The sequence below is a fragment of the Schistocerca nitens genome, chromosome 3 (genome assembly GCF_023898315.1).
Source record: "Schistocerca nitens isolate TAMUIC-IGC-003100 chromosome 3, iqSchNite1.1, whole genome shotgun sequence".
NCBI lineage: Eukaryota > Metazoa > Arthropoda > Insecta > Orthoptera > Acrididae > Schistocerca > Schistocerca nitens.
This window is the reverse complement of record NC_064616.1, coordinates 308,512,887-308,801,244: the sequence shown is the minus strand read 5'-3', so window position 1 is coordinate 308,801,244 and position 288,358 is coordinate 308,512,887. Positions and strand designations below refer to the sequence as shown.

Here is a 288,358-nt window from a genome sequence, read left to right as displayed (position 1 = left end):
CATCCTTCTGAATCTGCTTAGTGTATTCATTTCTTGGTCTCCCTCTACGATTTTTACCCTCCACGCTGCCCTCCAGTACTAAATTGGTGATCCCTTGTGTTGTGTCGATTCCCTAAGGTCTCGACACAATGAGTGGCTAGGTGCACGCGAAACTAACGCAGACGGGCGTAAATTCTGAAACAGGAGACTGGATGAAAACTATAAAGAAAAGAAGAGAGATTTTAATATACTTAACTTTAATGTAGTCTTGTTCTTGTTGAAATACATCTCTTGCATAGTAGTAAGCAATTAGCAATGATACACATGGCGCCTTGCTAGGTAGTAGCGATGGACTAGCTGAAGGCTATTTAATCTGTCTCTCGGCAAATGAGAGGAATACTTGATAGGTCTAGTCGCAAGCTATGTCGTCCGTACAACTGGGGCGAGGTCATGTCCGTGTCTTGTGACCTGCCCTGTGGTGGCGCTACGTTTGCGAATACACAGTGGCGACACGCGGGTCCGACATGTACTACAGGACCGCGGCCGATTTAAGTTACCACCTAGCAAGTGTGGTGTCTAGCGGTGACACCACATTCCTCCCCCGCAAATCGGCGAACGGTCGTGAGATAAGGCTTCCGCCCGCCGTGGGGAGGACCCCATGTTGACGTACGCGATGAGGTGGGGAGCCGAACAACAGGCGAGGCTGTGCCACCCGCACCCGGCCATTCGGTCCGAGGGGAGCTAGGAAACGCCTGCAAACCTAGTCCAGGGTGCACGTCAACATGAGGTGTTTGCGCACGTAATGATATAAGAGGAGCCGCGGGGTCGACCTCCATGTGGTCGGAGCACCCGACGGGCGAAGACGACATCTGGTCCGGAGCGGGCAAGAGGTCCATGGCGGAGGACGGCTGGTCACGGGAAGCAAGCGGCGGCGCGTGACCCAGGGAGGCGCGAGGCGGCTGCAGCGAAGCGTCCGCTGCTGGCGGCGCCGGCGGCGGCTGCGGCGGCGCGACGCCATGAGGCAAAATGGAAGGCATCGTCGGTAACACCTGGGGATGAGGCGAGCCAGTAGATGGGTCCCCAGGGCGCTGACCCGACGGCTCCGTCGCTGAAAGCAGACGGGGAGCGGCAGAACCCAGGCGACGACAGAGGCGCAGCTGATTGAGATGCCGACGCACCTCACCAGAGGCCCCCAAAACCAAATACATCGCGCGGCCGAGGCAGCGAAGAATGCGCCCTGCGAGCCAACGCTGTGAACCGCGATAGTTGCGATAATAGACAACGTCGCCAGGAGCAAAAGCAGGAGACTGCCGCTGCACAGGAACCTGATGTGGCGGATGCAGCAAAGACATCAGAGTTCGATGAGGACGACCATGGAGCAACTCAGCCGGCGAGCGACCATCGCGGGGCTGAGAGCGATATGAGGACAAAAAGAGCAACAAAGCGTCCTCCCGAGAATGCGACTCTTTCAACTTCAACATCTGCGACTTGAAAGTCCGGACCAATCGTTCAGCGGCACCGTTTGACTGAGGCGAAAACGGCGCGGATGTCAGATGTTGAATACCATTGGCCTTGCAGAACGACTGAAATTCTGCGGACATGAATTGTGGGCCATTGTCGGAAACAATAGTCTGCGGAAAACCTTCAATGCAAAAGATAGCAGACAAGGCTTGGATGGTGGCAGAAGACGTCGTGGAAGACATCCGGACAACAAAAGGAAAATTACTGAAAGCATCGACCACAACCAACCATCGAGCATTCCAGAACGGACCAGCAAAATCGATGTGCAAGCGTTGCCAAGGGGAAGTGGCTTTCGGCCATGCAAAGAATTTCCGCGGCGGTGCGGATTGTTGTTCGGCACACGCCACGCAAGAGGAGCACATATTCGCAATCGCAGCATCGATTCCGAACCAAGTACAGTGCTGCCGAGCAAGTTGTTTCGTTCGCACTATACCCCAATGGCCTTGGTGAAGAAGCTTTAAGACAGAGGACTGTAACGAACGTGGGACCACGACTCGGGATTGATCATTAGCGGAACGCAACAACAAAACACCACGTCGTACAAAAAGTCTCTCCTTGTGAGCAAAAAATCTGCGAACCAAAGGATCCTCGATCCGTGACTTTGACAAGGGCCATTGCGTAGCAACAAAACGCAAAACAGAAGCAAGGACAGGGTCAGCAGCTGTGGCTGTAGCTACACGACGAAAATCAATCGGAAACGATGTGACCACGTCATCGGCTTCCGAATCAATGAACATGCAAGCAAGTTCGGAAGAATCGAATGCTTTATCCTCAGCAACAGGCAAACGGGACAACGCATCAGCGTTTCCGTGCTTAGCAGTGGACCGATACAAGATATCGTAGCGGTACTGCGAGAGAAAAAGAGACCAGCGAATGAATTTCTGCGCTGTACGAGGAGGTACAGGCTTGTTCGGATGAAAAAGTGATGTCAAAGGCTTGTGGTCCGTGATGATTGTAAAGTGACGACCATACAAGAAGTCATGGAACTTGGTAACACCAAACACTAGAGCTAAAGCTTCTTTCTCTATTTGTGAATAATTTCTTTGCGCAGAGGAGAGCAATTTGGACGCAAAGGCAATAGGGCGATCATGCGAGCCATCCTTGTGCGCAAGCACAGCACCGATCCCGAAATCCGATGCATCGACCATCAACAAAAGGGGTTTTCGGGGATCGAATGGCGTAAGGCAAGTATTGGAAAGTAACGCCGATTTCAACTGGCGAAAGGCGCGTTCGCATTCCGTCGTCCAGACGAACGGAACACCTTTACGGCGCAAGCGATGAAGCGGAGCTGAAATGGAAGAAGCATTGCGCACAAATCGATGATAATAATTCACCTTACCCAGCACACTCTGTAGCTGTTTTAAGTTCTGCGGTGACGGCAAGTCCTGAATGGCACGAAGGTGCTCTGGACTCGGATGTATACCTTGGGCGTTAAGGACATGGCCCAGGTACGGTAAGTCCCGAGCAAAGAACACACATTTGTCCTTCCTCAAGCGAAGACCATTTTGTCGCAATACCTGAAATAATGTACGGAGATTTTGCAAATGTTCTGCTTCTGTCTTTCCTGAGATTACAATATCGTCCAGATAGTTCGCAGCAGTAGGGACCGACGCACAAATAGTTTGTAAATATTGCTGAAATAAAGCAGGGGCGGATGCACACCCGAATGGCAGTCTTTTGAAGCGATACAAGCCAAGATGCGTGTTAACCACTAAGACGCGCTGGGATTCTTCGTCCACAGGTATTTGCAAGTACGCATCTGCTAGGTCCAATTTTGAAAAATATTTTCCCGGGCACAGTTTGTCAAAAAGATCTTCCGGGCGGGGCAAAGGAAAAGTAGCAGTCACAAGTTGTGGATTCACAGTGGCCTTGAAGTCCACGCAAAGTCTCAATTTTCCGGAAGGTTTTGGCAAAATGACTAAGGGTGAGGCCCAGAGAGAAGCCTGCACACGTTCAATTACACCTTGAGATTCTAAATCGTGCAATGTTCTTGCGACCTCATCACGCAATGCGTGGGGAACATTGCGCGCTCTGAAAAATTTCGGTTGCGCGTTATCTTTCAGTTCCAAATGCGCTTCATAGTTCTTAGCGCAACCAAGGCCCGGTGCAAAAATGTCTGCAAATTCTTCACAAAGACTAGAAACACTGGCGGAAGGCACAGTCTGATTCACTGATAGGACCTGATTCACTATAGACAAATTAAACAATTGAAACAAATCTAAACCAAACAAGTTCACTGCACTAGAGGAACGAAGAACATAAAATGACACAAGTTTTGTCTGTCCCTTGTATGTGGCAAGAAGGCTGCACTGTCCTAACACAGGTATATGCTGTCCTGAGTAACTAGTTAACGTAACATTTGCGGCACGCAATGGCGGGGCGCCCAGTTGTTTGTACGTGTCGTGATTGAGCAATGAAACTGCAGCTCCGGTATCGAGCTGGAATGGGATCACTTTGCCTTCAAAGTCTAAGTCCACAAAAAGTTTATTGTCTTGTTGACGACAAGAGCGACTGTCTCGTGCAATTTGAATTGATACAGGTCCAGAAGCACTTGCAACTTTACGGGATTTCCGGCGACGTCGACGCACACTTTGGGTGGGACGAACACAGTCACTGTGAGCTAAAGTGTCACTGGACGGGTGGGAATGTACTACATGGATGTCCATGGGTGAAGGTCCACGAGCCTGATTGTCCTGGGTTCGATTCCGGCGCGAAGCAAAGGGCCTGGAATTGGTGTGATTGTCTGACCGAAGCTTTTTCTGGCAAACACTTTGTACATGTCCTTTCTTTTGACAGTAAAAGCAAATAGCTTGGCGTGACGGGCAATTTTCACGCGAATGTCTAGTGGCACACCGCGGGCAAGATTTCACTGCATTTGCTTGCTTACGCGGCGCACGTGGTTGCAAGCTAGGCTGCCGCTGCGAAGTCGGGCGCGAGGGCCGCTTAGCGTCCCGTGCAGCGGGCCCGGCGGGCCGATTAATGTGACACACTGCTGGCGAAGTTTCAAATGATTCCTGAGCAAAGTCAAGTGTGTCTTGCCTGTCCAATATGTCTATCACTTGTTGCAGGGAGGGATTAACTAGCTTCAAAATCTGTTCCCGTATGCGAACATCAGAAACGTTCTGTGCAATTGCATCACGCACCATAGTATCTGAATATGGGAGGCCACATTCACAGGCAAACGCGCAGTCTCTAGTAAGGCCTTGCAAAGTTGCTACCCACTCCCTATTAGTCTGACCGGCCGTACGTTTTGTACGAAAAAACGTATACCGTTTGGCAACTACATTTACTGTTTCTTTGAAATAGGCATCTAAAGCCGACAAAATTTCCTCGTAGGTCAGAGTTGCTACGTCGCGTCGGGGAAACAATTTCACTATCACCCGGTAGGTAGACACACCGACACAAGAAAGCAAAAACGGCTGCCGCTCTTTACCTTGAATTCCATAAGCAGTGAGGTGGAAGGTGAACTGATCGGCCCACTCAGTCCAGCTTTCGGTTGTGGCCTCAAAGGGCCTAAATGGCGGTGCGACAGCGTTGTGTGGCTGCGGTAGCGATGAAGCGGCTGCCGCCGCATCGGTTTGCAGCGCACTTTGACCCTGGACGAGCTGTCCAAGGGCTTCCAATAACGCCTGCGTCTGCTGATTCTGCAAGCGAAAAAATTCGGACAGTACATCTGGAGAATGCGGCGAAGCCATGACACAAGCAAATTAGAGCAAGTATAACACAAAGACTGCAACGTGGGCGCGGCATCCCATCCTCGTCGCCAAAATATTGTTGTGTCGATTCCCTAAGGTCTCGACACAATGAGTGGCTAGGTGCACGCGAAACTAACGCAGACGGGCGTAAATTCTGAAACAGGAGACTGGATGAAAACTATAAAGAAAAGAAGAGAGATTTTAATATACTTAACTTTAATGTAGTCTTGTTCTTGTTGAAATACATCTCTTGCATAGTAGTAAGCAATTAGCAATGATACACATGGCGCCTTGCTAGGTAGTAGCGATGGACTAGCTGAAGGCTATTTAATCTGTCTCTCGGCAAATGAGAGGAATACTTGATAGGTCTAGTCGCAAGCTATGTCGTCCGTACAACTGGGGCGAGGTCATGTCCGTGTCTTGTGACCTGCCCTGTGGTGGCGCTACGTTTGCGAATACACAGTGGCGACACGCGGGTCCGACATGTACTACAGGACCGCGGCCGATTTAAGTTACCACCTAGCAAGTGTGGTGTCTAGCGGTGACACCACACCTTGATGCCTCAGAACATGTCCTACCAATCGATCCCTTCTTCTAGTCAAGTTGTGCCACAAACTTCTCTTCTCCCCAATCCTATTCAATACTTCCTCATTAGTTATGTGATCTTCCCATCTAATCTTAAGCATTCTTCTGTAGCACCACATTTCAAAAGCTTCTATTCTCTTCTTGTCCAAACTATTTATCGTCCATGTTTCACTTCCATACATGGCTACACTCCATACTAATACTTTCAGAAACGACTTCCTGACATTTAAATGTACATTCGAAGTTAACAAATTCCTCTTCTTCAGAGCCGGCCGCGGTGGTCTAGCGGTTCTAGGCGCTCAGTCCGGAACCGCGCGACTGCTACGGTCGCAGGTTCGAATCCCGCCTCGGGCATGGATGTGTGTGATGTCCTTAGGTTAGTTAGGTTTAAGTAGTTCTAAGTTCTAGGGGACTGATGACCTCAGATGTTAAGTCCCATAGTGCTCAGAGCCATTTGAACCATTTTTTGTATTTCATGTTTTGTTAATAACATAGATTGCAAGATTCACTTTTAATTTAACCGATCGCTAGTCTCGTGCTACCTGAGCCCATTTTCAAATCGTCCTGCGAGATGGAGAGTTAAAATTAAAATTGATCCAATAAACTGTTGCAAAATTATTGAGTACGATGAAGAAGGTAAAATGTATCCTACCAGAATACAAGTATCACACAGACAAAACAGGATTTTCAGAAACAGGATATACAACATGTTAAGATTATACATGTAACAAAGTCAAGTTTAACCATCAACAGTAACGGAATGAACATATAACTAACAGTCAACTTCCTCCGCTGCGACAAGGAAACCTTAGGTAGGGGGCGCCCTATCAGGATGTATGGAACGTCTTTATTACAACTTCCAATCATGAAGGATGAATCGCCGCCGCGGTGACCGTGCGGTTCTAGGCGCTGCAGTCCGGAACCGCGGGACTGCTACGGTCGCAGGTTCGAATCCTGCCTCGGGCATGGATGTGTGTGATGTCCTTAGGTTAGTTAGGTTTAAGTAGTTCTAAGTTCTAGGAGACTGATGACCACAGATGTAAAGTCCCATAGTGCTCAGAGCCATTTGAACCATTTTTTTCTTCTTCAGAAACGCATTCCTTGCCATTGCCAGTCTACGTTTTATATCCTCTCTACTTCGACCATCATCAGTTATTTTGCTCCACAAATAGCAAAACTCCTTTACTACTTTAAATGTCTCATTTCCTAATCTGATTCCCTCAGCATCACCAGACTTAATTCGACTACATTCCATTATCCTCGTTTTGCTTTTGTTGATGTTCATCTTATATCCTCCCTTCAAGACACTATCCATTCCGTTCAACTGCTCTTCCAAGTCCTTTGCTGTCTATGACAGAATTACAATGTCATCGGCGAACCTCAAAGTTTTTACTTCTTCTCCATGCATTTTAATAACTACTCCGAATTTTTCTTTTGTTTCCTTCACTGCTTGCTCAATATACAGATTGAAACTGACTGAAACTGAGTATATAGCGCTCGTAAAACTCTGAAAATTCCAAGCATAAACTCTGAGCATATTTTTCAATCATCTATGTACCGTTACGCGTAGCGGTCGTGCAGAAAAATTACTAGAGTTACTCGTACATGCGGTTATTTTTCTCCCGCTACTCTAAATAGAACGAGAAAAAATTTCAATACCTGTTACAATTAAAGTGCGTTCTGCCACACTGGACTCGCATTCGGGAGGACGACGGTTCAATCCCGCGTCCGGCCATCCTGATTTAGGTTTTCCGTGATTTCCCTAAATCGCTCCAGGCAAATGCCGGGATGGTTCCTTTCAAAGGGCACGGCCGACTTCCTTCCCCATCCTTCCCTAATCCGATGAGACCGATGACCTCGCTGTCTGGTCTCCTTCCCCAAACCAACCAACCAACCAACCTCGTTGTCGACGGGACGTTAAACACTAACCACCACCACCACTACCATTCTGCCACACTCTTTATAGACGGCTCGTAGAAGGTGGCCTCTCAAGTATATCTTCTGGGGATGACAGCGATCGCCTGTTTCTGACGAGGAGGAAGGTTTATCACGCTGGCTACGAAACAACGGAGAGGAAGCGTTTTTTGTCAGTACTGCGTCTTCCCTGTTGCAAACCGCTGAGGGCTGTGTCATTGTGCACGCTTCGCCCTTCTGGGAAGGCTGGCTGCGACGTGCCACCTCTGCGACTTTCCCTACCGGAGGACTCCGACTTCTATACTTCGTTCAATGTAAGAATAAACCTGATGCAGAGAAACACAATCGCGATGACTGGTCAGCAGCAGTAGCTCTCGTACACTGGTGTTGTACCGCTCTTAGAAGTAGGTCCAACTTACGTATTAGATTCTGATGTATCAGCAGCGATCAGCGTTTTCCTTAATCATACTTTACCTACGTAATTTTTATTTAAATCATAGTGTACAGTCTCTGTCAGCGCTACTTACGCTCAGATTGTCTCGTTGTTCATACGAACCGTGAAAATGGACTGACACTGCATCCTGCTTCGTAGTGAAACAGCCGCGTGGAAAATCGTTAATGGCGAGCAACAAATATTTGTTAGTGTTTTCCACAAGAATATAGAGAAGAATCAGCTTTGACGCTTTTCGAGAAACACTATGTAACAAAAATAAGAGAATTATCATATGCATGGCGTAATCGTATGTGCGTGCGTGCGGGGACGGTTCACAGTACGTTAGGATCTGTAATTTTGTGTGTGTGTGTGTGTGTGTGTGTGTGTGTGTGTGTGTGTGTGCGTGTGTGAGAGAGTGAGTTCGGTTTGAATACCTAAATTATGTAAATATGAAATTCATCAACTATGGTAATTAATTCATTCTTAACCATCATTTTTCAAGAAAAATGCACGTCTTCTAGTTTCTAATTAACTGTCACCCGCAAAATTCTGGTTTTCACTGCAAATACAAGTTCTTAATTACCGGTATTTTACAAAAGATTGTTAAAGATTTTTGAAGTTGAGAAAACATTAAACAATTAAATTGTTTGGAGAAAAATGAAAAATCAAATGCTCTTTGTTTGAATATGCCCATTATTGCGTAGGGCATATGTGGTCTCACGTGAGCCAGAGTGATAAGCGTCGTAGAAAGATGGAAAACAATAAATGTCACGGTATCGAGCACAGATCTGTCCTTAACACTGCAATCGGAACCCAGCGGAACTGATCTTGAACCAAGTTAAGGTATTTGTCTCTAGAAATAATAAGACCTTAAGCTGACAAACGTATTGGAACTAATGCACGAAGCTTAGTGACACTTCACTCCCGCACGATGGCGAAATGCAGAACAGTACGTCATAAAAAAGAGGAGGAGGAAACGTGTTTTTGGTGACTTTGGATTCTGTTACTCGTCGCCTCGTTATCAACGTAGCAATACTAAAATGTATTCCTCGGAGGCCGATATGGAAGGTGTTCAGAGATCACCTGACGACTGACTGTAATACCTTCAGTAACTTCAATATTTACTACATGGTGAGATCCCAGCATTGCGCTTGTACACGCACACACCTCGTGCAGAAAAATTACCCTTGTTAACATCAGGATTTTCATCACTCTTGTCTTTAATTACAACACTTCGTTAGCTAAGATCGAGAGTATATCGTCTCCGTCCGCTACCTAAAAAGCGTATCACCTTAGTTTTACCATACATTATTTCTTTTTGTTTAAATATTAAATGACATTCAAAATTATATTGTTCTCTACTCTCCTCTTTTCACGTCTTTACTGCAACTATTCACATCCCTGTAGGTTAGTTGGATCACTTGGCGACTGATGACCTCAGAAGTTACAGCCATTTGAACCATTTGGATCACTTGCCTGGCCAGTGATGTCCAAGTTGCCCCGTATTATCGCTGTGTCGAAGTACGCGTAACACACAGCATAAAACGTATCCTCATTATCGTACTTGACTGTGCTCGAGACAGCTTTGCTTTCGCCCCATGTGTAACGAAATCCAATGACGTCCAGCAAATGCGGAAGAATACATAGTGTAATGTTTACATAAGATTTATTCTTATGATGGAGTATAGGAATCGTACATTCAGTTACGGTGTCCTGTATACTGCACTCAGTGAAATCTGCACCCTGAAAAGGTTATGTGATATTCTGAATATACTTACATTGAAACGAATTAAGCAAAAGTCTGAGGGAGTCTTACAATTTTTTCAATCTTTGTTCGATGTTTACGTTTATCGCTAGAAATTATAGCAATAATATACCGAAAATTGGTATTCCAGAAACCGGTATTTTGAACAGTTTCAACTGTTTCAACAGTTAGGTGAAACTGGAGATGGAAAAACCGGTGTAACCGCAAAACGTTTGTTTCGGCGGGAACCGGCAACCCTTACCATGGTCTCCGGTGGCTCGTCACAGAGTAATTAAACTTAGTTTGATTTCTTAGCCCTTTTATCGGTATTGCATTGAAAATATCTGCACATCGGTGAAAATGTCGACGGTATGCGCTATCTCTCTTGTTCAAAAACAAGCTTGTTCCGTTCACTCACGGTACTTACTATTGACAACAGTAATGCCTAGGCCGGCCGAAGTGGCCGTGCGGTTAAAGGCGCTGCAGTCTGGAACCGCAAGACCGCTACGGTCGCAGGTTCGAATCCTGCCTCGGGCATGGATGTTTGTGATGTCCTTAGGTTAGTTAGGTTTAACTAGTTCTAAGTTCTAGGGGACTAATGACCTCAGCAGTTGAGTCCCATAGTGCTCAGAGCCATTTGAACCAAGTAATGCCTACTTTACTTTGCGCCCTCAAGCTTGCATTCAGTACTGTTCGGTCCAGTCTCAGGTTGGCTCTTCCGACAGTGTTAGTTGTACGTTAATAGTGATACAAAACGTTGTGGATAGGTTTACTGATAAAGAATCGTCCGTTATGCGTCTTGTCTATCGGTTCACTGTTCCAGCAACGATGACAACCACGTAACTGTAATTTTGCATCTGAACATAGGCGCCCTCGGATAACCGGATCCTTTCGTCTTATTACGTTTTGCTAATTCGATATTAGTGGTCTTTTCATAGAAAGAAACACTATTCTGGTAACAAAACCAAGTAATAATTACATAATCACCTTGTAACGAGCCACCAGAGACCACAGCTCATTACACCAAAATACTTAGAAAATGTCCGTGAACAAACTCAGAAATTTAATCGGTGGAGTTCTGGTTGATCCTAAGAAGGTGACATGAGTTGTATGTTGCTTCCCCTTCACTCCTAGCGCTAAGTATGCGCGTCCTCTATATGTGACATAAAAATAAGAAAATAATTTCCTTTATAACAACAATTGTACATTTACATCCGTACTGTGTAAACCGCTGTGAAGTGCATGGCAGAGGGTATTTTCAGTTGCACCAGTTATTAAGGTTTCATAACGATCTATTCACGTACGGAGCGTGGGAAGAGTGATTGCTTAAACGCCTCAGTGGGCGCTGTAATTAGTTTAAACTTGTCCTCGCGATCCTTACGGGACCGATACAAGGGGCTCTGTAGTATATATCCAGATTCATCATTTAAAGCCACCACTTGAAACTTACTAACTAAACTTTCACGGTACAGTTTGCCTCGATCTTCAAGCGTTTACTGGTTCAGTTTCATCAGCATCTCGGACACTCTCCCACTGGTCAGACAAACCTGTGACCATTAGAGCTGCCTTTCCCTATTTCATTGAATATCCCTTGTTAATCGTATTTGGTACCGATCCCACACACTGGAGCAGTATTCTAGCATGGGTCGCAAGATTCTTTTGTGTGCAGTCCTTGTGTAGACTGATTGCATTTCTGTAGTACCCTATCAATGAACCGATGTCTGCCTCCTGTTTTACCTACGACTGAGCCGATGTGAATGTTCCGTTTCATGTCACTACAAACTGTTACACCCAGGTGCTTGAATGAGGTTACCGGTTCCATTTCTGACTCGTTGATATTGTAGTTATAGGATACTACAGCTTTTCGTTTCGTGTAGTGCACAATTTTACATTTCTGTGCACTTGAAGTAAATTAACAGGTCTTGCACCACTCTGAAATCTTATCAAGATCTGACAATATTTATGCAGATTTTTTTCACGTTGTACCTCATTATAGATAACTACATCGTCTGCGAAAAGTATGAGGGTACTAAAATATTGTCCTGAAAGTCATTACGATACTTCATAAAAAGCAGAGGTCCCCACACTCGAAGTTACTTACACTTCTGTTTATGACTTTACATCCAAGATAACTTCCTGCGTCCTTCCTATGAAAAAATCCTCAATCCATTAACAAATTTCGCTTGATACCCCATACGAACGTATTTTTTATAGTAAACTTAGATTTGGTATTGAGTCAAATGTTTTTCCGAAACAGAAAAATATTGCATCTACCTGACTGCCTTGATCCATCGCTTTCAGTATGTCTTGTGAGAAAAGTGTGAGTTAGGTTGCACACTATCGATGTTTTTTGGGGACCGACCCAGGTGGCGCAGTGGTTAGCACACTGGACTCGCGTTCGGGAGGACGACGGTTCAAATCCACGTCCGGTCATCCTGATTTAGGTTTTCCGTGATTTCCCTAAAGCGCTTTAGGCAGCTGTCGGGATGGTGCCTTTGAAATTGCGTGGCCGATTTCCTTCCCCTTCCTTCCCTAATCCGATGGGACCGATGACATCGCTGTTTGGTCCCCTCCCCTAAATCAACCAACCAACAGCTAACCAACGATGTTTTCGAAATCCATGTTGTTTGGCACGGAGTAGATACCTTATTACTTTTGAGGGGAATATGTTCTAAGATTCAACAGCAAATGGATCTCAACTACATTGGATATTAGTTTTGTGGCTTACTTCTGGTACGCTTCTTGTTGATGGGTGCTTTCATCCAACCACTGGGCACCGTTTTTTGTTCGAGGGATCTATGACAGATTATGGTTGAAAGAGGGGTTAACTCAGACGGAAACGTGGTATAGAATCTGATAGGAACTAAATCGGGTGCTGAAGTTTCCTTAAATTTCAGCGATTTCAGCTGTTTCTCGACACCACTGACATTAATATCAACTATGTAAATTGAAGGTGGAACGTGGAGGGGGGAGGAAGGGAAGGGAAGGGAATGGAAGGGACTATTGACATCAGCTGTATCGGAACGTGCAAAAATCTTAGTTGGTGATGTAAATTGACAACGGTAATCACTAATCAGTTGTTGTTACAGTGCCCATTTTGCCACATATTTGATTAGTAATTAACGTTGTCAGTTTACATCACCAACTAAGATCTTCAGTTCAGGATTTTTTATTTAACTACGTCTAACAAATACGGCGATGTGTAATGAGCGTCACAAACTGGAAACATATTAGATTGATCTGAAGATGAAGATAGCTCGGTAACGAGTCGAAACCAGTAATCAGTAAAGAAAATTGCGACCTTGACGTAGGATTTTTATCCACATATGTTTTAAATAAATATAGATTAAATGGAAAATGCATGAGCCATTTAATAAATTATACTGGATTTTAATTTTTATCTGTTTTGAAAAATATGTGTTATATGTGCAACAATGGGATATACACTCCTGGAAATTGAAATAAGAACACCGTGAATTCATTGTCCCAGGAAGGGGAAACTTTATTGACACATTCCTGGGGTCAGATACATCACATGATCACACTGACAGAACCACAGGCACATAGACACAGGCAACAGAGCATGCACAATGTCGGCACTAGTACAGTGTATATCCACCTTTCGCAGCAATGCAGGCTGCTATTCTCCCATGGAGACGATCGTAGAGATGCTGGATGTAGTCCTGTGGAACGGCTTGCCATGCCATTTCCACCTGGCGCCTCAGTTGGACCAGCGTTCGTGCTGGACGTGCAGACCGCGTGAGACGACGCTTCATCCAGTCCCAAACATGCTCAATGGGGGACAGATCCGGAGATCTTGCTGGCCAGGGTAGTTGACTTACACCTTCTAGAGCACGTTGGGTGGCACGGGATACATGCGGACGTGCATTGTCCTGTTGGAACAGCAAGTTCCCTTGCCGGTCTAGGAATGGTAGAACGATGGGTTCGATGACGGTTTGGATGTAGCGTGCACTATTCAGTGTCCCCTCGACGATCACCAGTGGTGTACGGCCAGTGTAGGAGATCGCTCCCCACACCATGATGCCGGGTGTTGGCCCTGTGTGCCTCGGTCGTATGCAGTCCTGATTGTGGCGCTCACCTGCACGGCGCCAAACACGCATACGACCATCATTGGCACCAAGGCAGAAGCGACTCTCATCGCTGAAGACGACACGTCTCCATTCGTCCCTCCATTCACGCCTGTCGCGACACCACTGGAGGCGGGCTGCACGATGTTGGGGCGTGAGCGGAAGACGGCCTAACGGTGTGCGGGACCGTAGCCCAGCTTCATGGAGACGGTTGCGAATGGTCCTCGCCGATACCCCAGGAGCAACAGTGTCCCTAATTTGCTGGGAAGTGGCGGTGCGGTCCCCTACGGCACTGCGTAGGATCCTACGGTCTTGGCGTGCATCCGTGCGTCGCTGCGGTCCGGTCCCAGGTCGACGGGTACGTGCACCTTCCGCCGACCACTGGCGACAACATCGATGTACTGTGGAGACCTCACGCCCCACGTGTTGAGCAATTCGGCGGTACGTCCACCCGGCCTCCCGCATGCCCACTATACGCCCTCGCTCAAAGTCCGTCAACTGCACATACGGTTCACGTCCACGCTGTCGCGGCATGCTACCAGTGTTAAAGACTGCGATGGAGCTCCGTATGCCACGGCAAACTGGCTGACACTGACGGCGGCGGTGCACAAATGCTGCGCAGCTAGCGCCATTCGACGGCCAACACCGCGGTTCCTGGTGTGTCCGCTGTGCCGTGCGTGTGATCATTGCTTGTACAGCCCTCTCGCAGTGTCCGGAGCAAGTATGGTGGGTCTGACACACCGGCGTCAATGTGTTCTTTTTTCCATTTCCAGGAGTGTAGTAAAATCAAGTTTGGTCAACTACACATGAGGAAGTTTTAAGGAAGAGGCCTGGCCTGTCTTGATAAAGTTCCCTCTCACATTTGTGTGAGCATTATCTATCTATTCACTCACAATTACTTTCGCGTGTAGGTTTTGGTTTTTGTAGATTTATAGTGACTCTACGATACTTCACCACATGCCTTTTGGCTGTGTATGCAGGATAGTCACCGCTTTTTGCATGTTTTCTATTTTGTGTTCTGTTTGGTGAAAATGGGATGCTACAGCTGACTTAGTGCAATTCTTCAGTCGGAAGGATTGCACCCTACAATTTTCTGAAAGATATCTCGGCAAGGTTTCACTATGGAATTTACAGTGGCTTCACGCAAAGTTCCTCCTACGAATGTAGTGATTTTAGAGTGAACTAATAATCTAAAGGTGGGTCTTAGCCGTCTTTAAATAACTTACTTGCTACTTCCGTATCATGAGCGTGACTTACGACGTATTTGAACTTTGATCACAGCTCTTTTACTTTCGTAAGAATTAAATGTTCTCAGTTCAACTTGTACTTGTAATGTCACTGACATCCTATCAGCTGTCCTGGAAACAAATATTCATCGTCACTATATCACCAGCATGTTTTCTATGAAAACATTGTCGATAAGATCGTGTTTGTTTGTACCAAGGTGGTTTAAAATTTCCCTCACTATAGCAACAAACGCTCATTTTAATTTAGTTGAAGGTGTACGTAAGATCGAGACAATCTATTTTTCTAACGTAAAAGCATGAGAACGACCAACAGCGGACAATGAATTTGTCTACAGGAAGACAGAAAACGTAGCGAAATGCAGGCGGAGCTGCAAAGCATTGAACGTAAATAAACGAAAGGTATCGCGCATAAAGAGGCAAAGTGACCTACTGTTCTACTACAAAAGCAGCAATAAATTCCTGGAAACAATGGCAATGGCAAATCACCTGAGAGTAACCGCCCGGAGTGACATAAAGTGCAATAAGTACACAAAACCAGTTGTAGCAAAAGCAGATACCAGACTGATATTCACTGTCTGAATTTTAAGGAAATATAACTAATGTACGAAAGAACTAGCTTACAAAACATTGTTTCGACCGATTCTTGAGTGCTGTTCATTAGTTTGGAGCCCTTACCACGTAGAATTTAAAAAAGACGAAAAAGATCCAAGGAAGAGCGGCGAGTTTCTTCGTGGTTCGTTTAATAAGCACGAGGGTGGTACGGAGGTTATCGCGAAACCCTAATGGCAGACGCTACAAAAAGCGGTGTGCATCACGCAGAAGAATTGCTATTGAATTTCCGAGAGCGTACGTCCAAGAAGAGGGAGTGAATATATTAGTTCCTCAGACATACGTCTAATGAAATGATCAAGACAAGAAAATAAGCGATACTAGTTATCATACGGAGGCTTTCCGACCGTCGTTCCCCCTTTACATAATTTCCGAATGAAACAGAGAACTGGAGAAACGACAATGGTACGGTTAAGTACCCTCCGTCACACACAGTAAGGTTCAAAAATAGCTCTGAGCACTATGGGACTTAAGTTCTGAGGTCATCAGTCCCCTAGAACTTAGAACTACTTAAACCTAACCAACCTAAGGACATAACAAACATCCATGCCCGAAGCAGGATTCGAACCTACGACCGTAGCGGTCGCGCGGTTCCAGACTGTAGCGCCTAGAACCGCTCGGGCTCCGCGGCCGGCCAGCGACGAAGGGAGGGGGGAGGGTACAGTAAGGTGGCTTGCGGAGTATAGATGTATATGTACGCGGATGTCCATAAAAACGGCAACGCCTGGAAGCGCAATTTTACTTGCTGTGAGTGACAGGTAAGGGTACGTAATTCTGTGCTGCTTAAACTCCATGCCGTGGTTTATATGAGTGTTAGCGTCGCAGCTCTCGACAACCCGTGAACTCTAAGATGTGGCTCAGTCACCGGCCTAAACACATTATAAATGTGTACCCAATGGCATCTCATACCATCGCACCATGTATTGGGCCCTTATATAAATGTTGAATTCCATCTGGCAACGTCTATTTTCCTCCGAGCCTCAGCACACGGATACACCCATCGTGAAACTTGACGCAGAACAGGAACTCTGTCTAAAGATTCGAAATGGTGCAATTCCTGTATGTGGTGTTGTCTTTGGATGCACCTCCTTCGGCACGCCTCTCTCTTCTTGCATATTCGCGTGATGGTTGTGGGATCCCGATCAATGCGAACACCAGTATCGACAAACTATAAACCGCATTATCGATTGATCACGATCCTGCCGATATCGAATTTAGACACGTGCTTGTAGACGTTTCTACGTCGAAATATGCGTACATACTCCACAAGCCATCGCGGAGGGTACCTTATACTATAATTAATCATTTCCTTTCCTATTCCACTCTCAAATAGAGCGGTGGAAAAACGACTGCCTGTATGCCTCCGCACGAGCCTAATTTTCTCTTATTTTATTTCTTGGTCCTTACGCGAAATGAACGTTGGCGGCAGTAGAACCGCTTTGCAGTTAGCTTCAAATTCCGTTTCTCTAAATACACTCCTGGAAATTGAAATAAGAACACCGTGAATTCATTGTCCCAGGAAGGGGAAACTTTATTGACACATTCCTGGGGTCAGATACATCACATGATCACACTGACAGAACCACAGGCACATAGACACAGGCAACAGAGCATGCACAATGTCGGCACTAGTACAGTGTATATCCACCTTTCGCAGCAATGCAGGCTGCTATTCTCCCATGGAGACGATCGTAGAGATGCTGGATGTAGTCCTGTGGAACGGCTTGCCATGCCATTTCCACCTGGCGCCTCAGTTGGACCAGCGTTCGTGCTGGACGTGCAGACCGCGTGAGACGACGCTTCATCCAGTCCCAAACATGCTCAATGGGGGACAGATCCGGAGATCTTGCTGGCCAGGGTAGTTGACTTACACCTTCTAGAGCACGTTGGGTGGCACGGGATACATGCGGACGTGCATTGTCCTGTTGGAACAGCAAGTTCCCTTGCCGGTCTAGGAATGGTAGAACGATGGGTTCGATGACGGTTTGGATGTAGCGTGCACTATTCAGTGTCCCCTCGACGATCACCAGTGGTGTACGGCCAGTGTAGGAGATCGCTCCCCACACCATGATGCCGGGTGTTGGCCCTGTGTGCCTCGGTCGTATGCAGTCCTGATTGTGGCGCTCACCTGCACGGCGCCAAACACGCATACGACCATCATTGGCACCAAGGCAGAAGCGACTCTCATCGCTGAAGACGACACGTCTCCATTCGTCCCTCCATTCACGCCTGTCGCGACACCACTGGAGGCGGGCTGCACGATGTCGGGGCGTGAGCGGAAGACGGCCTAACGGTGTGCGGGACCGTAGCCCAGCTTCATGGAGACGGTTGCGAATGGTCCTCGCCGATACCCCAGGAGCAACAGTGTCCCTAATTTGCTGGGAAGTGGCGGTGCGGTCCCCTACGGCACTGCGTAGGATCCTACGGTCTTGGCGTGCATCCGTGCGTCGCTGCGGTCCGGTCCCAGGTCGACGGGCACGTGCACCTTCCGCCGACCACTGGCGACAACATCGATGTACTGTGGAGACCTCACGCCCCACGTGTTGAGCAATTCGGCGGTACGTCCACCCGGCCACCCGCATGCCCACTATACGCCCTCGCTCAAAGTCCGTCAACTGCACATACGGTTCACGTCCACGCTGTCGCGGCATGCTACCAGTGTTAAAGACTGCGATGGAGTATGCCACGGCAAACTGGCTGACACTGACGGCGGCGGTGCACAAATGCTGCGCAGCTAGCGCCATTCGACGGCCAACACCGCGGTTCCTGGTGTGTCCGCTGTGCCGTGCGTGTGATCATTGCTTGTACAGCCCTCTCGCAGTGTCCGGAGCAAGTATGGTGGGTCTGACACACCGGTGTCAATGTGTTCTTTTTTTCCATTTCCAGGAGTGTATTATCAATAGTGTTTCACGAAAATGTCATCTTCTCTCTATGTATTCCCATTTGAGTTCACGAAGCATCTCCATAATACTCGCGTGTTGATCGAAACTAACGGTAACAAATCTAGCTGTTCGCCGCTGAACTACTTCAATGAATCCCTTGAATCCGACTTTCTACGAATCTCAAATACTAAAGTAGTACTCAAGAACAGATCGCAATAGTGTTCTGTACGCGGTCTCCTTGATAGATGAGCTTCACTTTCCCAAAATTCTGCCAATAAGACGAAGTCGACCATTCGCCTTCCCTATCACCACCCTTACGTGTTTCTTTCGTTCCTAAACGCTTTGAAAAGTTTTGGCTGGATATTTAATCGACGTGACTGTGCCAAGCAGCACACTGCCAAAGCTGCATTCGAATATTACGGAATTGTTTTCCCTACTTGTCTACATTATCTTACATTTTTCTATATTTGGAGCAATCTCTCATTCATCACACCAACTGGAAATTCTGTCTAAGTCTTCTTGCATCCTCCTGCAGTCACTCAACGATGACACTTTTCCGCACACCACAGCGTCATCAGCAAAAAGCGGTAAATTGCTGGTCCAGGTCATTTATGAATACAAAGAACAACAATGCCCTTGCGAGGTGCCGGGGCTAGTAGTGTATTTATCACTAAATTCTACTAGAATCCACATGTGTAAATCATGCTCTAAGCCCCCCCTATTCTAACTCCGACTTTTGCTGTTGCACAAGGATAAAAAAAATACGCGAACTGACTCTAATCAACCCTGCTAGTGGAGTAGAAGAGAGTTTGGCACCTGCAGTAATTTAATTTGATACATAAGTTAAATAAACAAAGGTTTCATTAGCATAGTGAGGAATGATAGGGTTGCTCTATTGATTAACAGAATGAAAGTTCTGTTCAAAATAACAATATGATTTATTAAGATTAAACACAGAATAGTAAAAGAAACACAGCAAATTTATAAAACATCAAATTGGCTAAAATTGGAGATTCATACAAACACTATAAAGGTGAAGTTGTCCCTAACTTAGATCGTGAGGTTTAAGACGAAGTGGTATGTGGAGCCAATTCCTTTCCACTCAAATCTCAAGAGAGACACACAGCTAACCCAATGGTAATTGCTGCTACTCGAAACTGAACAAAGTTAGAAAAGGATGAACAGGCGCGCTCTGCTGAGCTCTGATTATCACCTAGGAAAATCCCTATCTGCCGGTGCTGCGGACGTACATTACCAACAGTCTTCTTATCTCCCAGAACACGATCTGGCGTACCGCAGGCGAGGGCTGATTGCTCCGACGTCCTCGACCGAAAGGCGACTGCCGACTACCCAGAGCACCCGTACAGGCCGAACACCGAACATTCCCGCCCCCACGACAGTGGCCGTGGTTACGTTCCAATCAGCAACTCGAAAACCGGCGGAAATTCCACTCCATTGCCGGAGCACTACCATTCCACCAATGGAGATTCTTGGCGCCAATTTCTGTGCTGATTTTGCAGAAAGTGCGGGAATTTTCCCGCCACAACTGCGTGGGTACACAAGTCATTCCCACGCCTCGCTGGTAGCCCGCCAGAAAGTGTTTTCGCAAAGTTTCTCTGAAGTAACGGAACCTCTAGCCCAGCCGCTACTTCACACCCCAGCGGGCGTGTCTCTTGACAATGTCGGCGTCTGAAAAGCATTCACTCGACTGCCTCACACACGTCGGCTTAACTCTCTCCAGTTCACAGAGCCCGCCTGTCACCGGCCCACCCGGGTGACGAGAGACGCTGCGTGGGAAGTACGCGTGTTAAGGAAAAGCAACCCTCCACCGCATGCAACTAGAGAGGAGAATCGTAAGATAGAAATATGAGAGGGGGCTCATGCCACCTCTCATTGCCCCTACGCCATTTTAGATTGTAATTGGTGAGCGGTTGGCTCACTTAGGAGCAAGGTAGTGAGTCAATCGCCCAAGAACAATCTTACAAAGTGACTCCACATGCCGCACTCTATAAAGAAAATCACTGCAACTGAAAAATGCATCTCATAGAGGGAGGATTATTTATGATGTAGCCAACTTCACCTTCTTAATATGGAACACTAACACTCACATCACACATCCATACCCAGGGAGCCCCTTCCAAACACCGATTCACGCAGACATTCACGCTCTAAACATGGCCCGGGCATCTGAGCCAAATATGGAGCAGTTTATTCTTTACAATCAGAGTTGGAGTGCTCCGCAATTAAATGCCCAAGATGTTACAACAATTTTAATCATTAAACTAACCTGACCTCACTCACACATGATAATATTTAAGTTAACAATCTCTTTGTGAGTTCTCAGAATCTAGTTACAACCTCCGATTCATTCTGTCTCCCTGCAGCAAGAATAACCTTTACAAAATGTTCCCTGAACTGATGGTCCATTCACAATGACAGTGGTGGTATCTGCTTCAGTTTATGGGGACTTCAGGCACACTGTTAGCATACACACAACAATAAACACAAAATACAAAAAAAACATGATGTGGAGAACAATACAGTAATCTGTAATAAGAATTACAGTGTAAAACACAAACGCATACCAGGTATAACATACATTACAGAAACAACATAAGAGAAAGAAATTTAAGAAAAACAAAAAAAACAAGGTTCATGGGGCATCTGCACAAAGTTCACGACTGTGCTGAGAATGAGGCACTAAATCACATTGTTAGAAATATCCGTGGCACTTCACTGATTCCACTGTACTGACATCACATAAGGCTAAACGTCGGTTGTAGTTGCTACGTTGTGGCAACAGCAATAGGGAGTTCTGGAGTGTCTGCAGTACGCTGTTGAGATTGTAGTCAGACCCACGCATATGATCACGGCCGTAAGGTAGGAAGACACAGTGATAGGCTCTCCTCACGTCGATTAATTGTCTCTGAGGTCTACTCGTTGGGATACATCACTAGTCTAGGTCTCTTCTCTCGCTGGACAGAACTTTATGTTTCCCAATATTGCAGTTCGACGAGGGATGATGGCACGTGGAGTGACTCCACAAGTGTGTGAGGTCATCCATACAGGATCGAACTAGGAGCGACTATTGTTAAAAACTGCTCTCTAATAGAGAGGAGAAGTAAGACATGAGACCATACATTTGTTAGTGTGGCACGATACTGCTTTGTGTATGCAGATCGGCCAATGCTAGTGAGTTGTAAAAACCCAAACAGGTGAGTATAGAGCGTCCCTTTCTGTCCTGAGGCACATGAGGCGCAGGTTCTGACACGATATGTGATGTTCTTCGTGTACTCACGACAACGTGGTCTGCCGCAGGGAATCCCTCCAAGCGGCTGCCGCGTCCGGAGAGCTAGCAGGCTGTCGCGTGTCAGGGTCAACGGCCAGCCCCACTTTCGCTTGTGGCGGGGCGAGGGTCCCGTGTAATCCCTCAGGTAGGCAGCCGGGTGACTGTCAGCGTGTAGGACGGGACGCTCGCCCTCTAGCAGGTAGCCGACGACCTCTTGTTTTTGCGCTGGCTGGCCTCTGCATTGCCACGTTCCTCGTCATCTGTACAATTCTTACAAAAGTCTTATGCCTAACTTTTTCCCATGACCTTCTATGTTATAATAAATTTACATAATGAAACATTGATGGTCTGTCATTTCAGACACTCTTATTTTACTTTTATAGTTATTAATCTATGGCAATCATTATAACATCTAATCTAGACATGGAAATAATTTATTTTGATATATGTGTAGAGACCGATCTCAGTATGTACATGGTGTGTGATAACTGATGCTTTGTAATGGATGAACAACTAAATGTGCGGGCCCGCACTAATATTACTATTAATTATATAGATCGACAGTAGACATGCTTCAAGAATTAACTACCATATCCCAACGATCTACATTCTACGTCTTTTAATTAAATTATGTTGTTATGCAGGTCTAAGTTTTACTGTGCTATAAAGAACATGCAACTACGCTACTTTCGCTCGCCCGTCGTCCCTCCATCTCGGGTCTGTGGTTTGGTGACCTGAAAAATAGCAACTCAACAGGCGCGCGCCACACTTGTGGTAGAAAACCCCCACAATATTAATCTAGTTATTGTTAAATCCTACAGTTTAACTTATCCTAGTATCGTACTTTCCCTTTTATTTATTTATTTATTTTATTTTATTTTATTTATTTATTTATTTATTTATTTTATTTTATTTATTTATTTATTTATTTATTTATTTATTTATTTTTTTTTTTTTTTTACCTTATACAATACCCTTACATAGTTCCTGTTACGCTGAGGTGTCTTGCTGCTCGCCGCTATTGACGACAGTGATGTGCGCGCCGTACGACATGACCTCCGAGTTTTCATTACGCCTCACTGAAACTCCAGAGACTGGGTTAGCCATGGCTATACACGACAATAAATTTATAGTTGCAACTTCCTTCTCTATGTGAAGCGGTTTTCGCGATCGAAGTACACCTTTCCAGAAGCAATGTAATATGACCAAGCCAGGACTGGTTCCTGTTGAGGATTCAGACACCCAACACACGCCAGCTACACAGTATGTCACGAATATCCAAGTACAATTCCTTGGTGATTCATCTGTGACAAAAACGAGCAGCACGCTAAATCCCCAACCAGCACATTAGCATGGTAGGCTTTTATGCCCTCATTTCTCTCGTCTAGGGCACCATTAGAGTCAAATGCTCACAGGTTCACCCCGACTTGCAAGACAACGATACCGGCGCAGCTCTGCAAAAACTATACTGCCCATATTCACCCTCGAAATCGCGCAATATACCACAATCTTGCAGTGCACTGACGCGTGCCTGCAAGCATTGGTATGAACGACTCACGAACTGGTTGTGGCCGCTATGGAGCGTATCACGACTTCTCAGAACGCTTCTAAGAGCACGTTCTTGTATGCGCCCGTTTGTGCGACATCTCGTCACTCATCATTATCCCTCAACATGGACACCAGATAGGAAGGGACAAAAACATTGCTCATGAAAAGGTAGTGTCTCCTACTCCATCGACATTGGAGATCGCGAACATAAACAAAAAGAGGATAGCAGCAGTAAATTCTTATGCAAGACAACGCAGCGTGTTAATACTTTAGCAATCTTAATCTATTAATGTAACGATTATTGTTCCCCGAAAAAAGGTTCATATCTTTGCCTATTCTACTATGTACATTTCTTACACTACTACTATTCTACGAACTCCTTTATGTGAGAGAAGTGGTGGAGTCCTATGGACTAGCGTCAATCCCTTCTTAGACTCCCCCTCCTCTGACGTGCATTAGGATTTGGAGGTCTAATTTCAATCTCCTGGTTCTCCTGTTGTCCTTGATTTCGCTCCCTCCAATTACGGTCGCTTTGCCGTTCGTCATTCCTCCTGTCCCAGATTGCTTGTCTGGATTGACCCTGTTCCCTGACGTTCTGGTTTCCGTGTCTCTGGTTTCCATAACCTTGAATAGCGTAACCTTGATCTCGGTAACCCTGGTTTCCTAACTGACCAGTGCGATTATGCGATCTGTTGTCGTCTTCCCTTGCTGGCCCGTGGTATTTGTTATTTTGCGCCTTCTTCCTGTCCTTTGCGTCTTGTTTATCGAAGACTACTTCGAGTTCGCGCAGTAGACTCTTGAATGCATCTATGTCAGATCCACACTTCCCGACAAGTGTCTGTTGATACCTAACTGGCAATTTCGAAAAGCAAAATTTAATAATTTCTCCGTTGCTGTATGGACTATCTAAAAACTGATTCTTCTTGAGTAAATCATCAAAAAATTTGGTTGCGCTCTTATGCCCGGACACTTCCAGTTCAGGACAAAATATTATTTCCTCTTTAATCCTGTCTTGCGTTTCCTTTGACCAGTAGGTCCGCAGGAATGCACCAACAAATTCCTGATAAGTCCGACACGTCGCTGCCACGCCCCGCATCTTTTCCGCGGCTTGGCCTTCGATGTGTCCACACATGAATTCTAATTTGGCCTGGGTTGGCCATGACGACGGTAATGAATTAGTAAATTGCATCACCCAGCTCTTCGGATGCATCGACCCTCCATTATCTTTGAACTTCTGGAATTTGAGTATCGACAGGAAGTGATTGTGATCAAAATTCTGTCCGATCCTCGCACTGGTGTTGTCAGACGTTTCCGATACTTGCACGTCTGCGGAGTGTCCTGATCTATCTTGCTGATAACTGTGATGTGCTACGTCTGTATCACAGTGGAAGTGGGATTCTGCATTCACTCTTCTAAGTGGGCTGCAATTATTGGAGCTATTACTCGCTGTTTCTGCGTGTGCATTGTTTGTTCCGCACGCTGTCACTGGGCTAGAGCACGGCGGGCTTTTCCTCGGAGACACAATCCTGTGTGCTCCATCATTGGTATCCGAACGCGCAGTGCTCGTGTGCCCATTTCGCTCTAGTTTTGCTATCCGACTCTCTACTTCTTTCATTCGTTTCGTGATGTTCGTAACCGCAATATTACCTTGAGTCTTTAAGGCCGCTAGGGATTTCGAGTGGACTTGTGTCGCACGTCGCAAGCGCCCTGCGAGTTTAGAAGTTACTCTTGCGATTTTCATTGCCCCTGTTGCTGCAGTTTTGGCTAGGCCTGCTACTTTTTGTGCTACCATTGACATTTGTTTTGCTTCTCCACATTCTTTCTTTATTGTTAATAATTCCCCACGAATTGCCCCTATATGCGAGATTATTGCCTCAGTGTCCCTCTTACGCTGTTCGTCAGCTTCTTCCTTCTCCTTCTTACGCTGTTCGTCAGCTTCTTCTTTCATTGATCGTAGGAAGCTCAGTATTGGGTTTACGTCATCTTCTTGATCCTCTTCAAACATGGGCGATGTAACTCTGGACACCTGGGCGCTAGAGCTCTGACGTGACCGAGCTGGCCTCTGTCTGCACTCGTTCGTTTGACTATAAACTTCTGCTACCGTCTCGACCTGTGTGCCTGTCTCTGTTTCATCCTCTACTTCACTATCATAATCACGGCCGCAACGCTGCTCTGAGATCGCGTCCAAATCACCTTCCTCATCAATGCCCCTGGCGTCCTGTCCTGCTAAAAATGTGCCCATCTCATCTCCGAACCTATTCCCGTCAGTAAACTGCCCCTTATCCATTATACTATCCTCTTTTGTTTTAGCTTCGCCCGATAATAGTCGTGCCTTACTTCTCGTTATCATTCATAAAAACAAATTCATCTAAAATGCACAATAAAATTAATCTACTCCATATATTTTTTTACACATAAACATAAAATTTCAACAACGCTGTTCCAACGCTGTAATCACAAACACAATTTGATGTGGTACAGAAACCGCACACAAATCCGACAAAGTGCGATGCGGTACAGACACCACATCAGCGAAACACAAAAAAAACAATGAACAAAAAATATATACACTGAAAACAAAAACTGTAGTCATGCGCCGCTACTTAAAACTAAACGCGGAACTACCAAAAAAAACTTGGGTATTAATCATTAAAAAAAAATAGAGAGAAAAAAAATTGAATGTTCCTACTAAGAATCCTGTTTGTTTATCAGAGATTCACAGGAAAGATCCTGGCAGGGTCGCCATATTATGCGAGGTGCCGGGGCTAGTAGTGTATTTATCACTAAATTCTACTAGAATCCACATGTGTAAATCATGCTCTAAGCCCCCCCTATTCTAACTCCGACTTTTGCTGTTGCACAAGGATAAAAAAAATACGCGAACTGACTCTAATCAACCCTGCTAGTGGAGTAGAAGAGAGTTTGGCACCTGCAGTAATTTAATTTGATACATAAGTTAAATAAACAAAGGTTTCATTAGCATAGTGAGGAATGATAGGGTTGCTCTATTGATTAACAGAATGAAAGTTCTGTTCAAAATAACAATATGATTTATTAAGATTAAACACAGAATAGTAAAAGAAACACAGCAAATTTATAAAACATCAAATTGGCTAAAATTGGAGATTCATACAAACACTATAAAGGTGAAGTTGTCCCTAACTTAGATCGTGAGGTTTAAGACGAAGTGGTATGTGGAGCCAATTCCTTTCCACTCAAATCTCAAGAGAGACACACAGCTAACCCAATGGTAATTGCTGCTACTCGAAACTGAACAAAGTTAGAAAAGGATGAACAGGCGCGCTCTGCTGAGCTCTGATTATCACCTAGGAAAATCCCTATCTGCCGGTGCTGCGGACGTACATTACCAACAGTCTTCTTATCTCCCAGAACACGATCTGGCGTACCGCAGGCGAGGGCTGATTGCTCCGACGTCCTCGACCGAAAGGCGACTGCCGACTACCCAGAGCACCCGTACAGGCCGAACACCGAACATTCCCGCCCCCACGACAGTGGCCGTGGTTACGTTCCAATCAGCAACTCGAAAACCGGCGGAAATTCCACTCCATTGCCGGAGCACTACCATTCCACCAATGGAGATTCTTGGCGCCAATTTCTGTGCTGATTTTGCAGAAAGTGCGGGAATTTTCCCGCCACAACTGCGTGGGTACACAAGTCATTCCCACGCCTCGCTGGTAGCCCGCCAGAAAGTGTTTTCGCAAAGTTTCTCTGAAGTAACGGAACCTCTAGCCCAGCCGCTACTTCACACCCCAGCGGGCGTGTCTCTTGACAATGTCGGCGTCTGAAAAGCATTCACTCGACTGCCTCACACACGTCGGCTTAACTCTCTCCAGTTCACAGAGCCCGCCTGTCACCGGCCCACCCGGGTGACGAGAGACGCTGCGTGGGAAGTACGCGTGTTAAGGAAAAGCAACCCTCCACCGCATGCAACTAGAGAGGAGAATCGTAAGATAGAAATATGAGAGGGGGCTCATGCCACCTCTCACCCTTATCACACTTCCCTGGGGCACTCCTGACTGTACCCTTATCTCTGATGAACACTCGCCGTCGAGAACAACTTCTTGGGTTCTATTACTTACGAAGTCTTCGAGCCACTCACATATCTGGGAACCTAATCCATAGCCTTGGACCTTCGTTAACAGTCTGCAGTGGGGCATGGTGTCAAATGCTTTGCGAAAATCTAGGAATATGTAATCTGCCTGTTGCTCCTCATCGCGCAATAGGGGTGAGAGTGTAACTCATATGGTACGCGAGTTGGGGTGGCACTCACTGAAACAAAGGTGGTTTTCTTTGCGGCGAGATCTATTTACGAAATTTCAATCACCAATTTTATCTTCCGAATGCGAAAATATTTTGTTGACACCCACCTACGTAAGGAGAAATGATCATCATAATAAAATAAGAGAAATCAGAGCTTGAACGGAAAGATTTAGGTGTTCCTTTTTCCCACGCGCCATTAGAGTGTGGAATAGTAGAGAAGTAGTATGAAAATGATTCGATGAACCCTCTGCCAGGCACTTAAGTGTGAATTGCAAAGTAACCATGTAGATGTAGATGCAGATCCATGGTTCACAGGATATCATATGAGAAAAGGGCAAGCTGAGATTTGCAAGAGCGATGCCTTCTAAATCTGAGCTGATATGTGAACAGAGGCTTCGGCGTCTCAAGGAAATTTACTATACTCTAAATCAAAATATGTCTAAGAATTCTGTAGCAAACCTACGTTACGGATATTGGTCTGTAATTTTGCGGATCCGTTCTTTTAACTTTCTTACATACGGCAGTCACCCGCGCTTTCTTCTAATCTCATGGGACATTGTGCTGGCCTAAACATTCACGATAATTGCAAGCTAAGTAAGGGGCCAATGCCGTAAAGTACTCCTTGTAGAACCAACTTAGGATTCCATCCAGACCTGCTGACATACCTGTTTTCAATTTTTCACTTGCTTCTCTACACCATGGATGCCGCATTACGTCCTCCATACGGGAGTCTGTGCGACGGTCGAAGGACGGTATGTTTCATACGATCCGCCCGCACGAATGATTTCTTAAACGCAAAATTTGAAACTTCAGTTTCCTTTTTGCTGTTTTCTATAGCCACACCAGACAGTTCAACGAGTGATTGAACAGAACGACCCGCTTAGCGAATTTACGTAGGACCAATATCCCCCCCACCTTACACGTGGTATAACACGATTTTTCACGACTAGCCAACATAAAAATCTGATTTCTTAATGAGAAAGTCGTTGTGTAATCTTCCCTGATACAATAATTTTTACCTACTTGGTGCGGTTGAGCTGAAATACTAAACATTCGCATTCACAGGGTGGTCATAAACAGAGTGAAAAGCTTACAGGATAGGTTGTGATGAGGAATAATTAAGAAAGAAATTCGGTACGTTGGGCCATTTCAGAGTTAATTTCTACAGATGTTAGCCAATCAGGACGTTGTACGCATAAATTTAAGCGGCCCGCCGGAGACGGGCTGCCCTAACGTGCTCCTTTGGTTTCCTAAAACCGAACAAGAGAGCAGTATAATAATTGGACATGGGACGGCAGTAAGGACTAAACCCGAGTTAAAGACTGAGCAGTGACGTGCGCTATCGTTCACGCTATGAGAACAACTGACAGTAATTGCATCTGGCGGGCCGCTTGAATTTCCGCACGCAACGGCCTAATTCGCCAACTTCAAAGTTAATTAATTCGGAAACGGCGGATTTTTTCCTTAACAATTATTTCTCACAAGGGAACCTCCCCATCGCACCCCCCTCAGATTTAGTTACAAGTTTGCACAGTGGATAGGCCTTGAAAAACGAAGCACAGATCAATCGAGAAAACAGGAAGAAGCTGTGTGGAACTATGAAAAAATAAGCAAAATATACGAAATGAGTAGTCCATGTGCAAGATAGACAACATCAAGGATAGTGTGAGCTCAGGAGCACCGTGGTCCCGTGGTTAGCGTGAGCAGCTGTGGAATGAGAGGTCCTTGGTTCAAGTCTTCCCTCGGGTGAAAAGTTTACTTTCTTTATTTTCGCAAAGTTATGATATGTCCGTTCGATCATTGACGTCTCTGTTCACTGTAATAAGTTTAGTGTCTGTGTTTTGCGATCGCACCGCAAAACCGTGCGATTAGTCGACGAAAGGACGTGCCTCTCCAATGGGAACCGAAAACATTTGATCGCAAGGTCATAAGTCAACCGATTCCTCCACAGGAAAACACGTCTGATATATTCTATACGACACTGGTGACGGCATGTGCGTCACATGACAGGAATATGTTGTCGACCCACCTAACTTGTACACTTGGCGAATGGGTAAAAAGATTCTTCTACCTTGCCCGATTTAGGTTTCCTTGTGGATGTGATAATCACTCCCAAAAAAGTGATGAAAACATAAGTGTTTGTCACATAAACTGAAAATAAAAAGTCAAAATTTTCATGCGAGGGAAGGCTTGAACCAAGGACCTCTCACTCCACAGTAGCTCACGCTAACCACGGGACCACGGTGCTCCTGAGCTCTTATTATCCTTGATGTTGCCTATCTTACACATGGACTACTCAGTTCGTATATTTTGCTTATTTTTTCATAGTTCCACACAACTTCTTCCTTTTTTCTCGATTGATCTGTGTTCAGTTTTTCAAGGCCTATCCACTGTGCCAACTTATAACTAAATCTGAGGGGGGTGCGATGGGGAGGTTCCCTTGTCAGCACAATTTACCCAGCAACACCCTTACAGGCTTTTGACTACGTGTGTAAGCGTGTAACACACTCCATGCCAGTTAAATGTCTCCTGTACGCCGCCTGCATGCTGTTGTAATTGTTGTGCCCAGAAATGTAGCTAGCGGCTCAGTGCTCGTCTTTAAACACAAACAAATGCAACCGAGTAAGACGTTAAACCAGGTTTCGACATGCACCTAAAGTGACGCCACAGCAAATCACATAACGTCTGACAGTGGCGCCGTTTGTAGCTGTTTCGACACATTTCTGTCAAAATTCTCGTGGCACAGTTTCCAATATGACATAGTCTGCGATTATTCGGAGAGATACATGTATTTTCATTCAGAATCGATCCAAGCATCCAATAAGAAGGAAAGAAAGCATAAATGTTGGATTTGTAAGTGTATTTAGCCAAGAATTACAGCCCCCCTTTTTTCCCCAGCAGTTGTTCTATTCCTTGCCCCCTGGAATGGCCGCTCCCCTTTGCCTTTACCCCCTCATATATTTTACGTATCTGATATTCCTAAGTTACTGTTTGATTACATAGACACATCAAGTTATTATGTGGCGTCATGGGCCCTAAAATTTGGTTCAGTGTAAGATAAAATCTTAAGTTTTAATGTCTGTCCTTACTTATGGAGTGTAATTTAAAAGGGTTTTTATAGTTACAGGTATCCTGTTCGGTTTGTTTCTGGTTAAGTGTTTTATGAGTATGATGTATTTCGAAAGATAATGATTTTTTTCAATATCGTGCTGTTTTGGTTTCTTTCCACACTATATTATGGTTCATAATGAATGATGACACGTGTCGCTCTAGCACATGACTTTTGTTTGTGCACGCCGTATGTGGCGCAGCTGTTGTCTGTTGTTCAAATGGCTCTAAGCACTATGGGGCTTAACATCTGAGGTCATCAGCCCCCTAGACTTAGAACTACTTAAACCTAACTAACCTAAGGACATCACACACATCCATGCCCGAGGCAGGATTCGAACCTGCGACCGTAGCAGTCCCGCGGTTCCGGACTGCAGCGCCTAGAACCGCACGGTCTCGCGGCCGGCGTTTCATCCTTCATGATTGGAAGTTGTAGTAAAGACGTTCCATACATCCTGATAGGGCGCCCCCTACCTAATGTTTCCTTGTCGCAGCGGAGGAAGCTGTTAGTTATATGTTCATTCCGTTACTGTTGATGGTTAAACTTGACTTTGTTACATGTATAATCTTAACATGTTGTATATCCTGTTTCTGAAAATCCTGTTTTGTCTGTCTGATACTTGTATTCTGGTAGGATACATTTTACCTTCTTCGTCGTACTCAATAATTTTGCAACAGTTTATTGGATCAATTTTAATTTTAACTCTCCATCTCGCAGGACGATTTGAAAATGGGCTCAGGTAGCACGAGACTAGCGATCGGTTAAATTAAAAGTGAATCTTGCAAACTACGGCTGTTTCTGTATTGAATTTATAAAGGAAGTCGCACTCGTAAACCAAGATCCATTTGTAAACCACTTTTGAATAACAAAAACAAATTTCCAGTGCTTTTTCAGCATATGGCACGCTATAAAAAAATCCGGTACTCAGATTAGGGACGCATTACACGGTTCGGTGAAACTACAGCTGACGCTTCCATATTTGACGCTTGGCAGTTAACTGTAATCTCTCCAGTATGTACCCGAAAATTATAATTTCTAAGCTCGTGAGTGAAGTGTTGGATGCTATTTACGATGGCAAAAAGACTCAATTGCAAGCTAATATTCGAGTGAGGTCACCGAAGTTCAGGGAAAACCCAGCTTTAAATGCAGTAAATGTACGTACGAGCTTGAGGCTGACAGCAGTGAGCGCGGTGTTACTGCAGTTGGGTCCCCGGAAGGGAGCCGGTCGACCCCTTCTGGGCGTGGCTGGACCATTCGTTCCGGGCCTCTGCAGTCTGCCTGCCTGCAACGGTTGTCCGCTGTAACCAGCTGTCTCAGAGTCCGCCGCCGCCGCCGCCGCCTCAGGTACTCAAAGATCAGCGTTGGCGTAGTGTTTTTTTCGTAAATTTTTTTTAAAGATTATTAAAATGTATGTATGTTTGTAGTAGGCCTATATATATGCATGTATGTATGTATGTATGATCCATATCTCCTCCTACACCACTGGACCGATTACAACCAAACTTCATACACACATCACTTACTGTCTGGAAAAAGCCACTGTGAGAGTAAGAACCAGCCACCTGTCAAAGGAGGCAGGGGTGGGGATGGGGCTGAGAGACAAGAATACCCGTATTTCAGAACGAGAGCACTGAATCGTGCAACAAACTTCGCACATAATTTCGAACCTATACGGCACTTTTACTCGCTGACGACCCCATAAAATGACGAAAGGCAAAAAGTTTATCGCTTAGTACATTTTCGCTGTTCGTGTGGTAAAACTGCCGTTTGAATTTATTATTTTTTACTGCTATCAGCACTTGTGACACATTTCACAGACTGTTTGCCGACCGGTGTGACCGAGCGGTTCTAGGCGCTTCAGTCTGGAACCGTGCGACCGCTACGGTTGCAGGTTCGAATCCTGCCTCGGGCATGGACGTGTGTGATGTCCTTAGGCTAGTTAGGTTTACTCAGTTCTAAGTTCTAGGCGACTGATGACCTCAGAAGTTAAGTCGCATAGTGCTCAGAGCCACAGACTGTTTTCGCATAGACCACTGAATGAACTAGAAAAATTCCATCATATTTCATGAGATATGACTTCATAAACGCAGAATGCATGAAAAACTACCGATCATGCAACACGTTTCAATTTATTACTTCTTTGCTACTAACTCTATCCCCAACATTTCTCGCAGACAGATACACATCTGCCGCTGAATGTGCCTACTAAAATATGTCAAATGCAGAGATGAGAGAGAAAACTGCAGCATCATACAAGACATTTCAATTAACACTGAAGCGCCAAAGGAACCGGTACAGGCATGCGTATTCAAATACAGAGATATGTAAACAGGCAGAATACGGCGCAGCGGTCGGTAACACCTATATCAGATAAGAGTCTGGCCCAGTTTTTAGATCTGTTACTCCTGATACGATCGCAGGTTATCAAGATTTAAGTGAGTTTTAACGTGGTGTTATAGTCGGCGCACGAGCGATGGGACACAGCATCTTCGAGGTAACGATGAGGTTGGGATTTTCCCATACCACCATTTCACGAGTGTTCCGTGAATATTAGGACTCCCGTAAAACATCAAATCTCCGACATCGCTGCGGCCGGAAAAATATCCTGCAAGAACAGGACCGACGACGACTGAAGAGAATCGTTCAAGGTGACAGAAGTGCAACCATTCCGCAAATTGCTGCAGATTTCAATGCTGGGCCATCAACAAGTGTCAGCATGCGAACCATTCAACGAAACAACATCGATATGGGCTTTCGGAGCCGAAGGCCCACTCGTGTACCCGTGATGACTGCACGACAGAAAGTTTTACGCCTCGCCTGGGACCGTCAACACCGACATTGGACTGTTGATGACTGGAAACATGTTGCCTGCTCGGACGAGTGTTGTATCAAATTGGATCGAGCTGATGGGCGTGTGCGGGTACGGTGACAACCTCATCAATCCATGGACCTTGCATGTCAGCGGGGGACTGTTTAAGCTATTGGAGGCTCTGTAACGGTGTGGGGTGTGTGCAGTTGGAGTGACATGGGATCCGTGATGTGTCTAGATACGACTTTGACACATGACACGTACGTCAACATCCTGTCTGATCATCTGCATCCATCCATCCATGTCCATTGGGCATTCCGACGGACTTGGGAAGTTCCAGCAGGATAATGTGACACCCCAAACGTCCAGAATTGATACAGAGTAGCTCCAGGAACACTCTTCTGTATTTCAGCACTTCCGCTGGCCACCAAACTCCACAGACAAGAACATTATTGAGCATATCACGAATGCCTTGCAACGTGCTGGTCAGAGACCATCTCCATCCTCTCATACTCCTACGTATTTATGGACAGCCCAACAGGATTCATGGTGTCAGTTCTCTCCTGCACCACTTCAGACATTAATCAAATCCATACCATTCACTCGTGCTCGTGGGAGGGGGCGGCTTACATGATATTAGGCAGGTGTACCAGTTTCTTTGGCCCTTCAGTGTATTACTCCTGTGGTTCTAACTCTATTCGCAACACATTTCGCAGACAGTAGGCGCAAATAACACAGGATGTACCTGCACAGTTATATCATTATACAGCACACAGTTAAGGAGATATGACGTCATAAACACTGAGCTGCATGCAAATGAAACTCCAGGGCGAAATCCGCTAGACATACAAGTGAAATGTGTGTAAAAAATACGCGTGAAATTTGTTAAATATGTGCGAAATATATTTAACATGTGCGTAAGCGAGGAAAGTCACGGGTAAAAAGCTCGCCCTAAACTCTGGAACGACTTAGAATTGGTACTAATATTATTTATAAACTGGAAAGAACTACTGTAGGGGTGAGAACCACGAGACTCCTATTGGGATGAATATGACAACGTGGAGAGAGAAGGGAGCACGAGGAGATGGACAAACAGCGAGTGGAGAAGGGGAGACACGCACAGATAGGAGGACGTGGAGATAGAGATAGGAGGAGGAAGAGACAGGCAGAAAGATTCGGGGAGGAATAAATGAACAGAGTGGGGAGGAAGAAATTGACAGAGAAGGGGACGAGGAGGATATGGACGCAAAAAGGAAAGGGAAGGAGAGCAATGGGGAGAGGTGGAGGAAGAGATGGACAGAGAAAGGGGAGGAGGAGATTGACAAAAAGAGGGGAAGGAGGAGATGAACGGAGAGGGGGGGCAGGAGGAAATGGATAGAGAGTGGGGGAGGGGGATTGAGGAAGTGCACAGAGAGGGCAGTGGTGGAGACTGACAGAGAGAGGTGGAAGGAGGAGATTAGAATAAGTACATACCAGGGCAACGAAGGTACTCAGCTAGTACCGAAAAAATAAAAACATCTCAATCTCCTCCAATGCTGCAGTCCACCTCTGGGACAAGCTACCCTGAAATTTGTACACAAACCAGTAACCTGTTGGATTTTAGAGAAAGCTGAGGGACTACCTTTTCCCTCAAACTTAATAAATATGGCCATTTTCTTCTCTCAAACAGCCAAACAAATGCTTGCTTTGGCTGCAGGGTCAGTGCGGTAGGTTGCTAACTGAAGGGGACCGGGTTCGATTCCCGGCTGAATCGGAGATTTTTTCCGTTCTGGGACTGGTTGTTGTGTTGTCCTTACCTTCGTATCGTTATACCTGACACGAAAATCTCCTGCACGACGTCACATGGCAAGTCTATGTAACTTCGTATCAGGATAAACTTGACCCTAATGAATTTTCTGAATTGTAACGCACTGTCGTATAGTCTTTCCACTTTTCAGAAGGCTACATGGGCACGTCCCGAAAGCCAGTATTATTTTTAAAATGTGCTCGCTTCTTTTCCCTGTTATCCTTCTTTCTCTTTTCGCGAGTCGCATCACTTTTTCCCCTTTCTTCATTATCAACCCCCTGACTGTTGTTGACGAGTTTACTCGTCGTGCTGCCTGCCGCTCCTTGGGTGCTAATGACGAGTTCAGTCGCGGCAGCTTTTCCCCTGAACGCTTTTGACGCTGATTACGAGTGTAGACGCACTGCTACCTGAGTGCTAATGACGAGATAACTCGCACAGCGGACTTTCCGCCCCATGTCTCAGTAGCTTTTCACAGTTCTGGCCGTTAGCTTTTTTTCTGATTCTTTGTCTGTTGGGAGCCTAGGCTTCGCACTACACTTCACTGCTTATCGGAATTTATATCACTGTTCTTCGCGTCCTGTATTTTACAAAGAAAATGTCAAGACGAAGTGGGTGCACTGAGAAAGAAATCATGGAGATTCTTACCAGGAGCGACAGTGAGGATGAACGACTAGGTTTTGACAAAAGTAATAGATCTTCCACAGAAGAAAAGTTGTAGTCATAAACCGTCCACTTCAGCACGGGTGTCAATGCAGTCTCATGTTTCAACAAGAGATGTTAGTTGGTCTGACTCTGAAGAATCAGAAAGTGATAGGGAAACGTCTACAAAGAAATCGCGTGTTAGCGATAAATTTGACTGGAAAGGAAATGATTTTCAGCCAGTTAATCACGCATTTGATGATACGCTATCGGGACATGTGTGTCAAATAGGAGATGAGCCAAGTATTCTGTCAATTTACATGTTGTTATTCACAGAAGAACTGATGATATATATAGCTGACGAAACGAATCGGTTTTATTTATTCGCCAAGGAGAATACTCCAAAATCAGTGTATTCTCGAATATCGAAGTGGAAAGATACTGGATATGAAGTAATGTATTGTTTCACAGCTGTCTGTCTTCCGATGCATCGCGTGAAAAAACTGGAAATTAGCGAATACTGGACCAGAGATGGTCTTCTAAGTGACTAAATACTTCCATTTTTAGTGAACTTATGTCAAGACACCGCTTTTTGTTACTTATGAGAATGTTACACTTGAGTGACAACTCTGCCAATTCTGGAGGAGACAGATTATTCAAAATTAGAAACATTGTCGATAAAGATCGTGCATCTTTCCGTTGTGTCTTTAATCCACATAGGGAGGTTTTCATTTATGAAAGTTCGTTATTATTCAAAGGACGCTTATCTTTCAGACAATTCATTCCATCGAAACGGAGTAGATTCGGAATAAAAACATTTGTTTTACGTGTTTGTAAGACTGGCTATGTCCTAGATTTGTTTATACAGGGACGTCAGCAGAAACAGAGTTCTACAATTTCGGGAAAAATGGGAACATAATGGCTATACTATGAAGTCCTGTTTACAATGTGGACTAAATATCGTTAGTTACCTACTTCGATAACTGATACTCACGCCCAGACTTATTTTCCTGACTCACAGTCAAGGGATGAACGCATGTAAGTTGTCCCTAAGAACAGAAGCAACATACCGAAACTTCAGAAGAAACTGAAACTAGGAGATATTCAATTTATATGTACTAATACAATGCTTTGAGATCACCGAAGTTAAGCGCCGTCGGGTGTGGTCGGCACTTGGATGGGTGACCATCCGGGCCGCCATGCGCTGTTGCAATTTTTCGGGGTGCACTCAGCCTCGTGATGCCAATTGAGGAGCTACTCGACCGAATAGTAGCGGCTTCGGTCGAGAATACCATCATAACGACCGGGAGAGCGGTGTGCTGACCCCACGCCCCTCCTATCCGCATCCTCCATTGAGGATGACACGGCGGTCGGATGGTCCCGGTAGGCCAATCGTGGCCTGAAGACGGAGTTTTTAATACAATGCTTGCTATAATGTAGCGTGACAAAAGGGAAATGTGGATGTTGACCACATAGAACACGACAGTAATGGTTGACATGGGGAAACTGAAAGGAATACTGAAGAGAAAATTAAGAAACCACAAAGCATTGCAGATTAGAACTTGAATATGGGAGCAGTTGACCGTTCTGATATGCTGCTTAGCTCTGCATACGGAAAACAACGAAGTGGTATGAGAAGTTGTTTTTTCACGTTCTAGACCTGTGTGTTTTAAATGCTCATGTCCTCCACAGATCACTGACACGTCGCAAAATGTCGATAGCAGAGTTTCATCTCTCGCTGGTAAAGGAACTCCCGGAAACGTATGCATCAGGGCGCAGAAAAGCTGGCAGGTGAAGGTGTTCGGATGATAATCCTCTAAGGTCTGTGGGAAGGAATTTTCCAAACATTATAACAAGTGAGAATTCCAAGAAAAGTACGCTAACGTGTAGGTCCACTGTTTGCTGGAAACAGAAAGTCCGTCGAGAAAGCAGGTACGAATGTAAAACTTGCAAGGCACCATTGTTTGCCGTACCTTGTTTCGAAAATTACCACACAAAACCGAATTACTAATCGCAGCACAGAACGAATACAACGATGTTACCAGAAAAGGCTTCAAAAACGAAAAAAAATCACAAAAAGTAAAAACAGACTAAAAATATATTTTTAACTTCGCCAGTACCGGTCCGAAGCCTGAATCAAAAAGGGCGGAAAATATATTCACAAATTGTAAGAGGAACTCCTATATTTACAGTTCATGATTTTGAATCTTCTCTGTAAGTGAATTTAATGTGCTTACAAAAAGACAGAATCTTCACAGCTTTCAAATGTTGGAAAACCTGTTGACTATTTATGTCCAACAATCAAAAGTATAGCTCAAGAAAAAAGATCTGTGGCAGACAATCAATCATTTCCGACGGTTCCATTTTATAACAGCACTGATTACCATCTGCACAGACGGCTGCATCTGTGTGTGGATAGAACACTTCACACAGTGTACCTATTACAGGTAAAGAATCTGACTGCGGATGACTAAGCACTCAGTTTGTTGTATTCTCAGAAACAAATAGTAGGCCATGTGAAATTTCCGAACACGTCACAAAACGAATTTAACGAAGTGAAGTAAAATTGTTCTTACCGTTGCTCACAGTAAATTCCGATGCTGTAGTGCAATATGAAAGATGATCTGTAAGTAGCTTTCTCCTATAATCGACATAATACGACTGTTAAGGCCCGTCCACACGCAACGATCTGTCTGCGCACATCACATCTGCGCAGACAGATCGTTGCGTGTGGACAGAAGATTTGCACCAACCTGAGGTGTGTGCAAACCTGGAAGTTGGAGTTGGAGGTTTGAGCGAAACCTCTCAAATCTGTGGGTTCAAACCACATCTGCGCAGACAAGTTGGAGCGTGTGGACAGGAGATCGCCGCAAATCTGGCGCGAAACAGCTGTATGCTCAGTCTAGTGTTTGTATTTGTGCGCACAGGGCATTAAAATGGCTGATACTCGCCAATGTTCTCGAGAGTTTGTAAGTGAATTCATTGAAATATATAGAAACCACCAATGTTTGTGGAAGATTAAAAGTAAAGAATATAGTGACCGATACAAAAAAGACAGCAGCATACAATGCTCTAATTGAAAAATTGCGCGCAGCTGACGCCTCGGCAAACAGAGGAACAGAAAAAAAAATCGTTGGGAACTGTTTACCGAAAAGAGTTATCCAATGTTCAGAAATCTAGATGATCTGGTGTAGGAGTTTTGTATGCTGGAACAAAAGTTTGTAACAGGTTGCTTCTACACAGTAGCGAACTGAAAATTCCTACTCAGAAACAAAGTAAACCATAGCTCATTGGCCATGTAGGTATATAATCGCTAATAATATAGGCCTACTGTGTTTCAAACACGTCTACAACACCAAAAATATTATCTGTAACTTGACAGACTTAATTTACTTGACTTGCCTTCATGAACTCGTCCTTCAGGACAGCGTAAATAGCTTCACATGTGTTGGGTATTATTTCACTCAACGCTTGTTTCGATATTGCAGTTGAAAATTCCAAATCCGTGTAGCTCCTTCCTGTTGCTAGGAATCTTAATGTTACCGCCAGCCGTTCATGAGGAGAAATTGACCTTCTCATACAAGTATTTTTTCTCATAATATGAGGGGTTACAAGCCTTAAGAGATAATTATAAGTTTCGACATGCATCCGCAAATAATTTCGACAGTCATTAGGTTCGCCCTGCAACTCTCGCAGTAAATTTACGTGAGAAAACTGCTTTCGCTTTAGCAGCCACTGTCTACACCATTTTGACCGCTTTCTCTGTTTCCTCCAGTTGGTCTGAATGTTTTTTGCAACACAAGTTGCGAACACAGGCCACAACAGAACTTCCTCCATTTCTATATTTCAAAATAACTGAATTAAATTTTTGACGTTTACGGGGAGTGTAGTCGCTTGCCACTGATATTTCTTTTCTACACCGACAGATGGCGGGCGAGTAGTAGATTGGGGTTTGTGTCGTGTGAACACACCACATTTGTAGCGATCTTTTGCATGTACAGACATCTGCGCCGATGTCTGCGCAGACAGATCGTTGCGTGTGGACCGGGCCTTAGGAACCCATAGAGAAATTCAGATGTTATAAACGGGTATGCAAGAAAGAACAGTAAACTATTGACGTAAATCTAAGGAATCACGTCGCTTTCGGCATAAGATACAAAAATCGTGTAAAATATATATATATATATATATATATATATATATATATATACAGGGTGTTTCAAAAATGACCGGTATATTTGAAACGGCAATAAAAACTAAACGAGCAGCGATAGAAATACACCGTTTGTTGCAATATGCTTGGGACAACAGTACATTTTCAGGCAGACAAACTTTCGAAATTACAGTAGTTACAATTTTCAACAACAGATGGCGCTGCGGTCTGGGAAACACTATAGTACGATATTTTCCACATATCCACCATGCGTAGCAATAATATGGCGTAGTCTCTGAATGAAATTACCCGAAACCTTTGACAACGTGTCTGGCGGAATGGCTTCACATGCAGATGAGATGTACTGCTTCAGCTGTTCAATTGTTTCTGGATTCTGGCGGTACACCTGGTCTTTCAAGTGTCCCCACAGAAAGAAGTCACAGGGGTTCATGTCTGGCGAATAGGGAGGCCAATCCACGCCGCCTCCTGTATGTTTCGGATAGCCCAAAGCAATCACACGATCATCGAAATATTCATTCAGGAAATTAAAGACGTCGGCCGTGCGATGTGGCCGGGCACCATCTTGCATAAACAACGAGGTGTTCGCAGTGTCGTCTAAGGCAGTTTGTACCGCCACAAATTCACGAAGAATGTCCAGATAGCGTGATGCAGTAATCGTTTCGGATCTGAAAAATGGGCCAATGATTCCATGGCGGCCCAGACCAGTACTTTTTGAGGATGCAGGGACGATGGGACTGCAACATGGGGCTTTTCGGTTCCCCATATGCGCCAGTTCTGTTTATTGACGAAGCCGTCCAGGTAAAAATAAGCTTCGTCAGTAGACCAAATGCTGCCCACATGCATATCGCCGTCATCAATCCTGTGCACTATATCGTTAGCGAATGTCTCTCGTGCAACAATGGTAGCGGCGCTGAGGGGTTGCCGCGTTTGAATTTTGTATGGATAGAGGTGTAAACTCTGGCGCATGAGACGATACGTGGACGTTGGCGTCATTTGGACCGCAGCTGCAACACGGCGAACGGATACCCGAGGCCGCTGTTGGATCACCTGCTGCACTAGCTGCGCGTTGCCCTCTGTGGTTGCCGTACGCGGTCGCCCTACCTTTCCAGCACGTTCATCCGTCACGTTCCCAGCCCGTTGAAATTTGTCAAACAGATCCTTTATTGTATCGCTTTTCGGTCCTTTGGTTACATTAAACCTCCGTTGAAAACTTCGTCTTGTTGCAACAACACTGTGTTCTAGGCGGTGGAATTCCAACACCAGAAAAATCCTCTGTTCTAAGGAATAAACCATGTTGTCTACAGCACACTTGCACGTTGTGAACAGCACACGCTTACAGCAGAAAGACGACGTACAGAATGGCGCACCCACAGACTGCGTTGTCTTCTATATCTTTCACATCACTTGCAGCGCCATCTGTTGTTGAAAATTGTAACTACTGTAATTTCGAAAGTTTGTCCGCCTGAAAATGTACTGTTGTCCCAAGCATATTGCAACAAACGGTGTATTTCTATCGCTGCTCGTTTAGTTTTTATTGCCGTTTCAAATATACCGGTCATTTTTGAAACACCCTATATATATATATATATATATATATATATATATATATATATATATATATATATATATATATATAAAATCTTAGAGACGAAAAATAGTTTTAACGATTCAGTTTGATTCTCAGTAATTCATCTGTGGAGAAACTGTAGGGAGAGGATTTATTCCGTATCAGCCGCGATAGGGCACATTGTTTCACCTGGAGTAGTCACCCAAGAAATATGCAGCACGGCGCAAGCGGGGCAACGCGGGCAGGTCGGCTGCTCGCGAAACAGGCACCTAGCGCAGTTAGCCGTATTACGCCCCAGGCCGCAGCGCCTCTGCGCGCCAAGTAGATAGTGCACTTCCAGCAGTCAAAGGGTTAATGTTCTACCACGTACTCCTTCTCTCTGTTTCTCGTGTCTCCTCTCGTGTACGAAAGGACGGCGGTTCAAACCACTTAGGTTATCCGCGATTTCCCCAAATTCCTTGAGGCAAGTGCCGGGATGGTTTCTTTGAAAAAGAAGTGGCCGATTACCTTCCTTATTCATCCCCCAATCAGAATCTGTAATGAACTCCTTGTCGACTGGACGTTAAATGCTAATTTTCAACATCTGCAGCTACATCTACACTTCGCAAGCCACCTTACCTGTTTATTTTTTATTAATCTATTTAGATCACCTGGCAAGTTTGGGGGATTGAGGCCCCCCTCTTCTAATCCAACATCCTTAGTGCGTCAACATTACCCTATGGTGTGTGGCGGAAGGTACTTCGAGAGTAATACACACTGCCTGGCTCGTCCCTTTCCTCAAAGGGACGATTAAAAAGTTTCCGCCGACCGTTGTGGCCGAGCGGTTCTAGGCGCTTCAGTGCGGAACCGCGCTGCTGCTGCGGTCGCCGGTTCGAATCCTGTCTCGGGCACGGATGTGTGGGTTGTCCTTAGGTTAGTCAGGTTTAAGTAGTTCTAAGTCTAGGGGACTGATGACCTCAGATGTTAAGTCCCATAGTATTTAGAGCCATTTGAAAAAGTTTCCGTTTGAGGGTGTCGCTGCAGCGTATACGCAACGTAGCGCGACTCTGAATCGGGTATACAGGGTGTTACAAAAAGGTACGGCCAAACTTTCAGGAAACATTACTAACACACAAATAAAGAAAAGATGTTATGTGGACATGTGTCCGGAAACGCCTAATTTCCATGTTAGAGCTCATTTTAGTTTCGTCAGTATGTACTGTACTTCCTAGATTCACCGCCAGTTGGCCCAATTGTGGGAAGGTAATATTGACTTCGGTTGTTGTGTTGACATGCAACTCATTGCTCCACAGTACTAGCATCAAGCACATCAGCACGTAGCATCAACAGGTTAGTGTTCATCACGAACGTGGTTTTGCAGTCAGTGCAATGTTTACAAATGCAGAGTTGGCAGATGCCCATTTGATGTATGGATTAGCACGGGGCAATAGCCGTGGCGCGGTACGTTTGTATCGAGACAGATTTCCAGAACGAAGGTGTCCCGACAGGAAGACGTTCGAAGCAATTGATCGGCGGCTTAGGGAGCACGGAACATTCCAGCCTATGACTCGCGACTGGGGAAGAACTAGAACGACGAGGACACCTGCAATGGACGAGGCAATTCTTCGTGCAGTTGACGACAACCCTAATGTCAGCGTCAGAGAAGTTGCTGCTGTACAAGGTAACGTTGACCACGTCACTGTATGGAGAGTGCTACGGGAGAACCAGTTGTTTCCGTACCATGTACAGCGTGTGCAGGCACTATCAGCAGCTGATTGGCCTTCACGGGTACACTTCTGTGAATGGTTCATCCAACAATGTGTCAATCCTCATTTCAGTGCAAATGTTCTCTTTACGGATGAGGCTTCATTCCAACGTGATCAAATTGTAAATTTTCACAATCAACATGTGTGGGCTGAAGAGAATCCGCACGCAATTGTGCAATCACGTCATCAACACAGATTTTCTGTGAACGTTTTGGCAGGCATTGTTGGTGATGTCTTGATTGGGCCCCATGTTCTTCCACCTACGCTCAATGGAGCACGTTATCATGATTTCACACTGTGCTGCTAGAAAATGTGCCTTTACAAGTACGACACAACATGTGGTTCATGCACGATGGAGCTCCTGCACATTTCAGTCGAAGTGTTCGTATGCTTCTCAACAACAGATTCGGTGACCGATGGATTGGTAGAGACGGACCAATTCCATGGCCTCCACGCTCTCCTGACCTCAACCCTTTTGACTTTCATTTATGGGGGCATTAGAAAGCTCTTGTCTACGCAACCCCGGTACCATATGTAGAGACTCTTCGTGCTCGTATTGTGGACGGCTGTGATACAATACGCCATTCTCCAGGGCTGCATCAGCGCATTCCACGCGACGGAGGGTGGATGCATGTATCCTCGCTAACGGAGTACGTTTTGAACATTTCCTGTAACAAAGTGTTTGAAGTCACGCTGGTACGTTCTGTTGCTGTGTGTTTCCATTCCATGATTAATGTGATTTGAAGAGAAGTAATAAAATGAGCTCTAACATGGAAAGTAAGCGTTTCTGGATACATGTCCACATAACATATTTTCTTTCTTTGTGTGTGAGGAATGTTTCCTGAAAGTTTGGCCGTACCTTTTTGTAACACCCTTTATAAGCACCAACATATAGCCAATGGATTAGTGTGGTATTCGTGTCTTTCCGACGTGTGCGCTGTAAATGTGGAAACACCAATCTTTGCAACGAAAAGGACCAGAGTGCTGTTGTTCTTTTTTGGCTGCCGAAGAACAAATCCTAATAGTCGTCCATTGGAGAATGAATAATGTGCATGGGGGCCAACATGTCTGTTGAAAGCCACCGTTGTGGAAAGCTGATTCATGATAACGCACGACCCCATATCGCAAAAGTCAACCCCGAAATTACGCCAACTGAACGGGGGAGACACTCGAGCATCCGCCCTATAGACCTGATCTCTCTCCATGCAGTTTTCATGCCCCTTCGGTCCCCTAAAAAAAAACCTGACGATTCCTGTCGGACGAAGATGTACACCAGGCAATTATAGACTTCTTCACGCAGCAGGACACATCATTTTACCAAACGGGTATTTGCAACCTGGTGCGTCGGTGGTATGATTGACTCAACGCTCACGGTGATTTTGCTTGATTGGCATAACGCTTGTGGACTGTACGCCCTTCGAACGGTCACTTGCTGATCGCCCATTATATTTCAGTCGCTAATGATGCGCTGAAAAAAAGATTGTTGTTAAGCGTCCATATGAGTTCGAATATCTCTCTCTACTGTAATGGTCTTTTCGCGAGATACACGTAGATGGGAGGAATGTAGGTAAATATTAGTTGACACTTCAAGGAACGTGCGTCTACGGAATTTTAAAACTAAGCTACACCTTGATGCATAACGCCTCTACTGTAGCATCTGGCACTGGAATTCTGTGTCGTGTCGAAACGCGCTTATCTTCTTTGGATCTTCATTTCATTTATGAAGGCTACCTGATATGGGTCCCAGACTGACGAGCAGTACGCAGGTGTAGGTAGAGCGAAGTTTTTTTTTAAGCGAGCTACTTATAGGGTGGATTATACTTCATGAAAATTCTTTCAATGAATCTCAATCTGGTATCTGCCTTTCCTGAGACAAATTTTATATAGTCGTTCCACTTTAAATCCCTCCGTACGTATGCAAGATGATGATAATGGGTGTGATTGCTTCCAGTGATTGTTGTCTGCATCTACACCCATACTCTGTAAACCACTGTGAAGTGCATGACAGTGTGTGTTTCCCATTGCACCCGTTATTAGGTTTTTTTTCCCGTTGCAATCCAATATGAAGCGAGGGAAGAATCATTGCCTATGCGCGCATAGTAATTATTCTAATTTTGTCTTCGTGATCCCTATGGCAGCGATAGGTAGGAGCTTGCAGTATATTCCTAGATTCATCACATAAAGCTGGCTCTTGAAACATCCTAAGCAGCCTTTCACGGTATAATTTGCGTCTATTTTCAAGCGCCTGCCAGTTCAGTTCTTTCAGCATTTCAGACACACACTCCCATAGGTCAAACAACGTGTGACCATATGCAGTGCTCTTTTTTTTTTTGTATACGTTCAACATCCCATGTTAGTCCTATTTGGCATAGCTCCCACACACGGGAACAGTATTCTAGAATAGTGGTCACGAGTGTTTCTGCGAATAATCTCCTTTGTAGACTGACTGTACTTTCCCAGTATCCTACGAATGGATATCAGTCTGCCACCTCCTTTACCTACGAATGACCTTATGTGATAATTAATTCCATATCGCTGCAAACTGTTACAGCTAGGTATTTCTCCGAGTTGACCGATTCCTACTTTGAGTCATTGATATTTTAGTCATACGAGATACTATGTTTTTGTGTTTTGTGAAGTGCAAAATTTTATGTTTCGGAGCAGTTGAAGCAAGTTGCCACTCTTTACACCATTCTAGAATCTTATCAAGATCTGACTCGACATTTGTGCAGCATTCTTCAGATATTACTTTATTACAGACAACGATATCATCTGCGAAAAGTCTGAGGTTACTATTAACATTGTCCACAAGGTCATTTACATTTATCATGAACAACTCTCTTCCCTGGGACACATCCGAAGTTCCTTCTACACCTGACGACGGCTCCCATGTCTTCCCAATCAATAAATCCTCAATCCGGTGACAAATCTCACTGAATACTCCATATGATGATGTTTTCGATAGTAAGAGAATGTGTGGTACTAAGCCAAATGCGTTTCTCGGACTCCATGCTGATTGGAAAGGAGGATGTCATTTTGTTCGACACACTTCATTACATTGAAGCTCAGAAGGTTCTAATATTCTGCAACAAAAGGATGTAGAGGATACTGGACGATAGTTCTGTCCATCACTTCTACTGCTCATCTTGTAAATGGGTATGGCCTGTGCTTTATTCCAACCTCTGGATACAGGCTTTTAAGGGTGATAATGGTTTTCATAGACACAGAAAAGGCATATGACTCAGTTAACAGGGAAAGACTCTGGGAAGAAATGAAGAAAATAGATATAGAAGATGGATACATTAATGTAATAAAGACAATGTACAAAGGACACAATTGTAGAATTAAAACATCATTGAGGAACTCTGCATACTTCGAAATAAGACAAGGACTTAAATAGGGAAGTATTCTATCTCCTGCACTTTTTAATGTTGTGATGGAGGGAATGAATAGGGCAGTTAAAGATACAGTAAAAGAAAAATACAAAAAGACGATTTTTGCAGATGATATGTTAATATGGGGTGATAAAGAGGTATATGTACAGTTACAACTTGATGCGTGGTAGGAAATAATGAAAAGGTATGGATTAAAAATAAAGATAAGAGTGAAGTAATAGTATTCGGAAGAGACAAAGGGGTCAACGGAAATATTACTTTGAATGGAGAACCCCTCAAGGTGGTAGACAGGTTCACTTATTTAGGGAGTGAAATATCTAGTGATCGAAGAATAACCAACGAAATTAATAGAAGGCTACTGAAGGTAAGCAATTTCTACCAAACAATAAAACACCTGATTTGGAATAAGGAAGTTTCAGAAAAAGCAAAACTCCTTATGTATAAGAGTTATTACTTCCCTATTGTCTCCTATGGAGGAGAAACATGGACAATGACAGAAAGGGACTGGAGCAGACTGCAAGCAGTTAAAATGAAATTTCTCAGAGCAGTTAAGAGAAAAACAAAAATGGACAGAGTAAGGAACGTAGATGTCAGAAAGGACCTTAAACAAGAAAGTATGAGAGAAGAAATTGAAATAAGAGACTAAGATGGTACGGGCATGTTAAGAGGATGTGTGGGCAGAAACTCCCCAAAATTATGGAAGAACTAAAGATGGATGGAAAAGTCCTAGAGGGCGCCCAAGGACACGGTGGAAAAGGGGAGTGAGAATATCTGTGGAAAGGAGAAGTGTGACCTGGCAGCAAGTGGAGGAAGAAAAGTGGTGGGAGGACCGAACCAAATGGAGAGGACTCGTCAGCACCCAGTCCCGGCAGTAGCTGGAGCGGGATCCGGATATAGATTAAAAAAAAAAAAAAAAAAAAAAAAAAAAAAAAAAAAAAAAAAACTTCTAACTCAGTCGAAAATTCGGCGTAGAATCTGACAGCGATTCCATCACACCCTAAAGCTTTGTTCAGTTTTAACGATTTCAGCTGTTTATTAACGGCACTGACACTTATATCACTCATGTTTGCTGTAATACAAGAATTAGATTCATGCAATACTCCAGAGTTTATCTCTGTAAAGGAACTTTTGAAAATGGTGTTAAGCATTTCTGCTTTTGCTTTGCTATCCTCAATTTCAGATCATGAGTTGTCCCTGATTGTCTGGACGCTAACTTTGGTGCCACTAACGCCATTTAATTTCGACCAGAATATTTTCGTAATTTGCGAGAGATCTTTCGATAATGTTGTTACACAGCAGAAATATATTATGGGCAAACGTAAAATTTTCGCGAAGTCCCCTCCAGCCAGCGTCAAGCCAGGGTAAGCCTGGCCAAGGCCCCGCGTCGCAGTGAAAGCGACAAAAAGGCAAAACGCTGACGTTGCGGAAAGCAGAACAAAGTCGAAAGACATTGTCTCACCTCGTACGACCGAGAGGCTTGAATCGTAAATTCAGCAACATGACCTCAACGAGGAGAAGACATCACATCATTCTAACAGCACAGCTTGTTTCCGTAAGAGAAAGTAAAATTTTCAGAACACTCATCAGCCTGCTGATATGGCGGAAAGGTAAGAGGCTGTAGCCCTGAAAGCCATTCTTGCGAAATAGAGGGTTGGTGAAGACCACTAATGAGCCTGGGAAAGCAGACCAACATTCTGTCGTCGCTGGCCAGATGCAGTGTCTTTTAGTTACATACTATTCATATGTACACTCAATTCTTAGCTATGGCATTCTTTTTTGGGGAACAAATGCAAAAAATATGAACACAATTTTCAAACTCCAGTAAAGAACCATAAGAATAATAACCAAAAATAGTAGTCTAGCTCATTGTAAAGATATGTTCAAAACACTGGGGATTTTAACTGCTCCGTGTGAATACATTTACCAGTCAGTTGTACACATTAAAAATAACATTGGTAATTACTGCACAAACAGCTCTGTCCATGACCATGGAACAAGAGCTAGACTCAACTTTCATTTACCAAGAAAAAATAAACATAAAACTCAAAACAGCTTTTTCTACCAAGGGATAAAACCGTACAATAAATTACCAAAAGAGGTTAAAGAAATTGCAAAAAACACTTATTTAAAAAGGCAGCTAAAAAGTGCCTGTTATGCAATACATTTTATACATTGAAGGATTACTTAGACAAAACAGAGTAGGGGTTTGGTTAAGAAAGTTGTACAAATAAATAATGATTATAAAACATCCAACATTCCACATAACACCTTCACACTGTTTGTTTCCTTCTTTTTTTCCTTTTCTAGAAAAACTTACCCCCAAGCTATGCATAGCACAACACTAACACCTCTTCCTCTTTCTGAGTTCAACATCTCATTCATTATAGAGGGATCATGACTCAGTTTTTCAGGACAGCAAATGGGAAGTTGCGGTACAGAAAATGGCCCAGAGATCACCAGTTGTGTGTGTGTGTGTGTGTGTGTGTGTGTGTGTGTGTGCAGTGACTGGCAGTGAGATATGAGTGAACACTGTGGCATTACATTATGTAATAAATTATTTGTAAAAAAGGGTATTGTGTACCAGGAGTAAATCTAATGATTGTCTCTAACTAAAAGTCTGTAAGTGTATGTGTATACAAATTAGTTTATTTTAAATTGGTCTAAACTTGTAAATACTTTGATATGTCCTATGTCCTTGTGAAAAGAGATGTACGGATGAATAACTACTACTACGTCATTGACTCAGATAAGCAGTAATAGATACTCAGACTTCCGAGCTTTGCTCTCCATCTTTACATTTCAGTCCACCAGCCACAAGGTTGAACCTGTGATGTGGTGCTACTGTTCGCCAAGGTGACTACCACTGTCGAGAATGCTACCTGTCTGGTCTGCCGTATTCGGTCGCTGTGAGCTGCCAACCTTGCAGCCACTGATGAGAAGACTTGGAGACTTCTGTGTTCATCTTTCTGCGCCTAACTGGTGGCATCTGGCGCACTGTGCACCAGGCGCAGTATTCGGCAGGTGCGTTAACTGCTGCTGCCCCAAGAAGTACCTGTTGTGCGGGCTACGCCGATCGCTAACGTCGACTGCTACCCACTCGACACTGATTACGTGCGCCGAACGCCACAGGGCGACGTCCGCGTCCGCCAGCGATTGCTGTGATAGCGTCAGTAAGTCCCGAGGGCGTGTGCTGCACTGCCGCTGGACTTGGCGTCGACACAGAGAAGACTATACGATTGTAAACATTAATGTAATAAACTCTTGTTCCGCTAATGTTTTATGATTAGCACCCAGCGCGCCGATCGGTCGGCTCCACAGTACTCCACGCTCCGTCATCCCGACACACTAGGGATCTCAAACAGGGCCCCTAAAAAATTGGAATCAAAAGTGTCTACGTCGGCTGCCGCCGCCGTAGCAGGACCGGGTCTGCAGCATGAGCGTAATCGTCATCATCATCATCATGTGGACTTGCATCCCGACGCAATACAGTGTGGTGAGTGAGTATTTTTCAGTTGGCCATTCTGATTATGTTAATGTTTGTGGCCACGTCACAGCGCATGGACATTAAATCCACATTTAGAGCTCCGTTTGCTTAGCCGCAGGAACCTGCAGACTTACATGCAGACTTATTGTTTAGAGTAACTATCAGGGTGATGTATTTAACGCCAGTGGGGCACAAGTTTTGTAATTTATAAGGCCATGAATTTCCATGCACTTAAGTCATTACCAGTTACGTATGACATTTGTAGAAGGTTTGAACACTTGGGGCAGGCCTGTTCAGAGTCACCTTGAGCTATGATCCGGCGTAGGCATTAATTTTTTGTAGTGTTTTGTGTAGTATAATTGGAGTTTTCTTACATCTTTCTTTTGTAACAGCAGTAGTAGAATACGCAAAATGGAAAAAAAGGACGTGAAACTGGCACTGCTTTAACAGAGAGAGTATAAACGTATGAGCAGGAAAATGAAGACCTGCAAAAGCAAGTAGAAATATAAAAGCTACAGTACAGCAGTTGCAGTGAGGGTGTGGAGGAGCTAACGTCGTGTTACGTGCTCCCTCCCCTCCTCGCGATCCATCAGCAGCAAATTTAATAACGCCTTTTTCTGGAAAGACAACGGAGGATATCACTGTGTTCATTAGAGAGGTACAGTCGTGCAACTGGACGAGTGAAACATGTTTGTTTATGACTAACTTACGGTTAATGGGCGAAACTAAAGCATATGTAATGTTTCATGAGGTACTTCGCCAGGTAGGAATGTTCCAGGAGTTGGCTGATGGTTTACGCCAGTGCTACCGCAAGCAACACAGCGCGAGATTTTTTTTAGAGGGAAACATGAGTTTAGTGCATAAGACGAATGAGTCAGTGCAGTCTTTTTAGGATAAAATCCGGAATATTAATGCACAGACACACGATCTTACATAACAGCAGAATTTGATGCAGTTACTTTGTGCCAAGCTGAAAACAGGGCTCTCCATGTTTTTTGTTATTATTATTATTTTTTTTAATGGTATATCTCCGCCGACATGTCATGCAGAGTCAGGATGGAGAATCTATCTGACCTGGTTGAAGCTATTAGAATCACCACACCGGTGGAGGAAATAGATGTTGCTACATAAGGGTATAATGACCGTCGAGTCTTCGCCTTTGAAGTCAAATGTTACAGATATGGATGTAAGGATCACCTGCAGAAGCCATGTCGCCAATAAGTGTGTTATCAGTATGGTCAGGTAGGTCATAAGGTGTGTGAGTTCAGGAATAAGAAACAAGGAAAACATCGCGAGAAAAAGCGTCCGTTGAACGCAGACAAAAACACATTGCCCATCAGAAGGCCTTCCCAGTACAAGAGAACAACGCACAAACGTACGCAAAAACGGGATGCTGCTTCTTAGGCATAGTACAGGGCAGGGAAGTGCACGTGCGAGTCGTTAGTCTTGAACTCAAAGACAGGAAGAGACAGATCTCCACTATACAGGTTGTGATAATGACGGGAAGACATTAGGAACAATACTGCTCGACTTTCGCATTGGAGTTAAGAGTTTTAGAGAATAAATGGGTCAAATGGCTCTGAGCACTATGGGACTTAACTACTGAGGGAGTACCGCAAGGAAGCGTGATAGGACCTTTATTGTTTACAATATAAATAAATGACTTAGTTGACAACATCGGTAGCTCCGTGAGGCTATTTGCAGATGACACGGTTGTCTACAAGAAAGTAGCAACATCAGAAGACTCGTACGTACTCCAGGAAGACCTGCAGAGGATTAATGAATGGTGCGACAGCTGGCAGCTTTCCCTAAACGTAGATAAATGTAATATAATGCGCATACATAGGGGCAGAAATCCATTCCAGTACGACTATGCCATAGGTGGTAAATCATTGGAAGCGGTAACGACCGTAAAATACTTAGGAGTTACTATCCGGAGCGATCTGAAGTGGAATGATCACATAAAACAAATAGTGGGAAAAGCAGGCGCCAGGTTGAGATTCATAGGAAGAATTCTAAGAAAATGTGACTCATCGACGAAAGAAGTAGCTTACAAAACGCTTGTTCGTCCGATTCTTGAGTATTGCTCATCAGTATGGGACCCTTACCAGGTTGGATTAATAGAAGAGATAGACATGATCCAGCGAAAAGCAGCGCGATTCGTCATGGGGACATTTAGTCAGCGCGAGAGCGTTACGGAGATGCTGAACAAGCTCCAGTGGCGGACACTTCAAGAAAGGCGTTACGCAATACGGAGAGGTTTATTATCGAAATTACGAGAGAGCACATTCCGGGAAGAGATGGGCAACATATTACTACCGCCCACATATATCTCGCGTAATGATCACAACGAAAAGATCCGAGAAATTAGAGCAAATACGGAGACTTACAAGCAGTCGTTCTTCCCACGCACAATTCGTGAATGGAACAGGGAAGGGGGGATCAGATAGTGGTACAATAAGTACCCTCCGCCACACACCGTAAGGTGGCTCGCGGAGTATAGATGTAGATGTAGATGTAGATGAGGTCATCAGTCCCCTAGAACTTAGAACTACTTAAACCTAACTAACCTAAGGATATCACACACATTCATGCCCGAGGCAGGATTCGAACCTGCGACCGTAGCGGTCGCGCGGTTCCAGACTGTAGCGCCTAGAACCGCTCGGCCACCCCGGCCGGCGAGAATAAATGGAAGTGTTGCCAAATGAGTGAAGGTTATTTTGCGATTCTCAGACTAGACTCGATAAACATCATGCCTCCAGCTTGCTGAGCCGAACTGGTGGCGTTCGGCGCACTGTCCACATGTCTCTATCTTTGAGAGACGCGCTAGCCGCTGCTGCCCCCATCTAGCACCTGTAAGCAGTCATCGACATCCCTGGCCTTCGTTTATGAAAGGGCTATGATGTTGCTAATCTCAGCACTGTGCAGAGATTCTGAGAGATGACCCGATGTCTACACGAGAGCTGTAGTAAAAACGCCTACTCTGTCCTGGGCAGCATGACCCATTTCACGGGATACGCCGATCTACAACCCAGTCTGCTGCCCGCCAACACCATCTACGTGAGCCGGATGCTACAGGCCGACGACTGCCAGATTTTGCTATGATAGCGTCAACAAACCCTAAGACCGTGTGCTGGACTGCTGCTGGACTGGGCGTCGACACAGAGAAGACTATACGATTGTAAACATTAACGTAATACATTCTTGTTCCGCTAATGTATCATTAGTGTCCAGCACGCCGACCGGCCTGCTCCACCATAATCCATGCTCCGTCATCCCAACACAGTAGGGCTCTCAACCCAGGCTCCTACAGTATTCTGCCACGGTACTCGTTGAAGGCTTCACTCATTGCCCTCGAGAAGCTAGATGAGTTTTATTCAAAATCTCCCTATCTCTAGCCCCGTACTTCGTTTTACGCCTATTAAGCAGAAGTCTCTAGAAGTTTCTGTACAGTGACTGTATACCTTGGATGGTCCCTCCAATCCTGAACTGTTCTAGAAAATATAATTCTTTCTACTTGTTTCAAATGCCCTTCCTACTTCGATAATCTTGTTACAACTTTTTCATCTTTACTTATACCAGTCTCAAAGGGGACATCCTCAAAAATCTCAGCTCTATTTGTTACCATTAGATTCAATATACGTGTATCAAACTATCTGTTCTAGGTAGTTTCCAGAGTAGACATATAGTAATGTTTCTCAGTGGATCTTGGCGCACACACACTTCTACCAGAAGTGTAGCTATTCCAATTGACTGTTGGATGATTAGTAATGACTGGGGAACTTACGTTCTAGTAAACTAAGATTTTTTCTGAAGTTTTCGGTTACATCGGAGGGTGAACCCAGTGGTCAATAGGATCCGATTATAAGTTTATGCCCACCCCTGACACTGAGTCTTGGCCAAACAATCTCGCATGCAGCTTCAATTTCTGTCTCAGTGGATCTGCGTTTCTTGTCTGTTACGACAAATACAGCACTCCCATTTTCCAAATGCCTATCCTTGCGATATATTCTTAAATTTTCCCTAGAAATCTCAGTGCTGTCAGTTTCAAGATTTATCATCTTTTTGTACCTACTATTATGTGAGCTTTACTGCGGTTTAGGAGAGCTTCGATCTGTCACTTTGTTGCAAATGCTTCAGCAATTAACCACTAGGATTTTAAAACTCGCGCTTGTGTGTGTGGGCTGGGGGAAGAATATTTCTTTGGATATTACACTGATACATCTGGATCTGCTACAGCTATCGTTATCTGGACTGGACGGAGAGTCGCCCAATCTAAGAAAGAACCTTGTACGTACTTCACACACTGTCAGCTATCCTGGGCAGCAGCCTCTGATGTGTAGTGCACACCTAACATTTAGGGAGATCTCTCGTTCAAACCTTCCACTCTACTCGGAATCAGGAGGACCGCGATCAGTTCAGGGGACAATACTGCAGGTGTTAGTTTCATTAAAACTCCATGAGCATTCTCTGGCATAATTAAAGTATGACTTTGGAATCCAGACGACAGGCATTGTTTGACCCAATGTGCACCATAATCCGCAGTTGGAAATTCCGATGATTAACAGACCCCACACTTTGCCGTTTGTCTGCTCTTGACATGAGACACAGGACGTTTCTCAACAGATGAAGTGAGTACACTGGCTCAATTTCGATAGAAGCCAGTCTACCATGAAGTAAGGTTCCCTGTAAATTAGTTAGGTGTCATGCGTGACTGTTACCTAGCGTGGAGTCAGGAAGACTAGCTCTCATACTGAAGCTTTCACATGATGTAAAGTTTAGCGTAGTAGATAGTAGGTTCACTAGAATGCGTCAACGTCAGTGGGTGCGAGCTGGCTCTCAGCAGTATTTCTCAAACGATTTTAAACGAACTATTCGATAAGAAAATTTGACTTTTCGTACATCTCAACCTTATTCGTCAGATTCGAGATGAACTGCCTATCATTTCGTTAACGGCCGTAGTTATCGTGATATTTGGATATCAAGTAACCCACTGCACGAAATTCGAATACTTTGCAATGAAAAATATGAATTGCTACGAGTTTACGTGTGGAGCATGTTAAGTCATTTATTGCTGCATGCAAAATGTAGCTAACCATTGGATGGATTCCTTACAACTTAAGAGGAGACCTGTAACTCCTGCCACGAGAAAATGGATTTTGTGTAGGGCACTCACAGGGGAAGTCTCTCGGTTCGATCAGGAATACGGTGTTCCCAATTGTATTTACGAGCTTTGCGTACCACTGCGATGAGGATGGTGAAAGTATTCGAAAGTGTTATTCTTGATTTGCCCATTATCGGACTTTAAAAATGTACGTGAGGTTCCTCAACAAAATGTATGAAACAATATGCAGAATCGCATTAGGCACATTTGGCGAAAGCATTATCTGGACACTCCTCAGAATCACATTCTTGAGCTGCAAAATCAAATCCCACTTGATTCATATTCTTGAATTCAGCATCATGTGCGAGAGTATGGTACCCAGCTGATTTTCAGGAATATTGAAGCATAGGCTTGATACACTTGAGCAGAAAAATGGTTATCAATAATAGAATACATTTTCATTATGAAAATTCTGCTTCCTAATTTAGTGTCGAGGTCACTGCAGAGAGACCTTATAGTGCCTGTTACTCTTCTTGCATATATTTTATATTGCCGAATGAAATACGAATCCATCGGCTGTCCGTATTTTGTTGTTTTTGGCGGAAATGATTATGCATTCAGTGTCTTTACCTGCAAATGAATCATTTACTATTGTTGTGTCCTTGTGAGCACTCAAAGAATCACAAAGTAGTATACGCCTCTGGTCATTTGCTACACAACATTCACGAAAAAGGATTTTACATGGTCTTTTGACCTTTTCCCCCTTCTGCTAGCCTTCAAATGTATATTAGGTGGAAACTGTTTTAAATAGCGTTTTAACTTTCGGACCGAAAGTTTTTTCCTGAAGACAAATGTACAGTTTTCCTGTGTTAGGTGTACACTCACCGAAAGTCCAACATCCATTGTACAACTATGAGCTGTATTTTGTGCAGACTGGACCAAGTAAATTGTTGTTTCCCCCTTTTTAGATAGTGTCGCACCAGAGGTTAGTTCATAATTAAACCCATAATTAAACAAATGCAGTGTGGCTGTATCTGGAAACTTGCAGTTTTCTGGTTTACTTCTTCGACAAAACGAGCCCCGACTGGCGAATATCTTGGTGTTGGTGCACATCTCTGGCAGTCATGAAAGCAGTGATGAGACTACGGCAATTCTGTATTCTTTCTTGACACGTACAAGGCAAGCTGCAGAACATTTGAGCATTGTGTTCACAATCCCTCTTGCTTTTTGCATTGCCCAAAATTTCAGGTGCCGGTAATGGACAAGTTTTCCTTCATTCTTTGTCAAATTCGGATAGAATGTGGTTGTTTTTATCTCCAGTTCTTTATTGTCTTTTTTATTTGAAATTGATTTTCGTTACGTCTTTTTTCTCCACATAATTAAATATTACTTTGATATTCGATGTACTTTCTACAGATGGATGTATCTTCAATAACGAGCTATAGGTCGCAGCTTTACGTGGAGGTGTATGATTATCATTATAAATTTTCTTTTCCGGTGAAGGTTCACAGTCACCAGAATTGTTAGCTTATCTTTGACGAATACTGTTTCCGCCATTACCATTAGCACTAGCACTGCAATCTCGTATACTATTAATGGTGTTATCATCCGTAAAGTCGTTTTCTTCACTCTCTATCCTATCCAAGGTAACTTTAGCTGAGCAGTCAAAAATATTCATTTCCTGAATAATTAGATCCACCAAAAGCATTGAGAAAGTGTCGTCATCCTGTCATACACCGTATTCCGTTGCATAACGCCTTCTTAACTATAATGCCACAATATTTAAAAGGTTCCAAACATTAACGATTTCGTTCTTGATGCATATGTATGCCAATACTGACACACGTATATAAAACACGTCAACTACTTGCTGAAATAATTGATGTGCTGGGGTGTTAATCTCCTCCCCCCCCCTCCTCAAAGACCGCAAGCGCTGTTGTGTACAAACTAAGAGCAATACAATCACAGGCCGTCGCAGGCGTGGTTAGTGGTATGAAATACATCTGTACACAAATGTTAAAATACAAATTCCTGTTCGAGCCGTGAGACGTCTGCTCACAAGATGACAGTCACAATGAAATATTCATAACATCAAAAAATGGTTCAAATGGCTCTGAGCACTATGGGACTTAACATCTACGGTCATCAGTCCCCTAGAACTTAGAACTACTTAAACCTAACTAACCTAAGGACATAACACAACACCCAGTCATCACGTTCATAACATCCCTCATATTTCATAAATTGTTTCAGATATCTAAATGTGTTTTTGGCAAATGATAGATTACAAAGAGGAGAGTATTTTGCCGCATGGTTCATATGCGAAACTTTCTTATCAATCGTAATATGCAAGTAGCTATAGAATTTTTCCCATGGAATAATGTATTTCCTAAGGACTGTTGGTATCTGGTGAAACGAGAATTGCTTTGGGTTTTTCAGCAATTTCAGTGAAGAAATTGCACGCTTATTTTTATGCAGAGAATTGGGTTTTTCATAAGATATTGACCTATCTTGCCCACAGTTTGCTAGTTTAATACTACACTTTCCGAGAATTTTGTCTTAATTTCAGTTGCATTTGAATGTTAGTGAGGCGTATCTTTGCAAACACTGTTGTACCGGGTGATCAAAAAGTCAGTATAAATGGAGATGAAGAGACTTGCATAGAATAGAGTAGCATGGAGAGCTGCGTCAAACCAGTCTCTGGACTGAAGACAACAACAACTACTACTACTACTACAGATGTATCATACATCTTGTTTAGTGATGGAGCCACATTTACTAATCATGGACATGTAAACCGCCGAAACATGCATTGTTCGTCTGATGACAATCCACATCGGCTACAAGTGGAACGTCAACGTCCATGGAGTGTAAACGTGTGATGCAGGATAGTGAACCATCAGCTCAAATGCCCCTGTTCATAGATGGAACACTGAACGTGCCCAAGTATCGCAACCTACTAACAGACCATCTTCTGCAGGTGCTAGAAGACGTTCCTTTGCAGGCTAGGAGAGACCTGTGGTACCAACATGATGGCTGTCCAGCCCATAGTGCACGAAGTACTACTGCGTGGCTTAAAGAATTGTTTCCAAATAGTTGGAATGGACGCAGAGGACTTGTAATTTGACCGGCCGGTTCACTAGATTTGATGTCTGTAGTTTCCTTTTCTGTGGGGAAAGATGAAGATGCTGTCTACAAGTACATACCAACTACACCCGATGATGTGCAACGACGCATTACTGCTGCCTGCTTGGATATCTCCGCTGAAATGTTAGCACTAGAGCAGCAGTCGTTCCATACAAGAAAGGAAGTATGTACCGCCGGTGGTAGTTATGAACACAACCTGTGATGATCAGTTTTCTCGTTACTGGTCAGGATCCACATAACTGGTGTATGCACTTGTATTATACTGTATGCTACCACAGGTATTGTACAAGTGTCGGTGTGGGAACGTTTCAGAATACGGTATCTCGTAAACGACTCTCACTAGAATCCTGCAACAAACACAACTGACATTCTAATTTACCCTACTTTTAGTTTGTTAATGTCAATAGGCTTGGCTAACAATACGAATCCCTGCCTAAGAGTTTGTTCTGTGGAAACCGCACATCAATAGCACTTTCGATTTCCGCAATATTTGCGGTGCAAGTTTTAGGTGAGTCACCCTGTATAGACGCTCTATATATTCCTTCCACTATTCAGTTTTCCCTTCTTTGCTTAGTACTGACTTGCCATCTGAGTTCTTGATATTCATACAGCTGCTTTTCTTTTCCCCAAAGGTCTCTCTAATTTTTCCTCAACGACGAATCAATATTTTCCCTAGTAAGGCATGCTTCTACAGGTTTGTGTTTGTCCTCTAGGCGAGCTTGCTTAGTCATTTTACGTTTTCTGTCAGTTTTGTTTTTAGATGCCTGTATTTCCTTTCTGCTGTTGCTTTTTTATATTTTCTCCTTTCACCAATTAAACTTACTATCCCATGTCTTACTCAAGGATTTCTACTGCACCTTGTCTTTTTAGCTATTTGGTTCTCTGCTGCCGATACTATTTCATCTCTCAGAGTTAACCATTCGTCCTCTATTCTAGTATTCTGTTACAGTCTATCGTTGCTTAATGCTGTTTTTGAATTCTCATTAAGATCTGGTTCTTTGAATTTATCCAGGTCCAACCTCCTTAACCTCCTAACTGGCTACAGTTTCTTCACTTTTTATCTGCAGTTCATTACTAATAAATTATGATCAGTGTTCCTGGAAATTTCTTGCATTTTAAAATCTGGTTTCGAAAGTTCTGTCTTGTCATTATGTAATCTATCTGAAACTTACCGAAGTCACCAGGTCTCTTACACGTATACAACCTTCTTTCGTGATTCTTAAACGAAGTGTTAGCAGTGATTAAATTATGCTCTGTGAAAAATTCCGCCAGGTGGCTTGTCCTTTAGCTATTCTCTTCCAGTCCATGTTCTAGTATTTTTCCTTCTCGTCCGTTTGTCAAATATCGAATTCCAGTGTCTCATCACAACTGAATTTTCATCTGCCTCGACTGTCTCATTTAATTTGTTATATCATACATTGTTTCAGTCTCTTAATTATCTTTGGAGCTAGCAGACTTAACTGATGTGGTCAATGTTCCCTTCGTGTTGCACTTTGTCAACGATAATCTGTTCACTATTCTGTTCATTGTTACTTGCCTGCATCCTTGTTTTCTTACTTATTATTAGATGTACTTCTAAATCACCCTTAATTTGATTTTGTATTTGTAACCTTCTACTCACATAATCAGATCTTGTTCTTCTTGCTACCACATTTTGTTAATTCCCTCTATATCTAATTACAACCAAACCATTTCCCGTTTTATTTTCTCTAACCAACCAAAGCGAATATTCCAAACTCCACCCTGAACACTGCTAGTTTTGTTTGTCCTAATGACAGCATCCTTCTGATTAATCCCTATTCAGAGATCTGAATGGCGGACTGTCTCATTTCCATAATACTCTGGTGTGCAGAACTTAAGGATGAAAGTAATTTTGACATGATGTGCCACTGCCAAGTAACATAGCTTGATGAAACTGAATTATACATAGAAAGAACTCCTATAGTGTAGTACAGAAGGTAACTGAAATAAATGTCGAAAGAGATGAACAGAAATAATGCTTTTAATCGAAGACAATAATTACACTCAAGTCGCTGTGATTTCTGATGGATGGTCTCGTGAACATTACAGAAAGTGGGACATGATTCATAATACGGTGTGTGATTACCACGGACAGCAAAGTATGATCCTTAACATGCTCCCTAGCCGGCCACAAATTTGGTACGGAGTTCTTGCGGTAGGGCAGTCCATTCCTCCTCCAGCGCAGTTGACGACTGCTGAACTGGTACATGTGGTCGCACTGCAGTAATTATCCCTGTCGCATTCGACACCTGCTTGGTGGAATTCAGGTCCAGAATAACGGGCACGCCCGTCCATTCACTGAATATCCTTACCTTCCAAGACCTTCTCCAACCATGCAGTCTGATGTGGTGGCACATTGTCATCCATAAAGATGAAGTCAGAGCTGAATGCTCGGGGAAATGTGTTGGGACTCTTGACGCTGAAGTTGTGTATTAATGTTGAATGCACCCCAGAACAGACGCACATGTATTCGGCCTTCCTTCATTTTTATGGATGAGAATGCGCCACCGCATCGAACACTGCTGGTGAAGGAGCTCTTGGAAAGAGAGAATATTCAGCGAACGGACTGGCCAGACCATTCCACCAACTTAAATCCCACCGAACACGTGTGGTGCTATAGGCAGCACATATAAATTCATATTAGAGACCCCCTCAACCTCAATAATTAATTAGTCACAGAATGAGTGACTGTTAGTTTCCACATTAATCTAAAACACACATGCAGACTGGCTGAGAATAAGGGAATGTTTCGGAAGCACACTGGGTGACAAGGGCGCAGAGCCGCACGACAGAACAGTCAAGGACCCTGATGAGTCCTCCTCCAAAGGCCAGCGAGAGGAGGCGGTCATTGTCATTTCTAGACCCGGCACGCCCTTTGTGACACTCCACGGTTCTGCTATGCAGATGGACAAGTTAGGATATCCTGTAGCGCCTACGCACACAAATGTTTTTACGAGGTGGAGCAAGGAGAATTTTTTTAGAGAAAGGCGACTTTTGGGATGGATACTGGAGACCACTATATTGTAGGTGAAAAGGGAGCCTTTGAAAACCGTGAGATGTTGCCGAACACACAGCTCTTACAAAAAACTTTGTTTTTGGATGCAAGAGCTATGGACATTGGTTCTTTTAAACTTTTTTCGAAGTGACAGAGCAGCACGACACTACTGGAAGGAAGCTGCCTCACTGGCTGAGAAGAGAGACAGGATTAGCAACGAATGATTTTTTTTTTTTTTTTCAGAGCAGAAAGGTGGGAATGAAATCATTGGTGAACCAAGTTAAACATAGCGCAGAGATGGGGACTCGCGCTTTCTGGGGATCATTTTAATATTTCGGAACTGAAAATTCAGAGCTCAGCCAATCAAATTGAGCACGTATCGAAAAACAAAGCGAAGCAAGGTTTCCTTGTCGGACGCGCTCTCACAGTAGACACTTCAGTTCATTTTTTCTTCTTCTTGCTTGTTAGTCAACTTGAGATGTTATCATCTTGTCTTGGAGCACTGCGGCCACTCCACCACCTTCGTCAGCGTCAACCACCAGCTGATATGTTGGGTATGGGGGACTTAGAACATATTTGGCCGTCCAGCACTTAGCCATAGAAGAGTGCGACTAGCGAAGCCATTGAGGCCGCAGCATTTCGGTAATTGACAACTACACCATGATGAGGCTGAGACGCTACCATGGGGGTGTAGCGAATTTTAAGTCAAGTTATTTTATATTCTAAGAGCCTCACTGTGAAAACTTGTCTTGCAAAGTCATGAACAATTCGCTCCCAAAATCCACAACAGGTATGACGTTCGACCTTCAGTGATTCTACATAATACCTTCAATAGTTCTACGTGTGCTAACCAATTTCATGACAATCACTCGGCACTTGGGCGATTTATCATCAGTCTCCCCCAACCCTCCCCCACCCCCCGACCCACATGTTAAGTTCATCAGATTTGCTTTCGCACAGGTTGCCTTTATTAAAGGTTTATTACGAAACTGCCACTGGTTCCTATTACTGTGTGTGTAGAATTAATTATCAGTGAGAGTATTTAAATATCATTTTGCCGTAGTTGTTAATTGTCTAACTTTTTATATCCAAACAAATAAAAGTAATTTAGAATATATGTATCAATTAACATTTTGTCGGCATTTCCCAACAAGGTACCATAGTACCATACATCTCGGCGACACCTTGCTAGGATTTTTCCACGGAGAACTCCTGGTATTGTAGTTATATTCTCAAAATAAAACATTTATTGAAGGACATATGTCATCACCTTAATAATAATTAAACTCACATACAAGAAATTAATATTAAGCAGAAGTTCATAATCATATACATATGTAATGTTTCTAGCTGGGATCAGAAGAGGTTGGTTCATATTTGTCCGTCATTGTTAAGAACAAGATTAATCATTGCATTTTCGGAGGGACTTTTTTTTATATTTTGTGTTGTACAGTGTGTTTTACTGTATTCATATTCATGTCAAGATATCCATTATTTAGGGTAACGCTAGAAACGGGTGAAACGGAAATTGATTTAACAGAACTTATGGGAATTTCAAAAAGTGCAGGAGGTGATTTATATGTTGATCGCTACTCTAAGTGTAATTTGATGGGACACCCGCAATGAGTAGGTATACTCGCGACTTTTGAGATTTGCAAGCGTTGCGGACATTTAGCAGTAGATTATACCGAACGTGCATGGATACCCCGCAGGAGGAGGTAAGTGGTGGTGGGAGAGACTGTTGTGTAGTCTTGCCTTGTAAAGCAGTAATTGACACCGCACAAGCGCACGATGGCAAAAATTACGAACTATTTGGGAAGAATCAGAGGAAGTGTGACATTGTCCACCTACTTAATGTTGTGCGACTAAGGGTGCATGTCTGGAAGTTACAATTGAAAACTTCGTCGCTCTTGATTTCAGTTACTTAATTTACGAAGGGTGCAACTGGCTAACGGATTGCCGAATGTTAGTTGATGTACGAAACTTAGCAGATTTTGTTGATTATGATAACCCAGAACCGGAAGAAATTAGGCTACAGAAACTTGTATATGAAGTCTGTGGGTGTCTTTTTTTTTTTTTTTTTTTTTTTTTGTAGGACGCATTTAGCAATTTTAAAAGAACATTAGGATGGAAATTCTCGAACAGTATCGAATAAAGTGAAAAAAGAACGCACCGGGATGCACAGTAGTTGATTATGACCAAAAAAGAACAAAAAGAGGTCGTGTGGCTGGAGGGAATTTAAAAACGGGAGGAAGACAACGTATGGAAATGAGAGGGAAAGATCCGCCGTGTTGAATACATGAAGACGAAATTTTAGAAGTAACAGAGGTAATGGACATGTTGGAAAATGCAGTTGAAGCGACTGAGGCAAATAACAGCAGAAGAGAGCTTATGCTGTAGATTTTAGTGAAAATAAAATGAGATGTTGCATATAGGCGAAGAGTTTCCTCATGGGTCACTCCTTCCATTCTGTCGAGGAGTTCCTTGAAAAATTAAGCTGATTCTTATGTTGTATTGTTGACTGCGTTTACTTAAACTTGTGGCTTAATTTTTTTTGGGTTCACAAACATTTATTTTTATCTGTTACTACTTTTACATTCTAATTTCATGCACCGACACGTTTCATGACCTTGAAGATTTGCTCCTCAATTTAGTCCCGCGGAACTTGACTTGTAAATAAATAAATAAGGGACGATGCAAGCCGACAAATAAGAGGAATATAATGGAATTCGATCCATGGAAGAAAGGAAATGTCAAAATTGTAACAGAGAGAGCAATCCGCGAAGGACCTTTTCAGAGAGACTAAGTAGTAATCCAAGCTGCGAGCCAGTCGATTTACCAATGTTCATGGAGATAAGTAATGGGGAAACAGGAAGTGGACAGTAATGCAGGAGAGACGGGAGTAGGAAAGATGACAGAAATAATCGAGCAGAGAGACGAAGTAAGCAACGAAGTAAAGAACTGTGACGCACGAAAAACCTTTTGTCTATCATTTTGAAAATCACAGAGGAATGTTCGCGAGGATGGAACAACGGATTAAGAAAAACGGAAAGAAAATTAATGAACGATTTTCAGGGATGCACACGTGATTAGAAGAGAGAATAAATTTAATTTTGGAAAATGAAAGGAAGTATAATGCGCAATTAGAAGAGCAGAAACAACAATATAAAACAGAGTCGAAGACACGTATAAGAAAGGTAGAGAGATCACAGACACACGTTTTAATCAGGTTAAAGATAAATACGAGTCGTGTGATAGTTTCAACAGATCGAAGGAATGCTGGACACACGTCCGAGAAAAATTAAAGCGCTAGCAGAAGCAATGGAGGCCCAAGGATGGAAGATAGAGGAGCAGGGAGAACCCATCAAAACATTAAAGGAAGAACTGAAGCCAGCCGTTGTGGCCGAGCGGTTCTAGGCGCTTCAGTCCGGAACCGCGCTGCTGCTACGGTCGCAGGTTCGAATCCTGCCTCGGGCATGGATGTGTGTGATGTCCTTAGGTTAGTTGGGTTTAAGTAGTTCTAAGTCTAGGGGACTGATGACCTCAGATGTTAAGTCCCATAGTGTTCAGAGCCATTTGAACCATTTTTTTGAAGAACTGTAAACAGCAGTGAAATGGTAGGTCGATGGACTGAATGGAAAAGTTGGAAAAATTAGCAGTGCGGAAATCTACTACCCCCGATCAGGATCGTCTGCGAAATAATCAAGAAAGAGATAAAGTATTAGAGACGTGAGGTAAAAAACTGACTGGGAAAATAGAGAAACCCTAGGACAACCGCAGGAAGAAAAACCTAGGAACGATATTTACAATACAGAAGAGGAAAAGACAAGAACACATTTTGTGTCAGCGGTGGATTTCGAAATTTTTATAGGCTCAAACGGAGAGATTCATGCCTGGGACTGAGTATATCAGTTCGAAAATGTGTTGTCCTCGTTGTAGACCGACGAACACCAAGTACGATTTGTGTCAAGTTATTTAAAAGAAGAAGAAGCAGCAGAGGCTGTGCATGACTGCGTGACCAAGTGCTAAACAGTGGAAGAGTTCAAACGAGCGTTTCTACACGTGTTATGATCACAGCATATACAGGAGCAGGTAAGAGAGGACATGCATATTTTTGAACTGTATGATCGATCAAAGTGTAGACATCTGAGAGAGACCTGAGGGAGTTAGTAAAGTATAACCGCCATCTGGATGATCCATATAAACTCATCTTCTGAGACAATTTGAGCGTAAGAAAATTACCATCGAATCTACGGCGGGAAACTGAGTTAGCTGGGAAAGCGTCGAGTGACATTGAAGATCTTATACAAATGTTAAGGATAGCGGAATACGATCAGACGCAGTGCGTGTCGGAAATTCAGTATGATGAAAGCAGAAGCCTTCAACGGCAAGAACATGTGACGACCCGAGAGGACTGGAAGAACAGGAGTAATCCGAGGAGGTACGAAAGAATAATAGTAGTACGAATCCATCGAGAATGGCGATTTTGATAAAAACAGCTTAGAATATAAGTAGGGAATAGGTAGGAAACATAACAAATAAATTGTTAGATGTGTGGTTAAGTAAAGTTTCTGAGTGATACAGTGTCATGGGCATAAACTTTTGTATGTATATATAAATGGATATCTACAACCAATTCCCGTGAACCCCTGTTATTACACAGATGAGCCGAAAAACTGATACACCTGCCTAATATAGTGTAGGGCTCCCGCGAGCACGCAGAAGTGACGCAACACGACGTGGCATGAACTCGACTAATGTCTGAAATAGTGCTAGAGGGAATTGACACCGTGAATCCTGCAGGCCTGTCCATAAATCCATAAGGCTACGAGGGAGTGGAGATCTCTTCTGAACAGCACGTTGCAAGGCATCCCAGATATGCTCAATAATGTTCATGTCTGGGGAGTCTGGTGGGCAGCGGGAGTGTTTAAACTCAGAACAGTGTTCCTGGAGCCACTCTGTAGAAATTCAGGACGTGTGGGCTGTCGGATAGTCCTGCTGGAATTGCCCAAGTCCGTCGGAATGCACAATGGACATAAATGGAGGTAGGTGATCAGACATGATGCTTACGTACGTGTCACCTGTCAGAGTCGCAGCTAGAAGTACCAGGGGTCCCATATAACTCCAACTGCACACGCCCCACACCATTATGGAGCCTCCACCAGCTTGAACAGTCCGCTGCTGACATGCAGTGTCCATGGACTCATGGGTCGTCTCCATACCCGTACACGTCCATCAGCTCGATACAACTTGATACAAGTTCAAAAATGGTTCAAATGGCTCTGAGCACTATGGGACTCAACTGCTGAGGTCATTAGTCCCCTAGAACTTAGAACTAGTTAAACCTAACTAACCTAAGAACATCACACACATCCATGCCCGAGGCAGGATTCGAACCTGCGACCGTAGCGGTCTCGCGGTTCCAGACTGCAGCGCCAGAACCGCGCGGCCACTTCGGCCGGCAACTTGATACAAGACTCGTCCGAGCAGGCAACATGTTTCTTGTCGTCAACAGTCCAATGTCGGTGTTGATGGGCCCAGGTGAGGCGTAAAGCTTTGGGTCGTGCAGTCATCATGAGTACATGACTGGGCCTTCGCCTCCGAAAGCCCATATCGATGATGTATCGTTGAATGGTTCGCACGCTGACAGTTGTTGATGGCCCAGCATTGAAATCTGCAGCAATTTGCGGAAGTGTTGCACTTCTGTCACGTATCACGAATCTCTTCAGACGTCGTTGGCCCCGTTCTTGCAGGATCTTTTTCCGGCCGCAGTGACGTCGGAGATTTCATATTTTACCGGATTCCTGATATTCACGATACACTCGTGAAATGGTGGTATGGGAAAATCCCTACTTCATCTCTACATTAGATGCTGTGTCCCATCGCTCGTGCGCCTACTGCAACACCACGTTCAGACTCACTTAAATATTGATAATCTGCCATTGTAGCAGCATTAATCGATCTAACAACTGCGCGAAACACTTGTCTTATCTAGGCGTTGCCGACCGCAGCACCGTATTCTGCCTGTTTACATATATCTGTATTTGAATAAGCATGCCTATACCAGTTTCTTTGGCGCTTCAGTGTATTTAGCTTAAGTATATAGGTGTATGTTGTGAGAGCCTGTTGGAAGAAGGCGTGTGTCACTAAGTTGGCAGATGTTAATGACATATGTAGATGAGAGAGGTAACTAAGTTTAGGATATGAGTTGGGAATGTCACAGGTACAGAGAATAGTGTGTGGTCATGCGGATTAACAATTTTGGAATTTGAAAGTTATAAGAATTTTGGAAAGTGAAATTAGAAAAGATATGGAGATTCGAGAGTAGGTCTGGGAAGAATATCACATTTCATCCATTAAGATATTTAAGGAATAAAAGAGCATTAATGGAGACCTGACGTCGAGTCTGTACTGTCACCCAAGGAAAAGAAATATTTGTAACAGCATGAAGTGATTCAAGGGAAAAACATATTTGAAATTGTATGTCTAAATCTACATCTAGATCTACATCTACATTTATACTCCGCAAGCCACCCAACGGTGTGTGGCGGAGGGCACTTTACGTGCCACTGTCATTACCTCTCTTTCCTGTTCCAGTCGCGTATGGTTCGTGGGAAGAAAGACTGCCGGAAAGCCTCCGTGCGCGCTAGAATCTCTCTAATTTTACATTGGTGATCTCCTCGGGAGGTATAAGTAGGGGGAAGCAATATATTCGATACCTCATCCAGAAACGCACCCTCTCGAAACCTGGACAGCAAGCTACATCGCAATGCAGAGCACCTCTCTTGGAGAGTCTGCCACTTGAGTTTGCTAAACATCTCCATAACGCTACCATGCTTACCAAATAACCCTGTGACGAAACGCGCCGCTCTTCTTTGGATCTTTTCTATCTCCTCCGTCAACCCGATCTGGTATGGATCCCACACTGATGAGCAATACTCATGTATAGGTCGAACGAGTTTTTTGTAAGCCACCTCCTTTGTTGATGGACTACATTTTCTAAGGACTCTCCCAATGAATCTCAACATGGCACCCGCCTTACCAACAATTAATTTTATATGATCATTCCACTTCAAATCGTTCCGTACGCATACTCCCAGATATTTTACAGAAGTAACTGCTACCAGTGTTTGTTCCGCTATCGTATAATCATACAATAAAGGATCCTTCTTTCTATGTATTTGCAACACATTACATTTGTCTATGTTAAGGGTCAGTTACCACTCCCTGCACCAAGTGCCTATCCGCTGCAGATCTTCCTGCATTTCGCTGCAATTTTCTAATGTTGCAACTTCTCTGTATACAACAGCATCATCCGCGAAAAGCCGCATGGAACTTCCGACACTATCTACCAGGTCATTTATATATATTGTGAAAAGCAATGGTCCCATAACACTCCCCTGTGACACGCCAGAGGTTACTCTAACGTCTGTAGACGTCTCTCCATTTAGAACAACATGCTGTGTTCTGTTTGCTAAAAACTCTTCAATCCGCCTCCGCTCCAGAAGGTCACCCATCAGAACCGCAATAGCCACATCTGCAACAGAGGAAGAATTCAACCTAACCAGCGCCTGGCACCAAGAATGGTCCTTAAAGAACATCAGCAAACTTCCATGTATCTCCCAGAAGCCTTCAGGTTTTGACTTACCACGCAAAACCTGGGCAACTTTAAACAGAATTAGAACCAAACATGGCAGATGCGCCTATTCCCTCTACCAGTGGGGCATGACAGAATCGCCGCTATGTCAATGTGGAGAAAATCAAACTATCCAGCACATAATAGAAGACTGCCCCAGGACAGCCTATGATGGGACCCCAGAAGATTTCCTGATGGCGACTCCAGAATCAATAGCATATATTAACTCATTAGATGTTTGTTTGTAATTACTTCCAAACTACTATAACTTTGTATAACTACTGTAACATGTGTATTATGTGTAATTTTGTATAATTTTGTATAATTCTGTATAACTATTGTAATAACTGTAAGAATATCTAATGCCAAATTATTACAATTTTGCATATTGATTGTAATAACAATTGTGTCTAAATGCCATACGCTAAATAAAATAAATCTTCAATCCAGCCACACAGCTGGTCTGATATTCCGTAGGCTCTTACTTTGTTGCAGAACTGTATCGAACGAATTTGTCAGAAAAAGTAAGAGATGGGGACACACATAAGAAAATAAAGTTGGACAACAGTTGGTTGTAAGTGCACAAGTAGAGAAATGCTCATTGAGTACCAATAGTTACGGGAAAAAAATGGTTATGAAGTTTGTGAGAAATGGTGTTTCATGAACTTTAGCAGACCCAAAGGACACTGCTGAGTGATGAGAAGTGATGTATGAGGTTAAATGAGGATTAACGAGCGCAAAGTGTATCGTATGTTAAGGGTAGAGGATGTTTAGGGCAATATGCTGATTTAAATGAGTATTTTATGTGCTAATGAAAATACGATGTGAAAATGTTACATACCCCCAGGTATTGTTAATATGAAGTAAGCAGTATGAGAAAGCCCGCCCCGCTAGTCGCGCGGTCTAACGAACTGCTTCCCGAGCGGGAAGGCGTACCGGTCCCCGGCACGAATCCGCCCGGCGGATTAGTGTCGATGTCCGGTGTGCCGGCCAGTCTGTGGATGGTTTTTAAGGCGGTTTTCCATCTGCCTCGTCGAATGCGGACTGGTTCCCCTTATTCCGCATCAGTTACACTATGTCGGCGATTGCTACGCAAACACTGTCTCCACGTACGCGTGCACCATAATTACTTTACCACGCAAACATTTGGGGTTACACTCGTCTAGTATGAGACCCCCCCCCCCACACACACACACAGTATAAGAGAATTACCCTTGTGATGGAAGATCGGGCCAATGATGCTTTTACGAGTCCCAGCGCACCAAAAAACCAACCTTTTGATTATGCAGTGGGGACACCTTAAATTCATGCAGATTCTCCGTAGTGCACACACGACTATTCTGGCTATGCATGTAACTGGAGAGGCGAAATCATGCCTCATCCGTAAAAACGTTGTGACAATAATCTCCTTACCATTGTCCTGCAGGAAGGACAGAAACCAGTTACAAACGTTCACACGCGCCTGGCGATCGGTGTCTCTCAGTTCATGCACGACCGACATTTTGTACGGATACATGGACAGTGACCTCCGGAGAATCTTGTGAGCGGCACCTACGGACGCGTGGGCCTGCTGAGATAGTCATCTAACCGATTTCTTTGGACTTTGCAGCATCATGTCTTGCACCTCCGCCACCTTCTCTACGGACGTGAATGTGGATGGCCTGGCTGATTTTGGAGCATTATGAACGCTTACAGTCTTTAGAAACTTTGAGATGAGGTTCTGTATAGCATTACGGTTAGGCATCTTCAATGCTGGGAACTTTGCTGCAATTTCAGCTTCTACTGCTGAGGTAAACTTGTCTCCATTGCGGAATATATACTCCACAGGAAACACTCTTTGTTCAATCGTCAGAATGATGACGTGGACCACAATAATGTCACACAAGGCGTTGGTCTTCAATCAAACCGGACCTGCGAACAAATACAAATACCTGGTTAAATATGGTTTAAATATGTTAATCGATGGAAAATGTGATATCAATAATCGACAATCATATTAGTCATTACTTAGCACACCGCAACATGGCACTGCATAGTTACTTCCTGAACACCCGGTATATGGCAAACCTACGGCCCACCCCACTTCCCCACCCACAGTAGTGTAACAGTTGTGATACTAAATGTGACACTTCTGTCACTAAATGTAACTGGGTTTTGTCTTTTGATGCTGTCAATTGTCAGGATGAGCATTCTAAAGCATTCTGTCAGGGTGAAAATATTAAATAAATTAACTTTTCTCTCTTAACAACATGTGGGCAGGGTGGGTTCTTCCTTGGCTCGGGTATGAAGTTGAATGAAACATCATTTTTACATAAGATAACATTTATTGAAGATTTGTACAACTGTATCTTACTGAATGTTCTGGTTCGGAGAGCGGCAGCTGTGTCGTTTGTGAAGTCTTCTGCTGCGGCGGCGGCGGCGGCGTCTGATTACGCGTAGCGGTGTGTATCTCGTGTCGCCGTCTCGCCCAGTTGACTGGAGTCGCGCAGCGCGAGGTGGCCCGTTTAATTATTGCGAGCGAAGTAGTGCATCGGATTGTGATACCTTGGATGTGGCGTCCCAGTGTTTCCCTTCTCTAAGAGGTCGCGTGTGTTGTGCGTCGACCAGCGGAGCGGCGCGGCGGGGCAAGGCCAGTGTCCCGGACTCGAACCACGGACTCCCGCTTGCCAGTCTTCGGCTGTCAGGTCTTCATCTCAGCTCACAGGTGACTGCTGAGGTGAGGCCGTCTCCTTCCCGTCCTCACGAGTCACCCGGGTACGTAAAAATCAGACTTCAAATACCTTTTAACTTCTGTCTTCTGGCGCCGCGGCTGCTGCTTGCTATTCCATTACAGCGGCGGACTTGGTTCGTCTGTGCATGATGCAGACTCTTCTTGCATGACGGTCTTCAGCACCGAAACTGACTGAAAACTACTGCTACTCTTCTTTTCTTCCTCCGTCTCCGTCTCCGTCTTCGTCTGTCTGGCCCACTGCGTCTCGCGTATTTATTCACTTCAATTTACTGGAGGTGAACGACTTCACGGTCATTGCCTCTTCTGTCACATTGAGAAGCTCCTCGAAGAATCTTCTTAACGTCGGTCATTGGCTCTTGGAATGTAGGCGAGGGCCTTTGCTCACATACGACAACTGAGAAACACGTGATCCGGTCGGGCGATGCCCTGACGGCTGAATCGACAGCGCCCACTTATGTGGAACTTGCTGACTTCACGGTCATTGTTTCTTCTGTTCTGCTCTTCTGCCCGCTGTTTGCGAGTATGTAACTCTCTAAACTAAACCAAGTTTGTCATTTATATTCTAATTTCTAGTTCACTTTGATTTCACTAATTTATTTACTTAAGTACCACTCAACAGTAGGAATACGTCAGAAGTGTTATTTTAAGCATATAAGTAATCGAGCTTAGAGGCTCAAAGCATTCAGTTGTGCCATCATTGTGCCTGCATCTTGAACGGGAGAGAATGACGGGCTTCTGAGTTTCGGAGAAACCACGGTTAACACTGAGTGAAGAAGATCAGGTGGCTGCCTATCTACTGATTAAGTCACCGACTTCCGGAGCGAGGTGCGCCATACCTGCGGCGTGGCGGCTGCGGACTTCACCGATGCGGGGACCTGGTGACCGGCCAACCACCGCACTCTGAGGGACTTCGGCCGATGGACTGCGAACTGTCTTTCATCCGGCTGGGGGAGGTGCACCCTCACAGTCTCCTAGCCACCTAGATGTCATCGGCCACCGTCCTGGTCTAGCCGTGGGGGCTGACCAGGGCATTGCTTCTCTGCATTAGGGCATCCAATGTCTGCTACCGCACCCAGGCGTGCGACGTGGGAATTAAAAGTACGCGCGGGCGTGCGTAGCCGATGAAGCTCACGAGGCCCTGGGCCGGCTGCGCTCGTTCATTGCCCGCTGGCGACACATGCAACGCCGCGACAGCAATCACCAGCGACCCAGGACAACCGACATCATCGGCGTGACAGGGGCGTCAGTGCATTCCACAGTCGGCAGCGACTGAACACACACAGTGCGGCCATGACACCATTCGGCGTACTGTGTAAGGCCGCTTGAATAAACGCATATCGATACTGCCACTATTTAACTGCACGCCCCGGCATGAATCTGCTCTCTCCCTCACAATTTCTCTCGCCAATTCTGACGCGCAGCGGTCAGAATAGGCCGGAGCATTGCAGTTGGTGTCAGTAATTGGTCATTACATTTCTCGACACGACATGTTGTGTCGAGAAGGGTCGTACAACGTCCAAATGCTACAGTTTGGTGACAGAAGTGATTGTTGGTTAATTCTCGACACTCAAACGCTGTGGCTTGGTGTCGAGTAGTAGGATTGGGTATTTTGGTAATTATGTACGAGCAGTGGTACTTGCCATATCTCCAGTTCAGCAGTATCAGCTTAGAATAATGGGATGCAGTGAGTCTCACTTCCTTTGTGATTCAGTATCTGCTCTCAGTTATAGATTTGTGAGTGTTGGATAGATTATAGCCGGCCGGGGTGGCCGAGCTGTTCTAGGCGCTACAGTCTGGAACCGCGCGACCGCTACAGTCGCAGGTTCGAATCCTGCCTCGGGCATGGATGTGTGTGACGTCCTTAGGTTAGTTAGGTTTAAGTAGTTCTAAGTTCTAGGGGACTGGTGACCTCAGTAGTTCAGTCCCATAGTGCTCATAACCATTTGAATCATTTTTGATAGATTATATTTGAGGTTGTGTTTGCGAAGCCATGTAACTTGTGGACTTATTGTTGAAGGGTAATTCTAGACCTGAAAATCTATTCCCAGTAAAGTCAATTTTGCAGTCTTACAGTGCACCAATTGCCGTGCACTAAGGCTGTGGCAGCCACATGTTTTACTTGTAGATGTGCTGGTTATTTGGGTAGCGATTGTTCAGAGTGTAGACTGGAGATTAGACGCCAGAAAAAACCACTTTATAAGTTTTTGTGAATACGGAATACATTAGTTATTTGTGGTTCTGGTATTAATTTCGGCGAGAGGTAAAGTACACAAAATGGTAGAAGCACGTGCAGTTACTGCTACAGAGTCTGTTGCTGCTCTGGTAGTAAGTTCTAGTGTTAACAAATGAAGAAGCAGGAGCATGAGGAACTCCTTTGTAGATTTGAGGCTTTGGAAGCCGTTCAGGTTCATTCGCAGTCCGAACGTGGAGGGGGGTGCTGGAGGAGGGGGAAGGGGGGGAATAAGCAGAGTTGGGGATGGGTTGTTCGTCTTTTGATCCAGCTGTAACCGCACTTATCAGTCCATCTTCGCCAACTAAACTGCAACGAGTTCGTTAAAGATTGACCACCAGAATAGAATACTGGCAGGTATGGGGAAACTAGTGTGGGTTTCAGCGAGAACAAATTTTCCGTGTGGGACTTTATGCATGACTGACACTCAAACAATGACGAGTTGAATGGTTCACACTGTTTTGTGCGCAGAAGCATAGCAAGCACAAATAATGTTAATGGATAATGTATGTTTCCAATTGGCAGTGGTGAAGTTAGTCTGTCGAAAGGTGTAGTTACAGCCACTTTAGAAGTATTAGAGGAAGAAGACTTAGACAGCTCGAGTGTGGATATGAGCCACAAGCCAACTGTCGACGCAGCAGTATTACGCTAGAAGGTATGTCAGTTGGAGGGCGGTGATCGCATAGCTGTGGAAGAAATATTGTTGAAGTTCAAATGGCTCTAAGCACTATGGGACTTATCTGAGGTCATCAGTCCCCTAGAACTTAGAACTACTTAAACCTAACTAACCTAAGGACATCACACACATCCATGCCCAAGGCAGGATTCGAACCTGCAACAGTAGCAGCAGTGCGGTTCCAGACTGAAGTGCCTAGAACCGCTTGGGCACAGCGGCCGGCCCACATGTCGTGGTCCAGGCAGTTTTCCTAAAGGAGATGTTTCAACAGGAACATGACATCTGTTGGCAGGTCATGGTGGCTGACGAGCAACAGATTGGTTTGCTGTGTAACGGTTTTGGTGGAGAAACAGGAAGCACGACGTGGAGCAGAATGTCAGAGATTGTGTACCATGCACACAAAGAGCAAATATTTCACATAAAAAATCCCTTTGCAAACGTTACCAGAGACGTCAAAGCTGTTTCAAATGCTTGGGTTCGACATTTGCGGACCATTCAACAAAACAATAGGTATGTACGCACGATCATCGACCATTTTACACGGTATCTAGTAATGGTAGCAACTCCAGGCCAACAGGCCAATACTGTGGCACAGGCATTAGTTAACCGTTGCATATTGAAGTTGAGTGCCTGATACCTTAGCCACGGATCAGTGTACAAACTTCTTTTCAAAACTTATGAAGCAGATATGCCATGTTTTATGTAACTGGAAGATAAGAACAAGTCCATTCCACCCTCAAACAAACGGTAGGACGGAGCACGTCTATAAGACCATTTAGAAGATGCTAAGCTTCTAAGCGAATGTTAGACATGATGACTGCAATACCTATCTTCCGTATGTGGTTATGTCGTTAGGGGACTTGGAGAAGTGCACTAAAGGGAGTACTGTTGTCTGTCCTGACAGACCGGTACAGATTGATATTCAGACACATGAGGCGAGTATGTTTTTTGGGAAAACGAATGAGCCAAGTTACGAAAAGGAAATCTTGCCCACACAGCCTTACTTCTAAAAGATAAATGGTTCAAATGGCTCTGAGCACTATGCGACTTAACTTCTGAGGCCATCAGTCGCCTAGAACCTAAAACTAATTAAACCTAACTAACCTAAGGACATCACACACATCCATGCCCGAGGCAGGATTCGAACCTGCGACCGTAGCAGTCGCTCGGTTCCAGACTGCAGCGCCTAGAACCGAATGGCCACTCCTCTAAAAGATAGGTCTGCATTGGCTGTACCCAGTCTTCTCGTCAGCAGCTGTGTTGACAAATTGCTATGAAAAAGGGAGACCTGAGAGGATGAAGAAATTAGAGTTTCAGGAAAGTAATGTAATCATTAACAGTACGATTTTTGACATAATTGGGAGAGATTTCCGTGTTCCGGCTACTCTCACTGGTACAAATACAGGGTGTTTCAAAAATGACCGGTATATTTGAAACGGCAATAAAAACTAAACGAGCAGCGATAGAAATACACCGTTTGTTGCAATATGCTTGGGACAACAGTACATTTTCAGGCAGACAAACTTTCGAAATTACAGTAGTTACAATTTTCAACAACAGATGGCGCTGCGGTCTGGGAAACTCTGTAGTACGATATTTTCCACATAACCACCATGCGTAGCAATAATATGGCGTAGTCTCTGAATGAAATTACCCGAAACCTTTGACAACGTGTCTGGCGGAATGGCTTCACATGCAGATGAGATGTACTGCTTCAGCTGTTCAATTGTTTCTAGATTCTGGCGGTATACCTGGTCTTTCAAGTGTCCCCATAGAAAGAAGTCACAGGGGTTCATGTCTGGCGAATAGGGAGGCCAATCCACGCCGCCTCCTGTATGTTTCGGATAGCCCAAAGCAATCACACGATCATCGAAATATTCATTCAGGAAATTAAAGACGTCGGCCGTGCGATGTGGCCGGGCACCATCCTGCATAAACCACGAGGTGTTCGCAGTGTCGTCTAAGGCAGTTTTTACCGCCACAAATTCACGAAGAATGTCCAGATAGCGTGATGCAGTAATCGTTTCGGATCTGAAAAATGGGCCAATGATTCCATGGCGGCCCAGACCAGTACTTTTTGAGGATGCAGGGACGATGGGACTGCAACATGGGGCTTTTCGGTTCCCCATATGCGCCAGTTCTGTTTATTGACGAAGCCGTCCAGGTAAAAATAAGCTTCGTCAGTAAACCAAATGCTGCCCACATGCATATCGCCGTCATCAATCCTGTGCACTATATCGTTAGCGAATGTCTCTCGTGCAGCAATGGTAGCGGCGCTGAGGGGTTGCCGCGTTTGAATTTTGTATGGATAGAGGTGTAAACTCTGGCGCATGAGACGATACGTGGATGTTGGCGTCATTTGGACCGCAGCTGCAACACGGCGAACGGAAACCCGAGGCCGCTGTTGGATCACCTGCTGCACTAGCTGCGCGTTGCCCTCTGTAGTTGCCGTACGCGGTCGCCCTACCTTTCCAGCACGTTCATCCGTCACGTTCCCAGTCCGTTGAAATTTTTCAAACAGATCCTTTATTGTATCGCTTTTCGGTCCTTTGGTTACATTAAACCTCCGTTGAAAACTTCGTCTTGTTGCAACAACACTGTGTTCTAGGCGGTGGAATTCCAACACCAGAAAAATCCTCTGTTCTAAGGAATAAACCATGTTGTCTACAGCACACTTGCACGTTGTGAACAGCACACGCTTACAGCAGAAAGACGACGTACAGAATGGCGCACCCACAGACTGCGTTGTCTTCTATATCTTTCACATCACTTGCAGCGCCATCTGTTGTTGAAAATTGTAACTACTGTAATTTCGAAAGTTTGTCCGCCTGAAAATGTACTGTTGTCCCAAGCATATTGCAACAAACGGTGTATTTCTATCGCTGCTCGTTTAGTTTTTATTGCCGTTTCAAATATACCGGTCATTTTTGAAACACCCTGTATCATGGCATTGACGCAGAATAAGTTGTTTTGACCAGAAGGTTCACTAGTAGTATTTCCCACCAATAATTTAACTCATTTTAATGCCACCGTCAACCTGTAACTTATTTAGACAGATTTATCGAGTCACAGCAGGAGAAAATTTCAATGGAGCAGATGTTAACATGTTCAAAATTTTCAAGAAAATCTTCAGCATAAGATTGTATCGATAAGCATTTCTGTTACCATTTGTGGCTTGTTTCAAGTAGGAATTCGCATATTATATTTCTGTAACAGACTTACAATTCAATTGCACAGTCTACAGATCCATCGGTTGTCAGTTGAGTGGTTAGCCAGCATGGGCTGAGGGAACATTTGACAGAAGTAAGTCCATTGTGTTTAAGTAGTGTACACATGGCATCAAGGATTGTGTGGCAATAAGGTTTTGGAAACACCACTTTAAGAATAAGCTCATGTAGTAGTGGATATAGGAGAAATCTACGTGGAAGAGATCACGGTCAAAGCTGGGTGTTGCCATCAGCACGGTACAGAGTTCTGTTGATTATGAGTCAAATTAAGGAAAGACTAATCGGAGGAATCTTTCGAAAAAGGGAGACATGCTGTACTTCGAAAAAGTACAGTGCACGAACTGTGAATTTTTAAAAAGTTTTTTGCAGCCTCAGCGAGGTAGTAGAGGTCAGTGTGCCTGATGTGCTATTCAAGTGAGCCACGCAGCGTGTTGAAGGGCCCTGGCGTCGTGTCCTGGAGCTGTCTGTCTACTCCATCAGCTTCCATTGCCCCTTTCACATCAGAGCGCTACAGCCCATGCATAGCTCAGTTGGAAACCGCTATCCCTTTTGACAACATCATGGACCCATATTTCCATTGTGTCTTTGATGCTCGAGTTCCAGAATCCGTTTGTCCGGCACAACACCTCTGTCTGTTCAAAATCAAATGTATGACCTTCGTTAAGGCTGTGCTCTGAAACTACAGATTTGTCCCTTTGGCTGAGGTGAATACTTCTCACACGTTCTGAGTGGCGTTGCGAAATACACCATTGCATCTGGCCGATATATTGCTTGCCAGGTTCGCAACTGAAGTTACAGACTCCAGATGTCCATAGTCCTAGTTTGTCTTTCAGCGATTTCTGAGACTTGATCATCAAAGAGGCAGTGGAGATATGGGTCCATGATGATCTTGTCCACCGGAATAGTGGTTTCAAAGTGAGCTCTGTATGGGATGTAGTGATAGCAAGAATACGCCAAGAGTGCCCTGATGTGGAAGTGGCGAAAGCAGCGGTTGAAGTAGACAGGCGGCACCAGTACGCGAAGCCAGGATCTTTGAACACGCCGGCGTTCTCCCCACCACCGTTCGTGATTCTCCCCCATCATCGTCCACATCCTTTCTGGAACCGTGCGATTGGCTCAGCCACTGCAGACTCGTCTGCAGTCCAGTATCTACACCTGAAGATTTCAAGTAGGAAACTTGTCGAAATGTTGCTGCAGAATGATGCCTTGACTTGGCTAATAACCTGAGAAGGCTGCATCAAATTGAGTATATTAATAATGTTTGTGAGTGTAATGATGGTAATAATTTGTATTAGTCCTATGTAAATTGTGTAACTCATTATTGTGTGTAACTTATTTCAAGATTTCACAAAGTACACGAGAACCAGAAATATGACGGCGTTTGTAGACAAGAGGTGACGGAATTTACTGGATGGCCTGAAGGATGCACAGGCCTCAAAACTTCATCAAACTTGGTCAGCTGGTGCGTGGCTGCTGTCGTGGACTACCATTTGGAACTGCCGACCAAGGAAATGAAAGGGAACACAGACTAAACTGGGCAGGGGGGAACAAGCTGCCATCACAAACATTGCTGGAACCCTGTGACCACTTGTTAACGACATGGAGAAAGTAGCCAACATGAGGAAGAGTTGCAAGGGCAATGTCGCTCGCTGCAATACTGTATCCTTTGACAAGACACACACTATCTACACTGCTGACAGAATTCCCCATACTGTCAGCCCATGTGGGACCATGCGTCACGTTGGGAGAACATTTTGACACTGCATTTCACGACAATATACTTCAGAACTTACAGCTGTCTGTTATGCCAACTTCCAAGTACGTTTTACATCAACACTAGTTGCTGTCACCAATACAAAATACTGAAAATTAACCTTGATCAATTGAAGACAATCCATGATGTGATCACCACTTGCAAATACGAACTTTCATACACCCAGCCGTGACCTGATTCCAGACATGAGCTTGCAGAATACAATGTATGTCACTTGCATTTCAAGAATTTGAACTTTGAACAATAAGTGTCTGTTCAATGAACTATGGGCAACTGGTACATTATGAACAATAGGTTAGCTTGTTTCAATTTGAACCCCAACCATGATGGCAAAATGAATAGATTGTGAATGAACAGTGATTGCTGATCTAGTGAAACATTCTTTTATTCGAGCAGTGACCGTGATATCTCATGTGATGAACTAGTTGTGCCTTGAAACCATGTAGGTTCTTGTTTGTGGTTTATGTGATGACCATCACAAGCAATAATGTTTCTAATTTGTTAGAGTATTATTATAACAGTAATGATTTTATTCAAAGAAAGGACAAAATATTGTAGATGAACTCCACAGGGCAATAAATGAATATGTCCATAGCAGTTAAAATTTATATTTACAGGCATGTACTTTAATCACGAAAAGTAACAAAAGTGTTGCCCTAGAGAAGTGATTACTACACATATTCAATGAAGTGCCAAAGAAACTGGTATAGGCATGCGTTCTCAACTACAGAGGTCTATAAACAGGCGGAATACGGCACTGCCGTCCGCAACGCCCATACATAAGACAACTAGTGTCTGTCGCAGTTGTTAAATCGGTTACTGCTGCTACAATGGCGGGTTATCAAGATTTACGTGAGTTTTAACGTGGTGTTATAGTCGGCGCACGAGTGATGGGACACAGCATCTTCGAGGTAACGATGAGGTTGGGATTTTCCCATACGACCATTTCAGGAGTGTTCCGTGAATATTAGGAATCCCGTAAAACGTCAAATCTCCGACATCGCTGCGGCCGGAAAAAGTTCCTGCAAGAACGGGACCGACGACGACTGAAGATAATCGTTCAACCTTGACAGACATGCAGCCCTACCGCAAATTACTGCAGATTTCAATGCTGGAACATCAACAAGTGTCAGCGAGCGAACCATTCAACGAAACGTCATCGATATGTGGTTTCGGAGCCGAAGGCCCACTCGTGAACCTTTGATGACTGCACGACACAAAGCTGACTGGGAACATGTTGCCCGGTCGACGAGCCTCGTTTCAAATTGTATCGAGCGGATGGACGTGTACGGGTACGGAGACAACCTCACGAATCCATGGATCCTGCATGTCAGCAGGGGACTGTTCAAGCTGGTGGAGGCTCTGTAATGGTGTGGTGCTTGTGCAGTTGGGGTGATTTGGGGCTCGTGATACGTCTAGATACGACTCTGACAGGTGACACGTACGTAAGCATCCTGTCTGATCACCTCATCCATTCATGTCCGTTGTGCATTCCGACGGGCTTGGGCAATTACAGCAGGAAAGTTCGACACCACACGTCGATAATTGCTACAGAGTGGCTCCAGGAACACACTTCTGATTTTAAACAATCGATATCTTCTGGGGGGGGGGGGGGGGGGGTGCAGCTGCCCCTCGCTGGGTACGCCCATGTAAACAATTCCGCTACCCACCAAGTTCCTCCAACATGTACAATACTGTGTATATCTGGGATGCCTTGCAAAGTGCTGTTCAGAAGAGATCTCCACCCCTTCGCACTCTTACGGATTTATGGACAGCCCTGCAGGAGTCATGGTGTCAGTTGCCTCCAGCACTACTTCAGACATTAGTCGCGTCCATGTCACGTCGTGTTGCGGCGCTTCTGCGTGCTCGCGGGGGCCCTACACGATATTGTGCAGGTGTACCTGTTTCTTTGGCTCTTCAGTGTAGATATTTCATGAAGTGAAAGAAAACTGATTAATCTCATGATTTGGTTGCTATGATTGATGTTTTTTAATTATGTATTTTGCTTTAGTTATTTTGTGTTAGATATTTTACGTTATACATCTACGAGGTCTGTTCAAAAAATTCCGGAACCTTGTCCATAAAATTTTTTCTACGCTTAACTTTTACTTATTGTACATGGTCTTCTTCGAAATACTCTCCTCCACAACTGATGCACCGCTCCCAACGCCGTTTCCACTTCCGGAAGCAGTCTTGGTACGCCTCTTACTGCGAATTTTCTTTTACCTCGTCTATCGTTGCAAATCTTCGTCCTTTCAATGGGATTTTCAACTGTGGACATAAAAAAGGTCGCATATGCCAGCTCTGGAGAGTACGGAGGATGAGGCAGCGCAGTGATTTCGTTTTTTGTGCAATAGTCGCACACCATCAGGGATGAATGTGCAGAGTGTCATCGCGTTGCAAAAGCCATGAATTGTCTCGCCACATTTCAGGCCGTTTCCTTCTCACATTTTCTCGCAGGCGTCGCAAAACATTCCGATAGTACCATTGATTAACAGTTTGTCCTTGTGGCACAACAATGAAACTTCTGGCAGTTACATATGAAACACAGGCGTGTGCAGCGATGCCAACCGCATTTCGTTCCAACACACAATTGTTGCGGAATTTTTGAACAGACCTCATATTTGATGACCTTTAGCCTTGTGTTATATGTGATTTCTTGTGAATTCTGGTATTTAGTAGTTAAATTTTGACCATAAGTATCGCTTGGTATGAAGGAATGAATGAGTCAATCAGCAAATTGATGGCGAGTGAATGTGGTTGATTATTTTTTTAGTCATAGGATTGAATATGTGAGTGTATGGTACAAACCATCAGTGTGTGAACAAATCAGTAAAATGTTATTACAATTTATGAAGTTTTGGTATGAAAGATAAATTAAGATTCAATGATGAAGATTCTGATGAGTATGGATGAGTGTAAGCTGGCAAGTTTTTGAAATGTAAAAATTTGATTCACAAGCAACACTGATGAATGAGTGAGCGATGGTTTACTACAGTAAAGAATTTTTAAAAAAATACAAATTTTCCGAATGCACTTGTCCTTTGAGCACAACTACCGCAGCAAAAATTTAAAATATTAAGGAAGAGGGATTGTTATGGGACAGCTTTTCAGGAAAGTCACGCAGCATATTTTAATTCATGCAAATTCATCTTTAGAGATCCACCCTCGATCTGAATAATTAATTGCAATCGGAGAAATGAATTGATATTAAATGTACGAGTGATTGTCACTTTCCACACTAATCGGGCACATAGCCAAGCACCAGAACAGTCAAGGCTCCTAATGAGACTTGCGTCTAGGGGACGCCAGGGAATTGGGTCTGCTGATTGGTTGAGGCTCATGACGTCATCAGGGAGACAGAACGTGTGTAGCAGTGCCGCCTGGTGACAAGAAGTATAATGAGTTCTATTGACATACTTTTTTTTTTTTTTTTACTAAGCTAGAAATAGAGCGGCGTCGCTCGCCTGTTGTTTAAAAATTACGTGTAGATTGCCCACAGCTGTCATTTTGGAACGTCAAATAATTCCAGATTATTCAATGGAGCTTAACGTATGGGAATTAATTGTAAAAACCTGGTTCGAATGCGAATAATCGATAATGCGGTGACAGACTAACCCGGTTGCAGCTGTGGCAAATGCGGAAAAGCGGACCAAATATATGTAAAAGTTACATACATATTCCTTGCATTTTCTGCAGTTTATGTATGATATTGTTCATAATATGTATCAAAATATTCTTTGAATGCTTATTCATTAACTATATTTTCCGATTTTACCTTGTTCTTTTAGGTTTTATTGCGAGAAGTGCGATAAATATTGTACCTTCAAATATAACGCAAACGTAAATATTAGGCAATGCCATATGTCCGTTTGTCACCACAACAAGTATCCCGCACTCAATCTTTACGAGTTCCGCAACTAACGAAATTATCACCCTTCAACTAACCAAGGCCTCAGACAACATTATAGAGAAGTCCATAGAATAGATTTCCAGGGGGTGTCCCAATATTGTGCTCCTGGCAAAGTATGTGTTATGCTTCAATTTTGGTCGCTGTTATGTAAACAAGGAACTATATGTCAGTGTTATGCTCGACCTGCGTCTTCCTACACCTTGTCTAGTTTTTCAGAATCCGGGTTATGTTCATATGGCATTGTGATAAACAATGCTGAATGAGGAATTAGATTAATTTTCTTTCTGACGTGCATGCTTCCATGCATTGCTTAATTATACTAATTAATTTGAAATTGTGTGAAAATATTGTATTATATTCATATATACTGCCTCATGTGCACATGTGGTCTGTTCTTGTATTAGAAAATAGCAAATAAATAAACTGATAATTACATATCCAGTGTGTATATTGTTGTGATCACACAGTCTAATTTCAGCTGCTTCTGTAATTACAGAGACCCAACAGCTAGAAATATGGGCCAGATTCTCATCTTCTTAAAGGCTTTCTTGCATTTACTCACTAAACAGTTCTCGGAAACTGCTGATTTTCATTTTTTCATGCTTGAGATGATGATCAACACAGCAATTAGAAGTAGTTTGTATAGTTAATAGATTAATAGGTCTAGACAAAACTCACATCTCCAAATCATGAGACTGTTATAGATGTAGGTCACTGGTAATCACAGTTTATCATTTACAGTGGAATGCGTAAAAAACATTTGAAATAAATCACAAAGTTTCAGAGTGATACTGTATGTTTTAATGTATTAGACATTCACTCATAGTTCTTTTCCGTATTCTCTATTACAAACATAGGGCCTAGTCTGCTAGCTACAATACGGTATGTGGTGATGGGTACCTTGTATGACATTTCTCTAAATTTTCTCAATAGTCTTCCATGTAAAGAACATGTCTGTCCAAGGTTTTCTCATTTGAGTTCACGAAGCATCTCCATAATACTTGCATGTTGATTGAGCCTACCAGTAAGAAATCTAGAAGCCCACTTCTGAACTGCTAGGTTTCTTCCTTAAACTGACCTGGTGGGGATCCCAAAAATTCAAGTGGTACTCCAGAATGAATTGCATCAGTGTTCAATACAGGTGGGTTTCTCTCAACTTGTGGTCTGAGCGACACTCCCCTCATTCCCAGTCTTCCCAAATGTATTCATCTTCCCAGAGGAAGGAACTACGAGTACAGAAAGCTAGAAATAGCTTTTTTTCTCAACTGTTGTTTCCTCTAATAGTTCATACAAACCATTTTATAATTTTTAGAGAGCACCATCAGCTGTTTGTATAACTGTAAAGTTAAATATCTGTTTATATGAACATTACTGTTATCCAGTACATGCATCCTTGAGTCCAAACATTATGATTAATTATAGGAGGGGAGGCTAATGAGATACTCTTTTACTTTATATTTATTTTGGATAATTTACTTTAAATCATTCTCGATCACAATTTGAATTTTTTTTGGTCATTGGTTTCGGCCACTTATGTGGTCATTTTCAGACCCATTGGCAGTGGCTGTTTGTGAGCAGAACTCCATATGGCAGTAAATCACTGTTTCAGAAGTAATTATATTTATTTAATATCTGGGGTTTCCAGTTTTTTTTCTGATGCCTGCCAGCAACCTGTTAGACTACAGGGTGTTAAATAAAGGAACAGTCATGGAGATCAGATTTCACAAATAATCCTAAATTCACACTTCTTATGAACACCAAATAAAATTAGGGGGTTAGTATATTGACATGAGAGTGTAAAACTCAAGGACAATGAGGAGGCTTCTGTAAGATGTCAAACTATCACTTTTACGCAATAATCTTACTCACGTGGATAAAAAGGTCTCTCATAAGATTCCACATTAAATCTGAATAGAATCCCATGCTTTTGATTACTGCCTCCATCACTATTGTCAGGGGCCAAGTCTGACTGTCATAAAATTAATGAGGTTCACACTTACGCCCAGTGGACACAATGCAGTTGGCTAAATTACATCATGGAGAAAGCATATGCTAAAGCAACACCCTCTGCATCCGTAGGTCACATTTTTGCAAGCTGTCCAGCATAGCTTGCAGTGCCATCACTTGTAATAGGTGGTGAACTATGTGAAGTTTTTCTCTGTTATTTTTCTTTTCGACGTGCATGCTTCCATGCATTGCTTAATTATACTAATTAATTTGAAATTGTGTGAAACTACTGTGTTATATTCATATATACTGCCTCATGTGCAACATGTGGTCTGTTCTTGTATTAGAAGATAGAAAATAAATGAACTGATAATTACATAGCCAGTGTGTATATTGTTGTGATCATACAGTCCATTTCAGCTACTTCCGTAATTACAGAGACCCAACATCTAGAGATATGGGCCAGATCTTCATCTTCTTAAAGGCTTTCTTGCATTTACTCACTAAACAGTTCTCGTAAATGGCTAATTTTCATTTTTTCATGCTTGAGATGATGATCAACACAGCAATTAGCAGTAGTTTGTATAGGCTGTCCCACGTAACTGATACCATACTCACAAGGAATATTATAAATCCCTGGTACACTGAGCCTGAGAGTATGTTTGTCAGGTCACAACCTTTCTTTAATTTTCCTTGGTGACAGAAAGACTCATCTGATTCCTTGCCTGTTTACACTCTAACTTACCCATTGCACCACAGATTGGAAGCCATGCTTTGTTTTTGTCCTCATGACTTGGCTGATGATTTCTTCAACAGAATTGACCTAATTTCATGTACAGAATGTTTGTTTTGGAGGGAGGGGAGGGGGGGGGGAGATTGTGAAAGAGCAGTGGGAAGATGAGGAGGTATGGTCAAGGGTATAAGTAAAATAAATAGTGACTAAATGGTGGTGGCAGGGGGTGGTTTTGAGTCGTAATAAATACAAATCCAGAAGAGATTATGTCACAGCATTATGACAAGACTACGGACTACATGTCATAGGCATGATCCCAATTTATACAGTAGTGTTCTATCTGAATTAATAGCAAACTTACTTCCAACTGGGAATTTGTATATATATATATATATATATATATATTTCCCTCTGTTATATATATATATATATATATATATATATATCAAAACAAGTTTTCCAAAATCATAGAACATACTAGTATCACAAAGACCATCATACTACACCCAATGACTGCCAATATCAATCATTATAAGATGATATCCAAATTTACCAATTAGTGTTGACATTGATAGCCATCAAAACATGGAGGATATTTTCTGGATTGTAGTTCCACAATCAAACAAAGATATTCCTCTCTTCTGCTCTCATTTTGTACACCTCCATGCCCCAACCCTCCTTCACCCGACCCTTTAATCCGTGTTCTGCTTACATCTTTCGTTGATCATGAATGCTCACTTTACCATGTGCAGTCCACTCCCCCCACCCCAATGATCTGTCTCAATGTTGACCCTTTGCCTCAAGTGTTGCAAATGTATTACCGACTGCCACTCACCCTATGGTCAGGCCAGACCCACCACATCAGATACACTAGAAGGTGCCTGAACAGCAGAGCCTATGGTGAAGCAAATGATACCTGAGCTGTTCCAAGCAATGCACCAGTTTCTCCGCCGCCATTACACCTGAATGCAGCAGCCTGAAGACAGCTGACCATAGTTAAAAGCACCTTCAGCCAATCATGAACTGCAGCCAGCTCCTATTGTGTCCAACACACACCCTATCCATCCTACCATTTGTAACTTAAGAATTAAACTATGAAAACAAACAAAAAAAAAAAAAAAGCTAAATATGTGACTTACTACTGTTTGACAGAGGCAGATGGCTTCTCCCCACTTGAATAACATTATATTGAATATATTGTGTGTTCTTATCTAAGTGCTGGAATAATTTAATAACCCGTTTATGCACTTTAAAGAAATTTCACCTTCACCTTGTTATGTGTATGCGCAATACCTAATACACTTACAGTAAGCCTCTATTCACTATTTTAAGTTTATTAATACTAGAGATTGCTGGTTCTCATTTACATAAGCTGAGATTAATTTGGAAGCCTCTCACCACATCCCCCTTGTCCCTTCCCTTTCCTCCGTCTCTTGCCCATACCACCTGTATTAATATTGTACTTTTGTTCCAATGTGAACTTTGCACTCTCAATTGTGATTATTAGTTTTCCTAAAGGAATAAAAAATCATTTAGAATGATGTACTGTTTTTATGGTTTTTCAGTTGATTTTTGTTAATTATCTGTCAAAATATGACAAATGAACTCAGCACTTCTACAACCAAGTCAATTAGTGGTATGTTATAGCAACTAATTATGTGATGGCAGAATGCTGTGAGTTGAGAGCTCCGAAGTTATGATAGATAACTCTTGGCATCATACTCTGAAGTAAAGTTTTTTTCTCTGGTATGTTAACTTATTTGCCTATGAATCTAAGTACGCTTAATGTGTCATACATATTTTGTGATGTTTCTGGACAGATATTCTGATGATGGGCAATGTCTGAAATGCATTACTAATTAGTCATCAAAATTGGCTAAAACATATAATGTTTGCTTAACATTTTCTGGTGATTTACCCATAATTATTTAATCCTTACACACTATTTCCTTTTGCATTTATTTTAAAAACAAAAGTAACTTCCTATACAGATATAATAGTACATTGTACATGGAAATTCAATCTTTATTTTTTGTTTCATGGTCCTGCTAGTGTTTCAGCTTGTATTTAATTTTAATTGAATTATTAGAATTTTTTTCTGTTTTCAGTGTGTTCACTTAAATTATGAATAATTTAAAAGTACATAAAACATTAAACCATATAACCTGCTGAAATACTAAGAAGCACTTCCAGAATTTCTGTAGAATGGGTTAACACCATTATTCCGATCACTTTACAGAAAACTATTGAAACAATCATTTTAACTCTTTCACTTTACAGTTTAATACTGTATTTGGTAGGATGAATTTGTATAAGATACATTACTTCTTGAAAAGCTGCTGGCAACCAAAACTTTTTTATTGAAAATGTATGTACAATATTATGCAAGTGTTTATTTAGGCAAATAGTAATATTTAAATAAACTGAAAGTTAGTTGTTTCTGTACGCTGCAAGATTTTGAAATATTTTCCAATTAATTCACAAAATTTTATTCCTTTATGCAATTTTCAAGTGCATCTTTACTTCAATGATACTTACTCTTTACTTTCACTTGCCTCTTTTTTCCATCACCTCAGTTAACTACCTTCATTTCTTTCTTTTACAAATGTCTGCCAAGTCATCTGGTACAGCCTATCTAACCGATAACCAGTGTGGTGGGTTAATACGGATTCCAGGGAATTTTGTTTATGTTTAGATTGAATGCTTGTAAAATTGTAGTGCTTTAGGTGTGCATACTTTGCACTCTGAACTGTAAAACCAAGTGGTTGTGTTCAGAGCAGGTAAGTTTGGGGCCAGACTGACCCCACCATACTGCTTGTGGGATTTCTCTAGCGAACTGTTTCCTGTTCCTATAGACTGAAACAATGTTATATTCTCGTAAAGAAATGAAAATAAGTGATCAACTCAATGAATGGCTACAGTCTATCCTTGACTAAGTACAGCTACACACACTGATTAACCAGAACCTTTTGACCATCTACCTAATAGCCGGTATGTCTATCTTCGGCACGGATAACAGTGACGATGTGTTTTTGCATGGAATCAACGAAGCCTTGATAGGTTGCTGGAGGGAGTTGGCACCATATCTGTGCACACAAGTCCCCTAATTCTTGTAAATTTTGGGGAGTGAGCTCTCATGCCACGTTCAAGTTCAATCACATGCCAGTCTGTGCGATGGGCAAAATCAAGTGTGTCTGTATGATCACCCTGTGTGAACGAGTTCTTAAATGCAAAATTTAGGACTTCTGTCTTCCTTTTGCCCTCTTCTACAGAAAGTAACCAGCTACAGTGCTGTGTTGGGCCTTTATCCGGATTATATAGCAGCCATGACAGTAATTCAGAGTTAGGTGAAGAAGAAGAAAATGAAAACGAGGTAGAAAATGAAGAGGTGTTGGAAGAGGTCATATGTTGATCTAGCACTTACCAGGCATTGGTCCTGCATAGGTCTCCAAAATTCTTGTTCTGAATGCAGCATCTGGTCATTCCATGTAATGGTAATATTTTTGGAGAAATTCTTAGGGCAATGAATGATTTTTTCTTCTTTTTGTGAATCCATCAGAGGTGGGATATAGGACTGCAGCTGGCTTCAAATTCTTGTGAAAAACCTTGTACCAAACAGCTGTTTTACTTTTTATAAATCCTTTACTATATGCAACTAGTTTCGGCATCCCATTAATCTTAAGGCTATACATAAACCACCAGATAAATATATCACATAGTTGGTCTGCATTATGCAGGTGCCACCAGGATTTTTACTAGATTCCACGGACTTCTTCAGACTGACGTGGACACCTCAGTCATAAGACAACTAGTTATATTTCTGCAATTATATGCACAGTATCCATTCTTTCAGACAGCCGAACGAACAGTCACCGTGCATACAATTGTATCTATACATAGCCTAGCTTGGCATTGGGGAACTTTCTTCAGTTCAGATGCACTCATACACTCAGAGCCATTTGCAGGATTATCTCATGGATACAGCAAGTGAGATGGACTGCTGTAGTGAGGGTACTACTGCAGTAGTAGTGACATATGGAATTTTGGGTCAAATGGGAGACTTGCTAAGGTAATCCACATAGTCAGGATGGGCACTGTGTCCGGGTAGTGAAGTAGTCAGTGCAACTGCCTTGACAGCAGGAGTGACGGGTTCAAATCCCGATCCAGTAAAAATTTTCTTGTGTCACCATTGATATAGGTGAACACAGCAAGAAAACATTTAATAAAATTATCATAATACTTTTATGTCAGAGGCATCCACATGGAACTGAAGGAGACATTCACAGAATCCAATAAAAAACTGCTGGGACCTGCACAATGCAGACCAACTATGTAGACATGTTTATCTGGTGGTTTGCATATAGCCTTAAGATGGCTGCCATTGGGTCACCAAAACTACATGCATGTAATAATGTATTGATCATAGAAAAACAGCTGTTTGATACAAGGTTTTTCACAAGAACAAATGAACAAATTCTGAAAAACCAGACTATTTCTCCAACAGAAAATACGTGATTGGTGATATGTTGTTGTTGTGGTCTTCAGTCCTGAGACTGGTTTGATGCAGCTCTCCATGCTACTCTATCCTGTGCAAGCTTCTTCATCTCCCAGTACCTACTGCAACTTACATCCTTCTGAATCTGCTTAGTGTATTCATCTCTTGGTCTCCCTCTACAATTTTTACCCTCCACGCTGCCCTCCAAAACTAAATTGGTGATTCCTTGATGCCTCAGAACATGTCCTACCAACCGATCCCTTCTTCTAGTCAAGTTGTGCCACAAGCTTCTCTTCTCCCCAATCCTATTCAACACCTCCTCATTAGTTATGTGATCTACCCAACTAATTTTCAACATTCTTCTGTAGCACCACATTTCGAAAGCTTCTATTCTCTTCTTGTCCAAACTAGTTATCGTCCATGTTTCACTTCCATACATGGCTACACTCCATACAAATACTTTCAGAAACGACTTCCTGACACTTAAATCTATACTCAATGTTAACAAATTTCTCTTCTTCAGAAACGCTTTCCTTCCCATTGCCAGTCTACATTTTATATCCTCTCTACTTCGACCATCATCAGTTATTTTGCTCGCCAAATAGCAAAGCTCCTTTACTACTTTAGGTGTCTCATTTCCTAATCTAATACCCTCAACATCAACCGACTTAATTCGACTACATTCCATTATCCTCGTTTTGCTTTTATTGATGTTCATCTTATATCCTCCTTTCAAGACACTATCCATTCCATTCAACTACTCTTCCAAGTCCTTTGCTGTCTCTGACAGAATTACAATGTCATCGGTGAACCTCAAAGTTTTTATTTCTTCTCCATGGATTTTAATACCTACTCCGAATTTTTCTTTTGTTTCCTTCACTGCTTGCTCAATATACAGATTGAATAACATCAGGGAGAGGCTACAACCCTGTCTCACTCCCTTCCCAACCACTGCTTCCCTTTCATGCCCCTCAACTCTTATAACTGCCATTTGGTTTCTATACAAATTGTGAATAGCCTTTCGCTCCCTATATTTTACCCCTGCCACCTTCAGAATTTGAAAGAGAGTATTCCTGTCTACATTGTCAAAAGCTTTCTCTAAGTCTACAAATGCTAGAAACGTAGGTTTGCCTTTCCTTAATCTAGCTTCTAAGATAAGCCGTAGGGTCAGTATTGCCTCACGTGTTCTAATATTTCTACGGAATCCAAACTGATCTTCCCCAAGATCGGCTTCTACTATATTGGTGATATGTGTCATGCAATTTAAGGCATCTTGAGATTATTATCTGATTCATCTTTCTTGAAGTAAAAATGTATTTAAAATGATGCCTACACAAGTTTATCTTGTTGTCCATCTTTTCTATAACCTTTGCAAGCTTTATAATAAAATTTGTATGAAAAGTTTACTGTACATGTTCACTTATCCTGTAACTACAGCTAATTGATGCATAACATAGTGCTATTGTGGTGGGTTTACTCATATGTTAATTCAACCAATGGGTATGGTTCTTAAGGTTTCAAGAAAATATAACATTTCCATATATTATGCACATGTCAGAACCATTTCAATGTAAACATTTAAATTATGGTGTGGAGTATGTGATTTTCAACATGCTTCACAAGTTTTATTTTAATTGCTTTAACCAAAGAAAACTTGTTTGAACTTCTTGCACAGCCCACTTTTGTGTATTATCCCTTAAATGTCACAAAGTTGCCAGCAGCCATGGCAGACGGCTCTGCTGTGGCTGGTGTTGGCCACATAGCACTTACCACATTAAGTAGTTACCAGACATTAACTGAATTATTGGGCAAAAACATTCCATTAAAGGAAAATTCCTCAGACAGACATTAGAATTTTGGCTGCACTTTTTTAACAAGACTTCTAGATGCATATACTTCATGCTCAAGGTCCCAAAAAGCTGTTAACACATCGACTGCAGTATTGTCACTAAAAGCCACACACCTGATGCCATATGCCTGGTGACAAAACATTCATTACCAAGCATGTCATAACCGACATGTTAAATATAGAAAATTAGACCAAGAAAGTCAGCAAAATACTCTCAGGAACTGTTTTAATATAAAAAATAATAACTGGAATTGAATAAACAATTTTTAGCTTGTCCAAGCAAATTTTGCTTTTTGACTTTATTCATTTGTCAACTGGAAAACATTCGTACTGTAGGATTCTGGTGAATACTCATACTTTACCTGTGAAAAATAGCAAAACCATTTGAAATGACTGTGTACATAGTCCAATTAATGTTACAGTTTAGTAGATATTTCAGTTACATTTTGTTAACTATATGAAATAGGATAAATGAGTCACAAGAAACACACAAACAGTGACATTTTCTTTATTAAGTACACTCGGATTTCCACATCACCCTGAGGTACCGAGTATGATGCATTACTCATTTTTTTACATGGCGAGTTTCCCCAGTAGGCCTATAAACCATGATACCCAAACATGCACACACAACTGTAGGACAGATAACTTTAATTCTTAGAGTATGCGTGATCAAAGCCACCATGTACACCCAACACTTCACTGTCAGGTTGCACCAAAGCACTAGCAACATTTGACTTTTCAGCCAGGGTTGGTTTACCAAAGACACTTTTTGGACTGAAGTTCTGTTTGTTAGATGTTCGTTGAACTGGCATCTTCTCATAGCTGGCACAATGTTGACCTTTCTTGGAGCGAGAGTTAACAAGTGACAGCAATTTCTCCCCACAGCTTTAGAATTTGCTCACTATCTCCCGGTATGTCCAAATTGTTTCTTGCATGCATTGAGCGATACGAAAAAAAAAAAAAAAAACAGTTTCTTCACAATTTATGGACAGTAAAAATAAGGTTTGTTAATTACCCATTGTGGATTACAATGATATGACTTAAATGTCTTCTAAGACTAGGCCGTTAATACAAATAATCCTTTCATGTGAACTGAAAGAAACTTTGCAGTACAACATTGCACCAGATTACTGAATACACAAAGAACGAAATTCTGTAGTTTTACCAGAAACGATCCTACTATTGAATAGTAAAAACTTATTATTATGCGGTGTTTCTTACCGTCCATTGACTGGAATACAGTCTTTTCATCCGCAGTTCGAACCATGTGCTTTTTCCTCCACATGTGCTCTCAAACTAGCCAATGTATTGAAGGAATAGCTGCAGTAGTCTTGTGGGCACTTAATCTTACCTTCTGTATTTGGCTCTACATCATGCATTTTCCTGATGTGCGGGTATAAAGTTTTTCGAAGCTGAAATGCTTTATTGCACACAAAACACGTGTTGGAATCTGCCATTATAAACATAGGCCTAGAACACACAACAGTGAAGTACTATAACGAGTTATCCACACAATGTATCGACAGACGAATGGCCTCGTTTAAAGAAAAGCGCGTTTCAGAAAGTAGCAACGATCTGGATTGGCTGGTGTGGGAGACGACGTCATGGCACAACGTGGCCAATCAGCAAAGCCAATTCTTTGGCGTCCCCTAGACGCAAGTCCTAATGAGTCCTCCTTCAAAGGCCAGTGAGGGGAGGTGGTCATTGCCATGGCCGGACCCAGCACGCACCTTTGTGGCACTACAAGGCGCCACTGTGCACACGGACATCAGTTACGGCATCCTTTAGTGACTGCACACACAAATGTTTTTACCATGTGGAGTGAGGAGGAATTTTTGGGGAAAGGCGCTGTTGTCAGCCAAATGTATAAAGTTAACTTTTGGGATGAACACTGGAGATCACTATCTTGTAGGTCGAAAGACAGCCCCAAGGTAGGCCTTTGAAAGTCGTGAGCCGCCACCGAACAAGTAGCTCTTACAAAATGCTTTGTTTAAGGATGCAGGACCTACGGCACTGGTTCATCTAAACTTTTTACAGAGTGACAGAGAAGCACGGTAGTGCTGGAGGGAAGCTGCCTCATTGGCCAAGGAGAGAGGCAGGAACAGCGAGGAATGACTTTTTTCAGAGCGGAATAGTCGAAAAGAAATCATTGGTTAACCAAGTAGAACATAGCCCAGAGAAGGGAAACCGCACTATCTGAGCTGCATTTTGATTGGCTAGAGCTCGAAAGATTCAGAGCCCAGCCAATCAAATTATGCGTGTACCGAAAAAAATAGCAAAGCAAAGTTTCAATGTTGGATTTCAACGTAAAAAAATCAGTTCACTTCACTACCTCCTCCTCCTCCTCCTTCCTTTTTAGTCAACTTAAAATCTTGGCATTTTGCCTTGGAGCACTGCTGCCGCTTCACCACCTATGTCAACTTCAGCGCCGGCCTGAGTGGCCGAGCGGTTCTAGGTGCTACAGTCTGGAACCGCACGACTGCTACAGTCGCAGGTTCGAATCCTGCCTTGAGCATGGATGTGTGTGATGTCCGTAGGTTAGTTAGGTTTAAGTAGTTCTAAGTTCTAGGGGACTGATGACCTCAGAAGTTAAGTCCCATAGTGCTCAGAGCCATTTTGTCAACTTCAGCCACGAGCTACTAGGATGTGTTTGGGGCACCTAGAAAATTTTTGGCCCTCAACACTTATCCACAGGAGACGGCCACTGGCACTGCCATTGCTTGAGGTTACAGCACTTCAGTCACTGTCAGTTTCACTGTGGTGAGTCCACGTTGCTACCACATGAGGTGTAGGGAATTTCAAGTCAAGTTATAATTTTACAATTTTAGCACCTCACTCCAAAGATTTGCCTTGTGAAATCATGAACAGTTTGCTCCAAAAATCCACAACAGGTGTGACATATTACCTTAAATAATTCTATATATTACCATCAATAGTTCCACACATTACTGTCATTAGTTCTGTTCTATGCTAACCAGTTTCCCGACAATCACTCGGTACTTGCACAATTTGCCGTAAGATCCCCCCCACCCGTGAGCCTTATGTTAGATTCATCAGATTTACATTCACACAGATTCCCGTTATTAAATGTTTATTACGAAATTGGCACAGGTTCCCATTATAGTGTATGAAGAATTAATTATCAGTTAGAGTTTTCAAATATCATTTTGCCCTAATTGCTAACTATCTAACTTTTGAAACGAAAACAAATACAAGTAGTTAGAACATGTGTATCAAATAACAATTTATCAACCCTCTCCAACACAGGGATCAGTTAGGGTGACTTATTGGAGTGCATCCACATGCACCAATGACCATTCAGCAATTGTCAGTCCTGTTGGTGGAGGAATGAAACACCCTACAAAATGTACTCCTTACCAAACTTCTGGCCAGCACAGGAGTGTGTAGCAGAGTTTGCGTTCCTGTCCATGATCATTACAGACCATATTAAGAACAGTGTCCCATCTTTTGGATTGTCCAGGGGACTATCTTAATTTGTGATGACATCAGTGTAATTATTGCCTTCGAATGAAAGTGTCATTTCTGTTCATTTCATTGCTTATTTCTTTCAGTTACCTTCTGTAGTATACTGTAGCTGTTCTATGTATGGTCCATGTTTCATCGAACTACGTTACTTGGCAGCAACCCGTCATGCAAAAGTTACTTTCATCCTTAAGTTCTGCACACCAGTGTATTTTACCCAAAAGGATGTTATCATTAAGCAGCATAGTAGAGCTGCATGCTCTCTGGAAAAATAATGCCTGTGATTTCCCCTTGCTTTCAGTTGTTCGCAGTACTGACATTGCTAGACCGTTGTTGGCTACTGTTGCAAGGCCAGATTATTCAGTCATCCAAACTGTTTCTCTTGCTTTTATTTAAAATGCTGGTGTCACTCTTTAAGAAGCACATGTTTGCTTGATGTCTCCCTTGGCAAGGTCCATGGTTCATGGGTGAATTTAAACGTTATAAGTTTATAAGACTCACTCACTTTAATTTTTAATGTGAGCTATAATATTTTATAACTAGTTTCAAGACAACTTCCCACCATTGTCGAGGGCTATTTCAAAAATCTGGAACAGTTGCTATCTTCCTCTTCCCAATTATGTTAGTGAAAACAAGAGTAAGAGTACTTGGTCACCTGCTTGTTTTGACTGTATACATGCCCTAAGTAGGTAGAGGTAAAAAAGTACTATTTCAGTTTTGTTATGGAGAGAATTATTATCCATGAACAGTGATTTTTCCTTGCTAAATGAATAGAACCCATAGGTCAACTGTGGCAGATAGCTGGTGTCTTGAGCAACATTGATATTGTTGCTTAGACAATGGTGCAAAAATCAAGGAGCTTTGCATCTGTTAGTGCTTCAGCTAGTGAAATAAACTGTTGTTAGACATTAGCTTGACATATTACATGGAAGTAATATAATATGTTTAAAAAATGGGGACATATTGCTGACTAGGAACCCTGTGTGAACTTCAGCCGCCCCTGCCCTCAGTATGCAGGAGTCAAGATCGTGCATTATACCCAGTGGCTCCCCCAAATGAAACAAACAACACACTTGATGTTTGATCTCTGTGCCACCGTTCAACTGAGGAGGCTGCCAGATTGCAGTTGCCATGGTAGCATCCACAGCACGTCTCGGGTACTGTCACAAGATGCTCCAATTTTGAAGTATTCTGCACATCCAACTCCTCTTTCAGTCAATGAGATTTAGTTCCCATCTGGTTGCCTTGCCATGAACACTGCTGATGGTGGTAACTGATTTCATCCAGACTGTTAGGTAGTCATATTTCAGTGATGATGCAGTTTTATTCACTGTTGTTTACAGCAACACTTTTTTAAGGCTTGGCAGTAAAGAACTATCTGTCCCTTCTCTGTTGCCATGCTATCTCTATCTCTACCTCTGTCTCACTTTCTCACCACCTCCTGATATTATGTGCCTTAACACTTACACTGTAGGACAGATTGAAGCATGATATGTCTGGAAACATTACATTCAGAGACATTTGTGGTTTCTGCACTGTGGAAGCAGTTGTGGTGATATGTGTGCCACCTGTAAGATGTGGTAGGAATTATGACTTTGAAAACAGATATGCTTGATATCACTTAGATAATGGATGGAATCAAATATCGAAACTTCCAGTGTGTCCATGGCTGGATTCAAACAAGAGATTTTAGGCTATCCTCCCTCACCATAGCAAGGAGAGGTAGCAGGGCCTTCATTATTGACCTTTAACCCTAGTTATAAAAATATGGTATTGAGATATGGGGTGGGGCATCAGCAGTTCATATAGATAGACTCTTTAGATTACAAAAAAAGGCAGTAAGAATGGTAGCCAAGGTAAAGAAGAGAGAGCCTTGTAGAGACATCTTTAGAAAATATAAAATTCTTACAGTGCACTCCATGTATATACTGCAGACAGTCATGTTCATGAAACAAAATCCTGAATTTAATATGAGAAACAGTAATGTACACAACTATGATACATGGGGAAGGGAAAATTTTCATAGAATTGTGAGCAATAAAAAGGCAACGGACCACAGCACACACAGAATGGGAGCAATTTTCTACAATGCACTACCCTGTGAACTCAAAGTAAATCTAAATATGCTAAAGAGTAAACTGAAGCAATTATTAATAGAGAAGTGTTGTTACTCTATAGAGGATTTTAAGTTGTAGTGCCATCTTGGAAAAAAGTGTATATAGATAATGTCTACGATCTATCAGTGGTATGAAAGAATGTAATTATACACTGTATTACGTGTACTGTACTATTATAAATATAAGCTAAATTGTGTTACACTATAGAGGAATCTACTTGTAGTGCTCTTTTGAAAAATAATGTTTACAGACATGTGTCTGATCCATATGTTGTTATGAAAGAATGTAAATATTTAACTGTATATGTGTAATGTAATCTAAATTTTCCTGACAATGTCCAAAAACATTTTGTTATATGGACAGAAAAATAAATAAATAAATAAATTAGAACAATCTTACTTATTCAGGCTTCACAAAATTTACACAATACAGTGTGTTGGGCTTGTAACTGCAGATATTTTCATTGGCGAACGGCTTTACATCTGTATTTACTTCATCTGCATATACTTACAGATATTAGTAGTAGTATGTTTCTACGAGGGTTAATACCTTGAAGTACCCATGGCACGAGCAAGCCATTCATGTTTATTTTCCCTTGGGCAACAGGTCAGGTACTGAAGTGTTGATGCCGGCCGCATTGGCCAAGTGGTTCTACGCGCTTCAGTCCAGAACCACGCAACTGCTATGGTCGCAGGTTCGAATCCTGCCTCGGACATGTATGTGTGTGATGTCCTTAGGTTAGTTAGGATTAAGTAGTTTTAAGTTCTAGGGGACTGATGACCTCAGATGTTAAGTCCCATAGTGCTCAGAGCCATTTGAACCATCTAAAGTGTGGACACATGGATGCAAAATGGATGGTCTATACTGACAGGCACAGTTGACTTAGTGGTGCAGTTACGATAGTGAAGAAAACATCAGGTCGTAAATTATGTGACACATTTGCAGTAATACTGTTAGATGCAAAGAGAAAACAACTGACACACTGTAGTGGGTACGTATTAAGGTACCAATGATCACAATATCTGTACCGATACCCATAATACCTTCTATTTTGGTCACAAGCTGCAGCATAAATTTGTATTGACCAAGCCGTCTTGTTCATTAGTAGTGATAAGAGCATCATCCCTGAAATCAATGTAATGGGCAGAACTGATATTTGTAGTTGATATAAATTCTGATCCTGAAATTAACAGCATTCCTGAGACAGAACTGTTACCAACCCCTGTCATAAAAAGTAACCTGTGGCCATCCAGAATAATGACAATGTAGTTCAGAAAGTAGTCAGTGAAATTCCAATGTTGTGACAAGCTATAGCAGTATTAAGAAACCAGAAAGACATACTCTCAAATTGTCCTTGTCTTAGACATGGGAGTTGTATCTGTTTGTTAAGTTGGCAGCAGTATCTTAGTTTGTGTTGGTATGTTGTACCCTTTGTTGTTTGTTATGTTGTTGTTATCTGTGTTTCAGTCTTCTTCTGCATGTGAAAGCATGTAGATGGTGAAATAAAGTCGATTTTCATATCCATGTATTACAGAGCAATCCAGTACAAAACCTAACACAATCTATATCCATCTGAACCTGCTTACTGTACTCAAGCAATCATTGCCTTCTGCCCCCCACCCCCACCCCAAAACACACACTTTCTTAAACATGACTATTCCTTGATGCTTCAGGATGCATCCTACAGACTAATCTCTTCCTTGTGCTCCAAATTTCTGTTTCCCGCAATTCGATTTGGTACCTCTTCACTAGTTACTTGACCTAGCATCTAATCTTCAGCATTCTCCTGTATCCCAACATTTCAAAAGTTTCTGTACTATTCTTGTCTCAGCTGTTTATTGTACATGGCCTGCATCTGGCTACACTCCAGACAAATGCCATCAGAGAAAACATCCTAACATTTAAATATATGTTCATCATTAATGAACTTCTCTTTTTTCAGAAATGCCTTTCATTCTTTTGCCAGTGTGCATTTTATATCCTCATGACTGGCCATGAGTTATTTTGCTGCCCAAGCAGCAAAGCTCATGTTTCTGATCTCTTAATCTAATTCCCTCGATTTGGTACCTCTTCACTAGTTACTCGACCTAGCATCTAATCTTCAGCATTCTCCTGTATCCCAACATTTCAAAAGTTTCTGTACTATTCTTGTCTCAGCTGTTTATTGTACATGGCCTGCATCTGGCTACACTCCAGACAAATGCCATCAGAGAAAACATCCTAACATTTAAATATATGTTCATCATTAATGAACTTCTCTTTTTTCAGAAATGCCTTTCATTCTTTTGCCAGTGTGCATTTTATATCCTCATGACTGGCCATGAGTTATTTTGCTGCCCAAGCAGCAAAGCTCACGTTTCTGATCTCTTAATCTAATTCCCTCGCCCGCATCTCGTGGTCGTGCGGTAGCGTTCTCGCTTCCCACGCCCGGGTTCCCGGGTTCGATTCCCGGCGGGGTCAGGGATTTTCTCTGCCTCGTGATGGCTGGGTGTTGTGTGCTGTCCTTAGGTTAGTTAGGTTTAAGTAGTTCTAAGTTCTAAGGGACTTATGACCACAGCAGTTGAGTCCCATAGTGCTCAGAGCCATTCTAATTCCCTCAGCTGCACCTCGTTCAATTTGATTGAGTTCCATTACTATCATTTTCCTCTCCCTCAACTGTCTAATTTCTTTTATCTCATTATAAACCATTTCAATCTCCTAATCATCGGTGGAACTAGTAGTGGGTGTTGGCTTAGTGTATGTCTTGCCTACAATAATGTGTTCACTGTGCTGTTCATAGTTGCATACCTGCATTCCTATTGTCTTCTTCATTATTAGACCTACACCTGCATTACTGCTATTTTATTTTGAGTTTAGCAGAAGTCATGTTCATCTTACCAACACACTTCACTAATTCCCATTATGTCTAACTTCAATCTAGCCATCACTATTTTTAAATTTTCTAACCTATCCAGCCAGCTAAGGGATCTAACACTCCACACTGTGTCTGTTTTATTTTCCCTGTTGTCTTCATCCTCTTGAGCAGTCCTCACCCAGAGATCAGAAAGGGCGACTATTTTACCTCCAGAATATATTACCCAAGAGGATGCCGCCATGATTAAACCATACAGGAAAGCTGGATGTCCTCAAGAAAAATTATGGCTGTAGTTTCCCCTTGCTGTTGTTCACCCTCAGCCGTTTGCAGTACCAACATTGCAAGGCCATGTTAGCTAATGTTACTAAGTCAGGTCAGTCATTTATCCAGACTAGTAGCCCTGCCTGGAAAGGCTGCTGTCCCTCTGGCTTATTATTCTGTCTTTAGGAGCAGTTGCAGTTTTCCCATGTTGAAGGCAAGAAGATACTCTTTACATCTGTTTGCTGCTCCATATCTTTTACTAAGGCCTTTGACAGGAGGGGGGTGACTCCTAACTCCAGAAAACTTTTCAACACATGCAGTAAGATAGCAGGACCCTGACTGATAACATTTTTATGACAGAACTCAGGGTGAAACAATCAATGTGTCCTTATTGTTAATGAACTATCTGACCATGATATAAAATTAATAGAAATAAACAATGTAGCAGCTTACACCTCTGAGGCATGTTCATACAAAGCAGTAAGGTTTATTAATGATAATAGGATACAATGTTTTCACAATGAGTTAAGAGGTAGTATTCCATTAAGTTTATATGGAAGGAGAGTCTAATGTGAAATTCAATATATTCCATAGTAAATTTTTGTTTATGTTTGAAAATAGCTCTCCTGAAAAATTATCCAGAAAGTCAAATAAAAAACTAAGCCAGGGGAAACAAAAGGAATTAAAATATCATGTAAGGGGAAAGGGAAATTTATTTAGGATCAGAACAAGTCAAGACCAAATATCATTTGCATTCTACAAAAAAATACTGTAATGTTCTAAGGAATGTCATTAAAATGAGCAGAAATATGCACCTCATGACAGAAATAAGTGATGGAGATAATAAGATTAAAACTATATAGGTTATTGTGAAATGAATGGCAGGACAATCACTTAGTGCCCAAAATACTGCCACAATTGAAGTAAATGACAGTGTTGTGACTGATAATTCCCAAGTTGTGAGTATTTTAATAATCACTTTCTAAATATATCAGCAAAAATGGGATTAAATAGTTCAGACAAAGAAGCTAGAAGAAATATTAGAAGTGTCATTCTACAGAACTTCAAGCAACTAGAAATAGCACCAACAACCATTATTAAAATTACTAGAATTATGAAAGATCTCAAAAATAAAAGCATCATAGGGTATTGATGGAGTTTTAAATGGAATTCTAAAGAGCATAAATAATTTCATGGTAAAGGTAGCAACTCACCTGATGGTTGAGACTCTGACAAGGAGACCACATGGCAATCGAATTTTTGAAATTTTTTATATTTTTGGTTCTGAAGTTCAGAATTCTAATATCTATTTTCCAAAGCAGTTCCATGCATCTCTCAAAGAAAATCAGATCTTCTGTATGAAGAGAGTTAACAGTAATCATTATCTACACATGTTCACAAACTTTGCAGTATGCACGTTACTTTTACTCAATGATATTGGCAACGGTTGACAAAACTGAGATTCCACACCACTGGCCTGGTGCTTACACTAGCAGAATTACTTGTGGAGCATGCCACAACTACTTGGAGACAACAGGGTTTTGCAAATTCCACAATGGCTGGAAGAGATACGATACCTTTTGCGAGGGACAGCTGTGGCTGTAGCAGCATTTCAGTGTTAATTGTCAAAGCAGCAGACAGTTGTTTGTGACATTGTGGGTCAAAATTTTCTAATATGACAAAATGAAAAATAAGATTGTGATGCTGTATGTGGACGAAGGCAATATGCCAGGACTTTCAACGGTGCAAGATGCTGTTGAGGAGAGGACTCCATGCAGTGAAATTTCAAGATTACACTTAAGAGCTGTCCTTGTATATTATAAGCAAATCCCCACAGAAAATAATCTTGCCACACCAACACCATCAGCTGTAATTGCTGAAGAAGCAGTGCTACTACAAGACAACTTGTCCCATTATACACTGCAAACATAACACAAAAATGTTTGTAACAAATAGTCAATTATGTTCCCACAAAAATGATAGATACAAATTAATTAACATATAATTCATGCATTTTGTACAAAAATGAGGTAGATATTTGAACTGAATGGAAAAAAAAGACTGAAGTGAGACAAGAACGAGTGATCCAGCAATTACTATTATCGAGTGTTACCGATACAACAGAGTGGACCGTCAAAAATCGTCTTACCTTTAGTGAGTTACAGGTGCTCTGGGAACTCCAAAGTCTATTTTCTCGTGAATTTTTGATAGTTGCCTCAAACTGCTATATAAGATTGATATTTAAGTTTCAAACTTCATGTACAATAAAGATGAAAAATTACAAAAATCTGACTGTTGTGTTTTCCACTTGTGAGTCATCAAGAGGCACATGAACAAGTCTGAAAACTTTGCTAGCTTTTGGACGAATCCTTTTACAAGCTAGGGTACACATGCATAACCACACATACAAGTACAGCTACATTGTGCTGACTGAATACACACTGCTAAGACCACATATCAGCAGGAAGACTGGGGTGAGGGGTTTATACATTTGACCACCAAATATTACAGTCTTTAAATAATAAAATGATGGCAGTTGGTATTTTTTGTGATCTTTCCAAGGAATCTGACTGCATAGATCATGTTACTCTCTAGGAGTGAATGTAAGTTTTACAGAACTGGTGGCTTTAGAAACAACTGGTTAATCATACTTAAACTGAATGCAAAACATTGTGCTGAATAATTCAAACAATACTGGAAAGAAAGAAAATTGTAGTGACTGGGGTGCAATCACAAAGGAAGTCTCCTAGAGTTCAAGTCTAGTCCTGTATATTTAGGGTGTTTGTTTTACCTTGAGACAACTAAATAGATCAAATGACACATCATATGCAAAAATTTTCTAGGTGAAAAGTTACTATTAGCAAAGAGGACATCTATCTGTGCTATAACGGGTCACCTCCTACCCATACGTCCTGCATGGGTGAGGACAACTTTGTATTTTCAAATGGGAGCCCACAATTTTTACTGCATATTTGAATACTATACCAAAAAATATGTATGTTTTACTCAAGCCATTGTTTTCCATTCATGGTAAGTGGCTCTGTAATTGACAAATATCAAGCGTGCTTGTTTTTGCAGTTAAGGAACAATATATTTGGTTCTACATTTCTTGTACTATGTAAATGTAAACTTTCATATTCTAACAGTTGATAGTTATGTCCAAAACTAACTTTAGCATTGCAAGTTTGATTGTGAAGTACAATATGATTACCCATTTCAGTGTCTGGTTACAAACTACATTTAGAATGTCCAGGAACAATGACACAGATGTAATAGTTATGTTCCCATCAGGATGCTTGATACTGGTGAATCCCACTGCCTCTCACCATTGGGATGCTTGATTTCATTCATGGACATTTTGCCTTATTACAGTGGTTGTGGTTTACATTCCAGCAGGAGCTGCACAGTGGCCTGTGTGAGAGTTATGGCAGTTGGACGGAAACACACACCGAAATCAGTCACCCTGATGATGGCGGGGTGGCCACCAAATCACAGAACATAATAATATATCAAACAGAAATATAAGTTACCATACATATAGCTTATTTGCCAGAAATTTCAGTGTCTAGCCATATTAATTGTACTGTACAATAACATTTGCTCTACTCAAGTAACATTTGAACATGAATACCAACAGTTAGAACACAATAGTTTACATTTACACAGCACCATCTACCAGGAATAGGAAACAATAGTATGAATAAACCGTAGATAATTTTTGGTGTACAACCCGAAAACAAATAGTCATACTAACAATTAATGTAGCAAATGAACAGGAGTCAGTAAACAGGATAGAACACTCCAAATTATTGGGTGTTCTTATTGATGATAATGTAAGATGGAAGAAGCATATTACTTCGCTGCACAAAAAATTAGGTTCATCTACTTTTGCTCTTCATATAATTGTTAGTCTTGGAAACAAAATAATCAGCCTCCTACATATTTTGGATATTACAGCTAAATAGTGTTTTATGGAATAATTTTCAGAAAATATTGATTGTACAAAAGCAAGCACTAAGAATAATATATGGTGTTCACCCACAATCATCTTGCAGGTACCCTTCAAGGAGTTTCGCATTTTAACTGCACCTTCACTGTATATATCCAGACACCTATCTGTTGTCATTAACATGTGGTGTGTTCACTCTTCGACTTTTTGATGGATTGAACTCTGCAGAGGACACTTTTAATTAAGTGCATGGATGTCTGTGGAAGAATGGCAGCTAAAGGGCTGAAACGAGAGAATGTAGTACTGTTGGATGCTGGCATCTGGCATGAAGTCAACATTCTAACTCCATTGGGTTTAGGTTGGGACTCTGGACTAGCTGCTCCATTTCAAGAACGTTATTGTCCACAGATTATTACCTCACGTGCTGCTTCATGACAGGGTGCACCGTCACACTAATACAATCACCACCTTCAAACTTTTCCTCTACTATTGCTGTAGAATGTGTTCATATTCTTTTGCATTTAGGGTTTTCTTACACACTATAAGGGGATGACACCCTAAACATGAAAAACTTCCCCATACCATGACATTAACTCTGTGCTTTGTTGTTGGCTCCACACATGATCACAGGTAATGTTGCCCAGGTCTTTGGTAAACCCAAACCCTTCCATCGGATTTCCACGGGGTATAGAATGATTCATCACTACAAATTGCTCATTTCCAGTCATCCACTGTCCAGCGGCATTGCGCTTTACGCCACCTCAAATATCACTTAGTATTGACTACAGAAATGTTTAGCTTATGAGATGCTCACCATTGTGCCCCATTTTTTTTTTTTAAATTCCCTATGCACGGTCATCGTGCTAGGTAGACTGGTGGTAGCCCCTTAGAACTCACGAGTGGTTACTTCTGGTGATTCCATATAACGTTTTACATCATCCCCTGCATTGTTCAATGGTCGCTGTCCATCAGTACATAAGGTCCACTTGGCCTTGGTTCACACACACACACACACACACACACACACACACACACACACACACACACACACACACTTGTCCAATAACATAAAAGTTTGATGTGTAACAAAGCAAATTTTTAATCTAACTTAAAATCATTTCTTCATTTTAGTCCACACATGAACTTCCATTTAAAAACTTGTAACACGTAAAAAGAAAAAAGAAGTTTTAAGTGTAGATGCACATTTGAGGATGTTAAAACTAATCATGTATACATATTTCGTAAACTAACTTGTTTCACATCATTTCAATAAAAAATTCATTCAAATGATTTATGGAACATGTTACTAACTAAGAATGTTTGTCCCTATTAAGCCAACTAACGACTAAAATACATTCACTTTCCTGGAAAGGAAGGAGTATTAGGGTTTAACATCCCATCAAGTTTACATCTATATGATTACTCTGCAATTCACACTTAAATGTTTAGCAGAACCACTTTGAGACTGTTTCCTACTGTTCTACTCTCAAATTGCACTTGGGAAAAATTAACACCTAAATGTTTCTGTATAACCTTCGATTTCTCTTATTTTATCATGACGGTCATTTCTTCCTAATTCGGTAAGAGTCAACCAAATATTTTGGCTTTTGGATAAGGAAGCTGGTGATTGTAATTTTATGAAAAGATCTCCTCATAAAAAAACATCTTTGTCTCAATGTTTGCTATGTCAACTCACTTATCTGCAAATAAAACACAGTCTTTTGTTTGCCTCCTTAAAATATTTTCTGTTTGATGGTTCCAGTTTAAATTGTTTCCCATCATAATCCCTAGCTATTTCATTGAATCTCCACCCTTTAATTTTGTATCATTTACTGTGTAACCAAATTTTAACAGAATTATTTTAGTACTGATATAGAAAACTTTACACTTTATATTGTTCATAGCCAATTACCACTTTTTCACCATATAAATCCCTCGTTTAAATCATTTGGTAATTTGTTCTACACCTCTGATAACTTAAGTAGATGGTAAGTGGCAGCAATGACAGAAAACAATCTGAGGGCGGCTCAGATTGGCTCCTAAATCATTTATATAAATTAAAAACAGCAGACGGCCTATAACACTTCCTTTTGGAACATGTAACTTTAGTTCCCTTACATGACATCCCATCAAGGGGGAGTGGGGGGGGGGGGGGCAGCTGGTGACCCACAATGGTTAATTGTTTTGAAAATAATTTACTACCAAGCACAGTCACACTGATTTCAGACAAAATTACTGGTTTCATTTATCATTGGCCATCATCACATCATAAAACGTATTTCAATTTTTTGTCTGCTATATGTAGTGGACCCCTACTTGATGGATCCTGACACCTCTCCAAGGAATCGGCAGCCTATACAGCTGCAGAACTGTCTCAGCATCTAATTCTGCCCTCTGCTTGTTCTATACCAGAAGTCCACAATGATCCTGTCAGTGATTCTGCGGACAGTGAACTCCATCATCATCTTGAAAGCAAGGGTATGGAAACCAGAGAGAATTTGTTCAGATCTTAAGTGACATACACTGTTAATACTGACATAAGCCATCATCTGTAGTTGGCCTAACCTTGTATCTTCACAGCATCCTGAAGGACCCATTCCACATTGGTGATGACCCTGCTGTATGCACACCGGATTTCTTCCCCTCCATGGCACCATATCCCTAAGGGGGTCAATCATGTACCTAATACTTGAGCTCCAAACTACCAATAATCCCACCCTCTGTGAATGTTGAAACATTGAGAAGTGAGAGGCATCCTCTGGAACAGGGCAAATAACTACAGCTGGTCCAGAATCATTATTAGTCATAGACAGCACCTGAAACATGTTTGTCAAACGAACTAGGAAAGTCTTTTTGAGCCTGCCACACCTAGAAATGTAGAAATGACCTCTCACTTGACCACAGATGAAGGTACCAAGGTGAATGCAGACAGTAACCAGGTTAACAACAACAGTAGACCGGTCGGAAGATGCTTCAGACACGCTGAATATCCTGTGGATCTCCACGTTGTGTACCCCACAGTAATGCTCATGGAACTGCCCTCAAGCTGGAGCTATGAGTGGAGGGCCTACATCTCACTTCACATTTGAACACAGCATTCAGAGCCCCTATCCATACTAACAATTGTGAAAATCTATGCTACACATTTAATATATGCAAGTTTATGCATCATAAATACACAAATGCACAAAAAATTGAAATTAAATTGGAATACCTCAAAGACAAATCCAAATAAGTGACTCACTTTTACTTAAAAGCTCTTAATACAATGAACAATCAAACAGTCTACATTGCTAGCATTGCTCAAATGGTGGTTGGCCCCTTACTCATGTCAAGGTCATTAGAGACAAAGCAGAAGCTCAGATTTAGAGAAGGAAATTAGCCATGCATTACGCGATGGAACAATCCTGGCATTTGTCTTAAGCAAATTAGAGAAACAATGCAATACCTAAATCTGGATGGCTGAACTGCTGTTCTCCCAAATGAGAGTCCAGAGTCTTACCACTGTCCCACTTCACTCTGTTTCATTTTGCTTTGTTTATTGGAACCACTTCCACAAAAAGTGTTACCGTCTAGCCATCTGTGAATAGTGAACTTGCGTTGAAGAGCTACACCACTCAGTATTCTGAAGTCCCTACACATGCCTTCAAAAAAGGAACTACCCTCCAACAGTGGCCCCAAATAGTACAATTACAGTCTATTTCAGTGTGCTCAGGGCGGAGAATTATCCTCCCCAAATTACTTGCTAATATTCCAAAAAGTGGCTTTCCTATACCAGTCCAAACTACAAAATATTCTGATTTGACCTTGGGTCATTCCTGTTCCCTATCTTTTGCAACATTGAAGTGTTTGAAAGACTACACCCTATTACAAGTACAGGCTGTCCATAACTAAAGGTCCTGCTTCAAAATGTTGTAGAAAGAGAGTCACTGCTCAGAAAGACAAATTTGAACAACTATTATTGATGCAGGGAGAGCATTATGGAACAAAAAAAATTTACCAGTAGGTGGCGCTTTAAGCATCTTAATGTAAATGGGGTTGGCTACAAATGACAGACGCATTGCAATACAATGGCTATGGTTTGAGATGCACATTACACCATCCGTACAATTCAATGAGCATGACAGCACAAGTTCAGCATTCAATAGTTGCGGCACTCTCAGTGTGTGTGGTCGTGACACATTGGATGGGAAAAATCGGTTTTTAATGGTCTTCACAATAAAAACTGCATAAAAAGCAAAATGATATTGGTTTCTAATTACTCTGGGGCCAAAAACCACATAAAAAGCAAAATGGCATTGTTTTCTAATTGTCATGAGACTATTTTCTGACACAAGTTGAAAACATTAAACAGCATGTTCCACAACTGATCAGAGTGTCTCAGGGTTCACATTCAGAATGTATTGTGCAATGCATGCCTTCATTTCAGCTATGTTGTTTATTGGAGCACTGAACATAACATCTTTCAGATAACCCCACTGTCAGAAGTTGCACAGATTAAGATCAGCTGATCTGAATGGCCAGTATGTAGGGAAATAATGGCTGATAATTCTAGTATTTCTGAAATACCTCTGCAACAGCCACTTCCCTGGCTGTTCAATGTGCAGAGGAGCATCTTCTTGCCTAAAAATGATCATACACACCCATCCATGCTGTTGAAAGGTTAGAATGATACTGGTGTATAAAAGACTCTCATAGCATTTACCAGTGATGGTACAGGTAACAGGAGATGCAGGACTTATCTCCTTGAACAAATATGGCCCTATTATAAATAATGCCATCAATCAACACCATGCAGTCAAAACAAATGCTCAAATGTGTGTGAAATCTTATGGGACTTAACTGCTAAGGTCATCAGGCCCTAAGCCTACACACTACTTAACCTAAATTATCCTAAGGACAAAAACACACACACACACACACACACACACACACACACACACACACACACACACGAGGGAGGACTCAAACCTCCGCCGGGACCAGTCACACAGTCTATGACTGCAGCGCCTTATACCGCTCGGCTAATTCCACGCGGCACCATGCAGTCACCTTTGTATAATGAAGTGGTATTGGTTGATGTGTGTGTGGATTTTTCACTGCTCAAAGTTTTCAGTTCCACGTATTGACATGTCCCTGGAGATATAAATAGGCTTCATCTGTCAACAGAATGTTCCATTGCCATTCATTGTCCACTGTCATAAGAGCAAGAAATTCCAGAGCGAATGCTTGTCTTGCTGGCAGGTCAGCAGGAAGGAACTCTTGAACATGGGTGATTTTATATGGATATCAATGCTTGGTGTTTCATAGAATTTTATGCATTGTGCTCACAGGCCTGTCCAACATTTGGGCAATCCACCATGCACCGCATGTTTGCGGGCCACCGTTTGACCCCTCCTGCAGTGCTGTGGTCACATCTTTGACAGATATCAAATCAACTGCTTTGGTACCTCTGCCACATTGCACTTTAAAAGAACCTGTCTTTTTGAATTTTGTAATCATTTTCTCCAGACCTTTAGCAGATGTCGGACCAGTGCCTTTTTTAATACCCTTCAGTGTCTGGAACTTCTGCTGGGATTACTAGCATACAGTCACCATTCTTGTAAAAGAGCTTCATCAACAGTGTGTGATCCTTCATGGAGTGTCTTGGACACAAACTGTGGAACATCCATTTGCCACATGCCTGTTGTGCAGATTCCGATGCTTACAGTTCCATCTATTGATCAATGTTTTGTGATTTTCTGTTTTGCTTTGTTTTTTCATTTGTTCCATGACACTTCCCCTTTGATGTTGTTGCACGGTGTTTGAGTTTGTGGTCATTAACACTGACCTCAGATTTTCCATTACCGTATTTCTAAATATACATCTGTACTCCACAAGTATGGCAAATGACCCATAATATAACAAAATAATCCCTCCCTTGCATATGCTATATAGGAAGAGAGACTGTTGATACAGCTCTGTATGTGAATTTCTTTAAATTTACCATTGTGACCATATTGCATTATGTAATATGTTTCTTGGTTCATTTCAGGATATGAGCCCTTAGAATTTTAAGTGAAGCAGTCAGTGATGTGCTATGTCTTTCCTGTAACATCCTCAACTGGAGTTTGTTGAGCATTCTCTCACTAATTAAATGAACCTGTAATAATAGACACAACTCTTCATTGATTTTTCCCTGTCTCCTGTCATCTGACTTGGTAAGAGTCCTATGCCATTTAACACGTACTCAGAGACTGCCTGAATGAGAGTTTTGTGTGTTCTTTATGTTTGAATTATACATTCTTAGGATGCATCCAATAAACCTGTCTGACATCCATCTTCCTTACAGCGGCTCCACATTAAATTGCTATGTACAGATATTTCACACTTTTGACTAATTTCCAATTATCTAATCTTACCTATTTATGTGCATTATTATATTTATTTTTGTTGTGAGCTAGCTGCCGACAATGCACCAGTCACTGATTAAACATATCTCTGCTTTTCAAAATGCTTTCCAAACAGAGACACCTTTAGGTACCCAACCTCATCATACGCAAACAGCTTCACAGATTTGCAGATGTTATCTGCTGGGTCATTTACATGAACTGGTCAAAATGTTTTGCACTACTTATATATTCACAAAGGTACATGGGTCATCAAATGAAAAATGTGACAGATGGGAAAAAGAAAGTAAACTGATTATCACCATAAATATTAATACATTTATTTCGCTGAGAGACAAGATGGTCAATGCCTTCATGGAAACATACTGGCAGTTGCCTACGGAATCATGATTGTGTCTAGACATGCACTTCTTTGGTTGAAACCAATTGATAGCTATGAAAGTTTTTCTCCAGGGCTCCAATAATACGGAAATTGCATGGGGAGAGATAGGGACAGTATGGAGGATGTGGAGGAGCTTACCAGTGAAACCTCTGCAAAGTAGTTGAAACAAACTCGGCAACAGTAAGCTCTCAAAGATGTTGCCAAAGTTGTTTAGAGTACGCTGCAAAAGTTTTGCTGGGAAGACATCACATATACTCCATAACTCTGTACAGTCCTAATATTCCATGCTGACAACCCTTCTTGCATTAGAGTTGTAGTGCACACATAGTCTAAGCTCGAAATGACCCTTCGAAGCATAGTGAGAGATTAGACAATGAACACATGCTGTAGTGTCTTAGTCACATTCAAGGCACAGCACACTTTATCAAATTACATTAGGATTCATTTACTTTTACGCCCAATAATGTAAGGAAAAGATAGATAGCTACTTACTGTAAAGACGGCATATTAAGTTGCAGTCAGGCATAATTAAAAGACATTTTACACACTAGCTTTTGGCCACAGCCTTTGTCTGAAAAAGCAATGCACAAATGCACATGAACCACCCCCCTCCCCCCCCTCGTTCCCCCCCCCCCCCCCCCACACACACACACATACGCAAGCACACCTCACGCACACATGACCGCCTTCTCCTGCAGCTCGGACTGAAATGCATTCTGGTCTGAACTCTTGGAGGTAGCAGTAACGTGTGCCTGTGGTGTGCTTGCTTGTGTGAATGGATGTGTGTGTTTTCTTTTCTGATGAAAGCTGTGGCCAAAAGCTAATATGTAAACGTCTTTTGTTTGTGCCTGTCTGCAACTGAATGTGTTATTTTTTTACAGGATGTAGCAATCTAACCTTTTCTTACATTCTTGATATTCCAACCTGGAGTTTCCATTGTTTGATTTTTACTTTTTCCCTATTATGCAGGTGGATGTACACTGTCCAGGACATGCAGTCGGATGTTAGTGTAACACCATACATATACACACATCAGCAGGTATGTACATGATAAAAGCTGTGATTCTCTTTGACAGGCAGAACTGCCACCAGAGTGCATTAGATTTGTTCATGTTTTATGTTGTTACCCAGCTTGGTAAGGTATGTAAGGAGTGTGAACAGCATCAGATATTAAATGATCACCGTGAAAAATACACAAGCTGCATACTCACAAGGGACAGAGTTCGAAAGGGACCTCATTGTAGGTATCTTTTTCGCCAACTGGTCAAATTGTGCAATATCCACATTTGCGGGACATTTGGATGTGACAGTGGTCCAAAGTTGGACTACATGGGAAAATGAGGACTGGCGTATTCATTGTCAGGGTTCCGGTTGACCAGCTCTGTGCTCCCCAAGGGAGGATTGCCAGATTGTGCTCCGTGTCCATTGAACTCCTTCACATCTATGTGTGCCATCCGAGAACAAATAATGGACACCCTGAAATGCTGTCTCTAATCCCACAGCTCTAGCCAGAGATTATCAGCAGCCACATTATGGAATTATTATCACATCTGTGGGCTGCCACTAACTCCACAACACAAACAGACGTGTTCAGAATGGTGCTGTGACTGGGAAGCATGGACTGCTGAAGAACTGCAACACATTGTGTTCAGCTACGAATTGCATTTCTGCACAACCATGGACAAGCATAGCAGTAACCTGGGGAGGTTCCCACTCTTCCAATGTTTCAGTGAGGCACAGTGGTGTTATCCTGGCATAATGGTGTGGGAAGTCATCAGGTATGACTTCAGGTCACAGCTGGTAGTGACTGGGGGAACTCTGACAACACAACTGTATGCCATGAAAAATCTGTGCTCTCATGTCGTATCTCTCATCCTGTTAAGGTACTCTAGGACCAGCAGGATACCCAGATCTGTCCATAATAGAGGAACCAGCTTGGGCATCAGCTTCATCCCTTGATTTTGTAATTACTGTAATAACATCACATATTCTCTCAAGCCATGATGTTTTATTTCCTCCTCCCCTTGTCAGTGCTTGACTTTTTTAGTCAAGCTGTATACATACAAATTTCCTGTGACTGAAAGAGTATTGGGAAATGGGTATCCAATTGAAAAACAAAACTGTCATGAGGGTGGCACAAAACTTTTCCAGCAATTTATATGATGTGTGTTAACAGATCCTTCCTTTGCTACAACCAGGGTTCAAATCTTTGTCCTGCCTTCTGCAGTTCTCACTGAGGCGATACAATATGCAATACGGCACATTGCAATAAAGGTCGCACAATGCAATGGTTATCTGTGCAACACTCAAGTTTCCACAGGAGCAATGTGACAACAACAGAACACATCAGGCGGTAATAATCTCACTTGTGGCACATCACTGCCAGCCTTTTGACAGACAACTTCCAGATACATCACCTGTTTACGTGTGACTGGGAAGAGGTATGACTCTCTTCCAGTGTTAAAACAGTTTTGTTATTTTAGCTACATTTGGTATGCATGCACAGCCTGAGGAGGAGGAGGAGGAAGGGGGGAGGGGGAGGTAGTAGGAATAGGAGGAGGTGATAAGTGTTTCATACCTTGCTGGAAAGGAGGTCATTAGTGATGGAACACAAGCTCAGATCAGGGAAGGACGGAGAAGGAAAGTGACCATCCCCTTTGGAAGGAACCATCCCACCATTTGCCTCAAGTGATTTAAGGAAATCACGGAAAACATAGATCAGGATGACTGGACACGGGTTTCAACCATTGTTCTCCATAATGAAACTCCAATGTGGTATGACCTAAAATGCACCAAATGTAAACTGCCCAGTGACTTCATTCTTTTACTGCAGATGTTCCAAAATAAGCTCTGCATTTTACTTAATTTCAAAGTATCACAATAACTACAGGCAACAGTGAAAAGAAAACCACTTAATTATCAAGCTGTGATATCAGACCTACAAGATGCAAAAAAATCAATTTTTATTTTATCAAATAGTTTCCTCAAAATCAAATGAGAATGATGGCATAGCAGAGAATACAGTGAATGACGAAACCAGTGAGAAACTAACTACAAATGTGGCTGTAGCATTGCTTCATCTACACACAATAAGTTTTAAGATACATCACACAACATGAAATTTCCAGCCCAGTGTATCATAATTTCAGTTTTCCTACTTCTTTTCCCCCCACGAAAAAGTAATTCAACTTTGTCCGGAGCAACCGTAATTCCTTATTGCACTGGGTGATACAACAGAAAATCATACTGGGGTTGGATCACTGTCATCCCACCATGAACCAGAGAAGTTGGTTCAACTGCATTTCTACACCCTCCGACAATGTGGGTTGTTTCTGCGTCATATCATATCATCTCACTACATGCTGTGCCTAATGTTTTCTACAGTTTCCCTAAACTGATTAAGAACAATTTCAGGAGGGTTCCTTTGAGAAGACCACAGCCCATTTCCTTCTCTATCCCTGCAAAACCAAAGCATCTTCTCTGTTTCTAATGACCTCATCATCAAAAGAACATCAAACATTAAGCTTCCTCCTTCACAGTCTTGTTCATATTCTATGTAAATATACAGGATTTTTGGGCCTATCCCATCGGATTTGCTAGATATTCATGATGACATTTTCAATATCTGCTTCAGTAAAAAATAAAATGTCACAGTATGTATCCTAGTTCGTCAAACAATTGCTTCCTTAGTCAACAATTTATCTTTTAGACCTACTAAGACAGAAATATGCAATGTCCCATTGTTTCTTGCAGAACACAACTTGCTTAATTCTGAAGACATATGTATGACATAATTCAAATCTACCCTCTGGCCTTTTCTTAGCTTCATTGTTAAGTGCCATTAGCTAGACTCACAGCAGTAATCTATTTTCATATTACCTATCTTCTCTGTTCTAGGCGCACAAATAACATCAAGATGCATACTCAAACATCAGTTTTCCTTTTTTGCTCAAACTTGTGCTTCTATTACCACAATAGTGGCCATCATGTTATTCTGCCTTTAAGTATTAAAGCAAGATTTCAGTAGTGTGATTTTCAGCTTTTTCACTGAGCACAATGCATTTGAAATGGCTGTTATTCTTTTATATAATTTCAATCTTCCTGCAACTCATAACCCCCCACCCCCCCACCCCGACAGTGTCGTTCAGTGAACATTGCACTGAATATCCCAAAATTTGCAAATCGCAAATTCAGATATGTGGACCTCTGTGTTCTTTCCATTCATAGCAGCACTGTGAAATAACAGCTTGACCTCATTATGCAGCCTAGCAAATTTAATATCCTTTCAGCAACAGAAGAGAGAAGGCCACTACAGATAGATTTCTGGCTACTAGCTCACATATTCTGTTGATTTTCCTTTCTAGACACCAAAATGGATTACCTACCGAATCCCACCCTCCTGCAGTTCATGGAAGCATGAATTTTAAGACTATATGGTGAAACACAAATTGTGTGGCACCCAATGTCAAACAAGCCTTAAAATTCCTGTAGCTTATTAAGATGTTATAGCACTTTGAACTGGTACCTGATGACATTCAAAATATGTTTCTTAAATTTAATACCCAATGAATATGGAGGCCAGGACAACCATTGGACTGCCGGCTGGTGTGGCCGAGCTGTTCTAGGTGCTTCAGTCTGGAACCGCGCAACCACTACGGTCGCAGGTTCGAATCCTGCCTCGGGTATGGATGCATGTGATGTTCTCAGGTTAGTTAGGTTTAAGTAGTTCTAAGTTCTAGAGGACTGATGACCTCAGATGTTAAGTCCCATAGTGCTCAGAGCCATTTGATTTGTACCACTGGACTACACAATCATGGTGATGTACAATTATGACCCTGTGAAATGGACAACTGTCCTCCTGGAGAAATAACCTATTCAGTGCAGGAGAAATCAGCGGCAGAGGCATGCAAGTGGTCAGCAATATCATTGACATAAACGGTTCTCTTGCTGCCTCACATAACTGCCATGTGTCCAAGCGAAGTCCTGGTAAATCTCTGTCATAATTCTAGCATTACTAGTATGTACGCTAAGCAGCAGTTGGACTAGACACAAGATACTTACTAGCATGTAACATCCTTTTTTCCCCAAGATGATTGCCATAAGACATCATGGCATGTACTCTGGAATGGCTCTCAAATATTTTCCATTCTCAGGACCTGTAACCATTCAACTGCCGAAAATTGCAGAGATACGTTGGAGCTGGGTCCAAGGTGCACACATCTCATTTAATGTCATCTTTTGTGGGTTTGATAGCACCTTCATAGCCATGGAGTGTTCCTCAAAACATTCTGGCACAATTTGTAGAGATGAGATGGAGTATTGTCTTACTGGAAGTACAGGTTGCATGTGGAGTGATGTAAGATAACAAATCAATGCACATAATTGAACAATAAGTAACTTTACAGTCTGCTAATAATATGATATGGCATACATTGGGCACCATTTAATCCCGTGTAAACATCATCGCGAGAGTACCTCCACCACCTTCTTCAACTGTGACTCATTGGCAAGTAGGATGTATGCCACATACTTTTGACATACTTCCAACCTGCCATTGTTTTGTAGGAATGTTAACTGCTAACCATTGCTACAGGTGACTTTTTCCTGAGTGTCCAACAACAGAGTTCCTATGCCGTCAACCTCCTTGCCCTGTAACATGTGAGAAGACAAAGTACACATGTGGGACAGCAATGATGGTAGCTGTTCTGGATGGTAATTTCCAAACTAGTAGTCATTGTTCAGCACTGAATTGGTGATTCGCTTAATTAAAGCATGTCTGTCTATCCACTGTGGCAATCTGCAATAATCATCGACTACTCCTATCATAAGAATGCCATTACTCATGGCAAATAACTTTGGCAGTGATGGTTTTACCTGAATCAAGATACTCGTGGTCCATTGTTGAGTGGCAGCAAGTGAAGCGCCCAGTATCAGCATCACCTAAGTATAGGAGTGTCCCAACCAGCCGTGATCATGTCCACTGAAATTCTGCATCAGACCCATCCTGCTCTCAACTGTCTGACAGCCCAGTCACATGACAGGGGTATATACACACTTTTGTCTTGGCAAGAGGAACATTCTCTCTCAAACACAGCAACAACTACTTCTGCATCATGGGTTCACAATAGATCAGAAACATGGTTTCCCATCATGAGGTTCCTGGGGCCACTGCAATTGTAACTTATATTGCTGGCTTGTTGGGCACTGAACACTGCACTTTTAAGCACTTAAGCATTCCTCAGAATTGTACTACACTACAATTTCCAATTTACTGACCTGACAAATCTTCAACATCATGTTCCTGATGAGGTATGGGCTTACACTGCCCTCTCATTTACAACCCATTTCAAAATCTTTCATACAAGTTTGAGAGGTAATTCTGAAATCAGCATATGAATATCCAACAATTGTCAGTGCATGTGTACTGTTCCAACTAGCAGGTAACAGTCTGAATCCTCTCCAGGTGCCTTACTGCAATAATTCTCCCCAGTCAAATGATACCTCTATATCCTTGCCTACAACTGTACAAAGTGGGGGAGGGGGAGCGGGAGTCATAATGTTTTATCTGTTCTCTGTATTCAATAAGCAGTGGCCTCTTCAAAAAATTTGTTATTCAATTCAAACAGCTAATTGACCTGTATCTTGGAAGTGCAACTGGTTCAAAATGTACAGAAAATATCACCTAGTAGCACGTTTTTGTAGGGGTAATAATGAATAAGAAATTAAAATTGAGACTGCAGTGAATGAATCAACAACCAGGTTGGGTTTGGAAAAATTCTTCCACAACTGTGGAGACAATTACAGTTGTCCTCAAATTATGAGGACGAATGAACAATTTTAAGCAATTCTGGGTGAAAAACAAGAATTTGTAATAAATGTCAAAAATTAACGGAAAGTGAAAATTTTCAGAAACACTGTTACTGTTCTTGTAGTGCATTGTTACCAAATTCCCAAAAATTAGGAGACAACAACACGATTAAAATAGTAAAACCTATAGAAAACATAATATATAACAAGCAGGGCCTGGCAAGAAAATAACTAAATACAAATGGATAACAAAGAAATTAAGACAACCTAAATGTAAACCAGAGAACACATCAACAGCGGGGCAGGGAAACATACATAAAGGATGTACAAAGCAATAAAAATTATATAAAATATATTAAAACAGTCAGATATGAAAGTGTAAGAACAAATACCACCTAAACAAGATGAAATAACAGAAAAGAAATGATAGACACGGTAGCACAAAAACTGCTCTATATCATGACTGTTGTTACATATCGAGCATAAATTAATGGCTCGAAATCTGAAGGAGTTGGATTCGAACCTTGATCTGGCAATAAGGAAAGGAATCTCCCATGATATCTTTAAAGTATTGCCATAAGATGCTTGAATAAACAAAGCTATTGTGCAGTACTTCTTCCACCATTATCAAATCATAACTAACATTTGTTCTATAACAATAATTCTGTTTACACGGCACAAAATTAGATTAGTAATTGTCTCTCCAATTTCTCTAACCACTGGATGCTGGTTATGGTTCCAATTATCCCATAATGTGTCATTCCACTACAACACATTTGGAATAATTGCTTTTCCCATACCCTACTGCTTTTTGTACAGGAAAGTTTTTTGGTAATTAATGTGTGTTCCATAATGTATGTACAAAAAAGAACAGATTTTTTTCACAAAGTGTTTTCACTCTGTGTATTCACTACTCATAAAAATCAATCTCAAATGAAGAAAACACCTGCCACACAGGCAAACAAAATTTATTGGTAAAAAATTAATATGTTTGACAAAAAACAAACAAGAGGACATTCAAACATTATCTGACTAATTATAATTTTATAAAAATGTAACAAACACATTATATTTCATTTTATGTAACAGAGACACAATTAGATCTGAAGTTCCAAATAATGCATAGACATTGACACATGAAAATAACAGTTGTAAAACTGATTTTTAAATGCAACATTATAAAAATAAGTTGATCACATCACTTTTCATTTTAACTGAAAAACACATGATAAAGTCTTCAAATAGCATATAAAAATTAAATAATATCAACTGGCTTTTAAATGCAACAGCACAGAAATGAACACATTAGATTTCTATTTAAATAATTAAATAGCATACACCCACATACACACATTTAAATACTTATCCATTCTCATGTTCTCTGAACCTCAGCTGCACCAATCTGCTTAAAACATTCAAAATAGACCATAAAGTAGCAGACACAAATTATACGAATATACAGATTAATGTAAAAAATAAAGGCGTGATATCAGCTGGCCTTTAACTCAAAGGTCAGAAATAACACGATTATATTATTTTCAATCTAGATCTCTCTCTCTCTCTCTCTCTCTCTCCACAAACACACACAAAGCATGCAGACATTTGACACCTTTTTTTTTTTGTCACATGACAAAGTATAACTATAACAATCATATATTTATTAGAACATTCAAGGACGAACAACAGCTGTGTAGAGTATTATTTGTTATTACAGGACACTTGAATTAAAAATAAATATTTTGACTTCTTTACAGTTTAACAGTAATATAGCAAGATCTGTATCACAACCAGAAAGTATGAGTATCTGTGAGATTCATAAAATTATCGATGCAATAACAGATTCAATGGACATAGGAACAACTGAATAGCACAAATTTGTTACACTGGAGTTCCATAATCGCAGCACTTGACAGATAGCTGCAGTAAAATTCTTCATGCGATGGTGTCAAATTAATAGCACTGGCAGGTTTGCTGATAGACGACACCAAACAGATTCTTCAGTGCTCTTCAACTGAAGCCAGAATAGCCATTCTATACAACATCAACAAATGAAACATTGTACTTCACGCTGCAAAAAATGAAAAGGAATAAATCAAAATTGGCAAACACAAATACTTGGATCGTGCAAAAATTATACAGGACACTTATTTCATCATTACTTTTAAGGAGTTGTGGACTTTTACAGTTTACAACACTGCCAAGACTGATAAGAATACAATCATCCACATGAAATGAACTGAAACTTGGGTAATGTGCTTAGAAACTAAAGCTATCCTAAATCCGAAAGTTTGTTTAAACATGTAGTGCTTTACTATGCAATGTCCCACAGGAGGTTGCATGCTCTTGGCTTTTGAACTGCTTTACCCAGCCAGTTACACTAATGGTTGTGATAAAATGCAGTTCCAAGAAGCAATAATCCAAATTTTGAGAATGTGTACAACAGCTCTCTTTCATTCCATGCAGCAGTCATTTGTTTCCAAGTGCATGCGTGCGTGCGAGGTGGGGGGCGGTGCAAGCATGCATTGTACATTTTAAAGTTGACTACAAACCATGGGGTGACATTTTGGGGGGTACATTTTTCCAATAACCACCAATGAATACAGAATAGATGAAAATTACACAAACAGAAAATGTTAAAAGTAACTCACATGGTGAGTAGCTTAAATGGGATTAAATATACTGAGTGACTGTCAGGTGTATGATTTAATTGCCAATCAAATACATGTAATGTAGCCTTGTTGTAATGGTCATTCAATTTTTCTATGTCTATCAGTGATCACAGTTATATATGGAATTAGGTGAATTTGCAGCTCAGTAATTCTATGCACTTCACAGCTATTTAACATACTGATAGAGTTTGAGAATATGGTGTACTGTGTAAACTGTGCATCCCCCCCACCCTCACCCCTCCACCCCCACGCCCACAGGCTCAATCAGAGACTCTAATTGCTGCTGCATGGAATAAAAGAAAATTCCTATACACATTCTCTTGTCCATACTGTATCTCTGAACTGCATTTATTGAGAACCAATAGTGTACTCACAGGATCAGATGTTAATGACAGCAAGAGAATGTGACCCTCTCATTTCTTTTAAAATTGTTTTTTATACCAAGTTTTATTCTTCTAATTACCTACTCTTTGTGTAGTCAATAGGTCCCACACTAGCTACCAGTATGCTTTATTCTTCTTCTTGTTGTTGTTGTTGTTGTTGTTCTGTTCCAGCTTCTGTAATGCAATTTTATCATAATAGTGTTGTTCTGATTCTTTTGCAACTGAGTTTTAATATTATTACCCAGTTTGTCTACAACTTGTGTATAAAACTTCTTACTTCTGTTTAATTATTTCCAGTTCTACTTTTGCAGCATCAACCAGGAGAGCTGCTGCAATGTATGTTACCAACACAGGGCATCATGGGTGTGGAAATACAGCCTACTAAGATTCTGGTGCCTGAAAGGCGTGCAGACAAGTGTAGCATACATCCTTGGAAGGCCCTTCTGTTACTGTGCTCTTCTCTCTGGACAATATTCCCGTGCACCCTGTAAGATATTCATCAACTCCCCTAACCAGCACAATTATTGGACCACTCCCCCATTTAGCAGGATTGGACCATGTCTGTTCCTGTCTACATTAGTGCAAAATTCCTTGACCAATAGGTACTAAAGGGGGAGGTAGAATGGACACTATTTGGAGAGATGAAATCCAACACCTCTAAGACTGTTTTCTCTGCATGATTGTGGGACACTATTGTAGTTAGAGGGCACTATACAAGATAATGAAATAAGTGTTAAAGGCTATACATCCATAGATGTCTGATCTCATGACAATTATCATACACAACCTTTAGAGCATGTGAATGAAACTTCACTGATATGTGGCCATTCCTTCAGGACGCTCCATTATAGTTCTTTGCAATCTATAAAAATGTTAAAGCTATCTTGACAAATTCAAACATATTAAGTAACTGTCTCCAGCACAAGCAACTGAGAACAGCAACCAGCCACATGTAAGTTAATTTTAAAAGATGAAAGTTTTGAACATCTTCAAATGGCTGCAGCAGGGATTTTCTGTGAGGTCTCTTCTTGGTATGTGCCCTGAGATGAACAACTTGGCATTTAAAATGGATGGTATTGCACTTACTAACCAATCAGTTTGATAAGCCACTTATGTGTTGTCTGTACCTGATTGATGCTGTCTTCGTAAGATAACTGGACAAAAAATCAATCACCCCAGTGCACATGCACAGATGAATTGTTAAGCCTTTGCAGATGGTGCAGTGACAGTCACATGCTCAACTGTGTATGCACTGATTCTACATGAGCATTTGGAAGTAGCAATCAGAGACACATTTATGTTTCAAGTGGTCATTGTACATGAACATGGATAAATTTAAGGATGTGATACAGTGGAAAAAAGAGGCAATTGTGTTTAGCCACATCTATGACTATACAATGTGGGAAGTTGCTGTATTTGTTGATGCTTCAAGGTGGAATGTTCAACATGTATACACGCATCTGTGCAACACATGTGGCAGCAAAACATGTCATCAGAATTCTGGTTGAAAAAGACCCTGACTGAGATGGTCCAGTGATGTGTTTCACAGCTTGAGAATCAAAACTAATGCCAAACACGACAGGGATTGTTGCAGTCAGTGAATGAAAGTCCATCCGCATCTGTTAGTGGGAGAACATTGTGACAGGAACTGGACATGCAATGAAAATTTGAAGTTGGTTAGCTTGCAAGAGGTCACTGCTAACATGGGCACATAAAGATGTGTGTATTTGATGTTGCAAGTGGTCAGTAGCTGACTGGTGGACCATAATGTGGTCTGAAGAATCACGTTTTTGCCTGTATTCAAATGACGCACATCGTCTAGTGCACCAAAGGCCAAATGAAGCATTTCATCCTGAGTCTGTGCAAGGTCAGGGTCAAGCCAGAAGTGGGTCTGTGATGTTTTGGAGGTATTTTTCTTATCATGAGTTGGGCCCACTCCCTGAGGTAACCACTAACATGAAACAGAAACATTCTGAATGATTAGGTGTTGCTTCTCAGCTAAAATGTGCATCATGAGTATGATATCAATACATCTATTTTTCAGGACAACAGTAGTAAAGTTTATTGGGATGGAAGAATATTTGACTGATTTTCTGAACACTACTCTACCCTATTACATCTTGATTGGACTGCAAATTCACTTGACTTGAACTCCATAAAAATTCTGTACAGCATGTTGGAACAACACTTAAAATGCCAACATCAGTATACCCATTATTTGGTGGAAATGCATGATCACATCCTCAGTGAGTGACTTAACCTGGATGTGACATATCTGCAGAACCTTGTGGACTCACTTTGTAACTGAAACCAAGTAGTTATCAAGTCTAGGGGCAGAATGACATGGTATTACAGGATGTTCATAATTTCTTGAGAGAAGCGCTTATAAAATGAATGCAGTTTTTCTAAACAAAATTTTAGGTACATGCAATATGATGAAACTAGGCTGTTCATCTAAATATGATGAAATAAGCACCTCTCTCATTTCTTGTACCCAACCAGTCATTAGGGGGACTCAACTTATTCTCCAACTTCATGCGAGAATTGAGAACAAAATTCTTCTACAATTTTGATGCACCAAACACAATTACAGACACTATAAAAAGATGTGGGCACAATAAAATATTTCATTGCTATGATGCGACACCAGGAGATACAACAAACATTGCCTACACAAGCAAATTTCATATTAATCAGTCAATATTACCTGAGCCCATTTTGTGCAATATTATGTACATGTGAGTAAAGAGAATAATATGATACACACTACTGAGTAAATAATAATTATATAAATTATGCACATATGAATACAGGCATATAATACCACATTAAGATACCATAAATTGTATAATCAATTTAGTTATAAGTTACAAAATAGTAGGCAAATACTGACGGCATGTATTATTAAACATTGAACAAGAAGTGGCTCATGGTTTCCATATTGGCAGAAGGTTGCAAATCTGTGAGCAATGTTGTCAATTTCTCAAGGTTGGATTGTTCTACTGACAAAATACATGTTTTCGGCAGTCCTGTCTAATATATGAGGGTCATTCAATAATTAAAGAGACAAACTGGTCTGAGGGAGGGAGGGGGGAGGGGGGGGGAACTGTTAGTAGGGCAAGTTTGATACTTTTATGCATTTATGTTGGCATCACTGGGATGAGCCCCGATTAGCTGATGTATCAACATTGTTTTGTTTATAACCCCAAAAATATATTTCAAGATGGCAAGTCCACTTGAAATGTCCACATTAGTTGAACAACATTCTGTTGTTCGTTTTTTTAACTTGCTGAAGGTGAAAAACCAGTGAATATATATAGCAGAATGTCTGAAGATTATGATGAAGGTTGTATGAATCATGCAAATTTTTACAAGTGGATAGGGCAGTTCAAAAATGGTCGTGACTCAGTGACTGACGAACAGTGTTCTGGCCGACCAGTTGCAGTTTAAACTCCCTCACTTGAAAGTCGAATTGATGACATTATTCGTGACGAACACCATGTGACTGTGGAAATGATGGTTAATAAGATTCAAGTTAGTACTGGTACAGTTCATCATTGCATTATCTGTAACAAGCTGAAGTACCTCAAAACGTGCAAGATGTGTCCCAAAGGAGTTGACATGGCTACACAAGGAAACAAGGTTGAGAGAGTGCATAGAGCTACAGGAACATTGAAAGAGACAGTGAGCACTTCCTCAACAAAATTTTAACTTGTGGTGAAACTTGGGTTCACTATTATGAGCCAGAATCAAAAAGACAAAGCATGGAGTGGAAGCACACCAACTCACCTGTCAAGAAAAAATTCAAAACCCAAGCATCAGCACGAAAAATAATGTTGATGGTGGTTTGGGATGCAGAAGGTCCAGTTTTTTGTGATTATCTCAAAGAGCACCATACAATGAACAGCCAACACTGCTTGGATTTGCTTTTAAACAAGGTGAAGCCAGCCATGAGAGAGAGACATCGTGGATCTCAAAGGAGAGGTGTGATTCTCAGCAAGTCAACACACATTCTCATATTGCTCAACTAACCCATGAAACCATTGACATAATGGGCTGGGAAGTACTGCTTCATTCCCCTTACAGTCCTGATTTAGAACATAGTGATTACAATTTGTTTGGTGCACTGAAGGAGGCATTATGTAGGAAGAGGTTCCAAGACAACAAGGACATGAAAAAGTTTGTGGGAAATTGTTTCAAACATCAAGATACAGAGTTCTTTGCAGCCAGAATAAAAACGCTTGTAGCCTTTTGGAAGAAGTGCATAAATGTTCAAGGGGATTATGTTGAAAAGTAGGAAAAATATTGAAACTTCCTGGCAGACTAAAACTGTGTGCCGGACCGAGACTCGAACTTGGGACCTTTGCCTTTCGCGGGCAAGTGCTCTACCAACTGAGCTACCCAAGCATGACTCACGCCCTGTACTCACAGCTTTACTTCTGCCAGTATCTCGTCTCCTACCTTCCAAACTTTACAGAAGCTCTCCTGCGAACCTTGTGCACACTCCGCTGAAGAGAGAAAATCTCATTCTGGAAACATCCCCCAGACTGTGGCTAAGCCATGTCTCCGCAATATCCTTTCTTTCAGGAGTGCTAGTTCTGCAAGGTTCGCAGGAGAGTTTCCGTAAAGTTTGGAAGGTAGGAGACGAGATACTGGCAGAAGTAAAGCTGTGAGTACGGGGCGTGAGTCGTGCTTGGGTAGCTCAGTTGGTAGAGCACTTGCCCGCGAAAGGCAAAGGTCCCGAGTTCGAGTCTCGGTCCAGCACACAGTTTTAATCTGCCAGGAAGTTTCATATCAGCGCACACTCCGCTGCAGAGTGAAAATCTCATTCTAGAAAAAGTATTGTTTTGTAAAAATAAAAGATTTTTCCTCCAGACCAATTTGTCTCTTTAATTATTGAATGACCCTTATACATATTGTGAAAACTATTTAAAATGCACTTCAAGTTACAGAAATAAACTTGCAAATAATGCACTTCATCAAGAAAACACTGTTAGCAAGCAAGGAACTCATTAGCAATTGAAATTAATGGCACATGCAGAGTGACCTAATTTCATCTGATCGCTTGTGAAACTCTGACTAGGTGACTTATGTTACCATATTCTAGTGTGCTCAAGTGATGTAGTTACATACTTAGCTTGCCTTTACTACAGAAACAAAAAAAGGATCTTTCACACTTTCAAAACATTGTCAATTTATGACACATCAAAGCATAATAGTCACACAGAGACAGGGATTTGAGAGTAAAGGCTCAGCTATTTTGTTGATTCCCCCTTCACTATAAGCAGTGGAATGTGAGAATGACTTGGATGTTGGTATGACTCCTTTAGGCTCAGATTTCTGAGCGTTCTGGAAGCTGTCAAACCCCTGCTAATGGAGCTAACAGACATGCGTAGGTCTACCACCTGTCTGAAGAACATCACTTCATACCAACAGTTCTATAAATGTTGACTGCCATGTGGAAAATATTTGAAATTCTTCCATATAATTTAAATTCTGTAAAATATTCTAATTTATCTTTACGGGCACCTCTGTCTGAGCCTTTTGCTATGAGGTGTGCTTGCATTAGGCAAGGGCCACATTATGCTCACTCTAGAAATTATTTAAGGTCATGCTGGATGACTATTAGCTCATTCAGAATTAACTACAGAAAGGTATTCTTGTGAACATGAGTCTGCCACTACTCCAATAAGATCATTGCACTATCCTATGGAAGTTCTGAAACCTGGAGAATGTTTTCTGTTTAAGTAACTGTGTGTTTATCTTCAGAAAGATGAGTGGATGATTTTGATTTCTTAGGGGACTAAGCAATAGAGCAATAACTGTAGCCTGTTTGGGCAATGGAGCATTTATGTCACCCCTCTATGTTTCTGTTAAGTTAGTTGTCTTGTGTACAGTAGTTGTCCCATGTACAATGAATATGGATGAAGTCCAACCTTGCATACATCGTATAGGTACTGATATAATGCTTTTGAGTGAGGACATCATTAATTGCTTGCGGGAGATGTCGTTTTTAAGGTGGTGTGAAACTAAATGACATGAAATTTTGAAGAGAGGACACCAAATGCTGACACTACATCTTCTTCAGAAACATAAGTTCAAAATGAGTGCTTTCCAAAGTTCATGGTATGAGCATCATAAAAGTTATGTCCTAGCTTACAAAAGGGAAATTATTCTGCTGGCCACGTTTGCTCTTAAGGACAAGAAAATTGTATGACCCACTGATTGTTTCGAAAATCTGAAGAATCAGTCTAAAGGCATGGCATGGCATGGCATGGCATGCTTCGTCTAAAGATCATCTAAGTAGTTTTATTTCATGTAATGAACTACCAAACAAGTATTTAGTATTTCAGAGTCACTTAATGAACAGCACAAACTGAAGTGAATGCTAAGAGACATCACAAAAATTTTCATTGATATCACAAGTTTTTTGTGTGAGCAGGAGCTAGCTTTCAGAGGTTGTGATGGGACAGAATATTCCATGAATCCTGGAAATTTCAGAGCCATTTTTAAACTTTGGCTAAACAGGACGTGCTGTTATTGAATTCTTGTGTGCAGAAAAAGAAATTGAGGTGAACATCCATACATTTTTGTGTGCAGTGTATGGCGATGCTGCAGTTGACATGAGTACAGTTAGAGAATGGGCAAGGTAACTTACAGCCTCAGGAAATGCAGAAACAGAGCTCCATGATCAGTCACACTCAGGATGTCCTGTCACAGCCACTGTTCCAGACATACTGAATCGTGCAGATGGCATCATTTGTACCGACCAGCACATTGCAACACGGCAATTGGCTCTACAGTTGTTGGTCAGCATTGTAAGTGTGTCTGCAATGATCGAGACACTTGGATATTCAAAGAGGGGCTCATGATGGGTTCCATGAATGCTCACAGTGAATCACAACATTCAAAGAAAGGCCATTTCATCCGAGTTGTTGGAGCATTTTGAGACCAACAGAGAGGCCTTTCTGTCACGGATCGTTACAGGGGACAAAAGCTCGGTGCACCACTTCGCGCCGGAAACAAAAAGGCAGTCACCACAAAAGAAGAAATTCAAGACAACCCCTTCTGCGGGAAAAGTCATGGTGACAGTCTTCTGGGATTGTGATGGAGTCATTCTCATGGTGGTGATGCCAAGAGGGTCAACCATCACTTCAGCGGCATACATGAAGGCTCTGAATGAACTCAAGAACCGTTTACAATGTGTTTGATTGGACAAGAATCCAGCAGAAATCTTGCTCCAACACGATAATGCACGCCCACACACAAGTCGGAGAACCTGGGAAAACATGGCCAAATTGGATTGGACATCACCGCCTCATCCACCCTACAATCCAGACCTGGCACCCTTTGACTTCCACCTCTTTGGGCAGCTTAAAGATTCTCTACAGGGAACACACTTTGAAGATGACATGAGTGTCAGTCATGTAGTGAAAACATGGCTATGCCTACAGGACAAGAGCTTTTAACAGCAGGGAATACATGGTCTTCCACAACGTTGACATACGGCCATAGAATGTGACGGAGACTCTGTAGAAAAATAGGACATGGACAAGACATGTTGATGTATATTGTCACCAAATTCTGATTCTCAACAATAAATGTGTTCTGAGGAGAGAAAAAAATGTGGGGCATTACTTATTGAATGACCCTCATAGTAGTAGTAAGAAATGCTAGGTATGCATACATTAAAAGGGAAGGAATTGCTTAGTAACACCTGTAATTATTGATACTAACAGAGTCACAATAAGTCTGCAATTCCCTTCTCTACGTTAACTGAATCAAACATTTTAGGCCTCTTTGTCACTAGAAGCTTAAAGACATTCCCTGTCATGACCAGTTTCTCTAATTAACTGCTCAAGGTGATTTTCAGAAATAGGTGTGAAATATTTCAAAAGCCTCACAGTCAACAGTTGAAATTTCCCATTATTACTGTAGTCTCATCAGATATTTTATGTGAGATTTTCTCTGAAACTTTATTTCACTGCAGCTCCTGAGACAAGTGATCCATAAAAGTGTCCAATCATCACATTCAACCCACGTTTGGATCTTTTCCTTCGACTGATTATTTCTCATTCAGAACATGTAATAGTTTAATAAATATTATTGAGTTCTACATGGCTTGGAATTTAATATCCCGCTGTTATTACTGTTAATAAGTAAATCATTCTGGTCTTCACTATGGTTGCTCCTGCATTTTACAAACATGTTCTTTTCCTGATTTGCAAGAGTGAATGTCTCTGTAATTAATGTAGCTAATCTACTTCTTTCTCCCATCATTGTGTGGAATTAGCTGTCAAGAATATGGATAGGTTACTCTAACCTGAAAATATTCTCTTGTGAGCACCCCAAATACTATGCTACCAAATTAATTATTTTCTGTGTACAATGCATGTCTGATCTGTCCAGGGGTGGGGTTATCTAAAACTCTCCACTCATCAGTGTAGATGAAGAGATCTGTAATGCAGAATTGTCTAAGCTTACAGTTCATGTCTATGATTGAGGCTAATGGTGCAAACAGTGAGTGGTGCTTCCACCCCACATGCAAAGATAGTTGTTGAGACTAATTTAGTCATCAGTCCACAGGAACTGTAGGTGGAATCTGAAACCAAGTGACATGTCAGTTGTGCAGATGCAAGTTACAATTTGATCCTAGTTATAAATAGTGCACTTAATGGCTGCTGGCAGAGTCACTTCCATTTTTATGTGAAATCCCCTAGCAACCATAGACAGTACACAATGATCTTCCTTCTAAATCTACTATCTATTTCACACTGGAGCTGCCAGTCACTGTCAGTCTCAAAATAAGTGGCACTGGGGCAGCACACCATATCTGTTGCTAGACCATAATGGGATAGCGATGTGACTGAGCATGTAGGAAGGTGCAATGACATCAGACAATCTAAATGAAGACTGTCACGCTGTTGTAATAAGAGATCATATTGGATGAATGTAGCGATGCAGGTACAGGGAATTCATACAAATTCAGACTAGGAACTACACACAATGGAAGCTTGATGTTGGTGATGGCAACGACAATGCCTGGTGTCTTTTTGGCTGTGATTATATTAACTATTCCACGAAAGGAAAAAACGTATACTGCATAAGCTCTGGCACTGCACATAGACAGACACTAAAATGTGAGTAATGATATTTGGATTTGTGATGTTCGCACAACATTACTGTGGGGCTACTGTGGCTTGCAAACTCAATTTTATGTTAGGCTGGAATTTTTCCATCTGTGGAATATGTTTTTTAGTGTGAGACTGTGAAGTATATATGGCCATATACTTGACTGCACTTCCTTCAGTTATGAAGGGGGGGGGGGGGGGGGGGGGAACAGTGTACTACTTGCCAGGTGCTGCAGTCATTAGGTTGTAGCCTATGGCGAACGCAACTCTAAACTGCTATTAGGATTGATAACTCCACGATCTGCACAAACAGAACCAGTACTTTATAGTAGTAGTAGTAGTAGTAGGTGTAGTTGTCTGCTGCTCAAGCATTTCACTGCTTTATGGGCAAACAAAAAAGTGGAAAATGAAACACAAAAGTTCAGTATCTGGGCTACTCATACTCAGTTCTTCATAGTTCAGGTAGTATGCTTAAGGGCTGTTTCTGATTGAAATGGTATCACTTCCAATCAAAACTATCATCATAATAGAGCTCTTTGTGGATGCCTGCCTCTGAACAAGGCCTGATGCCAAACTCTCCTGAAACCCATCTTCAGGTAGTAACCATTGGACAACACTCATCACTTCTGTGAGTATTAAGTACCTTATTAATTTTAACATGTATACAGTAAATTTTTAGACAAAAACAGACAATGTCCACATCTGAAATCTATGATGTTAAGCTGGTCACAAGTGATATAAAAAGTATTCAGCTACATCTTATCCAGAAGAAAGAGGGCAAGAACTTGGCAACTTTTAACATCATTGTTGGAAAAATTTCAACACACACTGGCAAAGTTAATGATGATGGGATAACTACTCGAGTAGGATACTGCATGAGAACATGAAAGTATGGAATCTATTGTAAACACGAACAGCCAACATCAAGGCAACTTGCATGTACAGTACATTTTTTCACACAAATGACTACAAACTGCAGTGAATGCACAAGTCTCCAGTAAACATCAATTTGAGAACTTTTTAGCATGTCAAGGCCTTACAACAGATGGCCAGTTACATAGCTCTGGCCCACGATACACCTACTGAAGAACTGTCAACTGTGTAAGCTACAATATGCACAACCTATTTGCGCATAAAAATGTGACTTATGCATTAATAACGGGGATTAGCTCTTATAAGTCACAATGATGAAAGTGGCTTTAAACTAGCTGGTTGGTCACAAAATAATACTCACAGGATGCTTCTGGACCCACTTATTATTCATCTTCAAATGACCTAGTGACAAATTGGTAACAGATTTTTTTTTTTTTTTACAGTCTTGCAAGATTACACAAGTGTCTTAAAGAGGACATATACTTAAACATAATTGAACATCAAAGACATTTAAAATGAAAGACACACCATTTAGTACAGAACGAATATAAACATTAATAAGACTCCTAATGAACATCGAAAGAAACAAAGTTTACTAGTCCACACAGCAAATAACTTTGACCTAACATGTGTGCTTACAAGGGAACCTCCCCATTGCACCCCCCTCAGATTTAGTTATAAGTTGGCAAAGTGGATAGGCCTTGAAAAACTGAACACAGATCAATCAAGAAAATAGGAAGAAGTTGTGTGGAAATATGAAAAAAATAAGCAAAATATACAAACTGAGTAGTCCATGCGCATGATAAGCAACTTCATGGAGAGCGTAGGCTCAGGAGCGCCGTGGTCCCGTGGTTAGCGTGAGCAGCTGCGGAACGAGAGGTCCTAGGTTCAAGTCTTCCCTCGAGTGAAAAATTTACTTCTTTTTTTTTCGCAAAGTTATGATCTGTCCGTTCGTTCACTGACGTCTCTGTTCACTGTAATAAGTTTAGTGTCTGTGTTTTGCGACCGCACCGCAAAACCGTGCGATTAGTAGACGAAAGGACGTGCCTCTCCAATGGGAACCGATAACATTTGATAGCAAGGTCATAAGTCAACCGATTCCTCCACAGGAAAACACGTCTGATATATTCTATACGACACTGGTGACGGCATGTGCGTCACATAATTGTCTGAAAATAAAAAATTAAAATTTTCACTCGAGGGAAGATTTGAACCAAGGACCTTCCGTTCTGCAGCTGCTCACGCTAACCATGAGACCACGGCGCTCATGAACTCAGATTGTCCTTGATGTTACCTATCTTGCACATGGACTACTCAGTTTGTATATTTTGCTTATTTGTTTCATAGTTCTACACAACTTCTTCCTGTTTTCTCGATTGATCTGTGTTCAGTTTTTCAAGGCCTATCCACTGTGCCAACTTATAACTAAATCTGAGGGGGGTGCGATGGGGAGGTTCCCTTGTTAGTAGTATGGCTGGCAGATAGTCCCACACAAGAGCGCTTCAGCTTGTTGATGCCAAATGGCTGTAGTGCTTCCATATATGGCTGGCATGTAATTAGAAGTGGTAATTTCAATACATATTACAACATTTGACATAAAATGTAAACAGATTTTTTCTTACATTATAAATAAAAATTAATGCCAACATGAGAAAAAGAAAAGTTTGAAATATATATACAGGGTTTTGCAATAAAGATATTTTTTGTAGCAAACACAAAAACAGATAACTAAGAGCCTGTGCCAAGAGGCCAAAGGTGATAAATAAACCATAAAATATACAGGAGAATACAACCTAACACAATGAAGAATGGAAATGCAATTTTTTGTTCGCATTTTTGCCCTGTATTTGTTCAGAAGTGCTAAGGAACCACTGACTGCTGCTGGTGATCTGTTCATTAATTGAAACTTCCTGGCAGATTAAAACTGTGTGCCGGACCGAGACTCGAACTCGCGACCTTTGCCTTTCACGGGCAAGAGCTCTACCAACTGAGCTACCCAAGCACAACTCACGGCCCGACCTCGCAGCTTTACTTCTGCCAGTACCTCGTCTCCTGCCTTCCAAACTTTGCAGAAGCTCTCCTGCTGGTTCGAGTCTCGGTCCGGCACACAGTTTTAATCTGCCAGGAATTTTCATATCAGCACACACTCCGCTGCAGAGCGAAAATCTCATTCTGTTCATTAATTATCAGATTTGGGGTTGAACGGCAGTCAGTGTATATTTCAGTCTCTTTGAGGATCTCTAGTGATCCACTTTTTTGTTACAGCAGCACACAATGGTTCTTTAGAATTTTTGATGAGTTGTTTATGAACAAATAGAAGGTAAAAATATGAACAAAAATCTACATTTCCATATTTGATTGCATTCGGTTATGTTCTTCTGTATATTTTATGGGTTGTTTGTCAACTTCTGCCTCTTGACACAGGCTTCTAGTTTTGTTCCTCTTTCTCTTGTATGCCTTCAACCAAAAATATCTTCACTGCAAAAAATTGTACATATTTCAAACTTGGCTTTGCCTCATGTTGGTATTAATTCTTACTTATAATATAAGAAACTATCTGCATACATTTTAAACTAAATACTGTATTATGTACTGAAATTACCACTTGTAATTATGTGCTGGCCACATATGGCAGCACCACAGCACTTTCGCCATTCAGCATCAATAACCTCTCTCATGGGGGATAAAACCCTGTATGTTTCTTAAATTTGTTTCTGTCTAACATTAGTATTAATTTTTACTTATACTGTAGGAAAAATCTGTATAAATATTGCAATAGGTATTGAAATTACAACTTGTAATTAGGTATCAGCCATACAGGGCAACTTGTAATTAGGTATCAGCCATACAGGGCACTTACACCATCTAGTGACAACAAGCTCTTATGTGGGACTATCTGCCAGCCCCATTACTCGGCTACAAGTAGTACACATGTTAGGTCATAGACTTATTTGCTGTGTGGAATGGTAGACTTTTTGTTTCTTTCAGCATTAATTGACATTCTTGCCAAAGTTCTACACTGATTCTGTATTAAAAAGTAGGTATTTTGTTTTAAATGTCTATGTGTTCAATTATGTTGTAGCATATGTCCTCTTTTAAAACACTAACGTAATCTTGCAAGATTGTAATATATATATATATATATATATATATATATATATATATATATATATATATATATATATTTTTTTTTTTTTTTCCTGTTACTTTGTCACCAGGTGATTTGAAGATGAACAGTGCCCAAAACACGTAATGAATAATAAATGGGTCCAGAAACACCTTGTGACTATTATTTAAGACCAACAAACTATTTTACAGCCATTGTTATTATTGTCCTACACCTCTACTACGACTTTCACTCATGACCACGATCTTATAAGTAATATGAACTTGCTTTTGGTTCAGGTTTACAATTTTCAGTGAGTGAAACTCTGTTCACCACACAATGCTTTGAGATGAGTAAGATATCTAAAGAATATTTGCCTATATATCAACTTTTGTTACTTTGTAGGAAATGGTTTTAATTTATTACTGAATAATAAATTTCACGTTGTGACCTTTTTGGGGTGCAGTGTTCCCTCAAAAGCTACTTTGGACACTCTCCCAATTTATATGCACCAAGGAATCTTCTCTCATCAGGTTTGCACAAGAAACACTATACAGGGTGTTACAAAAAGGTACGGCCAAACTTTCAGGAAACATTCCCCACAAACAAATAAAGAAAAGATGTTATGTGGACATGTGTCCAGAAACGCTTAATTTCCATGTTAGAGCTCATTTTAGTTTCATCAGTATGTACTGTACTTCCTCGATTCACCGCCAGTTGGCCCAATGGAAGGAAGGTAATGTCGACTTCGGTGCTTGTGTTGACATGCGACTCATTGCTCTACAGTACTAGCATCAAGCACATGTTAGTGTTCATCATGAACGTCGTTTTGCAGTCAGTGCAATGTTTACAAATGCGCAGTTGGCAGATGCCCATTTGATATATGGATTAGCACGGAGCGATAGCTGTGGCGCGGTACATTTGTATCGAGACAGATTTCCAGAACGAAGGTGTCCCGACAGGAAGACGTTCGAAGCAATTGATCGGCGTCTTAGGGAGCACGGAACATTCCAGCCTATGTCTCGAGATTGGAGAAGACCTAGAACGACGAGGACACCTGCAATGGACGAGGCAATTCTTCGTGCAGTTGACGATAACCCTAATGTCAGCGTCAGAGAAGTTGCTGCTGTACAAGGTAACATTGACCACGTCACTGTATGGAGAGTGCTACGGGAGAACCAGTTGTTTCCGTACCATGTACAGTGTGTGCAGGCACTATCAGCAGCTGATTGGCCTCCACGGGTACACTTCTGCAAATGGTTCATCCAACAATGTGTCAATCCTCATTTCAGTGCAAATGTTCTCTTTACGGATGAGGCTTCATTCCAACGTGATCTGATTGTAAATTTTCACAATCACCATGTGTGGGCTGAAGAGAATCCGCACGCAATTGTGCAATCACGTCATCAACACAGATTTTCTGTGAACGTTTGGGCAGGCATTGTTGGTGATGTCTCGATTGGGCCCCATGTTCTTCCACCTACACTCAATGGAGCACGTTATTATGATTTCATACGGGATACTCTACCTGTGCTGCTAGAAAATGTGCCTTTACAAGTACGACACAACATGTGGTTCATGCACGATGGAGCTCCTGCACATTTCAGTCGAAGTGTGCCTTTACAAGTACGACACAACATGTGGTTCATTCACGATGGAGCTCCTGCATATTTCAGTCGATATGTTCGTACGCTTCTCAACAACAGATTCAGTGACCGATGGATTGGTAGAGGCGGACCAATTCCATGGCCTCCACGCTCTCCTGACCTCAACCCTCTTGACTTTCATTTATGGGGGCATTTGAAAGCTCTTGTCTATGCAACCCCGGTACCAAATGTAGAGACTCTTCGTGCTCGTATTGCGGACGGCTGTGATACAATACGCCATTCTCCAGGGCTGCATCAGCGCATCAGGGATTCCATGCGACGGAGGGTGGATGCATGTATCCTCGCTAACGGAGGACATTTTGAACATTTCCTGTAACAAAGTGTTTGAAGTCGCACTGGTACGTTCTGTTGCTGTGTGTTTCCATTCCATGATTAATGTGATTTGAAGAGAAGTAATAAAATGAGTTCTAACATGGAAAGTAAGCGTTTCCGGACACATGTCCACATAACATATTTTCTTTCTTTGTGTGTGAGGAATGTTTCCTGAAAGTTTGGCCGTACCTTTTTGTAACACCCTGTATATGTAAGGTAAGAAATGAAAAAGAAAAAAAACTTACACATGTAATATGAAGCTGCATTGAAAACTTGACAGCAAAACTATGGCTGTTGTCTTGACACCATCATGTTTACTATGTTTCCAGTTTGCTTTAGAATCCTTACTGCATCATCATGCTCTAGTTTTGTAAAATCAATCCCGTCCACTTCTAAAATTTTGTCTTCTGGGAACAATAAGCCACTTGCTGGACCATCTGGATTAACTTTCGTTATGTAAATTCCCTATGAACAAAAATATCCAAATTTATCACAAGAAATTCAAATATTGATATATTACTCTATAATAAAAAATAATAGTAACAGGAGTAGTCAATTACATGCAGAATATCTCACTTAACTCTTTCGCTTAAAATGTCATTTTCTATGTTAAAGATTTTCGTGATCGGCAATCACCTAGAATAATATGTTCGAGTGGTAAAATTTAGGAACTGCTAGTAGTATTGATGTCAGAGATGAGAAATAAGGCTAAAAGCGTAATGAACAACAGTATAAGTGACAACAGTGAAGTAAGGTGAGTGAAAGCCTATTGGGATGCTGTTCCCAATCTAACCAGATGGCTGTGGATTGTCTCTCCCAGAAACTACACTGATAGGGGAACAAAAGGCACCGTAATTCAAGAACCCAGCATACTCATCAAACTGCCATCTTTTGAAGCTGTTCCCAAACCACATTGGTTGATTAATTGGCCAGTAGCTGTCAATGATGTTTGAGTTTTTGCCTGGTTTAAGGACTGAGATGATGACATTCTCTCCCCATTGCAAAACACCTGCTAGCCAAGTACGACCGAAGACCCTAAGTAGATGTAATCTGTGAGACTTGCATTTAGGTACTGGATCATATGATTATGAATTGAATGAACTGAGGGATGTTAAGGATAGGAGGGCGTCTTCAACTTGTCTTTTGTGTGTTTGAAAGGTAGCTGGGTGAGAAGAGGATCTAGGAACCATCGCAACATGGGTTGTGAGGTGTTCAGGAAGAACCAAAGCACTAGTAGAAATACCATCATGAAGGTAGAGATCCAGAATAGTTGTCGATCTTTGGCCAGTACACTACAGAGCTTGACTCATACCTGGAATAAAGAGGCATACCTTCCTTAGGAGGAGATGTAGAGCTCCCAGCATTCCTTCTTACTGGGTTAATTAGATAGTGAACCCTTGCATGGAGCTGCTTAAAAGTGATGACAGTGGTCTGCAAAGGATATCTCTTGAAATGGGCCTGAACAGCTGTTGCAATGTCTTTGGGCCAGCATGGTACCAGCTGCTGGTGGAGGGACTTATACAAAGGGGAGTAGCACTTCCATCAGTGTAGGCAATGGTGGTGCAGACACCTCCAACAACCTCGTCAATAAAGTCCAATGGAAAGGGTATGAAGGGGACACTGGAGGCACACAACTGCCAGTTGGCCTCTTCAGAGAAGCAACTGGTCTGTCACACCCTGACAAGAAAGTGACAGGATCACAAGGAAGTGATCACTGACACAAAGTGTTTCGGATCTCTAGCCTCACCAGAGTAGCTTTCTCCCAAGATTACTTTCCTTTGTTAACTATTTTAGATGGCTGGGACTCTTGCAAGGGCTTATCCACTATGACAGTAGGAACTGAAGAGGAGTGGGAAGCCCTGAGACCTGTAGTCCACAGTTTCTTTAACTGCTGGCTGTTTTAGAGTTGCTGGTCTAGATTTTCTGGGAGTTCTTTCACTGGAAGAGATGCTGTTTCTCTGACCAGATGGGTGAATTGAGGTCGCCAAAGATGATGCTACCAGAACAGGAACCATCACCTTCCATCTTCCCCATGGGCTAATTAACTTGTTAAACTACCAGAATCTAACGTAGAGGGAATGGAGGGAGTAAGTGTTCAGGTACTGCTGTAGGAGCAAAAAATATGATTCCACTGGGACAGGGTCGTCATAATTTTTCAGCACTTCAAAATATGAGATACAATTGGAGACCTCAAGTTTCTGTCTTTTAAGTTCTTTCAAGTGTGAGGTACAGCAACTGTCTCCGCAATTGACACAGATGAGTTTTCATGAAGTGACCAACCATTCTCCACAATCTGGATTGTATGTACAATTGGAAAACACATTCTCAAAGCATTGGCATTTAAAGCATCACACCAGGGATGAGAAAAACAGATTCACATTACAATGGTAGACCATGATTGTAGCTTTCTTAGAAGTGGATCCCTTCCAAAACCAAGTATAAATACTCTGCTGTCAACCCTTTTGTACGGTGACCTCGACATACACGACAGATGAAGTAAACCTCTTGCATCACCAACTTTTCATGTTAAGTCCCAGAGAAAAATTAAACCCTGCACTATATTCGGTCTTTTATGCAGTGTTACACTGAGAAATACAATCCAAAATTTCTTGCAAGAGAGTAACATTCAGGAATTGGTAAGAATAACTGTTTTAAGACAAACATTTTGTAGTTTACTGAAGGAAGGTAATTCTCAAAGCACATTTTCAACACTACCTACAAATCAATTCCCAAATGCAGCTTATGTCACTGAAAGCCTTTAAATAAGTATTAACAATGTAAAAAAAAGATAGATTGCTACTTCCTGTAAAGATGAAATGTTAAGTTGCAGACAGGCACAGCTAAAGGACACTTACACATTAGCTTTTGGCCACAGCCTTCATCACAATCACACACACACACACACACACACACACACACACACACACACACACACACACACAAGCAAACAGACTTCACACATATATGACTGCCACCTCCGGCAACGTCGACCAGAGTATGTATTGGTATGTCCGCTGGATCACACAAGGACATAATAAGTAGAGTCTGCTTCATGTGAGACAAATAATAGTGAGCTTTGTGCAGCAAAATGCCACACTGCAATGATCATAACAGGATTAATTTTGAGTGTCTGAACTATTTTAGTCATACCACATCCATACTTGTTCTCGCTGAGTTAAAATTATAAGACTATCTTTTATATTGTAGCTCACTGTTTTTCAATATTTATCCAGTCTGCAAATGGGTCACATAAGTTAAAACATTAACATTTCAGATTCTGGTGAAATTTTTTGTTGATTATGTGATGTATGATGAAAGTAAACTGACTTGAAACATTTCAATGTCAAACCACTTCATGCTATGTAATTTAAATTCTTGGAAAACGCATTAAACTGATACAAGGATCTTCTTGAATTTTAGACATATTTTCTTTGTAGAAAACCTTTGCAATGTTGTCAGTTAAACCAAAAATTGAAACCAGAACAGCAGAATATTTTAAAACAAATTTAATTTAAAAGCGAAATGCACTTCAGAAGGGTCACATTTTGATGGTAAAATTAGACCAGGAAAATAAAAATCCTCCTTTGTTTGGTAGTGAAACCTCATATAGCTGATGTGTTGAGTCACAGATAAGCCCATAATCAAGACAGAAGTTATCACACAGTGGTGTGCCTGTCTCACTCAACACTTCAAGTACATGAAAAGTTGTTACCTTTACTCCTTCCACTGTTTGTGAGCATTCATGGGACATAACTGGTTTAGAAGTAACAGGATAATTCCACAATAAAACGAATTTCAGGCAAATGCAATACTATTCTTATAAATCATCTTTAAGGGTGGGTAACAAACTTCTCCAAGTATGAGAAAAAGCTGGTCTGTTCATGTAAAAGGTTTAGTCAGTATTTTTTTTTTCTCCTTCATGAAGAGTTTGTAGTTATCAAAAACAAAAAAACTACACAGAAATGAACACTTTTCAGGACTTAAGATTGTTACAAGGTTGATCACTTTCATTTTGTCATAAAATATATGGCGAGAAGAAAAGGTACTTACATTATCATGCCTATCTGCTCGTTTCACACCACCCATTATACTGAATCCAAGCCCAGGACTCTTGGTAATTGTTACAGGGAACTGAAAAGAAAAAACTATATAAACCTTGAAAAGATACTGCTAACGCAAGCACAGCACTGCTATATGACAAAATGAGATAGATGTGGCAATTGGTTCTTTTGTTTGTTCACTGTGGGGAAAACTGCTCTGCAACTTCTTGAAAATCAGTGTTCTGATCCCTCTGCTGGTTTTTTGCTAATAGTCTTCTAACATCCCTGGGAGACTGAACACAGTCTAAACCAGTGGTGGATTCATTAATGAAATGATGTTTTCTCATGCTTTTCCAAAGAAGTGGAGTTATTCGCTAAGTTGCCACAGGCTCAATTAAGTGGGTAATTATTATTGGCTAGATACTGATAGCTGGTAGTGGAAAAGATGGAGCATGTTCACGAAACATTACTTGTGTTGTGCTGCTGTGGCTTCCTAATAGTTGTTTATATTCCTCGTGCCCCATATCTGTGTAGTTACTTTCTTGATGGTGCAACCCAAGAAACCAGAAGCATACAGCCATCAACTCTATTTAAATTACACACATTCAAAGCAGTATTAACTGCTTTTTGGACTTCTTTCTGCAAATATTACATTTTTTTGGCTAGCACTCTTCATGTTATTAAAATATATGCCCTATCCATAGTCTTCCTGGTGTTTCACTACTGCAGATGTCACAACTAGTGCCAGACATGTGTGGTATTCATGCTCTTTAATGTATTCTTTTACTGTTCTATTAGTTTCATTCACATACTCCTTTCTTCTGAAAAGGGAATGGTCCAATAAGACATGTTGAAACCTACCCTGAAATTTTTTATACATGAAGAAAACAAAATTTTAGCTGCTAAGAGGCACTGCAAGTAATTTTTTTTTTTTTTAAAGGCAAGCTTAGGCATACACACAGCCGAGGTCAGCAGTACATTTGTAAACAGGAAACACAACACAACTCGATCATAATTTGTAAAGGCCGTTTCAGGTTACTGTTCGTTGATAGTTTCTCTGACACAACAGTACACAGTAACCATTCTCTTGAATTGGCCACTCAAGTAACATCTATTACAAATTCTCAGCTGCATTTTGCAGTATTGGTAACTACTGACAATGCAGGTAAAGCTGAACAAATATTTATTATGCTTTTGTAAGACATGCCCGATAACAATACCTTTTTCTCTTCTAGTTTCACAGTAATATGGAATCCAATTAACATACTCAATTTAGTGAAGACGAAATATTAAGAATATGATTTCCAACCGAAATCAACTACTTCTGCATCATTTGGTAGCTGATTTCCTTGGCATTCATTCAAACGATATCGACATGTCATTTGAAATTGTCGATACGTTAGAAGAAATAGAAAATAACTGTGATGATTCCATGGATTGTGGTTCAGACATCAACTGTGCCAGTAACAGTTCTGAAGAAGAATACCCCCCCCCCCCAAAAAAAAACAACCTGTAACAGCTTTCATCAGTGACAAAGAAAAAGCGGTGAAATATTGGTTACACGAAGGAGGAAAAAAAACGCTTGAAGTTACACATGCACAAAGGTGTTTTCGTTTTGTAAAGTCAGAGCGTGAACTGTACAAGTGGAAGAATGAATTACATGAAGTAAGAAATATGCGCCAATCAGAAACCCAAATCCATCTGAATGAAAAACTTCATTTAGAACTGCTCGTGAGAGGCTATGCACCATTACCGATGGTGCTCTATGCGACTGGGCCCTCCAAATTGCATCTGACATGAATATTGCTAATTTCCAGGCTTCGTCAACCTGGCCACACAGGTTCAAGAAATCGTACAGAACAGGAAGTAACAAAATTACCAAGTTTACATCATGTAAATGTGTAGAGCAGCTGCCAATGATAGACAATGCTATAGAGAAATTCATAGCCGACATAAGGACGAAACTTGCTGTTATCCCCGCAACTACTGTTTGTAACGCTGATCAGTCATGTTTCATGAAAGAACTGTGTGCACACCACACTTTATCATTTCAGGGTGAAGGAAAAATGCAGTCAGTTGCCCCAATAATGAATGCAATGACACTTTCATATACGATAATGCCAGTGATAAGCATGAGTGGTTTACTGTTTCCGCAGCTGTATATCTGCCTTCAAGAACCACAAGGCAAATTAGAATCAAAAATAAAAAAATGGACTGTTTAATTGCAAAAGTCTTGCAATCATCATATGAAAATCAGGAAAAATGGGAAAGAATAATTTAAACATTTTGTTCGAAAGGTATTCCTACCATGCAGAAACTAATTCATTGCTTTTGTTGGATTCATTGTCTGGAAATAATGCCTCTGTTTTTGTGGAGGACGATGAAAAATTTTTAGAGGTAATGTGGATCCCACCTGGAACTAACAGCATGAGTCATCCTCTCGATAAAGAATTTTTTTGACAATGGAAAGCATTTTTCAGGAAATTATCAGACAATATAATTTCTGATACCTCTTACTCATATCAAGTTTGTCAGCAGAACAGTATTCTTAAGCTCCAATCATTTGTGCATTACCAGTTGTTTTCGCCACACTTTACAAATTTGATCAAGTATGCCTGGTATGCAGCACAATATGCAGAACAATGCCCAGGACCATTTCTGACTCCATCCCAGTTCTGTCTACATAAAACTGGTGGTTACTATGACATATCTGACTGCATCAATTTTCCCTGCGTCCAGTGTGCCTGGTGCAACAAAAATGTTTACTTTTGTCATTTAATAGACACTTTGCATTTTTTGTGACGATTACAGGGAATAAACAAAGAACTGTTGTGCTGATAGTCAAATGTGCAACATTCAAACATTGTTATAAGGAATAGCCTACAGGAATTGTTATAAAATGTAGTACTGCAAGACACATTTCATTTCAACAGATTAAAAGTCTTCCCTGATGGAAGTAGTCTGCGACATCAAACACTGCCATTATTTTATTTTCTCTACTAGCCACTTTTATCAGAATTACACGAGCAAGAATTTAACTGTCAATAGACGTTATTAAAAAAAAAAAAAAGTTTGTATAGTTTAAGCCAGGTTTTCACCAAAGCAAACAAGCTAATAAGCATGAGCAAAAGAGAATTCTGTCTGGTGTACCCAGTAGGTCTCTTTCAGGTCTTTCAACTGGAAACCACTGCAGCTACTTATATGTCCCTAACCTTCCCAAGTTACCTAATCTCAAAATGGAGACCTAAGGTTTATTGTGGAATCTGAATCACATGTCTTTCGTGGCCATTCCAACATCTGTGAGAAGTGAATGCTCGGTTAAAAATTATAGTGAAAAAGTTGTGGTCTGAACGGGATTTCATCCCACACTCTGGATCACGAAGTGTGCACTTTGCCACTGGGATGTTTTTGTTTTAGAAAAAAGAAAACAGAAAAGAATACGACCATTAGACCTTACACGTGTAGTGGAAATGGTAGCTGTGTCACCTCTTGATATGATGCTCAATGTCGGTAATTATTGTTCTCATTATAAGTTTTCCCTCAATGGTAATGAGAAGCCAGGGAAAAATGGCAGCCAACACACAAGGAAAATTTTGGACCAGTGCTAACGAGAGATGGAGATGCAATTCCGTGTAAAGTGCAAGATCTCCATGCACGTCACGCATCCACACAAATTGACATGTAAATTCTTCTTTCCCTGTGCCATTTTGCCTACTCTGTCAAGAACAGTGCACTTGCCATGCAAAATAATCCTCACTGAATAGTGAAGCTTCGCATTGTGGCTCTAACAAGATAGAGTTATATCCTGTGTGCCGAATATTAGCTCCAAAAACTAAAAACTAACAACACAGCTTTCACAAGCAATGTTCGCTACCTCGTGTTCTCTTCTGTTCCCTCTAGTATAAATGACTACCCATATAAAAGCGAATGGTAGTGAATTTTCTGCAAATGCTCATTCGCACGAGTTTGCTTCCGTTCACTCCATTCTAAACCACGCTTTAGGTGCTTACAATTGGTGTCTGTGAACTCCGGGTAATTCCACTACGGGTCGCTGCATGAGTGACTTGCCGAGTCGCACGCTAGGTGTGCAGGGCTGTACAAACCACTGTTATAAGCTGTTCTTCGTGGGGCAAAAATGTGTAACTTCAACATTTTTTACAAAATACTTGCAGTGGCTCTTAACAGCTAAAATTTTGGCACAGCATTTATTTCATTGTCTTCTTTCTGTGTAAAAAAAATTCAGGGTAGGTTTTGACGTGTCTTATTGGACCATTCCCTTGGGAGTTGTGTTGTGGAACCAAGTACTGTAGTTTTTCTGCTTGAATTTTCTGCATCTGTGATGACAACAACAAGCGATCATCATTTCTCAATGGAAACAATGAGGGCCAACGACTTTTATAGCATTTCCATGGATAAGGTCTTCGAAACACCAGGAACCACCTCCTCACTCTGTGAAGTCACCATTTGTCACTAAGGTAACTGACAAAGAAAGAAAAATCCTTCAGGAAAAAGGAGTGTGTTCTTAGCATAAGTTAGTTAAATAGTGTGTAAGTCTAGGAACCAATGACCTCGGCAGTTTGGTCCCTTAGGAATTCACACACATTTGAACATTTTGAAGTGGCAGTCAACAAACCTCTGGTACGCAGTAGCATTCATGAAAATAAACTATCATAGGTAGGCTGATGTTTTGGTAGCACTTTTTTCCTTCCCCTCCCCCCTTCTAAATCTGTTGTGGACGCTCTTCTGACCCAGTACAGTTATTGACATAAAATACAGTTGGCTTTCTTCAGATAAGTGCCAGGAAATTTGCTTCTTTTCCACACAATGATGATGGCACTAAGGAATGAAAAAGTACACTGAATTACCAATGACGTGAATGAATAACAGTCATTTTAAAACAGAACTGATCCCTCCACCCAACTCATATCGAAGTTTAATTTTATTTTCAAACCTACCACATTATAAGAAATGTAAATAGATCCCACTAATTTTTGTTGCAGACACACAGTTCCCAAACAGGCCTATCACACATGCTAAGATCTCCATCATACGAAGAACTGCTCTGTGCTGCGGTATTGGTGACAAGTCACAATTGTTCACAGTTCTAGCTATGTGCCAGATCCAGTAGCTAGAGATTGGATTTTCAAATTTCATTTTTGTAAAAACGTTTTTATGTAAACAAGTGTATGCCAATTTTATTTCCGGAGTTTTTTTTACAAATGCATTATCTTTCTTATATTAAAAAGGGATCTACTATTTGCTTCTGTTTAGCCTACACATTGCAGCATACAGCATGTAACTGAAGTTCCAAAAACTTTATTTTAAATTGGAATACTGATATGTATGTCCATTAATGACTACGGGAATGTGGTGTAAAAGAATTAGTAGTGCACACTAATGCACTACTTTTTAGTGTGCGATAAGTTGAGAATGTGGGTCAGCTGTTAAGTGTGCATGGGTAGCTGAAGCGGTTAAGGCAACCGTTAGCATAAAGCAAGAAATCCAGGCTGAGTCCCTGTCCGGCACAAACTTTCAATTACGTTATTGAATTATCTCCACACCTAATCACAGCTGACGTCAATACTTCCCATGAAATTTTGTTCTCTTTGTTATTGTATAACAACTGTTTGCGTGTTGTAGTATCCGAGGCAGAATTTGGGGATCAGCTCAGCATTTGCCTAAACAAGTGTGGGAAACTGTCTGGAAACCATAATCAGGCTGTCAGGTTTACTGGCACCCAGTTGTTAATCTACTGCGTCCACTCAATCCATGTCTGGCTCACCTCACTATTACAAGGAGATTGATTCTATACAACAACACTGGTTACTGAAAATTGTACTACTGTTTTAAAGGATAGAGACAATATGCTGCTGACATCCACCAACCACCATGTTTCAATAGTTCACAACTAATTCATATGCCTTTATTATTATTATTATTATTATTATTATTACTTATCACAGAAGACAAGAGACAGAACTGTCAAAATTCTTGCAGTTAGTTATGGGACACTTCAATACACAACTGTTCACAACCTTGCACTATTCTTTGCATTCAGTGAACACCGAAATTGAAAAACTGTGCTTTTCCTCTGATATTTTGGAATTTAAAACTATGAAGGTGTGCTGAAAAGGGTTGCTTCCAAAATTTTATTCTGTTCTCAATATCAGCTGAGGTATTACATGTTACCCACATTACTCACACGACTTTCCTGCTTCACTTCCGCAAACTGCAAGCCTCTGCTGCTAAAGGGTTCTGAATTGTAACATGTAACATGGCGGTGTGTAAAGTAATGGTGTCACTGCATGAAAAACAGTGTGCTGTAATTGAGTTTGTAACGAATTCGAAAGGTTCGTCCACACATGGCGCACCCTCTCTTTCAGGATGACAATGCCAGACCACACGAGAGTGCTGTGACATCTGCAACAATCAAGTGCTTTGGGTTCACTGTCGTTGATCATCCTCCATACAGTCCCAATTTGGCCCCATCCAATCTGCATCTGCTTCAGAAACTTAAAGAACACCTTTGAGGACTTCACTTTGATAGTGAAGAAGTGGTGCAAGCAGAGGTGAGGTTGTAGCTTCGTCAACAAAGTCAAACATGCTACAGTGATGGTATCAACAAACTGGTCTCTTCAGAGAACTGTGTTCTTTGCCAGGGTGATTATGTTGAGAAATGACTATGTAGACATGAAGAATAACAATGTACAATGTTAATAACAATTTTACTTAAAAAGCTCTAAGAGTTTCCGGAAACATAAAAAAATTTGGAAGAATTACTTTTCAACACACCCTCATACAATTGTCAATGCACGCTGGATAACAGTTGTAACTCGCTGCAGTACTTATGAAGTATAAAGTCTAGAGTTTACTATGTCCAAAAACTGTCATCTGACCACTAAAGAGTCTGTTTGATCCCCCCACCCCATACATATCTTTCTCACAATGGAGTGAGTTTTGTGATCATTTTCCTAGCAGTGTTTCACACATATTCAATTTTAACTTGAGCACTTGTAAACTAGTGTTCCTCCAATAATCATTCTGCACACCTTTCTATATAACATACATTATTATATCATTTTCTTTACAATAGATGCAGTAGGGAACTGCTGAGTAGAACACTATGACTATTTCAGTTTTGGTTCCTCCCCCCCCCCCCCCCCCCTCTCTCTCTCTCTCAAGAAAATTATTCTATTTGTTTGTGTTATTTTTAATTTAGCCAAATTACTGTTCTAAAATCAGTATGTTGCTTGATCCACAAGGTCATGTCAGCCTTGCAGCATACAGCATTTTGTGCAACAATTCAACCTGTTGATTTTAGCCGGCCGGTGTAGCCATGCGGTTAAAGGTGCTTCAGTCTGGAACTGCGTGACCGCTACGGTCGCAGGTTCGAATCCTGCCTCGGGCATGGATGTGTGTGATGTCCTTAGGTTAGTTAGGTTTAATTAGTTCTAAGTTCTAGGCGACTAATGACCTCAGAAGTTAAGTCGCATAGTGCTCAGAGCCATTTGTTGATTTTAGTTTTGGGCAAATTTTATGTCAAAGACTTGGTTCAATGATTCAGTAGTTGCTTTAAAGAAAAAAAAATGACCTTCTTTACTCCCATAATCCACATTATGACATTTACACTGCTGAAAATTTGATCTTATGTCATACTAAATAGTATATTGAGCTTTGCCCTTCCATTGGCTACACGTGGTGATCTTACCACATATGTGAAGTTATTCATGGATAGTCTTCTCTTTTTCCAATACAAGATCACAATGGAGTGAGTTTTGTGATCATTTTCCTGGCAGTGTTTCACACATATTCAATTTTAACTTGAGCACTTGTAAACTAGTGTTCAAGTTGTAAAAAAATGATTACATCACCATAAGAGTGAAGTCCTCTTTTATTGTCAAGGTGTGTGTGTGTGTGTGTGTGTGTGTGTGTGTGTGTGTGTGTGTTTTCACAATCTGCCTGCCTTTCTGACATTTTGTTTTTATTATTTACTTACACCCTCTGACTTCACTCTCCCACCTTTCTTTATCAACTGTACTTTGTGATGTATTTTAAATTTAGTATTGTGTTCAATCTATTGATTTCTGGCTACACATTATTAATACTCAGGTATCTGAATTTTGGCCCTTGGTCACTGTTACTTGAAATTCCTTCCATGTACTTTGTAATTCTCCTTCTCCACGGTTTATTGTGATTGCTCCTTTCCCCCACCACTTCCCTTTCCATTAATTTTCATTTGCCCTGAAAAAAATATTTAAAACACTAAAGGTTCAATCATATTTTTAATCTGTCTCTCAGCCTCATATCAGTTGTTCCTACTCCAACGCCTGGTAAGAAAATGCTTCTCTCAGTCTTAAGCATTACTAATGATGTCTAACAACAGTATACTGAAGCATTATAATACACACAGGGCAGACACTCCGTGTATAGGAAGTGCCATACATTGTTTTGAACATTTATAAATTTGAAGAATTCACATCTATGAAGGCCTAGAAGATCAGATGAATACATCATTTAAACACCCTCAGCCCTTTGGCTAAGATTTACTATTATACAAACAATTGGCATAACGTAAGAATCACCACTAGTTCAGCTATGAGAAGGGTGGAACAAGATGTCTGCTATGGTGTACTTGAAGGAATTACACCCCACCAAAGTCATTACTGTAGTGTGCTGCATGCTATCATCAACTGTTGACCAGAGCTGTGACTTAAAATTTGTGATGTAACCAGACTGCTCTCAGGGATGTAAAGCCAATTCTGTTTTGTGATTTGCTTCTGCAGTTTAAATCTGACATTACTACTACACATTATTGACAAAACAATAACTAAAGTATCGACAATTGTATGATTCACCATCAGAGAGTGTCTAAATGGAATTTTACGAGCAGAAAAATCATATGATTTTAGTTTTTCCATGGTTTTTTCAAGAATTATGTTAACTGAATATTCTTTGAAGAATTGAAAGTTACTGGCAGTTTACTGCAAACTTTCTAAATGATCCAATCAACACAAGTGCTTACAACAACATTACATTAACCCATATAAAAAGGAGCTAAATTGAAGAATTAAAAGTTAATTGCAGTGACCCATCAACCTGGTTTATTTATCATTTCTCATCATATAAGGTTAAAGGCTGGTAAAATATGTGACTATTGTATTGTTCTTTGAGCAACAATCTTTAGCAGTGGTATAAAAGTACTTCCAGAGAAAGATTTGTAACAGGCATATTTAGCAAATAGAGGCAACACAATGCTCACACAGTCTGGTCCAACACAATCTGCTTTTATGAACAATTCTGTTGCACAAGATTTGCAGATCATTAATTTTATTTCTTATCTGTCTCATTTTGATATCTCCTTAATAGCAACCTCATTAGTTTCATAAGGACGAGGGAAGCTAAAGGCCATGATATTCTTCAAGCAATTCCAGTCACAGAGGCATAACAAGGACATGCATAAATGTTCATTAACAAGATTTCACTAAAAATGCCCATATTTCCAGAATGAATCTTTCACTTACGGAAGCTCTGTAGCAGCCACGACTCAACACAGATCCCTTGCAAGCAATGCTCTTACTGAGTGACTGATGCCTTTCTCCCAGGGCTACAAGCCAAGTAAGGCTCATTTCACACTGGGACACTGGTGACAGTCACCAGAAACGGTCACCAACAGAGATACTTTTGTTTGAACTGGAGCGTTCACACTGGGACACTACACTGCCTCACCGAGCCACTGTGATGGACAAGGTCACTGTGTTTACAGCAGTCACCGCCAGACCTGCATTAGTTTGAATTGGAGTGTTCACACTGGAACACTGATCACAGACACAGCGCTGCAAATTTGCCAACTGACAGACAGTCATTTCTGAGACAGTGACACGAAATATTCACTGTTCATTATACTGTACATACCGTAACCATGAGTTTTGATTTGATTAACTCGGGATTTGGGATGTCAAAAGCTATGGCTGTAGTAATGAAGTGATGAAAATGAATACGTGGCAAGAAATTATAAAGAAGTTTGTGCATGATTTCAATGAGAAGGGCATGGATAAGAACAACAAAATTGGTAAGTTGTATGTTCTTTTTCAAATTTAATACTTTATTTTTCGGACCATAAAAGGCTATTGAAATTTAGTTGCTACCCCTGTAAGAGTCCATTTCACTAACTAATCAGTTGGCAATACCTGCGGTGTCGAATACTAATGATCCGAGAGTGTTCACCACAGTCACCGGTGACCTTCACTGGCGACCGTCACCAGTGTCCCAGTGTGAAACAGGCCTAAGATATCCACGATGGTCTATGCAGAGTTTGGAAAGTGGGAGAGGGGCATTGGCACATTCAGGCTTTGTCAGACCACTGCTCATGCCTGCATAGCATAGCATTGTCACTCGTGAGCATTCATGGCAAAGGGTAAAGGGCTTAGTTGAAATGGCAGTATTTCATACAGTTTATATTATGAGAAAGTTTCAAAATGAGTATGCTTACAACTAATAATTAGAATAAAATTTTTAGAGAATTCATTGGGTGCAAAAGTAAATGAAGCAACTGCCACAATGTAATGGAAGCAAACACTACACTTCTCCTAAGAGTATAAAGATTACAATGCAATTAAATGCAAATGTTCCTTTAATTAAAAATACAGAGGAAGAATACATTCCATTTACAAAAGTTACTTACCACTGTAGCATTTTTGTGAAGACCAAACATCCAAACTTTACTTGGTTTTGCTGTAACTTCAGGTGCTTTTTGTGCACTAGATCCCATTCCAACAGGAATACGACTGTGTTTACGATTATGGTCAGTCTGAGAAGTCCGGGTGGCCTTCATTGGTACAGGAGATCTGTTATCAGATACATCTTCATCTTTTTTTATGAAGCCATTTCCCACTGCACTGGAGGCTAACTTAACAGGTGGAAGATTTGCATAATTCAACACAGATTCTGCAAGAGAAGTATCTGGCACAACATTTGCGGGAGCTACAGAACTGGGCCTGCTTCCTGATGATTGCGAGCTGTACGAGCTCCTCTTCGAGCCAATATTTGAATAAAATCCTGGCAGGGGAATACCTGAAGTCACTGGAGGACCCAAAGTACGAGGTGACTTATCAGCCCTGGTCACTGCATTGCATTCTTGCTTTACTGGCGACCTTAGAGAAGGAATCTTTGTAGACTTTACTGTTGCCGTATTTGTAGAACCACGTGTTATATTCTGCAATAAAGTTGCCGAATTAACAGAAGGGTTGCAAAGGCTTGATTCACACGTAGGGGTATTAGACAGTCTCGAATTTGGTCGCTGTGGTGTCGGAACGATCACGTTTTCTGTTATATGTGCTTTTTCTTGAGTAAAAGCCATTGGTTCCATTATATCCTTCTCAGCATCTGATTCTAGTGAGTCTGTATGTGAAAATGCTGTATTCTGATTAACGCAATTCTTATCTGTGTCAGCAGGGAAACCAGTTGCATTTGAGTCCACTGTTTCATTCAGTGGTTCCGGATTCAACATGCTTCCAGATATGAAATTGCCCATTTTACTGCTATCTTCTGTCTTTACGCTGATGAATGGAGACAAACTGGGCAACTCTTCAGTAAATTTCTCATGTCGTTCTTTACAATTATCATAAGACCCACCAAGATTAGTGACATCACCTTCCAATGCACTCAATTTAGTATGTATCAAACCAGATTCGTCATTCAAATGGCCGCTAAAATTTTTATCAGGAGCAATATCTTCCTTATCTGTGACGAGTAGAAATGAATTACGGTTCTTCTCCTCATCTTGGAAATTTGAGTTCTGCACAGGTGTAGGAGGTAACATTCCTGAAAATTACAAAATAACTTCAAACAAGTTACATTACCATTTCAACAAATACTTAAAAGTAGGTCAAGGCCACAGCTTTTTGACTATGTGTATAACTGTATGGAAAAAAAGGGGAAAAGGGGGGGGGGGGCAGCGAGCAGCAGCATACTACTGCGCTGAATGTTTTATACAAAATGCATACTGCTTGTTATGTTTATACCAAGCACTGTAAATGAAGTGAAACATTACACTTGTTGTATTCCAACTAGGGTTGTCAACTATTCCGTATGTTGCAGGAAATCCCTCATTTTCACCTAATATGGATGAAAGTCCTGGGTCCCCTATTTTTCAAGACATGTCCTGTATTTTCAGAATTCCCGCCATTCATTCTTTTAAATTAGACAGATTATATGATGATTCCTTTGATGCTCTTTGCCATTTCCTTTCCTTTGCTCCCCCCCCCCCCCCCCCCCCCGCCACCCCAATATCAATTAATTTAGGCTAACAAATATGGCTTCTATTCAGTGTTATATCAGCCTGATACATGATGAGGAATTCCTCTTTCACTATCCTTCAATTGTTGTAGTTGAGCTCTGAGAGGACAATGTGCAGCACTTAGGCATTGAAATAGTTTGTAAAAAGTTAAGCTGGATGATGCTGGTGAGCATAGTGGAGAAGAAAATTCACTGAGGAAGAAAATAAAAAAGTTATTTGTGTGTATCACCCTAATTAGGAGCAATACTCATGGATTGCACATGTAAAGAATAATCATCATAAAACACAGTCTTTCTGCAAGAAGGATTTTAATACTGCACATGGTGGCAACACAGGCTGTCTTCAACATTAGAAAAAGTTGGGCAAAGAGTATGAATTATAGGCTTATAGTCATTATTTTGTGTTGCTCATTTTGCAATCTACTTAGTGCAGCAGTGACTAATTAGTTAAAAATGTCTTGGTAGGTCACAAAGAGAGGGAAAAAGTAAGCCCCTTACTTTTTGCATTAATCCCTTATTTTCACTTCTGTTATACACTACTATCACATTTGTCACCTGAAGATGTTGGGACAGCAAGAAACCAGCGGTGACTTAATAAATGCACCTAAAATAACAGCTTAACACTCATTTTATTCAACTGTGGAAGCATTAAGATTATATCTACAGAAATGGCATGTGAATGACTGGGTATTCCACAACAACACAATGGTGTATAGTCTACAGTAATCATGAATTTTTGACAAAAAATTAATGGTGCTTGTTTCTCACACACATCATTCAACAGACCTAGCTTTGGGTGACTTCTTCCTCTTCTCCAAGACGAAAATCAAGTAGAATGGGTATTGACTGATTTGATACAGTGCAGGAGATTCAAGCAGAATCACAGATCACATCCTAACAATGACTTCCAAGATGCATTTCAGACATGGCAGAAATCTTAGGATTGATGTATTCACTCCCAAAGGGATTAAATTGAAGGTGATAGTGCAGAATAAGATCTGAATATGATGTAATAATTTTAACTAATACATTTGTTGAACTTTTGGATAACACCTCACATATGCAGTGGTATGATACTTACTTGTGTAAAATTTTAACACATTTCTGTTTGCACAAGATACTTTTAAGTACGTATGTGCAAGGAAATAATATAATATATGTGGCATTTCTTTACATTTTGTATAAACAAGTGTTGGTAATAATACACTCATCAGAAATAAGAGGCACTGAACAATAGATGTCTGTAGGAAAGGATAATAAAATCAGACAGCTTAGCATTTACTTGTTATTTTCTATGCACTTCTGTGCTGCTCAGCAAATCTTCTATTTGATGAGTAGTGATTAATTATCATACAGATAATCACATTCCATTCTGTGTTCATTTGGTTGCCAATACACTCAGTTCAAGTGGCCCACTGTTGTATGAAACAAACTTTTTACTTTCCCACCAACCTCTCCAATATTTCACACTACTTTTTGAAAAAGTATATTAAATATACAGGTATATGTTTCAGTCATAATTTGCAAATAAGGCCAAAAAATGATTATCCTGATGCCACACCCCATTCTCAAAATAGTATACTGTGTATAGATGTAACTTTAAAACTTTTATTTGAAAAATGTAAGTACAGAAAGGTTTAATATAACACATAAATATTAATTTTAAAGAAAGAAAGAGGGATTTGCTAATATGGGCCACCAGGAGATGTAGGAACTAGCAGAGCTGAAAATGACTTTTCAGGCAGATCTCCCAGAAGTATTACTTTGTAGTTTACTATCAGCTGCTCAAAGAGCTGCAGCTTGGATAGTTTAGTAGTGGCTTTAAGTCAAGTACCTTGCCAATTTACATTTAAGCTTACCTTGATAATCCTCAGGAGGTGCTTGGGCTTTCTGCTTATTCTGCATCTGCATATTTTCTTGTTGTCTAAAATATGCAGCTTGTTTTGAATATGCTGCAGCAATGTAATATGGAGGAGGTTGAGGTTGGCCCTGCTCACAAGGTGAGCAGGAGACTACACTGCTCATGGAAATTTCTTCTGCTGCAGAAGAATTTGTGGATTTTTTCACATACTTTGCTTCACGGATAACAGGTCCTCTTCCTACAGCTACAACTGGACTAGCTGCATCCAAATCATCAATTTTATTTCTGTTGACAACTAAGCCTTGCTTGAAATCTTGAGTGACTTCAACTCTGTTTTCAGAAATATCAAGATTTTCATTTTCCCTACCATTCCCCATAGAATCCTGAAATAATAATGCTGTTTTTAATGAACTGACTGCTAATAATTACAATTTATGGTCAAGAAATTCCTTCTTTTAAATTTGTTACAGTAATAAAACTGTGACTTTTCCAAATCTCTGTTTAAATTAGGAAAGTGTTATTTTTCCTATTTATTTATGTACTTTTCAAGGTCCTGTGAGATCATATATGCTAAAGGTTACAGGGCTGTGGAACACAAGTCATCATATATAGTTCACAGAATAAAACAGTATACAGTAGGCAAGATGCTTATTATGCAGTTAATAAAGGGTTGTACTGTAAACTGCAACTGACACTATTATAAACTGAATGATATTCAGATTTATTCAAATAAATTAAAAGCAAGACTATTGTCATAGTGTACACAACCGCATAGATCAATGCCTCAAATTACTACAGGGAATCCTGTAATGAATAAAAAGGACACACCACAAGGAAGATAAACACTGCGCTGAGAATTTCAGCCATAAAGGAGCTAGTGTGCTCATTGCTTACAGGTTGTAACACAACATCTGGTAAGGACAATTTACACAACAGCAAGATGAAACAACATACAGCATGATGCACAGAAATTCTGCTATACTTTTGCAAAACCATGTGAGTCACGAAAGCAGTTATAACCCCACTTTTCAAACAATTTACTGAATCACTGCTGTTAACAACTGCATGGAGACTGTAAGTGTACCATTATCGATACCCTTACTAATAAGTGAGAAAAGCCATCATCTTCTGGAGACTAGTACATTGTTGGCCTTCTAGAAGGTTTCAGACAGGTCAGTTCCATGCCAACAATCAGGGAATCCCCTATTAGACTGCACATTCATGGGAGATGTTGGAGAGACATCAGTAGGTTACATGTGGCTGAAGGTAATGGTCGGAATAAGTTTCGATAGTTGAGGGAATATTAGTTTAACTGAAAACGGAGGAGTGTTTATGGAACTGTGGAAGAAGTTTTGTGATAACTATAAGCAATAAAGGAGGATTGTAGAATAATATATCAATGACAGCCACTGATGGCACACGACAATTTGAATATTGTAAAGGTGACCATCGACATAGTTGGATACCGGAAGAAGTCTTATAACTTATTATGGTAGCTAGAGAGACAATGAAATCTTCCTGAATGTAACTTACATTTGAATCTTTTGTCTTGAGTGATGCGAGACTGACTATTGACCATGTATTTCTTTCAGGGACACACAAACTGCGTTAAAATTAAGTGAATTCCATTGATCCAGTACTGTGATTAAGCATAGACCTCTACAAGCATAGATCAGCTTAGGTACACAGTAAAATTCAATAGCTTTCTATGTATCTAATGTTAATGCCACCCCTTTCACTTGTCTGATTGCCACTAAAACCGAGTGAACTGTAAACAATAAAATAAATAAGGAGGGAGGGGTTGCAAGATGACATTGGAGAACATGGCGAACTGCCACCTTATCTGAATCTTAGAATAAAAGGATCTCCTGGCAGAAAATGTGGTTTCAAAAGGCGCCTCTTCTAACTTTGTAAGCTGTTCTTTCTGAAGATAACTAGACAATGGGCTTTTCTGTATAGGCAGCGTGATGTGTTATTGTGTGTGAGGCCACAATAGATACCATCTAATATACAGCCCTTCCTCTAACTATATTTTCATACCTGTATATCTGATTGGTTTGAACTGAAAAAGCCGGCCGAAGTGGCCGTGCGGTTAAAGGCGCTGCAGTCTGGAACCGCAGGACCGCTACGGTCGCAGGTTCGAATCCTGCCTCGGGCATGGATGTTTGTGATGTCCTTAGGTTAGTTAGGTTTAACTCATTCTAAGTTCTAGGGGACTAATGACCTCAGAAGTTGAGTCCCATAGTGCTCAGAACCATTTGAACCATTTGAACTGAAAAATCATGTCTCACCCCCAAGTTCCACTTGTAATACAACTGTCTTTGGTGTAGCCACCAACAATACAATATCTGTTGCAAAGGGTCCTGTGCAGTGTTCTTCATTTGTTGATGACACTATTTTCCACTCATCCTCTCTTAACAACTTGACCATCAAAAACTGATGAGATTGGAAAAGTAGGTAAAAGCACCACTACTGAAAAATATCACTGCTGATGTTATTCACAATGCTGATTTCAGAATTATGGTAGTGAGATGATGCCATCAAGACAGTTTTAAAAATTCAAGGAGGTTTCTGGGCCTTTCTTTTCTTTTTTATTATTATTCAAGTTTACTTAGGTGCTGAACCTAAGGGTTCTGAAGGTACAATCTCTCTCATTTAGTATCTTCAAAAGCAAACTGGGGAAGCATAGGGTATGCCTCTTACAGTTCTGTACGACCTTTCCATACTTGCAAATTTTCGACTGCAAAATAATGAAGCATTTTAAAGAAGACGTATATAACAAGCCCATTGGAGTTCATTCAAATATGACATAAAATCAGTGTCCTGTCTGTCCATAAGCTATCATCTTTTCACACCCTTACCAATTTGTCAAGGGAGTAAGTCAATTCTTCTTTGGGCTGAAAGGTGTGACTCCAATGTCCACACTATTACAGGAGACAAAAAAAAGTCCAGATAACATCTGACTAAACTCTAGTACCAGATTTTTTTCATTTTCCCTACTCTGAGGTCTAATTTTATACATTAGCGTCATAATGTTTAGCATACCATTCTTCTCCTAGAATGTATACTAATGGAAACATTTTGAATTATTGCACTGCATGGAAGAAAAACATTTCACATTATTCTTTTACAACTTAGTTCCTACAGAAGTGCAGTAACATTCAGAACAGAAATCCAAAAACAAGTCAACTACGCCTTCTAAAAACCTATAATATGCAAGTTTTCATGAAGGTTAAATTCATAATAGGGCTCTCAATAGGTAATTCTAACCTTCCTTCTGGTACACTCTCATCCTGGTAAACTTCTTCAGAGTCATCTAATAGGCATCTTGGAGAGCATTCCTGACAAAATGAAATGAAATGAAATGAGCGTACAGCATTGTGGGCTGGGAGTCCCCCATTCGGGGAGTTCCGGCCGCCAAGGCAAGTACTTATTGCATTCGACGCCACGTTGGGCGACTTGCGCATTGGAGATGGGGATGAAATGATGATGGGGACAACACAACACCCAGTCCCTGAGCAGAGAAAATCTTCTGCCCCAGCAGGGAATTGAACCCGGGCTTCTTGGCGTGGCATTCTGCCATGTTGGCGTGGCATTCTGCCATGTTGGCGTGGCATTCTGCCATGCTGACCACTCAGCTAACGGGGGCGGACAGCATTCCTGACATTTGTTGAGAACAAGTTATGGCAATATGAGTGGAAAGCACCATAAATTATAGGTTGCAGATCAAAAAGTTCTTTTTTCTTTTCTCTGTTAAGGGGGACAGGGACGTGATAACTAAAAGATGGCTTCAGTGTATCATGATCACATTAACTACTTTAAATATCCCAGTTTTTTTTAAGAAAGACTGTGACATTCCCAAAGTTTTCTTGAATAGGAAACCGCCATATTTTCTTTTGTAAATCTGACCCATTTCACATTTTTTTGTAAGAAACTTTGCCCATGGTCATCAGACTTTTTCCATTTGTGATGAGTGCTTGAAAAGTACTGGGAGGGGGAGGGGGGGGGGAGATGGACTTTCCAAGGCTTCTTTTTTCTATTTTTGCCTTCAGATGTTGGACACAATCTTTGGAGTGATTTGTGTTGCATTCGATATGCAAGTGACCTGGCACTAAAAGCATTTGTGGACAATAACTTCCAAAGATGCGTGATCGTTAACAACTCATAACAGCATTGCAAAATGTGCAAGTATTTGTTCTGACCACCACATATAACACAATTTTAAAGGCAAGGCATTTAAATATTTTACTAAGCACAACACTGCCTCGTCAGCTCGGTGTCTGGCCTTGTCTTCATTGCACATGTAACAGTACACTTATTCATTCTTGTGACAGAGGACAGTCAGATCGAAAATCCACTGAAGACATCTGAAGCAGGCCAGAGTACTTCCAAGCTGCTGCATTTCAGAAGTGCCAAGTCAGACAATTCTTGCTGAATAGTAAATTCATTCTGAAGTTCAAACTACGAGGGGCGTTTGAAAAGTCCATGCAAAAATAAAAACTACTTACGCGTTTGGGGTAAACCTTTTTTATTTTTCGACATAGTCTCCTTTTAGACTTATATACTTCGTCCAATGCTGTTCTAATTTGTTGATCCCTTCCGAATAATAAGAACTGTCCAAGTCTGCAAAATAGCAATTAGTTGCTGCAATCACCACCTCATTTGAATAAAATATTTGTCCCGCCTGCCATTTCTTCAAATTGGGGAATTGATGGGTGAATGTATACACAGTATTCTCAGTGAAGCAACCTTTTGGAATCCAAACTGTTATCTGCTAAGTAAACCGTTTCCACTTAACTGTGAGACTACTCGGTAGTACATTACATTTTCAAATCTTTTGGATAAAGATGTCAGTAAGCAAACTGGATGATAATTGCCTTGTCGCCTTTCTTATGAAGAGGTTTAACAATAGCATATTTTAATATGTCTAGAAAAATTCCCTGTGGTAGTGATGCATTGGATATATCACAAAGGATATTACTTCTTAAGTTGGAACAACTTTCAAAATTCTGTCTGAAATTCCACCAACACCACATGAGCTTTTATTTCTTAGAATTTTTATAATTATATTAATTTGGTGCAAGGGGGGGGGGGGTGTTCAAATGGCTCTGAGCACTATAGGATTTAACATCTGAGGTCATCAGTCCATCAGTCCCCTATAACTTACAACTACTTAAACCTAGCTAACCTAAAGAGATCACACACATCCATGCCTGAGGCAGGATTCGAACCTGCGACCGTAGCGGTCACGCGGTTCCAGACTGAAGTGCCTAGAACCGCACAGCCGGTGCTACTTCTAGTTGCTTAAAGTTTTGTGGAGTGAAATTTTTAATATATTCTCTTGCTTCTTCAAGTGAACCACTCAATCCTCTTTTTACTGCTACATTTAGAAAATGGTGTTAAAAGTACTTGCAACTTATGAATTATCAGTCAAAAGATTCTCATTTAGTTTAACTGTTATGATAACTTGTACCCTGACAGGCTGTCCTGTCTCACATTTGACAATATCCAATATAGTTTTTATCTTATTATCTGTATTATTTAATTCTGTCAGGACGTCCATACTTCTGGATATTTTAATGACATTCCTTAAAATACTACAGTATTTTTTGTAGTGTGTTATGAATCAGTGTCCAACTATCTTGCAGCACAAGAGTTGCACAACTGACTACTGAAATTAAACTGAAACCAAAAATAATAACTCTAAATATTTTTTCTTGCCTGTAAAACAATCCAGTTACTGTTCTTCTTGTCTGACAGGTAGCTCAATAACACATCTACATTTCTCATAAATAGCTGAAGGTTTCCTTGATGGGACCTGTGCACTGTCACAATTACAATAGAAATATTCTCTGCAGTTAATGCAGCAAAAGGACAGACCATAGCATTAGCTGTCACCTTTCCAGCAGGATGAGAAACAATGGGACAGTTACCATTGTCAACTGCTGTTACATTTCGAAGCATGCACAGCTACAGACTAACTCAAAATTCAAGTCATTGCCTCCACAAATAGCAGGCACGAGATGAACCAGAAACTCATGAATTTTCTTAGGTTCGTACTATTTTGTCATCTTGTTATAAACAAAAGAGTCTTACTGTCACTTTGTGTTTGAAAAAATTTTACTGTTGGAAGCATGAAAATTCCTCTCACACCATCAGGGTGGCAGAACTTATACGGTTGTCTAGTAAATGTCATGTCAAGTACAAAAATCCTGCATGTCAGCAATCACACATAGTATGTTTAAAAGTCTAGAAGTTAGACAACTACACACTCAATAAGATTCTCAGGATAACAAGAAATTAATTTTCCCAACAGAAAGTGTCTTGCTGTTAAGGCAATTCTAGTTGGGTGTAAGAAAAGTTTGTCACCACCCAAATTCTCTCAGGCCCACACCAGGAGAGAGAACATTTGTACTGTGGGCCACATTTTAGCTGTATGCAACAAGCAAGCATTGCACAAGCCATGGCACCAATGCATTAAAGCTCAGACAAAAAACTCTGCTTAAGGGGTAACAGGCATTGAACCTTCTATAATATGAAGCAAAACTTCTAATCATTGAAAACAAATTTGTTCTATGGAATTCAGAGCTACTCCACTAGCACCTCAGTTGACACAAAACAGCCTACTTGTGTCAACTCAATACCCCCTGCAGTGTCTGGGTACAGTTAGAAGCATTTGAAAACAATAATACATTAGCCTGGCTTCAGTATGTGTTGACTTGTTTGTTTGTGATCCTATAGTATACAGTTTTGTCTTTCAAGTAAGAATGAGTGATAAGAAGGTGTACACAGGCAGAAAAGGTAGCATAACATTATATTCAACATGGCGTTAAAGCAGTATGTCATCAAAGTGTACAAAGAATACATATGGGGCTGAGAGCAGTTTGGAAGGAGTCAGTGCCTCTGCTAAGAAATTGAAAGATAGTGACCAGGATTTTGATGTGAATTGCAGATTGAACTATAGGATTATAAATTTTCTTCCTGTTTTCTCTCGGCCATCCTGATGTAGGTTTTCCGTAATTTCCCTAAACCGCTCCAGGCAAATGCCGGGATGGTTCCTTTGAAAGGGCACGGCCGACTTCCTTCCCCATCCTTCCCTAATCCGATGAGACCGATGACCTCGCTGTCTGGTCTCCTTCCCCAAACAACCCAACCCTGTTTTCTCTGGTATTTCTCAACATGTGAAATATAAAATGTGCTGTGCAGACAACTCACTGCAAGAATGAAGTCCTTGAGGCTTAGCTTCACAACAATTATTGTTTGTCGAAACTGCCAAGAAGTTGAATACCAAGAAGTAAGCTTATATGGAACTTAAACAAAATCAACTGTCAAATCATCCTAGCAATGTGTCTGCTTGGTGTAGGGTTAAATGGAATTGTAAAGATTCGTGCATTCATGGAATTGTTGCAATCAATATTTCTACATCTACATCTACATTTATACTCCGCAAGCCACCCAACAGTGTGTGGCGGAGGGCACTTTACGTGCCACTGTCATTACCTCCCTTTTCTGTTCCAGTCGCGTATGGTTCGCGGGAAGAACGACTGTCTGAAAGCCTCCGTGCGCGCTCGAATCTCTCTAATTTTACATTCGTGATCTCCTCGGGAGGTATAAGTAGGGGGAAGCAATATATTCGATACCTCATCCAGAAACGCACCCTCTCGAAACCTGGACAGCAAGCTACACCGCAATGCAGAGCGCCTCTCTTGCAGAGTCTGCCACTTGAGTTTGCTAAACATCTCCGTAACGCTATCACGGTTACCAAATAACCTTGTGACGAAACGCGCCGCTCTTCTTTGGATCTTCTCTATCTCCTCCGTCAACCCGATCTGGTACGGATCCCACACTGATGAGCAATACTCCAGTATAGGTCGAACGAGTGTTTTGTAAGCCACCTCCTTTGTTGATGGACTACAGTTTCTAAGGACTCTCCCAATGAATCTCAACCTGGTACCCGCCTTACCAACAATTAATTTTATATGATCATTCCACTTCAAATTGTTCCACACGCGTACTCCCAGATATTTTACAGAAGTAACTGCTACCAGTGTTTGTTCCGCTATGATATAATCATACAATAAAGGATCCTTCTTTCTATGTATTCGCAATACATTACATTTGTCTATGTTAAGGGTCAATTGCCACTCCCTGCACCAAGTGCCTATCCGCTGCAGATCTTCCTGCATTTTGCTACAATTTTCTAATGCTGCAACTTCTCTGTATACTACAGCATCATCCGCGAAAAGCCACATGGAACTTCCGACACTACCTACTAGGTCATTTATATATATTGTGAAAAGCAATGGTCCCATAACACTCCCCTGTGGCACGCCAGAGGTTACTTTAACGTCTGTAGATGTGTCTCCATTGATAACAACATGCTGTGTTCTGTTTGCTAAAAACTCTTCAATCCAGCCACACAGCTGGTCTGATACTCCGTAGGCTCTTACTTTGTTTATCAGGCGACAGTGCAGAACTGTATCGAATGCCTTCCGGAAGTCAAGGAAAATAGCATCTACCTGGGAGCCTGTATCTAATATTTTCTGGGTCTCATGAACAAATAATGTGAGTTGGGTCTCACACGATTGCTGTTTCCGGAATGCATGTTGATTCCTACAGAGTAGATTCTGGGTTTCCAAAAACGCGAGCAAAAAACATGTTCTAAAATTCTACAACAGATCAACGTCAGAGATATAGGCCTATAGTTTTGCGCATCTGCTCGATGACCCTTCTTGAAGACTGGGACTACCTGTGCTCTTTTCCAATCATTTGGAACCTTCCGTTCCTCTAGAGACTTGCGGTACACGGCTGTTAGAAGGGGGGCAAGTTCTTTCGAGTACTCTGTGTAGAATCGAATTGGTATCCCGTCAGGTCCAGTGGACTTTTCTCTGTTGAGTGATTCCAGTTGCTTTTCTATTCCTTGGACACTTATTTCGATGTCAGCCATTTTTTCGTTTGTGCAAGGATTTAGAGAAGGAACTGCAGTGCGGTCTTCCTCTGTGAAACAGCTTTGGAAAAAGGTGTTTAGTATTTCAGCTTTACGCGTGTCATCCTCTGTTTCAATGCCATCAACATCCCGGAGTGTCTGGATGTGCTGTTTCGAGCCACTTACTGATTTAACGTAAGACCAGAACTTCCTAGGATTTTCTGTCAAGTCGGTACATAGAATTTTACTTTCAAATTCACTGAACGCTTCACGCATAGCCCTCCTTACGCTAACTTCGACATCGTTTAGCGTCTGTTTGTCTGAGAGGTTTTGGCTGCGTTTACACTTGGAGTGAAGCTCTCTTTGCTTTCGCAGTAGTTTCCTAACTTTGTTGTTGAACCACGGTGGGTTTTTCCCATCCCTCACAGTTTTACTCGGCATGTACCTGTCTAAAACGTATTTTACGATTGCCTTGAACTTTTTCCATAAACACTCAACATTGTCAGTGTCGGAACAGAAATTTTCGTTTTGATCTGTTAGGTAGTCTGAAATCTGCCTCCTATTACTCTTGCTAAACAGATAAACCTTCCTCCCTTTTTTATATTCCTATTAACTTCGATATTCAGGGATGCTGCAACGGCCTTATGATCACTGATTTCCTGTTCTGCACTTACAGAGTCGAAAAGTTCTGGTCTGTTTGTTATCATTAGGTCCAAGATGTTCTCCACAAGTCGGTTCTCTGTTTAATTGCTCGAGGTAATTTTCGGATAGTGCACTGAGTATAATGTCACTCCATGCTCTGTCCCTACCACCCGTCCTAAACATCTGAGTGTCCCAGTCTATATCTGGTAAACTGAAATCTCCACCTAAGACTGTAACATGCTGAGAAAATTTATGTGAAATGTATTCTAAATTTTCTCTCAGTTGTTCTGCCACTAATGCTGCTGAGTCAGGAGGTCGGTAAAAGGAGCCAACTATTAAACTAGCTCGGTTGTTGAGTGTAACCTCCACCCATAATAATTCACAGGAACTATCCACTTCTACTTCACTACAGGATAAACTACTACTAACAGCGACAAACATGTCACCACCGGTTGCATGCAATCTATCCTTTCTAAACACCGTCTGTGCCTTTGTAAAAATTTCGGCAGAATTTATCTCTGGCTTCAGCCAGCTTTCTGTACCTATAACGATTTCAGCTTCAGTGCTTTCTATCAGCGCTTGAAGTTCCAAGACTTTACCAATGCAGCTTCGACAGTTTACAATTTCAATACCGATTGCTGCTTGGCCCCCGCATGTCCTGACTTTGCCCTGCACCCTTTGAGGCTGCTGCCCTTTCTGTACTTGCCCGAGGCCATCTAACCTAAAAAACCGCCCAGTCCACGCCACACAACCCCTGCTACCCGTGTAGCCACTTGCTGCGTGTAGTGGACTCCTGACCTATCCAGTGGAACCCGAAACCCCACCACCCTATGGCACAGGAATCTGCAGCCCACACGGTTGCAGAACCGTCTCAGCCTCTGATTCAGACCCTCCACTCGGCTCTGTACCAAAGGCCTGTAGTCAGTCCTGTCGACGATGCTGCAGATGGAGAGCTCTGCTTTCATCCCGCTAGTGAGACTGGCACTCTTCACCAAATCAGATAGCCGCCGGAAGCCAGAGAGGATTTCCTCCGGTCCATAGCGACACACATCATTAGTGCCGACATGAGCGACCACCTGCAGATGGGTGCACCCTGTACCCTTCATGGCATCCGGAAGGACCCTTTCTACATCTGGAATGACTCCCCCCGGTATGCACACGGAGTGTACATTGGTTTTCTTCCCCTCTCTTGCTGCCATATCCCTAAGGGGCCCCATTACGCGCCTGACATTGGAGCTCCCAACTACCAGTAAGCCCACCCTCTGCGACCACCCGGATCTTGCAGACTGAGGGGCAACCTCTGGAACAGGACAAGCAGCCATGTCCGGCCGAAGATCAGTATCAGCCTGAGACAGAGCCTGAAACCGGTTCGTCAGACAAACTGGAGAGCCCATCCGTTCAGCCCTCCGGAATGTCTTTCGCCCCCTGCCACACCTCGAGACGACCTCCCACTCTACCCCAGTGAGGGATCAGCCTCAATGTGGGCTGTATTCCGGGCAGCCACAGTCGTAGTCCGATCGGGGGATGCATGGGACGAGCTGGCCGTCCCCGACAAACCCCCATCCGGACCCCCACAGTGATGCCCATTGGCAACAGCCTCAAGCTGTGTGACCGAAGCCAACACTGCCTGAAGCTGGGAGCAAAGGGATGCCAACTCAGCCTGCATCAGAACACAGCAGTTTCAGTCCCAATTTCAATTGTTCTATGATAAACGCATTGATATAATTTCGACTGCAACAGCAACAGTATGACAGGCCAGTCCTGGGACAGCAAATTAATCGTAAGAGTTTTCTAAAAATATAATTTTTTCATTTGTTCATATCCATAACACATTTCAAAACTATAAACGTGTTTTTCTCAGCACCCAGCAAAACTCCAACACTTTTCAATCTTTTTATTTGAAAAATTTAACCACAACTTTGAAATAGCATTCCAAAGTGAATCACATAGGGGATTTTCAATTAGTTAATTTAAAAAATATTTATTAACTAATGACTGTCCTTTTTTGTGAAAACTGAACAATTTTATTCAAACACTCGCCAGTTGCACAAAAATCAATCCCCCCCCCCCCAAGATTCACACTGGCGTCAGTTATAGTGTATGCGACAGATCACCTCAAAAGTCAACTTGCCTTGGGAGAATTGCTGCAGTGTCCCCATTTGTAATATTTTCCAACAAAATTTTTTGTAATATACTTACATGCTCAATAACTAACCCCCCCCCCCCCAAAAAAAAGGTTCAAGGAAACACTTTTTCTAAGGATATTACAGTCGTGTTACCCCTTAAACACCAGTGAGGACTCAAGTAACACACCCTTGATCAGTTTTTCAAAAACTGTAATTTCTGTGTTCCTGAATAAGCAATTTGTATTTTATTGCATGCATTAACAAAAGTTTGATTATAATTGTGTTTATACTTCTTTTTACACAATCTGGATTTTTATTTGTGTAGCTGGATATTTATATTACTTCTGACAGAAGCAACTGCTATGGCACTTCCCGCTTAAGACATTTTCCTACTTAACAGTGTCTAAATGAGATTTTACTGCATAGGATCATAATCACAATGTCATACATCAATCAACATAGCATCTCTGACAATTTCAGTACCTTCCAAAGCCACCTCTAGTTATGAAGCAGATAATATCTTCAAAACATTAGTTTTAACAATAATGGGAAGTTATGAAAAAAGAAATATTAGGAACATACACAACTGTGTAACCAACCTTGGATTCATTTTGTGAATTTACAGTACTTGGAAACTGTGGTATGGCTGGTTTCTTAACCTTTGCTTCCTTTATAACAACATCACTGACTGGCTTTGGCACCATCTCTTCAAGAAGTGGTAAATCTTCTTCCGCCTGAAAATGATGATAAAAATTGTCAATTCAGACATCATCTATCAGGAAAAAAAACCTTATCAAAAGGTGATGGGGGGGGGGGAGGAGGAGGAGGAGGAGGATGATGATCTTCTTGGGTTTACTAAATCACTGACATGACTACACCTGCATATAACTGTTATGACACACTCATGTTTTCAATAATCTTCCACTAGATCTCAGCAGATGTTGGCATCTATAGGTTAAATACTCAGCCCATTATTGAGCAGCATAATGGGCAGATGCTAAGTATTAAAGATTTGGGTAACTTTGGGCACAACATGCATCATCTCAAACATGGAGTACAGGGTCAACAGCAACTGAAATGTCAGAGAGGCTTTGGGATCCAAAATATTCCCCTCCTACAAGCTATTCATGATCCTTATTTCCAGACAATGCCCAATTAAATGTGGAACCTCTTTTGTTTTTAGTTATTTGAATGTTTAGTGGTTCAAAATTGCAACATCTCACTATGATATGGAATAAGTGAGTTATACAATTATAGAACATCTTCTCAGCAGAAAATGTGGCAATATGTCGACAATTTACATTTTTTTCACACCTATAGTTTTTATACGTAACTATTTTCTCCCCTCCCCCCCCTCCACACAGAAACACACACACTCCAAATTCTTTTACGGAGTAATTGTCTGAAGTCAATTTTATGATTTATAAATTCTTTAAATCACTCAGCAGGTGGAAAAAGATTTTTGTGACTGAGTGTCTAACTCCTTTCTGTAAATAATTTTTCAGTAAGGGAAACCACTCAACAAATAGAAATGTTGAGCTGTCGACAGGCAAACATAAAAGAGAAATAAATCTTGCTAGCTTCCAAGCTTGCAAGTTTTCTTTCTCTTTCGTGAGTGCCCATCGACAACTCAATGTTTCTGCTATTCTGTAATTGGTCTCCTTTGCTCCAAATTATTTACATTCTGTCTCAATTTTCTTGCTTTAGCCACTCCTTTCTGTGGCACCCACAGGCTGAGTGATGGACAGTGTAAATCAATTCGTCTTCTAGAATTATATTTATTCATGTTATAGTAGTTTTTGAACTGTGATTGATTGTTGACAAAAATCTTTGTAAGGGAGTTAACACATTATGAGGCTGTTGTCAGCATGCTCAACTTTTTAAAAAACTGTCTACAGGAGGTTCTAGCATGGAAATCACTCATTTTCCCTACTACATGCATTTGCGCAATTTTGCTCAATGACAAGTTACCCCAGAATAGGATGACATACAGCATCTATTGTAAGCTCGCTACATGTATTGACAGAAGACACAAAACTGTGGAGTCTCATTTACATCTATATCTGATGAGGGTGCTGTTATTGAGGGAACAAACATTATTTCTGGCTGACTGATCACGTGAGACCAGCTAGCCATCCAATTCAAGCCCAAGTGGCCATGACACCTCTCATTCTATGTGAGTCAGTCGATGCTATGTTCTGATCTTCACTGACAGACAGTGATCGTTCAGCAGATAGGACGATATTCGCAGAGTTACAGATAGTGTCGGTGACAATTCTCTTTGATACTGGTATGTCTATTTTCATAAATCAATCCTCAAATTTCATTATTGGTGCTCTGTCATTGGACAATGTAAAATCAAAATTATGGGTGTATGGACATCAAGAGAGTCCACTGGGAGGCCAAGTGCAACTTTTGATCAAATATAACCAAATGATAACTTATTTCAATATACATAGTTGTGATTGCATTTAAATTGTTTATTTTTAGATGACCAGTTTTGATCTTCTAAGAGAACATCTTCATATCTCACATTTCTGGATGACCGTAGGAACCGTTAGCATGGGGCAGGTGCACCTGTGCAGGCATGGAGAACTGTGCTCAGTGCACTATGAGCAGTGTTGGCGTGGAGCAAGTCCACCTGTACAGGCATGGAGAACACTGTTGTAAGTGTACTGAGCACTGTTCTCCTTACCTGCACAGATTGACCTGCTTCATGCCAACGGTTCCTACAGTCATCAAGAAATGTAAGATCGGAAGATGATCTCTTGTACGATCAAAACCAGTCATCTAAAAATAAACAACTGAAATGCTATCACAACTGTGTGTATTGAAATCAGTTATAATATTAACAGATCACTGTATTTCCTGGAACAATTTTCCAAAAAATCATTCGGACACAGCCGTTCCTGGTAGTTACAGACCCACCCATGGAAAGCATTTTTAGACTGGACACATACTCTACATTCTGTGCATTCTATTCAACCTTCAGTGCCATGTGAAATAATTCAACTGGCACAATTGTTTTAGCCAGAGTAGGGAAGGCTTTGAACTTTCGTGCCCATATAGAGTTAAAACCAAAACTTTCAGACCGACCATGGTTCTTTAAAACCCATCAAATTCTACAAGCTTTCAGTAGAAGTTAGGTTACAACAGGCCAGACTGAAACACCAAAGAAGTGCTTTTCCCCATCTCCTTCAGCCAATGGTCTTCCCTTGGTGGTTGTATGAAAGCCAGATGGCTCCTTTCACTTGTGTGGCGGTTTTAGACTTGTATTTGATGCGCAAGCAGAAGTAGATCCATACCTGTTACCACTTCCCAATGAGCTCTTTTCTAAATTCTTGTACAGGCTCAAGGCTTAGTGGACCTTATATCTAGAAAACTATCTGTACAGTATTTACTACTGTCCATCCAACGAACATTCAAATGTGAACACTTTGTCTCAACTTCCCATGGGCCCAGACTCAGACATCAGGAGGCAGGAAACAGTCCAGATGGGAACCCAAATAGAACAATCCTTCGAAGATTTTTCAATCAATTCTAAAGATAATGCAGCAGCATCCTGGTGTGGCCCACTGCTCCATCTGGTCCTCCAGCATGTTTGCATGGGATGGCCCACCAAGCTGCTGGCTACAATACCACTAGGAATCTGTCACAATTTCAAATTCATCAGGGTATCCTGCTACTAATGCGAGAAAATGACAACTGTCTGGTGGTGGTACCGTCATCCCTGCAGCAATGGCTGTTGCAGCTACTCTACTAGTCGCACTGGAGGACCATCCAGATGACAGAGCTAGTGGTGGGATGATGACTTAAAAGAATTTTTCATTCACACTTTCAAAATGCAAATGGCTAAAGCTATGGCGCCAGTTAAAGCAGATTCAGCACTTAAAACTTTTTTAGCTCCTTACAGGTTGACAACTATACATGGCCATAGCCCGGCATAACTATTCCATGAGCGTACTCACCTATCATTGCTGGATCTTCAATTCCCACCGTCTGAGCAAGTCAAAGAGGAATGAATACCACTTCCTGTGGAGGCCCCAATGTGGGTGCGCACTTTCAGGAAGTCCCGTGGTTGTATTTAGGGGTATATTACAGCACAGCAATTACACCAGGTGGTTCTGATAGTGGCTGCACAAGGGATACTGTGCAGAGACTGCAACCAGCTTGAGCTGCTGCAACATCAACAATCTCAGAACTGGGCTCTTCAACAGCTCACCTAAGACAATGGGCAGCTGGTCCTTCCATCCCACCTACTACAGGGAGTAGCCACAGAAATGGATCTGCCTCTTCCATCAGATAAACTGACAGGGCTGCCATAACAACACTGATGCAGACTGCTTCCAAAGTTCCCCAGTTTTGGCCTCAGTCATTTATGTCTATGTTCGGCAAGGATGCTGACAGCGAGGAACACACATTATCTCTGGCCAAGCGATCGTATGAGATCAACTAGGGTGATTTAAGCCCCAGAGGCCATGAACTCTCACTCATTTTCTACGAGTTAACCAATGCCGTATTCTGCTTTTAAGCAATGATTCCCTAGATCATGAAATTATCATTACAGATTACCAGGTAATCAATCAGCTCTTACTGTTATCCAAGTTAACCAAGCCTGTGTGTGAGATTGCTAGAGTGTGGTTACACTTCAGCACATACAGACTGGTATACTTATGTGAACTAACTGTTGTGGTGGTTTCCACCACCATCTCTCAGTATCACCACATCTGTTCTACTATCCATTCACTTACCTGTCTTCAGCTTAGCTTGTATGCACGGTGAACTAATTGTGTGAATCCTTTTAATTTTATTGTTGCTCAGGACAATTATTTTATTTTATTGTGACCTTATCGACTTTTGTTCCATGATGCAGTGTACTATGCAAGTGACCTTAGAAAAGTGAGTCATGAAACCATCTGTGAATGAAAATAGGAACAGTACAACAATTTTTTGACATTTGCATGTCAAAAATCCGATACTGCTTGGATTTTGTTTTACGTAAATTCAGTGACAGTCCATCTCCAGAGAAACAGTTATTAATTATTAAGAAAATATTATTTACATTTTCAATTGTTGAAATTACTCTGCTAGATATGTTTATAATTTTTCCATTGTCAGCAAAGAGAACTATTTCTTTTTCTTGGATATGTGATAGAAGATCATTTATGTATAACAAGAATAAGATTGGACCCTTTCATTATATACTGGTATGAAAAACTTAAGGACAAAAGTAACTTTTGCATGATGTGTTACTCCCAAGTAACACAGCTTGAGGAAACTTGGACCATACATAAAAAGAACTGCTATAGTATGGAGCAGAACAGAAATATGCACAGAGGTGCATAGAATTACACTTATATACAAAGACAATAATTACATTGAAGTCATGGCAATTTATGATGGTCCCCTGGGCATTACAACAGGCAGGACATGATTTTTAACAGGGTGTGTGATCATGTTCTGCAGTGTGCTCTTATGCTGGCCACAAGGTTGGTAAGGAGTTCTTGTGGTAGAGCACTACATTCCTCCACCAGCAGGTCTGAAAACTTCTAGGTGGTCGTTGCTGCATGTGGATGTGCTGCAACCCGTCTCTTCAATGAATCTCATCTGTGCTTGATGTGTTTTAAGTAGGGGGAACAGGCAGGCTAGTCCATTTCAGAAATGTCCCTTCATTCCAAGCACCCCTCCACCTGTGCTGCTTGATTTGATTCAGTCATACACTGTCATGCATAAAAATGACACTGGGTTGGATGCACCCCTGAAAAGATGCACATGGGGAATGAGTACAGTGTCAAAATAACTTTTAAGTAAAATAGAATTCTATGGTGTCATGGGCAGTGCTGCAAAATGGTTCAAGTCATACCTCACTAACAGGAAACAAAGGGTGTCAGTGCAAGGTACTAGTAAATTAAGTCATCAGTCATCATCAGAATGGGAAGAAATTACATGTGGTGTCCCACAAGGATCCATCCTAGGGCCATTGCTTTTTCTTGTGTACATTAATGATCCCTCATCAGTTACACTGTCAGAAGCAGAGTTCGTTTTGTTTCCAGATGACACAAGTATTGTAATAAATAGTATGTCAAGTGTAGTTCTAGAAAGATCTGCTAATGATATTTTCATGGATATTAATAAATGGTTTAAAGCCAACTCACTGACATTAAACTTCGAAAAGACTCACTATATGCAATTCAGAACCTGTAAGAGGTTTCCACCCAGCATATGCATAAAATACGAAGAAGAGCAGATAGAAGAGGTTGACAGTCTTAAATTCCTGGGATTACAACTTGATAATAAATTCAGTTGGGAAGAGCACACCACAGAACTGCAGAAACGCCTTAACAAATCTGTATTTGCAATTCGAGTGTTAGCAGACATAGGCGACATAAAAATGAAAAAGCTTGCATACTTTGCCTACTTTCATTCCATAATGTCATATGGTATAATATTTTGGGGTAACTCTTCAAGTCAAACAAAAGTTTTCAGAGTCCAAAAGCATGTAATACGTATTATTTGTGGAGTAAATTCACGGACTTCCTGTAGAAACCTCTTCAAAGAACTGGGTATACTAACTACTGCCTCTCAGTATATTTACTCATTAATGAAATTTGTCTTAAATAATATATCTCTTTTTCCAACAAACAGCTCAGTTCATACATACAATACCAGGAACAAAAGTGATCTGCACAAGGACTTAAAAGCACTTACTTTAGTTCAAAAAGGGGTCCACTACTCAGGAACACACATCTTCAATAATTTGCCAGTAAACATAAAAAATTTAGTTACAAATAAAGATCAGTTTAAAAGGAGCCTGAAAGACTTACTAGTGGCCAACTCCTTCTATTCCATTGACGAATTTTTTAATAGAAACAAATGATGTATTGTATATATTCATACTATCGGTATTGTTATTTCAGCTTAAAAAAAAATAAATTGACATGTTCCACATCCACGAGGATCTCCTCAGCACGGATCTATGGAACGAAAAACTAATCTAATCTAATCTAATCTAATCTGAACCCATGAGTGTACTGTGTTCAAAGATTTGAAGTCGGTATGCCCATGCAACATTACGCCTCCCCACATCGTAACACCTGGATCACCAAAACAATCATGTTTGACAATGTTTCTGGGTACTGCTGATGTGCAGGTATCAAAGGAACACAACATACAGCAGAACAACCCCAAGCAGTCCCATGCATGAGATTGCATACCTTGCAATCCTGTTAAATGTTACTGAAATTGCAACCACTGAACAACATGGATTCCTTCTTGACTGTTGCAAACTGTAATGCATCGTATGCTGCTGTAGTTGACTATGGTCAACCACCTCCTCTCCTTTGGAGAGCAGTGCCCTGATGTGTAATGCTAACCATCCGTGCGAAACAATGCTATGAACAATACCAAACTCCTGGGCTACATTGTCATACTTTGCCTTTCTTACAGTTTCCAGACAATTCTTCCCCACCTGAAGTCATGGCTCTGGGCCATGTTGTTATGAAGACCACCACCATAGTGCAACATAACTGCTTGCTGATGGACACATCAGCTTTTCCTTATTCCTTTAACTATCTCATGTTGTTGACATTGTAATCACAGTGACCGCACACCATGTCACGTCCATTTTTCAGTGCACTGAATGGGAGACCAAAAGAGAGTAGTTAATGTTTTATGTTACATTATTTATCTTGTGCTAAAGTTTTACGGAAGTACACCTGTAGTGATCGATCCTCACTCTAAAGATGCTGTTTATTGTGTATACTCGTATAGTTTCTTAATGAAACATCTGCATCCCTTTAATTGGACAGAATGAAAACCAGTTACCGGCAAGATCTCTGATACCATACTGTTGAGTTGCTCTATGAGAATATTGTGAACTGTACAATCAAACGGTTTCAACAAGCCTTAAAAGATACGACTTAGGAACATTTTGTCACTTAAATTTTGTATAATCTAATTTGTGAATTGAAAAATAGCATGTTCAGTGGGGAGACCCTTCTGAAAACCAAACTGAAACTAAGTATCTTATTTAGAGAGAGGTGTGTTATGGTTTTTGCATACATAACTTTTTCTATACCTTTGAGGAGAAGATAAGTAGTGAGCCTGGTTGGTCTTAGTACTTTTCTTGTAAAGCAATGTGATAATCGTGTCTTTCAGTTTTTGTAGTGATAGCCCATGTGATAGTGATGAGATGCTTATGTGACTGAATACCTTGAATATATGGGAAGAATAGAATTTTAGTACTTTATGTATATAGTGTCGATTCTGTGACAGTTTTTGGTTTTGAGGGAGTTAATTACATTCTTAATTTCTTTGGCAGGATATGGTGTAATTGTAATTTGATGTTTTGAGTGAGAAATTAATTTTTTCACATATTCTATTGCTTTATCCCTTGAGTTGGGTTGTCCATGCTAATCTTCTGAGCTACTTCAAGGAAGTGATTATTTAATATGTTGGCTACCTGACAGCTATCATTTACTAATTGGATATTTTCTCTAATGATGAGTCCTCACATTCCATATTTGATTTCCCAGTTTCTCCTTGTACTATTGTCTACATAGATTTAATTATATTATCCGAAGTACTGATGTAAGACAGTGTAGAGATATTTTCTTAATCACTTTCCCTAAAACAGCACAGTACTTCTTATAATATGTAGTCAGTTCTTTGTTTGTCCTAATCATTTCAAATGATGTCCTTTTCCTTGCACACGACGTTTTCATTCCTTTGTGTCTTATTAGTAGCATTCTTTATGGTTTTCTTGGGTAAGCAGCTGTTACAGATTGATAGAAAACCATCTATGAATACATTAATAGGGTGTACAAGCGAGCACGGAAAAAATTCCTGCAATTTTCCCAGTTAAAAATACTCTTTTTCCGTGTCAAATTACATATTTCCCTTGAAGTTGTAAAAATTGTCAATCCTTTGAATAGTAAAGGTTTTATACATTGGCGTAAAACTTCCCGGAACTTTAAAAAGCAAAAACCAGCAAAATATAAAGTATTTTGGAAAGACCTATGATACGCAGCAACATGTACACTGTATTACTGCATCTCAGAAGTATAAATACAAATTCCTCCAAATGCAGCACAGCAGCTTCCGAAGCACTGAAATTGCAATGTGCTTTTGTCAGCCAGTTATAGCCCATGTCACGTGATCTAGACAGCCAATGACAGCAGATGTTCAAAGCATAGGACACACGATGTAGTCAGCCAATAGCAACATAAAAGTTAAGTAGCGTGAACAATCAAATGGGAAAGTTAAGGATTTAAATTAATATACATACTGTGTAGGTACAATAAAAGCAAAGCTTTCACATAATATATTGGTCTTTTTCAGAGTGTGTGACCCTTTAAGATAGATCAAATACAAATGTGCCACTAAAATTTTAAGTACTGGCATAAATGACTGGTCTTCTCAGTCTGGCACTTTCCCATGTGGCTGGGCCTCAAAGTGTTAAGTTTTGAATGAGAGTCAAAAGCTCTGTGATTTAAGAAAACCTTCACACACTTTCATGCCACATAATACATCTTGCACAAAAGGAAACTTACTTTGAAAGTAATGCTTCTCAAATCACCATCTGCAATATTTACCTGGAACCTGTTAAGTGACCCGCACACGAATGATGGATTGCAGCAATCCGAAAAATGTGATATTGCCTGTAATCTGTCACTTCCTCTGACATCTTACACACAAGTGATTTGCCAAGCAATTTCAGTCACTATTATGAACATCACTGTGTTGAGAAGTTCCGCTATGGAAAATGAACTGCTGAGTTTAGCAGCAGTTGCAGCTAACTTCCATATCCTCATGAACACTTGTAAAACATAAATTTAAAATACCAGTAAATGAGAATTACAATTTATTACACTTGTTTTGAAACACTTTTCTAGGGAACTGTGGGTTACTTTACAGACTATATTACGTTCTTTACTGATGCAAAATGGGTCGTGTACATCTTTTTAGTGTGCCAACATAGTTCGTTTTACGTTTCTTAGTCCTCAATTCCTTTTTATTGTTTCTCTTGTACGAGGGTTGGAACTTAAATAGTAGCAACTATTTATTCACAACCGATACAAGAGAGTTACATGTTTGCACCTGTTACTGTCCTTCAAAATAGTCACCAACGTTGTGTAGTACCCACTGCCAGCAATGTGGAAGGCGTAGTATACCGTTAGGAGAGCCTGTTCTGTTGATGGTGTGAATGGAGCGGTCTACTGCCTGTCGAATCTCTGGAACAGTTCTGAAGCGAATGCCATGAAGTGGTTCCTTCATCTTTGGAATCAAATCAAAGTCACCATCACCTGCAACCAGCTTTGTGAAAGAATCATTGACACTTTCTGCGCAACCCATCCATCATTTTGCACCACAATGGGCAGGCACATACAGTGCAAACTTTGGGTGCTCTGTTCAATCAATGGCACCGAGAAGTACTGTACCATCCACCATACTCCCCGGACTTAAGTCCTTGTGACTTTGATTTGATTCCGAAGATGAAGGCATTTGTTTCAAAACTGTTTCAGAGATTTGACAGGCAGTAGACCGCTCCATTTGCACCATCAACAGAACAGGCTCTGCTAACGGTATACTACGCCTTCCACCTAGCTGGCAATGGGTTCTACACAATGCTGGTGACTTCTTTCAAGGACAGTAACAGGAGCAAACATGTAACTCTTTTGTATCGATTGTGAACAAATAGGTGCCACTATTTAAGTTCCAACCCTCATAATATAACTACCATTACTCAACTCCTTTTTATTCATTAGTCTTACAATTTAACTGCAAGTATTTACATAGTTTACTCTATGTGTCTATAGAGATATTGCCAATAGCAGAACTACTGATTACCAAAACTCTTGTTATAAATTGTGTCAGGTAGAGTTACATTGTATGAAATGAGACAGGATTTGAGTATAACTATAACAGATTTCCCTGAACATTTAAATTAAAAATCCTGTTAACTTTACAGAAGGTATGAATGTCATTCTGTTTAGAAGTTAAAAAATTTAATAACGCATATAATTATTTCATAAATAACTCAAAATCATAAAGAGGAAGTCCACTGCATCAGGACTATGAATTTCTATCAATTCTACTTCTATAGCACAAGCTTCAAAATGCAAATCACTGAAAAATCAGAAGATTTATTTTGTATTACTTCTTGATATAAAGGACAACTGCAGCTTTCACTACACCTCTCAAGAGCAGTTTGTGGTCTCTGGGTAACTTTAAATTCTAACGCAAATTTCTTACTCAATGTGGGCAAAGGAATGAATTGCATGCAATCCATCAGATTGATTGGGATTTTCATGCGAACAGTGGTCGGCAATTGATTGCTGTGGTTTGCCCACACACATGATATACGAAGTGACTGATCATCTATGAGACAGATTGCTAAGATCCATCACTCGTGTATGGTGCCGTTTAGAAATGTAAACAGTCATGCTCATCGAAAGCAGTTTATTGTCATGAAGTATTGCATAGTCTTCATCCTAAAGCCTTTGACACATTTCACTGTTGGCAGATGCCTGTGTGTGCACTGTGTTTTGTTGTTGTAAATGGTGCATTTTCTTTGCAACTAAAGTTTTATTTTAGTGTTATTCTCACATTTATGTTTTATTGTGGGCTAAATTAATATTCTCTGTTACAGTATCAGTTCTTACCAGTCAAAATTATGAGAATTAAATGAAAACTAAACCAACAAAAAATTCCTGGAAATCTAAAAAATTTATAGGTTTTTCCCAGATGAAAAAATTCTCAGGTTTTTCCCAGATTTCCTGGTTATCCTGCAGAGTATACACTCTGATCAAATTTGGAATTAACACTGTCAGATTAAACACATCCTTCTGGACACATTACTTTAAGCTTTCTGTTGTCTGTTAATTATTGTAACAGTTTTTTAGGATGCCACTGCATTTTAACCACATGATAAACATTTATATCACCGATTAATATGGCCTTGTCTCATGACTTGAGGAAATATCCTCTCAATAAAAGTTTTAGGGGGATGTCTTTTGGTCAGTATAATATAAAGTATTAGTTCAGCACCAGGTGCCATGCACCTTAGACAGTACCTGTTCCAGGCCTGATTACTGGGTAAATTGATATTACAGTCACATCTTTCTACAGCAGGTGAAAGGTGGACCTTAGTTCACTGTTTTAGTAATAATGTATAAATATTTGACTGATGACTTTAGATGGGAATCTCCTGTTTCAATATTGGAGCAATTACCATCTTCGTGCTCCTGTCGAAAATCCCACTCCCAAACTGGAAGAGCGCGTTCTGAGCTTCACTTTCACCCATTTAATTATGTGCATTAGGCCCCTAAAACTCGAAACATTGTGAGGTTGTGCACAAACGGTCTGTACTTGAACAATAGTAATTCCATTTGCCTACCCACTGATTGCAGATGAATATTCTTTGCTTCACAAAGTGACAGGTTGGTTCATTATATTTATTGAGGTATTTGGAATAGATCTCTCAGCTATTTGGTAAATTTTGTTAGTGATAAGGTTCATCATATTCTTGGTGTTGTTTTAATGTTTAAACATAGACAGTTGGCTGAAAAGTATCATGTTGATCCTACTGAGAACAAATTTTGGTAGTCTCCTTTCAGCAGCTACTCAATCTGGTAACTGGAACCAGACTGGGAAGTCATCAGTGGGGTGTAGATCAACACCCTGTACCCATTTAGTGGGGAGTCTCCAGTTTCAACAGCTGAGATACAGAGACTGAATTCTAATTTCTCAGTGTTGTTTTAAAATAAAAAAATAATCCAGTTGATTTTGTGTCCTGATTGATTACTGCACATGAGACGTGCATCTACTTTACACCAGGAGCCACACCTCAGTTAAAGCACTGCTTGGAAAACTTACGGCCAATGTTTTCTGGGACCCAAAGAGAATTATTTGTATTTATTACCTTGTGCAGCATAAAACTTAAGTGTACATTTCGGCCATTGTACTCTATCTCCTGCATCAACTGAATAAATGAATGAATAAATAAATAAATAAGCAGCAGCCTGGATTGCAAAAGGGGGAATCATCTTATCAGGGCAATGCATTTCCAATAAAGTTACTTAGGTAATAGAAAAACAATGGAATCCAGCTTATTTAGCAGATCTGGTATCCTTTGAATTTTCTGTCCCCCCCCCCCCCCCCCCCTGCCAAAAAAAAGAGGCTGAAATCATTTCGAGTCAAGTAAATAAGTTAGGTCAAATGTACACGGATATGTTGCAGACATTCCACAATTTTTGAGAATACACTCTTGTAACTCGAAAAGTGATTGGGAAAAATGGTACCTAACTAAAAGAGTACTTGCTATCTAAACATATAAGTATTTCACAGTCTAGGTATGAACTTTTCACCTTAGTTAAGCAAGTCTTCTGGTCCAAACCAATTATGTTCCTTTCAAAGTATGCTGATGCAATAGCTCCACACTTAACAATCATATACAACTGCTCGCTCGTCAAAAGATCTGTACCAATAGACTGGAAAGTTGCACAGGTCACACTAATATTCAAGAAAGGTAGTAGGAGTAAGCCATTAAATTACAGACCCTTATCATTAATGCCAATATGCAGCAGGTTTTTGGAAAATGTAATGTGTTTGAACATTATGAATTACCTCAAAGAGAATGGTATAGCAGTCAACACTGATTTAGAAAACGTTGTTCTTTGAAACACAACTAGCTGTTTACACACACAAAGTGTTGAGTATTGATGACAGGGGATTTCAAATTGATTCCACGTTTCTAGATTTCCAGAAGGTTTTTGACAGTGTACCTCACAAGCAGCTTGTAGTCAATATGCATACTTATGGAATGTCATCTCAGTTATGTGACTGGATTTGTGATTTCCTGTCAGACAGGTCATAGTTCATAGTAATTGACAGAAATTCACTGGGTGGAACAGAAGTGATTTCTGGCATTCCCCAAGGTAGTGTTATTGGCCCTCTGCTGTTCCTTATCAGTATAAACGATTTTGGAGACAATCTGAGCAACCATCTTGGGTTGTTTGCACATGATGTTGTCATTTATCATGTAGTAAAGTCATCAGAAGATCAAAACAAATTGCAAAACAATGCAGAAAATATATCTGTATGGTGGGAAAATTGGCAATTGACCTTAAATAATGAAAAGTGTGAGGTCATCCACAAATTCTACAAGGAATCCATTAAACTGCAATTACACGATAAATCGGTCAAATCTAAAGGATATAAATTCAACTAAATACCTACGAATTACAATTATGAACAACCTGAATTGGAAAGAACACATAGAAAATGTTGTGGGGAAGGCTAACCAAAGACTGCATTTTACTTATAGAACACTTGGAAAATGTAACAGATCTACTAAAGAGACTGCCTAATATTACACTTGTCCATACTGGTTTGGAGTTCTGCTGCATGGTCTGGGATCCTTACCAGACAGAACGAACAGAGTACATTGAGAAAACTCAAAGAAGAGCAGCATGTTCTGTATTATCACAAAACAGGGGAGAGAGTGTCACTGACATGATACAGGATTTAGAGTGGACATCATTAAAAGAAAGGTGTTTTTGTTGCGGCAGAACCTTCTCATGAAATTTCAATCACCAACTTTCCTCTCCAAATGCGAAAATATTTTGTTGACTTCAAATCACATAGGGAGAAATGATCAACACAATAAAATAAGGGAAATCCGAGCTCACATGGAAAGAGGTAGGTGTTCATTTTTTCCAACATGTTGTTAAAGATTGGAACAATAGAGAGCTATTACGAAGGTGGTTTGATGAACCCTTTGCTGGCCACTTAAATGTGATCTGCAGAGTATCCATGTGTGTGTAGATGTAGTTTTTAATTACAGTTGTAAGGTTCAAATTCATGTTCTTTTTGGGGTTAAATGCCCTCTAAATGATAAAAACAATGGAAGCATCACGCTATACATGAGAAAAGGTTTACTACAGCCCAAAATGCTCCCTTTGAATATGTGTCATTGGTCTTTACTATGTGGCCTTCAACAAGAGGGAATAAGCTGCAAAGAATTTTATTCCCTTTCTGTACTGTACTAAAAATAGTAGCACCATAAACTTTAAACTCACCTCTTTCTCAGTCTTTTTTTGGATCTGCTGAATTGCCCTAGCATGCTTAGCCATTGCACGTAGTTCTTTTGGGTATGGAGTTGGGGCTCGCATCAGGCGACCTGGTTCTTCAGCAACTGCATCTGCTGCAAAGCTTATATGTTGTTTTGTCCGCCTTGTTTTGGTATCTGGTCGTTTGGTTATTTCCTGTATTCTTACTCTTTCCATCTCTGAAAAATAATAATATGGATAGATAACAACATAAAATGACAAAGAGAGACAAGTACGTACTAATGAGTGAGTGATATTTTCTACCAAACCACTTGCTTATGCCGCACCACACAAAACCAGAACTCTATTCCAAAAGCACTTCATTTTTTAACTGAATTTCCAGCAATACTGCATAATATTTATTTAAATACTTCAAAAAGGTTCTCTTAATATCAGCGGGTATTTGTATGTTGTCTATTGATGAACATCCATTTACAATTTACATCCACTTTGAAATGATTGTGCATTATCTTATGATGCAAAGGACAATCACAGCTTTGCCAACAGACTACTTTGTTGTAAATGACAGAATAAGCAGATTCATGATCATTACAGTACTGTACTTTTCTTACTGCAATTGTTCATAGAAAAAAGTCATCTATCTGCCCCAAAAAGAGAGAGAGAGGGAAAGAAAGGACACGCACACACACGCACGCACGCACGCACGCACGCACACACACACACACACACACACACACACACACACACACACACACACACACACAAAATTACACAAGGGTAGACATAAAAAGAATGTCTGAGCAATGTTTTATAAAAGAAATGCTTTCTGCTTCGATTGGCAGCTACCCTTATTCAGTTGTGAGGATTTATATTATTGTCACTCGTGCTTATGTCCTCCATAATGTCATTCCTATCTAGATGCACTCTCTTCTTTCTCAATGTCATTCATCTTATGCAAAGTCTTTGAAACAATATATGATTGTGGAATTTTTTAAGCATTAACATGTTGGCCATGGCATTTACTGGTGGTTTCCTTGAATCAGTGTACTCACAAAATAGAACTGTACAATTTTATGGACAATATTTGAAACCAGGATTTCATGGAAAGCAGAAGGTCCAAATTAGAATATTTCATGTGTTTATGATATTACAATTTAGTGAACTATCAATTTCTGAGCCAGAGATGGGTACACTGAATCTGTACACTCCACATTCATCAAGCACAGTAACACAAAGAATGTATATTTTACTGTTATAATTCCACTGCAAGCTCCAATTGAAAAACTGTCCTTATCACCACTGCCACTGAAGGAATTCAATGGAACTAGCGAAAGAGAGGGGTGGGGGACGAAAGATCTTGAAGGAATTGTACGGGAATGAGGAGTGTGTGGGGGGGGGGGGGGGGGGGGTTGTCATCCATACATTACAAATACAAAATGAAATGATCTATGACAAATACATTCTAAAATAAAATAAAAATAATTACATACTGTATATGAAGTCAAAACTCACCTGAAATGTGATATTTCTGGGAGCTCTGTGGTAACATAAAATTCACACAAACCATTTGATTAGTCTCTCTGTCCATTTCTTGTTGCAAAGTGGGCAGAGGCATGCTCTGGTTGTCTGATAGCCACAGCGCATTAAGTTGTGTGAGATTCAGAATTGAAACAGGTAAATTTTTCAGACGATTTTTGCTCAAATTCAATACACACAATTTTGACAGGTGTCCAATTTCAGCAGGGATGTAATGGAGTTTATTTCCACACACACTTAATATGGACAGGCTGGAACAGCTTCCAATTTCTAAAATTAAAAAAGTTTAACTATTTCAGTACAGTATTCACACACCAAACACGTTACAAGAAAACAACTATTCCACGAGAATTACCAAAATATATTTTTCAATCCATTAGGTATCTTACTAGTTTCCTCCAAATTCATGAATAGTGTGTCAGTTAGGAAAACCAGTTTCCCTTATGCAAATAATCATAATGTCTGTAAAAAAAAAAGAGAGAGAGAGAGAGAGAGAGAGAGAGAGAGAGAAAGAGAAAAAAAAACAACCCATGCTTATCTCATTATTGAACAATGTGTTCATTATTTCTTGTAATGCAAATGGGTATCCAAAGGAATCAATCTGACAATGCACAAATGCATCAAACAGTTCTGGTGTAGGAGCTCTTGGAATGAGAGGATATTCAGTAAATGGACAGGACTGCCCATTCCCCCAACTTAAACCACGTCAAGCACGTGTGGGATGCAAAAGTTGGGTAGACATATTGCAGCATCCCCATGCACCTGTCAATTGCAGTGGCGGAGGATTGGAATGCCCCACCACACGAACTCCTTACCAACTTTGTGAGCAGCATGGGAGCAGGTTGCAGAGCATGCATTGCTGTCTGTGGTGATCACATGCCATATTAAGAACCATGTCCAACCCTTTGTAATTGTCCAGAGGACTTTCATATATGAACATGACTTCAGTGTAATTATTGTCTTTGAACAAAAATATCAATTCTGTTTGTATCACTATGTCCTCCTTTCAGTTAGCTTCTGTGCTATGCTGTAGCAGTATGGTCCAAGTTTCATAGCTATGTTACTTGTCAGTGACACATCAAGCAAAAGCTACTTTCATTCATAAGTTTTATACAAATGTGCCAGAAACGTTATAAATAATGGCATAAATGGCTTGGTTTTCTGGATCCAATTTTTTTTTTACATGACTGGACCTCAAAGTGCTACTTGTATCTGTACCACTGAGAAGCTTTTGTACCATACATAGTAAACATGCGACAATAATCATTTGACCACAATTTTGCTTCCTAAACTAACTAACAAAAAGTAGTGTATTGTTCTGTAGCCTTTATTTTTAACAGGTTCCCAAGAGAAAAGGAAAATGTAAATGGCAAAAAATGTGCACTGTCTCTAATCAAAATCTCTCCTGGTGCACTTTTTTGTCTTTTGTTTTAGGGCACAAACACAAACTGAGGTCATAAGCACCCAGGTCATAACTTTAGAACCCCAATACGTAAATAAAGTTAAAAGTGACTATACAGTAAGCCCAATCAACGGAAGAAAAGAGAACTAAAAACAAGTACTTCCCCCTGGAGAAAGGTCCACAAGATATGCCATAGAGACAGTGGAGGCCCCTATCTAAAGATTAAATGCCCTTCATCATATAGCTGCGACGTGACTGACAGCTTGAGCATTGTTTGCTAAAATGGCCGATAACTACAGTCTGTACTCAATGAAACTGCCTGTCCATCTAACATATTACAATGTATGATTAGTGCTTCACTGAACATCTGAATGAATTCTTAACATTTTTCATATATCATAAAATATTCACTGTATACTAAAAAAACAGAACAGACTGTACTTGTTATAATATTCTCACAGTCATGAAATGAATTCTGTAGCCTTGGACTATGTGTCCATGGGACAGCAGAAAATATGGAGGCTTACTTGAACATATTTTATAACTACATAAAACACAATGATTCTACACAGTAAACTTTAGTGTTTTGGAAGAGGAAGACTCACTGGGAGAATTCACAATCAATTACAGATACAACTTCATGAAAAAATGGTGTGAGGAGTGAAACAGGGAGTAGTCGAGACATTAATTTTCATTAATTAGCATAAAATGAGTTTTACTTAAATTCCTTCGCAACATTACCTGGTGGAAGTTCTTGCAAAATGTTATCATCTACATTCAGAATGTGAAGCTTCCTCAGAAGCCCAATTGAAGCTGGAAGCATTGTTAAGTCATTTTGACTCACAATCAGCTCTTCCAAACTGGATAATTTGCCCATGTTGTTTGGCAATCCTACAAGTTCATTATCATCTAATTTGAGGGTGACTAAAGCCTTCAAATTCCCAAGGGTTTCAGGAACAGTCTAAAAATTAAGGTTCATGTAAGAGCTGTGTTAATGAAAAAAGGTAAAAACACAGTTCACATATAGCACAATTTTAATAGGTAATCTCAAACAATAAATTCACTGACATTTTACTTTAGTGTAACCATTTATGACTATAAATTGTTATTATCACACAGTGTATACAAAACAAGACAACACTATAGGATATATCTTTAACTCTTAGTTTAGTAATTCAGTCAATGACATTTAATAAACTATTTGAGCATGTCGTACGGAAACATATGGTAGTATTGAAGACATGCCACTGTAACTGCAAATGATACAACAAAATATGACAAAGTATGAATACACATTAGATTATATAGTTCTTTATTACTGTCTATCCACTGCAATATTATTGTTAAAAGATATGTGCATTCATTATAGTTTTGTGCTGCTGTTCTGTGTAACAAAAAGTGGTGCTAAATAAATAGTTATTTTACCCAGAACCACAACTAATGACACAAATTAGAGATGAGTATTTAAAAATCACAAATATTATTCAAATTTACTGTATCAATTTAAGGCTGTGATCTTTCTGGTGGGAAAATGTGAAAAATATGGTTTTTAGAAGCGGAACCTCAATTTGTTATCACAAATACAAGAAACGATATGACAGAACATCACTGCATTTCATGACCACTAGATAGCAAAGTTGCTGAGCTAATTTCAGAAGGAAGGAAGATTAGGGTTCAATGGCCCATCGACAATGAGTCATTAGGGATGCCTAATTTCTGATTCCATATCCATATCATCTTTGTCTGCTTTCCCATACACAAACCTAAAACCATGACTCCTCAGAATTTGAGGAATCAGTCACATAAAGTAAAATAATTGCTAACTGAGGTAGAACTAGGAGACAAAAACCATCTGCTTTGCTTACAGATAAGTGCTCTTTTATTAGAACACAATTAAACAATGATTTTTTTTAAGAACTGTATTCCTTCAACAACTACCAACCAATGAACATTCTATCCTAGCAGCTAATCAAGATGTAAGTCTAGATGCAATGGTTTCTATAGCTAACAAAATCTCTTATGAGAACACGACACTCAGTCAGTTTATATATAGTACCAAAACTGTTTCGCCGCTATCGCAAGATCACAGGTTTTCTCGTCTGGAAAACCAGGTTTTACAACTAATGAGCCAGATTCAGCTATGGACGTGGACACAACTGAGAACCACATTGAAATCACTGGGGCATGCACAGAAACATCCCATGTGTCAATACCATTATAAATTCAAGCAGAGTATGAAGAAATGCACACCACGATGCTCATTTGTTTCTTGACCGTCTGCTAGGGCTCACATGGAGACCTAAAATGCTTCCCACTTGACGTGGTACAGAGTCAGGAGGCTAAATTGTCCCGTTTATTCATAATTGGCACAAAAAATCTTCAATTTTTAGGTGATTCCAGAACTGATGTTTCCATACTGCCAAAAACAGTACTAGATCGCAAAAACAGTCCGAAACAGCAACACTAAGCTGCAAATGGTTATGTAATACACGTGCCCACATGGTGAACACGTACCGAGTCTGAAAACAGACCTTCAAAGAAGTTTCCATGGCCATTTCTTCTTGCAGATGTTTATCAGCCAATCACTGGTGTTGAGTTTTTGAGCTATTATGCTCTGTTGCTTGATAAAGCCCAAAAAGTTGCTTGACCAACAAGCTCTAATCCCTAGCACAGGCTTTGCGGAAGTACCTACAGGCAGTTTAGTGATTTTGATTGATGCACAGCACAAATATCAAGAGTCTGCTAAAGATATGTCTTAACCTTCTCATAGAGAAACCTAATAACTGTTTCCTGAAGTTAATGTTCAAAACATGATCACAATTACCGGCCCTCCTGTGCATGCACAACCCAGATGCTTATAACCAACAAAAATTAGTTCAAGCAGAATTACAATTTCTAGAGTTGATCAACCTTGGAATATCTTGTCTTTCTAAAAGACCAAGTCTAGTCCTCTCAAACTTGTTTCAAAGAAAGATGGAACTTGGTGTCACTGTGGAAATTATCAAATTTTAAATGCTGTCATGGTGACAGGCTAATCTCAATACCTCTTTTACAAGATTTCAACTGTCATCTCTCCAACAGAAATATATTCTCTTAAACTGACCTTATTCAAGCTTACCACAACATTACTGTTGCATCAGAAAATGTGATTAAAACAACTTTGATTACACCAACTTCCAAATTTTTGAAAATGCCATTTGGTCTGAACAATGCAGCACAACATTCCCCGTCATAGCATTTTGCATTATTTGCCTTATGTGTATTCCTACTTAAATGATATTCTAGTGGCTTCAGCATCAGAGGAAGAACTTTTAACAAATACGCAACAGCTTTTCGAGTGGCTGGGTCAATATCACTTAAATTTAACACAGGAAAATGCACTTTTGGCAAGAAAGAGATATCATTCTTGGGTTATCATGTGTCACACCAACGACTTTCACATTTAGAATATTTAGTATTCCCATCAGCAGACATTGAGATGTATACAGAAAAGCTCGTGTGGTTATTGCAGCGGAATAGTACAGAATGCTCTCACGGACAGTGTGTGGACAGAGCCACTGACCTAGGTGTTTAGATGCCAGTGACAATACACATAGCCCGGCAGTTCTAATGCTAATTTGAATAGCCGCAGACCGTGCCTTTGCCCCATGCAGTGCTCTGTTTCCGTGTGGTCAGATGTCAGTCTCTTGCCCTGGTCGTGTTTCCCTCCATGCTTGTTCTGCACACGATATTCAGAGTCTCTGCTCTCCCGTAGATTGACTTGCACATCGACATTTGTTGCCTCTTATAGGGTTCAGCTATCTGGGCTTGTAATCAACCCACCATAGTACAGTTACATTTGTGCTGACTTACAATTCCGCAGAACTGTCATGCCTATGCAGATACTAAGTGGTGACTAAGTGCCAATGTAGAAAGTTCTTTGTGTGTGACGCTTTTCGTTCTTTGCAGTGTTAAATCATGGCCACCACAGACCAGGTGTTTTTGCAATGCTGGCAGTAGTAGTTTCACCTCCAAAAGCTGGAGCAGATGCAGAAACTGCCCAAAGATAATGCACAATTACTTGATACCCATGCCATGTTGGCCCATGACCCCATTCGCCGACTTCAATGGAAAGGTGAGAGAATTACATGCACCCATTCTTGCTGTACTGCCAGGTAAGACGTATCATCAGTCCAGTTGATAAGGCTGCCTTGTTATTGTCCAGCAGTTGGGGATTATAGGAGGTTATACAGAATCTGAAGCCCTTAACGGACCCGGAAGAACTTAACTTTGGTGACCTCTGTTTGTTGCTCACACAGTATTTTGGTCATCAAACACACATGTTGGCGGCACATTTACAGTTTAACCAACACCACAAGTGCCCCAGGCAGTCATATGTGGTGTGGGTTGCTGACCTACAAGGTCTTTCATACTACTGTTGGTTTAAGTGGCCCCAGTGTGCTCCCTCGTATGTGGACTCACTAATTAGGAATACAATCATACGGTTAACACCTGACCCGGAGGTACAAACTGTGGCATTGGCCTTGTCCTACCCTTCTTTAGCCAATGTTGCTAAGATTGCTGAATCATTTGATATTATAGCAGTGGCAAAGGAAAAACTTTCTGACAATTGGCAGGTGGCAAAGTTAGACATGCACAGTAAAAACTTCCCGGTACCCTGTGGGGTGAGCCAGGCAACCACATCTTCCACTGGCATGACACATGTTGATAACTCAAGTGCGGTGACGTCACAGCGCTGCCCATTGTCACCCAAGTCAGGCTCATTGAGTACGTGTAAACTGAAGTGTTGTAATCCTCACTCGTGATGTTTTTCAGGTTCTTTGTGTCAGTCTCTTTCCACACCTGTTTTCGCTCAGTAGGCAAGCCAGTGGTCCTGCTCAGATTGTCATTTGGTACATGTTCAACAGGACTGCCCATACATGGAGGCCACATGTGGGGTCTGACACAAAAAATGTCATTTAGCAACTGTTTGTGACAGTCAGCGAGCTGCAAGATAGTCGTCAGAGGCCTGGACTCGGAGGCTGCCTATGACACCCCACAAGCACTGCCCCTGCATACTCTCCTGTTGTTGGTAAAGGATGAGCGACCATCTGAGTTTCAGGTAGATATAAGAGCGACAGTTAGACTAATTAATAACAATAACAGAAATTCCTGGATGAAAAAAATGTAAAATAAGGGAAAGGCAACCACTTAGCTATAGAGGATTGGTGCGTGATGCTCGGAAACACGTACATTTGAGTGTCTGTGGTTGTGTATGTGAATGTGTGTACTCTTACTAGAAAAAAACAAAGAGCTCAAAAGATAATGTTAAGTGTCTCTATTACGTGTTTCTGTGTGCCGCGCACCAGTCTTCTACAGGTTAGCCTAATTAACTTGGATACATAGAAGCTTTTGGGCTGCCCTGCATTGCAAATATCACTACATCATGTTGTGCCTTATAGTAAACAATGTATTCCTTTGAGGGGGAAATCCTCCATCTCTCCACGTCAACCACTTATTATATTGAAATAAACGATATCGGAATTGAAAAACAACTGCTATCACTTAGTAGCGGAAAAGCATCCGGACCAGACGAGATACCCTTAAGATTCTATAGTGATTATGCTAAAGAACTTGCCCCCTTTCTATCAGCAATTTATCGTAGATCGCTGGAAGAACGTAAAGTACCTAGCGACTGGAAGAAAGCGCAGGTCGTTCCCATTTTCAAGAGGGGTCATAAATCAGATGCGAATAATTATAGGCCTATTTCGCTTACGTCAATCTGTTGTAGAATAATGGAACATGTTTTGTGTTCTCGTATTATGACGTTCTTAGATAATACAAATCTCCTTCATCATAACCAACATGGATTCCGCAAACAGAGATCATGTGAAACTCAGCTCGCCCTATTTGCCCAAGAAATTCACAGTGCCGTAGACACTGGCGAGCAGATTGATGCCGTATTCCTGGACTTCAGGAAGGCATTTGATACGGTTCCGCACTTACGTTTAGTGAAAAAAATACGAGCTTACGGAATATCGGACCAGGTTTGTGATTGGATTCAGGATTTCCTAGAAGAAAGAACACAACATGTCATTCTTAACGGTTCAAAATCTGCAGATGTAGAGGTAATTTCGGGAGTACCGCAGGGAAGCGTGATAGGACCTTTATTGTTTACAATTTACATAAATGACTTAGTTGACAACATCGGTAGCTCCGTGAGGCTATTTGCAGATGACACGGTTGTCTACAAGAAAGTAGCAACATCAGAAGACTCGTACGTACTCCAGGAGGACCTGCAGAGGATTAATGCATGGTGCGACAGCTGGCAGCTTTCCCTAAACGTAGATAAATGTAATATAATGCGCATACATAGGGGCAGAAATCCATTCCAGTACGATTATGCCATAGGTGGTAAATCATTGGAAGCGGTAACGACCGTAAAATACTTAGGAGTTACTATCCGGAGCGATCTGAAGTGGAATGATCACATAAAACAAATAGTGGGAAAAGCAGGCGCCAGGTTGAGATTCATAGGAAGAATTCTAAGAAAATGTGACTCATCGACGAAAGAAGTAGCTTACAAAACACTTGTTCGTCCGATTCTTGAGTATTGCTCATCAGTATGGGACCCTTACCAGGTTGGATTAATAGAAGAGATAGACATGATCCAGCGAAAAGCAGCGCGATTCGTCATGGGGACATTTAGTCAGCGCGAGAGCGTTACGGAGATGCTGAACAAGCTCCAGTGGCGGACACTTCAAGAAAGGCGTTACGCAATACGGAGAGGTTTATTATCGAAATTACGAGAGAGCACATTCCGGGAAGAGATGGGCAACATATTACTACCGCCCACATATATCTCGCGTAATGATCACAACGAAAAGATCCGAGAAATTAGAGCAAATACGGAGACTTACAAGCAGTCGTTCTTCCCACGCACAATTCGTGAATGGAAGAGGGAAGGGGGGATCAGATAGTGGTACAATAAGTACCCTCCGCCACACACCGTAAGGTGGCTCGCGGAGTATAGATGTAGATGTAGATGTCATAAGAATATGGAAAGGCAACTTACGCAGTTAGTGGTGAATTCGCCATTGGTGCAAAATATTTTTGGTTTTTGGTTTCCAGAGAGCTTGTGAAGCACATTTAGGGTCTCATCAAGTCCACCATTCAAGATTTGGACTCTTTACTACAGTTGTTTGAGAACACCTTGGGCCAAGCAGAAAATTTCAAGGTACACATCTCCCTTAAGCCACCTGCAATAACTTCATTTTGTTGCCCCCATGCCATTTCCTTCATGATGCGCAACAAGGTCAAGGCTGTTGGCAGGACCTCAGCATCATGTCTTCTATTTTGTTGAGTCAGTGGGCCACCTCTTTGGTGGCAGTTCAGAAACCAGACACACTGTGCGCCTTTGCGGAATTTTTAAACAGATGGTCAAGGCACAATATTTCATGGATTCGTATCTAATGACGCAGCTGGAGGAGTAGTTTACAAAGTTGCCAGGGAGGGCAGTATTTTTTCACATATTGACTTGCGCGACACACACCTCCAGTTGCCACTGGACCACAACTTCTCTGCATTTCTTAGTGCTTAACAACCCCTTTGGGCTTTATCAGTTTAATCATTTGCATTTTGGAATCCACTCACCGACTAGAATTTAGCAATTTGGGGTAGTTCATTCAAGACTATCTTTGTTGTGTAAGCTACCTCAATGACATATGGGTCACAGGTTCCATGCGAGAGGAGCATTTACAAAGACTACAGGCAGTTTTCTAACATCTTCTGGAGAACAGCCTTTGTTGCAAGTTGGAAAAATAGTTTTTTTTCCCCAAAGCTGCATTTTGAGGTCATGTGCTTAGCAAAGACGGCCTCATCTGTGTGGATGAGCATGTGAAAGACATTGTCAACTTGCTGGTGCCCAAGAACCAGAAAGAGCTCCAATTCTTTTTTGGCAAGATTTCATATTGCGCTACGTTCATTCCCCAGGACACCAGCATTAACCATTCTTAATTGGCTTCACCAAAAGGGTGACAAATCTGTCGTGTCTGCGGAATGTCAAAAGGCTTTTCAGTCCCTTAAGCAGTGTTTGGGGTCCGTTCCCTGTTTGGCTTCATATAGGTGTGGTAAACCATTAACTCGGGCCTGTGATGCACCCCAGTATGGCATTCGAGCAGTCACGTCGCATCAGAACCCAGATAACACCGGGTAGTCCATTGTTTATGCACTGAAGGCACTTTCTGTGGTGTAACATAATTATTCACAGGTGGAAAAGGAGGCACTGGCTATCGTTTTTGCAATCAAAAAGTTTTGTTCTTTCTCGAATGGGGAGAAGTTCTTACTCATCACCATCACAAGCCGATAGTTTCCTTATTCACTCTTCATTCCAAGCTACTGAATATGACCACCGACCAACTGTAGAGAAGGGCGCTATTTCTCAGTAATTATTGTTATAACACTTAATTGTGTCAACTGCCCAGCATGCAAATGTGTACGCATGGTCACCATTACCAGTGGGACCGAACCAGGAGTTCTCGTTTTCACCTTGTATGATGACTTGCAGCACATTTTGATGGATTTTTCCTTTAATGGCATAGAAGATCTCAGACACCATGGCTGGCAAACTGCTTCTTCGGAAAATCGTTTCAGCTGTCCAGGTGGGGTGGCCTACGTGTGCTCTCTTGGAGGCACCTTCACCATGACATACATTTTTTCTCCCACGTGATTGACTCACTGTTGTCCAGGGGGGTCCTCATGCTCGCCATGGATGACCAAAACTGTAAATTGGTTGTCCCTCCTGCACTGCGTCCTCACAAACTCAGCTGCTGCATGCGTCGCTCTGGGGTACAACTCGTATGAAGGCTTCAGAACATCATCACATCTACTGGCCATGATAAACCGCAGTACTGAACATTCTGTGTGGACTTGCATGGCTTGTGCACAAAACCAGACTGTCTTGCCATGTCAGTTTTTCCCCTCGGCCAATCCTGGAGCACCCTTGGGGCAGTGTGCATGTCGACTTTGCAGGTCCTTTTTTTGGGAACCATGTTGCCATTGGTGATTGATGAATTGTCAAATTTCCTATACATCACCAAACTATCCTCCACATTATCGTCAGTGTCACAAGTTGTTAGTCATTTTTGCCATATAGGGCTGCCCCTGGACTCTCATATGTGATAATGGTCTGCAATTTCTGTCACAGGAGTTTGAAGACTTTTGCATTTGCAGTGGTATCCAGCACCTGACTAACATCCTGTTTCACCTGCCGTCTAACTCTGTGGTGGATCATTTCATGCATACGTTTGAGACCCAAATGAAGATGTCCATGTTGGCCTCATCTCTAGATGATGCACAGTCGAGTTTTCTGGCTACATACTGGCAACACTGCTTAATGGGTGTAGTCCGTTGGAACTTGTGCATGGGCACCAAAAGCATGGTATTTTGGATCTGTTACATCCAAACTTGCTTGCCCTGGACTGTTGTGGTCTGCCGTGTTTTCCTCAGAGTGCTGCTGATCTTTTGGATGGAAGCAGGGATGGCTGCTGGGTATATGCAGGTCAGGAGCAGCTGATCTGTCACTCCAACCAGTAGCAGATGTGACATGTTAGACCCTTGACAGCACTGCCTCCAAGTCAGCAGGACAACAGGGTCAGATGTGGCATTGTTCTGCTGGAGGTTTTGCTCCTCTGGAGTTCACTTTCCCGGGCTTGCAGCCAACCTGCCATTGGCAAGTATAGTCACAACTGTGTCAACATTGGCGATACTGTGGTGTTGTCACACCTGGGCGGATAGTGAGAATAAAAGGAGAAAATAATCAAAGACATACCTTGTTGTAAAACAGTAGCACAATACGTCTTTCTTTAGAGCTAGTGAAATTCTACACATACAACAGAAACCCAACAACCTTTGTTTAAATTGTGCAAAAATACAACGAAAAAGGACAACTGCCCTATTCCACGGACTGACATAGCAGAAAAATTATTCAAGAAGCTAAAAGATGAACTATCTAATGCAATTCAGCTTACTCATCCCTCAACAGATCTTCCCTTAATTTTGATGGTTGATACTTCTGAGTGCATTAGAGGTGCTTCATTACACCACCTGCAAAAGTAACATCTGAACTACTTATAATATTGTCCTCATCTCTCACCGACACACAATGTGACTATTATATCTACAGTCCTGAATTGTTGGCAGTATATTTAGCAGTCAAAGACTTTCATTATCTTGTGGAATGATGGAGAATTCACAACACTCACAACCACATTAACAGCACCCAGGAAAAGCAACACGCAGGCAAGAATTTCTCAGTCTGTTCACCACAGACATTTGACACCTTCCTCAATGAGAGATTTTCAGTTTGAAAAACTGATAGCTCAACATGAGGCAAAATATAATTGTCTTATTTTACAAATATTTTAGGCCTAAGTCTTAACATACATAGTTTATGGCACAACTATGTAATAAGTATCTTTGGTTATGGATGTGTACTAATGTATATACTACACACCCAATTATCACTCCTTTGTATACAGGTTGTTTCTAAAATGAATATAAAATATTAGAAGGATGAGAGAGTGGGTCATAACAAGAAACTCTCGCATAGCAACCCAAGTCTGCATCCCTTAGTGTTCACCACTAAGCATCACTTAACAGCATCGTGCATCGCCAGGAAGGTAGCCATAAAATCCATAATCTGAATCAACTCAATAGCAGGTCTGCAGGGTAACATTTTCAATTTCTTTGTGGCAGTGGGGTAAAAGAGAGGTTGGGTTGATGTTTCATGACCTTTATTTTCAAATAGCTACAAAAACTGTTCGAAATAACGTCCTCCTGCTTGATGGCACACCATGCAATGACTGTCGCACCCTTTCAAACACCCCTGGCGAACTGGGGATTGCATCAAAGGCTGCAATAATTCACACTATCAACTCTTCATCTGTCTTGATAAAACATTAAGAGGCATCAATTTGGGTAAATTTGTAGGCCATGACACTGGTCTACTGCATCCTATCCAGTTCTCACCAAATGTCTCATCCAAATAATTTTGCACTGCATGAGTGAAATGCACTGATGAACCATCATGCTGGTATCACATACACTGTTGCACCATTAGTGGGACATGTTAAAATAACTCTGGCAGTGTTCCTTAAGAAGATTAAGTGTCTGTCTGTATCCAGACTTTGGGTGGGAAGGGGGGCGGGGCGGCGAAGCATGCATGGACCGATCAGATTATCGCCTAGCAAACCAGCCTAAACGTTGACGACAAAGCACTCTTGCTGACAATGAACAAAGGTGGTGTGTGGATTTTACTATGCCCACATGTGTTGACCATGGCTGTTGAACACACCTTTCCTTGTAAAGGATGCCTCATCCATAAAAAAGACAATGTGTGGGAATTCGGGTTGAATGGCACACTTCTGCAAAAACCAATGTCAGAAGCCAATGAGGCTCAGAAAATCTTCTGGGTTAAGGGCTTCAACTTTCTGAAGATGGTAAGGGTGCTAATAATCTTCATTCCACACACACCAGACAGTGGAATAGCTTATACCCATTTATTTTATTCTCACTAGCCATCCATGTGTGACAGCACCACATAATTGCCAATGTTGACACAATTATGACTATACTAGCCGATGGCATGTTGACTGCAAGCCTGGGAAAGTGAACCCCAGATGAGCAAAACCTCCACTACAACAATGCCACATCTGACCCTGTTGTCCATCTGATTTGGAAGCGGTGCTGTCAAGGTTATAACATGTCTCAGCTGCTCCTGACCTGCATACACCCAACAGCCATCCCTGCTTCCATCCAAAAGGTCGGGCCCAAGCAGCAGCACTGTGAGGAAAACACGGCAGACCACAACTGTCCGGGGCAAGCAACTTTGGGTGCAACAGATCCAAAATACCATGCTTTTGGTGCCCATGCACAAGTTCCAACGGACTACACCCATTAAGCGGATAAAGTGTCACTAGAAGCCTTCCTAAGAGACAATCTCCATTCCTTCCGAACTGACTATGCAAATGTAGATGAGATGTGGCTCAAATTAAAAGATATAGTAGCAACAGCAATTGAGAGAGATTCATACCTCATAAATTGGTAAGAGATGGAACTGATCCTCCATGGTACACAAAACAGGTCCGAACGCTGTTGCAGAGGCAACGGAAAAAGCATGCGAAGTTCAGAAGAACGGAAAATCCCGAAGATTGGCTAAAATTTACAGACACACAAAATTTGGCACAGACTTCAATGCGAGATGCCTTTAATAGGTTCCACAACAAAACATTGTCTCGAAATTTGGTAGAAAATCTGAAGAAATTCTGCTCATATGTAAAGTACACAAGCATCAAGATGCAGTCAATACCTTCGCTGCGCAGTGACAATGGTACTGTTACCGACAACTGTGCCGCTAAATCAGAGTTATTGAACGCAGTTTTCCGAAATTCCTTCACCAGGGAAGACGAATGTAATATTCCAGAATTTGAAACACGAACAGCTGCTAGCATGAGTTTCTTAGAAGTAGATACCTTAGGGGTTGCGAAGCGACTCAAATTGCTTGATACGAGCAAGTCTTCAGTCCAGATTGTATACCGATTAGGTTCCTTTCAGATTACGCTGATACAATAGCTCCCTACTTAGCAATCATATAATACCGCTCGCTCACCGATAGATCTGTACGTACAGATTGGAAAATTGCGCAGGTCGCACCAGTGTTTAAGAAGGGTAGTAGGAGTAATCCATCTAACTACAGACCTATATCGTTCACGTCGGTTTGCAGTAGGGTTTTGGAGCATATATTGTATTCAAGCATTATGAATCACCTCGAAGGGAACGATTTATTGATATGTAATCAGCATGGTTTCAGAAAACATCGTTCTTGTGCAACGCAGCTAGCTCTTTATTCGCACGGATTAATGGCCGCTATCGACAGGGGATCTCAAGTTGATTCTGTATTTCGAGATTTCCAGAAAGCTTTTGACACCATTCCTCACAAGCGACTTCTAATCAAGCTGCGGGCCTATGGGGTAACGTCTCAGTTGTGCGACTGGAAGAAGGTCGCAGTTCATAGTAATAGATGGCAAATCATCGAGTAAAACTGAAGTGATATCAGGTGTTCCCCAGGGAAGTGTCCTGGGACCTCTGCTGTTCCTGATCTATGTAAATGACCTGAGTGACAATCTGAGGAGTTCACTTAGGTTGTTCGCAGATAATGCTGTGACACAAATTGCAGACCATTATAAGATGTGTTTTTTGCAGTTCTTCTTTAAACTCTGTTGCACACACTGTGTGTTGACAACCACGTCTGTCCCGCCTTCACACCTGCATCACAAAATGAATGCATTGGGTTTTGATGTAGGACTTAAATGCACATGCACAATTACAATAACTTGTGAGTAGACAATTCACCTCAAGTGCACCTGTCTCTTAGGGACCAAGGGATGGCAATGAACATGTGTGGATCTGGCAATTGACAATTCGGAAACCGCTGAGTGACCACAGAGCACCGTGAGAGCATTTTCATCCATTACCCCACAAATACAGTACATGTCTGTCCTTTCTTACCAAGAAAAGCACTCATTTCCTGTCTGCTCTGCACAGTACCAAACACAAGAGTGCCCCCATTTGTTGACATACTGATACAGGGCAAATCAGACTCTGCAGTATGCACATGTCCAGCCCTCTGTGCGATATCGTATCAGACAGGCACCTTAGCTGCCAAATGCATGTTGGAATCCCAGCAAATGCTGCAGGATGCCTTGTGGTGTTGTCCTGTCCAGAATACCTGCTATCATTTTGACTTGGATGGCGGGTTGTGTGTCTACCTTCCTGGTGGCAGGTGACCCTGTTAAATGACATGTAGAGCTGAATGCTAAGTGATGTTGATATGGGTTACTACAGGAAAGTTGCTTGCTATGACCCATTCTAACAGCCCTCTCATTTTTTACATTCATTTTAGAAACACACTGTACAGAAATAGATTTGAGCTGAATTCCATATGAATCTTCACAATATGTTATCCACTCACAAAAATTTTCACAACGAATAATAATAATAATAATAATAATAATAATTAACAAAAACCCACTGAAGATAGCACAGAAAGTCCTGAAACATGTATGGGTAAAATGAAAACAAACAAAGTGTGTCGTGCATAACGTGGAATTTCTTTCCAAATTTTTCTTTGCGAGCATGGAAAGTAAGAACTATTAATTCCAAAATATGATTATACTTCACGTAAATACCTTGAATGTTCCTACACGAGAAAATGCGTCTAAAGTTGAGATGCTGAAACACACTCTTATTACTCAAAAATAAGAATTGTGTTGACAATATGATTATGTCAGAAAATAAGGCTGCTCATTTTTCAAAGTGTGCCCAGAAAGCATGCAAATGTAATGCCAAACTATTTGAACCGTAAATAATATCACTGAAGTACAAGCTTTAATAAGACTTAGTTACAAAGAAGTGATTCAGTCACAAAGAGTCTGTTGTTTCGTTTCATTCTGGAATACATTCAATTTGACTACTTTAAGAATTAGGGAAGGCAGATAAAGCTTAATCTCTCCATGGTAAGGATGTCACGAGAATCATAGCACATGCTCGGACTAGACAAGGGTGGGGAGGTAAATCAGCAGGGTTCATTTCACAGGAACCATGCCGGCATTTGTCTTTATCAATACAGGTAATCAAGGAATACCTAAATCTGACTAACCAAAGAGAAATTCAAAGCCTGCACCTCCTGAATGTGAGTCCATGAACTGACAGCATTTGATATATCAATGGTATTAACAAATGAGTCAACATAATAAGTCAAATTGCAAAATCCAAAAATGTTAATACAAAAGCACTAAAAATAGAAAGTTTCTGGTATAAACTGTAAAATCACTTGGAAAACTGCTAATTTAACAAGAATAAAAAATATGAATGACAAAAAAGAGGTGGAAATCATGGTGCCATATTCAACATATTCTTCATCATAATATTTGAGCTGTGGGGGGAAATCCACTTAGATATGACAGATCTGCTTAGCAGTAATATATTACTTCACTCAGGCACATATTTAAAAGAAAGAGTCAGTCTTGTTTACCTGCTTTGGACTGCCTTAACAGATATGACATGTTAATGGTCTAAGAACTTTTATCATAGTACTTTATTTTGGCTTTTGTGCCATTGTGTAGATACCACAAAAGATAAATACAGTAATAAACAGATCCATGGTAGTTTACTCCTTTTTTTAAAAAAAGTTCATCATCATTAAAAATATGTAATTAAAACATCAGTATATTGTGCAGATTTTATAGGTTCCATTTTTTGTATTCACTCCATGACTGTTGCAGTATTTGTAGGTGGCATCACCACAGGTACACATTTCATCCACTTTAAGAAGTTCAGATTAAGAAGTAATATCTCAAAAATATTTGCTCTTTCTAAAAATCTTAAATTTTAGCTTACAACAAAACTTATCATTTTACAATAACTTATTACAAATCTCCTTGTTGAGCTTACATGTAGGTTATAGTTCTATCATAAGAAAAGTTTTATTTAATAATATGATCACAACTAACTCCAGCGCAAATTACACAATGAATAATATTGTCTGTTTTTTTGATCTTACAAAGATTCATATGCCTATCATAAAGTAAGTCAAATATTGTCATCTTAATGGCTGTCCATTTGCATGACTAGAATCTTCATTACATTATAATTCTTTTGTACTTGTTTGTAGCAGCACGACTCAAATGGTTTGGTCCCTTGCTTTTCTGATTTAATCTCAGACAGAATAAAATACAGTTTCCATTTGTCTGAACCTAAATATTTTTTTACCTTTATTTCATTTGATGAAAGTGTCAGATCAACAAGCTTTGTACAGTGTCCTATTTCAGATGCTATCCATTTTATGTTATTGCCACTGGCATCGAAGTGAACAAGGTCTTTCAGATTGCCAATTATCTGAAAATTAAATCAAACTATTAACATACAAAATTGGTTACTTACTAAAAACATGTTCAAAGTCAAGATTACATGGAACCTGAAAGTTCTCACAAATGCAGCACATGGATAAAACACTCATTCGTAATTTTACTCATGCAAAAGAAAGATTTAAGTTTTAAAAACAACCCTTAATCCAGAAAAAAATAATTATTCCAAATAGGAACCATGTTTCTCAGCTGTATGTTTCTCTGATAGACTATTATGACATTTACTTTTGTATGAATCACAATTACTTTTGTGTAACTAGTCCTGTTCCTCCATACTCTGGAGGCAAAAGATTGTTAACATGATAAATAATACTGGAGAACATCTATATTTCTGTGATTTTCATTTATAATTTTGAGACAGGGCATATGCAGATTGTAAAGTCAGTTTCAGGAGATACAAGCAGACTATACAAGCAGTACAAGAACAGTAAAAAACAAGATGCTCTGTAGAGAACTGCTGGTACATCTGGTACTGACAAACACTGCTTAGAAAACAGAATATGGTCTCTTGTTGTCGTGTATCAACACGAAAAGAGCAAAACATCAGACAGTGGTGCAGACACTGTGTACAAACCAAATTGGTTCAGTTACCCACTCCTACAATTTCTTGATGATGCTCACAAGCCAAAGGAAACTAGAGACACTGTGGACAAAGAGGTACAAAAATTACACTTGCTTCTCTTTACTTGTATTTTATACTGTGCAGAAACATTCATCCATAGTTATTTTGCCACAGTATATGCCCTTGTGGGCTTATAAATTATTTGCGAACTTGTCTCAAATTTATTTGTTTGTGTTACTAGCCATCCATGCTATATCCTGGGGGTGTAGTAAAAACTGATGCAGTGTCAGCTCATCCCCATGTGCCTGGGATCAACTCATATGAGTTGATGCTTCCTTGTGGGATTTATTGCCTTAAGAAATCATGGAGACACAGTTGTACAGGTGACAGTTCATGGTAGAAGCAGGTGCCAGCTATGATGGCAACTGCTGGCAGAGGAAGTAGATGACACCAGCAGGAAGGTAACTTAGAGAATGGATAGCATGCTGCTACCACAGTTATTAAAAGTGACTGGTAGTGCCAGTGCACAAACAGATATGAAAGCAGAGGTAATATAGTACACCTGATATCAAAGGACAGCACTGTGTATTTAACTAACATTTGGTGATGTCACGAACTTTACATAACAAGCTGTATCTGTATAGCTAATGTCTGGTTAATGATCAGAATATTAGTAGAACAAATCTAAAAATGCAATTTTTCATGTAACAGTGCTGTTTTAAAATGTTAAAGACTACCATCAAACAAAATAATTATGAAGATTTATATGATACTTATTGTGGAAATGAAGTCCCATAAAAGGTGGGAATTTAAGGAGATGGGACCTGGATAAACTGAAAGAACCAGAGGTTGTACAGAGTTTCAGGGAGAGCATAAGGGAACAATTGACAGGAATGGGGGAAAGAAATACAGTAGAAGAAGAATGGGTAGCTTTGAGGTATGAAATAGTGAAGGCAGCAGAGGATCACGTAGGTAAAAAGACGAGGGCTAGTAGAAATCCTTGGGTAACAGAAGAGATACTGAATTTAATTGATGAAAGGAGAAAATACAAAAATGCAGCAAGTGAAGCAGGCAAAAAGGAATACAAATGTCTCAAAAATGAGATCGACAGGAAGTGCAAAATGGCTAAGCAGGGATGGCTAGAGGACAAATGTAAGGATGTAGAGGGAGGCTTATCTCATGAGGGGTAAGATAGATACTGCCTACAGGAAAATTAAAGAGACCTTTGGAGAAAAGAGATCCACTTGCATGAATATCACGAGCTCAGATGGAAACCCAGTTCTAAGCAAAGAAGATAAAGCAGAAAGGAGGAAGGAGTATATAGAGGGTCTATACAGGGGTGATGTTCTTGAGGACAATATTATGGAAATGGAAGAGGAGGTAGATGAAGATGAAATGGGAGATATGATACTGCGTGAAGAGTGTGACAGAGCACTGAAAGACCTAAGTCGAAACAAGGGCCCAGGAGTGGACAACACTCCATTAGAACTAGTGACAGCCTTGGGAGAGCCAGTCCTGACAAAACTCTACCATCTGGTGAGCAAGATGTATGAGACAGGCGAAATTCCCTCAGACTTCAAGAAGAATATAATAATTCCAATCCCAAAGAAAGCAGGTGTTGACAGATGTGAAAACTACCGAACTATCAGTTTAATAAGTCACAGCTGCAAAATACTAACGCAAATTCTTTACAGATGAATGGAAAAACTGGTAGAAGCCGACCTCGGGGAAGATCAGTTTGGATTCCGTAGAAATGTTGATTAAGGAAAGGCAAACTTATGTTTCTAGCATTTGTAGACTTAGAGAAAGCGTTTGACAATGTTGACTGGAATACTCTCTTTCAAATTCTGAAGGTGGCAGGGGTAAAATACAGGGAGCGAAAGACTATTTACAATTTGTACAGAAAGCAGATGGCAGTTATAAGAGTCGAGGGACATGAAAGGGAAGCAGTGGTTGGGAAGGGAGTGAGACAGGGTTGTAGCCTCTCCCCGATGTTATTCAATCTGTATATTGAGCAAGCAGTAAAGGAAATGAAAGAAAAGTTTGGAGTAGGTATTAAATCCATGGAGAAGAAATAAAAACTTTAAGGTTCGCCGATGACATTGTAATTCTGTCAGAGACAGCAAAGGACTTGGAAGAGCAGTTGAATGGAATGGACAGTGTGTTGAAAGGAGGATATCAGATGAACATCAACAAAAGCAAAACGAGGATAATGGAATGTAGTCAAATAAAGTCGGGTGATGCTGCGGGAATTAGATTACAAAATGAGACACTTAAAGTAGTAAAGGAGTTTTGCTATTTGGGGAGCAAAATAACTGACGATGGTCGAAGTAGAGAGGATTTAAAATGTAGACTGGCAATGGCATGGAAAGCGTTTCTGAAGAAGAGAAATTTGTTAACATCAGGTATTGATTTAAGTGTCAGGAAGTTGTTTCTGAAAGTATTTGTATGGAGTGTAGCCATGTATGGAAGTGAAACATGGACAATAAATAGTTTGGACAAGAAGAGAATAGAAGCTTTCGAAATGTGGTGCTACAGAAGAATGTTGAAGATTAGTTGGGTAGATCACATATATATCACATATTTATAGAAAAGATGGACAACAAGATAAACTTGTGTAGGCATCATTTTAAATACATTTTTACTTCAAGAAAGCTGAATCAGATACTAATCTCAAGATGCCTTAAATTGCATGACACATATCACCAATATAGTAGAAGCCGATCTTGGGGAAAGAGGATAATGGAATGTAGTCGAATTAAGTCGGTTGATGTTGAGGGTATTAGATTAGGAAATGAGACACCTAAAGTAGTAAAGGAGCTTTGCTATTTGGCGAGCAAAATAACTGATGATGGTCGAAGTAGAGAGGATATAAAATGTAGACTGGCAATGGGAAGGAAAGCGTTTCTGAAGAAGAGAAATTTGTTAACATTGAGTATAGGTTTTTAGTGTCAGGAAGTCGTTTCTGAAAGTATTTGTATGGAGTGTAGCCATGTATGGAAGTGAAACATGGACGATAAATAGTTTAGACAAGAAGAGAATAGAAGCTTTCGAAATGTGGTGTTACAGAAGAATGCTGAAGTTTGGATGGCTTGCTCAGTGGTAGTGAATAGCCCACTACATTTACTAACAAATAATGTACTACTGACAACACATTTGTATAATTATCACTCTAGTTCCGAACGGCCTGCAAGATTAGTTTGTTTTCTTTGGAGGTGGGTCAAATAGAAATTTGCAACAAAAGTTACAGTAGAAAATTGCCTACTAGGTGATTTTCACATAGGCAGAGTTGAGTGTAACTTCCCTACAGGGTATAACTGTCAATTATGGATTGATGCTATCTGAATGTAAACTGGAACCAGTTAATAAAATTGTTTATCTCTAAAACTGATGAAAGCTAACGATCAATTCACTGTCCTTCTATAGGCCTCTTATGTGCAGTTTCTTAAGACAGCTGGTTTAACGGGAATCCTATTGCGACTTCAAGGGAAGTATCATCTTTCCTAGACTGGCTAGGACTGAGGAAGTGGTCAAGGTCAAGAGCTACAATTACACAGCACAAGAAAGTGTATCCTAAACCCCTAAGGGAAAACGAGCACTTGTAGGTCACTTGTTTGATGGAGTTGTTCACCAATTTTCTCTCTCTCTCTCTCTCTCTCTCTCTCTTTCTCTGCAGCTTTCTTGTGCCACTTATACGGGACATTGTTACTCTCTTCAGATATTATACAAGTAGTAGTTCTGGGTACACCATACACCAATGCAGTGCAAGAAGACAAACAAAACTCTGCCCTGACTGGGCCTCATGTGACAGAAAGACTGTGATGCAGATCACAAACATTGTAAGCTTATGGACACTTTACCTGGGTACTCATTCATCACATATTTAAATTTGTCATAGTGATGTTTCTATCACCTTTACAATACAGGCAATGAGACCAAAGTTTTCCATCCTCTATACAACATGATGCGTCACTTTCGTGACCACCCATGGCCAATAAAGCAAGCACACAGCTTATCACAGAATGGGAAGCACTGATGATCCCCTAGATCAGAAACATGTGGATTTCAGATTCATAACTAACAAAGTGCATCTCTGTGGCTTTCTGGCGAAGTGACATGCAACAAATCCAAGGTCAGGATTCAATAGCAAGTCACCCCTAGGATTTTTAAATGTCACTTGTCACTTCTTTCATTTACGGCAATGTTTGTTAATGTGAAAATTTATGAGTTGTACCACATTAAACTGTAGGTCCTCCTATAACTGACTTAGCATGTAAGTAGAAAATTCCCTATGGAGGCTGTTTATATTATATAATAATCAGTTTGCATCTTTAAATTACCCTCTCACCACATGATAAAACAATTATCATCTTGGCAAAATGTACTATATAGAAGCAATGTACTATTAAATGCATGAATGGTCTGAGAATAATTAAATACAAACTGATGCCAACTCTACTGTCTGCTCAATACAAAACAAAATATGTACATAAAATAACAACAATGTTCTCTGCTGCAGCTCAGAGAACAGCTTAAAAGTTAATATAACAATAACATTATCACAGGTGTCTAAAAATGTAAATATATTTTTAGTATGTATATTTTTCAAAACATACCTTTGGGATTGATCGTATTCTATTGTTGTCCACCCACAGCTCAGTAATATTAGGTAGATTTCCAATTACCTCTGGCTACAAAATTAAAAAGTGATGAAGTATTAGACAGAGTTCTGAGAGGAGACGTCACAGCAGCATGTTTATACATCACCTTAATATAAAAGTAGAAACATACATGTTTATTAAAATGAAAATCAAAAAAACAATCTTAAAAACATACACAAAGGTAAAACATGAGTTACATTAACTTTACTTTGCTTGGTATGTATCCTACAGGCATAAAGCTGCTATTTACAAAGGACAACTATTTGGGCAGGAGTCACAGCAGTATAACGTAGTTAAATGTTAATTTAGTCTCTGAAAGCGAATTTTCAAGTCAAGACTAAGAAATAAAAATATGCATAAAGACAGTAGAGGTAACAGAGAATAGAATATGACAGGCATTGACAGACACAGCTTTGTGTTGCAACTATTAAGACTAAAATTTTAGTTTTATTTCCAATGTGTTAAAAACAATTAACTGAACATCATTTAGCTTCAGCAGGCAACAAAAAATGGGTAGAAGTAAGCGACAAGCAAAGGGAAATAAAGATTAATTATCTTCTTAATTTTTCTAACATTTAGTATTAAAATAATTAGACATAGAATATTCACTCAGCTAGACAAAGATTACTGCGAAACACCATTCACCTAACAAAGAACTGCAAAAAATAAGGAAAATCTAAAACAGAAACATTAAGCTAGAGCTTCAACTGAGTTGCTCTTCATTATCAGTCCTATGTTTCACAACTGTATAGTATTGTTTAGTGAAATAAAAATTTAATGACTAAAATATTAACCAAAAGACAGAATGGATGGTTGTACTTACCTTAAGGACGTGAAATTTTAAGCGCTGCCAACAGAAACATATAAAAGTAGAAAAAACTATGCTAGCTTTCGGAACTTGTTATATCTCATGTAGCGAGATGATAGCATCTGCAAAATGCTCAGGACGAGTGGGGAGAAACATGGCACATAGCTTCTGCAAAAAACACTGAGTGTCCCACTGACCATGAGCAGAGGGTCCAAAAAAACATTCAGGGTCAAACATGGAACTGCAAGGATGCAACAGCTTCAAAAATGAACAATGCATAAGCAAATGAATGTAGACAGAGGTAAACAGGAATCCGGGCTAGAGCTAGCATATGACTGGACTCGTGAGCCTACGAGGTCATACAAGGAGAGCTATGCCTCCAAAGGCTGTACTCAATGTATGCGACATGCACACTGCTTATGGCATAGTCACAGATTACTTTGACCCTTCACCACGAAACATTTCTCATCTGAGATACAGGAATCCAGTGGGTATACCAAGAACTGCTAGTTCTAACTTCCAGAAAGAAAGTAGGATAAGTCGCAAAAGGTTAAAAAGGATGGCATGTGACACGAACCCCAAACTGCTGTTCAATACTTTCATCTTAGGGTCTGAGTGTACTGCCTCTACTTTCTAACCTATCCTTTTTTCCTCCATGAGAAAAGAAGTTATGATTCCAGATGGAAGGATAGATAATCTATTTTAATACATGTGTCTATTGGCAGTACTTAAAATTATACCTCCTGAAAACAAGTATTGACCATGCAGAAATGTTGGACCGAGTACAAAAATAGACTTGAATCTTTAGCGCTGATCTCCATCATCACTTGAACATGGCATGAAGAATGGACGTGGTCAACTTGGACTTACGCCATAGCCATCGAACGACAACACAGTACCCGGCCCATGCAGGTATAGCCAAAGTACCCAAAACACCCCACAGAAGAACAGACATTTGAAGCAGGGAGGAGAACACACCTGTGTTTCTGTGGTGGATGCCCTGGACACACTACTACAGAGAAAGAAGATGTGTATTTGATGACTATTAACCTGCAAGACAATAACCATGTCAACAGTTCTATTCACATCAGTCATGTGCAAAAGAATATAGTCAACATGTGGGATGAAGTGCATCACTGTACCCTGGATGAGATCACTCCCCAACATGCTGTAGCCATTCCCCATTGTGCTACTTAGTTACCAGCCACTCGCCTAGCCACCAAATTCAGGAAAACTAAGCGAGACCACCACAGATGAAAATCCTCCATGGACGAGTCACAAAGATGACAGGAGATATCACTGACATTATCACTGATGACCAGCCTGTCCAGACACTAGTCGACTCAGGGGGCTTCCTCTCCCGTAATCTTGAATACTTATTGTCATCAGCTAAAGAAGACTATGTTCCATGATATGAAAGTGATTGTAAGTAAGCTTCTGCAACTCTCTGTTTTGCATTTTTGTGTGAGTGGGAGTTTTCATGCTTTTCCATTTTTTCGGACAAATGTACAAAATCCCTAAAAGATGTATTAGTTCACGAATTTATTTCCAGGCTGAAAATCAGATATTCTTAGGTTGAATACACACAACAACTTGGGCTAACTAGACACTTTGTTGTTAAATGTTCGCTTGTAGTCATGCTTATTTGATTTCATCACTCTCTCAATCAAAGGATATGTTCATGGAGGCCCTAGTTCCTTTGTGACTAACTTTTCCCGGTAACTTACATTCCTGTTTCTAGAGTGAAGTTTTCACTCTGCAGTGGAGTTTGTGCTGATATGAAACTTCCTGGCAGATTAAAGCTGTGTGCTGGACTGAGACTCAAACTTAGCACCTTTGCCTTTTGCTGCAAGTGCTCTACCAACTGAGCTATCCAAGCACGACTCACGACGTGTCCTCACAACTTTCCTTTTCTGTCAGCATTTAAAATAGATTCAACATAGTTCATGTGTACACTGTGAATAAAATCCGAATCCTGCACAGCTTACAACCAACTCCAAACACGAACTGCCGTTCGTGGAAATGATTAAACCCAGGTAGTAATGTCTGCCAATATGGTCACTTGACTAGAATACAAATGAGGTGCTGAAATCCATAAGGGCCTAAAGCACACCGCTGTTGATCCCACATTTAATTGAGTATCAGAGAAACCATCTAAATCCAAAAAAGTGTCTCTCCGCCACCCAAGAAATAAAAATCTTGGGGCATTTAGTGAATGACAATGGAGACAAGTGATCTGCAGAAAATAAGAGCAGTCACAGATTTTGTGGCTCCTTGGCACATTCTCGATATGAGGAGTTTCTCACAATGAGCTCGTACTACTGGCGATTCATAAAGGACTTCTGTACCGAGGCACATCCATAGCAAGAACAACTGCAGGGAGACGTTAAACTTACATGGAACAAGACACAAGGAAGATCTTTCTTTGTCCTTAATAAGGCACTAAAATCTTCTCCAGTCCTTGAATTGAATGAAGAGAATCCTGAGACAGACATTCACACTGACTCTAGTGAGTATGGGATAGGTGCAGTTCTAGTCCAAATTTATGAAGGCGCTAAATAGCTGATAGCATATACTTCCAGAGTACTCTCTCAGTACTAGATGAACTGCTCCAAAACAGAGAAAGGGTGTCTTGTAGTTACTTGAGGCATAAACAAGTTCTGGCTGTATTTATTTGGCAAACCATTCACCCTTGTGACAGACCACCATTCACTATGCTGGCTGACTAGCCTGAAGGACCCATCACGTCAATTGGCGAGACAAGTGCTCAGGCTTTAGGATTACAGTGTCACAGTGGTATACAAATGTGGATCTAAACAGAGTGATGCCAATTGCCTTTCTAGGAATCCTCTGGTGGAACACAGCAGTGTGGATGAAATCTCCGTCATTGCTGCACTAAATGACACTGCTTCTGAACAGAGAGAAGATCCACCACTGACGAAAACAATAGAAGCCTTGAAGAAGGAGAAACAAGCCAAATGAGGATTCTAAATACTACCATATTTACTCGAATCTAAGCCGCACTCGAATATAAGCCGCACCTGAAAAATGAGACTCGAAATCAAGGAAAAAAAATTTTCCCGAATCTAAGCCATACCTGAAATTTGAGACTCGAAATTTAAGGGGGGGGAAAAGTTTTAGGCCGCGTCTCCAAATCGAAACAAAGTTGGTCCATTGTAATATGAGAGACACAATTTAGGTCGAATGAATGACGATACAGCTGTAGTAGTTTGGTTCGAGACGTAAGTTTAGCAGTTAAGCTTTACCAGGTAGCCATTGCTATGTGTCAGGCGCTCCATCCGTATTTATACGGGTACCCTTCCTTTTTCACGTGCTTCGTCTGGTTTGAATTGATAGCTTATTTTTCTTTGATCTGATAGGTGCCGTTCTCTTTGTTATAGGTGTTTACGTCACTCTAAGCTGAAGATGCATTACTGTACTGTCATGCATTGTTTGTCGCATTCTGATAATGAGTGTTTACGGCCTGTCGCCACTCGCGGCATGCCTTGCTTTGTGCGTGCTACCGCCGCTTACAATTAAAAAGAGAGAGAGAGAGAGAGAGAGAGAGAGAGATAGGAATCGTCTCATTAGCAAAACAATGGCAAGAGACTGCTATTTGTTGTTACTTACACTGCTGCTTTCTTTGATAATGTTCAACAAGAACCAAATAATAGACTGCGTATGATAGAAGATGTTCTGAACGAGAGTTTAGCAAAAATTTTTCTCCGTTTGAAAATCTTTGCAGACACCTCTTTAGTACATTACATTCTGCACAGAAATTAGAGTCATCTTAGCTTTAAAAATCTAGTCAATTGCCGTGCTTCATTTCTGACTGTATCACTATTACGCATAAGAATAATACAAATATAAACATGACATAATATGTATATTCTTCCGCGTTTGCTGTTATCTCACTCTAGTTTCGTAGTTTATTAGGCAGACAGAATTTAAATGAGATAGAAGCAAACGTAGCAAAATGTTTATATTCGTATTATTCTTATGGTGAAGAGAATACTGCATGTGATTCACAATTCATAAAAGTCCCTATTAGCAACCATCTCTTCTCACAGGTAGGAATAAATTCAGAACGTAGAGTTGGCCATATTGACAAACATCCCTAACAGTCTTGCCAGTCAGATTTTCGTAGTACATTGAAACACTGCAACATTCGAAGATGAACAATATGGAATTTGTATTTACTTCAATGGATAATGTATACATATATTTGACAGCAGAAGTTAGTTGTGGCGGCACCTACCAACATTTTTCAGAACTTCCGTTTACGGTACTTTGCACTCGATTCTAAGCTGCAGGTGGTTTTTTGGATTACAAAAACTGGAAAAAAAGTGCGGCTTAGATTCGAGTAAACACGGTAAATGGAACACTGTATAAGATGTGCAATAATCTGATCATTCCTGTTGTTTCTCTCTGACGCTCCAACATCTGGTCACTTGGGAGTCATTAATACTTTAGACAGAATTAAACACAGGTATCACCAGCCAGGTCTCTACTGACCAGTTAAAACACTATGTGAGCCACTGTAAGGAATGCCACAGGCAGAAGGACGTGCCGCAATTTACCTCTGGTACATCTAATAGCAATTCCGCCTGCAGCAGCGCCATTCTACCAAATTGCAATCAACCTGTTGGGAGGTTCCCAAAATCAACAAATAAGAGTCATTGCATAATAGCCTGCACTGAATATGCTGTTAGCAAAGCTGTGCCAACTGCCAAAGCTCTATAAATTACAAAGTCCCTTGTACGAGGCATCATTTTGACGCACGGAGCACCCTGTGTGATGATCTCTGATCGTGGAAAAGTTCTCCAGTCTAGACTAGTCTCAGTTGTACTTGGACACTGCGGCATCACCCACAGAATGGCAACTGTCTACCATCCACAGACAACTGACCTCACAGAACGCTTTAATAAGACATTGACAGATACGCTCTTGATGAACATTGATGTCGGACAGAGAGATTGAGACATAGTATCGCCCGTTTTGACATTCATAAAGAACACAGCAAAGCAAGGCACTACAGGCTTCAAACCATCCTTTCTGCTCAATGGCCACAAGGCCAAAATGGCAACAGACACACTGTTCCCATTTCAATCAGATGATACTCAGGATCGCTTCATCAGCAGGAGCAAAGAATCAAGACAGGTGGCTTGTATATAGACCCTTAACTTCCAGGAAAAAGACCAAGAGTGCTATAACGCCAAACACTGGTCAGTAAGATACAGTCCAGTACACTTGGTGTGGATTTTTATGTCTATACTGAAAGTGTGACTTTTGGAAAAGTTACTAAACTGGTACTTTGGGTTGTATCTTAGCCTTCATAGCTTGCAAGATGTTACAAACAAAGTTGAAGATTATGACCCTTTCAGCCCTCATCAAGAAGATATAAGCATGCAGATTTCATCTATGTCCTCTGTATGAAGTACTACTGCATTCATGATGAGCACATTGACAATGGGGGCTTATCGTCCAAGGAAACTGAAGACCAGCTCTACAACTGCAAAACTTCAACAGGAGGGACTACCTCCAAAGCTCATCACAAAGAAGAGGATGTACCAACACTAACAGAACCTAAGGATTCACCTGTGTTGCCATACAGAGGACTATTGGTAACATCTAGATCCACGGTGTTGTGGTCAGCTCCAATGAGACCTTCTGAAACAATAGGCTGCTGTTTCTCCAGGAGTGGCAGCAATGCTGTGATCTGTGTTGTATGAAGTGTGACATAGCAACTAGCATCACACGCTGGCATGCTGTTGATCACCAATTCGAACTCTACCACCAGCAATTATTTGTTATTTAATATTTATAACTTCTGGAAGGTTCTAAAAATTTCTTACATTTGTATATTCTAAAATATTTGATGTTTGTAAAACAGCAGCAATCTCTTTTGAGTAGTTCAGTTCCATTTTTCCTGTACATTGCTGTTCACAATAGAAGTGCTTTCTGCGCTAAATATTGAATTTCATTGATGACACTGTTTTTCAGATTTGGACTTGATTCTGGTTATGATGTAACAATATTATGTTTTCAGGAATAAATAAAAATAAGTAAATGAAGTACAAAACAAATAAAATAATAATAAAGGAGTACTAATGGGCTTAATGTTGCCTGGAAGACTAATGTGACCCAACTTGGGCACTGTATGACACTATGCTTGGAGCTCTTCAGTAGTGTATAAGTTGCAATGCTACTCTGATGTGAGTAATTTGTAATTTCAACACAAGAAATGCAAATACAAATTATTTTTGATTTACTGGGGATAGAAAGCAATTTTCCCTGTGTGCACAAAACTGTAACTACAGGTGGAAAAATATTAATTCTCACTCTGAAGTAAAAAGAAGGTACAGAAACTGACCCACTTACATGAGATACATCAAGGCCAGCATGAAATAATAAATAAATGTGTGTTAGCACTATACATAAAAAATAGTGATAGTTAAAAGAAAGCTAACTAACATGTACAATGAACTGCACAGTGACATGCTTACATAATAATTTTCATAGACAACTCTATTTATTTACTATCTTTGTAATATTTGTTTTTAAAATTGCCTGGTATTGCTAAATAAATCAACATCAGCACTTGAGTGTTATACTATTCTCAGAATAAGTTTCTCACTGCATGGTATATACTATTACTAATAAAGCGGGGCTTTCTCCACTCCAAATCAGATGGTTGATTAAACAAATGAAACAGATGTGCAGGAATGAACAGACTGTTTCAGGACTAAGAAAGGCTCAACTACTCCACAAATAACATCTACAGCAAGCAGGGGACAAAGCTCCTGGGAGTTAAAAGATGTTTCTTCCATGACATCTATGAGAAAGATGGCATAGGAAAAGGTAACTTGGCTCCAGTAGTTATCCGCCTGATTTGTTTGTAGTTCAGGTCTTGAAAGATGAAGAAGTTTAGAGTAAGGATGAAGATGGCTTGTGATACAATGAACATGGTTTTTGATAATGGATGACATATGTCAAGAGAAATGTTTCAACTGTATACATTTTTAAAATATTTATTGTAACTGTCTCAAATACAATTAAAACATTATCTTCAGACAACTATTAACACTGTCAATATATTTGGAAAGATGCATAATGAACACAGTGCTGCCTTGTAAATTATTTACTCACAACCAGTTACGGTCACATATGATAAATATCTTTTACAAAGGCAACATTACATGGCGTCATGCTTTTAAACAAGAAACGAATAACACTCACGACTTGGAAAACACAAGTACCCACCGTTATAAAACAGGCTCAAAAAACTACAAGTAGAATTATTGTTGAGTAGGTAATACATGCAATCTAATAAGGGTGAAGGAGTAATTACAATAAGAATTTTGTCTGCTATAATCAGAAATTCTCTAACAACTGCAAAGGGTAGATCACACAGAGGTAGTTCTGTCACACGGTACTTTGTTCAATTGAGAGTGATGTGGTGCTCCTGTAGATTGTCATCAACAGTCTAGCAAAGTTTGTAAGGTAATGGTGCAACCTTTGCTTGCTGGGAGAATTTCTAAGTTTCATCATATAATGCTCATTCCTCCTCTCTATCATAGTCACCTTGCATCTTAAAAGATAATTTTTTAATGACCTCAGTAAAAAAGAAAAAAAAGAGCAAGCATCTGTCTTTTGGAAATTAGCATTTTTCTCAAATTCAGCCTATTCATTTGAGGATATTCAAATACACAGTAATTTCTTCATGTTTAAGAACAATATGTCAGATTGAGAGTTAAATTCTATAAAGCAGATGTGGATACACTTTTGATATACATGTCATACAGTTCTACAATAATAATCTAAGACTTTTTCCTCTGTAAGATGTGGACATTCAACTGGAACAGTAACCTTCAATTTGTCTATTTGTGAAGCGCAATATGAGGACGGTTTGGTAAGTCTGATATATTTTAATGATAGAATGGAACATTTTTGTTGTGCCTTCATGGTTAGTAAGCTTTATGACAAGGATTGTATAAGCAATTTCAACAACGTATGATGTACAGTTCATTGTTGACAGCCAACTGAACTGGCCAGTGTGTCAATGCAACTGAAAATGGAGAAAACTTAAATTTCACACTGTTGTTAAAAATTTTCATTTGAAGGGTTGGACTGCAGCACAAATCAAAACAGAAATGGATAAGTTCACGCTGATTCTGCACTATCACTGAAGACCATTTACTTCTGGTTTAATGGTCGGAGAACCACAGATAATGAAGCACGCTCCAATCATCCAATTGAGGCCATCACAAAGAACACCATTGACAAGATCCATGATATGGTAATGCAAGACTGCTGAATAAAAATTTGTAGGACTGTTGAGACTGCAGGCATCTCAACTGAGAGAGTGCGTAATATCCAGCATGGAGAATTGACTACAAAGGTGCTGAGGTGGGTGCCATGATTGCTCACAGTTGACCAAATGCATACCTGGCACAACATTTCAACACAATGTCTGGCAATGTTTAACTGCAATCCGCAAGACTTCTTGTGCCAATCGGAGACTGTTAATAAAACCTGGAATCATTACACACCAGAATCAAAACGGCAGTCAAAATGAATGAACAAAGGCTGGTGAAAGTGCACCAAAGGAAGCAAAGACCATTTTGTCAGCTGGTACAGTGATGACCGATGTTTTTTGGGAATTCCAAGGAATAACCCTCATAGATTACCTGGAAAAAGGCAGAACTATAACTGGACCCTGTTATGCTTCATCATTGGATCATCTGAATCTTGCTTTGGCTGACAAAATACCAAGGTTGGCACACAAAATAAGTGCTCTTTCACCAGGATAATGCACCATCCCACACATCAGTGATAAACAATGGTGAAAGTGCACGAACTGGACTCTGGATTGGTTCCTCATCCATCCTATTTACCAGATTTAGTCCCAAGAGACTTCTTTCTGTTCTCTAATTCTGGCTTGCTTAAAAGAAATTTTTGAGGACACAAGACGGTTGATGAAGAAGAGAAATGAATTAAAAGTTAATGATATTCAAAGTCAGATATAACAAACTGAACTAAACAAAAGCATTCAAAAATATTTATGAGAAAATGTTATACTTTCTAACAGGACTATAAGGTAGACAATAGAGAACAACCAAAGTATGAAGAAAATGTAACACACACTTATGCAGGATACACATCAAATCACATGAGTCAATACATCAGACAGCTCTGTTACGATGAACTGAGAGACCACACTAATGGTGTTTGAATATTTCTTTAAAAATCTGTTTAACACAGTACTAAGGAAATTAGCACTGACATAATAGAGTATGAAACTGAGCGCATTCTGAAAGTACTACCAGAAGAAGTAGGAAGAATTAGGTATATAGAATCAGGAAATAATATTAGAAATGATAAAAGGGAGGGGTGAAGTGGTGAAAGCAAAACTTCCACAGTTATTCTCAGAATGTCTGCATAAAAAGAACAAAGCCAGATAGTCAGAACCACACTAATTTACAAGATGTAAAGAACTATACATTTTCATTAGCAGTACATAAGGTTTTTAGAAAACTACTTACTAAATATCTATAAACAACATTAAACTTTAAGCAGGCAAAAGAATAAGTTGGATTTAGAAGTAGATATAGCACAATGGACCACTCTACAGCTTATCAGTGAAGTTATAGAGAGAAGCAATAAATATCAGCTACCACTTTGTGTGGGTTTACTGACTCTGAGAAAGCATTTGACTCGGTCACAATAAAAATCATGCTGGTGGCACCACAGAGTAGAATATACCTAAATCAGGTGGTTCAAGATTATGTACAACTAGGCCACAGTTTGTGTTCAACTACATCACAAGGGTAAAGGGGACTCCACCAAAACCGTTTTCTGTTGTCTTGGAAGCGGTCTTCAAACCATTAAAATGGGATGAAGAATGCATACTCATTAATTATAGTGAGATGAAAATAATGCACAATCAGTATGCCAGTAAGAGGAATGGTAAAGATTAATGATGAAGTTATAAACAGCTGATGGTTTTGTAAACTCAGGAAACTGGAAACAACAAGTGGACAGACACTTAAAAGAAATGAAGTTCATTTGGTAAACTGCATGCTGTATTCATAAGTAATTTCCCAATGTACCTTTAACAAGAAGTCTACAACCAGTACATACTGTCAGTAATAGCTTATGGAACTGATACTTGATAAGGACAGTCAGGAGTAGAGGATGTGACAGTGGCTATTACAAATTTGAAATGGAGATGGGACTGGTATATAGCAAGACGAAATGATGGGAGATGTAATAAAGAGATTCTGTGTTGGATTCCTTGTGATAGGACCTAGAGGATGACTGAATGAAATATGGATTTGACATAAAGAAACAAACAAGAAAAACTTGGATGCAAGACAGGGAAGATCGTAATGTATGGAAGAGGCCTATATCCAGCAATGGATGATAAATGTCTGATAATGGTTGATGGTGGTGGTGGTGGTAGTGATTTTTAAGCCCACAGTTAACAAACAATGCACACCTTAAACAGGAAGTTTTGATATACCCAGAACTTAAAAGTAAAATCATTCTGGATATGGTCTGTTGAGGACTCTGCAATGTTATTAGGTTTGGTACCTTCAATCAAAATCACTGAGTGTGGCAATGTGAATTTTTGCTACAAACTTGTTTGTGAGTTTTTGGACGTTTGTGGGCTCATCATCTTCAATGGATGCATGATGAAGTTTAAATTCAATGGCCTACTGCTTAACCATCAAAAGTGAAGGGGAAGAAAACATTGTCAAATTTAACCCCTCCTTTATATCAATCTCACCTCAATAGCCCCCCCCCCCCCCCCCAAAAAAAAAAAAAGATGAAACTTAACATATTCAGTCATCTGAAGACGGTAATTTTATTTCTTCTTAAGCCTCGCCATCTAGTCCCGTTTTCTGAGCGTCTTTCTGTGTTCACTCTGGTCCAGTCCTTGTCTCTCTTTTTCAGCACACTCCTTCACACCTTTCAGCCACTATCCCTTGGTCTTCCTCTTGGTTGTTTCCTTCATATCTCCATTTCGGGTATCTTCTTTGGAATCCTGTTGTTCTCCATTCTCTTTAACTGCCCATACCATCTTAGCCAAGATGTTTTAGTCCTGCTCTGCAAGTGTTCCTATTCTCTTTCACTATTTCCCTTACCCTTTCGTTCCTCCTCCTATCTCTCCTCATTACTCCTTTCCTACTTCTGAGGAACTTCATTTCACATGCTTACTCCTTTCTCCATTACCCATATTTCAGATGCAAAAATCAATATTGGGATGTAGTAACTTTTATATACTTTTCTTTATTGTGGGTTGTCTTTGTTTCTAAACAGGCTCCTAATACTTCACAGAAATGCTTCTGCCTGTCTGCCACATTTACTGATCTTTTTCTCATTTCTTCGATTTTCCTCTATCACACTTCTCAAGTACTTGACACTTTCCATCTTCTTCAATTCAGCTAGTTGGTCTATCATACTTTCTAGTTGTAACCAGGGTCTCATATTTCCTTACATTAAATTTCATCCCACACTGCCTCACAGTTTCTTCTCAAACATCCAGCTGTTACAGAAGCTCCTCCTCCCTGTTTCCCCGTATCATCAAGTCATCTGTGAACACCACTGCTTTCATCTTGTCTTCTTCAGCTTTTCAGCCACCTTGAGGTGACAATGCACTGACCTATTTCACACCACTTGTGTGCTGGAACCAATCCGTCATTTCAATTCTCACTTTCACCCAACTCAGACTTCCACAGTACATCTCATCCACTCTACTTGTTGTCTCTTTTTCCACTCCTTTCTTTCTGGTGCTCCCCAGATCTTTTTTCTACATACACACTCAAATGCCTTTTTTATATTGAGCAAGGCCATCATGAAGTCTTTGCCAAATTCATAGTGGGGCTCCTGGAGCTGTTAAACTGCAGATATGTAGTCAACAGTTGACCTTCTAGGTCTGAAGTCACACTGTTCCTCTCTCAATTTGTTCTTGATCCTTTATCAGATTCTGCTCACCAGGATCTTTTCATACACCTTGGCACAGTGTGGTATCAGTGTGACTCTCCTGTAGTTTCTACAATCCTTCCTACTCCCTTTCTTGAATATGGAGGCAATCAGTATCCTCTTACTGCCTTCACTATTTTGACTCTTACTTTGACAATACCTGGTGCCCTTCCGCCTTTCATCTTGTGTGCAGCGTTATTTCCACTTTTTTCCATGTCAGGTCATTACACTCTACAACCCCCTCCCCCCCCCCCCCTGGGAAAGTTTACTTTTTCTACCACCTTATTTAGTCTATTATCCTCACCTCAAAGTTCATCTGGATTTAGTAAATGCTCAAAGTACTACTTCCACATTGTCTTCATTCTCTCTTTGTTATTAACCTCATTCCCATTTCTACCTATCATTGTTCCATCCTCTCTCAAACCACCTCTTACTTTTGACCATTCCCTATAGTACTTCTTATTTCCTCTGCTATTTACCTTCATCATCATTGGCCATTCTTCCAACTAATTTCTTCTCTCCTTAGCCACTGTCTTATTTGCCTCTGTTCTTTTTCTTATACTGCTCTCTTGCTAATTCAGTCCTTTCTCAGAACCACAGTCTACAAGCCTTGTTCTTCCTTCCCACTACCTCCTTCACTCTCTCATTCCACCATGGTGTCTCCTTCCACATACAGCTACTGCAGCTTCTACCACAGCACTTTTAAATTGTCCCCATTCTTTTTCTCCTGTTTTTGGTTCATCCTCCTCCCTTATAATCTCCTGATACTCTTCTTTGACTCAATTTTCCTTCAGTTTCCATACTCTAATTCTCCTTTCCTGGTCCTCTGTCTTCTTCCATTCCTTCATGATAATCATGCTCAGCACCAGTAGTCAGTTTGGATTTTATGTATGTCTTGTAAATCATACTGCATATAAGTCTGAAAATTATAAGTTATTTGAATATTCAAATAAGTTCCTTTTTATAACAAAGATGAAATTCTATACATAACCATATAGGTTAGAAAGCAAGTAAAACATTTTCATTTCATGAAAAAACTCCACAAATAACAATATCTAAGGCCAGAAGTAGAAACTTATTGAATAATACAAATAAGATACTTACAACATCTGAAAAATCATTCTGACCTAAGTCCAGTCTCTGTAAGAATCTTAAACGAACAATTGATTTTGGAAGGGTATTCAGATTGTTTTCTCTCAATTCTAATATCCTCAGTCTCATTAAGCGCCCAAAATTGGCTGGCAGATACTCAAGATATGTATCATTCAGGTACAATTCTTCTAGTGCAATAAGCTGTGTGAAGCCTTCTGGTAACTTTTCTAGAGGATTGACACTAACATCAACATACTTGAGATGTTTGCATCCCTTTATGTTATCTGGAATATCTCCAAGAGCTGAAAAAGAGAGACAATAAATCAGTTATTAATTTCTGTAGTTTGAGGACACTGATCTGTTTTACAACTTCTACGAAACTTAAACAGTAATGAACTGGTTGTCCAGTGTCACATACGAACGTAATATTACGGGAAGTTTTATAGGGAAAATCTTCATTTAGTGATAACTGTATGTTGCAGCCAACAACAAATGTGAGAAAGAAACAAAAGAGTCACTTCAGTTAAATACTAATATGCCAAGATTCCTTAATCACAAATGTGATGAAAAGCATTTATAGTCGTAAGCAGCTTACAAACCAAACAGACAATATAGACCATATTTTTAAGGTTCTGTACCTCAACTGGTACAAACACAACCCTTATAGGATCACTTTGTTGTCTGTCCGTCCATCCGTCAGTCAATTTTATAGTTAAGAGACCTTTTTCTCACAAATGTGTATGGAGGTCTCAAGTTGAAATTTATGTTGGATATAAGGTCTACAGTTCCTTGGTGGTGTAAAAAAAATTATGCTTCTAAGTCAATGCAATCAAAAGATATGGCCATGTATGTCACATATTTTGAAACTCTCAAAATCATTCATCAAAACCTATAGATGAGCTATCTACTGGGTTGGTGTATGAGTTCGTAGCATCATTCTGTAAGTTTAATAAACACAACAGATACACATAACAGAGACTCCAGTCATCAATAATACATTCTCCTTCACTATTTACAACAGTCTGCCAATGTTGGGGTAATTTTTCAATTCCGCGACTGTAGGAATCATGTGATTTTGAGGCAAAGAACTCATCGACCCACGTTCAGAGCACATTTTCATTTGGAAAGGAAGTTCCTTGAAGGTTGTTTGATAAGAATGAAAAAGTTGAAATATCTGAGGGTGCAAGAACAGGTGAATAACGTGGGTGTGGAATGACTTCCCAATCAGACTCCTGTGTAGTGGTTTTTGTCAGTGCAGCAGAATGCAGCTGGGTCTTATTGTGGAGTAGCATCACTTCATGTTGTCTTCCTGGTCACTGTTCTTCGACTGTGTCTGCAAGACGTCTCAGTTGTTGAGAATAAATGTCAGCAGTGATTGTTACACCTTGGGCAAGCAATTCATAGCACACCACACCGTCGCTGTTCCATCAGATGAATAACATTATCTTTTGTGGATGCACGAGGGTCTTTTTATGGGAAGTTGTCATTTTGTTTGGGTTCAACCATTCCTTTCTTTTCCTTATGTTAGCATAAAGACATCATTTCTCATCACCAGTAATGATACAGGATGGGAATGGTCACGTTCACAAGCCAATCGACAACAATCAAGCAGAGATGCTGATTTTTGTGATTTTGGCTTAGAGTGCATGGTATCCATATGCCAAACTTTTGGACCTTACCCAATGTGTGTAACTGTTGCACAGCAGTGGTAAGATCACAGTTACTTACATCTGCCAGTTCTCGAGAACACTGACATGGATCATTGTGGACTAATCCATTTAAACAATATTCATCAAACCTGAAGGTCTTCCTGCAAGTGGAGAGTCACTAATGTCAAAACGATTCTTCTTAAAACAAGAAAACTATTTTATTGTCATGCTCTGTCCAATGGCATTCTCCCCCATACAAGATGTAAATGTTTCTGGCTGTCTCCACTGCTGTCGCCCCTCTACTGAACTCGAGCAGAAGAATATGTCAGAAATGTATTGATTTCTCCACTTGGCACTCCATTTTCTAGTGTCCACAGCTCTGCTCACTATCTCCATATGACAATATGTAAACTCAAATAGCAACAGTTAAATACAAATACAAAATAACAATTGAAACTTCCTGGCAGATTAAAACTGTGTGCCAGACTGAGACTCGAACTTGGGACCTTTGCCTTTCGCGGGCAAGTGCTCTAACATCTGAGCTACCCAAGCAAGACTCACGCCCCATCCTCACAGCTTCACTTCTGCCAGTACCTCGACTCCTACCTTCCAAACTTTACATAAGCTCTCCTGCAACTCTTGTAGAACTAGCACTCCTGAAAGAAAAGATCCTGCGGAGACACGGCTTAGCCAAACTTGGGGGATGTTTCCAGAATGAGATTTTCACTCTGCAGTGGAGTGTGCGCTGATATGAAACTTCCTGCCAGATTCAAACTGTGAGATGTGAGGATGGGGCGTGAGTCATACTTGGGTAGCTCACATGTTAGACCACTTGCCTGCAAAAGGCAAAGATCCCGAGCTCGAGTCTCGGTCCGGCACACAGTTTTAATCTGCCAGGAAGTTTCATATCAGCGCACACTCCACTGCACAGTGAAAATCTCATTCTGAAAATAACAATTGATAAATAAACCCACAGCAACTGGAGTACCACAATGCAAAAGAAAAATGCTATGAACCTATGCACGAATCAAATATATACATGTCAAACCTGATTATCTAGTGGTGAAGTGTGTGCCTGGAAACTGAGAGGTTGAGGGACCAAATCTCGGTTGGATGACAGATTTTCTGTCTTCATTTTAACCTACCCTTTGCCTCATTATGATGTGAGTAGTTGCCAGAAACAACATGTGGTTCAGATTCCACTTCAAACAATAGGTCCCATTTCCCCATTTAGGTAACTGGGGTCGGTTAAGGACACACAAGTCATTGAGTTGGTGTCCAATAGAAGGATCTGCAACAGGCCACTGAGCCACAGAAAATTACTATTAATTGTCTATATACATAATTTGCGGGTTCAAGAATGCTTCGCAATTCCTAAAGATGCATAGGAATTGGGTGTATGTCCTTGCATCCTGATCTCCTGATACCCCCCCCCCCCCTCAGTCCATCACCTCCACCTCACATTCTCTCTCTCCACCCTCTCCTCCCCCTACTCTCTCGACTCCTCTTTCCTCCTCTCTCTGGTCATCTCCTCCTGCCCCCTCTGTATGTCCATTTCCAACGCCCCCCCCTCCCCCCCCCCCCCCCCCGGGTCTCTGTACATCTCTGCTTCCCTCCTCTTGCCGACCTTAAGCCTTGTTTATTGTAATAGTCAATGAAAATTTGATTTGGCACAGAAGTTGCTTAAAATAAATGGGTAAATCAGTTGGGATGATTCGTATGTGGGGTGCAAGAGATCTGCTCTGGATCTCCGAGGATAGCAGCTTCAAATAACAGTATTCCACACAGTTTTAACCTACAAATGGGTTGTTGTTGTTGTTGTTGTGGTCTTCAGTCCTGAGACTGGTTTGATGCAGCTCTCCATGCTACTCTATCCTGTGCAAGCTCCTTCATCTCCCAGTACCTACTGCAACCTACATCCTTCTGAATCTGCTTAGTGTATTCATTTCTTGGTCTCCCTCTATGATTTTTACCCTCCACGCTGCCCTCCAATGCTAAATTTGTGATCCATTGATGCCTCAGGACATGTCCTACCAACCGATCCCTTCTTCTAGTCAAGTTGTGCCACAAACTTCTCTTCTCCCCAATCCTATTCAATACCTCCTCATTAGTTATGTGATCTACCCAACTAATCTTCAACATTCTTCTGTAGCACCACATTTCAAAAGCTTCTATTCTCTTCTTGTCCAAACTATTTATTGTCCATGTTTCACTTCCATACATGGCTACACTCCATACAAATACTTTCAGGAACGACTTCCTGACACTTAAATCAATACTCGATGTTAACAAATTTCTCTTCTACTGAAACGCTTTCCTTGCCATTGCCAGTCTACATTTTAAATCCTCTCTACTTCGACCATCATCAGTTATTTTGCTCCCCAAATAGCAAAACTCCTTTACTACTTTAAGTGTCTCATTTCCTAATCTAATTCCCTCAGCATCACCCGACTTTATTCGACTACATTCCATTATCCTCGTTTTGCTTTTGTTGATGTTCATCTTATATCCTCCTTTCAAGACACTATCCATTCTGTTCAACTGCTCTTCCAAGTCCTTTGCTGTCTCTGACAGAATTACAATGTCATCGGCGAACCTCAAAGTTTTTATTTCTTCTCCATGGATTTTAATACCTAATCCAAATTTTTCTTGTTTCCTTTACTGCTTGCTCAATATACAGATTGAATAACATCAGGGAGAGGCTACAACCCTGTCTCACTCCCTTCCCAACCACTGCTTCCCTTTCATGCCCCTCGACTCTTATAACTGCCATCTGCTTTCTGTACAAATTGTAAATAGCCTTTCGCTCTCTGTATTTTACTCCTGGCACCTTTAGAATTTGAAAGAGAGTATTCCACTCAACATTGTCAAAAGCTTTCTCTAAGTCTACAAATGCTAGAAACGTAGGTTTGCCTTTCCTTAATCTAGCTTCTAAGATAAGTCGTAAGGTCAGTATTGCCTCACGTGTTCCAATATTACTACGGAATCCAAACTGATCTTCCTCGAGGTCGGCTTCTACCAGTTTTTCCATTCGTCTGTAAAGAATTTGCGTTAGTATTTTGCAGCTGTGACTTATTAAACTGATAGTTCGGTAATTTTCACATCTGTCAACACCTGCTTTCTTTGGGATTGGAATTATTATATTCTTCATGAAGTCTGAGGGTATTTCGCCTGTCTCATACATCTTGCTCACCAGATGGTAGAGCCTTGTCAGGACTGGCTCTCCCAAGGCCGTCAGTAGTTCTAATGGAATGTTGTCTACTCCCGGGGTCTTGTTTCGATTCAGGTCTTTCAGTGCTCTGTCAAAACTCTTCATGCAGTATCGTATCTTCCATTTCATCTTCATCTACATCCTCTTCTATTTCCATAATATTGTCCTCAAGTACATCGCCGTTGTATAGACCCTCTATATACTCCTTCCATCTTTCTGCTTTCCCTACTTTGCTTAGAACTGGGTTTCCATCTGAGCTCTTGATATTCATACAAGTGGCTCTCTTTTCTCCAAAGGTCTCTTTAATTTTCCTGTAGGCAGTATCTATCTTACCTCTAATGAGATAAGCCTCTACATCCTTACATTTGTCCTCTAGCCATGCCTGCTTAGTCATTTTGCACTTCCTGTCGATCTCATTTTTGAGACGTTTGTATTCCTTTTTGCTTGCTTCATTTACTGCATTTTTATATTTTCTCCTTTCATCAATTAAATTCAGTATCTCTTCTGTTACCCAAGGATTTCTACAAGCCCTCGTCTTTTTGCCTACTTGATCCTCTGCTGCCTTCACTAAAATGGGTAGGATTACAAATTTTCACATGATGCAGATTCTGTAGTAGTATTCTAATCATAAGGCAATAAGTCATACATACAACTTTCATGTTTTCTGTTGAAACCATAGCAATGAAGAAAACAAAACAGCACACAGCTGTTAATACAATTTTTGTTTAAAATTGTATGCAGTGTGTTTCAGAAGTGATTGTCAATATTCAGAGATATGACAGGAATGATCATTTGAAACAAAAAAGTCAAGTAAACATGGGCTCTAACACGTGTACCTTAAGAGCTATGACCAATACTTGATCTTCAATACTGTGAAACAAATCTCTTCTACTGCAAGGTCTTTGCTTTCCATATTTTGGGAAGTGGTAGTATAGACCAAAACAACATATGCTCTAAAATGCATACCTTAAAAGTTATGAGCCCCTGTTGATTAGAAAAGTTGCTTGAGAGAGAGAGAGAGAGAGAGAGAGAGAGAGAGAGAGAGAGAGAGAGAGAGAGAGAGAGGAGGGGGGGGGGGGGAATTGTGTGTGTCTATTGTTGACAAAGGCCACTGGCCGAAAGCTTTAATTGTGAGTCTCTTTGTTGTGCCTATCTGCAACTCAGCATCTCCACTAAATGGCGAGTAGCAACTTTCCTTCTCATAATACTGCATAAGGATGAAGAATATATAAGGTGAGTCAGGAGGAAAGGTACACGCTTTGAAATGCGATAGTATTAGTGATTCTGAACAAAAAACTTCAAATGGACATATGCCCTATACTTCAAATGGACATGTACCCTATTGTGAATGGTTTCAAAAATGGCTCTGAGCACTATGGGACTCAACTGCTGAGGTCATTAGTCCCCTAGAACTTAGAACTAGTTAAACCTAACTAACCTAAGGACATCACAAACATCCATGCCCGAGGCAGGATTCGAACCTGCGACCGTAGCGGCCTTGCGGTTCCAGACTTCAGCGCCTTTAACCGCACGGCCACTTCGGCCGGTGCGAATGGTTTCCGAGATAGATTATGTTTAATATCACTTCTGTATGTTTTTCTTTAGTAACTCAAAAACCACACACTCCAACGTAAACGTGTCTCAGTACACAATTAAACTAAATTAAATTTGCTCCAAAAAATGTCCTGTTTATTTTTTGTCTAGACTACCAGTTTGTGTGGAGAGATCGCGAGAATATTGAAAATCTCATGCGAAGCGCTTGCGCTGTAGCTTAGGTACTTTTGGTTGGTCGTTTTCTGACTTGATACAGCACAAAATGTTTGTCTCAACTGCCTCTATATTACCGTGGTACATTGTAATCAATGACAATGAATAATACAGAAAATAAATAGAAATGTACATAAAATGTGATCTATTTTGGAAAACATTTAGAATAGGGCATATATCCACATCAAGTTTTATGTTCAGAATCACTAATGCTAACACCCGTCAAAACATGTACCTTTCCTCCTGACTCGCACTGTATGTGGAGAAACAATTCGACTAATGGTTTAAATGTCCTGCTGTCATAGAAACAGAACTGCACATTATCACAGTACAGCATTTTCTTTCCATTTAAAACTCTGAAGTAAATCAGTCAAGAACTTTTTGAGATTTTTGGCAACAATATTAAATATCGACTTGTGTTTGTACATTTTAAATATATATTTGTATGCTATATATTATAACAAATTGTAGCCTATATCCATCCAAACATTTATTAGAGTATTGTGCAAGAATCTGAAGTAAATCAGTCACGTACTTCTCGAGAATTTTGGTAACAACATTAAACGCTAACTTTTCTTCAAACACAAATATACATTAAGTTTGTACAGAACCTAAGAGAGTGAGTCCTATTTGCAATTGCCCACTTTTTTCTATTACTAAGCGATATTAAATACTATACTTACCATTTCTACTGATGTCCAGGTACTGAAGGTTAATTAGGGAAGCTATTGCAGGTGGTAATCCTTGTACTTCATTGTCACTGAGGGATAACACTTTCAACCCATGGCAATGAAACAATGGTCTCGGAAGGTCACAAATCTGTAAGGAGACAATGAGAAATATGATGACAAACAGTCTCAGAAATTTTTAAGGTAGAGTAATCAATGGCCAGCAAATATAAGGCAAAATTCACAAGCTGATAGCCTATACAACATATTTCCGGAAAAAGTTCAGCGAAATACTATCATTCTTGAACAATTTCCCAATCCCTCTGAAAGAAATATATACCTGTCAAGGCTCTCCATCAATATCACAGACTTGGATAGCAGTATGGGACTGGAACAGAACTGCACCATAAAATTTTCAGCAGTGCATACAGTTCAGTTCCCACCAGCAACAACAACATTGCATGGTAATTCCCCTCCTCCTGTCTCAAAATATCTCTTCTCTGTCAGCAATAAAACTGCAGTCATGCACAAATGACCTATCACAATTTAATAAATAAAACCTCAAACTACCCGCTTTCTTTAATTCTATAATTTACAGAGTAAAAGCAATAACTCCCGAAACAGTTGTCACTGATTCACTGATCGGCTTTAGGAAGAACCCTTCTCTGAAGCCTTCTTCAGAGCTATAACACACACACACACACACACACACACACACACTCTGCACTGCACTGCACTGCACTGCACTGCACTACACTACACTACACTATTGTGCTGGGGCTGCAGCTCAAGCCATGTGGAAAGCAACTAGAGCTACACGTAAAAGTGAAAAGCAACAAAATATCATTGTTTCAAGACCAAGCATTGTGTTTGTGGTGGATATCATAACACCAACAACACGTAAACTGTCGTGGCAAATATCTTCAAAACCAAAATGGGCTATTCAGATATGGCAATACCGAAAGCAGAGGAATGGAACTGTTAAGATTCATTCATGACAATGTACAGTTATACACTGTGTCCATACTTTTCAGATTAGTCAAAATTTCCTGTGGGAACAGTTCAAATCCACTTACCTCTTCCTACTCCATAACATTAATCTTGCACACAATGATCACCACCTTTAAGTCCTGAAAAGTGGAATTCTTGGCTGTCTGAAACCATAGGCAGCAGAGTTCCATGCAACAAGTTTAAAAAAGTTTATCCTATGGTGTCAACACTGCATCAAGGGTAACAGTGACTAAGAAGAAAAATGAGCAAACATTATGAGTATGGACTTCACATGACCTTTTTTTTCAGCCAATTAGCCCTTACTATTGAGATGTATCCTATATGTCCTAAAGAGACTTACTACCAACCAACGGCACAATATGACAGGTTCAAGACCCACTAAGATTATTGGAACAGGACAGCATGGCTGAGCTGGAGAGGTTACAAAAATTAGGTCGTATTTCATGATCAGTGTTATTTTATTGTGTTTCTGTAGGATTTAAAGGCAATCTGCTGATTTGGCAAGTAAGAATCACTTTAGGAAATTCGTATCTTTGATGGGAAACTTTTTGGGCTTAGTGGATATTGTGTTAGGTAGTTAATAGGCAGCATCAGAGGTGACATGTAAAAAATTATTCTGTATGACTTCCACATTCTTCAAATTGGTGTCTGCAATATCAGACATGTGTTGTCATAACAAGAAATTTAGTAATAATTCTCAGTATATTACTAATATTAAGTGCATTAACTTTATTTGAGGCATTTTTAATGAAAGTTCAGAGTCATTACTGAGGTTTAGGAATTTAACACTGGTAGAACTCTTCCATATGTAACAACTCCAATGCCCTTGATTTATTCGTTTAATAGTAAAGATAATTGCTTGTGTTTTACTGATACATACTGTGGTTTTGTTCCAGATGTTGTTGCAAGTTACAGGCAATGTATTTGAGGTTCAAGCTGCCTCTGTAAGTACTTGTGTCATCTCCAACCTCTTCGTTGTTGTGATCTGTCACCAGTATAGATGGTATACAGAGTTGGGACTGTAAATGAACCTTAAGGTATGTCAGCTTCATTTGTCTTGGCTAAGTATTTGATTTTTGAATGGGTACTTAAAACTACCCATTTCAAAGAAATGAAGAGAGAATTTTGAATAAATGCGGTAGGCAATAGTACTGAAGCAATTTGAAAATTAGTCAACTGTGACAAATTTAATCAAATGTTTTCTTTTCCCCTTCAATATCCAAGAATAAAGCACAAGTGTTTTTTTTAATTTTTTTATTTTAATTATTTTTTATTTAAGAGGCTGTGATAACGTATTACATGAATCTCATTGCTGGATGAATAGAGCTGTGCTTTTCACAGGATCAATTCTTGCAGAAATTTTAGAATAATTATTTGAATATTTTACCAAAATAGTTTAACAGAGAAACAAGTCTACAATTGTGTGGAAATAGCTGCTCCTTTCCTGGTTTCAGTGACATTAAAAATCAAGCTAGTTTACAAGATTTAGAGAAGTAAAGTTGAAGAAGATATGAAGTGTAGATGTTGGTGAGAAAAAAAAACACTGTTTAGAGGTAGATGCTTCAGTTTTAATGGGTTGTTATTGTCAGTTCCTGGGGCCTTATTGTTACCCAAGGCTTTGACATGCCTACAGTGTCTGGCTTAAATTGCAGAAATGATACAATATATGAACAATAAAAGCTCTTGAAACTTTTCTGATGGTAGTGTCCTCATGATTGTCACTTTCTGCATTGTTATTGAGTGGAGGGATGGAGATGAATTGGAGCAAAAGGAAATCAGCAACAGCTTCAGGTCTATCATGCAAGTTATAAACTGCCCCTTTTCATCTATGAAGATCTTTTGTATTCTTGCTGCTTCCTAGCTTTTCTGATTTGCCAAAATATCCCAGGATGTTGTTCCTCTTCAAAAAGTTGTAAGTCTCATGACTGTTGAAGGTGATTTCTAATGTGTCTGCATAATTTATTCATTCTTTGTTGGTCCACTGTATCTGGGGAGTTTTGCCAGCACTGCCTCGTCTTTTTTCAGCTGGAATGTTGGTTCATTGTTGAGGTGACTACAACACTGCTCTGCATCATGATAATGGTAAAGGTTTGAATTGCTTGATCAATGTTTGCCTTTGTAGTTAATTCAGAGGCTGATTGTGTCTTGTTTGAAACACAGGTGTTTAATCTCTCTCAGTTGGTGTAGTAGAGCTTTACTGTTCTGCCAACATTGTGGTGAGAAGGGGGTAAGGTAGTGATTTGGTATTGGAACATTTTGTACTGGTCTCCATATTGCTGTCCCCATCTATTGTGTCTAAGTCATTTGTATTAACTGATAAAGAGACAGAAAAAATTTTCTTGTATGATTAATAATTTCCTTTGGGTTTTAGGCACACTCTCTTATCTGAAAATGTATATTTTGGGCATTACACTATTCATCCTTTCTTGTGTTGTGTATAGTCAGTTTGGGTAATGTGGCCCATAGTGGCTATGGTAGTTGGGTTGGGATGTTTCGGGTAAGAGACCAAACAGCGAGCTCACTGGCCTCATCGGATCAGGGAAGGACGGGGAAGGAAGTTAGCTGTGCCCTTTCAAAGGAACCATCCTGGCATTACCTGGAGCGATTTAGGGAAAACAGGGAAAACCTAAATCAGGATAGTCGGATGGGGATTGAACCGTCATCCTCCCAAATGTGAGTCCAGTGTGCTAACCACTGCGCCACCTCGCTTGGTCAGTGGCTATGGTAGTCCTATGGGCTAGGAGGAGGACAAATTTATATAATTTTGGCTCTGTTGCAGGAATTAAATCAACAGTCTGCCTTGGTCTATGTAATGTTTGGGCCTACGCAACATGAAAAGGTGGGTGTGGGGACACCCAAATCACCTAATAACATCTAGCATACGTCTATTACTAATTGCATGCATCACCAAGTAGCCAACGTATGCGCTGCGATAACTTGCAGTAGATTGTGTCTGTGTGAGTGGTTTGCCAACAGTCATACTAATTCTGTCATTACTTCTCTCTATTCATAATTTATTCTTGAGACATTATTTCCAAAATTGACTAAATTCCCTCATTTCTCCTTAGACTTGCCCTGCAAATTGTACTTACCCTATTAGAATCCAAATACAGCTCCTCCAATGTCCTTTCAAATGCAAACACCTGTGCTGGAACATCATTTAGTACATAGTGCTGGAAATCCAACCGTCTAACTTCTTCCTCTTGCTGCCTACAGCAGTTGAACCAGCTGGGCATTGTTCACTGTAGAGCGAAAAGGTATATACATACATATTTGCACACTACAAAGCATTAATATAAAAGGGTGATGGATAGGGCTCAAAGGTAGATCAAAAGAGAAATAGGAAGGAGGATAAGTAGACAATTTAAACACACAATTTAAATAGACAGCCACCACACTGGAAAGCGATACGAGTGCTGTTGTTCTCTATATACATAAATGATTTGGCAGACAGGATGGGCAGCAATCTGCATGTGTTTGCTGATGATGCTGTGGTGTGCTGTAAAGTGTCGAAGTTGAGTGACTGTATGAAGAAACAAGGCAACTTAGACAAAATTTCTAGTTGGTGTGATGAATGGCAGCTAGCTCTTCATGTGGAAAAATGTAAGTTAATGCAAATGAGTAGGAAGAACTAACCTGTAATCTTTGGATACAGTATTACTAGTGTCCTGCTCGCCACAGTCAAGTTGTTTAAATATCCGGGCATAACGTTGCAAAGCAATATGAAATGAAATGAGTATGTGAAAACTGTGGTAGGGAAGGCAAACGATCGACTTCAGGTTATTGGGAGAATTTGAGGAAAGAGTGGTTCACCTGTAAAGGGAACCGCATATAGGATGCTGGTGCAACCTATTCTTGAGTCTGCTTGAGTGTTTGGGATTTGTACCACGTCGAATTGAAGGAAGACATCAAAGCAATTGAGAGGCAAGCTGCTAGATTTGTTACTGGTAAGTTCGAACAACATGTAAAGGTTACAAGATGCTTTAGGAACTCAAACAGGAATCCCCGGAGATAAGACGATGTTCTTTTCGAGAAACACTATTGAGAGAATTTAGAGAACTGGCATTTGAAGCTGATTGCGATAAGGTTCTACTAACGCCAACATACATTGCACATAAGGGCCACGAAGATAAGATACGATAAACTAGGGCCATTACAGAGGCACATAAACAGTCGTTCCCCCCTTACTATTTGCAAGTGGAATAGGAAAGGAAATAACTAGAAGTGGTACAGGGTACCCTCTGTCAAGCACCGTATGGTGGCTTGCAGAGTATCGATGTAGATGTAAATGGAAATGTAGAAGCTGTTCTAACATGAGACATGTTTCTCTCTGTGAAGAATACCAGAAATGGTTTCTACTGGGGTTGATTCACACTTAGAAACGAAATGGTGCATCACACACAACATGCGCATTATCACAATTTGCAACCACACTGCTCGCCAACCACATTTTTAAGCTGTATCCGGCTTGGAAATCACAGTCTGTTCATGAAAACGGATGTGCCTAAAACTGCTACATTAGCTCTATCAAAACACACAGTTCCTTCCTTCTCCATTTGCTAGCCATGTTATTCGGGCTATAGAATACGTAAATAAAAACTTCAATGTTCATGAACATGATACAAGGCAAAATGGAAAGTTCCACCACTAGCCAGTAGCGAGATCAGTTTTTAAAACTTCCATTAAAAATGTACAACAGTCCTCTACATAATATAAAAATTATTTCACCATTCTCACTCTTTAATGAAACCTTAAGGTCATTTTTACTGGATCATTGCTTCTATTCATTAGCAGAAAATTTAGGACATGAAGATACAAGATATTAAACATGAAAGTGTAAAATACCTTACAGCAAGTAGTGCAAGCATGTGTACATGCTTGTGGGCTGTTGTGACCCGGGGAGCTAGAATCACACTGTGACCAGGAGGCCGGTCACGGATTGTCGGTGAGTGGTCTAATTTACACACAGAGGCATCAGTGACACAAAAGTGTCTCCAGAACATTTATTTATCATATTCAGTTTAAGTTATTCTGTCTCTTCACTGCGGTGGCAGGTGGCAGGGCGTAAGTGAACACCGTGAAGAGGTGCTGATGCCACATCAGCAAGACATGACATCACCCTACAGGCCAGTGAGCCATGGCCATGTGCTGCACTGGCGGCAGCGGGGGGACAGGAAGGCATCACCTACCAAGATATTCTGCAACCCAATGTACACAGACAATAGACGTTTTACCCAGAATCTCACTTTAACATTCACGGGAGAAGTCATCTCAATGACTTGATGAGGACACATACTTATTCAAGCTTTTTGTGTTTGTTTTTCCCTTAGATGTGTGACAAATACCCATTGACCCACTCAATACTGTGGCAATTTTCCCCGTCCATTGTGTGGCCTGTTCCTGTAGTTCCAAAGCTTTAGTAGTGGCTTGGTTTACTTTCTGAAATCTTCTTACAAATTTCCTAAGCAATTTGCAGTTTAGTCTTAATTTAGGAATTATCATATCAAAGGGGGATAGCATTTTCCTACTGTACACCACTCTGAAAGGTGGCAGACTTGCACCAGTATGTACTGTAGAGTTATATGCACAAACTATGTACTGTAGAGATGTATCTCAGTCAGTATGATGGCTATTAACATAATAAATCAACATTTTATAGAGTTGGTATTGTAAAATTCCATTCTCCTATTAGTTTGTGGATGGAATGAGCTTGTCCATAATTTCTGGATAAGAAGTACATGATAATTGCTTCATCTAGTCTGATAAAAAATTCATACCCCCATCTGTAACATATGAGGCAACATATGAGGCACCCCTAATTTTAGTATCCAGCTGGACTACTTATTAATCTGCTAATCAGGAACTGCTACCATTGCCAAGACCCTTGAAGGATAATCTATAATTGTCAGTACATATTTATTTCTAGCATGTATCCTATTAAAAAGTCCTAACATATCAAGCCCAATCATTTGAAAGGGCTTAAACTCCTCTGGTAGTCTTTGCAAAGGGATTTTCTGATGACTAAGATCAGCTCTTTGTGCATAAGGTACACAGTCCTTCATGTATTGCTCAACATCACATTTTCTTGTTCGCCACCAGAACTTTTCTGCTACTTTTCAGTCTACTGTTCGGCATCCGCCATGACCTGACAATACATGGCCATGCACTTGTTGCAACACTTCATCGTTCCGCAGATGCATCACAGACTGTGGTTGAGACCTAAATGCCTGACAGTCTTCATCAGCTGCTTGTTCTCTCTGCCACTCTATTACACTTTTTCAGCACCGCAACTTTCCTACTCAGTGTACCTACATTTGTGTTTTCCACATGGTTTACAGATCACCTCAATCAAATTAACTGAATTTGAGTGCCCAAGTCATTAACCTGGTTGATGGATCTTTCAGTCACAACAACCACTTTAATGATGTGTGGTCCATGAAAACCTTACACTTTCGTCCATATATATAACAGTGTAAAGGGTATGCTTTTCCATATAACACTGAACATGTCCTTTTCCATAGTGGAGTCGTTACACTCTGCACAGACTACTGGATGTTCCTACTCATCCATATTCTGGCTCGAAATACAACCAACTGTCCCATTGCTGATGTCACAGGAGAGGAGAAATTTCTTCTCAAAGCAAGAAAGACCAGTACTAGATAAGATACAAATGCTGCCTTCAGTGCTTCATACATTCTGCTGACCACTGGAATTTCATGCCATTCCTCAACTGATTTGAAAGTTCTGTAATCTGTGCAAAATTATTTACAAATTTTTGTGATAATAACTGCATAAACCTAGGAATAACTTAAGTTTTTTTGTGGTTTGTGGCAATGTGAAGTTCTGGGACACCTCTGTTAGACGAGGACCGGTTTGAACAGTTTTTGTGCTGATCACATGAGCAAGGTAGTTTGTCCGTGTTTATGCAAAATGGCACTTGTCTTTGATAAGCGTTAGATATGCAGATCACAGTCTACACCTTCAAATGCATTTCACATGCTATGGTGTATGCTTCAAGAATATGATGATGCTGTCCAAGTATACCCAACAAGTTTTCAGCTTTAAACCACATAAGACTCCATCTAATAACCTCTGGAATGTGGCTGACACATTTGTCAGCCCAAACAGTGTACCTTTATACTGGTAATATCCCCATGGGACTGCAAAATCAGTCTTTGATCTATTTTCTGGGACTACTTCTAGCTAGTGATATCCAATTCTTAGATCAATTGTTGCAGAGTACTGGCAATGTCCTAGATTGTCTAACATTGCTGTAATATTGGGGATGGGATACAGATCTGTCACCATTTTTGCATTCAGGCAGTGGTAACTAAACAGAATATGTACTTCCTGCTATCATCTGTTGACTTTTTTTCGGCGTGATGACAACATCTGTGCCCCATGGATTACTACTGTATGTTTTTATACCTACTGGCAATTGCTGCTCTATAAACTCCTCCATTAAGGTTCAAGATACTTTGCTATGCCGCAAGGTAAACAGGCACATCATTACTTGCAGCGACACAGGGTAACCGGTGTTGCTAGTAAAGGGACATTTGTGTTAAATAAATCTGTAAACATAGTAGCAAAGCTTCCACTGCCTGCCGAGCACTGCCTCACAAGTGACCCACCTTTTCATGTAACGTTGCTGCACTGATTGATTGCTTGCTGTCCTGGTCATCACATGACCTACCTATATCTTCTTCATTTAACAACTTTAAAAATGGCTCTGAGCACTATGGGACTTAAACAACTTTAAAAGTGGCAATCATTATGTCCTTTGGCAAACAACCATATCCATGCCGGAGTTATCGAAGCTTACAGGAACCATAAATTCACTATTAATATTACTTACATGTACTGTGCTTCTGCAAATAGAACTATGCATTTTGTTTAATTCTTCATTTTTCCTCAATGGCTCTACCACACACACATTGCTCCATATGGTAAATCAACAACAATAGAAACTCACATTAACTTCCCTGTACCTACTGGTATTTTATAATGGGAACCGATCGTTAGCGTACGTATTTGCAGTTTAGCATGATGTCTGTCAAGAACATCCAGCCCAAGAATTGCCAAATACCCTTCACTCACACCTTGTAACACTCATATGCTCAAGAACATCCCTAGTTCCGATACTGAAACTGAGCAATGTCATACACAACGACTGTATATTATTATCACGCACTCTGAGAAATTTGTGACGTGGGGGCCCCAGTCTCTTCCTGTCCATAAGGTCCAGATTGATGGACAACTGACGAGCACTCCTGTGTCTACCAGAAATTTATGTTCCTTGCCTCTCGCAAAGCCTGACAAGCAGCATTCCATCCGTGCATCTATTTGTGCAGAATACCTTTCAATGGTTGTGAAATATTCCCATTTGCATTTAATGGCTACTTCTGTTTGACATTGTTTTTGCTGTCTACACTTCCCAGAATCCTTTGTTGTGTGTCCACTTGGATACACTTACTGCATTCAGGTTGCTGACACTGCTTCTGAATGTGATCTTCACATCCACATTCACAACACATTACTTCTGTAGGAAAAAACACAGTGATCCACATGTGGTCTGTAGCAACGAATATCTCCTCTAATTGTGTCATGAAGAGCCACAGCCTACTCTCTGAGCTTTTCCATCCTTATCCCATGTAACATCTCAGTGGGGATACCACACAGAAAAACATAGAGAGGCCTGTTCTCAGCTTCCCATGGCAAGACTCTAACCACTTCTGTGTTTTGCATCAGCTGGTATGTCTGCACACTGATCCCCTGGATCCTATCTGGAAAGGTTTTCATTGATTCCTTATGTTTCTGTGTTGATGTAGTCAATTTTTTCCAGAAAAACCTAGTGCTTTTCTGCTTCTGCTAATGTTGTCGTAAACCATCAGCTAACTGCTAGAATGTTGCTGCCTTATCAAGAACCTCATGGTACAGCAACATGTCTCTGCTTCACCCACCAATCATAAATTGGCCACACGGAGAGTAATATCATCTGATCAACCACTCATTGTGACAGTAGTTTTAACATTGTCAATGAATGCAGTTATGTCCTCTGCTGACTTGCCATAAATAAGCATTATTAATGAAGCTGCTGAGGGATCCTCAGACCCCCAACTGCAATTGTTGAACCACAGCTTGTAGCAATTCTACCTATCTATGTACCTCCTCTTTTTACTGCTGTTGCAGGGAATTCAATCCTGACAATGCCTGTGCTTATTCCATTAGAGGTAACACACTCACCCGTAGTAGCAGAATGTGTGTCCGGCATTTTGCGTAATTTAGCACTGCCATTTACAACAACAACAACAACAATAATAAGAGAAATAGAGAAGCAGCATGTTCAGCACATAAACAGTAATTACACACTATCCCCTTCAGTGCATCATCACCCAACAAGACTCACAACAATCCTGTGCCAATTGGTCAACAAGTACTACAAATGAATGGTACAGCCTTGGTACATGGCAATTCATGAGCTGACAGGTTACAAAACTTACAGTGAACTGGTGTTAAGTAAGTTTCCCTAACATTCCCTCTCAACAATGACAATTCCACAGGCTCTAATGGTTTAAGAGATGCCGCCTTAAGAGAGCTATTGATACCTATGCAATTTGACATGACACAAACAGATACATTTATTCACCACATCACATTTTGCTGGTGCAGCTTGATGACGGTCGATGCTGTAAATATAGGTTTACTTCTCCCAAAGTGCTGAGGTGAAAGCCACTTCTGACACCAATGTTGTGACCAGGGGAGCTGAGTTCACCTTGTAAGCAGGAGGCTGGGTACTGAGTGTGGGCGAGTGTTCCAGTTTATGCCAGGAGACCTCAGTGACACAGTAGTATCTGCGGATCATTTATTTATCCTGTTGAGTTCATAGCACAGTGTCTTCATGGTGGCAGCTGCAGGCCTGGTATAAGTGCACACTGAGGAGAAGTACTGATGTCTCATCAGCAAGGTGCGATACCTTGCAGATGCCTTGTAAGCGAGATGCGGTGTTGCCTTGCAGGGCAGTGAACAGTGGTTGTATGCTGTGCCGGTGGCAGCAGACGGCCGAGAATACATTTCCTGCCCCGACATGCAGCGATACAGTGCAGCTCCAACCTCAGCACTCTCGTATACAGACCGTCGCGCGTTAAGGTGAGGGTAGCCAACTGTGGTCACTGATGTCAGTCATCGCGAAGAATAGGCCCTGGTCATCTGCCATGGATCAACCAAGAATGCAGCAGATTTTCACGAGTCAGTCAGAAGGTTGTGCGAACGCACCATGCCTGGTCCGTGTGGAGATGTCAGTTTGCACATCATCTCTGTAGTGGAAGAGGGCTGGCTGAATACCAGCCTTCTCATGTGCTATCTCCTAGTAGACAGGAATGGCAGAGCACAATTCTGGTATGCATCAGGTTGGCTGTGTCTCAGTGTCAAAGTCATCAAGCAGGTGGACCATCAGCTTCTTGTGGTTTCACTGAAACTCAACACAGGCCTTCTTCCTGATTCCAGCAACATGGACAGAATGGGAGTACAACTACGTCTCTTTGAGCTCTGAAAGCCTCATTATTTAAAGGGTGCAACCGGCACCTACAACGCAGTTGGTCTGGGTGTACGAACGCATTTGCCCTCATTTATCAGTTCTGTCAGTACTCCTTATCTCACTGTGGTAATTCAATAATTATTCTGATTTGCTGAGTTCAGGTTTATCTGCCTATGTTTAACTTTGCAGTGGTGCTCTGGCATTGAAGTTATGTACTGTTACTACACAGTGCCTTGTTATGTAGCACTGCAACATCAGTGTTTCTGCATTCCTCATGCTGAGAATGTGTGGCAATGTTCACCTCATGACCTAACATCTTTTGCATCAGTGGTACGCCCTGCTGACATTCCGATTTGCACACCAGTCCAGAGCTAGCCTTCTCTGTCCTGACCTTACTTGGTAGAACTCTTCAAAAGATTTAAATGTCAAGAGTATAATTATTCTGGTGCACAACAGTGCATACAGTTATACACAATATTTATAAAGTAATTGTGTGTCCTACAATCTGGAAAGCTTTTTGGATGAATAAATAAATACTGAATTATGATTGAATCAGGCAGTAGAAAGCAATGCTACAATTTATTGATCTATATTCCCTACCATGGTAATAAGATTGAACAAACTCATTCCAGAGAGAGAGAGAGAACACTCTTATATGTACATAACATGGAATACTGCAGGTCATACTTCTAGTAGATTAACAAAAACTCCCATAATTTTTTTACAAAACACAAATGTGAACAAAAAAATATTTGGAGACAGTCAGACACAAACCAACAACATTTGATTTCACAACTCTGCCTCTCTACCCACTACACTACAGTGAGCATGTTTAACATACACCCATTAGGTGGGTTTATACTTATAAAACCTGTCTCTGTAATGCAACAACAGAAACAGGAGAACCAAGCACAAGAGGAGCCTGTGGTAGTAATTTGTGTGCACCCTGCATGAATGTTTGCAATTAGTTAAAAGTTGAATTGAAGATCGTCCTAATACCAAAAATTACTGCTGACACTTGAATGTGGCTCAGGGGAAAAACATTGGAGTCCCGCTCGGGACAATGATGGTTGAAATCCCACCATATAGATTTACATTTTCCATTATTTCCCCAAACTGATCAAGGCAAATGCCAGGATGTTTAGCTTGAAACGTCAAAGTTGACTTCCTTTCCAGTCCTTCCTTAATCTGAGCTTATGATTCTTCTCTAACGACCTCATCGTCAATGGATTGTTAAACCCTAATTTCTTCTTTCCTTACAGAAGAATGCTAAATATGTCTACACTGGAACAGACCGAAGCAAAATTATAGTACATAGGTCAAGCTGTAAAACTTACGAACTGACTGAAGTGGCAGCTCTAGCATCTAATGAGAATTGAGTTAACACTGGATCACAACATGTTTATGCTGAATGTTGAAATAAGCATCCTGGTTCATGTTACGGTAACTTGAATGAGAGGCCCAAGTCACCACCGCGGAAATACCATAGAACCACCTCTCGTCTGAACTACACTGTACACTCATTGCAGGTTAAACACATGATTACACTTTTGTTGTACTTTACACTGTGAATTATTTGAAATACGACAAAATTGTGACCACACTACACACCTTCAGTCATGCACTGTCCAGTGTCTGTGTTGTTTGGCCCATTGTAGACCTGGCGCTTCATGTGCTACTGTGAGTGATGGCCTTCAGGAAGGTACCAGACTCTAAATTTTTATTGAATGCAGTTACCTTCAAATTCTCACTTGTAAAATGGTTACCTGGATTACACTCCTGTTGCATTGAAAAGCGATTGTCATTGACAAGGTAAGACACTCATTGCTGGTCCCTACTGGTTGAGACATTTTTACGATCATTCATATGCCATGTTACATGGCTGTGAGTGGCATACCTTCTCTTGCAGACACATTTGTCAGTCCTCGTTGGTACGCCAACAAACCAGGCAACTTCATCATGATGTGCTCAGTCACACATCAAGCATGATAACTCCTTTCTGCCTTTCTGTTGGATCATCAGTGGGGATGGTGCACGTGAACGCTTGGAAGCAGTTCTATATCATCTACAGTGCTTCTAGAAGACAATTGTGTTCATGAAAGAGGGTGATTAACAGTGTGTCCTGGGAGCTTCATTCCTCCATTATTTAAATTGCAATCAACATTACATTATATAATTTCCTGATGTAGTTTCCATGAAAACTTGTTGATCATACACTTTAAATTTTACTCATAAAGTTCTTATATAAGGATATCATATGATTTTAACATCCTCATGAAATGTTATTATGGGAATTTTTAGCTTAATTTTTACCTTTTGTAACAAGCTAAAAATGTCCATTTGGCCAGTAATAGAAAACAATCATAACTTCTCAAGCACACCCCATGTAGATAATTTACATCCATCTGAACAATCCAAGAATGTACAACTGCATGATTCAAATCTAGAACTTGCCTCTAATTACTCTCTATTCATTAAAAAAAAACAACTCCACAGAAGCTTTCCCACCAATGTTTTGACGTTATCAGCCTTGCGAGAAATGATGGACATACGTGGAACAGTTAAGATAGTAAACTCGCATTTGGAGGTAGTGGGGTTCATATACCTGTCAGGCTGTCCTGATTTCATGTTTCACTGGTTTTCCTAAATCACTTAAGGAAAATGTTGGGATGGTTCCTCTCAGATAGACACCATTTATTTCCTTCCCCATTCTGTTTCAGTCTGAGGTGTTCCAATATCTGTAATGCTTTCAACCTATACGAGGCTATTAAAATGTTATCCATTCCTGACTAGGATGGTATTCTCCAGCAGGATAATTGTCACTATCTTATGGCCAGAAGCATGACAGTGAGCCAACACTGATGTCTTGGTCATCAAATTTGCCTGATCTGTACCAAATGGAACACATCCAGAATACCATTGCGCGCCAGCTCCATGCACAAATCATCAGTCTATAATTCATGGGAACTGTGTTAACTTGCATAGACATCTAATGCCCCATATCTCTGTAAACCGCCTGTGGACTCGTCAAATCCATGCCACTCAGAATCACTACCGTATGTTGTTCAGAAAGTTATAAACAAACTGAATCAGTCTAATACAGAGAGCATTTATTTAGCATATGTCTTTCAAGCCCTTCCATAAACAGCCAGATTCAGCCAACACAACCATTGAATTATGCACTGTTTCCACAGAGTAAGAGTCAAAAATACATAGTTTTCTAATATCATTAGCTGCAATTGCGTGGAAATGTTTATTATAAGAAATTGTAGGCAAAAATCAACACTGGCTTTAAGCATCGATTACTGCTCACAGACATGATATGGACTTCATTTATTGCATATATGGATTTACTTATTTATGGTCTCGTACATTTCTCCACTTGAATGTGGTTTTTATAGTTTTTTATGTGACACTCTTGTAAAAACAAAATTTTACTGTTCCAAGGTGGTCAAACAGTCAGTAAAGTCAGCTATTTTAAATTCTTAAGACTGAGGCTAGATGGTAGGTTTTCTTGGAAGCACCACATTTTAGATCTTATGCAGAAACTACATGCTGCTATTTTCACTATCAGAACGACCTCCCCTATCCGACACAGAAAGGGTGAGGCTTGTGTAATTCACTTACTTTCAGCCTCTTACCTCATATGGTGTTTATTTTGCAGCAACTTTGTGCTCTCACCAATAATGTTCTTAGCCCAGAAAAGTGTAGATTCACAGATCTGCTATGCCAGTTTGCACAATTTGTGCACAATGCTGATCAGGAGTCTCTGAATTCTAACTCTATCATATCTGTACATATACTCCATCATGAGATTTGTTGCTAACAATATTGACTCATTCAGAAGAAAATGCTATTTCATTTAGTGACACTAAAAGGAAAAACAATATTCACTTGTATCACACTTCTTTAAGCATTGTACAAAAAGCTGTGAATTATTCAGAAGGTTTCATTTGCAAATGACTTCCAGTAATACTGAAATAACTGAGTGACAAACACCAAATATTCAAATACAATTTACACACTTTCCTTGTGGTTCACTCCTCCTATCCTCTACAGGAGTTCACTGCAGTAACTGAGAAATTCTCTCTTTAATATGTTATTTATTTGTATAATCTCTCACAGCTTCTGTGTGTTTTATTAATTATTTAATTTCTATGCTTATAAATTTTCTAAACAGTACTCTGTAAACTATGTTGCCACCCCGTGCCATGGCCACGTAATTCTGGCTCATATTGTCCCATGGAACCTGACAGATAAATAAATAAAAATAAATAATAAATGACACCATTACAGATACCAAAGAAAGGAAATTAATGTATACAGTATAGCATAATAGGAAGAATGCATGATTCAGTTTGTAGACATTTGGGGGAATACAATGTGCAAGATTTAGTACACAAAGCTACCATCTCGGAAAACAACAATGGCTCCAATCCCGGTGCACACTGAATGGAACTGAGCTTGGATGACAGATATGACTTCTTCTCACATGGGCACAATGTGATTTTCCCACAAACAATCGATATCCAATGAGATTCCTAAATGAGAAACCCATGGCTTAATCTTTCCTTGTTTACAGACCTAACTGCACACTGAAGTTTAAGGAGAGCCTTGGAGACAATCACTTTTTAGGGTTCCGTATCCCATTTGGTAAAAACAGTGCCGTTAGGGGATCGCTTTGTCAATAAATTCATTTTTCCTAGCCAAGAAGTAAAATATAAATAAAACCTATCAAAACAAGCAAAGTGATTTCATTAAGTTTTTAATACACCCAGTGAAATCAGTACATCCATATCTCCTAGCCAAGTATTCAATGTTAGTTTGTATTCATAAAGATAAGATTACAGTGCTTAACTCTGGCACTGACGTAAACTTCCGGAAATACTTTTGTCACTGAAGCTTCTTTGGTTTACTATACCATCACTAAGGTAAACATCTGAACTATTAAACTGAGTAGACTCCTAAAACTTTAAATTATGATTTTTTTTCATGGTCAAATTTTGATAAAGTAAAGCTTGTACGTTGTCCCAAGCTACACTCAAGTTACCTGTGAAAACCCCATAAAATTTCATCTCATGGTTTTGGAAATTAGCGGGTTCAGACAGACAGACATAATGATTTTAGATAAAACTTTAAAACATGACATATTTTTTCCTTGTGATGCGATTTTGATGAAATAAAGCCTATACATTGACCCAAGATATGCTCACATTACCTGTGAAAACCCCATGAAAACCTTTCCATCCTAATCTGCGTAGATAGAAACACACTTTGTGATTACTTGCAGTGGTCACAACAAGGAGACCAGTGGAATGAAACAAGTGGTTGCAGTGGTGACCCACAGCAGACATCACATGATGAATTAACAACTAACCCAAGTCCAGAGTGTAACCGAGTCATCTAAGCATGTATCACAATCCAGGATAAAGTCCAAATCACAAAACGTTAATCGGGCAACGTCAAAATACTCTGCTATCCAATGGCACACACGTGAGACTTCAGTGAATACTGAGCAACTGGTCACCATTGCTGGGCTGCGGCATATTGTTAAATAGTAGTCAGAGGATTGTGCAACCTCACGTGCTTCCCGCAGCAGCTGTGCTCCATGCAAGCACAAGCTGCGGCTGTCGACTGGAGCCCGAGTATCTCTGACAAGTGCTCTCTATTGATACTTGGCCTAGGTGGGGAATCCAAATCACCCTCAAATACAAAAAGAATTGGTCCAGTCATTTTAAAGATTAGCACAGACAGACAGACAGTTACAACAGTTTTATTATTAGTGTAAATTTCTAAAAGCTTTAACCATTCATATGTTATAAACTGGCATTAAATTCTAACAGATCATATTGAGAATGAAACATTTTTGATAAACTTTCTGTGTGTCATTGTCTTGAAATGGCATACTTTCATAATATGCAAGTTATAACACAAAAACAACTAAATATGGAACTTCTTTAGACTTTTGTTCTTGTTGGGGTCCACAGCCTGAAGCTTTTTAAGAACAAAAGCATGGTCCAAGCTGGCTGTAATCTATTTATTGTCTATGCGGTTAGCTAATTTCAACCATCTGGCATTTTCAACTACATATCACAAGCATCAAGCTTCACATCATATTTGACAAAATAGCAAGTACACATGGCACATATCAATTTCATGTGTGTGTGTGTGTGTGTGTAGCACAAATACAATCCAATAGTGCACTAGATTATGTCAATTACCAACGCGGATGTTTTCTAATGCACTACTGGACTGTATCTGTCCTACACACCACATGAAAACTGTGTGTGCCATTCCATATGTACTGGCTATTTAGTCAAATACGGTGTGGAGCTTAAGACTTGTGGTGAGTGTTTGAAAATGACAAATGGTCAAAATTAAGCTATCAGTATGGGCAATAAATAGATTACAGCCTCCTTGGACAATGTTATCATTTTTAAATTCTTTAACCACCTATGTGACATTTCTCATTATTTTGTTAAAACAAACTATATAAAAAACGACGCATTTTCGAGAGATCCTTAATGTGGTGTTGCTTTGAAACAGAGTATATTCATACGGCGTACATTATAATGCAAAACCCACGAAATATGGACTTCGTCTGAAAAATGATGAAATCTAATATGGCGTTTCCCCAAGTTCTGCTTGGGACCAGAATGAGACCTTACACCTCATTGGCCACGTTCTTCTCCACGAAACAAAAATAGGACTTGTCCTTTTCAGTCTTTCATGCTCTGGAAAGTTGTAGGATGTGAAATTCCACATTGTGACGTCACAAAGCTCGACCACGCTCCTGTCCTCCAGCGCTTACACGTCCTGTGTGAGGACAGCTTGCGAAAGAAGTTTACCAGGGATAGGAGTTATGACAATAAAGAAACACAAGTTATAAAACACGAAGGCCATAGCGGAAGGGGAAAGGGAATTTGTACCCCGGAAAGAAAATACCATATTTACCCGACCATACCACGGCCCTGATTATAAGACCACCCTTTTTTTTCCAAGAGGTTTCTAGGGAAATTTTTTTAACATATACTAACTAATGAAAATAACAAACTTTTTTTTTCCTCCCGAATATGTTGCAATTTGTGAGGCTGTGCTTACCGTGGAACGTGCGCACACAGTTGCTTTTATCTGAATACTGACGTTTGTTGCAATGTGTCTTGCTTCCAAACAAATCGCCTGTCGGCCACTCTCTCATTGGCTGCGTAGAACTAGTAGTTGACACACCCCCTTTCATTCCCGTCGTGCGTCATGGTGAGCCCATGAATCACATAATCTAGACTTTTACCGTCTCCAGCAGAGAGGTATACTATTGTTGAGTATCTGTCCAATTTTAAAGGCAATTCAATTCCGACTGCAAATAGACACGCAAACTACAGTTTAAACGTGTTAGATGTTCCTATAAAGCCGAAGTAAGCGTTATATATGCCCACATTTGTCAAGATTGACGTAATTTACTGCCCGCTAACTACTCTCCGCCCTCAACCGGATTGACAGCCAGGCTGCTATCACCGCTCCTCTTCAACCCTTCCGTGGCACTGTGCTCCAGCAACTGTGAAACACAATCCTGCAGTATCTTCTGGGGGGCGCAAGTTATATCTAACAACGGCAACTCATACATAAATAAAATATCGCAATTAAGATTCAGTCCAATATGAGAACTTCCGCTGGTCCTGCGATCTAGTGACGTCTGTAGGTACTATCTCCAAGACGCATTTTGCTGCTGTAATTTATTCTCGCAACAACAATTAGTCAGTTTAATATGATTTATTTCGTTTATTAGAGATTTCACATTAATTTCCCTTCTTGTTTCATCTGAATGTCGCCATCACCTGTTCTTAAGCTGGTAAGGTAAACGGGTATTCTGATATGTTAAACGCGCCGAATTTCTCATTTGCAACCACTTAATACTTACTAAATCATTACAGTCTCTCATAATCAAATAAAATATTGACCTGGGTTTAGAGTCACGTAATGTTTTTTGAAGTACATTTCCGCTTTCGAATGTTACCTTTATTTAAATAGCAGCATTAAAGCTTGTACTGGGTATCCATACAAGTATGGGAACTTTTGTTACAAAGCTGTTCAGATACAACAAAAGTTTATAACGATGATAGAATTTAGAGCTATTTTCTCCTGTGAGGTCTTAAGCAGAGCAGTAGATTGTATATTATAGTGACTAGTTCATGGTTTCTCGCGTATCCCTGGCACAAGCGCCGCGTGAGTCAAATGCCACGTGATCGAGCCCATCGACACTGTATCAAGCGCTTCGGTGTATCGGGAAATCTTGAGTCTGTTCTAACGCGAGCATAATTTCCTCAGCCTTGCCCTTACGAATTCTTTAAAATAAATTTGCATGTGACCTCAATAGACAAAGTTTCGTCTGCAAATGCAAGATGACCCCCATGTACTCTATTAAACAAGGTAAAAATGTTAATCTCAGCAGCAATTGTTCAATCTGCAAATATACAGCAATTGATCAATCTGCAAATATAATACGACCCTGTAGGAAAAGACCTCGTTGTATTATCGAGTAAATACGGTAAAAAGTATTTGAGTGACATTGGATTTGCAGTTTATGGTGGAACTTCGAGATATAAAGATGATATGAGGGTGAGACTAATTGAGTGAACGAAGCCTGTACAAGCTTCAAACAGGAAGTCAAAGATAGAGAGAGGACATAGCCAATTTAGATGGGATTAAACACACTCGGTTATTCAGCTGCAGCTTAAGGTTACAGGAGTTCTCCATTACGAATATGGCACATGTTACTGTGAATTACCTAAAAAGCACTTGAGAACTACATGGAAATATATATGGCCATAAAGATAGTTTTCCACTGTCACCCATGTACAGACAGTTTAGAATTCCTCTGTTTTGTAATCACCATCTCTCTCTCTCTCTCTCTCTCTCTCTCTCTCTCTCTCTCTCTCTCTCTGTGTGTGTGTGTGTGTGTGTGTGTGTGTGTGTGTGAGAGAGAGAGAGAGAGAGAGAGAGAGAGAGAGAGAGAGAGAGCAAAGAATATGGCACACCGTTCACTTTAAGCACTATGAGCACAGAATATGGCAAAAATCATAATTATATAATTAGTACACAATTGCACTGAAATCTGCCTGCAATTTTATTTTCATTGTTTTCGTAAATGTATATTAATCCCATCAGCAATCTTTCACAATCTGCCCATTTGCAACAACTATTATTACCACAACAACAACAATGCAGCACTTCTTTCAGTTAACACCAATATATAATTAAAATATTTTTGCTTTCTATATTTTCTTAATGAACGAAAAAGAAAATAGAGAAAAAATTGAACTCATCTTTTCAGTTTTCATTTAACTGCATATTTTAGAATACATGAGTTTTAAACATAGATGTAATTACACTGCCTGATAGCAGAATTGAAACAACCAGAAAACACTGTCAAATGTTGATGTAACTTTGTACACAGACACACCACTGGCGGTGGTTTACTCGTAAATGATTACAATTGCAATTTTCTGTGACAGGTAGAACGGCCATCAGAGTGCATTAGTGTTATTACAAGGCTTGGTAGTGTGTCTAATGGGCATGAATAGCATCACATGTTGAGTCATCACTATGAAGAACATGGAGATGCCACACACTCATGTGAGACAGTGTTATCTTCAGCTGACAAAATTTGAAATTGGCCTCATAGTGTGATTCCAGTTTGCCAACTGAATGAGTCATGCAAGATCCAGATTTGTGTGGCATTCAGGTGTGACAGTGATCCTGTTTTGCACTTCATAGGATTGAAAGGCAGCCACACTCAGCGTCAACGTTCTAGTCAACTACATATAATCACCATAAAGGAGAATTGGCATATTGTAGCCCTCCACATCTGCACCTGCCATCCGAGAACATGTAATAGACTCCCTGCGACATTCTGCATCATCCTGCACCATTTGTCAGTGATTAACAGTGCCCAGACTAGTGAATTACAGTCCCGTGCAAGGCTACCATTAACACAACACAAACAGCTGTGTTTGAAGTGGTGTCATGACCATAAAGCACGGACTGGTGACAAATAGAATTGCACTGTGTTCAGCAATGAATCACAGTTCTGTACTACCCCAGATGACCACTGTCGGTAAGTTTGGTGGCAACCTCGAGAGAGGTCCCATTCTTACAGTGTTTCATTGAGGAACAGCGGTGTTACTCCTGGTGTCACTGAGTGAGGAGCCATCAAGTGTGACTTCAAGTCACGGCTGGTAGTGACTGAGGGAACTCTGATGGCACGTTGGTACGTAATGGACTTACTGAATCCTCATGAGTTACCTCCTCTCACACAACATTATTGTGGTGCCATTTTCAACAGGACAATGCTTGTCCAAACATGGCACATCTCTATGAACTGTCTGTGTGATGTTGAGGCACTCCTGTGGCCAGCAAGATTCCCCAATTTGTCCCCAATACAACACATAGGGGGGCCAGTTTGGATGTCAACCCTGTCCCAGTTCCAGTGTCCAGGATATCAGACCAATTACAACAGTATATTTATATGGATATGGTGTCTGTTCTTTCGGACATGTCCGAAAGAACAGACACCATATCCATATAAATATATAGTTCTGGCAATACCGGCCATGACCTTCTTCTTCTGTGCAGATGCACACATATTCCCCGAACTCTTATGGGACTTTGAAAGAATGTCTTCCACAAGTAATGAGTGTGTTCGGGTGGGACACTACGGACGTAGTGTGTGGATATACAAGGTGAGAATGTGAGTCTCGTGGGAGGCGTGCGCGAGATAGTCCCTGCAGTCACACTATCCTCTGTGCCCTCGGTGGCTCAGATGGATAGAGCATCTGCCATGTAAGCAGGAGATCCCGGGTTCGAGTCCTGGTCAGGGCACACATTTTCACCTATCCCCGTTGATATATATCAATGCCCATGAGCAGCTGACGGTATTAATATAATTCTAATTTCAATTACAACAGTTGTGGGTCAGCTTGCCTCAGAAGAGGATACAATGGCTTTATAACCCCTTCTAACAGATATTGGTGGCTACATCTGGGCCAAGGGAGTGAAACATAATACTGATAAGTAGGCTCATATCGCTAAGTTCTTTGTAAATTTGACTCAGTTTTGTAATCATTGAAACTATATCTCACGTTCTCTCAACCTATGAAGTTGCATTCTATTCCCTTCTGGGGCTCACTTTTTTTTTTTTTTTTTTTTTTGTCAGATTTCAATAAAGTGCCCAACATTACACCCCAATTCCAATGCCCCCATCCAACAATAAAATAATGCAAGTTAAATTCTCCACAACTTTCCATTACCACACAAATAAATTATAATTTGGACTCTATAGGTGTGCATTTAACACCTTATTACAGTCTTCACTTACCTCTATGGTGCAAATTCTTTGAAATCAATGTTTTTAATCTCTTCACATTTTCCAGTATTTAAGAACCCCTTTCCCAACAGTTAGTAATATGAAAAAACGAGTCTTACTATTTAGGTGCATTTTGAGAAATTGAAGCTAGAAATATTTGTGTGAGACAGCTGTACAACCTGGGACGGAATATGTAATGCAGTCTTGTGTATTACTGCTACTACACACAAAGCATGTGTTGAACGTGTCTGCATGGTGACATTCTTCAGTAAGTGAGCACAGTCTTAGTCTTTCTCTCTGCATGGAGTTAAAAATCAGCATTCATGTACTATGATGCACTTCATTGTGGACTTTTACAGCACAGTTTGCCAAGAGACCACCACTCTATGCCAATCATCTAGACACACATCTCAAATTGTCATATACAGGAATTTACGTTTACCACCACTCCACACTATTACCAAGACTGTAAATAATGAGAGCCCAGCCTAATGGAGGCACAAAAAAGATAAATTTGTGGAATAAACCTTTCTGACTTACTGAAGTATGACAGAACAGATTATATTATTATTATTATTATTATTATTATTATTACACATACAGGGTGTTTCAAAAATGACCGGTATATTTGAAATGGTAATAAAAACTAAACGAGCAGCGATAGAAATACACCGTTTGTTGCAATATGCTTGGGACAACAGTACATTTTCAGGCAGACAAACTTTCGAAATTACAGTAGTTACAATTGTCAACAACAGATGGCGCTGCGGTCTGGGAAACTCTATAGTACGATATTTTCCACATAACCACCATGCGTAGCAATAATATGGCGTAGTCTCTGAATGAAATTACCCGAAACCTTTGACAATGTGTCTGGCGGAATGGCTTCACATGCAGATGAGATGTACTGCTTCAGCTGTTCAATTGTTTCTGGATTCTGGCGGTACACCTGGTCTTTCAAGTGTCCCCACAGAAAGAAGTCACAGGGGTTCATGTCTGGCGAATAGGGAGGCCAATCCACGCCGCCTCCTGTATGTTTTGGATAGCCCAAAGCAATCACACGATCATCGAAATATTCATTCAGGAAATTAAAGACGTCGGCCGTGCGATGTGGCCGGGCACCATCCTGCATAAACCACGAGGTGTTCGCAGTGTCGTCTAAGGCAGTTTGTACCGCCACAAATTCACGAAGAATGTCCAGATAGCGTGATGTAGTAATCGTTTCGGATCTGAAAAATGGGCCAATGATTCCTTTGGAAGAAATGGCGGCCCAGACCAGTACTTTTTGAGGATGCAGGGACGATGGGACTGCAACATGGGGTTTTTCGGTTCCCCATATGCGCCAGTTCTGTTTATTGACGAAGCCGTCCAGGTAAAAATAAGCTTCGTCAGTAAACCAAATGCTGCCCACATGCATATCGCCGTCATCAATCCTGTGCACTATATCGTTAGCGAATGTCTCTCGTGCAGCAATGGTAGCGGCGCTGAGGGGTTGCCGCGTTTGAATTTTGTATGGATAGAGGTGTAAACTCTGGCGCATGAGACGATACGTGGACGTTGGCGTCATTTGGACCGCAGCTGCAACACGGCGAACGGAAACCCGAGGCCGCTGTTGGATCACCTGCTGCACTAGCTGCGCGTTGCCCTCTGTGGTTGCCGTACGCGGTCGCCCTACCTTTCCAGCACGTTCATCCGTCACGTTCCCAGTCCGTTGAAATTTTCCAAACAGATCCTTTATTGTATCGCTTTTCGGTCCTTTGGTTACATTAAACCTCTGTTGAAAACTTCGTATTGTTGCAACAACACTGTGTTCTAGGCGGTGGAATTCCAACACCAGAAAAATCCTCTGTTCTAAGGAATAAACCATGTTGTCCACAGCACACTTGCACGTTGTGAACAGCACACGCTTACAGCAGAAAGACGACGTACAGAATGGCGCACCCACAGACTGCGTTGTCATCTATATCTTTCACATCACTTGCAGCGCCATCTGTTGTCGAAAATTGTAACTACTGTAATTTCGAAAGTTTGTCCGCCTGAAAATGTACTGTTGTCCCAAGCATATTGCTACAAACGGTGTATTTCTATCGCTGCTTGTTTAGTTTTTATTGCCGTTTCAAATATACCGGTCATTTTTTAAACACCCTGTATAATAAAAGACCACATTCATAGAAGATAACATTGGAGTACAGAGGGTATGTTCACTGAATTCCTCAAACAATAACACCAGCAAAAACTTGAAGCATTCCATAGAACAGCAAAACCTTGGAGACTCTTGCCTGTCTACCACTGTAGAGGCCTGTTTCTGTACAATTACATAATATGACTGCCACACACAAGATTTCATAATTTTATCCCAAGCAAAAATGGTGAGGCAAATACACAGCTGACCAATAAAACTCCAACAGCATGAACACAGCATTCAGTGAACATGGAACAGGCATGAAGTGTCCTACATGCTTGAATATGTGAACTATTAGTATTTCAGCACAACCATACAAAGTACAAAGGAGTAAAGCCACATACATTCTGCGTATAAGGAAACATTACACAGCAGGTTTCTCACTAGGAAATTTCCTCTGAGTTTTGCAGGCTTGTGAAATATCATTTTATGCCTTAAATAAGAAGGGGGAATGTCTACCAGCGCACGGAATTTAACAGTGGCAGGAGTGTCCCCTATTGAGGCTGCAGTTTATCATTCCACGATATTGCTGGTCATACAGGCTAGGATCCCGCAACTGCCATGCAAACCTGGAATCTGTGTGTTCAGGGCAACGATATTCAGTGTCATGCAGTATGTCAACAACCTTACACATCTAGCACCCGAGACAATAGACATATTGTTTGCTCGCCCATGCAACATCATACAGTCACATCACATACTTTGAGTCAGGAAATGAGCTTTTTTGCAGCAAGGCAAGTATCCACAAGGACAGTACGATGACATCTGGACTGTCAGTACAGCAACCACTGTTGCAGCTTCCCTTTACGCAGCAACAGCGAGAAGCAGGCCAACAGTAGTGCACCCGACAACAGCACTGTTCACAGGAGTGGCACCACAATGCATTCTTGGATGAGCGCCATTTCTATATACAGTACCACAATTGATGTATCCATGTGTATAGCTTCTAAGGAGAATGAGTGTTACTGGACTGCATTCTCCATCATCATACAGGGCCATTGCCTGCCATGATGGTGCGGACTTCCATTGGGAACAAAATATGATCACCTCTGACTAATATAATGGTAATTTTGATAGCAACCATTACATTTTTGAAGTGTTAGGGCCAGTGGCTATGCCCTATCTTTGGGGTCTTTGTGACATTATCTTACAAGAAGATAGCCCAAGACTGCATGGCGCTCATGATTTCCTAACCTACAACTTGTTCTCCATATCTCTCACCCAGTGAAAACATCAGTTCGTGGGTTGCAGAGACATTGGCATGACACCACTCACTAGCCACTATGATTGATGAACTGACAAAGTTGAACCACGATGGAATGACATACCTGTATCTATCACACAAGCTCAGTTTGACTCAATGCCCAGTCAAGTTGGCGCATTGTTCCTGTAAAAGGCGGCAGCTCTCTGTACTAAATTTCACAACGATGTAACCTCAAATCACCTTCAAATTTAATTATGTATTTTTCCTACTGTACTGTATAATGCAAATAATTAAAACTTTTTTATTCCCATTCTTCCTGGTACAGCAATTTTAATGGTCAGCAGAGCATATAGCAATGTTGGAACAACATTTTTTCTGTTCTGCGACAGATGAAAGCCTTCAGCACACATTCTTGATTTCATTGGAAGATCCTTACATTTCATTACTAATCAATCTTGCACCAGAGGTTGATTCTACTATGCTGCCCTGTCAAGCTTTCTGCATAATATGAGTCATAGAAACAACAATGGTGGCTGCATGCATCAGATGCCCAATAAGAGCCCTGTTAGATATTCATTTACAGCACATATAAATGATGATTACCAATGTATGAAGGACGTTATACAACTCAATTACCAAAACCTGTACCTACACAGATCAGCCAGAAAATTATGATCACCTACCTAATAGCAGGGATGTCCATCTTTGGCATGGATAACAGTGGTGACGCATCATGGCATGCAAGATATGAGGCCATAGTAGGTCACTGGAAGGAGTTGGGCACTACATCTGCACATACAAGTCACTTAATTCCCCTAAATTCTATGACAGGGGCCCATGAGCTCTGACACCACATTCAATCACATTCCAGATGCGTTCCTTAAGATTCAGATCTAGTGAAATGGGGGCCAGCACATCAACTGGAACTCACCGTTGTGTTCCTAGAACCACTTCATCACACTCCTGGCGTAGTGACATGGTGCATTATCTTGATGAAAAATGCCACTGCCAAGGGAAACATGATTGTCATGAAGGGGCGTATGTGGTCTGAAACCAGTGTACGATACTCCTTGACTGTCATGGTGCCTTGCACGAGCTCCACTGGACCCATCAATGCCCACGTGAATGTTCCCCAAGAGCATAATGGAGCTGCTGCCAGCTCATCTCTGTCCCGCAGTAGAGGTGTCAAGGAGCTGTTCCCCTGGAAGATGATGGATTTGTGCCCTCCCATCAGCACGATGAAGAAGGTATCAGGATTTATCAGACCATGCAACACTCTGCCACTGTGCTTACGTCCAATGCCAATGGTCGTGTGCCCATTCCAGTCATAGTTGCTGATGTTGTGGTGCTAATACTGGCACATACATGGGTTGTTGCCTGTGAAGGCCCATTGTTAGGAGTTTTCGGTGTACTGTGTGTTCAGACACATTTGCACTCTGTCCAGCATTAAATTCTGATGTTAGTTCTGCCAAAGTTTGCCGTATGTCATGTTTTACCAGTCTGCCCAGCCCATGACATCCAATATCTGTAATGAGGGGTGACCACCAAACCCAACAACATGTGGATGTCGTTTCACCTTGGTTTTGGCACAAGTTGAAAACACTCACCACAGCACTCCTCGAACACCCAACAAGTCATGCAGTTTCTGAAATGCTCATGCCAAAAATACTGGCTATCATAATCTGCCCTTGGTCAACTCAAATGGATATCACGCCTTCCCCATTATACACACAAACAGCACACTCACTGATACTACATGCACCATGTGTGTCTCTGATTAGTAGTCATTCCTTGCCAGGTGATGCTGCTATTGCCTGGATGGGTTTATGTCGATAATAGGTTGGTGGTCACATGGTTTTGGCTGATCAGTAAATATTACCAGCCTCAGTGTGAATGTTTATAAACAAGTGGATATGTGGCAGCAATGTGTGTCAATTTAGCTGTAATCCAGATGCTTCTTTTACCAAGAAATACAGTGCATACCCATTCATCAAATCCAAATTATTTTATAAAAGGATAATGAAGATACAATAGAGCTTATGTAAAGCTATTTCTGTTATATCCCAGCACAACACAGGTGCCACTAAATCCTTAATAAATTTGCAGATATATTCACCGTTGGAATATCAACCCCTTCAACAAGTTTTGACAATACTGTAGTTATAGTAACCATGAGATACCACTTACAGGCACTAATGTCATAGAGAAGGAAAACATGTGCCTTAGGAGAGCACTCCCAGTGTCAGAGATAAATCAGTGACATTGTACTTATTTTTAGAAAGAACACTAGTATGCTTTTTGATTTCACTGCTTGTGACACAGTGTAGGCAATGTCAGATAGCATTCAGTGTCTGTTTAAAGAGTTACAACCAATATTTGATCATGTGAGGAATGTGCCAAAACATTTCTCTCTCATATTTCTCAGCAGATGTGAATTCAAGTTTTATTAAAAAAGTTCTGTAGGTATTTTTTAAAAAGGTAAGAGCTGGGCAACCTAAATGTAAATCAACCACTCGTCATATCTGTGGGCCCCATCATTCTAAATTACACAAAGAACTGACTGACAAACTTCCAATACAACATGATTTTAAACTGAATGTCATAAATCAAAGCTTTATTAACACAAAACTTTTTCGCTATACTAAAGAGCTGATGGCGTGAGTAGCTCCAAGACAATGTTAATGAAACTTGATCTGGAAGAATTATAGCTGTAACTGCACTTTGACACAGTTTTGAAGTGATATATGGTGTATGTTGGACTATACCTGTATTAATATCTTCCTTTTTGTGTGACCAATACACTGCCCACTTTCTTAAATTTTTAGAGCAGAGGAAGCACATCCCATGTTGCATAAATTACTGACATGGACAGTTGAGCACAAGTAAACAGAGATCAATGTCATGTCATAAAATAAAAGGCAATATGTATGGCCAACTTGTATCTATAGTATGTAATAAATTCTATAAAAAAATACACCAGAAAGCAGTGATCTCCTAACTTGTTCTTAGCCTGTCTTGGAGTACCAGTGGCTAGCCACGCCATGTAAAAGAACTTTTAACATACATTGTATTTTATTTCAGTCAGTAACTTTTTTTCTCTGGAATATTTATGTAAGTCAGCACCCATAGCTATGTAATCTTGGTGCCCAAACCACATACCTTGACCAGTGAAACAGGAATACATGACACTAGGCCATACTAATGATAACATTGACAAGCAAAGTTTCATGGAGTGACAACACAAAAGAAGATTTATTCTAACTTTTCTGAGCTTGTATGTCTTGTAAAGCCCTAGCAATGGTTGCCAACTTGAAATTATGCATGGTGCATAAACTCACAAGGATCATTGTCAATCCACAACAACATGCACAAGTGTGTAACCAACACAATCATTGACAATAGATCCTTCAGTGTAGAGATAACTTCCAGAGAACTGTTGAGAACTGGAGGGAAGATTTGTTACAATACTGTAGGATACATGCTCTCAGGACAAAATACTTACCAAGGAGGTAACTGAGAAGTTTACCATGCATACTCACTAGCAGGGAAAGTTGGACATTGCTTGAAAAAACTTTCAGTTACACCTCAGCCAATCTGTAGGAGAAAATGAAAGTTTTAGCCATTTCATTGTAGATCACTTTTGATCTGAGATTGTCCCACAAACAACATCCACCCACAGCAGTTGCACTGCATTTGTTACCCACTGCCAAGACTCCCAGTATCACAAATTAGACAGATACATATTCCGTAGAATCTGAGAGAACTCCACAGCTCTAGCATCAGGGGTTGGATTCCTGTACTGTTAAAGGCCTACAACTGCAAGAACACATAACAATGTCCACACAATGGACTGATTACAACACTGGAATTGGGCACTATAAATTTATCCTTTTTGGATGAAATGTCCTCTAATATTGAACACTAAATTTTTTTTGTACCACATAAGGAATCCTTTAATGGGTTAACTGCACCAAACAGAAAGAAAACTGAAGAGATGTCACAGACAAAGTAATCATACAATTATGAATGTCAGCTGCAAATGCAGATGGCAATGAAATTGAAGACCTGTATGACAATATTAACAAACCTGTAAAATACGTCAAAGTATATGAGAACTTGATCACAATGGGAGACTGGAAGGCAGTCAAAGGTGAAGGTAGGAAACAGAAAATAACTTGAGAGTTTGGTCTAAGCAGGTGAAAGGATAGAGGAGAAATATTAATATAATTCTGTGCTGGCTATGAGTTAACCACATAAAAAAAATTATCATCCAAAGACAATGATATATACATAGAATACACCAGAGGATCGAAGATGATCTCAGATTGACTACATTTTGGCAAAACAAAGGTTTAGATATTAGTCAGTTGCTGAGCAATTTTTATTTTGCTTTACTGTTTCAACAAATTAATCTGACATCTACAGAAGCCTACACAATTTGGGATAATACATATCATAAGAACTTGGCCATACATCTATGTAAAGTATATAAAGTGTATTGCAAAAACTTATTTAATACTGGTTTAGCAGATATCGGTATCTTCTTCACAGAAGGATAATGAAATGACATATCCAAAAATGTACATATTGTATGTGATAATCATAACCACAGAGTGATAATTTACATTAAATATCTCACATTTATGTACACAATGAAGCTGTGCTAGCAGCAGAGAACAAAAGCATATAAAAGGTACAGCTAAGGTATATAAAGGAAGTTATATATAATACATTTGAAAGACATTTCACATAGTCCTACTTAAGTTATTGCTGACATTAATATCTGAAAGGACTGGGCTAATTTTCACCATTTTATAAGAGATACTATACAGTCAAAACAGTGTTCATTTTCCAGTGCAAACTGATCATTCAAAAATCTTTAGATTTAAGGTAGGAATGTTTATATATTTCAAACTCGTCCAAAAGGTTAGTTTTGTAGCCCTTGTCAACTATGTGCAGAATTTCCATGTTAAGCAACAATAGAAGAGGAAGAGCATGTTTCTCAATTTTTTGATGTTCTGATTAAAAAAAAAAACTGGACCTGCACTATCTTTGCTGAGCAACTGTTCAGAAAAACAGGTCTTAAATGTTCTCCCTGTCTGTCATATATAAAAACTTGGACATACATTACACTGAATTTTATCTACCCCAGATTTGATAAATTTGTCAGTTGGATCCTTCTCATTCTGCATATTGATGTCAGGAATAGCTTATGTGGAGCTATGTGTAATGTCTTTTTTATATATGTTTCTTGAAAGCAAAATAAAAATAACTGTGCAACTGAAACTTCCTGGCAGATTAAAACTGTGTGCCCGACCGAGACTCGAACTCGGGACCTTTGCCTTACGCGGGCAAGCGCTCTACCATCTGAGCTACGGAAGCACGACTCACGCCCAGTACTCACAGCTTTACTTCTGCCAGCATCTCGTCTCCTACCTTCCAAACTTTACAGAAGCTCTCCTGCGAAGGTAGGAGACGAGATACTGGCAGAAGTAAAGCTGTGAGTACCGGGCGTGAGTCGTGCTTCGGTAGCTCAGATGGTAGAGCGCTTGCCCGCGAAAGGCAAAGGTCCCGAGTTCGAGTCTCGGTCGGGCACACAGTTTTAATCTGCCAGGAAGTTTCATATCAGCGCACACTCCGCTGCAGAGTGAAAATCTCATTCTGGAAACATCCCCCAGGCTGTGGCTAAGCCATGTCTCCGCTATATCCTTTCGTTCAGGAGTGCTAGTTCTGCAAGGTTCGCAGGAGAGCTTCTGTAAAGTTTGGAAGGTAGGAGACGAGATACTGGCAGAAGTAAAGCTGTGAGTACCGGGCGTGAGTCGTGCTTCGGTAGCTCAGATGGTAGAGCGCTTGCCCGCGAAAGGCAAAGGTCCCGAGTTCGAGTCTCGGTCGGGCACACAGTTTTAATCTGCCAGGAAGTTTCATATCAGCGCACACTCCGCTGCAGAGTGAAAATCTCATTCTGGAAACATCCCCCAGGCTGTGGCTAAGCCATGTCTCCGCTATATCCTTTCGTTCAGGAGTGCTAGTTCTGCAAGGTTCGCAGGAGAGCTTCTGTAAAGTTTGGAAGGTAGGAGACGAGATACTGGCAGAAGTAAAGCTGTGAGTACCGGGCGTGAGTCGTGCTTCGGTAGCTCAGATGGTAGAGCGCTTGCCCGCAAAAGGCAAAGGTCCCGAGTTCGAGTCTCGGTCGGGCACACAGTTTTAATCTGCCAGGAAGTTTCATATCAGCGCACACTCCGCTGCAGAATGAAAATCTCATTCTGGAAACTGTGCAACTGCTGACTGAATTTTATTCTCAAATATATAACACACTACAGTTGTTGAGAAGATAACAGCCATGAATAAAAGTTAAGAACTAGATGTTAAGAACTTTGAGTTTTTGCAAGTGCTGACACTGATAGCTGAAATAACCAAGTACTAATTTAATACCAATTGAAATTCTAGACATTAAAGGCAAAGTAACTGAAACACTGGAACTAGACACATTGAAGGAACTACAAAATCAGCCTACTACAGAAAGATGTGTGACAAAAGAAATAATGACACTTCATGGATTTATTAGTGAGAACAACCAATGGAATGTTGTTGAAAGAAGTGGTGTAAATGCCAGTGAGAAAGTACTAGGATTGAAGAAGGCAGAAAAGAGGCTGCCATGGATAACAGATGGGAAACTGGAATTACAAAAATTGTGGAAATACAGACTAATTAACATAGAAACACTTTAGGCAGCTCAGAATAGCCAAACATTTGTAGATAATAAATGTAATTGGATGATGGAAATAGAAAAATAAGACTAGAAGACAGAAATAATAGTTGCTGAAATTTTATTGTTACCTAGGAGAAATTAGGCCAATTGAAAAGTAAGAAATGGTGCAATAAGATGAGTGGAAACATGCAGCAACATTTCCTGAATTTTAAAAGGCTTTGCATGAACTGGAAAATATATGTAATACCAGAGGGATTCTTGTGATCATCAGTGCAAGAGGCAGAGGAGAAAATATGCAAGCTTGTGAATGAAATTAATGTAACTGGGCAAGTTCTGCCAGATGTGGATAGATGTGTAAAGTTACTGCGGGATCAGTCTTATCTTGCATACATAAAAAATAATCACAAGTACATTTATTATAGAGTGGAAGAAACCACTGAAAGTAGGTTATGGGTGACTCAGTTTGACTTTAAAACGAGCAGGGGCACTTGTGAAGCAATTTTAGCATTTTGGTTAATAAAAGAGAGCAGATACAGGAAGAAGATGGCATTTATAGATTTGAAGGAGGATTCTGATAATGTGAAATGAAATAAAATGTTTTCCAGTCAAAGGCAGTGTGATGTCAACTACAGGGATAGAAGGATAATTCCCTTTCTTTGTGTAAAGCAAACTGGAGCAGTCTTCACTGATGGATTGCTACAAGAGACGAAAATCAAGTTAAAAGTAAGCTAAGATCATTAATCATCACCATCAATATTCAATTTGTATATAAATGAGGCAATGAGAGGAGCAAAGGACTATCTCAATGCAGGAGTTATTTGTCATGGACAGAAAACAACACACTATGATTTACTGATGGCAAAGCAGTAGTTGCCAAAAGTAAACAGAAACTGAGTTAGGTGCTTAATAAAACAAAACATGTGCAAGCTAAGGGTTATTATAATATGCACATAAACAAAGAGAAAACTAAGGTAAGCTGGGGGCCATGATGGGTGGATTAAACTGGAGCACGAGATTGTTTAGAGTACAACTTTGAATGAGTGCGAAACATGGACAACTAAGAAGACAGAAACAAAATGATTAGAAGCCTTTGAAATGTGGTGCTACAGGAGACTATAGACGATCGTATGGACTGATCGAACAAGGAATGAAGATGTCCTCCAATGAGTCAATGAGGAAACAAGTCTAATAGAGAACATAATGGAACAAAGAGAGATAATGGTTGGGTACATACTACAATGAGTCGCTGCTGATGGCATGGTAAAGGAAAAGAAATGCGAGGGTAGAAGTATATAAGGCAGATCATCAATGACGCGGGAAGCAGAGTTATTCTGAAATAACTAAATCAAGCCTGGCAAAGTGTGGCTCATGAAATATTCCCCTTCAATGCACACTTCCTCCTCCAACTTGACTCAGGCGGCGTTGTCATGGCCTGGCTGCACCCTTTGGCTCATATGTTTATAAGCAATCAAGTGGGGCAGCACCTCTTCGACTTGGAAGATGCATTGCTGTTTCGTTAGTTCACTTGCTTGCCGTGTTTTGCCCAGATTTACTTTCCTAACATTGAATTTCTGTTTAGGTTGTCATTACTGTGGCTATCATTTTGGTTTTGATACTGGTTATTAATGGGACTGTTTTCCTATTGCAGTTTGAAAAGAAAGAACACTGAAAACCATTTTTTTCATGATGAGTGGAAGGTAAAGAACTTTTTTGTACACAACTGTGTTGAAGAACCCCCATGTTTAATACGAAAACCATGTGTAATACAAAACAAAGGTAGGAACCTTGCTTGACATTTCTCTTCATTCTGTGAAGCAACACATGGATGTTACTCTCATGAGGAATGATGGCCTTTTGTCGACAACTAAAATAAAAAGAGGTACAAAAGCTGCCTGAACTCTGAAATCTTAAAGATTATTGTATGTCGTAGGCTTAAAATTAGCAACAGGTCAGAAGTGCTTCAGTGATGTCTTACTTGTGAAAGAGTCTGTAACAGAAATGGCAAAAGCATTTGGTCACAATGATGCCACTGTACATTTTAAAACAGCTCCTTTGTTATGTAACACGGTGAATTCTTGATATGTGACACAGCATAATAAAAGAAACTAACTACCTCTCCCTCCATGTGTGTGTGTGAGGGGGGGGGGGGGGGGGGAGTCGCGCATGACAGCACTTATCGGACAGATCTTAGTCTACTGCTAATTTTTTTTTGCTCATAATAATGGATGACTTTGCTGTACATGAAGAGTTACTAGCTTTAGTTCTAATGCTCATTTGGATATTTTTTAATGTAATTAAAAATATTTTAATAAAACTGGTGGTTTTAAAAAGTGTTTTAACAAAATTGGTGGTTTTAAAAAATATTCTGCAAACTGTACTGATGGTGCAAAAGCTGTGATCGGTAGCGAATATGGCTCCATTGGTCACTTAAGAATAAACTGATTTTTTATTGCATTATTCATTATGAAGCACTGTGTGGGAAAAATATAAGGTTACAATTTGCAACAAAAGCTGAAATAAAAATTCTGAATATAATACACCTAGGAAATTGACCATTTTCTCATCAAAAATTTAGACAATTTTGGGTAGAAGTTGACATAGAATACAGAGGCATACCTCTTCATTCTAAACTTCACTGGTTGTGTGCAGGAAGATGTTTATCTTACTCTCCTTTCTCTCTCTTACAAAGAACACAACTTTTCATGTTTTTGAGTAGGGAAGTAAAATCAGATGCTACAGAATTTGAGAATAGGCTGAAGGCTTTTCGTTTATCAGAATTTGCATTTCTAACATATTTTACATTTACAAATGATTTAATTAATATGAATTTATGTTTGCAAGGAAAAAAAGCAGTATTTGTGATACGTTTATAGGTATAAACAGATTCTGGTGTAAATTACAACAATGAAAACTTTTGTTATTTTCTGAGTTGCTGTGAACTGAAACAAAAATAAATGGAAGTAAAATTTTCAAGATTTACTACCATTATTAGTGAAGTTTCCAGTAAGTTTCATAGTTGTTTAAAGATTTTAAGTGTATAAAGCTGGATATCATTTTCATTAATAATCCAGTGAAAATTAGTCTTGGAAGTATTAGACGTGATCCTCAACTAGAAGTTTGCAGATTACAAAATCATCTACTCATACTATCCAGTACAGAAACAGATGTCTTTTTTATGCCATAAGATCAGTACTTAAAAACTACAGACCTTGTTCATAAAATATCTTTTTCCAATCAACATACATGTTCTTCAATGAAGAACATTAAATTTTCTCAATGCAGTAGTCTCCAATGAGTCGTTGAAAGACCCACTTCCTTTTGCTACCAAGCAAACTGAAATCGAAATGTAGAACATGTAAATACCAAGTTAAATAAATGTAACCTAAGTATTTAAATATCACTTTAATGTAGATATAAGAGTTGGGAGCAAGTAACAAAATAAAAAAACAATGTTTTAGTAGTGTATTTCTTTTGGTATTTAGGTACAGGGTGTTGGTATCACAGAGCTCACGATTCACAATGACTGACAGTCATACGCCACGGCTGTGTCAGGGCTGTGACACCACCGCATGTGTCGAACTGGAGGGGAAAAGCACTCACTGGAGAGGAATGTCTCATGAGACATAAATTGCCATGCCTGAACTACAGTTTCACCCACAGCAAATGCACAGAGCACATTGATCGGATCTACTGCTGTCCATTTGTAATATAACGTATTTTTGGCCAGCTACCCACAATGCTAATGTTGGTGCTTTACCCGAGTTCATAGTGAAACTAAAATTTAATTTGCCAGGTCAGAGGCAACATATTTTCTGCTGGACATCATCCACACCATACATGAATTTCCCGTCAATGTCTGACATATATTATAAACTATGAGAAAAACTTCACTCTGTGTAACATCAAAAAGAACATCCAGTGGGGATAGTCACTGTCTGCCTGACAAATAATAAAACATGGACATCAACACTCAGCACCACTACTGTCCATTACAATACCAGCAGTTCATCTTTTACTGTTTCAACATGGTCATGAAAATGGACATGTATCAGGTTGTCATTTGAATCCACTAATGCTCAAAAGTTCTTGGATTACTGCAGAACAATAATTAGTGCAGAAAGTGAGTGTCATTAAAAATGTCATAAAATGGGGACTGATACAGCAGCAGCATATATCACCTTTAAATGTGAGCACATACTCTTCAACAAGCAGCCCTGCATAGAACTTCACAATATTATAGGAACCAGGACTTTAGTTTCTATTAAAATGTTGTAGCACTTGTAGAATTGTTGCAGTCAGTGGGAAAATGATTACCATATTGAGGGAATACAAGCTGCAAAAAACAACTGGACACATAGAAGATGGTTGTGATGATTATGCTAGTATTTTATTTACTTGATAGTAAAACTGACATATGTTTCAATTTTCTTCGTCCATTGCCATTAATAGCATCAGATGGCACTGTGTGGGGACAGGGGGTAGAACTGGTAACAACCTGAAATTAATTTTGGTACTCAACAACACATTATTGCCTAAACAAGAAATAACAAACATCCTTGTACTACTATACACCCTGGAATTGCCCAACAAACTTTTGTTTCGTCCAGAATTGAGGACAACCATAAAGACACACCAATTTCCAACCAGACAAGCATTAAGGACAATACAATGTTAAGTACCATGCATAATACTCCATGAATGGAAAACCAAAGGAGTGCTGGGTAATTAGACAGGGGAGTATTGATAAGGGTGCACACTAGAATATACTTATAACTGTATTGATAAAGTTTATGTACACACATTTAATTTTTCTAAAAGACACTGTCCAATGTTAAACAATATTGAGTGGTGACAAAATACTGTCTGACCATCAGTTGTTCAAATTTAATTGTTATAAACTCACTAAACTGAGGCATTAGAAGGATATATGAAACATTCTTTCAGAGGCTGTGATATGCTTCAACTGTCTCCAATAGGCATGAATTTTCTGCTAAACATCAATTTGGCCCACCAACGAAAAAAAATGATCATATTCACTACGCAGGAAGTGACGTCAGTGTTAGGTGTCAAACCACTAACAGGATGCTGTGAATACATTTGTACATGAAAACTGTGCTTTAAAAAATCTGCATAATTTAGTCTCAAACGTGCTGAAATAAGTGGATCTGTCAAGTTGGATGATTAACACTGAATGTAAAAAATGTATAGGAAGTACAATTACTCATTTGTACCACTCATTTCAGAAGTTTGAAGTGCTTCATACTTTTAAAAAAAATTGAAACAATTATTTCCAAAATTGCAATAACTGGCCGTTAGTGATGGAAATAAAGAAGTATTACATCTCCACAGAAGATTCACACTGAGTACAATGTGCAGTAGAAAAGAATTAGCCATTAATGAACAGGTGGTTTTTGAGAAACAAGATGTAATTTGTAACAAATATGCAATATGCAAACTGAATATATCAATAAGACATTTTCAAATTAAATTCCATGAAATATTTTACTGTTTGTTATATTTACTTTCATAGATGCTTAGCACGAGGCACAAAAAATGGGTATACTGGCTCCAGTATATGGAAAGTATTTTCTTCAAAGTGGTCTTCAGTATAAAAGTTAAAGAACTTATGGCTCCTTAAAAAAAGGATAAGGCCAATTCCTTCCTCTGTCTGTAAAAACTCAGCTAGCACTCTTTCTGTATTAGCTTTGGTGGCAGCACGAAAAATCTGTAATACCTCCTCCCAATTCTCATGTCATATTTACCAGTTTTTCATTTACAGCCACATGCTTATACCTCTCTCCCATTTCAGTGTTTGTTCCATTCTTCCTGTTGGTGTGAGTGGTGCATCATTATTACACCTTTCTTTATTTTGTTTTTACTTACACAGATCAAGTTTCATCGCCATTATAATCAGAAGGAAAGGTACACAGACTCATTACATATGAAAAAAATGGATATGGTTCTTATGAAGGAAAATCTGGTATCTGCTGAAATGGTTTATGGAAACAACAGAAAATGTAAATCATGTGGAGAGATTGCAACTTGAATTAGCTTCTCCTAAACAAAAAGCCCGTGAGTTGCCACTGTAACATCTCCATGGGATGTTACCACTTGGTCACCATAATCTGTGCCCATTTATCGATAGGAGGATTGATGTCTCCACTTTCTGAATTTCAATTTTTGCATCTTCTGAAGTCAGTGCTACACTCTTTTTATGTATTATGTAACCACACATTACCAAGAAAACTTTTAAAGTGTACTCTATTCGTTTTCTTACTTTTGTACAGTCTCCTGCAACAGTTTTCCTTTGACTCCTATAAAGAAATAATATGGGATACTTCGAAACTGCACAATAAGAGGTTGATGCACCATAACAACTGTGATCTAATAGTCGCAATTTCATAGCAAACAGTAGACACCATTGAGTTAATAAGGGAAAACCACATGCTAGTCATATTAAAAATATTATACTTCATGCATACCTACAAAATTAGGTGGAAAGAGTGAGAGAAAGAACTTCTAAAAGACTGTGCAAGGAGCAGATCACCCATTACAAGCATATAGAAATTTTTAATATATATTTTTCCACATAAAAATGTCTAATGTGCAAAAACCAGTACCCAGCTGTTAACAGGATAATATACAAAGTCCAGCATGCTGCTTGCCACCTGGATGTAGCTAACAGGATGAATAACAGCATTAAAACAGAATAAATGTAGGTGCAACAAATGAAGGAAACACCTCCTTTTTTGACATTTGGGCATCAGGCACTTACACACATTACTCGCCACATCTTCCTGTTGGCCCTCTGGGTCAATTGGACAGCCATATGGTGTGATCTACATAACAAATAAATGTTTCAAGTAAAGTACTAATTGCCCATTTCTGGTTTGAGAAACAGCATGGCTGCTATCACCAAGTGATTTTCACATTTACAGAATATGAATAAAGCAATATTTTCAAACAATTATACAACAAAATAAGAACATCAAACAATATATAAATCCTTAATGGTTCTCAATTTTTGTTAAGTACATATATCACCAAGATACACAAACAGTACAAAATGCAAGACCATAACAAGACAGCTATCAAGATAGATGCAATTACAGTTGTAGTGATGTGTAATTGATGCGGAAGAAATTGTATACATGCACTTACAATGTCATGGCTATGAAAGATTGGTGCAGAGCACTGTTGCACAGACACTTGTTACACAGGTGATTTCTTTTTTCCATATGAGATAAGATACTTAAGGACAGTAACAGAAACTTTGCTCCTAAGTGAAGGACAAAAATATTTTTAAAACCAAGTGACTTGAGCAATGAAACAATTTTCGTTAGTACAATCAATCAGATTCCTAGGCAACAAATATCAAGAGGACTATCAATGGTCCTTCATATAAACTGTAATGAAAGTTCACACGTTTCTACAAAACAGGGGACTAATTTAATAACTAACCTGTTCCACAAGCTATCAACACTCAGTCCAACCATCATCACCAGAACTGCACATTTTAGTGGAAAATGATAAGAAATCAACTGCATGCACTACAAACCATAATTTGGTGCATGTACTTTTAATACATTTAACATTGGAATCAGCTATTTTCATACTGATGAATAGTCAACAAGGGACTCAAAACTAATAACCAGTGTGTTTCCATAATCCTTTTAACTACCAAGATACAGGCATCGCCTTTATTTTCCCACATAGAACTATGGTATTTCTCACAGAACGATTTGCAGAAAAATGCTGCCCAGCTTGTACCAGCTTTGTCAGTACAATGAAGGGGGTTTCATGTGACTGAAATTATGCCTAAAGAAAAGCATTTCATGTACAAGGGAGTACTAATGAAGCAGCAAAAGCAACAATATTTGGAACTGATGCAATAAAGTCACATCAGCTCTCATCAAATGATAAAGAATGTGATCATAAGCATCAAATTACACATAAATTTTAGCATACCTCCCAACAATTGAGGTCAACTAAACTTACTGATATTGGATGCCACCTTTGTCTCATAACGTAATGATACTGTGGCGAGTGACATAATGTGCAGAAATGGAAGGACAACAGAACACTGACAACATTTCTTTTGCATCTGTATTGGTTTTGGGAATATTGGTTGTTGTGACTGACTGATCTGCAGTGTAGCCGGATGTCTGTGTTACGCTGGAAGGTGACAGTGTGAATATTTATCTAAACTAATCTTCGTAGTCTTAGATCTGGTGATACAGAAAGTCACTGTTGCACAGTCATGTTTAACTTTGAGGTTAATAGGTGAGTAGAATGAGAAGTGATAAAATGTGAGAAACATCAAACAGTAGTTAGTGAAGTCACATCTCATTCTGGTATAACAGTTCGAAGTAGTAAGCCCTTATATGCCTTCAGAGCATATGTTGCCCCCACCCCCAACACACTCCTATCTCCTGTGAATAGAGAACTCACCAATATGCAATGCATCCAGTGTACAAATTTCAGTACATTACATTTTGACATGATGCACTGCATTCGCTGATACACTCCTGGAAATGGAAAAAAGAACACATTGACACCGGTGTGTCAGACCCACCATACTTGCTCCGGACACTGCGAGAGGGCTGTACAAGCAATGATCACACGCACGGCACAGCGGACACACCAGGAACCGCGGTGTTGGCCATCGAATGGCGCTAGCTGCGCAGCATTTGTGCACCGCCGCCGTCAGTGTCAGCCAGTTTGCCGTGGCATACGGAGTTCCATCGCAGTCTTTAACACTGGTAGCATGCCGCGACAGCGTGGACGTGAACCGTATGTGCAGTTGACGGACTTTGAGCGAGGGCGTATAGTGGGCATGCGGGAGGCCGGGTGGACGTACCGCCGAATTGCTCAACACGTGGGGCGTGAGGTCTCCACAGTACATCGATGTTGTCGCCAGTGGTCGGCGGAAGGTGCACGTGCCCGTCGACCTGGGACCGGACCGCAGCGACGCACGGATGCACGCCAAGACCGTAGGATCCTACGCAGTGCCGTAGGGGACCGCACCGCCACTTCCCAGCAAATTAGGGACACTGTTGCTCCTGGGGTATCGGCGAGGACCATTCGCAACCGTCTCCATGAAGCTGGGCTACGGTCCTGCACACCGTTAGGCCGTCTTCCGCTCACGCCCCAACATCGTGCAGCCCGCCTCCAGTGGTGTCGCGACAGGCGTGAATGGAGGGACAAATGGAGACGTGTCGTCTTCAGCGATGAGAGTCGCTTCTGCCTTGGTGCCAATGATGGTCGTATGTGTGTTTGGCGCCGTGCAGGTGAGCGCCACAATCAGGACTGCATACGACCGAGGCACACAGGGCCAACACCCGGCATCATGGTGTGGGGAGCGATCTCCTACACTGGCCGTACACCACTGGTGATCGTCGAGGGGACACTGAATAGTGCACGGTACATCCAAACCGTCATCGAACCCATCGTTCTACCATTCCTAGACCGGCAAGGGAACTTGCTGTTCCAACAGGACAATGCACGTCCGCATGTATCCCGTGCCACCCAACGTGCTCTAGAAGGTGTAAGTCAACTACCCTCGCCAGCAAGATCTCCGGATCTGTCCCCCATTGAGCATGTTTGGGACTGGATGAAGCGTCGTCTCACGCGGTCTGCACGTCCAGCACGAACGCTGGTCCAACTGAGGCGCCAGGTGGAAATGGCATGGCAAGCCGTTCCACAGGACTACATCCAGCATCTCTACGATCGTCTCCATGGGAGAATAGCAGCCTGCATTGCTGCGAAAGGTGGATATACACTGTACTAGTGCCGACATTGTGCATGCTCTGTTGCCTGTGTCTATGTGCCTGTGGTTCTGTCAGTGTGATCATGTGATGTATCTGACCCCAGGAATGTGTCAATAAAGTTTCCCCTTCCTGGGACAATGAATTCACGGTGTTCTTATTTCAATTTCCAGGAGTGTAAAAAGGCAGCCAATATCTTAGCAAGACACATACCTACAAAATTGTGAGACACAACTAAAAATAATATTTGTATGAACTTACAACTCACCTCTAAATTACTACAAAGGAAAATGGAGTTCCTAAAATGATTCTAATCAATCTACGATAAATTATATGATTTTTCATGCTTTTCTCATATTTTATACCAGTACCTTATACATCTAACATTCTTTTGCTTTTTGCAAATATCACCACTGATTTATTTTATTGGTGTTCCTTTTGTTGCAAATTTATCTTTCATTTATTTATGAAGGTGCACTAATGACTGCACTGTTGTGTGCCCACAGCTGCACAATTCCATCAGTAGGCCAACACATCTATAACCCAACGTTAAATATGATGCACTTTCATTAATATTTGCAAACTTTGCTGTTGCATTAAATCTTTTAGATCAATTGCTGGATAACTAGGCCTACTATTTATGCACTAATAGAAGTTACCACATACTGTCAGTTACAATTAAACCAATTTTTATACCAATAACCTTAAGTACGTCCAAGGTCAAAATCAATTCAGGTGCCAAAAGCGATGTCATTAATTTTGTGTTATAATCTGACACAAACTAGGCAAGTCACCACTTCACACTACAAGTCAAGCCTGACGGTGTGCTCAGATAGTATAAATGGTCTACGCAATCACTCACAATTACAAGGAAATAAAGGTGCAAGCCTTGATTTGGCACAACCTTTTAATTGACACTATACATTCCCTTTATTATTTACACCTAAATGTGCCAGTGGACCAGAAAGAGGTTGAACAAGCAGCAACAAAAATCTTTGTGCATAATCTGAATCCATGTATTTTGGAAACTATTTTTATGCCATAAATATTTAACTAAATGCCAGGGTCATGTGTAGTATAGTAGGAAAAGGAAACATTTACTTTGTTTTTAACTCTGTTTTTCACTTGAAATATGAGTAGTAACAAAAGCTATAGGCCATATGTTCATTTTTATTAAATTTAAGCCAGTACCCTCAAAATGGCCTGCACATCCACAAACAGAAACATATCATGTAGGCCTATACATAGCCGGTCACATTCACAAGTAATGTGCAGGCATAGAAAATCTCTTATGGTTTGCCAGTTCTATCTATAGACAAAAATAAGTACTCTAATACTATTCTGTAAATGACCAGCATGTAGCCATATAAATATATAATTTTGTTTTAAATTGTAACTGCATTTTTTGTTTAATTAGTTAGCACCACATCACAGCACTTTTTGCAAAAATTATTAAGGGATCAAACTAACTAACTAAAACAGAAAAGTACCCTAGGTAACTCCAGCAGCGTAGCTATGTGATCCACCCTTTTATGAAAGGCAAGAAATGTCTACTTGTTTGCCACACATTTTGTCCTTGGTCCCATTCCACTCTTAATAGACAGCAATGCCTTCTTACTTCATACAGATGGAGGTAAATTAGATATTCACTCATTTGTTAAAGGTGTCTAAAACTATCCCAGACATGCAAGCAGAACCTGATCCAGGATGCTGCACCAGGCTGCTTACCCATCCTCTAAGCCCAGGTTTCACTTCACCAAATTTCTTGTTCCATATAAAAAGATATTCTCCAATGAAAAAATGTTGTTCAAATCTGAAAGAAATTGTTGGAGTGCAAGCCTAATAAGTACCGGCCACAGATGAAAACCAGTAGTGCACTGTTTGCAAACTTGATTTTGGCAGATGGGGAGCAGCACAGAGGCTCGAAGGAGACTGCTGAGCACATGAAAATACCAGCAAGTGATTACACATAACAGCTACCCAGCTCCTGTGTAACCACTGTAGGTGTGCTAATTACATATGTTTCCGCCTTGTCCAGTACATGGTGTAAAGCACTTTTATTTCTCGTAAATTTTCATCAAAGTGAAATGCTGCACCACTGATAGTTACTTGTTCTCTAGCACACATTCATGATAAATGTTGTGATGTAGAACAACCCACACCTGGAAATGTACAGTTTGGATACAAAATAAGTTTGAAAATTGGATCACTTTTATATCTTCCACTCCAAGGTATGGTAGAGCTGCCCAACGCATATGTATTGCAAACATTTTCTGAATCAGCTCAGTCCATCACATACTATTTTCGTATGACTACAATAACAGCAGCAAGACACTGGTACATTCGCAACTAGGTGGGTTGACTGTGGAGTTCCACAGGTGCCCACCAGGTTTTGTGGACCTTGTGTATGAAAGCATGTGGCACAGATACACCTCGTGCAATTAACATTAGGGTCACCAAGTGGAGCAGCTCCTGTAGGGCACAGAGGTAAGAGCTCATTGTCACCACTGTGTGCATAGTGTGAAGTGAGAAATTTGAAAGTGATGCAAAAATCTTACATTTCAGGGCATCGGTTTCTTATCAAAGGTTTAGCTACTATGCCTCTTCCACAAGTCGCAGACATCTGTAATAGTAATTGTGAAACACCCTTTATGAAGAAGCTATGTGATATACAAGATGCCAAGGAGAAACATCTTTAACCTACATTTGAAAACACTTGTACTGGCTTTCAGAAATTGTCAGACTTTTATAGCTGCATATTTCACCCCATTCTGCGCAAAAGATAGATTCATTAAATGGTAATGCATATCTTTTTTCCTTCCAGTGATTCACTTATCAATATCTCTGTTATTCTCAAACTCAGATGTAGGCCTATTGTTGATAAATTTCATAAGTGAATACACGTAAAATGAGGAAATTATCAATACTCCCAGATGCTGAAAGAGATGCCTGCAAGATGCATATGAGCAAGCTCCAAATGTAATTCTAATTACTTCCTTTTGTGCAATGAATCCTTTTTGCCTAAGGGAGGAGTTAGCCACAATATTATCCCAGAAGACATCAGTGAATGGAAATACACAAAATATGTCAACTTACTGATTTTCATATCCTCAAAGTTGCTAACTATTCTTACGGCAAAAGCAGCCAAACCTATGTCTTAGCAGGTCTCCTGAATGTTTTTTCCTGTAGGCCTATAATTTTTCATTAGTATGCACACCTTAGAACTTTGAACTTTCCACATTGTTTATTATATCTTGTTGGTATACTAGATTAAATGGAGATACGATTTTTTTTTTTTTTTAACAGTACAAAATTGATTGGAAGAGTCTCTAAATCCATCTCATTTATGCAAAACCAGTCTGTAATATTCACAAGAACATCATTTACTATTTTCTCCATTGATGCTTCTATGCTTGGCTTCAAAATAATCATATGCAAGGAGAACTACTAATGCCTCCTGATTCAAATAAAATGTCAGAGCATTAACATAAAGCAAGAACAGTAGTGGTCCAGTGGTTGAACCCTGTGGGACTCCCACTGTAACGCAAATCACAGGACATCATTTTTTGTAGTACTTGAACAGCCTAGGGTAACTTTATACATTGTGATTCTTAAATAAAAATAAAAACAGGCATGTGCTGTACTGTGTATTCCATAAAAAACCTTCTATAATGGAGTATTATGACTGCCTTCAGTAACACACAGAAGATACCAATGAGTGATCTTTTATTACTTAAAGATTTTATTATGTGTCCAATAAATGCATAAATTGCTGAACTGGAAGAGTAGTCCTTTGGAAATCCAAAGTGTGATCGACTATGTATCATATTAGTACACAGGTGAATAAAAACCCTGAATTACATTGCTGTCTATGCTGAATTACATTACTTTCTCAAAATACCCAGAAAAATAATGTATGGAATGAAGCTTGATGGTAGTTAAGCTGTTCCATGAGAACATGTACACAAACCTTAAAATTTCAGCTTCTGGGCCCTCTAAGAAATTAGTTTTTAGAAGTACTATGATGATGCATCATAAAGTAATATATTAACAGAATATATGAGAAAAACTTTACAATTATCTTAATCCAGCCATCTTGATAGCTTATATTGACTCTATTTAATCAGCAAAGTTCCCATGCTGATTTATTTTTTATTGTTATCTCTTGTCATTCCATTAACAAAAAAATCCTGAAATTTGTTTTTCAGAGTGAATGCATTTTTATATGATCCTGAACATACACATGCAAATGCAGATTCATGAGATAGATCAACGTCTCACAGCTAAGAAAAAAATATTAACTATAAACAACATTTTGTAATGGTAACGGAGTGACACACATGCGGTAACAGAATGACATAAATAGGGTGACAGAATGACAATAACTTTATAACTGTATTTGACTGACATTCCTTACGATGTAGGTCAAATACATTTATATGCTGGCTATACTCCAATTTTGTACGTTGGTTATAGTGTTAGTAAAAAAAAATGGTTCAAATGGCTCTGAGCACTATGGGACTCAACTTCTGAGGTCATCATTCCCCTAGAACTTAAAAGTACTTGAACCTAACTAACCCAAGGACAGCACACACATCCATACCCAAGGTAGGATTCGAACCTGCGACCGTAGCGGTCGGGCAGTTACAGACTGTTGCACCTAGAACCGCTTGGCCACTTCGGCCAGCTAGTGTTAGTAAAAACTGGAGGGGGAGTGGATAAGTCCCAAAAACCAAAAATGTACTTTTCAGAGAGAAGAAACATATTCAGTGAGTATGAACAGTATATGCTGAAAGGTGAGTTAATAAGTTTCTTTAGTAAAGATTACAATGAAATGACTAAATGGCTGCATATTACATAGGGCCTACAGAGTTAGGCTAATTATTTTGATAAGCAGTATTTCTTCTTCCAAAACCTCTGCTGTGTCCGGGAAGTGATGGCAATGCCAAATTATAAGAAAAACTCAATACTGCCTATAGAAAAAGAAGTCACTGACTTCCTATGTACCTCAACACAATGTTGATGTCTTTGAAAGTCACTATGTATTATGCCTAAATAATAAGAGACATTTTTATGTATTGTGTTGTTAGATCACCATGTTGAATAGAATTTTTTATTTAAAATAGGTATTGGTTTACTTGTAGCAATTACACTATTTCCACAATAATTCTCAAACAAAATATTTCATTTTTACAGTTGTTATCATGCCTCTCACATCAGCTGAGAAAATGAGAGCATACTGGAAGTGACTCAAGCAGAAAGGGTTAAGTGATGAGATTAAGAGAAAGGACAGGGAAAGGAAAAGGTTGAAATGGCAAAGTTTAGCTGCTGTTCCACTGAAGAAGAAATGGGAAAACGAGAAACTTAATCAAAGAAAATTTAGAAATAAAGTTAGAGGCAGCAGTGAAGGCAATGGTGGTCATGCTTGCATCATCTACACCAATAGTCCATATAAATCTCCAGCTACATTAAGGAAAACAGCTAAATGTGTGGAAACTTGTTTACCTAGAAGTCCAAGAAAGTTGTCTTGGAATTAGCTGCTTCTCATGGAGTTTTAGTAAAATAACAACAGGAGAAAAATCAGATTCAACAACTAAATCCAGGCACAGAAGAAGCTGTTGCTACTTTTCATGTTCGAGATGACATTTCATGGCAAACTCCTGGAATGAAAGATTATGTGATAATGAAGGTTAAGGAAAGTAGAAAAACCAAAGTCCATAACAGGTACATGATTATGATATTGAAAGAAGCACATGCTATATATCAAGAGGAATTCCCAGACAAGCCAATAAAATTTGTCCAAGTTCTGTGCATTGGACAAACATTTGTGTGCACCTTACAGGGTACACTGCACAATGTGTGTGTGTGTGTGTGTGTGTGTGTGTGTGTGTGTGTGTGTGTGTGTGTGTGTGTGTGTGTGTGTGCGCGCGCGCGCGCGCGCGCGCGCGCCGCTACCACAAGAACGTAAAGCTATTTTAGACAGTTATTAACGAAACTGCGCCGCTACCACAAGAACGTAAAGCTATTTTAGACAGTTATTAACGAAATTGTTAAAAAGTGAAAACCACATTTTCTGACTTCATTAGCACAATAGTCTGCCATCAAAAGAAAGAAGTTTGCATGATGTCAAAATGTCAAAAGTGTGCAAATGTATCTTTGAAAGATAAGTATTCTTTGGATGAGAACTTAATGAAGAAGCTGATCAAATGGGCCCAATGACAAACAGTGAACCGGCAAACCACTCTGAAAGAGATTCATGGTACTGCTGGTCAGAGTCTTGATGATCTTTAAAACATGCTACCCCAATTCTTACAACATACATTTATTAAAAGACAACACTCAAATTTTTCTTAAAACAAAAAGAATTCTACAAACAAGAACATCCTGGTGCAAGTAGATTTTGCAAAATATTTTACTGTTCAACTGCAGAATGAAGTCCAGAGCATCCATTGGTCAAAACCACAAGTCACTTTGTTTACAGCATATGTCTGGGACCCACAAAACAATGGATATTCTTGTGCTGTTGTTAGTGATGAACTTGATCATAATAAATATTCAGTGTATGCTTACCTAAGTAAGATTGTAGAGCACATTATATCCATGTACCCAGAGGTATAATCTGTCACATTCAAGACTGATGGTGCAGCCAGTCAATTTAAGCAGCATTTCCTGTTTGCCAACTTGACATATTTCAAAGAAAGCTATAGAATAAGTATTTCATGGGACTTCTTAGTCACATCACATGGCAAATGTTTCATGGATGGGATTGGTGGAACTGTAAAGCATGCAGTCGGCAATATCTGCAAGGCTGGGAAACACACACTATCTGGTGCTGAGGACTTTGCAAAAATTGCATGTGAAAGATGTTGTGGCATAAACATTTTTTATGTCTCTGACTTGCAAATTCCAGAGAATAAGGATGAATTAGATCAAATGTGGATGGGAATAGTTCCAACAGACCAGACCAAAACACTCCATGCTGTTACAACTACCGCTCCAAATATTATTGAGTGCAAGCATTACTCACTATGTCCCCAGAGGTTTGTGCACAATTTCAAACAGCGATCTTCAGTGAAAGAAAATTCACAGGAATTAACATCATACGGCCTTCCATCAAGGGGATTTTGCTCTGGTTTCCTATGCTGGAAGAAACAGATCAAGATTTTTTGTGGGGCAGATGATTTATGTTGAAGATGGTAATGAAACTTCATTTATTAGAATGAATGATGCAAATGGAAACATGTTTACATTTCCCTCAAAGGAAGATAAATGTTGGGTAAAAAAAGGACCAAATTGTAGAGAAACTAGCTGCACCTACTATAGATCAGAGGAATAAGTACATTTGCCCTACCCAATCAGCAGTGCAGAATAAAATGTAATTTTCAAGTGAAAGTGTCATTCCGTTACTATTAAGAGTCATTCCACTACCAGAACTTTTTTAAAATTTTGTTAGTAAAATATTAGTTTAATGCATGTATTTTCTATGCCGTTTTGTTTCCCATTTATTCCTCTTCATAATATGGTTTTTGTGAATTTTTATAGGAAATGGGTGAGCTGAATTATTGTTGCATTATAAATGGGAACAATATGCGTGTCTGAACTACATCATTCCATTACCAGAACGTTTTTTTTTTTTTTTACGTCTCACTATATGAACGAAACTTATACTATTAAATTAAATAAATTGTGTTCCTTTGCTTATGTAGAAAATACAGTATTAAATTTTTTGTCTCTTATCATGATTCTTGGTCTTTTCTATGCTTAAAGTGCAAAAACAATCACTGAGTGTCATTTTGTTACTCATGGAACTACTCAGTTACTGATAGGCATGGAGTCAGTCTTCTTTACTGAGAAGTCTAACAGTTGCACATTTCAATTTACCTCGGAAAACACAATTACATGAACGGCCCTGATGACCTACCTCATTTCAGATGGGGATGTGAGATTTTTATCTCACAAAATGGCCTCTATATTGCTTTTATGGTGTACTGTTTTGATTCCTCTTCTGAATTATTTAACCAATTTTTCATATATTTTTAAAAAGTATTTATCAAAAATATCTGCTATACACGAACTGTCTTTCACAATGATCTCACTCCCTTTAGCAGAATAAAGGTCATCATCTATGGCTTTTTCCCTGTCCCTCTTTTAACAATATTCCACACTGATTTGATCTTATTGTCTGAGCTGCTAATTTCAGGCAAGATGTGCAAACCCCTGGATATTTGACTTTTCTTAACTGGTTATTGTACTGTTTATAATATAAAAGTACTTCTAGAGGCTATTTGATATATGTCCATTTTTTGTTGTGGAGAGGCTCTGATTCAATGACTTCCATTTATTACACTCGACTATCTTTTTAGGATAACTTCTTTCAAAAATGGATATAAACTCATTAAGAAGTATGTTGATTTTGTAGCTGGAATTACGCTCATTGTAAACTTCACTCCAGTCAATAATTTTTAAGCTTTCTGCAAAATATTTAGTAGTTTTGTCATTAATCAGTCTCACTAACTTCATTGTGTTTTTCTGGTCTGTACATGGGGCTAAGTTATGTAATGCAACTAAGTACATTATTACCTGACAATTCATTTACCACAGGATAGGCAAGTGTTTCTTTAATTTCTGCATATCAATTAATACATTCTCTATAAGGGTACTAATATCTTGAGCAACTTGGGAAATTTATGAGACAAGAAATTAGTGTGGCTGATAACACATCTAAATCACTCTTCTTGTCATATTCCTTCAAGAAATTTACATTAAAGTTGTAAGTTAATAATCGCATTCTCCTGTGTAACAGACAGCACAACAAACCATCAACATTTGTCACCAAAATTTCTGAATCATCCAGTAGAGAGCTGTATACTGTAACCTAAACAATTATTTAATTTCCCAATACTAACTCACAAGCACATGCTTATGTGTCTTGATTTACGCATAATTTATTTATTCTACATTTTCGTGTTTATGTTCCTTTCTTCAAACTGTGACAACAACTCCTTCGCCCATTTTGGATCTAAGCTGCATGAATATGCAGCTAATTTATAGCCACTTACATAAAATTTTCTATCCCTACAGCAATATGGTGTTCAAACAGACATACAATTTTAACATCTCATTTACTTCATTTTTTCTCTCTCCCCCTCCTAACATTCAGACAAAGCAAGTTGGTTACACCTTCTTTCTCTTATTATTATAAGCTGAACTGGGATTCTCAGTCATATTAATTTCCTTTCACAATATCTGCCTGAATTTGACCTAAATACAATTTCTCATCTGACTCCAATAATTACAGGGATTTGCCTTTGTGGGCTTTTAGGTTCCATTGTATTTTCTGCTAATGGATTTGCTAATGTTTCCTTGACCCTACTACTCACGTGTAGGCCATGAATAGGCTATCCTCATCTCCCAATAGCAACTATTGGGGCAGCACCAATTTCAGAATTTGCATTTGCCTGAACAAACCCGCCAGCTACATATTTAGCCTACTTCCATGAAACCTGATTTAACTGATGACTGCTCATGGCACCATAGAATCTCCACAAAACCCACATTTGTGTGCTCAGTAACTGCCTTTAATTTTCCCATGTCACCTCAATGCTGGATCTTAGGGGTCTTGGCAGGCTGTTTACAGCTTCCCCAGCTATCAACATCTGATCATCTCTGTTGAAATCCTTACAAATTTATCGTAAATCTTCTGTTACCTGGCACTTCGTTTCACAACATTTGTGTCCTTGTATTCTCACCCATTTTCCCCTGTATCTCCTGATCTACACTCCTTTTCCCAGTGTCCTTTCTGTTTTTCCCGCTTCAGATTTGTAATTAAGAGCTGAGTGAATGATTATACTGTAAAACACGGTTGTGCAAAGTGATTCAAATGATTATGGCGGTTGAAAGTCATTTAATAGATGTATTCACAACAACCAGTATCACTGAGATGCTGCAAATGTTACTTGGAGACAATATTGTACTTCACGCCATTTCTTGGGCTCCGTATCAAATAATAATAATAATAATAATAATAAGCATTCTAGAACTACCATATTTGCAACGACTGAGATGTATTTGATTCAATAAACACGAAGGAAAAATAAATGTACCTTCACCTCAATAACTCAGAAACCTTATCGTCTCAGTTCAAAGAGTCCGATACACAAATCGCAACTGAACCAAGCAGTATTGTTAAGCTGAATATAGGAAAGAAAAATGGTAAAAGTCTTACCGTACTTGTTACTACCGGTGATCAATGACAAAACCAGCAATACGGGGCAGTATCCACCCACAAGTAAGAATCCTAAGCTCAAATATAAACGTTGAGCAATATCTGAACCTTCAAAATAATTTGGGCGGATCCACATCCTGAAGACTTCGCGCTTGTTTTCAATAAATGCATCATATGTTGCCTATCGCAATGATGTCTAACTGCAACTAGTAATGATTAACACTAAACTTCACGGGGCTGAATCACACCATAAGCAAAATATCCGACAACAACAAATCCAATAACTGTCTTACTCATTCACTCAAGTCAAACTCCCAGTCTCTACTGTTTATTTGGATCCTACCGCTTCTCCAAAGATTATTACTAACAACAACAAGTAAACAATGCGCAAGGTATCAAAGTTTGTATACCACACACGCATTAATTTCAATGTATATTTCTCCCTTTACCGTGGGAATTTATTTTCATAGTCATGGATTACTTCATCCATTATTCATTTTAAAATTATTAAAATATAATGTAGTCATAAAATATACTGGGAAAGAAATTTTGTTGTAAAATGGTAAATAATAAGAGAAGAAATTATGGAGAGATGTGCGAAAGGCAGCATCCAGAAGAAGTGTATTAAATGTGGTTCATGAAAGTCAGTTTATGTACCATGTGCCTAGTTACAAATTTTCATCAGATCACAATCCGGAGCGTCTTCCTTCGTACTGGGAGACACAAAACAACTTAAGAACTGCTACAATTTTAAGACAAGAAATAATCACCGGAGTTAACGCAGATTGCATTAAAATAATTCATATTTTGAATGAATTGTCTCTTAAGTCCGGTTTAGAACATATCACTTTACGTCATATTCCATGGATAGAACGGAGAGTGAAAGGCTATCTGGCACATACACTTAAGAGCCAAGGAAACTCGTACACTTGCCCAATATCGTGTAGGGCCCCCGCGAGCACCTAGAAGTGCCGAAACACAAAGTGGCATGGACTCGAGTAATGTCTAAATTACTGGTGGAAGGAACTGGCACCATGAATTCAGCAGGGCTGTCCATACATCCGTAAGAGTACGACGGGGTGGAGATCTCTTCTGAACAGCACATTGCAAGACATCCCAGATATGCACAATAGGGTTCATATCTGTGGAGTCTGGTGGGCAGCGGAAGTGTTTAAATTCAGAAGACTGTTGCTGGAGCCACTCTGTAGCAATTCAGGACGTGTGGGGTGTCCCATTGTCCTGCTGGGATTGCCCAAGTCCGTAGGAATGCACAGTGGACATGAATGGATGCAGATGATCAGAGAAGATGATTACGTACGTGTCACTCATCAGAGTCGTATCTAGACGTATCGGGGGTCCCATATCAATCCAACTGCACACGCCCCACACCATTACAGAGCCTCCACCAGCTTGAACAGTCCCTTGCTGACATGCTGGGTCCATGGATTCATGAGGCTGTCTCCATACCCGTACACGTCCATAGTCTCGATACAATTAGAAATGAGACTCGTTCGACCACACTACATGTTTCCAGTCATCAACAGCCCAATGTCAGTGTTAATGGGCACGGGCGAGGCTTAAAGCTTTGTGTCATGCAGTCATCAAGGATACACGAGTGGGCCTTAGGTTCCAAAATCCCATATCGGTGATGTTTCGTTGAATGCTTCACACGCTGACACTTGCTGATGGCCCAGCACTGAAATCTGCAGCACTTTGCGGAAGGTTTCTGTCACGTTGAACGATTCTCTTCAGTTGTCGTTGCTCCCATTTTCGCAGGATCTTTTTCCGGCCGCAGAGATTTGATGTTTTACCAGATTCCTGATATTCACGGTACACTCATGAAATGGCCATACGGGAAAATCCCTACCTCATCGCTACCTCCGAGATGCTGTGTCCCATTGCTAATGCACCGACTGTAACACCATGATCTAACTCACTTTAATCTTGATAACCTGCCATTGTAGCAGCAGTAATCGATCTAACAACTGCACGGGACACTAGTTGTCTTATATAGGCGTTGCCGATCGCAGCACTGTATTCTGTCTGTTTACATATACCTCTATTTGAATACACATACTTAATGGCTAAGCAGGCATGGCTAGAGGACAAATGTAAGGATGTAGAGGCTTATCTCACTAGGGGTAAGATAGGTACTGTCTACAGGAAAATTAAAGAGACCTTTGGAGAAAAGAGAACCACTGGTATGAATATCAAGAGCTCAGATGGAAATCCGGTTCTAAGCAAAGAAGGGAAAGAAGAAAGGTGGAAGGAGTATGTAGAGGGTCTAAACAAGGGCGATGTACTTGAGGGTAAAATTATGGAAATGGAAGAGGATGTAGATGAAGATAAAATGGGAGATAAGAACTGCGTGAAGAGTTTGACAGAGCACTGAAAGACCTAAGTCGAAACAAAGCTCCGGGAGTAGACAACATTCCATTAGGACTACTGACAGCCTTGGGAGAGCCAGTCCTGACAAAACTCTACCATCTGGTGAGAAAAATGTATGGGACAGGCGAAATACCCTCAGACTTCAAGAAGAATATAATAATTCCAATCCCAATGAAAGCAGGTGTTGACAGATGTGAAAATTACCGAACTATGAGTTTAATAAGTCATGGCTGCTAAATACTAACGCAAATTCTTTACAGACGAATGGAAAAACTGGTAGAAGCCGACCTCGGGGAAGATCAGTTTGGATTCCGTAGAAATGTTGGAACACGTGAGGCAATACTGACCTTACGACTTATCTTAGAAGCTAGATTAAGCAAAGGCAAACCTACATTTGTAGCACTTGTAGACTTAGAGTAAGCTTTCAACAATGTTGACTGGAATACTCTCTTTTAAACTCTGAAGGTGGCAGGGATAAAATACAGGGAGCGAATGGCTATTTACAATTTGTACAGAAACCAGATGGAAGTTATAAGAGTTGAGGGACATGAAAGGGAAGCAGTGGTTGAGAAGGGAGTGAGACAGTGCTGTAGCCTATCCCCGATGTTATCCAATCTGTACATTCAGCAAGCAGTAAAGGAAACAAAAGAAAAATTTGGAGTATGTATTAAAATCCATGGAGAAGAAATAAAAACTTTAAGGTTTGCTGATGACATTGTAATTCTCTGAGAGACAGCAAAGGTCTTGGAAGAGCAGTTGAACGCAATGGACAGTGTCGTGAAAGGAGGATGTAAGATGAACATCAACAAAAGCAAAACGACGATAATGGAATGTAGTCGAGTTAACTCGTGGTGATGCCGAGGGAATTAGATTAGGAAATGAGACACTTAAGGTAATAAACGAGTTTTGCTACTTGGGGAGCAAAATAACTGATGATGGTCGAAGTAGAGAGGATATAAAATGTAGACTGTCAATGGCAAGGAAAGCATTTCTGAAGAGGAGAATTTTTTAACATCAAGTATGGATTTAAGTGTCAGGAAGTATTTGTATGGAGTGTAGCCATGTATGGAAGTGAAACATGAGCGATAAATAGTTTGGACAAGAAGAGAATAGAAACTTTCGAAATGTGGTGCTACAAAAGAATGGTGAAGATTAGATGTGTAGATCACCTAACTAATGAGAAGGTATTGAATACAACTGGGGAGAAGAGGAATTTGTGGCACACCTTGACTAGAAGAAGGGATCAGTTGGTAGGGCATGTTCTGAGGCACCAAGGGATCACCAATTTAGGATTGGAGGGCAGTGTGGAGGGTAAAAATTGTTGAGGGAGACCAAGAGATGAACACACTAGACAGATTCAGAAGGATGTAGGTTGCAGTAAGTACTGGGAGATCTAGAAGCTTGCACAGGATAGAGTAGTATGGAGAGCTGCATCAAACCAGTCTCATTACTGAAGACCACAACAACAACGACGTATACCAGTTTCTTTGGAGTTTCAGTGTATAAAGATGACAAAGATGTACATCTGAAACCATAAAATAAAATAAAACATAAAATTTTTAGAGTTTTTGTGAAGATATTCTTCCATTTAGCAGAAAGAGATCCTCAATAACGAGTTCCTTATTTGAGTCCTAAATATCTATGTGACATTTAATATACTCTGGCTAGCTGTTGAATACTTCTTTCCATACCCCTCGAAGCTTTTACAGGTCTTGTATATGTTGCTAGGTTTAAATTCATGTTTTCACCATTTTCTGAGGATATGGAAGTATTGGTAATGGCAAAGGAGATTGAGAATGTATAAACTGCCAAACATCAGTCAAAATGTCAAGTGTTATGAAGAGGTCTCTGCACACTGTTCTAGAATTAACACTTAACGTAATTTGTATTACACGCTTCCTTATTCTGGAAAAAAGTTCCTGTAACTTACATTACCTCAAAAAATCCATAACTCAACGTTGTTTGGAAATATGCAGAATAAAGAGGTTTCTGTATTTTTAAGTAGCCTGTAACAGAAATCACAGGTATGGTACTGCAAATATAGTTGAGGTAAAGGGATTCATTAATTCTTGGTAGTGGGTTTCTCAATTAACCTTAAATTTACTACTTCCTATCTATTATATTTCGCTCAGAGATGATTGCTTGTGGAGTTATAAGGGATGTACTGGACTTTGTATATTGAGTCTTGTCGAAATTCAGTGATATTCCATTTGCCTTGAACCATCTGTTGATCTGAATATTTAGTTCCTGCCTTTCCATTAAGGTGACTGGTTCTACTTTTTATACCAATACTTACATCATCTGCGGAGAGAAAAAAACGCTAGTGCAAGTATATCAGAAATAATATAACAGGCCGGCTGAAGTGGCCGCGCGGTTCTGGCGCTGCAGTCTGGAACTGCGAGACCGCTACGGTCGCAGGTTCGAATCCTGCCTCGGGCATGGATGTGTGTGATGTCCTTAGGTTAGTTAGGTTTAACTAGTCCTAAGTTCTAGGGTACTAATGACCTCAGCAGTTGAGTCCCATAGTGCTCAGAGCCATTTGAACCATTTTTTGAATAATATAACACCCAGAATAATACCTTGTGATACATTATCTCTGAATGCTTCAAATTCTGAGTGCCTCATGTTGTGTGACCAATATGTAACTGATGCACTCTGCTCACTATTATTCAGCAACGATAAAACCATGCACATGGTGCATCTACTATTCTATAATAATTTAACTTTTCCTTGAGCATATTATGATCCACACAATCGAAAGTCAAAACGATTCCCACTGGTAGTAATTTCTGATTTCTAGTATATTATCTATCAAAGGTAAATATAGCATGGTGAACTGACAGTCCTGTTTGTTGCTGTGTATGGTATTCTATAGAAAGTTCTTATAAAGTCGATTGCATTTTTTGAATACTGGGAGCAATGGGTCAGATGCTAATTATTTACTAATGTTTTGTCTCCTTTCTTGTATATTTGTTTGAGTCTATCTCTTAAAGTACTACTCTGAAAAGATTCATTATATAAGTAACTCAGTATATTACTAAGTTTAGAAAAACAACCTATCATGACTTTGTGACTGACTTTATCATAAGCACTCAAATACTTGTTCTTATAACTGTTGATTACAGTAAACAGAAAAATTCTTGTGGATATGTTGTATGAAGTTAAATTTCATCAACCTTCTTTAAGTTGGCTTTTCTTTGATACTCTGGTTTCCACAAAGAAATTGTTAAAATGTTAACTATTATCAGCTACAGATAAATATCATTAAAAGTGCTAGTCATTTAATGCTGTCTTTGATCAGTTCATTGCTTTCCTTTAAAGAAATTTCTTCAATGCTCTGACTCATTTTTCCTCTCTCACTTTTACTCTGTACCACTCTCTGATCTTGTCGCTACAGGAGCTTATTTTCTGCCTTGGAATTTCACACATTTCGATGTGCTGATGAATTTCCTTACAGTTTCAGAACATAGTACATAATTTGTTTTGTCCACATTATCATCTCTGTGTCACCTGATGCTAAGTAAGTAGTCTCTTTCTTTACATTATATTCTATTTCCATATGTAACACAAATGCATCTCTTACATGTTCTATGGAACTTATACTCGACTAAGAATAGATGTTCTGCCACACTAATAACCATGAGGCTGTGACCGAATCAAACTCTGTGCTGTACCAGTATCGTTCAGTACCAGTATGTTAGTTTCACAATCCAAGGCGTCTAAGAAAAAGTAGAAATTACTGACAAGTTGAATCCTTGAGTCATTCTGTAAGACTTTCCCAAGTGGCTTAATTGGAAGAACACTGCCAGGCCTCCTTCAGCTAGCAGGAGGATGTCATACTCTTTGCATGGGAAAAGTTGACACATTAGAGTTTATGTCTGACATGTGGTTTTAGTCAGCCACACACATTCAATCTGACAGGAAATTTATGAATAATGATGTAGGAACTAGTAACCACTAATTAGCTCAAGAAAACTGTGTGAAAGATACTCAGAATTAATAAACCGTTCCAGTTGTGCCTTTTTGATTTAGAAAAGGCTTTAAGCAATGTAGACTGGTCTAAAATGATGAGAATTTTAATGTGCATTATGTTGTATCACCACAACAGGAGAATAATCCAGAAGCTGTACAGGAATCAGAAAGGAGTTGTGAAAATAAACGACAGTGATGCAAAATTTGCGAGAGTGAATAAAGATGTTTAGTAATGATGCAGTCTTTACTCATTTGGTTCGATTCACAATAGACATCAATAGAATGGGATGAACCATCAGATGATATCTACATCGACATCCATACTCCGCAAGCCACCTGACGGTGTGTGGCGGAGGGTACCCTGAGTACCTCTATCGGTTCTCCCTTCTATTCCAGTCTCGTATTGTTGGTGGAAAGAAGGATTGTCTGTATGCTTCTGTGTGGGCTCTAATCTCTCTGATTTTATCCACATGGTCTCTTCGCGAGATATACGTAGGAGGGAGCAATATTGTGCTGGACTCTTCGGTGAAGGTATGTTCTCTAAACTTTAACAAAAGCCTGTACCGAGCTACTGAGCGTCTCTCCAGCAGAGTCTTCCACTGGAGTTTATCTATCATCTCCATAACGCTTTCGCGATTACTAAATGATCCTGTAACGAAGCGCGCTGCTCTCCGTTGGATCTTCTATATCTCTTCTATCAACCCTATCTGGTACGGATCCCACACCGGTGAGCAGTATTCAAGCAGTGGGCGAACAAGCGTACTGTAACCTACTTCCTTTGTTTTCGGATTGCATTTCCTTAGGATTCTTCCAATGAATCTCAATCTGGCTTCTGCTTTACCGACGATCAACTTTATATGATCATTCCATTTTAAATCACTCCTAATGCTTACGCCCAGATAATTTATGGAATTAACTGCTTCCAGTTGCTGACCTGCTATTTTGTAGCTAAATGATAAGGGATCTATCTTTCTATATATTCGCAGCACATTACACTTGTCTACATTGAGATTCAATTGCCATTCCCTGCACCATGCGTCAATTTGCTGCAGATCCTCCTGCATATCAGTACAATTTTCCACTGTTACAACCTCTCGATATACCACAGCATAATCTCCAAAAAGCCTCAGTGAACTTCCGATGTCATCCACCAGGTCATTTATGTATATTGTGAATAGCAACGGTCCTACGACACTCCCCTGTGGCACACCTGAAATCACTCTTACTTCGGAAGACTTCTTTCCATTGAGAATGACATGCTGCGTTCTGTTATCTAGGAACTCCTCAATCCAATCACACAATTGGTCTGAGAGTCCATATGCTCTTACTTTGTTCATTAAACGACTGTGGGGAA

At 40.5% G+C, this 288,358-nt stretch overlaps 1 protein-coding gene across 5 annotated transcripts; it reads right to left on the bottom strand.

Annotated features, from left to right (window-relative positions):
- Positions 1-120,794: 120,794 nt before the first annotated feature.
- Positions 120,795-280,977, bottom strand: LOC126248280 (protein lap1). Of its 5 annotated transcripts, none has more exons than XM_049949126.1 (17): positions 280,645-280,977; positions 267,428-267,491; positions 263,861-263,985; positions 231,757-231,906; positions 227,669-227,804; positions 220,371-220,660; positions 206,426-206,500; positions 201,093-201,218; positions 186,027-186,246; positions 183,860-184,153; positions 182,357-182,565; positions 167,876-168,010; positions 155,581-155,965; positions 152,109-153,247; positions 141,438-141,518; positions 137,633-137,852; positions 120,795-121,314 (listed from the first exon to the last, which is right to left on the bottom strand). In XM_049949126.1, exons 4-16 carry the CDS (start codon positions 231,898-231,900, stop codon positions 137,673-137,675), a joined length of 3,414 nt encoding a protein of 1,137 aa, XP_049805083.1. In that variant the 5' UTR covers positions 231,901-231,906; positions 263,861-263,985; positions 267,428-267,491; positions 280,645-280,977; the 3' UTR covers positions 120,795-121,314; positions 137,633-137,672. The 5 variants fall into 5 exon arrangements, with proteins under 5 accessions (XP_049805083.1, XP_049805082.1, XP_049805081.1 ...); XM_049949125.1 differs by lacking the exon at positions 263,861-263,985 and having other exon boundaries at positions 280,645-280,850; positions 280,938-280,966; XM_049949124.1 differs by lacking the exon at positions 263,861-263,985.
- Between the last annotated feature and the right edge of the window lie 7,381 nt (positions 280,978-288,358).

Bases quoted from the DNA above. Each gene is read 5' to 3' on its own strand.
- LOC126248280 (XM_049949126.1), bottom strand. From the start codon at position 231,900: ATGCCCAGCTGGTTCAACTGCTGTAGGCAGCAAGAGGAAGAAGTTAGA. The intron at 206,501-220,370 runs GTAAGTATCTTA...TTAATTTTGTAG, and splicing joins AGAATGATTTTTCAGATGTT to CCAGAGGTAATTGGAAATCT. The intron at 182,566-183,859 runs GTGAGTTTTGAC...ATTATTTTTCAG, and splicing joins CCAGAAATATCACATTTCAG to AGATGGAAAGAGTAAGAATA.